The following is a 288358-nucleotide window of genomic DNA, read 5'->3' as shown; positions in this document are numbered from 1 at the left end:
AACCCACACCACACTGAACCCTATAATGAACCCTTCACTGAATGGGAATTATTGCAGGCTCTTGTCCCTTCACGTAATGTGACCCCAGATCGGGATCCCATCCATGACCAGATGGTCCAGCACCTGGATATTACCCAGGGGTAGCATCTACTCAGGGTCTTCAACCACATTTGACTCATGGGTGCCTTCGTGTCACAATGGCGAGACAGTATAGTTATCGCCATCCTTAAGCCTGGGAAGAACCCAATGTCCCTTGACAGCTACTGCCCAATTAGCCTGACGAATGTACTTTGTAAAATGCAAAGAGGATGTTTAGCTCTCAATTATGTTGGGTATTCGAATCTTGGGGGCTTGTGTCCCCATATCAGTGTAGCTTCTGGGAAGGACAATCTCCAACCTACCATTTACTCAGATTGGAAACATCAATCCAATAGGCTTTCACTAACTGCCGGCACTTTTTTGCGGTCTCCTTTCGCCTACATAAGGCATACAACATGGCTTAGTGCCTCCACATTTTAGTTACCCTCCATGACTGGGGCTTTTGCTGCTCCCTTCCAACTTTTATCCATGAGTTTTTATCCCACTGTCTCTTCCGGGTTCGAGTTGGCATTTCACTCAGCACTCCTCCGATTCAGGAGAATGGTATGCCACAGAGTTCTGTGTTAAGTATCACCCTCTTCCTCATGTAGCCATCAATGAACCTGTAATCTCTGTTGGGCCTGTGGTTACTCCAGCATTGTATGTTGACGATTTTTGCATCTGATGCAGCTCCTGTTCAGTAGCATCTGCTGATTGTCAGCTCCAAGGCCTCTCTGTGGACTGTCTCCCATGGCTTCCTATTTTCTCCCTCCAAAACGCAGGTTATGCATTTTTGTTGTCGCAGATGCTAGAGAGGGAGTGCTTTCCCAAATGGCTCACACTAAAAACAGAAAATTTTGACATGGAGGTCAAACCTCAAGTGGGGACATAAATTACAAAAAGGATGAAAGAGATCAGATAGGAGGAACAAAATTGCACACTGTACAGGGAACCAGGTTGATAGCCAGGTCAACATAAATCAGAACACTGAGAGAGGGGAAGGAGGGGACAGTGGTGAAGGAGTGAGGATAGGGAGGGGGGCAATGGTCAAGGAATGACAGCCAGGGAAGGAAGAATGGGCTGCAATAGCTGGTGGCCCCATGTGCACCACACACAAACTGATGAAAGAACCATGAGCCCCTGGGGGACTACATACTCTGCAATTCCCCTGTATCCCAACTAACATATGTTCATTGTAGTGCTGTTTATCTAGGAATGACGAGTACTAAACTGGCTGAGTGTGTGAGAACTATCTTCCCACCCAGTACTAATTACCCTGAACTTCAGAGATTGGAACTTTCTATCCAGTATATCCTTACATCCTGCTACCCTTTCATCCTTAAGTTTCTTTTAATTTGCGTAAGGGCACTGTTGAGCATCAAACACTACATCTACTACTACTACTATTCCTACTCGACCTTAACCTCATTAATGTATATTGTTGGCCATCTTTTTTTAAATATATTTCTTTATTTGTTTACTCAATACTTTACTCTGTTACTTTTTACTAATCTTGAGGTTTTCGGGTACCTCTCCCACTCTCTCTTTTTAATTTTATCCTGTCTGCATTTTAACTATAATTTTAGTTCTTTATTGCACTATTAATGTCACTTTTTGTTTCTTAACCTCTTATTCCATCTACCCTATCACTCTGACCTTCTATCAGCTCTGGACTGAAGCTGGCACAGTGCTTACCACTGTACAATCTTTAGCTGCCTCCTTTCTCTGTCATCCGCTCCTTCATCCTTGTCTGCCATCGTCCTTGCAACAGGAGATATCCTCTCAACCTGGAATCTGACCGACTGGTCCCAATTGTATCTCTCTGTCCTCCTGAGAGAAGTACTGACAATTTCAAAATCTACAATCAGTTCCACAAGAAAGTGTACGCCATAATTTTAATTTTAACATCTGCAGCGACATCTCTGGTTATGGTCTTGAATCTGTAATCAATGTGCTTTTGCACAGTATATAGATAAACAGTGAGAGAGTTGAATGTTTAGTTTCATTGGATCCAGTTTAAAATAAGCACAAAATATCTGAAGCATCACTTACTTATGTATTTATCAAAAATGCCTTCTGAGGTCCCTTAAGAAGCTATTTGGTTTGAACGAGGCAAACTGGGTGCTTCAAGAGAATACTAATCTGAAATGTTGCCACAGCATCTGTAAAATATGGAAACAAGACTATGGGGTGTAGGGGAGAGTGGGGCTAATGTGGACATGGGATAAGAGTGGACACAGAATTATTTCAGTGAAATAATCTTTGTATGTTCATGTTGGTAGTTCTGTAGGATGTAGTGAACAATCAAACAAAGTCTGGTGCCAGTATGGTTATTCTTGCAAGCAAGAGAAGTGAAAATTCGATTTCTGTCCTTTCCATTCGATTTTTGTCATAAACCAGTTTCAAGATTACTCCAAAGGGTTAGTATTGAACATATTATCAGTTGTGGTTTATAAATTTATAAAGATTTCCCTAACTTTTACTTGTGTAATGTTTCATCTAAATACAACACATTTGCTAAAATTTGATTTCATATCCAGAATGGCCTCCAGGACCAAGTGTGGACATTTTAAGAGGAGCAAGTGTGGACAGTGTCCACTGTTACCCCTGTCCTGATTTAGAACAGTTTCATAATTTTACATTTATGAATGATTTTAGTAAATTATCTTCATTGTAGATGGTGAGGACACATATCCGAAAAGCTGACAGGGCTAATATTGATGAAGAAAGAGTTCAGAAAGTGGTAAAAGTTTTATTCAGAAAGGGGAGTATTGAACGAACTGCAGAGAAATTTGGTTAAAGAAGTTGATGCTACAGAAATGCGTCACCACAGCTAAGAAATATGCTGCTGAAAGCATTCAGATCCATCCAGATGAGTTTCTAAACTATGCCACCATATGATAATTCTATCATTATTTGTAAACCAACTGTCTTAGATAAATAACAGATACAGATGTGTAGTTCCAAAAATCCTCTTCTATTCCATACCTTGTGGCTGACTACATTATATACTTTTTTCAGATCCATGTGATGGAACTGATTCTGGAAATTCAATGAAGAAATCCAAACACTTAATACGACTGAGTCCAAATCCAAAGTTCACAAGGTTTTTACAGATCCTCAAAAGAAATTACTTCATGAAGGCATCGAATTTACATTATGGACTGACATACAACCAAGCACGTGAACTGCCGCTTATGTGTGCTAAAAAACTGCAGAAAAGAAATTACCCTAGGAGCTGGGATGTAAGGCATACGGCAGGAAGGGGCTGGTTGTACAGATTTTTACATAGGCAACAGAACCTATCTGTTCCGTAACCTGAAAATACAAGCTTCGGAAGGGATGCAGCATTTAACTAAGTAAATGTTAATCTTTTCTTTGACAATTTTTTGAGTGTGTTGGAAAATTTTAAGTTCACTCCAGACAGGATGATGAACTTGGATGAGTGTGGCATTCTTACCATAATGTAGCCTCCTAAAGTTATTGCAGAATGTGGTAAGAAGCAAGTGGGAATGGTAGCATCACAAGAGAGAGGCGAAAATGTCAATATGTGTGCTCATTAACGGCCATACCGCCAGTGTTCATTTTTCCATGAGTCCATATGAAAGACAAATTTATGGATGGTGTGCCAAATGGCAGTATTGGCTTCACCAACAAATCTGGATACACGGCAACCGAATTGTCCCTCGAAGTTTTGAAGCATGTAGCTAAGCAGATGAGCTGTTCAGAAGACAATCACCTACTCATACTTTTGGACAATCATGCAAGTCACATCAGCATTTATGTTGTCAATAAGGCCAGAGATGCTGAAATCACTCTGCTGACATTCCCACCACATTGTTCCCACAGGATGCAACCACTAAATATCACTGTGTTTAGGCCTTGTAAGTGATATCTAAGAATAGCAATGGCTGACTGGATGAGAATGCATCCTGATCATCCAGTCACTATTTCAGAAATCACTATGTTTTGTGGGACAGCATTTCCACTTTCATTTACCCAAAAAATATCGCATCTCGCTTCAAAGTGCGTGGATTGTGGCCACTTATTAGGTTGGCATTTACTGAAGATGATTTTAGGCTTTCGGAAGTAACCAAACAGACAGCAGCCTCTACGTCAAGTTGTCACACACCTTCTCCTGTGGATCCTGCAAGTTTGTGTGATGCTTCACCTTCCACTTCAGGTGCAGTCCTAACTGAAATTCCAACTCCTGAAGACTGTTGAACTTTCCCAAAAGCCGCAAGGTGAGGAGGAAAATCGAGGCAAAAGAAATCCATAGTTTACACTAGTACTCAAATAAAAGATAAATTGGAAGCCACAGTGGTGGGTAAAATGAGATCAGCTTTAAAGAAGACTTTGTTCCAGAGCAAGGAAGCAAGAAGGACCTGAAGATCTCTGAGGGGAAAAAAAAAATCAGTGATTATTACAGACAGTGGATTGGACACCTTTTCATCAATATGCTGGAATCTGAAGATGAGGGATGTTGTGAAAGAGATGACGAGGAAGCCCAAACTGTGCAAATGTTGATAGATGATGAAGTGAGGTCTGGTGATATTGTTTTTGTTCGTATTGCCACCAAGGAGACTTTTAAATATTATGTTGGGCAAGTTGCGAATACTGTTGAGTAAGAGAAAGTGTATGTTTCCTATCTGCAGAAAAAAGGATCTGGATTTGTATTCCCTTTTGTCCCAGATGAGTCAATAGTGGAGAGGTCTGATGTAACTTGTCTCCTGTCTTCTGCAAAAACAACCGGGACACAAAGGCACGGGAGGATGCTGCAGTTTAATATTGATTTTGAAAAGTACAGCAGAGTGTGCGCTGATATGAAACTTCCTGGCAGATGAAAACTGTGTGCCAGACCGAGATACGAACTCGGGACCTTTTCCTTTCGTGGGCAAGTGCGTTCTTGCAGGAGTGCAAGGTTCGCAGAAGTGCTTCTGTGAAGTTTGGAAGTAGGGGACAAAGTACTATCAGAATTAAAGCTGTGAGGATGGGTTGTGAGTTGTGTTTGGGTAGCTCAGTTGGCAGAACACTTGCCTGTGAAAAGCATAGGTCCTGAGTTCGAATCTCGGTCTGGCACACAGTTTCAATCTGCCAGGAAGCTTAAAAAAAATTCTTGAGGTCCATATTCATGTTTCACATTTATCAAGGAAAAAATAAAACTTTTTTATACTGTCCATTTCTTTTACCCCATGCAATTTCATTTTTTTTTTTTTTTTTAATTTGGCGGTCAAAATGTTGAAGATTGGCCTGTAATGTCTCCGGATGCAGATCCGATTGATAATGTTTGGTTGTATATTAAGATGAAGTTTAAACAAAATCAAGTATGTAGGGTACTTTGAAGCAGCTGTCATATCAAATGAGGATGATATGGTAATTGGTACCGAGGGAATAAGCAAAAAATCATGTGAAAAGCATGCCATAAAGGTGTCGAGCTATAATCAGTAATGGCAATGATTGAATTTACTACTAGGTAATTGTGCAGTTAGTAATAACATATATTCTCATGTAAACATATATAAACATATATTTATAATAGTGTCCTTTGTTTCATACAGATAATGGCATACACTATCTTGTGAAACTGACTCTAGAACAGTTGTTTGTACTTTTATATTTGTCTCTATATATTTATGTGTGGCTTTTCTATGTATGCAGAAGGAAGGAAATGCAGACAGTTTGCAGCTGAAAATTCCAGCTCCATTCTTTCTTTTTTTCTTTTCATCATCATCTTCTTCTTCTTCTTCTTCTTCTTCTTCTTCTCTCTCTCTCTCTCTCTCTCTCTCTCTCTCTCTTTTGCCAACTTTTAATTCAGTAAGTAGAGACCAGGAAATGTAGTGACCATTTTTGGCAAAATTCACACCTATTTTTTGCAGAATTCATGTCTACTTTTGTCAAAATTTGCATCTATTGTTTGTAAATGAGTAAACACAAATTTAAGAGGGGGTCACACTGTGTGAGTGAAGACAAACAAGGCCTTTGCTCTTTGAAACTGACTGTTAAAGAATTGCCAACTGGGAACTTTGTGACTGGAATATTTACTTTTGCAAAGCTTCAACAACTTTTTCTTCCGAAAGGGGCTTTGTGTTCTTTGTTTGGTTGTATAGAGGTTTTCCCGCCGGTGAACAGACTACGTAAAGTGTTTCTGGGTATTATTTGTGTTTTCCTGCCAAATTTCATGTTTACAAAATCTGCAGACAATTAATTTTTACCTTTTGTGTCTATTCATAACTCTGCAACACATGCCTGGCAGCACTACAGATAGAACTGACAAGGCAGTTGGCATAGTAGTAGTGTTAGGGCAAGAATTTCGGTGGAGTCAGAAAACGTTAAGATTTTGCTTCACAATTGCTGTAGCGCAGAATGCGGGCACTATAGGTTTTAGTAGCAGATGGCCGCAAGCATAAGCAAACTAGAATTTTAAATACCAGAGGGGCAAGGAGCGGTGCAGAGAAAAATGGGCACCGCCTCCCTTCTGCAGGGCAGGAACCTCTAGCAGAACTGGCTCAGAAGTACAGCGATCGAAGATCTTAACAGAGCATGAATGATGTAGTTCAGGCCTGACCTCTAGCGGCATTCAGTGCAACCACAGTTCAAAACTTCCCCCACCTATTTCTCCCTGTTAAAAGCGCCTGTATTGTACCAACTTTTGAGCTCTAGCTAATGAAGATACATATGTGTTCCTTGTTTATAAAATGCTAGATCCCATGTCTAAGTACTACACTGCATTACTGGCATATATCTTAAATAGACCTTTCAGCTGCTCCCAGTTATCATGGCACCAGATCATTGAGCACACTGATAAGACGTTGAGTCCGTACACTTTTCATTTTGCATACAGATTCTTACGTACATTATCTTTCCAAATTGGGGTTCGCAATACCAGTAACTGAAAATTGGTTACAGTTTTGATATTTATGTGCAGAAAATAAAGCTATTTCAAATTATCTCTGATAAAATAGTTCATCTGGATACAGTTCACTACGAAACAGCGCCTGTTATGTAATTTCAAGTTTTCTCATTTTGACACAGAATTTGCATCTATTTTGCATTTATCGCAAAATGTGAATTTTTCTGGACCCTATTAATAAGTGATACCAATTTTATTTGTTCATAGGAATGACCTTTGAAAACTAATTGTGTCCAGAATGGTTGGCAATGACAAATGTTGGACAAGCAGCTGAACTTGGCAACACTCGTCCAGAAGCTCTACTCATCAAGCCTTGAAGGAAATATGATTTTGTTAAAGTTATGACCCCTGTTTGCTTGGTTCTGTGTAGAACTTGAAGTGCTTTTTACTACCAATGCGTCTCATTTAGATGGAATCTTTACAGCATGATCATTTTGTACATGAATTACATAGTTTTACGTTATGTCTAGTTGTTTGTGGTACAGAAAGGTGGTGATAGATGTGTAAAAGTTGGTTTGTGTGAAAAGTCGTATTTAACTTTTTATTTATTTAACTTTTTGATTCATTTCAGCATCATCTGTTCATACTTTGATTTTTTGCACACACAGGATAATCATCCTGTATGTCATGAAGATGTAGCTGGAAGGCCTGACTTCTGCAAGAGGTACCATCCAGAAGACAAGATGAACAGAACGTACTATTCTCACTGTTTGCATTTGTGCCGTCATTACTTTCTTACTACCAAATGATTTATCATACAAAAGTATGCCATAATACAACAATGAGTGACAATGTGGAAAAATGTTAAGATTTTCAGTTCTATATTTTTGAAACTTGTAATCATGTGAAAGTCATCAGGAAGTCAAGCAATATATCTATGCTGATGACACGTTGGTGGGAGCACAGATACTCATTCAAAGAGGTGAAAGGCAGATTAGTTAGATCACTGGAAGAGCTCTATAAGTTTGACCATCTGATACCAAACCCCATAAAAATCAACATATGTGTTTTTCTCCTAAGAAACAAACAAACCACAAATAAAATGGAGAGAACAAGATCTTGGTCAATGCTAAGTACCAAAGCATCTTGGCATAAAACTAGATACAGAACTTAATCTTTTAAACAACACTACATGAAAATTAACTCCATCTGCTGAATGACCATCAGATGTCAGCATCTAGACTTAGATCAAGAAGAGCTTCTTGAGAAAAAGTTAGCCACCTACTTAATGGTAATGCAGAAACAAAATGGAACTTTGGTGCGATCAAGTAGCAGCTCCCTCTCGTGGGTTCACCTTCCATATCTCACTTGGAGTTCTCTTACCCATAATTGGCTGAGGAGAGGCGTTTCAAGAAACCAATCTAGTTAAATGGGGGTACCATACCTGAATGGAATGAAAAATGGGACTGCAGACTATCACAGACTGAAGGACATATTCCATTCTGCCAAAATCTGAACACAACTTGTACCAATCAGGATCTTATAATACGTAGTGACAAATTTATCTTTGTAGCTACATCCTGGCAAATTGAACATTAAATGTGTGTTTATTATTATCAACACATTATTACAATTACTATTGGTATGTCATTATAATAATTTATATCTAGAGGTATCATCTTTGACATAGAAAGTAAATAAATAAAGAACATGAAAAGTTAAAGTTGTGAAATTTAGCTGATTGAGAAGCTCAATAACATGTTTCCTACAGTTCAAATTTTCATCATTGTTTGTTCCCAAAAAATTGTTCCATTCTATCCTATTCAGTGATTCATTTCAACTGCTACATTTGTCAATGGGATTTTTTAAAAGTTTTTTTTTTTTACAGAACGGAACATTCAGCATTTTTCCAGAATTCAGGCATTGTCCATTTGTGGAAAATTATGTAATAGTTCATTGAATAACATTACTGATGACTTCTCTTGCTTACATTCTAATACTGTTGCCACTTCATAAAGAACTAATGCTACTTGAAGTACGTTATTAAGTAAATGGTCATTCACATACATACATCTACAGTTATTCTTCAAAAACCACTTCATGGTGATTCACGAAGGGTACTTCATGTATCACTGTTACTTCACCCATTTCCTTTTCTAGTCATGAATTGTGCACAGTATGAGCTATTGATATGTCTACCATAAGAGCTTGAATCTCTTTAATTTTATCTTCTTGGTCCTTTTGTGTGATGTACAAAGGAGAATGCAATTTGTTGGTTGCCGCTTCTACACGTATAAACTCTCACTCTTTTAATGGTAAACCAGACTGTCATACACAGTGTCTCTCTCACAGCATCTGCTAATGAAATTACTAAATGAACCCTTGACAAAATGCACTCCTTTTCTTTGACTGTTCTCCTTTCCCTCTATCAGTTGCATCTGGTAAGGGTACAAAGCTGAGGAGAAATACTCAAATTTTAGTTAGGAAACGGTTTTGCATGCTACCTTCTCTGTGAGTGTAGCTCACTTCCTATGAATTCTTCAAAGAAATCTCAGTCTGGCATTCATTTCTCTTGTTATTAGCTTCATATGGCATATGGTTGTTCCTCTTTAAATCACTCTCTAGGCACACTCACAGAATGTTTAATGGTTATGGCTGTTTACAGTGAAAGATCAGCATTGAAGTGATAATGTAGTAATGAGGCTTTTTGCCAAATTATGTGCAATATGTTACATTTGTTTGTATTGAGGCTCAACTGTCAAATATTGCACAAAATTTCTGTCCTTCACAGATCTTCCTGCATATCACTACAGTTTTCCATTGTTTTGATGTCTCTACATATAATAGTACAGTTGACAAACATCATGACTGTTCTGGCATAACCAAAAGCGCCAAAATGAAGAGGAAGAATGCAAGACCAGAGAAGGTGGTGAGGAGACATCAGCCAACAGTGTGCTGATTAGGACTGCGCCACCACAGGAGTGACACCTGCAAGATGTGAATTTAAGTGCCTTTCTTGCCAGCCTCAGCCGGACATTAGTGGATAGTATAGGCACAGTTGGAGACCGGTACTTGCAGATCAGTTATTAGTTACGTGTGTCAAACTTACAGGAACTCTGCATACAGCAAAGGACTCTGAATTATGTTGCATGTTGCTCATCGCTTGCAACACCTTTGCACACTAAAGTTAAGTATTGTCAATCTGCTTTACAGAAATAAAACTACCAATGTTATTTGCTTGAATTGTTGTATAGCATTCCAAGAATGCAGAATTCCTTAGGCACACTATACAAGACGTGTGGGCAGGACCAACAATCGTGGAGCTTTTGATATTATCCACTAGGTCACTGATAGTTATGGTGAACAATAATGGTCGTATAAGATCTCCTTGTGGTATGCTCAAAGTTACTGTAACAGTAACATTTGAAGATTTCTTTCCATTGAGAATGGCAAGCCATGTTCTATTTGCTACAAACTCTTCAGTACAGTTACAAAGGTGGTCAGATATTGTATACCCTTGTATTTTGCTTATTGGCAAGCAGTGTGGAACTGAATTGGATACTTTCCAAAAATCAAGGTACGTGGAATCAAACTGGGCATCAATGTAAACTGCAGACGAAGATAGCAAGTTGGGTTTCACAAAATGAAGTGTTTGTAGAATCCACATTGATTTGTACAGAGAATTTTGGACTCCAGAAAGTACATGAGCATGAATGTGTTCCAGTGCTCTACCAGCGGTATACACCTACAGCTATGTGCATCCTTTCAATGACCTTTCCTGAAAACGGTAATAACCTGCAAATTTTTTCCAGTCACTTAGAAGACTTCACTTCTCTTGTGATGATGAACAGACTACTGCTAGAAAAGATGTAAGTTCTTTCTGATACTCTGTGTAGAATCGAATAGATTGCATTGAGTCCAGTTGCCTTTCGTCTGTTGAGTGAGTTTCTTTGTTTTCCTACCCCAAGAATACTTACCTTTATATTTGTCCTTTTGAAATTGTGTGATGCATGAAAGGAGAAACTGAAGTACAATCTTTTTTCGTGAAACAATTTGCAAAAATGAAATTTAGTATCTTGGCATCCTTTGCATCATCCTTCATTTCAGTGTCTGAATGGACACTGTGTGACTGGATAGATGGCTTTGATCTGTTAACTTGCTTAACATAAGACCAAATATTCTTATGATTTTATTGAGATTGATCAATAGAAATTTACTTTTGAAATACTCAACACTTCATGCATTGCTCTTCTTCTGTGTTTTTGGCTTTGTTCCATTTTCGTTTGTTGACAAGACTTTGGTTGCATTTAAATCTGTGGTGAAATTCCCTCTGATTTTGGAGCAACTTTATTTATTTAGTCCAAGAATCATTTTTAGTACACTGTTTGTAACATGATATAGGACAATGGTAAACGTAATTGATTTACGATACAGTAGTCAGTGTGACTACATGGTCAGTACAATCAAAGTGCATAATAATATAAACTGACATACTACATTGCTTCTACATTTGATAGCACAAGTTAGTAAGTGGAAGTATGTGATAAACACAGAAAGTAAATTATAGTGTGACATGACACAAGGCACATTTAATAGTTTTTGGGTAAGTGAAGTTTACTTATTATAATGTTTCAGAAATTCAGAGACAGAGTAGAAGGTGTGGTCAAGCCTGATGTTGGCAGGCATTTTAAGTAAGAAGGCATATGATTATATAACATATCCCCAGTTTGATACACATCTCTTTTGTATAAGTTTGTGCTTACTGCATTTATGCGTGGCTTTGGCTTCTGCCTAGTTTGATTTGCATGTATGTTAAGACAAGGGCAGTATTTTTAAACTTTTCAAATAAAGGTCTTTGAGAGTCCCTTTATTTAGCCTTCATTATCATCCTGATTATCTTTTTTTGTTATTTAATTTTTTCTTTTTTTAAATCATGGAATTCTCTAAAAAAAATCATTCTATACGTCATAAGTGACTGTATACTATGATGGTAAATTGTCACCACTGATGAACAGCTTGTATTTTGAATGAGAACACTTACAGCATACATTAGTGTAATCAGTTTTTTATTTAAATCAAACAATGGAAGCTCCAAATAGGAATATCAACAATGTAGGAAAAGACAGATTGCTACTTACTGTAAAGAAGACATGTCAAGTTGCAGACAGGCACAATTAAAAGACACTTAAATAAAGCTTTTGGCCCCATCCTTCATCAGCAAAATAGACCCACACACCATCCACACACACAAGCAAGCATATGTCATGCACACATGATCACCAACTCCAACATCTCAGGCCAGAGTTTTATGCCAAAGATGACCCTTTGTGGGTAGGGTTATTCTCTGAAATTAATGTTGCATATGCTGTCTTTTAGTCCCTGCTGGTGCAGCCCCATCTACCAAAGGTTTAAATTGCCATATACAGTGACATATTGATTCATTGTACCTTGAAAATGGTGGGTCATTGACGTGTCAAAATATTGGCTGTTGAGGATGTTACATGGCTGTATTCATGTAAGTTATGGGAACTTTAAGTACATTAGGAAAAGCTAAAGTTTCACAGGGTCTTACAATTCTATAGCCAATAGTAGTCAAGAGATCTGCATCCAATATCATCACAGAATCATTTAAGCCTCCAGTTGGGTCCAAACCAGAGGACCACAATCTGTTCTGGGAATGCTCCTGCAGGATCACATTCTGCTCTATGTGTCAGGCTAATTCCCTGCACCATTTCAATCAGCAACCTGTAGAAATTGAGGATAGCCTGTGAACTCAGACAGTAGCTTCCATTTGTGCTGACATAATCCACAATTTGCTCTTAGCAATAGCAGCATGCTATGTCCTCTGAATTATTTCATCAGTATGTGCTATTTCATGTATCAGATCAGTGTATTTCCTTCTAGTATCAGCTATGGCATAATTTTTTGGAAAATGAATAAGGAAAATATTCAAGCTTTATTCAGACTTCAAAAATGAACAATAAATATAATGACCATGAGTGGAAATATGGCTCAGTGCCTCAAACTTTTTAAAATACTGGGAATATTAACTGTACCTTGTGAACATATTTTTTAGAGTGTTATATATGTTAAAAATACATTGATCACTATGTTAAAAACTGCTTAGTACATTATTGTGAGACCAGAAATTACTACAATTTGCATCTGGACAAAAAAAGGAAGAAGTCTGTTGTACAATGCAATCATATTATATAACAAATTACCACAGTGCAGGAAATACATAGATTCTATCTACCCTTTCAAAATGAAACTGAAATTAACACTATAATGGAGTACGGTATATGAATAAATACATTTTTACCTATTATAAGAAGTACTGTTTATAATGTGTATATAGGAATAATAATTAGCTAAGGCCATAAAAATGTTATTGGACTGAAAAAAATTCATTGCCGATAACTGCACAAGAAATTAATTTAAAGCCATAAAAATTTCAATCTTTTACATGACGAAATCCATACAATTTAAATTGTTTCACTGATTAATCAAGCAATCAATAGCCACCAACAGATTCTCCTCCACATCCCTGATGATAGTAGTAGTAGTAGAAGCTTTACTCATCTGTAGATCTCTTTTTACAAGGATGTAGGACATATCAAAGTATTTACAATTTTAGATCAATTTAAAATAAGCTAATTCATATACACATATATTTACAGACTTCTAGTTAGAGACAATCATTAGATTTACTCCTGGTACATCTTTTTTTTTTTTTAAATAATGTAATGCCACACTGTTCACTCATATCTCACTATCAGTCACTGCACACACTATTCACACATTGTTTCATAACACTTCACTCACTACACACACACACTGGTGATCTCTAGGCCATTTTCTGTACCGCAACTTCCCATTTGCTACCCTGAAAAATTGAGTCAGCATCCCTCCATAATGAGTGAGATGTTGAACTCAGAAAGAGAAAGAGGAAGAGGTGTTAGTATTGTGTTATGCATAGCTTGGGGGTAAGTATTTCTGGAAAGGAGAAAAAGAAAGAAAAAAAACGTAAAGTGAAGGTGTTATGTGGAACGTTGTATGTTCTATAACCATTATTATTATTATTAATTTGTATAACTTTTTTTATCAAATCCCTACCCTGTTTTATCTAAGTATTCCTTCAATGTATAAAATGTATTGTACAACAGGTACTTTTTAGCAGCCTTTTTAAATAAGTGTATTTTTTCAGTTTCTTTAATCTCTTTTGATAATTTATTGTACAGTTTTATTCCTTGGTAGAAAATGCTGTTTTGAGTTTTATGTTTATTTTTTCTTGGTAAATGTAAGTTGAGTCTCTCTCTTGTTGCATGGTCATGGACAGAGCTGTTTGTGCAGTAATTACCAATGTTATTTTTGATGTGTACAACTGACTGGTAAATGTATTCACATGGAGCACTTAAAATCCCGAGTGTTTTGAACAGATCTTTACAATGAGCTCTGTTAGTATTTTTGGTTATTATTATTATGGCTCTTTTCTGGAGTTTGAAAATTGTATTCATATTTTGTGTATTTGTTCCCCAAAAAAGAATTTCATAGCTAAGAATTGAGTGTACATTTGAACAATATGTAACTAAAAGACACTGCATGTTACACACTGATGATAGGATTCTAAGGGCATAACATGCTGATGACATTCTGTATGCAAGTACCTTTGTGTGTTCACACCACTTCAACTGAGAATCAATATTCATTCCTAGAAATTTTGCATTTGTTACACAGTCTATAGAGGTGCCATCTACATTTAATTTAACATTTTCATTTTTCCTCTTCTAACTGAAATTCACGGCATCAGTTTTCTTTATGTTCAATGTCACTTTATTGCTTATTGACCAATCATAACTTCCTTGACAGTTATATTTGCTTTCTCGGCAAGGAGTTCTCTTGTTTTCTCAGTGACTATAATATTGCTGTCATCAGCGAAGAGAATTTTTTCACCATGAGAAACACTACTCGGAAAGTCGTTGATATATATCAGGAACAGTATTGGTCCTAATATGCTACCTTGTGGAACCCCTATATTAATGTATTTTGATTCTGATAAATGTTTAACTAAAAGTTTAGATCTATTTGAATTATGTGTTATCTCTCCTCTTTGTACCCTATCTGCTAGGTATGATTGAAACTAGTCATTAGCTACCCCTCTTATTCATAATGCTTCTAATTTATTTAATAGAATCCTTTGGTCAACTGTATCAGACGCCTTAGAAAAATCCAAAAGTATGCCTGTGGCACACTCATCTTCATCAAGAGCATCAAGTACAACTTTTGTGAATTCTACTATGGTTGACTCCGTATTTTGTCCACTTCGAAAACCAAACTTGATTTGCTTAAAAGGTTGTCTTTATTCAGGTAATGCATTAATCTGTCTTTCATAATTGCTTCTATTATTTTTGAGAATGCTGACAGCAGGGAAATGGGCCGGTAATTCTTCTGCATTATCTTTCTTAAGCAAAAGTACAACTCTTGCCTGTTTTAACTGATGTGAAGGATTCATTTATTATATTTGTCAAGGGGCCTTGTATAGTCCCTATGCATTGTTTCAGTACACACATTGGTACTTCATCTAAGCCTACTGACTTTTTATTTTTTTTAGTTTTTTAACAGTTTTATTGACTTCATTCTCTCTGGTTGAAAGAAACATCATTGTATTTAGTGCAACATTATTTACAGGTGTTATATTTGTTTTGGGGAATTTTTGATGTAACTTCTTTGCTATACTTGAAAAATGCTTGTTTACATAGTTTTCTAAGTGTTGTGGTTCATTTATTACCTTATCCCCCTCCCTTAGCAGTATGTTATTCTGCGTTTGTTTGCTTCTCCCTGTTTCCTTTTTTATAACATCCCACACTGCTTTGCTTTTATTCTCTGCATTATATATTATTTTGTCATTAAATGACTTTCTTGCAGCAGTCAGCACCTTCCTATAGATCTTTTTGTATCTATGATAGAAATTTAAGAATTCTGGATCATTGTGAATCTTTTTCATGGAACTGAGGTGTTTAAGTGTTTGGGAGGACTTCTTAATACCTGCTGTTATCCATCTGTTTTTGTGAGATCTTGATACAGACATGCATACTTTTGGAAATGCCTTTTCAAAGTTCAATTTAAACAATGTGGAGAATTTAGAGAATTTCATATTCACATTCACATTCGTTTCCTTATACAATTCATCCCAGCTTTGTTTTTCTAGTTCTTTTGAAAAATCTTTTATTTTTGTTTCTGATAGATGTTGTTTGTAGGCTTGTAGTTTAGGGAATGATTCAATGCCTGATTTTACTGTTGTTATTTGACAGAGATGGTCTGATAGTCCGAGGTCTTTTACAGCTACATCACATTTTTCCCTGTCCATATTTGTGGCCACATGGTCAATTACCAATAGGGACATGCCAAAACTTTGAAGGATGCTTATGAAGGTGCTGCTGGATTCATTTATGATATTAATGTTGACGTTAATGTCCCCACACAGAATTATGTTGACCTTTGTACCTGAGAATTTATCTAGAACTTCTGTTAATTTATTGAAAAAAGTGTCCACACTACCACTGGGAGATATATACGCACACAAAATGATTAATTTCTTGGTGATATCAAGCCCTGTTAATTCAATAACTGATATTTCAAAGTGTTTATCTTCACTTACTGTACTGAGGACATGTCTTGATTTGAACTGTGATCCTTTTCTGATATAAATGCATGATCCTCCACCCCTTGAAGTAGATCTGCAGTAAGAGTTTGCCTTTTCATACAATGATAATACTACATGTTGGATTTCTGTGTCTCTATACCAGTGCTTAGTAATACAAACTACTGTGCAGTTCAAAGATTGGAGCTCAACTTCTAATAGTTGTATTTTATTTTTTATTGATTGCATGTTTTGATGGAGGATTGTTAAGTCTGTGAAATGCCCCATGTTGCTCTTTCCAATGGTTTGTTTTTCTTTGTGACATCTGGTATATGTGATATTTGAAGTGTTAAAATCTGTTTTGTGAGTGATTGTTTCAGTATTTTTTAAACTGCTGGAGATATTCTTTAGTCAGGGGAACCTGTTGTCTGGATTTATCCTAAAAAAAACCTACTTTTCCTACCTATAACAACAGGTATTTGACCATGTGTGGCCCAAGATCCACCTCCTATACTTTCATGAATGAGCTGTACCAATCTTCCCTTCCCAGTTCTGTTTAGGTGTAGGCCATGCCTAGTGAAACCCCATCTGTTGATAGTTCGACGGGTGTCCAGAGAAACATGAGCAAAGTTGGTGTCCTCGGAGCCATCCCTAACCCCACATTGATTCACCTCACAGCTCCATCAAGGTGTGGTCGATCATGACGCCAGAACAGCTCAACAAAGTGTACATTGATGCCATGAGTCAGGGAAGCTATCTTGTCCAGGTCACCACCTATGTCATAAGCCCCATCCCTGTCCAAACTGTTTCCCGCCCCACCCACTATCACTACAGGAGAAGAATGAATTTATAATTACTTTGCTTTTAGAGAATTTATGTTATCAGGCATGTTTGGTCAGGTTTTTAAAACGTTTACAACTCGGAAAATTTAAGCCTAGATCATGTCTATCTAACTAGTAAACAATACGAAATGTGTTAGTTAAATACGATTTAGAAACATTTAATTACACTTTTATTGTGACAGTAGACACTGATGAAACTAGTAGCTGTCTTTTTTAAACGAATTTTGCACTATCAAGAAAACTTGAATAGAATTTTTTGTGTTACTCCCTTGTGATACTCCCTTGCAACATATTGAGTGTACACTTGTCTTCCTTTCTAGTTGTCTGCTTGTTCCATGAGGAGCTTGATCACACATCTAACACAGGAGCTCACAATGACTGTAAACTTGCCCTTTGTGCTTGTTCAGACCATACAGGCAGATTGGTCACTGTTCCAATAGATGAGATGTCTCATCTTGGCTCAAACGTACTTTCAGCATTGGGCAATGTCTCATACCTGTTCTTGAGGCACAAGGGAGCAGACATCTGGCCAGTATCTGCTTTCACCTTTCACCCAGAGATCTGTGACCCCACCACTGTTTGCCATTCACTCTTGGTGAGCGTGAACAAGTCAGGTAAGATATATTGGAAGTTCCTTTGACTTCAGAAATACCAGGCAATGCTAGAGGCACTTGATGTGTCAATGTTACTGAAAGCTAGGGCAACAGCCTGAGTCTGCCAATCATGGCCAGCTGTTTCTGGACATTGGCTAATTCTCCACTCATCTGTACAAAACATCTTTACGTGCATTCAGTGATACAACGAGAAAAATTGTATTAACCCAAGCAGTTACAGTTGCTAGATACAATGTAAATGTTACTGGTATGCTGCTCTTCGCTAGAGTACACACAGCAAAGCCTGGAGATTTAATGACTATTTGCAAATTCAGATTGAATCAGATGACTGTGATGCTTTGACAGACTGAAACTTCATTACAAAGTGAAATAACACTACCCTAACATTCATAAAATATGAAAATAATTAGAGAAATTAAATGGGCTATTTAACACATAAAATAAATAAGTAAGTAAATAAATAAATGGCTTCGTGTCACATCCAAGAAGAATTGCGTAATGTGACATCTAAACTAAGTGCTCTGCATGAACTAAGTACTCCTGTTGCTGCTAGCTGCTAATCGCACCAAGGGTTGGTGCTCTGCTACATAAGGTTTATATAAAAAAAGAGACAAGGCTACTCATAGATCTAAAGAACTATTTGTCATCATGTATTAATGTGTCATCATTTTTCAGCCTAGAAATGTGTTATGCTGTGACAAATTTAATCAAAATCATTCAACTCATTGATAGTGGCTGTGCATTTTACTACAGATATGTTCTTGTGCTCTGCTAGAGAACAAAAGCAGCTCCTTCATACCTTTTTGAAAAATGCCAAATGGACGCGTAGGTATGTGTGGACTCAAAAGAGTTCTAATTTAAGATGACCACATTAACTGAATGTATTTTGTGAGTTCACATATTTGTATCATCAGTCTCATTACTGTTGTAATTGTACTTATACACAATATTTTCTTCCAGAGTAAACTGCTTTGTTACTGAATTGATTGATTATTATGAACTTTGTCACATCATAAAGACAGTTCATGATAAAATAATGTCATGCACTAGTCTGTCATAACAAATAGTTCTATAGTATTGTGGACAATGCTACAGCTTCACTGCATCTATGAAATGGCAACATTTTCACCAAAGAGTTTATAAGGGATATGAAGTCCAATTGATGGCATGTTTAGTTTCAGCGTAAAAGTTATTTCAACATTTTAATGTGTCATGATCTAGTTTCTCAAGAAGAGGAATTTGTTAACATCAAGTGTAGATTTAAGTGTCAGGAAGTTGTTTCTGAAAGTATTTGTATGGAGTGTAGCCATGTATGGAAGTGAAACATGGACGATAACTAGTTTGGACAAGAAGAGAATAGAAGCTTTCGAAATGTGGTGCTACAGAAGAATGCTGAAGATAAGGTGGGTAGATCACGTAACTAATGAGGAGGTATTGAATAGGATTGGGGAGAAGAGAAGTTTGTAGCACAACTTGACTAGAAGAAGGGATCGGTTGGTAGGACATGTTTTGAGGCATCAAGGGATCACAAATTTAGCATTGGAGGGCAGTGTGGAGGGTAAAAATCGTAGAGGGAGACCAAGAGATGAATACACTAAGCAGATTCAGAAGGATGTAGGTTGCAGTAGATACTGGGAGATGAAGAAGCTTGCACAGGATAGAGTAGCATGGAGAGCTGCATCAAACCAGTCTCAGGACTGAAGACCACAACAACAACGATCTAGAGTCATACAACATTATACTACAATATTCAAAGCTATCATAGTTCATGGATACTATCATTCAGCCATTCACTGCTTTCTGTCAATTCCATCATAAATTAGAAATTCTGGGAATTGGAATGAATCATGGAAAACACTGAAGAGAGAAATAAATATAAGAAATTACTCTGTCTTCTTCAGTAGTGACTGTTGCTCATACAGTGATTGGTTCTCACTCCAAAGTAAGTAATTTCTGTCATGTCTAAAGTCAATGAAACAATTAAGTAACAAAAGAACTGAAGGAGTGAACTTATAAAATATGTTAAGTGGTCCAGTGGTGTATGAGGACTTTTGTGTGGGGTTGGGTCATGGCAGTGTGTATGGCGAGGTCATGGGAGCAGTTCTTTGGTAGCATAGAAAAAATATCATAAAAGGGAAATACACTGTATTAGAACTCATTTGACAACACTGGTAGCATCTCAGTGAAGGGGGCAGCTATGCTCCCTCGCAGCTACCATGCTGTGAGCTTAGCACCCAGCATTACTGATTCCAGTAGCATGTGCAGCAGCATGTACCCATTAGATGGAGGTGGCCACTTGTGAATGGAGCCAGCAGCTCTGGAGACAGCTGAATTACTTGCAGGGCATGACAGCCTCTGGTGGTGGAATTTGCCCCAGCAGGTGATGGCATGTGGGGTCTAGGTGCCTGCAACAGCACAGAAGTGTGGGTGGCTGTACAACCCAGGCCTCATTCCACCGCCCTTCAGGGCAGAAGTCTGGTAGCTGCTTGATTGGGCCAGGATGCAGCCCACCAGTGTAGAAGTACCAAATCCAAGGACTAGAAGGTGTGGCAGTGAATGCCCAAATTGGTAATGGCTGTGTGCTGTCCCATATCACTCAGTTGTCTGGTGTGACCCTCCTGTCTCCATAGGTGCTGCTGAAGTGCTGATCCTGTGCTCAAATGAATGATTACTTATGCCCATGCATGGCCCACTTCTTGCACCCATATGCTGTTCACACCTGGGCTCAGTACAACGAATCCATGGCCTGGGAGTGTGGTAACAGCGTGCTTTACCCTGCAAGAGCTCCATTTCCTGCTGCAGTTGCTGTATTGTAGTGATCTGCCTGATCTACCTTGTACTGCACAACCAGAGGTGATGTAGCAATCAGTGTATTTGCACGTGGGCACCCATCAGCTGTCTTTCATTGTTGTGGCCAACTGCTGTTTTCTGAGGTAACAAAAATAGTTGTGGCATTATATTACATCACCTGTTTGGAAGATCCAGCCCCTGGATCTATACCTTAGGCCAGTCTGCAATGGAACTCAATGTACATGGACACAATGTACAGTGTTTTACAAGTTTTCTCTTAAATACTAGATGGCTTGAATCTTGAGGTTCAGAAATTGTGAATTTACGTTACTGGTTTAGCTCATCAGCTCCATATTCATATGTATGCCACAATCATATCAAGTCTTCCTTCTATCATGTCAAGTCTTCCTTCACACATGACCTTTAGCAGTACATAATCTGGCTCCATTAATCTCTTACGTCGGCATCTGTTTGTCCACCCAGTGGTTTTGACCATAGACTAACCGTCTCTCTAAATGCTTGGGTTTCTGGTACCCTTGCTCACTAAAAGCTACTTCCCGGTTTCTAGTGGCACTATTAAATATGAATTAAAGCTTTGCAGTTTAATTGATTTGCCCCTTAAGGTGGACAAACCTCGCGACAGCATGCAACTTGCAACATTTTCCCCTGGCTGGAATTTTATCCCTCTGAGTTTCACCATATGTGACCAAAGGTTAATTTTGGCATGCTGTTTGAACAGAAAATTTACTCTCATATCTACCTCATACTTCTCACCTAATTTAAACTCATTGCACAATCAGACTGTGGCTGCATTGTGATCAGCTTGCTCACATCAGCAGCTTCCTCTGCAAGGCTGGGACCTAGAACTCATGCTACTCTGCAGCCTTGATGGACTCTAAAATCATTATCCCCCCATGGAGTAGAAACTATGGTACCTAAATGAGCCATGTTGCTATTCAAACACTTATTCACTGTGGTACAACCCACACTCACTTTGTTTGGCACTGTAACTACTTCAGTCTGTACAATTCCACACAATATCAGAGCTGATACTTCTACATTACACCCCTTAATTTCAACAATGTTAGTACTTTGCACACTGAATCAACTCTGCACTATATCATTTCCCTCTTCATTAATTACCTTAATTTACACATTCTTAAGCTCATCCAACCAGGCATCAGATTCTCAGTTAATCCTCACAGTATTGATGGTTTAACTACATTAGTGACAGTTGGATGTACTGTGGGAGCTAGTAAACTAGACAAAGGTCTGTCTCATTCTGCATCTTTTAACACCATCTCAGTTTTGTCCTTCTCTGTCAACTATCTTTCCCTTCTTTTCATCCTCTCCAAAATCTTCCTGTTCCTCCAAGGCCCACTTTCAATTTACCATTCATCATCAGGGTGTATATGCGGACAAGGAAAAAAATTCCCGGATTTCTCCTGGATGTCCCAGTTAAAAATACACTTTCTCCCTGGTGGAAACATAGTTTTTCCCTGTTAACTCACAGTGTATTTTCTCTCGGAACTGTATAACTTATCAATCCTTTGAATGGTTATGGTTTTATACATGGGCATGGAATTTCCCAGCGGTTTAGAAAACAAAACACAGGGGAAAGAAACGCCTTTTGGAAAGATGTTTGATGTGCAGCAACATGTACACTGCATATTTTCGTATTACGAAAGTATAAATTCGAATTCCACCAAACACCGCATGTTACTTTCCGAAGCATTGAAATCAAGATTGTGATGCATATTTGTAAGCCAGTCATAGCTCATGTTACGTGATCTTGCCAGCCAATGATAGCGGATATTCAGAGCTTCAGACATGTGGTGTAGTCAGCCAATAGCAGCATCACTGTTAAGTAGCATGAATACACGAACAGGAAAAGTTAATAGTTTAAATTAATATATATAATGTTGCTACAAGAAAAGCAAAGCTTTCACATATAATATTGGTCTCTAAGGCCAATACGCTGCAAGAGAAGCTAAGCTTTCACATATAATGTTGGTCTTTTATGCGCGTATTACATTTTAAGATACATCACACAAATGTGCCAGTAAATTTTTTAATAACGACGTAAATGTTGGATCTTTTGGGCTCTAAATTCTTCTAAATGGCCCGTCATCAAAGAGCTGATTTTTAAATGAGTCCCAGATTCCCATTGAAGTAGGCCTCGACCTGATAGTAAGCTTTTCAATGTGGTTTTCGGGATGTAAATTTCCTTGAGTACCAGTACTTTGTTATCTCATGTTTGGTTCTTCATTATGGCATAATGCCAAACGTGCTAGGAGATTAAAATGTACACTTGAAATGTACCGAACAGTTGAAACTAGCCAATAGTTTGGAATTAAACACTTTGTTTCAAATATATTGACTGCCTCAAAGGAAAAGATTAATAAAAGAAAATTTCTTCAGCATACCGATAAAAATAACTTCATTGTTATGCATGGCAATTAATTCTTGACTGTCAGAAAGGTGGAAATAAAATCAAATCTTAAACTAGTAACATATTTTAGCCTTCCGTATTTATGTGAATGTATTTTAATTCACATGATAGCTCCCGGCCACAGAAATCAATTTTGTTTTCATTTGACATGAGTGCACTAGACAAAGAGGAAACAGCATAATCACTAAATATAAACACGGGTCGCATGGAGACTACCCGCTTCCCTATTATAACTCAGACTGTTCTGCACATCAGCCCCGTATCTATGATATTTCCGAACTGGGGCAATAGTAGATAGTGGTGTCCCTCAAGCGTTTGAGATAGGACATCAAAAATTTAAAAAAATCGAATTTTCAAAAATATGTTCATTTTGCAGCACACATCTTTCTGAAGAGTCTGATACATGAAACATATGTGTCTGAGGAATTGTAAGACATGTTATTTGATCTTAAGTGTGCCAAAGTGCAGTGCCATACCTCTTCACACAGCATTCTTCTATCGCACGTCGCTGTATTTCAGTCTGTGGAATTGAAACGTGTATAGTTTGTAATGGATGCCATCAAACTATATTCAAGACAGTGGAAGTTAAAATGTCGTATAGTGCCTCTCCTGCTTCCAGTTGGCTGGTTTGACATTTTGCCCCCCCCCCCCTCCCCCCTTTTTTTAACTCTTCAGAAAATTTGCACTCTTTATTCCCTATTAGCTAACAACTTGCTGCTTTATGTGACATAAAATTAAGTGTAGGATACATAAAACCAGTAAAGACAAGAGACAAGCAAGACAGTACACATTTCTTCAATCCTTAGCTTCTAGAATTTTTTTCTCTATAATCTTGCTACAGCTTTACATGGAGTGCTTTCCTTTCTGTGAAAGAATCTGTTACCTCGTCAAAGTTCGTCAAACATTTTGCCACATGAAAAATCAAAATGTCATTGTCTAATACTGAAAATGCTGTTAATATAAATAGGACCCAAGACTGGTGTGGTTTCTCAACCTGATTACATGTATTTTGTCACTGTCTGCTAGATGAAACAAAATAGGCCTTTCTAATACTGCAGCAATTGTAACACACGCCAAATAAATGAGACTGTTTTGGCACAAATGGTCATTTTTATAACGTGGCAGAATATAATTCACAAAGTACCAATATCAAATGCCTATTAGGCATTAGGCAGTTTCTCAAGCATGAGATCAAAAAGTAGTAGTGTGAAATTTTTATATAAATTTGGAATCGTAATATTCTTCCATAATTCAAGTGATGTCCCCATTTCCCAAAAATTTTCTGTCATAATTTCGTTTTCTTGGATACACTGAGAAGATAATATGTAATCTTTTTTACCAGTTATTCCTGTTAGTCGTTTATCCACACTCTGGTAGTCTGAATCCATGGATTTTGCTGGTAATCATAACAATGCCCATCATTCAAACCCAATCAACCACATAATCAGACAGTGGTTGGCTTTCTTTCATTCGGCTATACTCTGCTCAGCTCGTATAGCCCTTTTTGTCTGCAGGAAAGTTTATCTCTAGATGTATGAGGATTCCACTGACAGAGACATCATGTGCGCTATGCACGAATTCACAAATCAACTTATGATTCATTCAGAAATCAACTTAGAATGTGTTCAACAATGTTCAAAAACCAACAGAGACACATTTCAAAGTCATACAAATAATCGATAGACCAACGTATGCTGGATGCTAGGCGCCTTGTGAAACAAGGTTTTTTCCTCAATAATATGAATTTGCCCCTCCACACCCCTCCCCCCTACTCCTAGATCCAGGATTGTTGTGCATGTATGAATCTGGCAGCTTGGGCGCGCCAGTAAAATTTTTCCCGGTAGTGCCTAGCTGCTTTTTTTCATTCCATAGTCTTCCTAAAGCCTTTGACACATTTTGCTGTTGGCAGACACTTGTATGAGCACTGTGTTTTGTTGTTGTATATGGCACATTTCCTTTACAATTTAAGTTTTGTTTTCATTTTTCTCTCATTCATATGTAATTGCTGCAGTATTATTCTGCAGTAGCAGGATAGAGTAATATCATTTTTTAGAGTATGGTTCTTACCAGTCAAAATTACAAAAATTTAACTAAGAACAAAAACAATGAAAAATTCCTGGAATTAAAAAAAAATTCCCAGGCTTTCCCAGTTTTCTCCCGGATGAAAAAATTCCCAGTTTTTCCCAGATCTCCCGATTGTCCTGGGTCGTAGACACCCTGATTATATTCTCTCTGCCTCCCCTCTGGAATAACTCTATTGCAAAAATCTCCACTCTGCTCCTCCTCCTCCATCTGTTTTGCTCATAATCTCTTAGACACTTTTACATCGGCTCCTTGTAGCTTGTCTACTTTTCCTTTTACAGTTTCCTATAACTCCTCTATGGTACTACCTGCAGTACTAAAAATTCCACACCTGGTGGAACTGTCCACATGATTACACTCTATCAAATACATAAACACAAATGACAGAGGTACAAAAATGTACTGCTATTGAACAATCTACACTACATTGCAAGCCTACATCCTGAGCCATGTTCCTTACTCTTCACCATTGCCCATTCCAAAGGGCACAAACGAACACGCATTTCCTATGACCCTCAGCTTCTGGTATCATGACAACTCTCTTCAATAACTACACAAAAAAATCAAAACAAAATCAAGGACATTGACGGTGACAGTATCATAAAAGTTCTTATTGTGATTTAACTAGTCTATGTGAGTGGCTTCTCATAATTATTACTTTATACACTGAAAACAATGGATAATCCTTAACAGCACTCAGCTTCACCTTCTGAATCGCTACACGGTTAACATCTTATATACTCCTAGACAATGAGCCACACACCTTGCATGTGATAACACATAATGCAAAACTTAACATTCTTATTGCCATACCCACAGAACATTGTCTGCAACTACCTGCCATGTACTGAATTTAATAATATAATTACAAATTTGGCAAACAACCTATTGCCCCTCCAAGGTACTTGCATTTAAAACAATAAATTCTAAACTCGACTAACTTCCCATCAAATGTTGACAAAAATACAATCCTGCAGTAATAAAGTCATCTTCTGCATCCATGGTTGTAGGCATTTTTGATCCTATTGCTGATACGAGATGAAGTAGTCCAAGGATTAAGGATCACTTCTGTGCAGGGCCAGGTATGTTGCGGTGTGGTGAGTTCCTGGGATCAGGCCATTGGTAGCTTAGTCAAATATCATCAAAAAGCAAAACATTTTATTAGCACTCATTCCACTACACTGGTAAAGTTTCACTGAAGGTAGTGGCCTGCCCCCTCACAGCATGTGACGAGGGCTGTATGTGGCAGCAGCGAGCTTATGGCTACTGCAATGTGACATTAGTGCTCATTGTTGCTGACTCCAGTGTGTGTACATTTTGAAGCATGCAGTTGCAGCTGTAGCAGGTATAAAGCCAAGTACTGACACAGTTATTTGTGCCCTGTTATACAGTTATTAAATTTAATAGTTTTCAGTGGTGTTTTGTGCTGCTTGTGGCAAAATAACAATTTAATAAACTTTTGGAAACATTCACTTGCTGTTGTTTTTAGAGTTTTCTGTGTGTTGAAGTCATTTAGTAAATTTCATGCTTTAGTTTTCAGCAGATGTTTCTTATTGTTTCTAGTTAAGTATTTCAGTAATATTTTCATTCAGTGTTTTAAATTTGTTGACTGTTCCAGTGGCCGCTTGAATTTTTGGTTTTAGCTAATAATTTTGTGAAGTTTTGTTGGTATTGGTATTAGCTGTGGTGTAGTAGTATTAATACAAGTAGTTGCTTTCTTAGTAGACAGAGAATTTCGAGACTGCTATTGTTAGTTCTATAATTAGTTGTACTTGTACTGGTGTAACTGAACTTACGTAACATAGACATATAGTTTTTTTTAGTAACTGTAAAATTTTACTATTAGTGAGAAGTGTGGACCCTTGTCATAGGTTTGTGAGTAGTGGATTATAGTGTGGGATTTGTTCAAAGTATTTTCATTGGGGGGGGGGGGGGGCAGTGGGGAAGCCAGTGGGCATTCTAGCGAGGTCCTCTCCTGAGAATGCAGAATTTGTAGTAGAAATAAGTTGATAGAGGAGCAGGAGCATAAGATCTGTGCCTTCCAGGTGCAGTTACAAAGTGCAAAGGAGGAATTAGATAGGTTGCAGAGGATGAAGGGTGGTTGGGAAGTCAAACTGGCAGTTGGCAAAAAGGCAGCTAGGAGGAGGAGGTATTCAGGTAGTTATACTTTGTGAATATGCAATAGATCTGACCAACTGTCAGAGTTGAGTGGAGAGGAGCCTCTTGTAGCTGTAGATGTAAGGAACATGCAGCAGTCCACAGCAGTTAGGAGGCCAAGGTTCGTTGCAAAGTCAAACACAAAGAAGAAGGTTCTGTTGCTAGGTAGTTTGCATGGTAGAGGTGTGGGCCAGCAGTTGCAGAAAGTGTTGCGGAGTGAGTACCAGGTGACCAGCATTGTGAAGCCTGGTGCAGGGTTGGCTCAGGTGACTGACAACAAAGGGGAGTTATGGAGGAATTTTACAAAGGAGGATCAGGTTGCGATAGTGGGTGGAGCAGGGAACAATCTTGTTAGGGACGGGAAATATGATGTAGGTGGTGACCTGGTAAAGGTAGTTACTCAAACTTGTGGCACTAATGTGCATTTTGTGCAACTGTTTCAGCGTCATGATTGACCTCATCTTAATGCAGCTGGTAGGCGCTTTAACATGGGGCTGGGGAGGGCACTGATGGCAGAGGGCATGGGTCACATTTCATTGGTGCCAGTTGGTTCTATCAGTAGATCAGGTTTCACTAGGCATGGGCTGCACCTCAATAGGTATGGGAAGGGGAGGCTGGCAAAGATTATAGGTGACAGAGTATTGAGTGGTGGTGGGATCACTCATGGAAAAATTCCTGTAGTAGTTGGTGTTAGAGCTGTACCTTTCTTAGACTGAAGTCAGCTGATAGGTATACCTGCTTAAAGGAAGTCCCTCTAACTAAGGAATTACCTTCAGAGGGCATCATGTTTCAAAGTACAGAAGGAATTAACACATTTCATTAAAATATAAGAGGTGTTAAAGATAAAGTTAGTGAACTGCTTATAGATGTTGACTCTGAAAGTATTGGTATACTGGAGTACACTTAAATAATTTGACAATTCAGAGACTTCCTTTACTAGGATTCAGATTAGCTGGCTGTTTTTCAAGGAGTTCCTTGCAGAGTGGGGGAGTGGCCAAGTACGTAAAACATGAGTCCATAGGCATATCACGGCACTGCACTGAACAGATATTTGAATGTTGTGCAAGGGCAGATGAGTTTAATGAAACTAAACTTCTAATAGTTGTTGTTTGTAGGTGCCCTAACTCTGACTTCAGAGCATTTCTGCTCATGCTAGAGAGGGCTCTTGACTGACTTTGTAGGAAGTACCAGAAATTAGTTAAATGTGGTGATGTCAATATAAATTTTGTTTATGATGGTGCAAGAAAAAGGATGTTGGAAGGTCTCCTAAATTCATATGATCTGATGCAGACTGTGTTTTTTCCAACTGGGATGCAGGGGAACAGTAGCACAGCCATTGACAATATTTTTATTCATTCTTCATTACTAGATGGGTATTTTGTTAGTAAAAGGGTGAATGGCCTTTCAGACCATGATGCACAAATTTTAAGACTAAAAGGCTTTTGTACTCAAACAAATGTCACATGTAATTAAAAACTATGTAGGAAACTTAATCCAACAGCAATAGAGAGTTTTTTAAACCTTGTCAAGGAACAAGAGTGGCAGGATGTGCCAATAACATAGATGATAAGTATAATGCTTTACTTAACACATTTCTCACACTCTTTGAGAGTTGTTTTCCATTAGAACATTCTGAAGGTGGTACTAGCAGTAATAGACAGCCTGGGTGGCTTACTAGTGGGATAAGGATATAATGTAGAACAAACTGCCAATTATATCAAAATTTTAGAAGTAGTCACAATCAAGCTGCAGTAGCCCATTACGAACAGTATTGTAAAGTTCTTAAAAACGTTATTAGGAATGCAAAGAGTATGTGGTATGCAAATAGAATAGCTAATTCACAGGATAAAATTACCACCATATGGTCAGTTGTGAAGGAAGTGTCTGGTTAGCAGCACAAGGTTGGCAACATAAAGTCAGTTCATAGTAAAAATTTTTCTGTTACTGATAAATCAGATATATGTACAGTATTTAACAGTAATTTTTTGAGCTTTGCTGGTTAATTAAATTAAAATTTAATTTCTACCAGGAGTCATATAACTTTCTTGGCGAAAGCCTTTCTGAGACTGATGTCTGAAATACTCCTCTTTGATAGAGACAAGGGGGAGATTGAGTCAATAATTAAATCACTGAAGACTAAGTACTCTCATGGTTATGATGGAGCACCTAGCAGAATATTAAAGTACTGTGCTGCACATGCTAGCCCTGTATTTAGCTATATTTCTAATTTTTTCCTTTAGGAATGGTCAGTTTCCTGAAAGATTAAAGTACTCAGTAGTAAAGCCACTTTGTAAACAAGGGAGAAAGGGATAATGTAGACAGTTTTAGACCTATTTCTATGCCATCTGTGTTTGCTAAAGTTATTGAAAAGGCTATGTAAGTAAGGATAATTGATCATTTTATATCACACAATTTAGTAAGAATAACTGATCATTTTATATCACACAATTTGCTATCAAATGTACAGATTGGCTTTAGAAGTCACTTAACAACTGAAAATGCTATATTATCTTTTCTTTGTCAGGTACTGAATGGGTTAAACAAAAGGTTTCAAATGCTAGGCATTTTTTTTTATTTAACTAAGGTGTTTGATTGTGTTGATCACAAAATATTGCTCCAGAAGTTGGACCATTACGGAATATGAGGAGTAGCTCACAATTGGGTCACCTCTATCACAACAGACAGCAAAAGGTCATTGATCACAATGTTGAGAATGGCTGTGATGTGGGGCCTGAGGGGGGTTACGGTCGAGTGGGGAGTGCCCCAGGGATCAGTGTTGGGGCGACTCCTGTTCCTTATTTATATAAATGATATTACGGGTAACTCTAAAATATTCCTGTCTGCTGATGACACTAGCTTGGTAGTAAAAGATGTTGTGTGCAACATTGGCTTGGTTTCAAATAGTGCAGTTCATGACCTAAGTTCATGGCTTGTAGAAAATAAACTAATGCTAAATCACAGTAAGACTCAGTTTTTACAGTTTCTAACACACAATTCAACAAAACCTGACTTTTTAATTTCACAGAATGGGCATATGAATAGTGAAACTGAACAGTTCATATTTCGAGGTGTTCAGATAGTTAGTAAACAATTGTGGAAAGCCCATGTTCAGGATCTTGTTCAGAGACTTAATGCTGTCAATTTTACTATTTGAATGGTATCTGAAGTGAGTGATAGTTCAACATAAAAATTTGTCTACTTTGCTTATTTTCATTTGCTTATGTCATATGGTATTACATTCTGGGGTAGCTCTTCTCATTCTAAAAGGATATTTTTGATTCAGAAATGGGTATTTCGGGCAATAAATGGTGTAAGTTCATGAACCTCTTGTCAACCCCTGTTCATGAGACTGGGTATTTTGACATTGGCCTCTCCATATATATATTCCTTACTGTCATTTCTTGTTAACAATATTAGCTTATTCCCAAACATAAGCAGCTTTCACTCAGTTAATACTTGGCATAAATCAAACCTGCATTTGGGTCAGACTTCCTTAACTCTTGTGCAGAAAGGTGTGCAGCATGCTGCTGCATCCATTTTCAATGAGCTACCACTCGAATTCAAAAATCTTAACAGTAATCCATGCACTTTCAAAGCAAAACTGAAGAGTTTCTCCTTCTATTCTGTTGAGGAGTTCCTTGAAAAAGTAAGCTGATTCTTGTTCTATTGTTGATTGCATTTACTTAAACTTATGGACTGACTTATTTTGGGTTCATAAACATTTTATTTTTGTCTGTTATTACTTTTATGTTGTAATTTCATGTACTGACACAGTCCATGACCTTGGAGATTTGCTCATCAATTTGGTCCTAAGGAACTTGACGTGTAAATAAAATAAAATAAAATCATGCAGCTATATGTGGCCCCATTAGTGGGACACAGCCACTCATGGACAGTGCTGAAGACTGTGAAGTTATTTGTAGGGGCTGTCAGCCTCTGGTGACGGAACTTATGCCAGCAAGTGATGGTGTGCAGTGCCTATGTGCCCACACCTGGACAGTTTGGTGGCTGTATCACCTGGGCCTCATTCCACAGCCATCCAGAGCAGAAGCCTTGGAGCTACTGGAGTGGGCCATGAGACAGCTCACTGATGAGAGAGTACCAAGTACAAGGAGAACAAGAACATGGTGCTACTAGAAGTTGTGGCACTGGATCCTCAAATTTATAGAGAGTGCGTGCAGTCCCTTTTGTCTGGCCAGTCTGGCTGTCCAGTTTCCATAGGTACTGCTGATCCTGTGTTCAAATTAATGATTATTTACACCCATTCATGGCCTACGTGTGCCAATGATTGAACCCAGCTGGACTCAGTATAACAAATATGTGGCCTGAGAGTGTGGCAACAGTTTGCATTACCCTGCAAGACTTTTATTTTCTTACTTTGGTTTCAGTAGTGTGATGCTTCACATCATCTGTCTTATGCTGTATGCATAGTTCCAATGTAGCAATCTGCACACTTGTACATTAGTACCCCTCAATTGCTTTTCATTGCTGTGGCCAAAATGCTAGTTTCTGAGGTAAATCCCAAAAAATTATGGTTACATTATACCTTTCAGCACACAATAAGCTCAGCCCACATGGTGACATAGTGGTTAGTGTCACAGCCTCTCACTTTTGCATCCTGTGTTAAAAACCCAATTATAAGTTTTAATTATTTCATTTTGTTTTATTTTTCATTTATTTCATTTTGTTTTATTTCTCTCATTTATGTACTCATTTCTGTAGAATGTTACTACATGAATGTTCCTTATCAAGCTGTGGGATACAAAGTTGTTATATTAACTGTAAAATTACAACTTGGTTTCACAAGAAGTATCATACATTTATTATTACATAATGTATGTGTGGTTGGCATTTTAAGGAGTTACAGTCTTTTTAAATTCTCACACACTTATATTTCACTCTTATATTAATTTAGAATACTTATATTTTACTCTAGTGTTTATTCTTCAGGAAGATTTGATGCATTCCCTTGGATGATACTGGTCATAGAAACATTCAAAACATAGAAATCCTTAACATCACAGCATCACACAAAGGCAGGTTTTCCACAGTGATATTTCTTCATTTGAATCTCACCTAGTGAAGAGACATCATTAACATTGCTGAAGATTTCGCACTTTGGCAATAATTTCATGAAAAACCATGCAAAATGGATCACTTTACCAAAAACTGGTACTTGCAATTGATTATGAATCAAGATGCACTACAGGAACCAAAAACAATTTCAAATCATTGTTTCATTCATTTATTGCCATTTTCTTTTTAATTCATTCCCCAGGCATACAATTAGCAGACAAATAAGGACAATGTTATTTCAATATACATTGGAAAACATTCGGGCAGTAGTCTTCTACGGATGTGGTTACATAAGTGACAAACAAAAATTAAAATAATAATTGGGTTTTGAACACAGGGCTTAAAAGTGTGAGGCTGCAGTGCTAACTACTGTGCCATTACAGCCTAATCAAATGGTCTTAGAAACATGAAATTTGTAGAAACCATTCCTTACATAATGTAAACACTCATCAAGACAGGAGTTTTCAAAATTCAACCCCTGAGGACTAGCAATGTGTCCTGTAATTATGTTTGGCACATTGATGTGGAGTTTTGTGTGTCCAAATAAAGTCTTGAACTGTGAATGTATCACACAACCAGCATTGTTGTTACAAGGACATTAGCAACCAGGACCGTTTAGATTGGTGTTTTCCCCTTCTAAAAGTAATGCATGGCAACTGAAATTGAAATCATAGACCTTAATGGAAAGTGGCTTGATAAATCCTTATGCTCATTACTGGGGATTGAGCTGGCTTGTTACCATCCTTATCCCCATTCAATAAATGTCCTGTACTGTGGCCAGTTTCATTTGTAGGATTAAGAATGGCAGATGGTATCAATTATCATACTGCTTACAAATTTTTAGCACTAATTTTTGTAATCACTGTAATCAGACTGTCACTAGTCATAATTGGTTGTTCATATACCTTATAGAATTAGCCTGTGGTGAGTGGCTGCTTTGGGTTGTTAATGTATACCTTGATTTTTTCTAAACCCCTGAAGGCACTCCATCACAATGGGATTTAAGAAATATGACATGTGAATGAACAAATAAAGATGGTCAGTAATGACATACAGTACTCTAGAAGGCTTTGCTTCATCATTTATTATGCAAGAGCCTTCTCCAGTTATATTAGTGTCTCATCATGTAACAGAGTCATTAAGTCTGTGCAGTAAATTCAGAGAATCTATCAGAAGACTTTAAATATCAGATCTAGAGATACATAGGTACCACAATGAAGAGTATGTAACAGATGAGTTGTTTAATAAAAACCATTTTTAAATTGAGGCAGCAGTCTCAGCTTCTGGTGAGCATGCAGTAAAAAGAATATAGCTTGACGCAAATATGTATGCCACAAGATTTAGAAGACAGAAAATACATGAGGGATACTAATTACAGTGTGTGAATGTGAGAGAGATCGATGAGTTACAGTAGAGACTCCGTGATAGATTAGCAAAGCTACAATAAAATAATCACAGATGGGGAGGCAAATCAAGGACTAACTTTCTTCTTAGATACTTCAGGTGGGTCTGGTGAAACCTTCATCATCAATTTTATCTTGACAAAAGTAAGTGATGTTGTTGTTGTGGTCTTCAGTCCTGAGGCTGGTTTGACGCAGCTCTCCATGCTACTCTATCCTGTACAAGCTCCTTCATCTCCCAGTACTTACTGCATCCTTCTGAATCTGCTTAGTGTACTAATCTCTTGGTCTCCTTCTACGATTTTTACCCTCGATGCTGCCCTCCAATGCTAAATTTGTGATCCCTTGATGCCTCAGAACATGTCCTACCAACCGGTCCCTTCTTCTTGTCAAGTTGTGCCACAAACTCCTCTTCTCCCCAATTCTATTCAATACCTCCTCATTAGTTATGTGATCTAGCCATCTAATCTTCAGCATTCTTCTGTAGCACCACATTTCGAAAGCTTCTATTCCCTTCTTGTCCAAACTATTTATTGTCCATGTTTCACTTCCATACATGCTACACTCCATACAAATACTTTCAGAAACGACTTCCTGACACTTAAATCTATACTCGATGTTAACAAATTTGTCTTTTTCAGAAACGCTTTCCTTGCCATTGCCAGTGTACATTTTATATCCCCTCTACTTCGATCATCATCAGTTATTTTGCTCCCCAAATAGCAAAACTCCTTTACTACTTTAAGTGTCTCATTTCCTAATCTAATTCCCTCAGCATCACCCAACTTAAATCGACTACATGCCATTATCCTCATTTTACTTTTGTCGATGTTCATCTTATATCCTCCTTTCAAGACACTGTCCATTCCATTCAACTGCTCTTCCAAGTCCTTTGCTGTCCCTGATAGAATTACAATGTCATCGGCGAACCTCAAAGTTTTTATTTCTTCTCCATGGATTTTAATACCTACTCCAAATTTTTCTTTTGTTTCCTTTACTGCTTGCTCAATATACAGATTGAATAACATCGGGGAGAGGCTACAACCCTGTCTTACTCCCTTCCCAACCACTGCTTCCCTTTCATGTCCTTCGACTCTTATAACTGCCATCTGGTTTCTGTACAAATTGTAAATAGCCTTTCGCTCCCTGTATTTTACCCCTGCCACCTTTAGAATTTGAAAGAGAGTATTCCAGTCAACATTGACAAAAGTTCTCTCTAAGTCTACAAATGCTAGAAATGTAGGTTTGCCTTTCCTTAATCTTTCTTCTAAGATAAGCCGTAAGGTCAGTATTGCCTCACGTGTTTCAATATTTCTACGGAATCCAAACTGATCTTCTCCGAGGTCAGCTTCTACCAGTTTTTCCATTCGTCTGTGAAGAATTCGTGTTATTATTTTGCAGCTGTGACTTATTAAACTGATCGTTCGGTAATTTTCACATCTGTCAACACCTGCTTTCTTTGGGATTGGAATTATTATATTCTTCTTGAAGTCTGAGGGTATTTCGCCTGTTTCATACATCTTGCTCACCAGATGGTAGAGTTTTGTCAGGACTGGCTCTCCCAAGGCTGTCAGTAGTTCCAATGGAATGTTGTCTACTCTGGGGGCCTTGTTTCGACTCAGGTCTTTCAGTGCTCTGTCAAACTCTTCATGCAGTATCGTAACTTCCATTTCATCTTCATCTACATCCTCTTCCATTTCCATAATATTGTCCTCAAGTACATTACCCTAGTATAGACCCTCTATATAATCCTTCCACCTTTCTGCTTTCCCTTCTTTGCTTAGAACTGGGTTTCCATCAAAGCTCTTGATATTCATGCAAGTGGTTCTCCTTTCTCCAAAGGTCTCTTTAATCTTCCTGTAGGCAGTATCTATCTTACCCCTTGTGAGATAAGCCTCTACATCCTTACATCTGTCCTCTAGCCATCCCTGCTTAGCCATTTTGCACTTCCTGCCAATCTCATTTTTGAGACGTTTGTATTCCTTTTTGCCTGCTTCACTTACTGCATTTTTGTATTTTCTCCTTTCATCAATTAAATTCAGTATCTCTTCTGTTACCCAAGGATTTCTACTAGCCTTCATCTTTTTACCTACTTGATCCTCTGCTGCCTTCACTATTTCATTCCTCAAAGCTACCCATTCTTCTTCTACTGTATTTCTTCCCCCATTCCTGTCAATTGTTCCCTTATGCTCTCCATGAAACTCTGTACAACCTCTGGTTTAGTCAGTTTATCCAGGTCCCATCTCCTTAAATTCCCACCTTTTTGCAGTTTCTTCAGTTTTAATCTACAGTTCATAACCAATAGATTGTGGTCAGAGTCCACATCTGCCCCTGGAAATGTCTTACAATTTAAAACCTGGTTCCTAAATCTCTGTCTTACCATTATATAATCTATCTGATACCTTATAGTACCTCCAGGATTCTTCCATGTATACAACCTTCTTTTATGATTCTTGAACCAAGTGTTAGCTATGATTAAGTTGTGCTCTGTGCAAAATTCTACCAGATGGCTTCCTCTTTCATTTCTTAGCCTCAATCCATATTCACCTACTACGTTTCCTTCTCTGCCTTTTCCTACTCTCGAATTCCAGTCACCCATGACTATTAAATTTTCTTCTCCCTTCACTACTTTAATACTTTCTTTTATCTCATCATACATTTCATCAATTTCTTCATCATCTGCAGAGCTAGTTGGCATATAAACTTGTACTACTGTAGTAAACAGTGGCTTTGTGTCTATCTTGGCCACAATAATGCGTTCACTATGCTGTTTGTAGTAGCTTACCTAAGTGATAGTTGTGATATTAACTTAGATGTGTTTTCTGGGATTTCCACAAAGCTACTTTGAAGAAGTCAGACAGCCTATAAGTTGCTGCTTTTCCTGAAGTATATAGAAGTACCCGTAAGCAATGTTTTGTGACAGATCTTTTACTTTTAAGCTCTGAGATATGCTGAAGTCATAATCTGAAATGAAACTACTTTAGTGCAGTAGTCAGACATTGAAGCTTTGAAAGGGAATATGCAGGGCATTAGAAGTAAGTTTAACGTAAAGGCTCATATCACAATGTTGTGATCATGATGTTGTCATTACGACTATGGTTACGAAAGTTAAAAAGTCGGTCAAGAAGTCTAGGAGAGTATTCTTACTAGAAAGCATCCCACTTAGTAAATGAATCGACTTCATTTACTTCTGGTATGATGGACGTGGAAGAATTACGGGCAAATTTTAAACACATTGTAAATCATGCATTGGAGAAGTATGTGCCGAAATAGTGGGTTACGGATGGAAAAGACCCACTGTGGTTTAACAGTGCAATTCGGAGAATGCTCAGGAAGCAAAGACAGGTGCACTCACGGTACAAGAAAGACTGGGAGAATGAGGACAGGCAAAAGTTAGTAGAGATTTGTGCTGCTGTAAAAAGAGTGATGCACAAAGCATACAACCACTACCACCGTCATGCCTTAGCAAAAGATCTTGCTGAAAACCCAAGGAAATTCTGGTCTTATGTAAAATCAGTAGGCAGGTTGAAGGATTCCATCCAGCCACTCACTGATCAGTCTGGCCTGGAAACGGAAGACAGCAAAACAAAAGCTGAAATTTTAAATTTAGCATTTGAGAAATCTTTCACGTAGGAGGATCGTACAAACATACCGCCGTTTGAGTCTCGTACAGATTCCCGTATGGAGGACATAGTGACAGACATCCCTGGGGTTGTGAATCAGCTGAATGGGTTGAAAATAAATAAATTGCCAGGTCCTGATGGAAGTCCAATTCGGTTTTACAGAGAGTACTCTACTGCATTGGCTCCTTACTTAGCTTGCATTTATCGTGAATCTCTTGCCCAATGTAATTTCCCGAGCGACTGGAAAAAAGTGCAGGTGACGCCTGTATATAAGAAGGGTAGGAGGACGGATCCTCAAAATTACAGACCAATATCCTTAACATCGGTTTGTTGGAGGATTCTGGAACATACTCTCAGTTTGAATATAATGAATTTCCTTGAGAATGAATAATGAATAATGAATTTCCTGTCCATGCATCAGCACGGCTTTAGAAAGCATCACTCCTGCAAAACACAACTCTCCCTTTTCTTCACATGATATCTTGCAAACCATGGATGAAGGGTATCAGATGGATGCCATATTCCTTGACTTCCGGAAAGTGTTTGTCCCACTGCAGACTCCTAACTAAGGTACGAGCATATGGGATTAGTTCCCAAATATGTGAGTGGCTCAAAGACTTCTTAAGTAATAGAACCCAGTACGTTTTCCTCGATGGTGAGTGTTCATCGGAGGTGAGGGTATCATCTGGAGTGCCCCAGGGAAGTGTGGTAGGTCTGCTGTTGTTTTCTATCTACATAAATGATCTTTTGGATAGGATGGATAGCAGTGTGCGGCTGTTTGCTGATGATGCTGTGGTGTACGGGAATGTGTCATTGTTTAGTGACTGTAGGAGGATACAAAATGACTTGGACAGGATTTGTGATTGGTGTAAAGAATGACAGCTAACTCTAAATATAGATAAATGAATTAATGCAGATGAATAGGAAAAAGAATCCCGTAATGTTTGAATACTCCTCTAGTAGTGTAGCACTTGACACAGTCACGTTGATTAAATATTTGGGCATAACATTGCAGAGCGATCTGAAGTGGGACAAGCATGTAATGGCAGTTGTGGGGAAGGCAGATAGTCATCTGCAGTTCATTGGTAGAATTTTGGGAAGATGTGGTTCATCTGTAAAGGAGACTGCTTATAAAACACTAATATGACGTATTTTTGAGTACTGCTTGAGCGTTTTGGATCCCTATCAGGTCGGATTGAGGGAGGACATAGAAGGAATACAGAGGCGAGCTGCTAGATTTGTTACTGGTACATTTGATCATCATGCGAGTGTTATGGAAATGCTTCAGGAACTCGGGTGTGAGTCTCTGGAGGAAAGGAGGCGTTCTTTTCATGAATCGCTACTGAAGAAATTTAGAGAACCAGCATTTGAGGCTGACTGCAGTACAATTTTACTGCCACCAACTTATATTTCACAGAAAGACCACAAAGATAAGATAAGAGAGATTAGGGCTCATACAGAGGCATATAGGCAGTCATTTTTTCCTTGTTCTGTTTGGGAGTGGAACAGGGAGAGAAGATGCTAGTTGTGGTATGAAGTACCCTCTGCCACACACCGTGTGGTGGATTGCGGAGTATGTATGTAGATGTAGATGTAGAGAGGGTAGGGCGGCTAGGTGCAGTTGGGAGGTTAGACAGAGGGTGGGGTAGAGAGAGGTAGGGGGGAGGGGGTAGCAGAAAAGGACAGAAGTAAAAAGACTGTGTGTGTTGTTGGAAAAGAGGGCTGTGTAGTGCTGGAATGGGAACAGGGAAGGGGCTAGATGGGTGATTACAATGACTAACAAAGGTTGAAGCCAGGAGGGTTACCAGAACATAGGATATATTGTAGGAAGAGTTCCCATCCGCACAATTCAAAAAGCTGATGTTGGTGGGAAGGATCCATATGGCACAGGCAATGAAACAGTCATTGAAATGAAGAATATTGTGTTGGGTGGCATGCTCAGCAGTGGAGTGGTCCAGTTGTTTCTGGGCCACAGTTTGTCAGTGGCCATTCATGCAGACAGACAGCTTCATGGTTTCATGCCCATGTAGAATGCAGCATGTTGGTTACAGCTTAGCTTGCAGATCACATGGCTAGTTTCACAGGTAGCTCTGCCTTTGATAGGGTGAGTTATGTTTGTGACCAGACTGGAGTAGATGTTAGTGGAAGGATGTTTGGGACAGATCTTGCATCTAGGTCCATGAATAGGTTGGCATAAGCTAGTGCCATGTGTATAGGTATATGAGCCATGTGTATAGGTATATGAGCCATGAGGTAAGGGGTTGGGAGCAGGGGTTATGTAAGGGTGGATGAGTATATTGTGTAGGTTTGGTGGATGGCACCACTGTGGGAGGGATGGGAAGGATAGTGGGCAGGACATTTCTTATTTCAAGGCATAATGAGAGTTAGTTGAAACCCTGATGGAGAATGATTCAGATGCTCCAGTCCTGGATAGTACTGAGTCATAAAGAGAATGCTCCTCTGTGGCCAGACAGTGAGATGCTGGGAGGTGGTGAGTGACTGGAAGATAAGGCATGGGAGATTTGTGCACTGGAGATTTGTTTTTGTACAATGTTGGGAGGACAGTTATGGTCTGTGAAGGCCTCAGTGAGGCCATCAGAATATTTCGAGAGGGACTGTTCATCACTTCAGATGTGATGCCCATGGATGGCTAGGCAGCATGGAAGAGACTTCTTGGTATGAACGGATGGCAGCTGTTAAAGTGGAGGTATTGCTGGTGGTTAGTAGATTTTATATGGGCAGAGAAACTGATGTAGCCATCTTTGAGGGGGGAGGTTAACATCTAAGAAGGTGGCTGGTTGGGTTGAGTAGGACCAGGTGGAGCAAGTGGAGGACAAGCTTTTGAGGTTCTGTAGGAATGGAGATAGGTTGTTCTCACCCTCAATCCAGATTGAAAAGATGTCATCATTGAATCTGAACTATGTGAGGGGTATAGAATTCTAGGTGTTTAGGAAGAATTCCTCTAGCTGGTCCATGGATAGGTTGGCATAAGATAGTGCCATGTGAGTGCCCACAGCCGTACCCAAGATTTGTTTGTAGTTCATGCTCTCAAAGGAGAAGTAACTGTCGGTATGGACATTTTTGGTGATGGTGACTAGGAAGGAGGTTGTTGGTTTGGGATCCCTGGGCACTGTGAAACGCAGTGTTTAATAGTGATAAGGCCATGGGTATTAGGGATGTTAGTGTAAAGGGAGGTGGCATCAATAATGACAAGCAGTGCACTATGTCATGAGGGAATAGGAACTGTGAGAGCCAGTGGAGGAAATGGTTGGTGTCTTTTATATTCCTGGCAATAGGCTGAAGATGTTGGTCTACAAGAAAGAGTCTCTCAATGAGGGCACAGTAACTGGCCACAATGAAGCATCCTGGGTGGCTGGTTTTATGGACTTTAGGAAGCATGTAGAAGGCAGGAGTGTGGGGAGTGGTAGGGGTGAGGAGAGAGATGGATTCCAGGGAAGGGTACTGGTGTGGGCCTAAGGATTTGAGGAGAAACTGGAGATCCTGTTGCATTTCTGGAATGGGGTCACTTTGGTGAGGGTTGTAGGTGGATGAGTCTGACAGCTGGTGGATTTGAGGGCAGTGAGGGTTGACTATGGTTGGATGAAGGAGTGAGCTAAGTGAGGCAGGGTTCAACATTGGCTTTGATTGAGTCTGATTGGTAAGGTTGGTGGTCAAAAAGTGTGTCTGCTGGAGGGACTAGGAGTAGGAGAGAAGGTCTTTTATAAGTCCTGCATGACTGAATGTGGGAGTAGGTCAAACGATGAGGCCTTTGAAAAGGACTGATATTTCTGCAGGGCTTTTGGAGGAAAGGTTCATGGCTGTGTTTCAGGTCTGAATCCTGTGTGGTGCCTCTCCCATCATACAATGCTGCTGCTCCTAGTCTGGCTTCAGCTGCCACTGTGGTGATGTGTGTGTGTGTGTGTGTGTGTGTGTGTGAGTGTGTGTGTTTGTTGTAGCTACGTGTGACTCTGCATCTCCGTTATATGATGAGTAGCACTACCCTTTTCAGAATATTGCTGCATTCCATCCTGCACTTTTCATTGTTAGATGTCAGGAAGGGAATTTTTGACATGCACTGGGAGACAACTAACAAATGGAAGCACTGTTGGTGGTTGGAGAGTTTAATGAGGACAAAAGTTTTTATGCAGCCACCAGATAGGTGGCCATCAAAATCCAGGAAGACAACTTGTTAAGTTGAGAAGGAACAGGCACAACATATTTTGACAACAGATTTTGATGTAATTGTTGAGGCTCTGGAGGAAAGAGGAGAGGCTGCATTTGGCAGATAATAAAGACATCATCAATTAATCTTCACTATATATGGATTTTAGTTTTGGGTCAAGAGCTTTGATCCCTGTAGGTGGCCCATAAATATAATGGCATAGAAAAATGTCTGTGGCAGTTTCAAAGATTTTTTTATATTTTATTTATATATTTATATTTGGTCTTCAAATGAAAGATAATGATAAGTTATTATGTGATCAAGCAAACTTAGAAGGAGGTGGTGGGTTGGGAGTTGGATTTGGACAACTCTGGAAGTGAGTAAAAGATAGGATTAGCATCCATGAGCATTGCATTTTTTGTTGTATTTTCTCTTTCTTGTAACAAAAATATTAGAGATAGTAATCTCATATTATTCCAATGTATTGGTCCATAAATGTCATCTGTAGGAAATGAGATTATCTTTGCAATAGCCACCAAACAGATTGCGGGAGGCGCACAATGGCACAGCGCGTCACGGACGGTAGTTGCCGCAAGTAGAGTCCAGTCCACCAGAGGGCACGCGAGAATTTGGACACGACCTCTGCCGGCTGAACAACAACAACAACAACAACAACTCGAGCAGCACGGGCCGGCCCCAGTGAGTGATCATCGGGCCTGCCCAGGATACAATCCCGATCCACAGAAAGTGCAGTGCGTGAACAGTGTTACTACACAATTGGCGACGAGTAAGGTCGTTCTTTCGCATGTTCGTCGTTGTTCCGGTTTCGCATCTTCTCCACGGCATGGAGGATTTGGTGCGAGTTTTGGTTGCGCAGCAGATGGAGCTCTTGGCCACCATGAAACAAGTGCTTCCGGCGTTGCTCTCCACGCCGTCTGCTCTGGCACAGTTCCCTCCTCCCTTTCCCCCGTATGACGAGACGGCGGAGGATTGGGACGTGTATGAACATCGCCTTCGGCAGCATTTCCAGGCGTTTCATGTTGCCGATGCCAAGGTATGTCGTGCTCTCTTCTTGTCTTGGATATCTCCCTCACTGTATCACGTTTTGCGCCAGCTCGCGCTGTTGCAGGAACCCTCGTCCTTGTCTTTTGACGCATTGTGTTCCTTGCTGTCTTCCTATTATCGCCGCCGCACGCATGTTGTGGCGGCTCGCGTCGAGTTCTATCAATGTAAGAAACAGCCCCATCAGTCTTACTGGGCGTGGGCTGCTACCCTGCACGGTCTTAGTCGCAAGTGTCACTTTGTCACGGAGCAGTTGCGAGAGTCGTATGCCCACGTTATAGTGCGCGACGCCATTGTTCGTTCGGCCCCTGATAGGGAGGTCCGGCAACGGGCCCTGCAGTTAGAAGACCATTCCCTCGAGGAAGTCCTGTGCATTGCTCAATCGTATGAAGTCTCTCACGCAGCGGGTCAACAGCTGGAAGCATGGTGCGACGTCGCGGAGGTTCAGGGCGGCGCGGCCGCGTCCACTGTGTCCGGGGTGGACGACGTGCGAGCGGTACAATCCGGCCATTACGGCCGATCCTGCATGGCGTGTAAACAGAACTCCGACCGCCGGCCCCTGTTGCCGTCCTGTGCGTCGTGCTATATACGTCATGACCGTTCGGAGTGCCCCCAGCGTTGGGCCGTTTGTCGCAAATGTAATAAGAAAGGTCACGTTGCTAAAGTTTGCCGCTCCGCCTCAACCGAATCGAAGGAAGCAGGCTCTGGGGACATGGACGTTGACATTCAGGAAGTTTCAATGGGCCAGGCTCCCGACGCATCAGCGCACAAACTCTTTATCGAGGTGTCGGTTCGGTCACGCCGATTACAACTGCAAGTCGATACGGGCGCGGCAGTTTCGTTGTTGAATGCCCAAACTTATTCCGACCTTGGATCGCCCCCATTGGCGCCGGTTTACCGGCGTCTCCGCTGTTATGGTAAACAGTTCATTCCCCTACTGGGTCAATTCACTACCGATGTGACTTACAAATCAGTCACTCGGCCTCTTACTTTTATTGTTGTCAGTGATGCGGGCTCCGCTAACCTTTTTGGCCTGGACGCCTTTCAAGCTTTCGGTTTTTCTATCACTGACACCATACAGTTGGTTTCCAAAGACGTCCCCTATCAATCATTGGAATCTTTGATCTCAGACTTTCCAGATATCTTTGAGGAGGGTCTGGGGCGTGTTTCCGATTTTGAAGCTCACTTAACGTTGAAGGCGTCGGCTCGCCCGCGTTTTCTACGCGCGAGGCAGATCCCCTTGGCTCTCCGCCCTCCGGTAAAGGAAGAGCTAGACCGGCTGACAGCCCTAGGGGTCGTTCTTCCAAGTTCTTCCAGTGAGTGGGCTTCGCCCCTCGTTATTGTCAGGAAGCCCTCGGGAAAATTACGTCTTTGTGGCGATTTCAAGGCCACCGTTAATTCCCAATTGATGGTGGACACCTATCCTTTGCCTCGGGCTGATGAATTGTTCTCCGCCGTGGCGGGAGCCCAATATTTTTCGAAAATCGATCTGTCGGAGGCTTATCATCAGATACCACTTGATGAGGACTCCAAAAGGCTGGTGGTCGTCAACACCCCTTTTGGCCTATACCAATACCAGCGGTTGGCTTTTGGAATATCCAGTGCCCCGGCGATATTCCAGCGTTATCTTGAGCATGTTACGTCAACGATCCCTCATTGTATTAATTACCTGGATGACATAATTGTCACAGGCCGCAGCACGAAGGAACACTTGCACAACCTTCGCACCCTCTTTCTCAAATTTAGGTCTGTGGGCCTGCGTTGCAACCTGCATAAGTCAACCTTCTTCCAACCATCCATTGAGTATGTGGGCTACACCATCTCTCGGCGTGGCATCCAGCCCCTAGGAAGTTTGGTCCAAGGTATCATCAACCTTCCTCGGCCCGCTTCGCTAGAAGAGTTACAAGCTTTTTTAGGCAAGATAGCCTATTACCACCGGTTCATTCCCAGGGCTTCCACTATCGCCCACCCCCTGCACTGCCTTCTGCACAAGGGTGTTCCTTTTGATTGGTCGCCTGCATGCGAGCAAGCGTTCACCTCGTTGAAGGGCCTCCTCACATCGGCCCCTTGTTTGGCTACTTTTGATCCCCATAAGCCGTTGGTCCTGGCTACCGATGCTTCGCAGTATGGGGTGGGGGCAGTCCTGGCCCATCGCAACGCAGATGGTTCCGAGCAACCACTGGCGTTTGCATCTAAAACATTCAGTCCCGCGCAGGCCCATTACTCCCAGGTGGAAAAAGAGGCTTTGGCCATTGTCTACGCTGTTACCAAGTTTCATCTTTTCTTGTATGGCACAAAGTTTCAGTTAATCACTGACCATAAGCCGTTAATATCGTTATTTGGCCCCGCCTCTCAGATTCCGGATAGGGCGGCCCACAGACTACAGCGCTGGGCCTTGTTCCTCTCTAAGTACCATTATGACATTCATTTTCGCCCTACGGGACAGCATGCCAACGCCGACGCTCTTTCCCGTCTTCCGGTGGGCCCGGATCCTACGTTCGATCGGGAGGAGGTTATGTGTTTTCAATTGGATGTGGCGTCCTGCCAAGTGGTTGATGGCTTTCCGATCACTGGTTCTCGAGTCGCCAAGGAAACGGCGGCGGACCCGGTTCTCCGGCAAATAGTGCGCCTCATTCAGCAGGGGTGGTCGTCCCGCCCTCCGGGCCGGGCCTCTGACCCTCTTCGTAATTATTTTCTTCTACGCGACCGCCTCTCCATCTTGGAAGGAGTTCTCCTTCTGGCTACTGATGATGCTGCACCTCACGTGGTTGTTCCTGCCAGTTTACGGAAGGAGGTCCTCACGTTATTACATGCGGGACACTGGGGTGTTTCCCGTACTAAAACCTTGGCTCGCAGACATGTGTACTGGCCCGGTATTGATAGAGAAATTGAGCACTTCGTGGCAGCCTGTTCCCAGTGTGCGAGCCAACAAGCCTCTCCCAGGGCAGCATTCTCTTCATGGCCGCCGGCAACCCAGGCATGGGAACGTGTTCACATCGATTTTGCGGGCCCGTTTCTCAATGGCTTTTGGCTCATTGTCATTGATGCTTATTCCCGATTCCCATATGTGGTTCGCTGCTCCTCAACCACTTCAGAAGTTGCAATCCAGGCACTCGCCAAAATCTTTTCTGTGAAGGGTCTGCCAATTACCCTGGTCTCGGACAATGGATCGCAGTTTATTTCGCAGACCTTCCAGGATTTTTGTAGGCGCTTCGGTATTCGGCACATTTGCTCTCCCCCCTTCCATCCACAATCGAATGGGGAAGCCGAGCGCATGGTGCACACATTTACTACGCAGATGAAAAAGTATGTGCACGAATTTCCTGCAGAGGAAGCATGGACGTTTTTCTTGACGGCCTACCGGACCACACCAATGGGAGAACGCAGCCCAGCGGAGCTCCTCCATGGGTGTCAACCTAGGACTCTGCTGCACCTCCTCCGGCCTGGTCCTCACCAGTCTTCACAAAACGGCGTCTCTGGTTTTCCACTGGGTATGTCGGTCTGGGCCCGTGGTTTTGGTCGCAATCCACGTTGGATACCGGCAGTGGTCCTGCGCCGAAATGGCCGCCGGCTCTATACCTTGCAGGCGGGGGACCGGGTGATATGTTGTCACCAAAATCAGCTCCGTCCACGTTCCGGCACCCACCCTCCGACCTCTCGGACACCGACTTCCCCATTGCCGGCACCTGTGTTGGATTCACGGGGGATGTTACCTCCTCTCCCCGCTGTGACTCTGCCACACTGCATTGGTTCTCCACCTTGGCGGCCTCCAGTGGCTCCAGTACCGGCATCGCCATCATTCGCGATGCCCCAGCGAGAGCCGGTCCCCCTAGCAGGCCCGGTTTCTCCGGAGGCTGGTTCCCCTGTGGTCGTCCCTTCCCCTTCGTCCCCGCCACTGGGTCTTGCCCCTTCAGAGGTGGAACAGGATCAGGATTTCGACGACCTGTCGCCTGTTCTGTCCCGGGCTCCGGTTGTGGGACGACGGGGGCCTCTTTGTGTGGGTCACTTCCAGCCGTATTCGAAGGTTCCAGCTCGAGGGTTGGCCGATCCCCTCGACTCCGGCCATCCAATGGATGTGGAGGTCATCGCTCCTGCCCGCCGCTCCACCTTCCGCCGCAGTGGCTCACAGTGGCGTCACCCCCCGAAGGAGGAGGAGTGCAGTAGCCACCAAACAGATTGCGGGAGGCGCACAATGGCACGGCGCATCACGGACGGTAGTTGCCGCAAGTAGAGTCCCGTCCACCAGAGGGCACGCGAGAATTCGGACACGACCTCTGACGGCTGAACAACAACAACAACAACAACAACAACTCGAGCAGCACGGGCCGGCCCCAGTGAGTGATCATCGGGCCTGCCCAGGATACAGTCCCGATCCACAGAAAGTGCAGTGCGTGAACAGTGCTACTACAATCTTTATGTAATATTTTTGCTTCATATAACTTTAGTTCCTTTAATGATTTACTTACTCATGAAATACATTTTATTTATTGTATATTTAGAATTAAAATTTGTCAGTGTAATAAATTATGTGTGTGTTTCTGTAAATGTGTGTGGGATCTTGACTTTAGGGATATCTTATCTTTGTTAGACAGTGAGCTGAACTGTTTTGTGAATGCAACAAAGAAGCTGAGCTTAGCAGTCAAACTAGCTTGTTACTGGTCTTATCTACAGAATGCAGATTCATATCCTATATGAACTAGTACAGATGACTGTGAAGAGACCAATCACAATGGACTGTCTCAGATGAAAAACACTCTTAGAACTATTTGTCAAGCCCTTCCTCCACTATCAGTTTTAATGAAGTATTAATATAAGTACATACCGGTATTTAATGTAATTATAATATGTATTAGATACATCACTATAAGTAAAACAGAGGCGGGGATTAGCAGTAGCAGGCAAGTATGAAAAACAGGCAGTAAACTGCTTATCTTGTGAAAAAATTACTTCAGTCGCTGTGGGTGCTTTTATTAGTACCGATATTTATTCATTTATCATATTTCATGATCCCATCATGAAGGAGAACCTTCGAGGATGTGGAATACCAGTTATACTTTAACAAAAGACATGTAACTGTGGAACTTTAAGCAGTACACCATATTAACAACAAAAATCATTGTATTGCTTCATACTATTTGTGCTTATGCTAGCAAAGTGTAACCTGAAGAATACAGGTAAGCCACTCCATTGGAAAAAGTTGCTGTTTCCTTTGTTATACTAAATAGCTGCTATTTATCTTTAATTGTGAGTTTAATACTTACTTAATTACATACCTTTTTAAAAAACTTTCTAAAATTATATTGTTACCAGGAAGAACTTTGTCTGAAAGTTATGTATCCAATATCTGCCTTTTTTATAGCTGTAATCTTCTTAGTACCTTCTCTATTTGATGAGAAGTATTTTATCCTCTTATACATATTTATTCTATCATGGATTGTTATCCTGATTATTTTATCATACACCACTCTCTATATCCTCATTAATTGATTACATCATTAAGCAACAAGTACAATATAATTTCATTATAAGCAATGAAAAGTAGACAGGACTAGTACATTAAAGTTCTTTATGAAAACTTTATATGCTGTGCTGTATAAAAGCAGTCTTTCGTTACCTAAGACACATTATTTATTCAGCTAAATTGCACTCCATTATTGAGCACAATCAATATTGCAAATCCTTGTTACTTATAATATTCCTCCTTTAAAAGTGTACGTTGTTTTCATCAATAAATACTGGTGCATGTGCTGCACATGCGAGATCTGATTGCACATTTTGAGTCTTATCTGCAATAACTAGTGTCGCATTCTGTAGTAATGATCTGATTGGGGTTGCGTGGAGGAGTGTTGTGATTCTGTGGTTATTTTTTATAGTAAATTCACTGCATTAATTTAAGCTGGATGCTTCAGGGACAGAGTACCAGATTACTTACTATATCATTAAGGCAGTACAATTCTGCTGAACCTCGTCTGTGCTAAGAGAGTTAGTTATCAGAATATTGAGCTAATAACCAAACTAAATATGATATAACTGTGCCATGTCAATGTCAAAATCTGACTGTTCAACATCAAATAACTCGACTCAATGAAATCTGTGTATTGAAACTATAGATTATTAAGTTTACTTCCATCTAATTTACTCTCTTAGTTTTTTAGCACACCAAAATAGAATTAATTAGCCACATGTATTTATATGAGTGGTTAATGTAGGCTAAACAACAAACAGATTGAATTACATAAAACTTACATACCTTTCATTTCGTGAACAAATCAAGATATCAAAAAGTTTTGCTGTACAATTAATTCCTTAACTGCTATATCGGTCAGGATGCAGATGCAATTTTTTGAAAGCTCTTCAAACCATGAGTACAGCGTTATAATGTTTGGTGATGTTGACACAAACTGCTTACAAAAATATCCAACAAATGTGCTAAAATTAAAAGGACAAGGCAGCAAAAATCAGTTATTGTGGTGTAAACTTTGCCAAATGAGTTTCTTGCACCATGCTATCCTTTTGATTCAACCCTTTTGCCTATTTCTTTGTTTCCACAAATGTTGTTCACTTAAATGCAAATCTGTACACACATTTGAAATAATTTTCATAGCCCCTTCTGATACATTAGAAGTTAGTATAATTTGCACTAATTGTAGCCAATACTGTATTTATGTCATATAAAATAGGGCCTAGAGGAAATATTTTTATCTTAGTAGAGCAGGCCTATCTTCTTGCTGCATATAACAACGGTGCCTGGTATGAGAGTACCACTTGGCAGAGTTTACAATGAAATAGCTGATTCTTGCCACTAGGCCTATGTCTCAGCTTAAGTACATGTCTCTGATTCTTTTTTTGAAAAGTATCAACACCAATGTTAATGAGCATTATGCCACTGTATTCATATTCCAAGAGCTTTTGAATGTCATTATGAAGTATATCATTCCATTTAAAAAGGATGTACTTGCTTCAATATCTTGGTAGATATGAGAGTTAAAGAGTATTAATCATTTGCTGAAAATCACATTTCAATGTGTGGAACTGTTCTAAAAATAAATGGGGTGCAAGTATTAAGTGATTTGCCCTGTATGCAAATAGTGGCCATTCTTGATAAAACTGTGTTTAGCAGCATACAGATGAACTCATGTAACAGACTGTAGTGGTTTATATTGCAATGAGAAACATGTGAAATTATGCCTTTTTTTATGCATCCAGCTGCTGAATATTCTCCATTCCACCACATGTACATGTATGCCCTGCCAGCCACTGTGAAGTGTGTGGTAAAAGATACTTTCCACTCTGCCAGTTATTAGGGCTTCTTCTCATTTCATTCATGTATAGTGTATGGGAAGAATGATTCCTTAAGCTCCTCTCTGCAGGCAATAAGTATTCTGTGTCTTTGCAATCCCTTTGAGAGTGATACTTCGGAGGATGTGGTATATTCCTTACTCCTCACTTAAAGCTGATTCTTGAAACTTTGTAAGTACCAGTAAGCTTTCAGGGGTAGTTTTTGTCTATGTGCAAGTGTGTCAGTTCATTTTTTCCAGTACCTCTGTGATGCTCTTCCATGGCTCAAATAAATCTGTGACAATTCATGCTGCCCTTCTCATTATAAATTCAGTATCCCAAGTGAATCCAAAATTGGTATGTGTCCCAAACATTCAAGCAATATTCTAGAATGGGATGTAAGTATTTTGTGGGCAATCTCCTTCGTAGATGAACCACATTCTCTTATGTCCTACCAATAAACCAAACTCTGCCACCTGCTTTTCCTGTGACAGAACCAATGTCGTTGTTCTGTTTCATTAATATTCAGCATAAGAACAAGAGCTACAACACACTTCACTTGGACATACAAAAGTTACATCTATATCTGTCTATGAATCTCCATCCAAGATAACATTGCTGTGTGTTCCTGATGAAGAAATATTTGCTCCAGTCACAAATTTCACTTGATACACCATATGATGATACTTTTGATAATAAGTGAAGATGTGGTACTAAGTGAAATGTTTATCAGACATCAATGAAAACTGCACGTATCAACTGCCTTGAAACATGGCTTTCAGGATGTGAGAGAAGCACAGGTTGGGTTTTGTATGACAGATATTTTCAGAATTCCTGCTGTGTGTTATGGAGAAGGTCATGTTCTTAAAGATATCCCATTATTTTTGAGTTCAGAATATGTTCTTAATCCCTACAACAGATGGATATGAGGATGTTGGTGGTAGTTTCATGCATCATATCACTAGCTTCTTGTAGACAAGTTTCAACCTTGCTTCCTTCCAGCTACTGGGCACAGTGTTTTTGTTTGAGGGATCTACAACATATTACAGTTAAAAAGTGTGGTTAAACCAGCTGCAGATCCTTTGTAGAATCTGAAATTGGGTTCCCCTAGGGTGTAGAGTTTCATTGAATTTCAGTTCCTTAATGCCACCAATCATAATTTGTTTCACTCATCTGTACAGTGGTGTGAAAATGAAAATGGAGCAATACTAATGGATTTTTTATTTTTGTGATGGAATATTTCAAAATGGAGTTCATTATATGTCCTTATTCTTTGCTATCCCCAGGTTCAGCCCCTTTATCCTTCATGAGAGTCTGGATACCCACTTTAATACCACTAACAGTCTTTATGTATGACCAGAATTTCTTCAGGATTTGAGAGAGATCTTTAAGTAATATTCTATTATGGTAGTTGCTGAAGGATTCCTGAGTTGTCCTCTTGACAGCCAAATACACCCAATGCACTATCTCTCTATGTATAGCCATATGCTTTGATATACACTTATTATGCAGTAGTCTCTTTATAGTGACTGTATATTATGGAGGGTTCTTCCAGTCATTACTGTTCTGTTTGTTACCTGTCCATCCAGTGTATGGTCAACTGTTTTTTTAACCTTGAACCACAGTTCTTCAACATGCTCCATTCTACTTAGACAACCAGTACTATTATGATTTTACTCAGTGCCAACTACTCTGATGGGAACTGTTCCTGTGTATCCCCTGCCGTCACAGTCTCCATGGGCTAAACCTTCATTAGGATTCATCCTCCTCCAACTGCCTCTCAGTTCCTGATCTACAGACTACAGTATCCAAATGAAACATTGAGTTTCACTTTATGCCTGCTGGTTCTAGAATATTAAACTTTTACATATGATAGTTTATGCTTTGGCATGAAAATTACATTCCCACTATCTTCCTAAGAATTCATAGTTAAATGACGTACAAGTAAAGTCTATTGTTCTATGGTAATGAATCTATATTTTGGGTATAGTGATACATCCATTAACCACTATATGAGGTGTGTTATTGGTCTAATCCCTTTAAAAATGCTCTTCAAATAAAAATCATTTCAAATATGATAAATGGTTTGGTAACTTTTCGAAGACATTGCACACTCATTTATTACTGGGCATGCATGGCTGACGAAACTATAAATGATTTTATATTCATACTGGCAAGTTACAATTGTAATGCAAGTACAATATTATTGCCCTGACATACAACAATTATGTTACATATTTACAACTATTCTTCTCATTGAATAACGTGCAACCAAATTATATGCAAACATTTCACAATCTGTGTGTAGAAATTAGCATTTCTATTTTTGATATATATGGTATCAAAGGGACTTAAAACATGGTAAGTCAGACATCCTTAAAATTAAAACATAACTATTTGCAAATTATGAAAAATTTTCTTCGTAGATCATTCACACATCATATGTTCCATGAAGGACACCTGATAACAGTTACACACAGGAAACAACCAGTCCATCTAACATCTGGCAAGAGGTGTACACTAGCTACAAGCATAATGCAGCACACTGAATTAAAAAATACTCTACAAATAGATGAAAATATACATAAATAAATTTGTACTTATTATTCAGAAAGTAGAGTCATAAATAAAATAGCTGATTCAGCAATAAAATACAGAGATTGCACACCACATTTGGTATAAAATTTCAGTTCAGGTCACATTTATATAAAATTGATGCTGCAATCTGCAATTTGACAGTTTATCATTATATCACTGTATTTGAGTCAGTAATCTTGCTCGTAACCAATAATAAAATTCATATTCAAGCTCCAGTTGTGAATGTAGCCACTTTCGAGTTTTGTGAGCAACCTCTGGTGGTTTCTTTCGATTCCTATTTTTGTGTGGTTCTGTAAAAAAAGTTGTATCATGAATTATAGAGCTACATAATGAGTTTTACATAATTTTTGATAGCAGAGATCCAGATGGTAAAAAAGCTAATACACAAAATACATACAATACTTTTTTTAATTATGGCGTGATTGTGAGATGATGAATCATTCTTTTTAGAGTTGAATGCAAAAAAATGTATAATTATTATGAAACATCTATAAATCTGTACATAATGGGTGATTTCCTGTGAACTGTGCCACCCCAAGAAACAATTAGGTAATATTTTTTTTATGTTTTAGATATTTTGTCTGTGGAAGATTAGAAGACATTAAAAATCTCTTGGCACACCCATGTGTCATGACATAGTGATTGAGAAACATTGGTGTACAAGGAACCTCTTGAATGTGAAGTCACAAGTTGGTCTTTAGTAAGGCTCATTTGAAAGTGTCATGTTAACAATTATGACTGGAAAAATATTAGCTGCTAATGACTCACCATATGCATCAGGAATGTGACAGAAAATGAGTGTGTGGGAGGTGCACAGACCAACCTACTACAGGGTGTATGTATTACATTTCATAAAATGGATGCATTGAGCTGGCCGGAGTGGTGGTAGTGTAGTACCAGGATAGGCTGTGGACGTTGATGCAAAGCGACCAGTACGTAGTGAACGTTGTATTTCAAGAACCGGAAAATGCAGAGTGAATCAAGGAAACGGAGAAGTGGAGATTTGCTATCTTTTAAAAAGGAATGGGAGGATCATTTTTTCTTTGTGCAAAAACGTGAAAATTTGAAATGTTTATTATGTGGCAGTATTCTCACAGGTCAGCGGAAGTTTAGTGTTGAACGCCATTTTAACAAATTTCACAAGGACGAGTACAATTTATTCTCAGATTCTGAGTGGATGGGGAAATTGACTGAGCTTAAGAAGAGTGATGTGACAATACTAGATGAATCTGACATAAGTTGTCACCAGAGATCTGTGACTTTCTTTTGTCATGTCTCTCATCTAACTGATTTAATATTTTATGGAGCACTGTTTTCAGTTTTACAGGACGACAGCAAGGATAGCCCAGCAGTACGTGCAAGTTATAAGTGTGTGCTTAATATAGCGATAGCTGGAAAACCATTTGCTGAAGGTGAGATTATAAAGGAGTTCATCAATGACACTGCTGATATACTTTGCTCACTGAATTCAAATCAGTTTTGAGCTATCACTCTTTCTTGGCGGACTGTAAGTTGTCAAATAAATGCCATGGCATGTGACCTTTGCCCTCAATTAAGGAGTGACGTGCAGGAGTTTATTGCATTTTCCATTGCACTTGATGAGTCCACAGATATTTCAAACACTGTGCAATTAGTGATTTATGTCCATGGCATGGACACTGCTCTGCACATAACAGAGAATTTTTTAGATATGATATCTTTAAAAAGCATGACCACTGCCGCGGACATCCTAAAAGTCATTGAAGAAGCTGTCGATTCAGCTGGCTTAAACTGAGAACGTTTGGCATCAGTGACAACAGATGGAGCACCTGCAATGAAAGGGGAACAAATGGGATTTGTTGGATTACTAAGAAAAAAGTTACAATGTACAGAAGAATCATTGCACAACATCACTGCATTTTGCACCAAGGAGTACTCTGTGCAAAAGCAGCAAAACTGGGGGATGTCACGCAAGTGGTTATTCTGGCAGTTAATTATTTGAGATCCCATGACTTACACATCATAGACAGTTTCACACATATTTAGCTGAAGTTGGGGAAGAGTACGGTGACATACCATACCACAGTTAAGGCCGCTGGCTTAGCTGTGGTAATGTACGTAAAAGATTTTTTTAGCTGAGAGTACCAATAAATCAGTTTTTAAAGGACAAAGGAAGGTATGATCCCAAGTTAGAAGATCCAGAGTGGGTTATCGACCTTGCATTTTTAGTGGACATTACCGGGCACATGACTGCATTGAACACAAGTTTGCAAGAAGAAAATCAGCTAATTTATGAAATGACTGAAAAGGTGCAAGCTTTCACTAGCAAGTTTGAGCTGTGGGAATGACATCTCTCATCAGGGAATGCAGTGCATTTCCCTACTCTGTCTACTGTGTGAGAACAGAATCGCAAAGAATATGTTTCCGTACTTGGTGCAATAAAAGAGGAATTTCTTAAGCGATCAGGGGATATATCATATTTATCCCAAGCTTCTGAATGGTTCTTGAGACCATTTGCTGTTTCTGTAGATGATATTCAGCCCAATTTGCAAATGGAATTAATAGATCTACAGTGTAATTCTAGTCTGAGAGACAAGTTCCTTTTGGCAAGAAGTGTAATATACTTTTATCACGACTTTCCACTGCAAGAGTTTCCTCATCTCCATCATGAAGCCGCAAAGATAATGTCAATGTTTGGCTCAACATACATTAGTGAGAGATTTTTTTCTGTTATGAAAATGAATAAGTCTTGGTTAAGAGCAAACATCAGTGATGAAAATTTATATAACTGTTTGCATTTGTCTGCATGTAGAAATTTTGTTCCAGACATTAAACGTATTGTAAACCCCCCTGTGATAATTAAATAAAACGTATCATAGGTAATAGGTACACTTTCAAACCATGTTTTCTTTCAAGCACTCCTACTAATCTTATTCCTTCATTCAATAAAGCAATTTAGGAAACAAAACACTTTACAGAGAAAGGAGCGGAGGGATGGTGTGGTGGGGAGGGGAGAGAAGTGGGTAGTCAGCTTGACTCTGTGTGCACGCAGAACACCTGTTAACTGCGCACGAGCAAGTGCACTGCACAGGTGCAGGATTCCTGCCCGCCCCTGCTTTAAGGCATAACAGCAGTAAGTGCAATAATGTTTTATAGAAATGGAACAAAGAAAGATCCACAGACTGAATTTGTCCATTGGTTCCAGGTGGTTGTTGTTGTTGTGGTCTTCAGTCCCAAGACTGGTTTGATGCAGCTCTCCATGCTACTCTATCCTGTGCATGCTTCTTCATCTCCCAGTACCTACTGCAACCTACATCCTTCTGAATATGCTTAGTGTATTCATCTCTTGGTCTCCCCCTATGATTTTTACCCTCCACGCTGCCCTCCAATACTAAATTGGTGATCCCTTGATGCCTCAGAACATGTCCTACCAACCGATCCCTTCTTCTGGTCAAGTTGTGCCACAAACTTCTCTTCTCCCCAATCCTATTCAATACTTCCTCATTAGTTGTGTGATCTACCCATCTAATCTTCAGCATTCTTCTGTAGCACCACATTTCGAAAGCTTCTATTCACTTCTTGTCCAAACTATTAACCGTCCATGTTTCACTTCCATACATGGCTACACTCCATACAAATACTTTCAGAAATGACTTCCTGACACTTAAATCTATACTCGATGTTAACAAATTTCTCTTCTTCAGAAATGCTTTCCTTGCCATTGCTAGTCTACATTTTATATCCTCTCTACTTCGACCATCATCAGTTATTTTGCTCCCCAAATAGCAAAACACCTTTACTACTTTAAGTGTCTCATTTCCTAATCTAATACCCTCAACATCACCCGATTTAATTCGACTACATTCCATTATCCTCATTTTGCTTTTGTTGATGTTCATCTTATATCCTCCCTTCAAGACATCATCCATTTGGTTCAACTGCTCTTCCAAGTCCTTTGCTGTCTCTGATAGAATTACAATGTCATCAGCAAACCTCAAAGTTTTTATTTCTTCTCCATGGATTTTAATACCTACTCTGAATTTTTCTTTTGTTTCCTTTACTGCTTGCTCAATATACAGATTGAATAACATCGGGGAGAGGCTACAACCCTGTCTTACTCCCTTCCCATGTCGCTCGACTCTTATAACTGCCATCTGGTTTCTGTACAAATTGTAAATAGCCTTTTTCTCCCTGTATTTTACCCCTGCCACCTTTAGAATTTGAAAGAGAGTATTCCAGTCAACATTGTCAAAAGCTTTCTCTAAGTCTACAAATGCTAGAAACGTAGGTTTGCCTTTCCTTAATCTTTCTTCTAAGATAAGTTGTAAGGTCAGTATTGCCTCACGTGTTCCAGTATTTCTACGGAATCCAAACTGATCTTCCCCGAGGTTGGCTTCTACTAGTTTTTCCATTCATCTGTAAAGAATTCATGTTAGTATTTTTCAGCTGTGGCTTATTAAACTGATTGTTCGGTAATTTTCACATCTGTCAACACCTGCTTTCTTTGGGATTGGAATTATTATATTCTTCTTGAAGTCTGAGGGTATTTCACCTGTTTCATACATCTTGCTCACCAGATGGTAGAGTTTTGTCAGGACTGGCTCTCCCAAGGCCGTCAGTAGTTCCAATGGAATGTTGTATACTCTGTGGGCCTTGTTTCGACTCAGGTTTTTTCAGTGCTCTGTCAAACTCTTCACGCAGTATCATATCTCCCATTTCATCTTCATCTACATCCTCTTCCATTTCCATAATATTGTCCTCAAGTACATCGCCCTTGTATAGAGCCTCTATATACTCCTTCCACCTTTCTGCTTTCCCTTCTTTGCTTAGAACTGGGTTTCCATCTGAGCTCTTGATGTTCACACAAGTGGTTCTCTTATCTCCAAAGGTCTCTTTAATTTTCCTGTAGGCAGTATCTATCTTACCCCTTGTGAGATAAGCCTCTACATCCTTACATCTGTCCTCTAGCCGTCCCTGCTTAGCCATTTTGCACTTTCTGTTGATCTCATTTTTGAGATGTTTGTATTCCTTTTTGCCTGCTTCATTTACTGCATTTTTATATTTCCTCCTTTCATCAATTAAATTCAATATTTCTTCTGTTACCCAAGGATTTCTACTAGCCCTTGTCTTTTTACCTACTTGATCCTCTGCTGCCTTCACTACTTCATCCCTCAAAGCTACCCATTCTTCTTCTACTGTATTTCTTTCCCCCATTTCTGTCAATTGTTCTCTCATGCTCTCCCTGAAACTCTGTACAACCTCTGGTTCTTTCAGTTTATCCAGGTCCCATCTCCTTAAATTCCCACCTTTTTGCAGTTTCTTCAGTTTTAATCTACCGGTTATAACCAATAGATTGTGGTCAGAGTCCACATCTGCCCCTGGAAATGTCTTACAGTTTAAAACCTGGTTCCTAAATCTCTGTCTTACTATTATATAATCTATCTGATACCTTCTAGTACCTCCAGGGTTCTTCCATGTATACAACCTTCTATCATGATTCTTAAACCAAGTGTTAGCTATGATTAAGTTGTGCTCTGTGCAAAATTCTACCAGGCGGCTTCCTCTTTCATTTCTTAGCCCCAATCCATATTCACCTACTATGTTTCCTTCTCTCCCTTTTCCTACACTCAAATTCCAGTCACCCATGACTATTAAATTTTCATCTCCCTTCACTATCTGAATAATTTCTTTTATTTCTTCATACATTTCTTCAGGTGGTATGAACTGCAATGTCATACATTTTCCAGGAGGGATAGTTTGCTCTAAAGGAGGATGGTTTTTATAAACAGACCATGAATCAGGCAAAAGCAAATTATTTTTACCAGCTACTGGCCAAAAGCAGTGCTCATACCATAGTTGTACTTCTGTTATGGCCATTTTCCCACTCTTGCTTGCTGTGACATAAATATTCCCTACTGCCCTTGCAATATCATGCATATGAGAAATACTTGTAGGCAGCACAGCACCTCCAACTTCTTGTGGCACATAACTAACTTTCCAGCCAATGTACCATCCAGAAATGACGGCATAAGTTAGTTTATCTTGTCTACAAATTTTCAGACCAATTCTGCAGTTTGCTGTGCATCATCAAGTTGATGTATTGTTTGAAATTTTGTTACCTTACATTTTCCAATTCTGTAGCACTGTTTGAAGTTTTGCAACCACCCTGTGCTTCCCTTGAGATCATTGCAATCTATGTCATGTGCAATTTGATGTGCATAACATAGTAGGTCACTATCATGCACATCTTGTAAATTTTATTGATCATACTTGAAGTGCGCAAACACCAGTTTCTGTAACAAGTGTGCCTTGTGCTCCCTTAAATATCTGTAATTTTTATATTTGCACTACAAGATCATATTGCTGTGGATTTATTCAAAACCTGTTCTTTTTTTTAACAATGCTGCAGATGGTCTTCCATGTACATAATGACGTTTAATACCCACTCCTTGGACCAAGATTGTCCTTTATTACAGTGATTTGTGGCTCCCTATGTGGCAAGGGTGATGAACTGTATGGATCAACATCTGTTTCAATATCAGTTTTATGTGTTAAGCATGGATCACAATCATTATACACCTCCTTGACCACAGTTTTGGTACATCTAAATATACCTTCATCAGAAGCAAAAATACACTAAAATCACATCCTGCAGTGGAGATGGATAAAACATGAATAAGAACAGACTGAATTAACATGGCGGCTCAGATGAGTGACCTGAGTCCCAAAGATTAATGTTGTCTATGGTCGATATGACCTATCGATGCCACAATATGATTATGAACTTTATTCATTTTGTTGTGTCTAAACAGTTTTTGCTGGTTTGTACCTGGTGTGATTTGCATTCATGGGTTGGTCCTCACATCGTAAGTCCAGGCCCTGATACAAGGGGTGAACTTTTAGTGAAGGCCCACCTACAAATTTAATGTTTGTTTCTGTGCTCAAACTGATGAGCTAAGGACATCAGCTGTGCAAATCATGCATCAAATAGGTGTATTGATCATTTTTTTATAATTTTTTAAAAATAATGTTTAGTAGTTTGCCTGATATAATAAACAGATTGTGTTACAAAAATTCATACCCAAAATTTTTCATTGCTTCACTGGAACATTCATACCGTATATTGCTTCCTACCTTCTGCTTTTATTTCCCTCGCTCTATAGCAGTGATGAGTGTTGTGCATGAAACACTTATGGTACTGCACTGTGTTTACACAGCTCCACAGAGCACGGTTTACTACTAGCCAAGTGCTACCATCGCTTCTGAAATATTTAGGTGGTGTGCCACCTACCAGCAGGGTTAGAAACTGCCAGGTTTGGCAGACAAAATATAAATGTGAAGATGCTTGTTTACAGCTTGTTCATCCTACTTTCCTTTGTGCTGAAAGGAATTTTATTTATTTACTTAATAATATATTTGGGATATATTATCTTTAGTTTGGTGGTTGTCTGTTGGAAATATGTGAGAGAATTGCACAGTGAAAGTAAAATCTGTAACTTGAACACATTTATGGTCCATGTTCCAGTGTGAACTATTGTTGTGTTCCATGTTATTGCCTGATGAGAAGTTTTCTCACCACATAATTAAAAGCATAAAAATGAATTAGAGCTACAACAGTATTTTTAAGATATCAAAGCAAAAGAGACTATCCTTCCGCAAGGCTGCAGTAGTCCACGGAACTGCACATTACAAATCTTAAAATGAAAGCTGTGGCACAACCTGGACAAAGCTGTGCATTTACTTTGCAAGAGGAGAAGTCATATATACAGCATGCTGTCAAAATGAGTGAGTTCAGATTCTTGATTTCCACCCTTGACCTTTGCTGCATTTTAAAATTGTATCTGGGTTCGTGTGGCCATGAAGAATTTAGATTCACCAACAAGTTTCCTGAAAAATGTTGGGCTGAGTCAATTGTTCAGCAACACCGTGACCAATAATCACAATGATTGTAAAATAATATTAAGAGGAATAGAGCTGCTGTGAACATAGACATCATAAATGTTTACTTTGAGAACATTGGGAAGCAACTGGAACTCATTGCTCCTGAAAATATTCATGGTGGCCATAAGACAAACCTGGTTAATGACCTGGGCAAGAAAAGGGTCTAAACTAAACAGGAATATAAAAATCACAATAAATTCCAGCAAAACTTTGGGCTTTTCCATGATGTGTGAATATGTGGCTGACATCTTACACCATGTATCAGTTATACATCAGAGAAAATGTGGGATACTTGGATGGAAGACAGCCCTCTATCAGCCAGGTATAGCCCATGAAAAGTGGTTGATTTGACTGAACCAGTTTTGAAGACTGGTTCATGGCTTTACTCTTACCTGAGCTGAAGCAGAAAGATGTAAGGTTATTACAGAGGACAATACAAGCAGTCATATTAGTCCAAGGATTATTAAGTTGGGTGAATCCAATGATATTTCATTCAATGCCTTACCTTCATATGCAACACACCTGACCCAACCTCCGCACCTGTCTTATTTTTATCCTATGAAATTCTGGTGGTATCTCAAAAGATTTATTCCATCACTGGTACGGAAGTTGGTGGACAGGTTGGCTGACAATGGACCTTCTAATTTAAAAGTTGGTTTCAGAAAATCAAGGCTCTACACTAAACAGAAATGAAATGATAAGCAGGTTACCAAATAATGAACTAGGTTCCTCACGCCATCAGAGAGTGCTTCCTTCATAGATAATCTCAAATCAATGAGGCACAAGAACTCTTACCAACTCTGGTAGTACTATCAGGAGGGGGAATAAGTCCATGTTGAGCCAGGGAACAGTGTACATGCCACAATATAGCTGATCACTCAATCAGCAGTCCAAGGAAGATGAACCTGGACCTTCAAGAACTTCAGGAAAGAAACAGAGATGTACAGTATTGTATATAATTGATTGATTGAATTGATTGAGAGGGGTTATGGGGCTTAATGGCAAGGTCATCAGCCCTGCAATTCCGAAATTAGTCACAGAAGAAAAAGGATCTGCTAAAAATGCATGGATCCAGTCAAGGGAGTCAAATTATAAAGTAATGAATATTAAACACACACAATAAATGCATAGAATGTGAGACCAAATCTAAAAACTGGAAGAACAAGGGGGGGGGGGGGGGGGGCAGTCATGGGGTCACATACCAAGAAGACTGTAAAAGAAGTCCCAACCATGACCAACCTGCCCCTGCTCCAAGACTAAAGAAGAACCTTATATCTGGAAATGAAAACCACTTTCATGGAAGAAACTGAGGACCAGTTCAACCATCTGTGGATCATTTGCTAACATTAAATTTAAGGAATCAGGAAGACTATACTTAACTCAAAGGGCTGTAATGGTCAGCCAGTTCATTCCCTGGGGTGCCCGCATGACTTGCTTGGGACCCAGAGGAAGATGACTGAACAGGTGGCTTATACAAGGGCAAAGAGAAGGTCATGGATAGCAGAGACCAAAGGGTGACAAGAGTAGCCTCAGTCGATAGCCTGCAGGCTGCTCATAGAGTCTGAACAAACTAAAGCACTGTGGAGGGAGGCCTTAGAAACAAAAAGGAGGACCCTGTGAATGGCTAGAAGCTCTGCTGTGACCACACTACATGATCCCAGCAATAAATGGTGTTTGAAGCCAGTAGAAGACGTGAAAGTATAACCCATCTAATCAGTTGTCTTAGAACCATCAGGATGAAAGATTGTGGCACAATGGAACTCTGCAGGGATGAAAAAACAAGATGCCGGAAAACCAAAGGATCAACAGAGACCTTAGGACCCTGGAACAGATTGGTCCTAATCTGTTGTCTAGGCACCATCCAAGGTGGGGTGGGGGGGGGGGGGGCATGGAGGAGGAAAGACAGGGGGTGCAGTCCAGTGAGTGAGTGAGTGAGTGCACGCCAACTGACAATCCCACTTGTGGACGGGTGCTACGAGGGGGAAGAGCACTGGGTTTACAAAACAGTCAGGATGGTGAATGGTGATTGCATTAGAAACAAGGAGTTGGCTCCATTGGAGGCATAGAGGGGAAATCCTCACTTCTGTGAGGAGACTATCAACAGGACTAGTGTGAAAGGCACCAATAGCCAGATGCACCCAACAATGATGGACAGGTCAAGGAGTTTCAAAGTGGGAGGAGCTGCTGAGCCATAAACCTGACTACCATAATCTAGTCTGGGCAAGACCAGAGCAGGTAAATATGGAGAAGAATAGAATAGTCTGCACCCCAAGACGTGTGGCCCACAAGACGGAGAGCATTACGCTTCCACATACATGTAGTCTTTAGGTGGTGAATGTGGGGCAGCCATTCAGCTTGTTATCAAACAGAAAGCCCAAGAAAGGGGACTGTGCTAAAACATTGAGAAGCTGATTGCCTAAATAAAGTTCTGGATCAGGGTGTACAGTGGGTTGATGACAAAAATGCATAACCCGCATTTTGGAGGGAGAAAACAGGAAGCCATGGGTGGTGGCACATGCAGAGGCCCATCGAATGGTGCCTTGAAACTGCTGCTCAGCAGATGCTACCGAGTGGGAGCTGCACCAGAAGCAAAAATCATCGACGTACTATGCTGGGGTAACCAGAGGCCCAACAGAGGTCACAAGCCTATTGATGGCAATGAGGATGAGTGTGACACTTAGCACAGAACTCTGTGGGATACCATTCTCCTGAATCTGAGGGGTGCTGAGTGAAATGCCAACTCGAAACCAGAAAAGCCAGTGAGACAAAAACTCGTGGATAGAAATTGGAATGGGACCATGGAAGTCCCAGTCATGGAGGGTAACTAAAATGTGATGGCGCCAAGCCACGTCATGTGCCTTATGTAAGTCAAAGAAGACCAAAACTAGGTGCCGGCAGTGAGTAAAAGCTTGTTGGATGGCTGATTCCAATTGGTGTAATTAGTCAGTGGGAGATCACCCTGCCTGGAAGCCACACTGGTATGGTACAAAAGGCCCAAAGATTCAAGTACCCAAAATAATCTGAAGCTGACCATCCTTTTGAACAGTTTACAAAGTACATTCATCAGGCTAATTGGGCAGTAGCTGTCTAGAGTAGTTGGATTTTTTCTGGGCTTAAGGATGGTGTAACTATACTGTCTCACCATTGTGACAGAAAAGCACCTGTGAGCCAAATGTGGTTGAAACCCAGAGGAGCTGTTGCCTCTGGGGAACATACAAGTGTTGGATCATCTGGTTGTGGATGGAATCTTGGCCTGAGGCAGTGTCTCATGAAGGCCTAAGAGTCTGCACTGATTCCCTTTCAGTGCATTATAGGGCTCAACGTGGTGTGGGATGAAACAGAGGGGGGGTCTGCTCAACTCTGCATTTCTGCTGGAGAAAGGTAGTAGGGTAGGAAGAGGATGATGATGCTGTTGCAAAGTTTGTTGCGAGGTGTTCTGCAAGGACCAATGGATCAGTATGCAGATCACCTTGGAGGTTCAGACCCTGGACAGTTGCCTGTCACTGGCAGCCCAGAAAGCTATGAAACTTGGACCAAACCTGTGATCAAGAGGCATATGTCCCCAGGGAGGAAACATAGTGCTCCCAGCATTCCTTTTTACTCCGCTTAATATGGTAATGAGCCTTAGCATGGAGATGCTTAAAAGTGAGGAGGTTGGTCTGTGAAGGGTGTCACTTAAATCACTGCAATGCCTGTTGGCGGTCCTGGACAGCGACTGTGATTTCCTTGGTCCACCACGGTACCAGTTGACTATGAGGGGGACCTGTGGATAGGGGGACAGCAGTACCTGCAGCATGGAGAAAGTGGCAGAGATGTCTTGCACAACTACATCAATGGGCATTGAGATGGAAGTGTCAAAGTCCACAGCAGACATAAAGGCCAATTGGCCCTGTGGAATGCACAGCTTGGGGGCCTGTCTGCCTGGCAGCAGCAGGGGAATGATAGAATCACCGGAAATGGTCACTTTCACAAAGATCATCATGGGGTGACCAGTGTAGGGAAGACACAAGGGCAGGGGAGGAGGTCATCAGATCGATAGCAGAGAAGGTGCCATGAGCAGCACTGAAGTTGGTAGGGGAGCCATCATTGAGGAGACACATATTGAGGTCCGTGGTAAGTTGGTCAGTTAGGATACCCATACCTATTGAAGTGACACTCCCCCACAGTGGATGGAGAGCATTGAAATCCCCCAGGAGGAGAAAAGGGGACGGGAGTTGTTGGATTAAGATAAACAGGGCAATGTAAGGAAGTTGCCTACCTGGAGGGACGTAGACATTGCAAATGGTGACTGCTGGAGTTGTGTGCACTCTAATTGCTATCACTTCCACGTTGGTATGTAGGGGGATCAAATCACTAATGACATCAGAGCAAACCGAAGTGCAGACCCCACCAGATGGTATCCTGGGGCCAGCAAAGCTCTGACAGAGCTCCTGATAACTGCAAAATTTAGGAGAGTGGTCATCATGGAAATGTGTTTCTTAAAGAACAAGACAGAATGCAGAATAGAAGGAGACAAGATGTTGCATTTCTGGTAGGTGACAATAGTATCCATTGCAAATCCACTGGATGAGTATGTGGTGAAAGTCCAAGATTAACATGAAGAAGCCGAGGAGGATGGGGTGACATCCATAAATAAGATGACACAGGTTGCAAGGAGGGAGATGGCACATCCGGGGGCACCGGGGATGTGTTATCTTGGGATTTATGTTTCTTCTTCTCTTTCTGAGGTAGAGGAGGGCAGGCCAGAGAGGGAGTACAGGCTTCTGCAAGATCTGGAACTGAAAGGAGAGCACGACCTTGGGGCGTACAGATGGTGTGCCTCATGGCCGAGTGGTGGTAAGAATCTTCTGTCCTGAGAGAGAAGTCCTGGGAGGGAGCCCGATCACTGGCAGATGCTGAAGAAAGGGGGCACTTCTTTGGCCAAGGAGGGGGAGTAGCCCCCTGATGGAAGGTCGTGGGAACTTCAGGGAGGGAGGGGTGTGGCTGGGTCAAGGACGAGGGGGGAGAAGGAGGAAATGAAGTAACAGAGGTGAAGGTTGAAGATAGTGTCACTGGATGGAATCTCTCATACTTTTGGTGAGTCTCAGCATAACACAGGCGATCTAAGGACTTGTATTCTTGGATCTTCTTTTCTCTCTTGTAAGCTGGGTAATCTGGCAAGCGAGGGGAGAGGCAGTCAGCACAATTGACACACACAGTTGGGCTTCCCTCATGGAGTGGTTGGCCACAGTCACCACACAAAGAGTCTGCTGGACAGTGGGAAGACATATGCCCAAAATGCAAGCATCGAAAGCACCACATAGGTGGAAGGATGTACAGGTTCACGTCATATTTGTAGCACATATTGATCTTCTGTGGCAGGGTATCCCCCTCAAAAGCCAGAATGAAGGTGCCAGTATTGGTGCAGTTGTCTTTGTGACTCATCTGCACACGTTGAACAAAATGAATGCCACACTGCGCCAGATTAACCTGGATTTCCTCATCAGTTTGCAGGATGAGGTCCCTATGAAAAATATCTCCTTGGACCATATTCAGAGACTGGTGAGGAGTTATGGACACTTGGACATTGCCATGACAATCACTGACATGAAGAGCTATGGATCAGCTTTGATCAACAGGGAGCCTAACCACATCTCACAAAGAGACTCCACTTCACCAAACTTGTCCTTGATATTTTCCATGAAAAACAATGGCTTTGTGGTGGTGAATGTGTTCCCATCCATCCTAGTAAAGATGAAGTAATGGGGAAAGTATTTCATCCCAAGACAGTGAGCCTGCCCCCCGCCCCCCCCCCTCCCGAATGGTGTAGCCACGGAAGAGGGACGGAAAGGTTGCCAGGTCATACGAAGCAGTATTCAATGATCCTTCACCATTTGAATAGACAGCCATTTGAGAACAGCCAGATTTTTGCAACTTGATATGCTTCATGTGCTAAGCATCTGCCCTGATATCACCCGCTCCAACCAGGGGCTCTCCCCATGGGTGCTACCCAGCCACAGAGCAAGGGATGACTGGCATGGTGGCTGTTGCTGGGAGTTCTGATGCTCCAAGAAGATAAACTACCACTCTTTGGCATACATGGGGAGGGAACAGCTCAGGTATCAGTAGTGTGAGTCCTGTGTTGTCAGGGGGATGAGCCATATGGGTGCATAACAGCTCCACCACACGGACTGACTACATATGCTGGTGACCTAGTAGGATGGAAGGGTGCTACAGTGGGGAAGGGAGAAGGAAAGGAAGAGGGGAAAGGAGTTCACACTGAAAATGCTAGGGAGGGAGTTCTTACCCATATGGCTCACACTAAAAACTAATGTTTTGATTGGATGCAGTACACAATTGATGATAAATGCCTGTTGCTGAGACATTTTGCACTGAAAGAAATCTTATTACTGCTAACACTTCATGAGATCTCTTATTACAGCACTCATATAATCCTGTTATAATAAATGAACCCACAAAAGAATGAGATTCATACTTTCACAGCCAGATGGTTACTGAATCAGAGAAAATGCAGATGTGACAGTGGCAGCACTCCACACACAAATACTAGCTCCATGCTAGAATGGTGGTTACTTTCTGTACCATCCTTGTACTAAAGAACTGATAAGTATGTCTAACTTCTCATGCTACAGCCCTTACTTTGCTTATAGCACACAGCTCACTACAGTTCAGTTACTAATATCAGTATCTTGCTATGTTTCTGGCACTGTATGACAACAATGTCTTGATACTAGTTGTCATTTACGTTGCCTTATCCTTTACATTTAATTCTCACTTCTTTCTCAAAATGAATTATTAATTCTATTATGATGTTATCTAATTTCACTCACATTGTGATACTACATAATGCAACATTCCTCAGTTAACAGTAATTAATGTTTAGTTGGCATTTTTGTTGACTTTTTTAATTTTCATACATCTGAAAAACTTATTTTACACTGAGGTTCAAATTTCTCTGTGATTTGTCATGTCATTGAATGAATAGAATTCCTGAGAACTTGATAAGTTTTAACTATATAAATGACACTTCCTTACTATAGAAATCAGCAGTACCTATATACTCTTCCACACTAATGAATGTAGTTATGTGAAACTGCAGATGCTCTCATATTACTTACGTAGCAATTCTTCAAAATACATTTTTTGAACACCCTTAAAGAAATATGGAAGATTGCTCTCCAAGGAAGCTAAAGTAGCATTCAGTTCTTCCAGGACACCAACAACAGGAAAGAAGTGTTCCACATTTTCTTTGGCTTTCTCTAGTGCCATTCGGTTGTTCAGCTGCCTGCAATAAATGATACATAAAAATGATTTACTATAGTGTTATCTTTCCCTAATTAATTTCACATAAATTGCAGTACAGATGTATGTGAAGAAGTCTCAGTCTGAATCTAATGATAAGATATGATACAGAGAAGTCCTGGGTGGAAAAAAACATAATAGAAAGATTACATAGTGCTAGATGAAGCATTGATCAGTTGGCAGGCATACAAAGAAAGATGTTGCCTGTCAGACAATTTTCTTCTTTCTAAAAGCAAGAAACACACACACACACACACACACACACACACACACACACACACACACACACACAGAGAGAGAGAGAGAGAGAGAGAGAGAGAGAGAGAGGGAGAGAGATTGTCTGAGATAACTACAGTATCCTGATGATGCAGGAGCAACTGTAACTAATTAGTTCACTCTGCAAAGATAAAATTGCACAATACCACTACCATATTTCTACAGCCAGCATTGTTGTTAATTTCGACATTCATGTTGCGAATAAGAAAGGTTCAAATTGCCTCCTACCTTCTGTCTCTCTTCTACCTTTCAGAATGTAAGCATCTCTTATGTTTGCTTGTAGTTTATTTGAAATAACAACTGGAAATTCTGATATAGTCTATGTGTGATTTACTGGAATGATGTGACTACCTTTCCTGTTGATTTGTGCATTGTCTGCACACTGTTATGTGCAGAATTGTTGATACAGATGTAGTGAAACTTTGCAGTCTAAATTTCATTAATGAAGTCTCTTTTATGTTTTATAGTGTGATGCAAATTATTTTGTTGCATTATATTTCACACAAACATGGTCCGCTATCACCAAACTCAGATGCTTGCCAGTGAAGATTCCGAGCTTTATGGTAATCAACACCGGTAACCATTAAATTAACTCAAGTTGCCCATCCACAGTAGAGGTTAATTCCACATTGATATTATTACTTTTAATTATGCTTGCGATATTATGTTCCTGCACTCGTCATTGTGACATGTCCAACTTTGGAACAATTAGACTTTGGAAGAATGCAATGTCAGCATTCTAGTGTGGGGGGGGGGGGGGGGGGGGGGAATGGGGAAAAAAAACAGCCCTTCCTACCTGCCAGCAGCGGTGGTCTCGCGGTTCTAGGCGCTCAGTCCGGAACCGCGCGACTGCTATGGTTGCAGGTTCGAATCCTGCCTCGGGCATGGATGTGTGTGATGTCCTTAGGTTAGTTAGGTTTAAGTAGTTCTAAGTTCTAGGGGACTGATGACCACAGATGTTAAGTCCCATAGTGCTCAGAGCCATTTGAGCCTTCCTATCTGATTGGGACACATTACACAACATAGCTTTGTGTGTAAGTCTGTTTGTGACAGCAGGTGATGTGGGGCAGGCTTGACCATTCTGTGTCTAGCCTGAGGCGAAAGGGTGCACTCAAAAAAAACCTGTACTGGTTTAAAAAAAGGAAAACCATTACTGTTTGTAAACTGGATATGTTGGTTTCTGTAACCTTCTCTAATATTGTTAATATCAGGAACTTGTTTGTTGGCTAAGGTTGAATGCCATGTTTGTGGCCTATAGGTGTCTAGCTGGAATTCTATAGCAATTGACAAGGTTTGTTTTGTCATGACTTGTGAATTGTTATTGGCTATTTTGAGAATCTCCTGATAAGTTCTAGTTAACAAGCTTCTATGGGCAACCAGTGTTGGTTAAGCTATCTTTGTTCAGGATTAACTTGTTTGTAACATCCTTTTATGATGACAGTTGTTCCCTTAAAATTCAGCCCAGTTCCAGATTTCATTGAAAGTTTTTTAAATTATTAAAATGAATGCCTTTATATATATTTTTCCTTAAAGTGATTTTTTTTAAATAATTCAAAGTGAATCTTTCTTAATTATTGGAGTGGCGAATGCTTTTAGAATGATTGAAGCTGTTGTAAAATTCTAGTAGAAATTAGATGCCTCTGTTTCTAGTGTGTAAGTACCAAGGAACAAAAAACACCTGTCATGAAGGGCTTTTGTAATAAATTTTACTTTTGAAAAAATTGATCCAGCACCTTTCCTCAATGTGACCATGTTTCCTGACATCTACAAACAGAGTAGCCATTTCAAGACTGTAATTTCAAGATCATAGGTTAATGTAAGTGAGATCTAAGCCATTGCAAATGTGAAATGCCTGTACATCAGTAACTGGTGTAACTGCCAAGATGTTGTATGCAAGCATGCATTGTGTTGTACAAGTGTTGGATGTTACTTTGTGGGATGGACTTACATGCCCCGTTGCACTTGGCTGGTTATTACAAGGACAGTTAATGCTGTTTATGGACAACATTGGATTTGTCTGATGATGTCTAATATGTGCTTGATTGGAGACAGATCAGGTGATCAAGTAGGCCAAGGCAACATTCAGCTCCCTGTAGAGCAAGTTGTGTTATAACAGCAGTATGTGGGCAATAGCTATCCTATTGGAAACCACACCCTGGAATACTGTTCATGAATGGCAGTACAACAGGTTGAATCACCAGATTGACATACAGATTTACAAGACCTCTTTCAAACTCAGTGAGGTGATGATAATGGCATCTTTGTTGTCTTAAAGGCATTCGTGATCACACCTAGTCTCACAACTGTCACAACACATATTTAAAGCAAACCTTATTTGCATCCTTATAGTGAGGCTGCTAGTGCCACTCTTATGTGACTGGTGTGAAATTTGAATAGACAACATTTTTCAGATGTAGAAACATGCCCACCAACTTTTATGTTTCATGACTCCGTTTTGGTGTTGCAATTCTTTTCCGCCAGTGTTTACTGAAGTACCATCTTAAAAAAGCTGCTTAAATAACCAGTCAGATTTCAAATTGATCCCAAGATTGGCAACTTGCTTTAAATGTACACAGGAACAGAAAGATGGCTAAAGCCAGAGATAAATTCTGCCAGAATTTTTACAGAGGCGCAAACTGTGTTCAGAAAGGATTGATTAAATAAAATAGGTGGTGGTGTGTTTGTGTCTATTGGTAGTAGTTTACCTTGTAGGGAAGTCGAAATAGATAGTTCCTGCAAATTACTATGGGTAGAGGTTATTCTCAACAGCCATACCAAAATAATAACTAGCTCCTTCTACCGAACCCCTGACTCAGATGATATAATAGCTGAACAGTTCAAAGAAAACTTGAATCTCATAACAAATAAGTACCCCACTCATACAGTTAAAATTGGTGGAGACTTCGATCTACCCTCAATTTGTTGGTGAAAATACGTGTTCAAAGTTGGTGGTAGACAGAAAACATCTTCTAGAATTGTACTAAATGCTTTCTCTGAGAATTACTTTGAACAATTAGTTCATGACCCCACATGAATTGTAAATGGTTGTGAAAACACACTTGACCTCTTAGTCACAAATAATCCTGATCTAATAGAGACCGTCATTATGGATACAGGGATTAGTGAACACAAGGTCATTGTAGCGAGTCTCAAAACAATATCAACCAAAACCACTAAAAATAAACGCAAAATATATCCATTTAAAACAGCACATAAAAATTCACTTGATTCCTTCCTAAGAGAAAGTCTCCATTCCTTCCAAGCTAATTATGTAAGTGTAGGCCAGATATCGCTCAAATGCAATGACACAGTATCGACAGCAATAGATAGACTCATATCGCATAAGTTAATAAGAGACGGGACTGATCCACCATGGTACACAAAACACATCAGAACACTATTGCAGAAGCATTGAAAAAAGCATGCTAAATTCAGAAGAACGCAAAATCCCCAAGACTGGCTAAGTTTTACGGAAGCTTGAAATTTAGTGCGGATGTCAATGCGAGATGCTTTTAATAGTTTCCACAATGAAACATTGTCTCAAAATATGGTAGAAAACCCAAAGAGATTCTGGTCATATGTAAAGTACACCAGTGGCAAAAAACAGTCAGTACTGTCACTGTGCGATAGCAATGGAAACACTACCGATGATGGTGCCACTAAAGCGGAGTTACTAAATACAGTTTTCCATAATTCCTTCACAAAAGAAGATGAAGTAAATATCCCAGAATTCGAAACCAGAACAGCTGTTAGCATGAGTGTCATAAAAGTAGATATCTTAGGTGTTGCGAAACAACTCATACCACTTAAGAAAGGCAAGTCTTCCAGTCCAGATGGTATACCAATCAGGTTACTTTCAGAGTATGCAGACACAATAGTGCCTTTCTTAGCAATCATATACAATCGCTCAGTTGACAAAAGGTGTGTTTATAAGGACTGGAAAGTAGCACAGGTCACGCCAATATTCAAGAAAGGAAATAGGAGTAACCCACTGAATTACAGATCCATATCACTGACCTCAATTTGCAATAGGGTTTTGGAGCATATACTGTACTCAAACATTATGAATCAACTTGAAGAAAATGACTTATTGATACATAACTAACACGGATTCAGAAAATATCCTTCTTGTGCAACACAGCTAGCTTTTTATTCCCATGAAGTAATGAGTGCTGTTGACAAGGGATCTCAGATTGATTCTATATTCCTAGCTTTCCAGAAGACTTTTGATACAATTCCTCACAAGCAACTATTAATCAAATTGCCTGCATATGGTGTATTGTCTCAGTTGTGTGACTGCATTCGTGATTTCCTCTCAAAGAGGTCACAGTTCGTAGTGATAGATGGTAAATCATAGAGTAGAACAGAAGTAATATCTGGCCTTCTACAAGGTAGTGTCATAGGACCTTTGCTGTTTCTGATTTACATAAATGATATAGGTGATAATCTGAGCAGCCCTCTTAGATTGTTTTCAGATAACGCTGTAATTTACTGCCTAGTAAAATCATCAGACAATCAATTCCAATTACAAAATGATCTAGAGAGAATTTCTGTATGGTGCAAAAAGTGGCAATTGACACTAAACAAAGAAAAAACATGAGGTCATACACATGGGTACTAAAAGAAATCCCATAAATTTTGGGTATACAATAAATCGCACAAATCTAAGGGCTGTCAATTTGACTGAATACCTAGGAATTACAATTATGAGCAACTTAAATTGGAAAGACCACATAGATAATATTGTGGGGAAGGTGAAACAAAGACTGCACTTTGCTGGAAGAACACTTAGAAGATGTGACAGACCCACTTGTCCGTCCTCTGCTGGAATATTGCTGTGCGGTGTGGGATCCTTAGCAGTTAGTATTGATGGAAGAGGACATTGAAAAAGTGCAAAGGGGTGAGAGTGTCACTGATATGATATGTGAGCTGGGGTGGCAGTCACTGAAATGAAGGCGGTTTTCTTTGTGGCGAGATCTATTTACGAAATTTCAATCACCAACTTTCTTTTCTGAATGCAAAAATATTTTGTTGACACCCATCTACATAGGGAGAAATGATAATCATAATAAAATAAGAGAAATCAGAGCTCGAACAGATAGATTTAGGTGTTCCTTTTTCCCACACACCATTCGAGAGTGGAATGATAGAGAAGTAGTATGAAAATGGTTTGATGAACCCTCTGCCAGGCACTTAAGTGTGAATTGCAGAGTAGCCCTGTACATATAGATGTAGATGTAAAATTATGCATCTCACAAAACACAGAAAAGCAGAATCCTTTGAATTCAGCATCAAAGATTCCCAAAATGAATCAACCAAATTCATACAAACACATGGGTGTAAAAATTTATGTGAATATGAAATGGAATTATCACATGGTTTCAGTGATAGATAAAGCAGCTGACAGACTTTTGCTCATGGGCAGGATACTGGGAAAATGCTGTCAGCCTACAAAGGAGGCTGTTTACAAAACACTTATATGTCCCCTCTTAAAATATTGCTCAAGTATGTGGGACTCATTACAAATAGGACAAACAAGAGCTGTTGAATGTATTTGAAGGACAGCATGAATGGTGACGTGTTTGTTTGAGTCTTGAATGAGAATCACAGAAATGCTGAAAAACTTGGGTGAACAAGACACTTGGAGATAGATGCAAATCATCCCACTGAAGTCTGCTAACAAAATTTGATGATCGAGCATTAAATGAAGAATCTAGAAATATACCTCAAGCCACTTATCACTCCTGTAGGAACTGTGAAGATAAGAGTAGACTGATTACAGGATGCACAGAGGCATTTAGATAGTCATTGTTTCCATGCTCCATACACAATTTGAACAGGAAGACACCCCAACATGTGGAACAATGACAAATACTCTTTACCACTTCACAGGGGTTTGTAGAGTCCGAATGTAGAGGTAGAAAGTGATATTACAAAGTGTGCTGCAACAAAATGGTCATTATGACATGTTGCTTTGATTGAGAAATAATCTTATTTATATAGTACTAAAGTAGTTATGTACAGTGGTGCAGAATTTCCAGTTTCGGTATGAGTATTTACTCTATTCTGTGTCAGAAAGTTTATAATCTGTATGGAGGGTTCATAAATTAATTCATTATCTATGTTTCATTCAGCATATGAAAGTAAATAAAAATTATCTATTTAAAATATTAAAGAGAACTGTGTAATGTGCATCCATAAGTGATGTCCTCTGAATATCGTGTGATATACGTGTGTGTGTGTGTGTGTGTGTTACAACATTTACCAAACAAATATTATTGTTTACATTCCTACTTAATGCAGGTGTATTACTAAAGGAAAACAAAATTATTACTGCTCTAAAATTAGCTATGTTTCATGAAATACTATTATATTGATAGTGAATTAGTAGCATTACAAGCATAACAAAGGTACGAACACTTACATACACCATTCCTCATGTCCACAGAAGTAAGGTATTGTTAGATCATATGGCTGCCCTGTTTCAAACGTACATTCAGGATCTTGAAGTGCAACACATTCATCAAAATTAGAGCTGATGAAATTCTTGTTGAGCCTTGGAGGAGCATAATGCAAATCAGGATTTCTTGGATCTGGTGTTACTCTAGCATAATAAAACCTGAAAATATATGTTAAACATTTGTAAAGACGCAATCTGAATAAAAGTAAACAAATTAGACTAAAATCAATTCATTGTGACTGATAATTCACACTCTCATACTTGACTATTTCCCATAATAATATGTACTACCAACAAATATGGTATAATTCATGAAATTATCCACATATACAGCAGCTGTTTCATATGATCAGATCTTTGTTTTTGGTGTTAAGAAAAGTAGTTATGTGTATGTGAGGGATGTTAAAAATTGATAATTCTTGAATTGCAAACTTAATACTAGTTCACTCATTGGTTGAGATGAGCTGTGACATTGGTGAAGGAGTAACAAGGGCGTTCCTCAGACTAAATCCAAAGAAACAATGGAAATCCTAAGTTGCAATTGTGTGCCTAAAAAACTGGTGTAGGCATGAGTATTCAAATACAGAAATATATAAACAGGCAGAATATGGCACTGCAGTCAGCAACACCTGTATAAGACAACAAGTGTCTGGCGCAGTTGTTATTTCAGTTACTGCTGCTACAATGGCAGGTTATCGAGGTTTAAGTGAGTGTGAACATTGTGTTATAGTTGGCGCATGAGTGATGCATCACAGTGTCACTAAGGTAGCGACAAAGTGTGGATTTTCCTGTATGATCATTTCATGAGCATAACTTGAATATCAGGAGTCCAGTAAAACATCAAATCCCTGACATCACTGTGGCCAGAGAAAGATCCTGCAAGAATGGGACCAACAATGACAGAAAAGAATAATTCAACATGACAGAAGTGCAACCTTTCTGCAAATTGCTGCAGATTTCAATGCTGGGCCATCAACTAGTGTCAGCATGTGAACCATTCAATGAAACATCATCAATATGGGCTTTCAGGGCCGAAGACCCACTCTTCTACCCTTGATGACTCCATGACAGAAAGCTTTATGCCTTGCCTGGGCCTGTCAACACAGGAATTGGACTGTTGATGACTGGAAACACGTTGTGTGGTCAGACAAGTCTGGTTTCAAATTGTATTGAGCAGATGTACATGTACAGATATGGAGACAGCCTCGTATACATGGACCCTGCATGTCAGCATGGGACTGTTCAAGCTTGTGGAGGCTCTGTAATGGTGTGGGGCACATGCAGTTGGAGTGATATGGGGTTCCTGATATGCCTAGAAAAGACTGACAGGTGACATGCATGAAATCATTCTGTCTGATCACCTGCATCCGTTCATGTACATGGTGCATTCTGATAGACTAGGGAAATTCCAGCAGGACAATGTGACACCCCACACATCCAGAATTGCTACAGAGTGGCTCCAGGAACACTCTTCTGAGCTTAAACACTTCTGTTTTCCACCAAACTTGCCAGACGTAAACATTATTTAGCATATATGTAATGCCTTGCAGTGTGCTGTTCAGAAGAGATCACCACCACCTTGTACTCTTAGAATTTATGGACAGCCCTGCAGGATTCATGGCATCAATTCCCTCCAGTACAACTTTAGACATTTGTCGAGTCCATGCCACGTCATATTGCAGCACTTCTGCATGCTTGTGTAGGCCCTACACAATGTTGCGAATGTGTACCAGTTTCTTTGGCTCTTCAGTGTATATTCATTCATTCACCATATCGTGTGGATTCTGTCATGAAGGATAAGCTTTGGAGATATGTAACAAGTCAATGTAAATATTAATAAAGTGGATCACCTGACAGACACTGTACTGACTATCACTGAACTGCTATAAATTATTTGTGCTTACTCAAACCAAATTTGGCATTGGAAAATTGATATGAAGGATACTATCTGCTGCTTCCTCAGTTCTATCTGCTTAGTGTGTATATGACTGCACTGATATTTGATTTTTTTTTTCATAGGTCCAGTTTTATCATACTGCACAAACTGTACAACTGATATTGGAGAGGTCAAACAAGAGTTGCAGTAATACGTAGTAAGCAAATTAAAATTAGGGACATATTCTTACAATTTCATTTTTAAATAAGTTTTTGTTACAGATTCAGAAATTTGTACAGAACAGAAACAATGCTTTATTAGAAATGGGTTTAGTTATTTGTAACACAATAGCAATTATCCATGTCCCATAATGAACATTGTTTATTGTCATTCCACTTACAGAAATCTTCAGTCCTGGACTCTACATAATTAGATGATTTGTGGAAGAAGTATAGCCAGTAATTTTTAAATGCTTTTCTGTATTTGTAGAGTTTATCAATTTCTTGCTTTATCAAATGGATGAAGATCTACACAATGGAGGAGAGAAACCCACTCTGAAAACTAGATATAGAGGGGAAATCTGCTTGGAAATTATAAATTGTGTTCCTGTCTGGTATTGTAGTTATTTAAATCCAACACACTTTGACTAAAGGTATCCATACACCTGTCAGTGGACATTAATATTGGGAGTGCCCGCCCTATCACTTTGTGATGGCTTGGACTCTGCTGGGGACTCTTTCAACGGGTTTCCTGAATGCCTGGAGGAATGGCAGGCCATTCTTCCTTAGGAGCTGAAACCAGACAAGGTGGTGATGTTGGACACTGGGATTTGGAGTGAAGTTGACTTTTTAAATCATCCCAAAGGTGTTCCACTGGATTGAGGTCTCAACTCTTGACCAGCCAGTCCATTTCAGGAATGTTACTGTTGACAAACAATTGCCTCACATATGCTGCTTTATGACAGGGTGCATTGTCATGGTGATACAAACAGTTATGGTTGCCAAACTGTTCCTCTCCTGCATGCACTGCACAGTGCTGTAAAATATTTTCATATCCTTCCAAATTTAGTGTTTTATTAAGCTAATAAGGGGACCACATCCTAACTAAGAAAAAAGAAAAAAAAAAAACCACACACACACACACACACACACACACACACACAACCTATACTGTAACATCACCTTCTTTGTACTTCACTGTTAGCAATACACATAATGGCAGTTAATGTTCTCTTGACAGTCACCAATAACCTCAAGTTTGTTTCATGTAGTGCCTCAGTCTGCAGTCCACCACCAGGAGCACCAGCATAGTGCACAGTTAAAATGGCTACTTCGACTGGTGCACAGTGGGCTTGCCATGTGTTTCGGATTCATGAAATGAACTCTGCAACAACTGTTTGGTGAAAATTTTGGACCAAATAAGGTAAAGGACTTCCAAGCAGGCCTACAATTTGCTCCTTGCACAAGAATTTTTTGAGACAGATTGTTCACTGTGACATGATAAATCACCAGGTTGCCCACATTTTGATGATTATGTCAAACAGGTTAGGAAGAGCTTTGCCTGCAGTACACAAAAACCAATGTGACATGCATCTCCCAAGACTGGCATTCCTCAATAGACTGTTTGGTGAGTACTGTGTAGACATTTACACTTGAAACGATAAAGATTCACAATGGCACAGCACATTAATGACACGGATAAGGTTGCTGGTTGAAGAATTCTGTGTGGAAATGTTGCATTAAGTACAGGATGATGAGACATCCCTAAACACAATAATCTTCAGCAGTGAGTCATCATTTCATATCAGTGGCATGGTGAACACCCACAAATGCAGAAAATGAGACAGCAAAAATCCACACACAGCCATGGAATGCATTCACGACTGCCCCAAAGTTGATATGTTGTGTACACTTAACAAACTGAAAATAGAAGGCCCTTTCTTCTGCATGGAGAAAATTCACTGGTATTTTGTATCTGGATATTCTTGAAAACTTTTTAACTCCTCAAATCAATGAAGATGACAGAGATGCAATAGTTTACTACCAGTAAGATTGTGCACCATCTATTTCCTCACAGAAGTTTGAGGTATGCTCAATAATTTCTTCCCATGTCAGTGGATTTGCCTTGAAGAGCCAATCACATGGCCAACTCAGTCCCTAGACTTGACACCACTGGATTTCTTTTTCTGGGATTTCATTAAAAACTGTGTGTAAGTTCCTCTCCCAGCAAACAATTTAACCAACCTGAAAAATCAAATCTACACTGCCATTTCACAATTTGCTGCATTGGGAGTGTGGGAAGAAACTTATTACTGATGGGATGTTTGCTGCATCACAAATGGTAGTCACATTAAATCAAAATGACACTTGACACTTCTATGTGAAACTTGAAGTTGTTTGTTACAAAATGGCACAGCTACATATTCTGTAAGTTATCCCAATAAATTTCTACATCACTCCAAACTTGTAAAGTCGTTTTTGACTCACCCTATATAATCATAGGAGCATCTACCATTCTTATGTACCAACTGAAATTCTGTGATTGCCCTCTATTGCTGGTGTAATTTCATGTCAGTTCATATATGACTGAGAAGACAAAATATATGAAAGAATTCTTCATACCTTGATGCTGCTTTGTCCACAGGATCTCTAACAAGGTTTATGTATGTTGGAGACTGCTTATCAAACAGTGTGAAATTTATAAAATACACATGACGATCGAAAGCAACTGGGACAGCTTCATCACGTATGGTCTTCATTATCGTTTCCACAAGACTTTCCTGCAAAGGAAATGATAATATAGAACAAATTCCTTGAAGTTGCTTTGTTGTTTTGACAACTTGTCTGTTTCAGAAGGGCATGACAAATACAGATTATAAAATATTCAGTTGTATCATGTCTGAAATCAGCAACTCTGATAATAAAATTAAAACAATTTGGAATATTATTAAAAGAGAAACAGGTCAACCAAGAGCAGAGGAAGACAGTATTACCATCAAATTGAATGAAAGCTTTACGAACAAAAAGTCAGAAGTTGAAAATATTTTTAATAATCATTTTCTAAATGTTGTGGATATAGTAGGATCCAGGTGTTCATTAGAAGATGCTAGGCTGTTAATGGAAGAGGCCATACCTATGCAATTTGATACAATTGAAATCTCACCCACTTCTCCCTCTGAAATTAAGAAAATAATAAACTTGCTTAAAAGCAAAAACTCACATGGAATTGATGGCATTTCCAGCAAAATACTAAAAGCTTGTTCTCAACAGATAAGTAAGATTCTCAGCCACCTGTGTAATAGCTCTCTGGAACAGGGCATTTTCCCTGATAGACTGAAATATGCTATTGTTATACCTTTGCATAAAAAGGGGGATAGATCTGATGTCAACAATTACCGTCCAATCTCCCTTCTAACAGCTTTATCCAAAATTTTTGAGAAAGTAATGTATTCAAGAGTAGCTTCACATATCTGTAAAAATGAAGTACTAACAAAATGTCAGTTTGGTTTCCAGAAAGGTTTTTCAACAGAAAATGCCATATATGCTTTCACCAGTCAAATTTTGAATGATCTGAATAACCGAAAACCACCCATTGGGATTTTTTGTGATCTCTCAAAGGCTTTTGATTGTGTAAATCATGAAATTCTGCTAGACAAGCTCAAGTATTGTGGCATGAGTGGGACAGTGCACAAATGGTTTAATTCGTACCTAACTGGAAGAGTGCAGAAAGTTGAAATAAGTAGTTCTCGTAACATGCAAAGATCAGCACATTCCTCAAACTGGGGAACTATCAAGAATGGGGTTCCACAAGGGTCAGTCTTGGGTCCTTTATTGTTCTTATTATATATTAATGACTTGCCATTCTATATTCATGAAGAGGCAAAGTTAGTTCTCTTTGCTGATGATACAAGTATAGTAATCACACCTGAGAAACAAGAATTATCTGATGAAATTGTCAATACTGTCTTTCAGAAAATTACTAAGTGGTTCCTTGTAAACGGACTCTCACTGAATTTTGATAAGACACAGTACATACAGTTCCGTACAGTGAATGGTATGACGCCATTAATAAATATAGACCTTAATCAGAAGCATATAGCTAAGGTAGAACATTCCAAATTTTTAGGTATGTCCATTGATGAGAGATTAAACTGGAAGAAACACATTGATGATCTGCTGAAACGTTTGAGTTCAGCTACTTATGCAATAAGGGTCATTGCAAATTTTGGTGATAAACATCTTAGTAAATTAGCTTACTACGCCTATTTTCACTCATTGCTTTCATATGGCATCATATTTTGGGGTAATTCATCACTGAGGAATAAAGTATTTATTGCACAAAAGCGTGTAATCAGAATAATAGCTGGAGTCCACCCAAGATCATCCTGCAGACATTTATTTAAGGATCTAGGGATATTCACAGTAGCTTCTCAGTATATATACTCTCTTATGAAATTTGTGATTAACAACCAAACCCAATTCAAAAGTAATAGCAGTGTGCATAACTACAATACTAGGAGAAAGGATGATCTTCACTATTCAAGATTAAATCTAACTTTGGCACAGAAAGGGGTGAATTATACTGGCACTAAAGTCTTCGGTCACTTACCAAATAGTATCAAAAGTCTGACAGGTAACCAACAAGTATTTAAGAAGAAATTAAAAGAATTTCTGAATGACAACTCCTTCTACTCCATAGAGGAATTTTTAGATATAAATTAAGAAAAAAAAATAAAAAAAAATAAAAATAAAAATAAAAAAAATAAAAATAAAAAATAAAGAAAAATAAAAAAACACACAAAAGAATAAAGTTGTTATATTAACTTAAGTATGTTGTTAAATTAACCTAATTATGTCATGTATTGGAAAACTCGACTCGTTCCACATCATTACGAAATATCGTATTCATGATCCATGGAACTAGGATTAATCTAATCTAATCTAATCTAATCTAATCTAGTTCCCTAGTATCAGCCATTGCATCAAAGTTTTATGTCAGTGAAAAGCATTACTTTAGGACAAACTTTTATTTGTAAAAGTTTTATGTATTTCTGGAACTAAACATTGCTTTAATTTGACCAGTTCTGAAAAGAATGATAAAATATGTTTTCCAATGTTGAAGAAGCTATACTTGATTTGGTACATCCCTGTTAAGAATTGCAGCAAATATTCATGAAAGTTTCTCACTTCATTGTAATCTATTTGTTAATAATTATTTTTAGGAAAAATCTACTGCTAAAAGAGTAAGATTTCTTGATCAGTAAGTCACCTGATGAGAATAACATTATTCTTATTTTTTAAACAACACAGAAAATTATTTAGTGGATGTGTCACCATGTGTATATAAGCTTATTGTTGAATACAGAATTGACTGATCATGCACAGCTCACATTAAATGCCATACAATTTACAACATTTGGAATCCTGTTTTGATTGCTTGTATTCTAATATATCACATAATTTTGAGCGGATTTAAAACTGAACATTGTAGATGAATCCTTTTACTGTTCAAAAGTTAATTTTATGTCATTTATGAGGCTCAGCTAAGTTTTTTTAAAAAGTTATCAATGGTATTGTTTACAGTTAATTATTATTCTTTAAGTTAGGATGAGCAACCTCACCAGGTTAGCTGAGGGCACTAATGCACTGCTTCCCGGACTCAGGTAGGAGCACCGGCCCCAGATTGAATCTGCCCAGTGGATTAATGATGAGGGTCAATGTGTCAGCCAGCCTTGATGTGGTTTTTAGGCGGTTTTCCACATCCCTCTAGGTGGATACTGGGCTGTTCCCCATATTCTGCATCAGTTACATGACTAGCAGACATTTGAAAAACGTTCGCACTATTTCATGGCTTACACTATGTGCAGACAGCTGGGGTACACTGATTTCATCCAAGGGGTACAGGGTAGTGGCAGGAAGGGCATCCGACCACCCTCTGCCACTAACATTGCCAAATCCGTAATAACAAGGCTGAACCTGCACTGCGGTGGGACAAAGGCCCAAAGGAAATGAGGATGAAGTTAGGAGGAGAAAATTCTCATTTTTGTAAAGAACAAAGCTGCCCCCCACCCCTTCCTCCAAAATGGTCTTCATGAACTCAACTTGTGACATGCCCTACAAGATAGAGTGTTAGTTCAGAGTTCGTTTGAATATAAGTGGAACATATAATAGATACCAAAGAAGTTGATTGTATTGTTGCAAAAGGTTATCCTAAAAGAACTGTTATACATGAATATGTTGACAAAAGAAACACAAACAAAATGTCTGAGAAAGTGACAAAAGATATGGTGGTGTAAATCTTCAATCATGACATTTCCACGGAAAATATGTCAGCGAGCTACAACAGTTAGACAGGGGAAGGTAAACTGATTCAAGGTAAGGACTTGAGACTCTGAGAACCTCCACTGACAGGTCACTTTACAGCAGCAATTGCACACATTAATTAGGACATGCTAGGCCTGACATGGGAGAACCTGGAATATCACTTAGCTGTACTGCAGGTGATAGATGGCACACAAAATGAACTCTGTTAAATGGGCACTAAATCTTTATGTGTGTGTAAACATTATGCCATAAACGTCACAATTCTACCTGTCCCAGTTTCTGAAATCTATGTGATTAAAATTTTAAAGATAGTTTTGGAACATAATGTATGTCTGTTAGATTTTGCAATTAACAATAACACCACGTCGCAGTTAATTCACTCTTGCCACATGAGAAGTATTCTACAGTAAAATAAAATGAAGACCCAACACATAAGAGTGACAGAATTTTTTATCACAAAGATCCATCTACTTTTTCTTCAGCATCTTAACAGAGTTCAGATTGTGTGCCATCTGTAGCCTGCAGTCCAGCTAACTGTGGCAAGATCTGCTAATAATGGGCTACCACCCTTCTAAAATTTGGAACCTTTTTTATTTTTGATTCTGTTGCTAGATATCATCTCCTTCACTGAAAAAATGTTACCATTATGAAGGAAAGTTGTACATACTCACTTTCTGTGATTTTTGTATCCCTTGTTCGTTCTGTACATTTTAGCTCTTTCTGTGTTGTCTTTCTGAGATGGTGATGGAGAGGAATCTTGAAACTGGTTGTATGAGTATGAGAAATTGGATAAAACTGATAGGCTACAATTACAAAAGACTGCTCATTGTTACTCTGAGCTGGCCACTGTCGCCGAGCGGTTCTAGGCGCTTCAGCCTTGAACCGCGCTGCAGCTACGGTCGCAGGTTCAAATCCTGCCTCGGGCAGGGATGTGTGTTAGGTTTAAGTAGTTCTAAGTATAGGGGAATGATGACTTCAGATGTTAAGTCCCATAGTGCTTAGAGCCATTTGAACCATTTATTACTCTGGCATGTGGAGCCAGTCTGTCTTCCTTTCTAAACACTTTATGAACATTTACATTTATTAAAAATAAGTTGAAACAGAAATTCTTAAGGCAATCAGTGATATGTCAGAACTGTACACACATTGCAAAATAGTACTTCAATAAAAAGAAAATGTTCAAAATCTGTATGAGGAGGATTAGAAACATTGCTGAACAGCGTTCTGAGTGTATCATCATGGTTCCACGTGTGATACACAGTGTAGCCAGCCAGGTATCTGAATCCTTCAGTGGAGCTGTCAGTGAAACAAACTTTCATCTAGTTTGAATGAGAGCAAAAATAATATGCTGAGTCAACATTCACTGAAATATATTTGCAATTCATTTTTGAATCATCTTACTCACTGACATGTTTGAGCCATTAAACAGTGTTGGCTGCTACCTAAAGTTGACACTGACTGGAAAGGAGTCAATACTGAGTGTCAAAATTCAGTCTCAGCCAATGCAGCTACTCCCATCAGTCACCTCACTGAGAGTCTTCTTAGAATACAAGTATGCTCTGGTTGTACTCAAATGACATAGTATGAAATGAAACAGAGCTTCTTTTGTTTCAACCCCACTTATGGACCTTCAAAACAGTTCAAGCTAGTTATGAACCTGGAGTTAGAGGGCACAGTGATACCTAACCCAGGGCCACACAATGCATAAAAAGGCAGTAGAGTATAGTTTTGAGAAAGCATAAAAATATCTAGAAAATTGGAATAAAAAATTTACAGCAAGTTTTAAGTGATGACTTCTTTCTGAAAATGTATGAAAATTAAAGTAATGTCACACATGCTATGGGCTATGACATAGATAAAAAAAAGTGTGTATTAATCTTTCAGAAAATACGTATTACTTTTCTGATGATTTTGCACAAAGGCCTTTTGATGACTGAAGCAAATGTACTTAATGTATAACAAGATGGCGTCTTTGGAGGCCAACCCAGTGATCTGTCACCTATAACTGAACAATCTGCATGTGCATTGTCTGTATCCAAGAACAATGGGTAAAGAGAATTGACAGAAAAATGAATGGAACCTCTGTTTCAGCAATGTTCTGCAACGGTTCGTATTGGCTTAAGAGAAGATCAGTGCAAAAATGTAGCTGTGTTCAAAGATACAACATAATTCCCCATGAACAGTGTTACAAACAAACAAATTTAAGCTATGTGGCTACCAAATCCATAGGACTTATCATTGTGATTGTTCACCTTATGCTAAAACTGCCTAATCCTGTGTTTTAATGGAATCAGACAATCATTTCTAGAAGAATATGAGAATTTTGCAATGAGTAAAATTCTGTACTTTGCATTGGATAAGAGAAGAGTGCTCCCTCCTTTGCAGATGACCATGATACATTTAGTAGTTACTACAATAAAATTCTGATATGTAATAAGTACACTTAAAATTAATAACATTATACAAGGTGCTTGCTTCTAAAGATTCCTATAAGATACAGGGGCTGAAAAAGATATGGAAATGCCAAAAACACAACACACTTCCATGCTTAATGCAGTATAGGAACCCCGTTGGCATTGAAAACAGCTTGTTTTGGAATGAACAAATATGAGTCCTGTGTGGTTTTCAAGGGAATCTTATACCATTATTCCTGCAAAATAGTGGCAAGTTCAATTATGATAATGGAGACAGGTAATGATCACACCATCCTTCTCTCTAAAGTAGATCACAAAGCCTCAGCTATACCAGCCACAACCACCTCCTTGTCATGGGATACAGACATCACTGCCCCAAAGCCAGGACCATAACTATGTCCATGTGGGGCACCTGGGCAAGTACACAAAGTGGGCTCCCTTTCCTCTCCTGCATGACTGCCCCCATGTCAGCCCAAAACTCTTCATCCACACATCATCTTTCATAGGCTCTTTCCTGTCCTCCCCTCCAACATGCGCATATGCACCCCCCCCCCCCTACACACACACACACACACACACACACACACACACACACACACACACACACACACACACACACACAGTGAATACTATGCACTAAGAAAGGTACATTTTTATAAAAAACAATGCAGCATTTCCTGGACAGTATTTGTGACCTCAGTGAAATTCGTTTTATCAACATTAGGCCACGGTCCAAGGCATGGTTTCGTGCCTAACAATTTGTTTCCTAATGCTGCAGGCATCATCAAAGGCTACAAAGACGCAGGTAGCAGTGAAAATGAAATGATGGCATTGATTGCTGGGGGCCCCCACCTGGTGATGGTCGGCCACTGGAGCTGCAAGCCTTCCAGTTGCTGCCACACTGGGCGCCCTGCATGTCAATGATGATAAAATGATGAGGACAACACAACACCCAGTCCCTGAGAGGATAAAATCCGCAACCTGGCTTGAAACTGACTCTTGGCAGCAGTTTCAACCTCAAACAAGCCCACCAGGCCAAACTGTTTATACATGGTTCAGTCACATTAATGTGACCACCGCCTATGTTGGACATCAACATGCATGAACCACTCACAGATGGCAAGTGGCAGCCCTAGCAGTGGAGGCTATATACAGAGAATTGAGGGGGATTTGAAAAACAGTGCGGTCGTTGTCATAATGTGGAAGCAGAGCAATTCATTTGACATCCAAAAGAGCATGATCATTGGCTTTCGGGCCAAGGGTGGAAGCATTTCTGAGATGGCTAAATATACAAACTGATCACATGCTGCCACGGTTAAATTATACTGTGCATGATAAAACGGTGCTATCCACACCCGGTGCCGAGGCAACTGTGGTGTACTGTGGGACACAGATGACAGGGGTGAATAATGGTTGTGGAGATATGTGCAGGTGAATAGACGTACAATTGTGGACCAATTGACTGCCCAGATGAACCAAGGAGCTATAGTAACAGTGTTTCCTCAATGACTGTTCAGCAACTGTTGGGCCTCTACATAATGTGCTTGGTTCATGCACTCTTGATGACTGCTACTCATAACCAACCGAGGAAGGGTGAAATTTGCACGCCAGTACAGTAACTGTACATCCACTGTGTGGCAACAGGTGACATCTTCAGATGAATCACTTTTTATGCTCCCTTGGACAGATGGCCATTGGCGTGTAGAGCGTGAAACATGTTAAAGCAAACAAGGACAGAACGTTATGGTCTGGGGAATATTTTCTTGGCATATTGCTTGACAGAGGGTACTTATTATTGAATCATACATTAAAATCTGTTCCCTGCTCCATTTTCGAATGGAACATGCGAAGAGGAGCTGCTGTATGAGCTGAATTTCATCCGCACGATCTCTACGGGCAATTATGTAGTGGACTGAAGAGTCGTAATATCTGCCCTGAAAAATGGATGTTGAAGTTTTTCAAGCAAGTTCTTGGAAGACATACATCGTGTTCGAGTCATGCTGTATAAAGCTTTTCGTCGTATGTGTTACACGGTCTCACCAGTCAAATGAACCTGTCACTGTTCATAGCACTGCCAAACCGGCTAACTCATAGAGTGTAAGCATTGTTAAAAATATTCTTAGCTTGGAAAAGGAGCATTCAGTTTTTTTCTGCTGAGTCTTGCACACCAATTTTGTAGATCTGTGATTTAATGAAGTTCTTACGTTCGCACTGTTCCCTGGCTTACACTAGGCGCAGTCAGCTGGGGTACACTCATTCCGTCCCGGGGGGTTCGGGGTGGCGGCAGGACGGGCATCCAGCCACTCTCTGCAACTAACACTGCCAAACCAATAGTAACATGGCCGACCCCACGTTGAAGGAGGACAAAGAAGAAAGAAAGAAAGAAAGAAAGAAAAGTTCTTATCAACATTAGTTGTGCTAGAAACAGAAGAGAAATGTCATGACGAAATATCAGTGAAAAACTTATGTGCTTCGTTTTGACGATCTTTGCCACAGGCAGTCCTTAAAACCAGATATTTGGTTGCGATTAATATTGCTGTGTATCAGATAACAGTTTTACTTCAAGTCTAGTTACAGGCTCCGTCAGCCTCTCGTCCTTGCAAAGCTTACTAATGTGCTGCTCTACATCTTTAATTCGCTTATTAGATATATTACGCTCAATGGCTAATCTTTCAGAGATGTTAAATGTTTCGTCAAGTAGTTGGTTGTATGATACTTCGATGCAAACTCTTTCTGATAGGAAACGAGCGACATGTCATGTCAGTAAGACACTGGACTTGCGTTCAGAACGACGGCAAGTCAGGTCCCTGTCCATCAATGCAAATTGAGGTTCTTCATGATTTCTGCCAAAATCGACCAAACTGGCGAGGAGGATGCAGCGAGAAAGGAGGCTGAGAGGGATATGATGGGGGACACAAGTGTGTGACATCTGAAGGCAGTGCAAACATGCGAACGTATGCTTAGTCAGCAAACTCTAAGATGAATCGATAATTTTTTAGGAGACATAACTGGAGGTGTCATCATCATTGTGTATGGGGGAATGTGCTAATTGTGTTCTTGGGGTTGTTATGGAGTAGCAACATGCAGCATGTCACATGCGTGGCGATATATGGCTCAGTTTTGTTATAATTTCATTAAAGTTAGTTCTTATAGGGTATCAACCTGCCCCATGTCATGTGTGTGGTACGTCCAGAGATTATGGTGCCACACCAAAGTCGGCAATGCCTATCGATACCACATACATTCATGATGTCTTGCTGCAATCTGCAACAACGAATGGGCGAGGCTGAGGAAGCACAGCAGTGCCCTGACACGGAGATCAATATAGAGCCAAGCATGGAAGCACTCAGCCCCAGTTCATGACCTCAGTTGAAGCAGTCATCATCACGTAAGACTAAAGAATTATTCAAGTGTCAGACAGAATACTTCAAGAGAAGAGTTTGTTAATAAGTGCATCAAGTGATGCTTTAACGGTCAATGACAGTTGTAAATTATCAAGTACTCCTGTGGCAAAGGGCCGGCCGTTATGACCGAGCGGTTCTAGGCCCTTCAGTCTGAAACCGCACTGCTGCTACGGTCGCAGGTTCGAATCCTGCCTCGGGCATGGATGTGTGTGGTGTCCTTAGGTTAGTTAGGTTTAAGTAGTTCTAAGTCTAGGGGACTGATGATCTCAGATGTTAAGTCCAATAGTGCTCAGAGCCATTTGAACCATTTTTTTTGGCCTAAGAGGAACTTAATTATTACTGCATTGACTGCTTAGGATGTTATTTTAGTTAGCATGTGCTTTGTACAGTAAAGAACAATAATACAAACAATTTATATGAGGAAATATCTAATTTTGGGCTTCATTGTGCCTTGCAATAAGTGTGGCACAAAAATCCAAGTTTGCCTATTGCCGAGTGCAGCTTAACCTATAAGTTAGGCCAGTAGTTTCATATATATTTGTATGAATAAGACAGACATTTTAGATGTAGAAATACTTTAAGTTACATCAGAATTGTTAGTACTGTTGTATATTTTTGGTAAATGATACGGATGTTTTAGATGTGGAAATAGCATTGTGGGACTTGACATCAACATCAAGGGAGTTTGTGTGTTGCATATGAGGCTTACATGTTTCTGATAAATAATTTTAGTTATTCAGACACGTTGAGCGTGATGCTAATTTACGCAACATTCACATCAATCTGATCTTGAGAGCCTAACCAAGATGGCGGCTCTGGGCTACATACTGATTGGCTGCTTCATTTACACAGCTCAGGTTGTTCAGTTATTTCTGAACTGGGCTGGTTTTGCTGTATTGAATCGTGACCTCAGAAGGGTTGCAAAACGTAACTGTGCTTGTTCCACCATCTTGTAATTCTCTAATTTCCTGCTAGTACAAATGTCTATTTCCGCCATCTTGGATTTTTTACATTACAGCCAATTTTTTCTTGTATTGTGACGCCATTACACTGCCATGTATGCAGGCAACTCGCGTGTATGATGTCATAACCAATGTAAGTGACGTAATAGCGTGAAATGAGAGGCCCACGAGAAAGACAGGCCGCGGCGCGTAGGTCACGAAGGTAGGTCAGAGCTCTCTCGCTCGCTTAACTCAGTGGACAAAATGCGTTTGTAGACCTGTTAACTGGCAGCCGGGCGTGTACGTACTAACGAGGATTGCATCTTCTACTGGAATCTGCTGGCCGGCCGTGGTGGACAAGCGGTTAAAGGCGCTACAGTCTGGAACCGCGCGGCCGCTACGGTCGCAGGTTCGAATCCTGCCTCGGGCATGGATGTGTGTGATGTCCTTAGGTTAGTTAGGTTTAAGTAGTTCTAAGTTCTAGGGGACTGATGACCACAGATGTTAAGTCCCATAGTGCTCAGAGCCATTTGAACCATTTGGAATCTGCTATTATGAAGTCTTACTAATTACTACTTGCACAACAAAATTTAAAATCAATTCTCGACATAAATGGTATAACGGCTTGTTTGTAGCATTTAGTCCCTTCTGCGTAACAGTCCTCGTATCATACAAGATGTGGTGCCTTATGCAGTTGATAAATATTTTGACATGATTTTAATTTTATTGTACAGGTGTACAGCCGTGACAAATCATTACTAAATGATAACTAATTGAAACCCTCAGCTGCCGACAGGTGTTGTTGATATACCTCGATGGGGACAGCTGAAAATGTGTGCCCCGACCGGGACTCGAACCCGAGGTCTCCTGCTTACATGGCAGACGCTCTATCCATCTTTTTTTTTTTAATCTCATTTTGTTCGTGATTGTTCGTTGCATTTGTTCGGGGTGGACGTCCCCTGACACCCGTAGCAGTTCATTGTTGATCCATTCACTCAGGTTTTTTTTATTACCGAGGGCAGCTAACCCTCTAACCGAACACGCTGAGCTATCGTGCCGGCTCCATCTGAGTCACCGAGGACACAGATGAATAGCGCGACTGCAGGGACTTGTACCTTTCCTGTAGGAGTTCGGGCAACGTGAGCGCATTCGCACGGACGAAGGTCAATGGTTGGGTAGCCATTTGTTCTAGAGAAGCTGCACTGTCACCATGGTTTCTATTATTTCGAGAACAGTTACTATCTTCATATATAAAATCACCACTAGGCCCATGCACTTTCTATCATTGTAGGACTAATAACAGTAAAATTCCATAATAGTGGATTCCAGTAGAAGATGCTATTCTCGTTTGTACTTACAAAACCAGTTACGAGTTAAAAGGTGTAGAAACGCAGTTTTTCTGCTGAGTTGAGCGAGCGAGCTCGGCCTACCATCGTGACGTACGCGCCGCGGCCTGGCTCCGCCGCGGCCTGGCTTTCTCGTGGGCCTCGGTCAAAAGCCCTGTAGCTATACTATTCGTATGGAATCTGAAATAGGTAAAACAATGTTTTTAAGACCTATAGCAGGGCGTAACAACTCGCAGATTTTGGACGTGATCACTCACGCCTGCTCACTCTCTTGCTCGCGTGGTGGGGCGCGAGGGAAATGCTCGCGCACCGTTTAGTGGCGACAATTCGAGTGAAGCGCATACTACCAAATAAGGGAGGGTCAGCTTTGACAGCGATGCCGTCTAATAGCATTAACGGCGAGACGGTCGATTTCCTCTTGACCACAAACAAGCTATTACAATAATGTCAATATTCAGTTACATGCACGTTCGTGAACAAAGTAATGAGACGTGCCTGAGGAACTGGCTGTTTGTTAGTAATAGCAAACTATACGCAGAGTGTACAATGCACAAGAACAATTACTCCGAAATAGAAGCAATTGTTAAGGAGGAAAAGAGAAAGAGAACCGAGTTTCCCACACTTTAATGACTTCATTTTTTGTATAACAGCTAGCAAAGTGAATTAAGAAAAATGTAATACTATACATTAACAACATTTGTGGTACGTGTACTGTTAGTTTATCTGTTCCATTTGTTCAAAATGGTTCAAATGGCTTTGAGCACTTATGGGACTTAACATCTGAGGTCATCCCCTAGAACTTAGAACTACTTAAACCTAACTAACCTAAGGACATCACCCACATCCATGCCCGAGGCAGGATTCGAACCTGCGACCGTAGAGGTCGCGCGGTTCCAGACTGAAGCGCGTAGAACCGCTCGGCCACACCGGCCGGCCCTGTTCCATTTGTAGCAGTAATGTTTCACATAGTGATTTTCATGCAGCTGGTCGCGGATTTAATTTATTGAGTGGTGAACACGAGAAGGTGACTGTTCCGTCCTCCACTCGACAGTCCATTCGATTCGCCTCTCTCCTCCTTGTGACGCTAGTGCTCGCCGTGCTCCGTGCCTGCTCACAACTTGCTGCGCGAGCACGTTTGTTGTGAAGCCCTGACCTACAGCTACACTTCATTCGTTACATTTTTTACTCTTACGAATAATGTTCCACAGGTACTTAAGAACGTCTTTAAATGTACAGATGGTTTCTTATCTGCCAGACCAGCGCCTTGGAACTGGTGTCTTTAGTGTTATCTTGAAACTACTGTAGTAGCGAATAATTAACTTTTCCAGCATAACATGATGTGACCAAAAATTTTGTAGCTGTTCTGACCTATTTCGATACGCAGGTCTGTTTCTTGATTCTCCACCAGTGTGCCTTTTAAGAACCGAATAAGGGTAGCGTCCGATTCCACCCGTCTGCTTTGACCCATGACGTCATTACTGTGGCAGTACTTCCAGCATATACAAAATGGCGACGATATGGTAATAAGAATGTCTCACTCCAACAATAAAATGGAACTAACAGGACGACTTACTATATAACGCAAGAATCACAAAACCAACAAGAATCGTGCACTACACTCGACCTTTCCAGCTCAAACTAAGCCCACGATATATATATAAAAAAAAAACCAACATCTGAAATTCCCAGAAGCGGAATCGGACATTTTCCTTGACGTGTACAACTCAAACGAAGACTTCGATAGCCGGCCGGCGTGGCCGAGCGGTTCTAGGCGCTACAGTCTGCAACCGCGCGCCCGTTACGGTCGCAGGTTCGAATCCTGCCTCGGGCATGGATGTGTGTGATGTCCTTAGGTTAGTTAGATTTAAGTAGTTCTAAGTTCTAGGGGAGTGATGACCTCAGAAGTTAAGTCCCATAGTGCTCAGAGCCATTTGAAGACTTCGATACCAAATAACCGACACTTACAACTCTGAAAAGTGGAATCGAACATTTCATCGGCAATCTACAAATAAAAACACCACAACCACAAACTTCACACATGTACATAACTCACAAGGCACCACCGAAACCAAGATCCTAACAACTCGAAAACTCAAAAAACCTCATATTCACTAGATCAATTAAAACACAACCGAAATACCATGGATATAAAACAGACAAACTATTAAAATTAATATAGAATAAATCCAAAACAAAATCACCTAAGTTGGCTGCCACACATACGCGTACATCATTTCCAAGTCCACGTTTCAGCATTGCCTATTTAGACTCAAAATATACCATGTTTCCACAGTGATAACCAAGACTCAAATGAACCCAATACCACACGTTAAACTCAACACGTCAACATCCACCACCAGATGATGTCATCAAATACAACACGACATCTACCAACACGAACCAATTGGAAAACACCGCGACGTAGTGATGTCCCACACCACAACACCATTACGTCACAGATCAAAGCAGATGGGTGGAATCAGATGTTTCCAATGATCCCTTAGAGCACACCAGTGTATATACCACTCTTGACAGATGCTGTATCATAGTCTACGCCAACACACTTTCTCCCATCTAGTCCCATTCGTTATTTACATTCAATTAACTGATATACGACCGAGCGAGGTGGCGCAGTGGTTAGACACTCGACTCGCATTTGGGAGTCAATCCCGCGTCCGGTCATCCTGATTTAGGTTTACAGTGATTTCCCTGAATCACTCCAGGCAAATGCCGGGATGGTTCCTCTGAAAGGGCACGGCCGACTTCCTTCCCTATCCTTCCTTAATCCGATAAGACCGATGACCTCGCTGTCTGGTCTCCTTCCCCAAAACAACCCCAACTGATATACGTGTTATAAAGCATACCGATCTTTGACCTTGCCAAATGAGGTATATAATTCGCTTATCTTTACACCAGAATGATTTCCAAAATAATCTTTCATTATTATAATAGAGCAAAATACACAAATCAAAAAAAGTTTTGCATCACCTCGGTTCCGAGACTTCCGGAACCTGTACCGTAATTGGAATAGAGATCAACATAAACATCATTTCCGCCATTTTTATTGCTCATGAAAACCACACATTGCATGTTGTACCACCATACAGCGAGACTTTCAGAGGTGGTGGTCCAGATTGCTGTACACACCAGCACCTATAATACCCAGTAGCACGTCCTCTTTCACTGATGCATTCATGTATTCGTCGTGGCATACTATCCACAAGTTCATCAAGGCAGTGTTGGTCCAGATTGTCCCACTCCTCAACGGCGATTCGGCGTAGATCTCTCAGAGTGGTTGGTGGGTCACGTTGTCCATAAACAGCCCTTTCCAATCTGTCCCAGGATTGTTCGATAGGGTTCATGTCCGGAGAACATGCTGGCCACTCTAGTCGGGCGATGTTGTTATCCTGAAGGAAGTCATTCACAAGATGTGCACGATCGGGACGCGAATTATCGTCCATCAAGACAAATGCCTCGCCAATATGCTGCCGATATGATTGCACTATCGGTCGGAATATGGCATTCACGTATCTTACAGCCATTGCGGCGCCTTCCATGACCACCCGCGGCGTACGTCGGCCCTCACACAATGCCATCCCAAAACAGCAGGGAATCTCCACCTGGCTGCACTCGCCGGACAGTGTGTCTAAGGAGTTCAGCCTGACAGGGTTGCCTCCAAACACGTCTGGTTGAAGGCATATGCGACACTCATCGGTGAAGAGAACGTGAAGCCAATCCTGAGCAGTCCATACGGCATGTTGTTGAGCCTATCTGTACTACGCTACATGGTGTCGTGGTTGCAAAGATGGGCCTCGCCATGGACGTCGGGAGTGAAGTTGCGCATCATGCAGAATATTGCGCACATTTTGAGTAGTGACACGACGACCTGTGGCTGCACGAAAAGCATTATTCAACATGGTGGCGTTGCTGTCAGGGTTCCTCCGAGCCATAATCCGTAGGTAGCGATCATCCACTGCAGTAATAGCCCTTGGTCGGCCTGAGCGAGGCATGTCATCGACAGTTTTTGTCTCTCTGTATCTCCTGCATGTCCGAACAACATCGCTTTGGTTCACTCCGAGACGCCTGGACACTTCCCTTGTTGAGAGCGATTCCTGGCACAAAGTAAACGCGATCAAACCATGGTATAAACCGTCTAGTCATGGTTGAACTACAGACAACACGAGCCTTGTACGTCCTTCCTGGTGGAATGACTGGAACTGATCGGCTTTCGGACCCCCTCCGTCTAAGAGGCGCTGCTCATGCATGGTTGTTTACATCTTTGGTCGGGTTTAACGACATCTCTGAACAGTCAAAGGGACTGTGTCTGTGATACAATATCCATAGTCAACGTCTATTTTCAGGAGTTCTGGGAACTGGGGTGACGCAAAACTTTTTTGATGTGTGTACTTCTCTTTACTGATAGATTTTGCTAATTTTTCCTCTTTTCCTTACAATTTCAATCTTCCCCCATTTTCCCCCGATTTTTTCTTCTTTCCAGCAGCACGATACTCGGAGGAACTGCCCCGGACGTCCCAGCGTAGTTTGCCGCTGCTATTATCGTTGGATGGTTTCCTTAACTGTGTAGTGATTATTTTCCACATATCCTCTTAGAGCAATCAACATAGGACGACGTGGTGCAGACCTCAACAATAGCGTAGGTAGTCGCTTAGCATTAGTTTGACATGATGATGTCCGTCTGCCGTCACCAAAATCTCAAGAAAAGCTTAAGCGATGCGCATGAAGAGCATGGACCAACGAGAGCAGTCAGAAGGTAAGCTTTCATCGAGCATATGAGCTCTACTAATCCTTGGAACCCAAAGCACAGGCATCAAATTGATTTCTCTTATTTACGATCGCAAAATAAACTCTCTCAGGAATGTATATTTAATGAATGTGAAGATTTTCGATACTGCACTTATATTCAGGGTAATTTGATTTTGCAGAGCAGTCGTTAAGACGGTTGATCAAGCTTTGTCTGAGGCAGATCGGTATGGAGAAGCGTGAATTTTACAAACATTGTAATTATAGGCAAATCGGAATATAACAAATTATAGATTTTCCTACGAAGTTTCCATGCCTAGTGATCTTTGTATTCACTCGCATAGACATTGTGCGATAATTCGAGCGTGACACTATGGTACCTTGAAACACACATTATCCATTCATACATCATAGGAAATAATACATATTTATAAGAATTTCTAACGGTTATAGACAGATTTCAAAATTAAACTGAATTTTTGTTGGAAAACTAATTTGCATTTTACACGAATCGCGGTTTGAAGCTATTGTTTCTGCTTACTTACAATTACATAATGTGAGTCAGTAAAAAATTCGGAGCTATTAGTGGGACAGCGTGGAACATTCCGGCTTCAGTCCATGAGAAGTTCCTCTGCAGAAAACAGCACTGTTTTAGGAAACAGCGGTCATGCGAGACACAGCTGGCCCTCTTTGTGCATGATATACAACAGGCTCTAGATACAGGATCCCAGGTTGATGCCATATTTTTCGACTTCCGAATGGCGTTCGACTCAGTTCCGCACTGTCGCTTGCTGCCTAAAGTGCGCGCTTACGGTCTATCCAATGACATACGCGGTTGAATAGAAAGTTTTCTAACAGACAGGGAGCAGTATGTCGTCCTGAACGGGGTAACTTCAAAGGAAACAAGAGTAACTTCAGGTGTGCCCCAGGGCAGCGCAATAGGTCCTCTGCTTTTTACGATTTACATAAACGATCTGGTTGGTGGTATTGACAGCGGCCGTAGACTGTTTGCCGGTGATGCTGTAGTCTATAGGAAAGTAGTATCACACGAAAGTTGTGAACAAATCAATGAGGATTTGCAGAAAATAAATGCATGGTGTAATGACTGACAGTTATCTCTCAATATTAGTAAGTGTAACCTATTGCGTATAACAAGGCGAAAATCCCCATTAATGTATGAGTGCAAAATAAATGATCAGTCTTTGGAAGCGGTAACATCCGTCAAGTATCTGGGTGTGACTATTCGAAATGATCTGCCCGCTGGGTGCCTCGCCGCCTAACAGAAGACCATTTACATCATCGAAGGACCATCGGTGTGGAATTGCTTATGCGTTGACAGGGTGACCGAAATTTTTGTCGAACATCGTCACAGGCGATAAAACATGGGTCATGACTTCGAACCGGAAACACAATGGCAATCCATGAAATGGCGCCACTCCACGTCTCCTCCCAAGAGAAAGTTCAGAGCTGCATCCTCAGCCTGTAATCATGGTGATGGTCTTCTGGGACTCTGAAGGGGTTATTCGCAGGAAACTGAAGAAAAGACTTCAGCGTGTCCGTCACCACAAAAATGCAAAGGAAGTTGTCCTTCCCCATGACAATACAAGGACTCACATAAGTATGCGCACCCGACAGGAGCTCACAAAAGTTCATTGGACTGTTCTTCCTCATCCCACAGAACCGGATCTCACACGTTCCGACTTTCGATGGATGCACTCCGCTGGAAGCAGTACGAGGATGATGGGGCGGTTATTGATGCAGCAAAACTTTGGCTACGACGTCGACCAGTAGAGTGGTATCTTGCTAGCATAGAAGCCTTCCCATTAAGCTGGCGCTTGGCTGTCGACTAAACAGAGATTATGTTGAAAAATAGGGTACTGTAGCCAGAAGACTAGGGAATAATATGGTGTATTGGAGCACTGAATAAAACCAGCCTGGTCTCAGGTAAGAAATGTTGCCTCACTTGCTGAACTCCCTACGTTTTTATATCCTACTGCATTGCCGCTTCTCCAGTCTCTATGTAATCGCTCAGTTTCTGTGTAATCAGCGACCACTTGTAACCATCGCTAACGACAACATTGTCGTCTTAACATAGGTCTGGCTGCGTGCAAATAGAACAGTTACTCATAACTTTACAAAGACAATTGTAATCTGATGTGAACTCTAATTTTGAAGTGACGAAATGGTAACTGTAGTGTCAGAGGCAGTACCAAACACGTCATCTGTGTGGACACTAGTTCAAAAAATGGTTCAAATGGCTCTGAGCACTATGGGACTTAATATCTGAGGTCATCAGTCCCCTACAACTTAGAGCTACTTAAACCTAACTAACCTAAGGACATCACACACGTCCATGCCCGGGACAGAATTCGAACCTTCGACCGTAGCGGTCGCGCGGTTCCAGACTGAAGCGCCTAGAAACACCCGGCCACACCGGCCGGCGTGGACACTAGTTGTTACCAAAGTTTTTACCACGTCCAAGTTTTAATAAATTACTAATAATTTGTGTGAGTGTTGTACACACATCAAAAAAGTTTTTCATCACCCCGGTTCCCATAACTCCTGAAGATAGACGCTGACTGTGGATATTACATCACGGACACAGTCCCTTTGACTGTTCAGAGATGTCAGTAAACCCGCCCAAAGATGCAAACAATCATGCATGAGCAGTGTCTGTTAGGCGGAGCGGGTCCGACAGCCGATTAGTTCCAGTCATTCCACCAGGAAGGAGGTACACGGCTCGTGTTGTCTGTAGTTCAACCTTGCCTAGACGGTCAATACCGCTGTTCGATCGCGTCCGCATTGTTACTTTGTGCCAGGAAGGGCTCTCAACAAGGGTAGTGTCCAGGCGTCTCAGAGTGAATCAAAGCGATGTTTTTGGCACATGGAGGAGATACAGAGAGACAGGACCTGTCGATTACATGCCTCACTCAGGCAGCTTGAGGGCTACTAGTGCAGCGGATGATCGCTACCTACGAATCATGGCTCGGAGGAACCGTGATAGCAACGCCAACATGTTGAATAACGCTTTTCGTGCAGCCACAGGACGTCGTGTTACGACTCAAACTGTGCGCAATAGGCTGCAACTTCACTCCCGACGTCCATGGAGAGGTCCATCTTTGCACCCACTACACCATGATGCACGCTATAGATGGGCCCAACAACATGCCGAATGGACCGCTCAGGATTGGCATCACGTCCTCTTCAAGGATGAGTGTCGCATATGCCTTCAAACAGACAATCGTCGGAGGCGTGTCTGGAGGTCTGAAGGCCTTAGACACACTGTAGAGCGAGTGCAGCAAGGTGGAGGTTCCCTGCTGTTTTGGTATGACATTACTGGGGTCGACGTTCGCCGCTGGTGGTCATGGAAGGCGCCGTAACGGCTGTACGACACGTGAATGCCATATTCCGACCGATAGTGCAACCATATGGGCAGCATACTGGCGAGGCAGTCGTCTTCATGGACGACAATTCGCGTCCCCATCGTGCACTTCTTGTAAATGACTTCCTTCAGGATAACGACATCGCTCGACTAGAGTGGCCAGCATGTTCTCCAGACATGAATCGTATCGAACTCGCCTGGGATAGATTGAAAAGGCGCTGTCCACAAATGCCGCTGAATATACCTAGAAATACGTCTATCATTATGCAATACATATTTTAGGAGATACGACATTATAAACATTACTCTGGAGGGAAATGAAGCTGCAGAGCGATATCCGGTAGAGATAGAAGTGAAATACCTATGTATGTACGAATACATATGACATAAGTTAGATATACGTGAAATACATTTTACATGTGCGCACGTGGGCAAAGCCATGGGTAAAATCTATAACTATGGAACGATGTCAGTCAAATATGGAACACATATGAATTATGATATGGAAAGAAATTCGGGGAGGGGCGGGGAGGGGAGGGGGGAGGGTGAAAACCACCAGTGTCCTGTTATGATGAACGTGATGAGGTGGAGAGAGAAGGGGCCATGAGAAGACAGACAGATAGTGAGGGGAAGGAGCAGATGTACACAGACAGGGGGGGGGGGGAGGAGGAGATGTAAGAGGTATATATTCCACTCTAAGAGAAGATTGGAATAAATATATACCTTAGCAATGCCGGGATCTCAATCGGTATATTATAAAGTCCTTCGTCGCGTGTTTCTGTCGGTAGGTGAAATCTTATCTCAAGAGCTAATGCATACATTTTGATGTGGTTTTCTCTAATTAGACTACTTCACGAGGAAGGTTTCTGTGTACCTAGCTTACTACTCCTACGGCAGGCAAATCGTCCAGCCGTTCAAATGGTTCAAATGGCTCTGAGCACTATGGGACTTAACATCTGAGGTCATCAGTCCCCTAGAACTTAGAACTACCTAAACCTAACTAACCTAAGGACATCACACACATCCATGCCCGAGGCAGGATTCGAACCTGCGACCGTAGCGGTCGCGCGGTTCCAGATTGTAGCACCTAGAACCGCTCGGCCACTCTGGCCGGCCCGTCCAGCTGTAATTAGGCTTACTTAGCGCTGCTCGTATGAATACAGGGTGGGTCTCTAGTCTCGTCCATTTTCTTCTTCGTCTTCTTTTATGTGAGAGAAATGCGTTCTGAAAGTTTAGCTGTGTATCCTTTTGCTCCGCACCGTGTGCAAGAAATGTAACAAGAGCTGAACACTTCTTAATGTAAATTTTTCCCATTTCCAAGAGAAGCCTATACGGAACAATGTAAGAGTTCTCGGTGGCAGCTGACCGGCCGCAGTTCATCTCGCCAGTGCACGCCAGATATACTGTATGAGATTCAGTTCCACATAGGTCCCTAACGAGTTTATGCGGTGGGTTTTTTCACCCATGAACAATTCATCCACCGGAGTAGCCCGATGCAGAGGGACGTTATTGCCATTTAAAAGAGAGTCTGGATCAGGTGCTCATTTGAAAAGTCACAGTTCAGAGCGGCGTCACACTGGCTCCAAATAATGCAGGTGGCGGCTTCAAGCCCAGTACAAATGTCTTGGAATGTAGGTTTAAAGATGCTGTACGATACCACTAATGGTTGGTTGTTAGCCAAAGAGCCAGTTAGGACATTGCAGCTTTTGTCGCTATTGATAGGTGTACAACAATTTGCTCTTTACCACTCGGACGTCAAAAATAGAAACAAAATTTTACCTTAAATGTCGGCAATTGCTATTGGTTGGTTGTTTGAATACTCACTGCTTTGTAATTCTTTATTTTTACTACTAGCAGATACTTTCCAAGTTGCGACTTGACTTTTCTAAAAGAAAACATTTTCTGATAAAACTTCTAGTTAACACAAACTAATATTCTATCCAGTAATTTCAACTGAGTTGCTTCTAGGGAAATTAATTTCTAGAATATGAGAACAAGAAACCAACTTCATATTATAACAACAACAAAGCTTTAAATAATCAGATCATAGATGCTACCTCACAAAGAGCGAAAGCCAAGCTGTATATTAGAGGGCTGCTCTGAATGAAACTACTAAAATTTACTTCCTATTGTTAACAAAAATAAAAAAAGCACAACCATGAAAAGACTGTAGTAACTGGTGCAGCGCCGTATGGCCAGCCTCGGTGCGTTTCAAAGTAGATTCAAAAGTTAAAGTAAAGTATTTGAACATACGGCTGCAGTACGGCATTTCTGTACTCTTTCAGTCACCAATGAAGATGTGACGCTCCACTCGGCTACCTTGATACCCCACACATATGAATCTTATAGCAACCACGTTGGTCTCTTTCCACGATGTTCCTGTGAATGTACCACTTACCGCTTTCCCCCCAAGACGAATGCCGACGAGAATAATTCTGCAAACTAAAGAGCAATTTATATGTGAAAAGTATTTTCTTCATTCATTCAAAGTCGAGCATCGTGGAAAATGGCGTATCCGGAATCCGAAAGTTCATGGAATCGAATGCCAGTCGAACCAGGCTGCCTTCACCTATCAGTGATATGAAGTTTCACCAGAAATGGAACATGACTCGGCTTCCACGTTAAGCTGTGGGTCCCCTTCACCCTGTAGAATTACCGGGGTAGATTAGAGACACGCAGATCACTTAAGTGGTGTCCTACTGAAAGATTTGTACCAGACTGTTGAGGCATACGGAATTACTATTATTATAATATTATTATTATTATTAGCGAATGTTCCCACTGGAGGACGATAAGCAGGTGGTTTTCAATATTTCTTAGGGTTCTTCTTATTTTCCCAAAATTTATTCATTTTCTCCTCGAAGGCCTTCTTTCTTTCTCGGGCCCACTTTGGTCGGTATGGTTTTGGTTCCGTTTCTGGAGTAAACTTACCAATTTTGCTTCTGGATGTATACCTGTCTGATACGTTTGTTACGTCATTTTTGCTTTTGTCAAATGCTTCTTAACTTCAGTTATCCAGAGTATTGATGCTTTAGTGATGTCACATAGTCTACGTCTACACCTACATCTACGTGGATACTCTGCAAATCACATTTAAGTGCCTGGAAGAGGGTTCATCGAACAATCTTCACAATAATTCTCTATTATACCTATCTCGTACAGCGCGGAAAAAGCGAACACCTATACCTTTCGGGGCGAGCTTTGATTTTCCTTAGTTTATTATGGTGATCGTTTCTCTCTGTGTGGGTCGCCGTCAAAAAAATATTTTCGCCTTCGGAGGAGAAAGTTGGTGATTAAAATTTCGTGAGAAGATTCCGCTGCAACGAAAAACGCCTTTGTTCTAATGATCTACATCAACATCTACATCATATTCCGCAAGCCACCTAATGGCGTGTGGCGGAGGGTACTTTCGGTACCACTATCTGATCCCTCCAACCCTGTTCCACTCGCGAATAGTGCGTGAGAAGAATGATGATCGGTAAGCCTCTGTATTGGCTCTTTTTTCTCGAATACATGAGATGTATATGGGGGGAAGTAACATATTGTCCGACTCCCCCTGAAAAGTGCTGTCCCCAAATTTCAATAGTAAATCTCTCCGTGATGCACAACGTCTCTCTTGTAACGTCTGTCAGTGGAGTTTGCTTAGCATCTCCGTAGCGCTCTCTCGCCAGCTAAACGATCCTGTGACGAAACGCGCCGCTCTTCGTTGGATCTTCTCTATCTCCTCTATCAGTCCTACTTGATAGGGTTCCCAGATAGATGAACAATACTCAAGAATCGGGCGAACAAGCGCCTTATAAGCCACTTCTTTCGTGGATGAGTTACATTTCCTTAAGATTTTTTCGTTGAATCTGAGTCTGACAACCGGCTTTCCCGCTATCTGTTTCATGTGGCCATTCCACTTAAGGTCGCTCTGGATAGTTACGCCTAGATATTTTACAGCAGACGCTGTCTCCAGCTGTTTGTCATCAATAGTGTAGCTGTACAGTAGTGGATTTCTTTTTCTATGTATGCGCAATATGTTACATTTATATACGTTCAGGGTCAACTGCCAGAGCCCGCACCATTCATCAGTTCTCTGCAACTCGTTCTGCAAATTCTTACTATCTTCTGGCGTTGCTACTTTGGTATAGACAACTGCATCATCTGCGAATAGCCTTAAAGGGCATCCGACGCTTTCTACTAGATCATTTATATACGGTCCTATTACACTTCCCTGTGGTACTCCGGATATTACCTTTACATATGTCGATTTAGATCAGTTAAGAGCGACGTGTTGAGTTCTATCTGCACGAAAGTCTTGAATACAGTCGCAAGTCTGCTCCGATACTCCGTAAGCTCGTACTTTTTTGATTAAACGGCAATGTGGAACGGTGTCAAATGTCTTACCGGAACGCGACATCAGTCTGAGCGCCGTTGTCCACTGCGCTGTGGATCTCAAAAAAATGGTTCAAATGGGTCTGAGCACTATGGGACTTAACTTCTGAGGTCATCAGTCCCCTAGAACTTAGAACTACTTCAGCCTAACTAAACTAAGGACATCACACACATCCATGCCCCAGGCAGGATTCGAACCTGCGACTGTAGCGGTCGCGCGTTTCCAGACTGTAGCGCCTAGAACCGCTTGGCCACCCCGACCGGCCTGTGGATCTCATGGAGGAACAGAGAGAACTGAGTTTCGCAAGATCTCTGTTTGCGGAATCCATGTTGGTTTTTATAGAGGATATGTTCATTTTCCAAAAATGTCATAATTCTTGAGCATAAAACATATTCCATAATCCTACAACAGATTGACGTCAACGATATAGCTCTATAATTGTGTGGATCTGTCTTAAGGCCTCTCTTAAAAAAGGGAATGACCTGTGTTTTTTTGCAGTGGTTAAGTACCTTTCATTGCTCAAGCGATCTACGTTAAATTACTGCTAGAAGGGAAGCAAGTTCTTACACATAATCTCTGTACGAGAATATTATATGTAGCTCATCTGGTCCTGACATCTTTCCACTACTAAGCGATTGCAACTGCTTTTAAATTCCGCGGTCGGTTATCTCAACAACTGCCATTTCGACGTTCGTACGACGATTGAAAGGAGGGACAGTATTAGGCTCTTCCACAGTGAAACAAATTCGCAATACCGAATTCAGTATTTCTGCCTTCGGTTATCTTCTGTTTCGGTGCCGGTGTGGTCACTGAGAGAATGAATAGGTGATTTTGACCCACTTATTGATCTTACATACGACCAAAATCTCTTATGGTTTTACTCATGTCGGTTGACAACGTCTTACTTTCAAAATGACTGAACGCTTCTCTCATTGCTCTCCTTACGCTCATTTTCGTTTCGTTCAGCTTTTTTTTGTCATCGAGGTTTTTTATTCTCTTGAATCTGAGACGAAGTACTCTTTGTATACGAAGCGCTTTTCTAACACGGCTATTAAACCATGGTGGATCTTTCCCACCCGTTCAAAACCTTACTCGGAACATACTTGCCTAGGGAAGATTAATTCACATTCGGAATGTCACTAGATTTTATCGATTTTTTTACTGCAATAAACACGCCGCCACCACTGGCGAATAACTTATCCTCATGATAAATATACCAATCTAAACTTGGGACTTCGTTGTCACTGACGTCTGGTTTCAACCAGCTTTCTGGTCCCAATACTATCTGTGCATAACAGCCTTCAGTAAGCGATACTAATTGGGGGACCTTTCCTTGGATGCTCCTGCAGTTTACTAAAATCGTATTAATCTTTTCTATCTCAGATCCGCGAGGACCAAGGTTCTCTGAGGCCACCCTGGGTGCTTTAACAGGCAAATCGTCTTTGAGGCCAAGGGAGGGGTTATCTAACCTAAAAAAGCCCCATGTGCGCGTCACACGTACTCCGCTGCCCTAGCAGCCACTTCCTGCGTGTAGTGCACGTGTGATCTATTAAGGGGAACCCTACAATTTTGCACTCGCAATCCTGTATCATTTCAGTGACACTCCCTCCTCTATTTCTCAATAATACAAAACGTGCTGCCCTTCTTTGAAATTTCTCGATGTACTCCGTCAATCCTATTTGGTAAGGATCCCACACTGCTCAGCAGTATTCTGAGAGAGGGCAGAGAAGGGTAGCGCACGCACTGCCTTTGGTAGATATGTCACATTTTCTAAGTGTTCTGCCAATAAAACGCAGTTTTTTGTTAGCCTTCCCCACAACATTTCCAAGGTATTCCTTCTAATTTAAGTTGTTCCTAATTGTAATTTCTAAGTATATAGTTGAAATTATTGCTCTTAGATTTGACTTGACTAATTAATCGTCTAAACGAAGTTAAATGGATGTCTTTCAGCTCTCACGTGGATGACGTCACAATTTTCGTTATTCATCTCAATTGCCAATTTTCGCACCATACATATATCTTTTCTAAATCGTTTTGCAATTCGTTTTGATCTTTTGATGAGTTTACTAGTCGATAAACGACAGCGTCATCTGCAAACAACCACTGATGGCTGCTCAGATCGTCTCCTTACTCGTTTATACAAATGAGGAATATCAAAGGGCCTATAACACTACCTTTGGGGAACGCCAGAAATCACTTCTGTTTTACTCGATGACTTGCCATCAGCTACTATTAACTGTGACCTCTATGACAGGAAATCACGAATCCAGTCACATAGCTCAGACGATATTCCATAAGCACGCAAATTCTCTACAGGCCGCTCTTGTGGTACAGTGTCGAAAGCCTTCCGGAAATCCAGAAATACGGAATCGATCTGATATCCCTTGTCAATAGCACTCAACAATTCGTGTGTGTAAAGAGCTAATTGTGTTTCACAAGAACGATGTTTTCTAAATCCGTGTTGACTGTGTGTCAATAGACCGTTTTCTTAGAGGTAATTCATAATGTTCGAACACAATGTATGTTCCAAAATCCTACTGCATATCGACGTTGACGATAGGGGCCTGTAATTAAGTCGATTACTCCTACTACCTTTCTTGAATATTGGTGTGACCTGTGCAACTTTCTAGGCTTTGGGTACGGATCTTTCGTCGAGTGAACGGTTGTATATAGTTGTCAAGTATGGAGCTAATGCATCATCATTCTCTGAAAGGAACCTAATTGACATACAGTCTGGACCAGAAGACTTGCTTTTATTAAGTGATTTAAGTTGCTTGACTACTCCGAGGATATTTACTTCTACGTTATTCATGTTGACAGCTGTTCTTGATTCGAATTCTGGAATATTTACTTCGTCTTCTTTTGTGAAGGCATTTTGGAAGGCTGCTTTGGCAGCAATGTCTTCGATAGTACCTCCATTGCTATCGGGCAGAGAAGTCATTGAGTGTTTCTTGCTGCTAACATACTTCACATACGACCAGAATCTCTTTGGATTTTCCGCCAGGTTTCGAGAGAAAGTTTCGTTATGGAAACCGTTATAAGCATCTCGTATTGAAGTCTGCCCTAAATTTTGAGCTTCTGTAAAATATCAGCAATCTTGGAGATATTGCTTCCGTTTGAATTTGGCGTGTTTTTTCGTTATTTCTGCAACAGTCTTCTGACTCGTTTTGCGTACCAAGGAGGATCAGCTCCGTTGTTTGTTAATTTATTTGATATAAATCTCTCAGGTGCTGCCGACAAACGTTTAGTTGTTAGTCTGTTTCCAGGTAATATGTCAAGGTGTCCATAGAACTTCATTCGTATCCTTCTGATGTCAATTTCAATATTTGATCCTTTTCCTATTGTCTCGATGGTTTGTAATACTTATCCATCTTGTATGTGTCGTTGTCCCAGAATTTTTCTAATAATCTTTCTCCCTACTTTCTTAATTTCTTGTAAATCTAGTTTTCGATTTGGTGAGAGTGTTTCACTTGGATATGTGACTGTCGGTTTGATTACTGTGTTGTAGTGTCTGATTTTAGTGCCTTTTGACAGGCATTTTTGTTACACAAATCTGAAACAAGTCCGGAATCTTTCCTGATTTTCTGCAATCTGCGTTTTTGTGCTATTTTTTCAAGTCCTTCTGGTTCAGTGATTTCACCGAGATACTTAAAGCGTTTGACTCGTTGATTTCACCATAGTTTGTTTTAGTTTCAGTATCTATCTTGGAACCGTGAAATCAGCCTTCTCGAAGGATATTTGTAGATCAACCTTCTCTGCACATTTTTGAGGGTTCCGATTTGTTTTATTGTTGTTTCTTCACAGTCGGTTATAATCGCTAAGTCATCTGAAAATGCTAAATTATTATTATTACACTTATTCATCTACATGGATACTCTGCAAATCACATTTAAGTACCAGGCAGAGGGTTCATCGAACCACCTTCACAATTCTCTATTATTCCAATCTCGTATAGCGCGAGGAAAGAACGAACACCTATATCTTTCCGTACGAGCTCTGATTTCCCTTATTTTATCGTGGTGATCGTTTCTCCCTATGTAGGTCGGTGTCAGAAAAATATTTTCGCATTCGGAGGAGAAAGTTGGTGAATCGAATTTCGTGATAAGATTCCGTCGCAACGAAAAACGCCTTTCTTTTAATGGTATCCAGCCCAAATCCTGTATCATTTCTGTGACGCTCTCTCCCATATTTGGCGATAGTACAAAACGTGCTGCTCTTCTTTGAACTTTTTCGACATACTCCGTCAGTCCTACTATCTCTTAAGGATCCCACACCGCGCAGCAGTGTTCTTAAAGAGGGCGGAAAAGCGTAGTGCAGGCAGTCTCCTTAGTAGATCTGTTACATTTTGCAAGTGTCCTGCCAATAAAACGCAGTCATTGGTTAGCCTTCCCCACAACATTTTCTGTGTGTTCCTTCCAATTTAAGTTGTTAGTAATTGTAATACCTAGCTATTTAGTTGAATTTACGGCTTTTAGATTAGACTGACTTATCGTGTACCCGAAGTTTAACTAATTCCTTTTAGCACTCATGTGGATGACCTCACACTTTTAGTTATTTAGGGTCAACTGCCAATTTTCACACCATTCAGATATCTTTTCCAAATCGTTTTGGAAATTGTTTTGACATTCTGATGATTTTATTAGTCTATAAACGACAGCGTCATCTGCAAACAACCTAAGACGGTTGCTCAGATTGTCTCCCAAATCGTTTATATAGATAAGGAACAGCAAAGGGCCTATAACACTTCCTTGACAATTGCTAAGCAATAACTGACACTTGCTACCGAACAAGTGCTAACTGTTGTGGAACAACCAACAACTACTGCGGAACGCGCGATCAGTGGTGGTAGAAGGAAATGTAGAGGGCGAGACGTGTTATCTGCAGTGAAGTCTTTGCACGTACACTCCGTATGCATTAGATAGTTCATGCAGTACGGTGTTTGACGAAGGTTGTGGAACCGATTAGTGCGACATTCCGTGACGTACGGCGAAATGACTGCAAGATATCGTTTCAGTGGTTACGATCGTGGACGAGCAGTTAGACGGCTTGAAGCTGGCCCAAGTGTCACGACTGTGGCCACAGTAGTGGGTCACAGTGTCATCTAGCTATTTAAATAAGCCCACTGGAGGTGGAAATGCTGTGCGAAAGTACACCGGTGGTCCTAGAGAAACCATCACACCGCAAGAGGATCGATTCGTAGCCCTAGTGGCGAAAAGGAACAGATATCTCCCTCGTAGGCGGATCGCTGTAGACCTTGCAACCGCTCTGCCAGAACCATTTCGCGATGATTAAACCAGGCTGGTTTATATGCTCGGAGGCCTGTTAAATCTATCACCCTTCAATCACGACATCTTCGAGAAAGTGTTCGTTGGTGTACGGCTCAAATGGCTCTGAGCACTATGGGACTTAACTTCTGAGGTCATCAGTCCATAGAACTTAGAACTATTTAAACCTACCTAACCTAAGGACATCACACACATCCATGCCCGAGGCAGGATTCGAACCTGCGGCCGTAGCGGTCGCGCGGTTGAAGACTGAAGCGCCTAGAACCACTCGTCCACTCCGGCCGGCTCGTTGGTGTAGATAGCATGGTGTTAGGACCAACGATGGTCCAGAGTGACGTTCTCCGACGAATTCCACTTGACTGTGGCAAGTGATTCTGATCACCATTTCGTGTGGAGAGAGAGAGGAGAACACGTTAAACATTATAGAATCTTCATCAACATCATCGGTATGGCCTGGCGTTGTAGTGAGGGTAGGCGTTATGTACAATGGCCGAATACCGCTGCATATCTTTGCGCGAGGTACCGGTACAGCACAGCAGTATTGCATGGAGAGTATTCTGGATGATATACGTTAAACTGTATCGTGTACATCTGTTAAGGGCTGCGGTAGGTTTAAATAGTTCTGTTTATGGACGACAGTGTCTGCCCTCATAAGACCGCTGAGGTATCGGACACATTAGGAGGTGAACATATTTAACGTATGGAATATCCTGTATACTCCCCAAAGCTAAACCCTATAGAGCGTGCATGGGATGCTCTTGGTAGACGTATTTCTCAACTAACACCTCCTTCTTGAACTCACCTTGAGGGAGCGGTGGGATATATCCATCAATGACTCTTCAACGAAAGTTATCGATGGTATTGAGCCACAGTCATGCAATATTTTTTGAAAGAATAAACCGCCATTTGACTGTGTGTTAGTGTATTTATCTTCTTTCCTACCTAGATTTCTGCTTTTATGCCATTATCGAGTACAGTGCCAAAATTTCTTGGACCATTAACAAGTCACACCTGTTAAGACAGTCCAAAGCAGGTAAACAAGACTAACATTTGCCTTTAAGATGTAACAATTTGAGAGCATGGATAAGAGGTGGAAAATGCGCATTAGTGCATTAGGAGGGAATATTCCTTACTGACAGTCCGATATCGACGTTTGTGCTGGGAGTCTGACCCGCGCCACTGGTCGAGATCTGGTCCGTTAAAGAGTCGCTGGGGGCCTTCCGGTTCTGGTATTAGCCTTACAACCTAGGGAAAGCTCCCACAAATATTGTTCGGAATCCCTGGATTAGAACCATATTAACTTATTTTTGGGACATCGTCCTTCGTTGAGGGCGTCGTGTCAATTATCCTGCTTTCTAATGAGGTGAAAACTGTAACGTATTTCGTTATAAATATACCACCGGCTACAGTTCATCAGCAAGGATTTGTAGTCGCTGGTTTCTGGCATCCTTGTTGCAATACCGCTTGTCAGAAATACCCCACAAACCTTTGAATTCCTTGCAGAGTTCTAAGAACTCCGTAACGACGTCTCGTTTAACAGCAACAGAGAACGTTATGGTGTACGTATGCAAGACCTCTCCGTGAAGACTAAAGTTCAACTGACGAGCGTTATGATACGGCAGTGCTACAGACGATCTTCCACAAACGCTGCGGCTTTTCCAAGTTTGTGGCTTCATCTGTTGCTTTATTGTCGATAACAATGCACGCTGCTCTGCTTACATGGTGTTTCTTTCCCATAATTCCTCCTGAATGAGCGCTGCACTGTTGTAACGATAAACATCTCGCATATTACAACCCACAAACTCTTTTCTTGCTTTGTCACAGTTTTCTCAAGGCGTTGCACTCGTAACACCAACTGGTGTGCGCAATGGAAACTCCGTGAATACGCCGTTTTATCCAGGCGTCAGTAACATATGTGCATGTAATACTTTGTAAAATATAAAACACTGAAAAAAAAGGATCATTTATATTAGCCCTGTATACTGAAACGAGTAAATACGTCGAGGTGAGGTTTCCGCTAAGTTAATAGGGTACTTTGTGACGAATTTTTATATGTACGCATATATACAATCAAGTCACATTAACGTGACGACCTGAGGATTTCCCACATCCGAATAGGTGATTATCGGGCTCGTACCCACGTGCCACACTAGTTACAAAATTCGCAGACATTTCGAATAGGTTCTAACACTTTCACATGGCTAACACTAGACGTAAATAGATGGCGTACACAGTTTCTGCCCGGGGGAAATGGGGTGGGGGTCCGGAAGCCATCCGGCCATTCTGTACCTCTGCCAAATCCAGATTAACTAGCTGACCCGTAACATACGAGACAAGGCCAGGAAAAGAAGAGTGTCAATTAAACTTTCGAGGATCTCGACACGAACATTTTTTAGTCTGCTAGACGAAGATGGCAAGGATCAGAAACAATCAGTACCCGTCAATGCCGGTGCGACTTCTTTAATCCTATAGCTCCAATCATACATCTCGCCAAAAGACATTTCGCATCATATGCCAAAGTTTCGAAGACTTTGCTAAGCAGTTCATTCGGTGGAATTTTTCATCTAGCCTATGGGTAATTCATTCGCTCCCTGTAAGGAATTAAAATCCATGGAGAAGAAATAAAAAGTTTGAGGTTTGCCGATGACACTGTAATTCTGTCAGAGACAGCAAAGGACCTGGAAGAGCCGTTGAACGGAATGGACAGTGTCTTGAAAGGTGGATATAAGATGAACATCAACAAAAGCAAAACGAGGATAATGGCATGTAATCGAATTAAATCAGGCGATGCTAAGGGAATTAGATTAGGAAATGAGACAATTAAAGTAGTAGATGAGTTCTGCTATTTGGGGAGCAAAATAACTGATGATTGTCGAAGTAGAGAGGATATAAAATGTAGACTGGCAATGGCAGGGAAAGCGTTTCTGAAGAAGAGAAATTTGTTAACATCGAGTATAGATTTAAGTGTCAGGAAGTCTTTTCTAAAAGTATTTGTATGGAGTGCAGTCACGTATGGATGTGAAACATGGACAATTAATAGTTTAGACAAGAAGAGAATAGAAGCTTTCGAAATGTGGTGCTACAGAAGAATGCTGAAGGTTAGATGGATAGATCACGTAACTAATGAGTAGGTACTGAATAGAATCGGGGAGAAGAGGAATTTGTGGCACAACTTGACTAGAAGAAGGAATCGAACAGTAGGACACGTTCTGCGGCATCAAGGCATCACCAATTTAGTGATGGAGGGAAGCATGGAGGGTAAAAATGGTAGATGGAGACCAAGAGACGAATAAACTAAACAGATTCAAAGGATGTAGGTTGCAGTAGTTACTCGGAGATGAAGAAGCTTGCACAGGATAGAGTAGCATGGAGAGCTGCATCAAACCAGTCTCTGGACTGAAGACCACAACAACAACAACAAATGATTCAAACGGCTTTGAGCACTATGGGACTTAACTTCTGAGGCCATCAGTCCCCTAGAACTTAGAACTACTTAAACCTACCTAACCTAAGGACATCACACACATCCATGCCCGAGGCAGGATTCGAACCTGCGACCGTAGCGGTCGCGCGGTTCCAAACTGTAGCGCCTAGAACCGCTCGGCTACTCCGGCCGGCACAACAGCAACAACAACCACCACCTCTAACCCGCAATAGAGTAGAGATCAGGTTTGTTATGTCAGCTGTACGTATTGTTATAGTACAAGTACTGCTGCCTTAAATTTCGAATATTACTTTGTTCTTTCTCTAATATTGTTATTACTATTCAGGAGAGACCGTAAGTAAGTAGATTTCGCTTCAACGGCGCAGTTGACAAGTTTGTTAAGTCAGCGACGACCTTATTTAATGCCATGGCCGCGATTTAGTGTCAAGGTGCCGGCTGAAACCCGTTTGGAGACGCAGGCGGCTACTAATGCACAGTGGTACGGCCGCAGGCTGAACTTTCACCAAATACCTTCCGGACGAAACCGCTACCACTTTCCTAATTACTTGATTTGATGGCTATCGCTGCACACACACACACACACACACACACACACACACACACACACACACAGTACAGTCGCAGTTTGTGACGAAAGTAGCACAAGACTATTACAAAATAGGCAACTTGAACCAGTCCAATTCTTAAAACAGGATTACATTTTGGAAAATATTTCACTTTCGTCAGTAAGCTATTCTTTTATTTCGAAATGAATACCTCATTTCATTACTATTAGCTGTTATCTAATTTCGGTCCCTCGAACATTATCACACTACATACCACCAAAAATGGCTGTGCTTCCAGCCGGGTTCGATTCCTGGTACTGCCAGGCATTTTTCCTTGGTGGGAGGCTTGGTACGGGATCCACTAAGACTTTTGAGGCCAACTGAGGAGCCACTTACTCGATTAGTAGTTGTTCCAAGGGCAAGAAACCAAACAAGGACTGGGAGAGCGGTACGCTGACCACATGCCTCTCCGTACCGCATCCAATGACGCCTTTGGCAGAGGATGACACGGCGGTCGGTCGGACCGATTGGTACTTCTAGGTCCAAAGGCAGAACTACAGGGTGAATTAGAAAGAACGCTTTTCAGATGGTCATCGTGACTGCGGGTGTGTGCAGAGGTAGTCGGTTACATGCTAGCAGCATTGCGAGGGAGTGGGAAGTTCAGTTGCGATGGCGAATTGGAATGCGCAAGGCCATGTCCAGCTGGTAGAGCTTCACACTGAAACGAAGTCAACAGTAACGACCCAACGAGTTTTCAGCAGATTAAACCAACGATGTCACCTCCCAGATGGCCATACCACACGGCTTTGGACAGCTCAGTGGCGGAGGTGTGGCTAAGTGCGTGATGTCAAATCTCTTGAACAATCGCGAAATGTGAGGACACGGGGAAAACATTGATCGTGTACGGGCATCAGTTCAGCAGGACCTCGACGATCGCTCCACCGCAGATCGCAGACACTAAACATGAGCTACGGTAGCGTACGGCGTACTATACACCTAGATTTGCATGCACGGCCCTACAAGACACAGGTAGTGCAAGGCTTAAGGCCCCTCGACAAGGTCACACATGTCCGGTTTTGTGATACGTTTCTGGAAATGTGAACTGTTAATGCAGGAATTGTTGACTACCTGACACTGTCTGACGAGGGACACTTCTTACTGTGAGGGCCAGTTAACAAGCAAAACTGGCGTTTTTGGGGTACTGTGAATCCACAGCAAGTCCATGAAGAGGCGCTACGCAGCCAGAGATTAACGGTTTGGTGTGGATTCACTACAGCTGGGATCGCCAGTCCATGTTTCTTTCGGGACAACAATGGTGCAACACGTACTGTGACTTCCGAGTCCGAGTGATACGTGTCCGTGATTCGAAATTTTGTTGTCCTTGCGCTACAACAGCAGCCCCGTCCAATCAGATGATATCAACAGGACGGTGCAACTGCGTACATCGCTCGTCTGTCAATGGACGGTTTCCTTGACGTCTCATCTCCCGATCTGGTGATGTGGCGTGGCCGGCAGGTTCACCCTATCTGACGGCTCCCAATTTCTTCTTTTGGGGGTATCTTCGGTCCTGAGAAAATCACCGTGCAGACCTCCAGGCGCTGGAAACCAACATCCGTAGAGAAGTAACCGGTATTCTTGTTGCTGTCCTGGAGAACGCTTTGGGTAGCAGCTTCATAGTTCGTCTACATGAGTGCTTCAGTAAAGGCAGAGCTCATCTTAGTGATGTGGTCTTTTAAGATGCGAGTGCAACACACTACATGAATTTAATAAAGTTTTTGTAAACAGTTGAAAAATGGCGTACCTTCTCAATCACCCTGTACTACTACTACTACTACTACTACTTAACAGTATGTTGCGATACATATAACAGCGTGAGGAAAATCAACGTATGATGGCGCTCCTAATGCGGGTTAAGTGCAACCGCAATGGGTACTGTCACAAGTATCACAATTTTGAAGGTACAACCGATATGCAGGTGTTCTCACCATACCAGTAAACGTGACATATTAAAATACGTAGGTATAACTACTGAATTGGAAATACATGGAGTGGTCAAATGGTTATATTGTAAAACGATATCGAAAGTTACATCAATATGAATCTAAAAAGATCCTACACCTTACTGTAGATGATTCCTGTATTAGGCCACTGTTAAAATCAACAATGCCTTTACGTGTTTATCGAATGAGTTAATCTTTCCGAGAATGATGTAATTCTTCACTGACCGTTCACGATAGAAGTATATGTTGGTCTTTGTAAAACGTAGCGCAGAAGCATATTTTTCATGAATATTTTATAATAGCCATCCCTTCCCCTCCCCCCCCCCCCCCCCCCCCAGATTCGCATGGGTGACACAAACTGGCTACGGCCGGAGGACTTGTTTATAATAGGTGGTAATATACATAAACCTTCCTCGAGAATCAGTCTCTTAGTGAAAACCGTATTATAATCCCTACAGTAGTTCCTGAGATTAGTCTTCGCGTAGAGACAGAGAAACGTGGTGGGTAACTTAAAAACGTATACATTAAAGATATGTACAGATGCACAGATTCTGATCAAGCTCCGCTGCGCTATGGCTTCTTACTGCTTTTCCTGCCAGGCCGCCTCCTCTGTACATGATCAGATCGTAGTTCCCATCATTTTCATGAGATCTCATTCAAAATTTCAATTACACCACTGTCCATTAAAATTGCTACACCAAGAAGAAATGCAGATGATAAACGGGTATTCATTGGATAAATATATTATACTAGAACTTCAGCAGTTTGGTCCCATAAAACTTACCACAAATTTCCAAATACGTAGACATCAGGAAGAGCTAAAACTTTAAAACAACTAGTGAAACCGTGTGACAATGACCCAAGGGTGGAGTTGCACTTGGCATTAACAAAGCGGTGTACGTGCTTGTTTAATAAACGAACATTATCCCCAACTTGAGTTCAGATTATCAGGTATATTTTGTACCCATTAAAACTTCTCATCTCATTCATTGGTAAATTTCTACCAAGTCCAATCACACCTCCTTTGTTCGATGTCAACGTGCAATAACCACTCACAGACGGCAGGTGGCAGCACTAGCAGTGGAGGGTAGATAAAGCGTGTCGGATGGAGACGCGGAAAACAGCGCAGTAGTTGTCGTAATGAGGAAATGGAACGATTCATATGACGTCAAAAAGGTCGCGATTATTGGCTTTCGTGCCAAGAGTGGAAGCATTTCCGAAACGGCTAAGATTGTAAACTGTTCGCGTGCCGCAGTGGTTGAAGTATACCGTGCAAGGCAGAAGGAAACGATCAAAAATCGGCGCCGAGGAAACTGTGGTGCACAACGGGCCATGGAGGACAGAGGACAGGGGTGCCGCGCGGGGTAGCCGCGCGCTCTAGGCGCCTTGTCACGGTCCGTACGGCTCCCCCCGTCGGAGGTTCGAGTCCTCCCTCTGGCATGGGTGTGTGTGTGTTGTCCTTAGCGTAAGTTAGTTTAAGTTAGATTAAGTAGTGAGTAAGCTTTGGGACCAGTGACCTCAGCAGTTTGGTCCCCTAAGACCTTACTACAAATTTCCAAAAGGACAGGCGTGAACGACGGTTGCGTAGATGTGTACAGCGAATAAGCATGCAATTGCTGACCAACTGACCACCCAGATGAACAAAGGGGATACCTACTGTGTCTCTCTCAACGACCGTTCACTGAACTTGCTGCGTATGTGCCTCTGCAGCAGGCGCCTGTTTCATGCACCCCAGCTCACTGCTGTTCATCGACGACGAAAGCTGACATTTGCACGCCAACATTACAACTGGACGTCCACTGAGAGAGTACAGGTGGCCTTTTCAGATGAGTCGCGTTTTATGCTCTTTCTGATAGATGGCCGTTGGCGTGTACGGCGTGGAACACCTGAAAGCAAAACCCTGTAACAGGCACCGGAAGGGTCCAGGCTGTGCCGGCCGGTGTGGCCGTGCGGTTCTAGGCGCTTCAGTCTGGAACCGCGTGACCGCTACGGTCGCAGGTTCGAATCCTGCCTCGGGCATGGATTTGTGTGATGTCCTTACGTTAGTAAGGTTTAAGTAGTTCTAAATTCTAGGGGACTGATGACCACAGATGTTAAGTCCCATAGTGCTCAGAGCCATTTGAACCATTTGAATTTTTGGTCCAGGCTGAAGGAGTGAGCGTGGTGGTTTGGGGAATGTTTTCGTGGCATTCCCTGGATGATCTCGTCATTATGGAAGCACAACGGATCAACGCAAGTATGCAACTTCCATGGGGGCCGTGTCAACCCCTACACGCAGCTTGTTTCTTCCTCGCGTTATAGCGTTTACCAGCAGGACAATGCAACGTGTCACACATCGCGCAGTGTACGTGCGTGGTTCGCAGAGTACCAGGATGAGTTCAGCGTGCTCCCATGGCCACCAAACTCCCCAGACTTAAACCTTATCGAGAGTCTGTGGGACCACTGTGATCGGGCTGTTCGCGCATGGCCGGCCGGTGTGGCAGAGCGGTTCTAGGCGCTTCAGTCTGAAACCGCGCGACCGCTACGGTCGCAGGTTCTAAACCTGCCTCGGGCATGGATGTGTGTGATGTCCTTAGGCTAGTTAGGTTTAAGCAGTTCTAAGTTCTAGGGGACTGATGACCTCAGAAGTTAAGTCGCATAGTGCTCAGAGCCATTTGAACCATTTTGTTCGCGCATGGATCCTCAACCGAGAAACCTGGCGCAGCTGGTCACGGTACTGAAGTCGAGTCAGCACCACTCCACATCTCTATCGGTACTTCCAGAACCCCACTGACTCCCTTCCTGCACGTCTTCCCGAATAACAATTTCAGCATATTCCAAGGAGTGCATAGATACAGAAAAAAGCATATTAATTAGGCTCCCACTTCCTACTCGCTTCTTCTTCTACACTAACGTTTAAGAAAATTGCTGCATTCGAAAGATTTTCTCTCTTAACTTTGGGCTTTTCAAGCGCATTTTCAACTTAACTTATTGCTGCTTGCCCCATAAATGAAGATTTAAAAACAATGACAATAAGCAAGTGCGTGAATCCGTGCCGGTTAGTAAATACGAACTGCTGTGGTTATGTCACAGAGCTACGCCCTACAGCGACCTCTCTTTTGGAACCTGGAAGGATAGTAAGCTAACTTCATTCAGAGAAGAGCGATCAAATGGTAGTACGCCTCATCTAAGAGCACATTATCGCCATGTGACTGAGTTCGAATGGGACAGAATATCATGACATCACGACGTAGGTCTGCGCGAATTTGATATGTCATAATCCGACATAAGAGAGAGACAGAGAGAGAGAGAGAGAGAGAGAGAGAGAGAGAGAGAGAGAGAGACTGAAATGAATGAGACTACAACGGTGACTAAACGTCATCGGATATGTAATGAATGATGAAAGAGTAGCAAAAATTAGTGTTTTTTTCTGTATTCGGACGACTCCTGCTTCAGCCGGTCCTACAGTGATGGCCTCGTACGTATCGAATGGTTCCAAGGGGACGACAAACCGGCAGCCAGCGTTGGTGAACAGCAAGGTAGACAAAGAAGACGTACGGCAGTTTGGCGTGCTGTTGGATGTAACTACAAAATTTAAAGCCAACTGGGACAGTAAATGAATTTTGGAATGCCAGTTACGCTATATTTCTGCAGAACAATGTTCAGCCACAACCGGTGAGGAATGTTTTCCTTCAAAGAATAATGTGTACCACTGCTTTTCCGTCCAGCATGTTTGGCGGAAATGTATAGGATATTATTTATATGCAATTTGTGTGTCATTGTCCTGTAGCACTCATTCTTAAGAATATAATCAGGTCCCTTTTTTCCGCTTTGTACTGTGCCTCTACACTACACATTAACCCTGTGAACAGAGTTGCGAAGCAAGTCTTACATAGACTACACGTGCTTTCCACCGCGAAATGTGTTGTGCGCTGCTGTTTTGCCGTGTGGCCTGTTTCGGTATTGTAAACGTCGTTACGTATTTCGTGAGGCAGTGAACCAGGAGAAGAGCATCCGACTCATCAAACTGTACAAATCCTGCACGTGTTTGCGAGATCCCAATGAGAAAGCACAGGAGGGAGGATGTCTGGAAGGAAATGAACGTAATCCTTCAGCAGCCAGTCTCAACTTTGAAATACAAAACGATCATTTTGTTGGGGCCATACAGAAGTGAAAGATGGAGAGACAACAAAAGCAGGCTCGCTAGATTGGTTAAGTAAATTTTGTTTATTTATGCACACTCATTATTTTATAATGCTCCATAGCATACTTTCATTACAAAACTGTTATAGTAAAAACACCTTGTTTATAGATAGTGAAAATGTATATCTTTGTGAGGATGAACGTAGATGCAGCAGCCGAGGGTACGACAGAGCATGCTTGTCCCAACCGACTCCCAACAATTTAGCATCCCTCTTTGTGGCAGGTGCGGGATCAGGGTGGACTTATGGGGAGGAATCACAGTTTCTTAGCCGGCCTGTGTGACCGTGCGGTACTAGGCGCTGCAGTCTGGAGCCGAGCGACCGCTACGGTCGCAGGTTCGAATCCTGCCTCGGGCATGGATGTGTGTGATGTCTTTAGGTTATTTAGGTTTAATTAGTTCTAAGTTCTAGGCGACTGATGACCTCAGAAGTTAAGTCGCATAGTGCTCAGAGCCAACCACAGTTTCGTATCTTCTTCCTTCCCCCGTCCTTCCCAACCAAATATGATTTGTTGTTATCTACACTTTTAATGTAGAACAAATTACTAGGATTTTAATAATAACGATAACATAAACAAAATGGTTGAATATAATGACAGACTCTTGAGCTAAAAAAACAACCAGAAAAAATAGGTCACAGAATCTCTGTCGAAAAGATCAAAAAATGATAAACATAAAATACCAAACGAAACATTTAAAAGTGGGAGAAAAAACATAAAAATCGCCAAAGAACTGAAATACGTTGGAGACTGTATCAGCTGGAATGTTCTCGAGAAAAAGGCAATGGAATCTATAAGAAAAAAAAGTTGAATTGGCCTTCCAATTCATCAAATACACATATAACAAAAATAACATGAAGTCCCTCTCATGAAATACAACAAAAGGACAATATGATATCGTAATCAAACCAGGAGCGCTATACACCAACCATGGCCCAATTTAAGGGTTGGAGACAAAGACAGAAAAATGCTAGACCCGAAATTCCATGACAACAAACGAACTCACATCAGAAATGTATCTTTACCAAATAAACGAAAACTCTCAGATACAATGATGAAAATAAAGAGTCGATTTTTATAGCACATCTTCACAGTGAATCTTAATGGACTAACAAAACAAACGCGGCTATGGGTACAACATAAAAATGAAACCTAATTGCTACTAGGAAACGCAGAAGGACTTTAAAAATCCAAATCACAGAACACATGCTCGCACCAAAACAGCAAAACAGTATCCAAAGACAAGAAAGAAAGGTTCCATGACAAAATCAAACCACACACGAAACGAAAGAAAAAGAATCATTTTTGTTATTTCTTTACGTAAATGCTATGTAAATCGCTTTAGCAAAAGTTGCAAAAAATGCAGATCAGAAAAATACATCAATTTAGAAGCATTCGTTCGAAAATTTGAGAAATATCATCCAAATAATTTCAGAACTAATAGCAACAGGCTCCCACTGCTTTAACAGCGCCAAAATTTACACAATATAAAACTGAACTGTGCACTCACCATTATTGGTGTTTCATTTAGCACTACGACTGTGAACAAAGATCTATGGACTATCTACTAAACCGCTAACCCGGAACCCATAGCCAGTTGCAGAACTTCCTATCTAACTGCACCCTGAGGTAACAAAAATTTGACTTTCAAATTTCGTGTAATGATCGACCTAATTTAAAAAATTTTAAATTGGTGTAGTGATCTACTCTTAAGGAGGTATAAAGTTATGTTAAAAGTTTAACGTAGTAAGATAAATATTACAGTTGGAAACAGCGATTTTGCTTTGAGGCGGCGTTAACTTACGGCGTGCAAACACTGAGACTTTTTTCATCCAGTATTTGGTAATGAGAGCACTTAGCGACTTCCAGAAACCTTTGAGCATAATTTCGAAGATTTCCTAAACTTTTTCTCGCTTACATCTTTTGCCAAATATTTAATACCTTAACTCCATTACAAAGTAATCGGGGTTTGTACAAGCGTGGATGAATGTGTATCAGCCAACGGTTTCGGCTTCCTTTCTAGAAAGTCACTCTTATTTTTTTTCTTAACGGCGGACCTCCCTCTTTCTGTGTTACTGCACTCAGCCTTCGTGCGGTTTATTAGATCTACCTGTGGGCTTGCTAGTTATTTTGGAAATTTTGGCAAGTACGTTCAACTCGTGAATGTGTCCCCTTTCCTGTCTGGAATGTTCTTTGCAGCCGGTCAGGGTGCAAGCGTGTCCACGTGGGCTACCCCCAGGCGATGAACTGAAAAGTAGGCCTATGTTGTGTTAAACATACGAGTAGTTCGTAATTTTCTAGAACTCCTCTCCAGTTTCGAGAGTTTTTATGCTACTTTATTTCCGAAATCCAGCGGAGAAACTTAAGAAACTGACATATAAAAAATACAAACATTTTTAGTTCTTCGAACGGTGTAGGTGACAGTCAGACTCCATGACCTCCTGCCCATTCTCCGCGCTACTGTTTTGAAGCAAGTCTCGCGTAATGTACATGAGGCGTTATGGACGCTCTGGGTATAGCATGTCAGTCTTTTATAGCAACAAAATTCTTTAAGCCAGAGACCGTACCTAGTTATGTAATCCTAATCAACTGGGTATTGTCACGTACTTAATGTGTAACGTAAAATTCACTTCAGACACATGTATCTTTGGTGTTGAAACTCCAAACAAACGTTAGTACAGTAATCATTGCAGCTAATGCGTAATTTATGATTCACGTTATCACTGCGCGTTTTTTAACGTTAACTCCGCGTAGTTGCTCTTTGGGACTCTGGTCGCTTATGTTGGAGTCAATAACGTTCGGTAAACACAGTTGGCAAATCTGGCACAAATGGGCGATAGTTAGGTAGCAGTTTTTGACTGTCGCGGCATTGTTGTTTACGATTCTGTAAACGAGCTTTGTTTTGTGTAAAGCAAATCAAAACAAGGAAGCCAAAATGTCCATATCGGCTATGTTGTCGCTGTGGTCTTCAGTCCAGAGACTGGTTTGATGCAGCCACTCCATGCTACTCTATCCTGTGCAAGCATCTTCTTCTCAGAGTAATTACTGCAACCTACATCCTTCTAAATCTACTTAGTGTATTCATCTCTCTCTATGATTTTTACCCTCCACGCTTCCCCCAGAACGAAACTGGTGATCCTTTGATGCATCAGAATGTGTCCTACCAACCGATCCCTTCCTCTAGTCAAGTTGTGCCACAAATACCTCTTCTCCCCAGTTCTATTCATAGTACCTCATTAGTTATGTGATCTACCTATCTAATCTTCAGCATTCTTCAGTAGCACCACATTTCGAAAGCTTCTACATTCTTCTTGTCTAAACGATTTATCGTCATCTTTCACTTCTATACATGGCTACACTCCATACAAATACTTTCAGAAAGGACTTCCTGACACTTAAATCTATACTCGATGCTAACAAATTTCTCTTCTTCAAAAACGCTTTGATTTCCCTAAATCGCTCCAGGGAAATGCCAGGATGGTTCCTTTGAAAGGGCACGGTCGACTTCCTTCCCCATCCTTCCCTAATCCGATAAAGACCGATGACCTCGCTGTCTGGTCTCCTTCCCCAAACAACCCAACCCCAACCCAAAAACGCTTTCCTTGCCACAGCCAATGTAAATTTTATATTCTCTCTACTTCGAGCATCATCAGCCATTTTGCTTCCAAAATAGCAAAACATCTACTACTTTAAGTGTCCCATTTCCTTCAGCCTCACCTGATTTAATTGGACTACATTCCATTACTCCTGTTTTGCTTTTGTTGATTTCCATCTTATATCCTCCGTTGAAGACACTGTCCATTCCGTTCAACAGCTCACCCAAGTCCTTTGCTGTCTTAGAGAGAAATACAGTGTCGTCGGAAAACCTGAGAGTTTTTATTTCTTCTCCATATACTTTAATTCATACTCAAATTTTTCTTTTGTTTCTTTTACTGTTTGCTCAATATACAGATTGAATAACATCGGGGATAGGCTACAACCCTGTCTCACTCCCTTCTGAATCACTGCTTCCCTTTCGTGCCCCTCGACTCATAACTGCCATCTGATTTCTGTAAAAATTGTAAACAGCCTTTCGCTCCCTGTATTTTACCCCTGCCACTTTCAGAATTTGAAAGAGAGTATTCCAGTCAACATTGTCAAAAGCTTTCTCTAAGTCTACAAATGCTAGAAACAGAGGTTTGCCTTTCCTTAACCTATCTTGTAAGATAAAGCCGTAGGGTCAGTATTGCCTCGCGTGTTCCATTTCTACGGAATCCAAACTGACCTTCCCTGAGGTCGGCTTCTACCAGTTTTTCATTCGTTTGTAACCATAGAGACTGTACGCAACTAAACTGCATCATCATCATCGCTGTTTATTACGATGTACACTGGTTATTCCTGCTGCTCTTGTTAAAAAGGATATTGCAGACTAGGTCCAAGAAGTCACACTTACTTCGCCAGCAAGACAAGAATCAAGTAACAGATCGCAGAATTTAAAATTCGAAAGAGTTGTCAGACGTAGAAAGTCTACTGCAAAATAAATTGTGACGCCAATTATTTTCAGTGTGAAAGGAAGAACTTCCTCTGTGACACAATTTTCGCGTTCAAGAACTTTATAAACCTAAGTTTTTCAGCACGAATAGCGTAGGGGCTGCGTAATGAAAGAAAATGTGTAATTCTAGTGCGAGCCACCTACAAAACCTTTTCGCACCGTGATTTACCCTGCGTGTCCTATTTCGACAGAGATGTTTTCATTCAGATACACGATTATCGATTAGGAATCCTGTTTGAAGCTAATATCTTTGCTGCAACATGCCATTCAACTGTTACGGAGTTGACGCAACAGCATCATTCACTCACTTTCTGTCTGGTCATAGCTACAGAAATAACGCGTCCAAAAAAAAAAAAAAAAAATGAAGGAGACATGTACGAAAGGAAGTACGAGGGCGAGCTTAAAAGTGGTGCTTCTGTTTTTTGATATGAAAACTCTTCAAGCATTCACTAATATTCTATATCGTTATTCTTCATGTCTATATGTTTATTTCTCAACATAGTCACACTCGCGACGAGCAAAACTTCCAACGAGAGACGAGTTTGTTGATAGCGTCACTGTAAAATGATTCAATTTCTTGAGGCAGCCACAACCTCGCCTTTGCTTGCTCTGTTGCATCGCTAATAAACTTAAGTCCTCTAGAGCGTTCTTTAAGTTTTGAAAACGTGTGACATTCGGATGGTGCCAAGTCGGGACTGTATCGAGGACGATCGGTAACAAAAGTCAAGGCGTCTGATTGTTGCAGATGTCGCACGACTCGTGCGTGATCTGTCACTCTAATGCAGAAGTAGTGGAGTTCATCAACCCGATTCCCTGAGTCTCGTCGGTTGCCTTACGCGGACGTCCACTCCGAGCTCTGCCACACATGTGAAGGTAAGCACCACCGTTTCCATCATTGTGAGCACGAACAACCCAACGCCGCGTATCATTCCTCTGTTGATTTCAATTGGAGACACGTTTTCTGCCGCTAGGAACACAATTAAAGCTAGGGGCGCCCTTAAGTTTTCGTGTCAGTAGCGGCAGAACATTTTATCCATACATGTGATTCAGAAATTTTGAGGACGTTGCTACTGCTCATCATTTTCTCCTACTAGTGTTACAAACACGAACGAGCTGACAATATAATTATAGCAAAACCTGTTTTGGTATTTAGAGATTTTACATTTTCACCATCATTTACGTTATTTTCCGTTGGGCCCGTCTGAAGCCGCGTATTCTCAATTAACTGTTTTCCTGCCATTAAAAATTTCGTATGAATAACATTTTCCACATTTTGCCTTTTTTAACGACAAACACAACTGCACCTGAAACAACCATTCGCAGTTACTGAACAACGTAGTAGTGCAATACATTTGTTAGATGCGTTCAACAACACTTTCACTCTAATTAAGGTAAATTTGACCAAGTTTACATATTTAAATGTATTGATATTTTTTCGGGTTATTAATTTTAATCCACTTGCGCGATATCGTAGTGAGCCGGGTGGGCCTACGCTGATTGCGTAATTATGGCTGCTTCAGACAAGATATAGAAGCTGCAAGTGCTGCATAACATAGCCTTGCAGCGAACATTACACGCTCCGTACTTCATTAGGGTTCCTAATTGCACCGATACCCACGTATTAGTTACGTCTCTCAGTCGATCGACGTCTTCATTCCATTTTATTGTAGCTTATAGGGAACGCCCGGAGACTGTTGACATTTAATCTCTCTTTACTTAGAGTTACACATTGTTCACAAGTATTGAAATCTCTAAGTGTCAATTTAATTCTGCAGTTTTGTAATGTAGGACAAGCTCATTTTTAAGGTTTTATTTAATTCCTTACTTATTTGTGTTTTATGTTCATTTGCGCCACAACAGTTCACTCTATCAATGTTGGTAAGAAAGAACTATGCATGTACCTGTAGAAAAAACGCAACGATGACGCTCAAGGATGCTGCAATAGCTCTAAGATCTTTATTCAGTAGTTTTAGTACATCTTAAAAGAACGAAATTTCTTAAAGAAAAATTTGCGGTTTTAAATTACCTACCATTTTTGTAAATTAAGTTCCAACCTCCTTTACAGTTTTTGCATTTACTATAGTTCATTTTATACCTCGCTTTACATATATGTAATAATATTTTGACGTCCCTTATCGATATTTTCAGATCATTTTAATATTATATTTCGAGTTATTTTAGGTCATAAAAATTTGGGCACTGCGGTTAAAGGTTTTTTCCATACTACTAAAATGAATTTTCACTAGGAGCAGCTGCCCCCACTGGGACCCCACTGGCAACCCCTGCGGCCGTCCCCATTACAGCATTCCGATTCTCGCGCGGCAACATAGTCACGTTACAAACTGCCTGTTAAAGTTACGATTCGGAGCTCTGTAGCGGCAGAGGGTTGCATCTTGCGTCACCAAAGCCGGTAAATCGACAGAGTAAGCCGAAATTGAGAATGGAATGAAAAATTCGGCGTTACTTTTTAGCACGCCCTTGTATTTCGCTGCACTACCCTGATAACAGAGCACTCTGTAGAACGACGGTGAAAATATGAGAAATAGAATGTTAAAACGTTAGAATTATGATATTTACGTTTCAAATGTCGTAAGAGGCAACTGTCAAAACTTTATCACTCAGTCAACTGAAATACACAATAAACATTACAACATATGACTAACACGTATTAAACTTTAGAGGATAATGTCACACAACGAATTATACACTTATGTGAAGCTGGTATCTGTACAGATATCATTGGTGATCTTGCAGCTCTCGAAGAATGAAATTATAATGAAATATAGACCTTTCGCTGCTTACAGGCATTGATAAATATCAACGGGGAGAGTTGAAAAATGCGCGCCCCGCCCGGGACTCGAACCCGAGACCTTCTAATTACGTTGCAGACGCTCTATCCGACTGAGCCACCAAGGCCACAGACGAAAGTACAAACTGATATACGCACTAATTCACAGTCGGATGCGTTACTGAATACAGAGGCGTACAGGAGTAGCTTCCGATTTTTTATCCTGCGTCGTTCTGTTTATCTCTTCACCTCAGCAGGACACGGATGGACTATTAACACTTTCTTCACTACTTACTCCTTACGGGACTGTGTCGTGAAACGGGCTGCCCACGTCCACACAAGTAATCATTTAGATAACAGAGGTATGCGATGTACCACCAGTGAAGCGTGGAATCAGGCGTTACTCGCGCTTTAATCATGAAGGCTACAAGAAGACGCACCAACAAAAATAAAATATCCATTACTTCCAGTGTTCGGATGCGGCAGCAATCCGACGCGGCATTTTCAGCGCTTTTCTATGAAGTGCGGTGTCGGAGTTGAAGACTGTTGCCTGCGCGTGCGCGTTTACGTTCCTCAAAGAACATTAAACCTCTCGCTGTATTTATTCTTTCTCCATCAGTCGTGAGCATCGCATGAAGTTGGCGAGTGTGCGCTTCGTCTAAATGTGGCAGATTTTTAAGTAATACCTTTTACTTGCACTTTAGCCATACCATTCGTGACGCTGCAGTCTGCTTTAATGTGCTCGGCGCAAAATCTCATCCTCACCAGCACTTATTGCATAATTCAGTTACGTCCTTCAATAAACATTAGAGTTTAGAACATCCAACTGATAAAGTCAAGTACTGGAGAGAAATACTAACTAACGTTGGAGGCATTTTTACAGCTTTCTTGCTTTAGTCGTTAACGATTGGTGGTACAAATGAACAAGACTTTATTCACACACCTTCCTAAGATAACAAGAGCTAACGCATTGCTTGTAGTTGTGTCACATTTACTGAGAGCCCCCGATAATGCCCACTCATTAACTGTCATGTTGTCGTAAGCCGTAGTCACATTCTTTTATAACGTATACATCGCCTTCGCTAGTACATTGCGGTGTTGTGAAGGAAGGGGGGGGGAGATTATATTTTATCGTTCCTTCTACGATGAGGTTATAAGAGATGCAGCATAAGCTCGAGACAGACAATAAACAAAGATATCCAGAAGCAACTAGGCCACCTAACGTAGCTCGTGCTCCGCCCCGTGCTTTCAGGGATACCGCGCCACAATGTGAACTATTTGGGGGGAAAGTTAACCATAAACAGTTTTGAACGAAATGATTGTTCAGTATTTTGAACGCACTGGAATAATATATCGTTGACATAAAATTGTGTGCATTTTTGAGTGCATAAATGATGATGATGGTTTAGTTGAGGGGGCACTCGAAATCGTGGTCATCAGCGCCCTGACGAAAAGTCAACATGAAATCTCATGGGTGGGGACGTAGTCTGTCCCCACATGCGGAACAGTTTATAACGTACTCAAGTCTGCCGCCCTTCCCTACCAGTTTAGGCATGAGGCCTGACAGTTCACAAAATTTCACCACGCTGTTAACACTAGTACTGGTATTTGCAAGGACGGTGGGCAGATCTCCAGCGAGGCAGAGGGCTGCCCTAATGCGTAAAAGATGCATTCTGCACAATAATACTGAGTGTGCAGGAAAAGTGTCGAGTACTTTGAGAGGTGAAAGTACTTATCGAAACACGAAAAACAAACCCAATAGTCATGGGTCTGGAAACGCATACATTCCGAGATAAACACATGTTTACAGAAAGGGCTGCGCGACGCTTGGTTGCGGATATTAGCACAATCGTTGCATTGACGCTCCTTCAAGTGTGTCGGCAGGGTATTATGATGTTTTACAGTACTCAATCTACGATTAGGTGGTCTGCAGTCAGTTTCGTGGTTCGAGTCGTGTCGTAGGCTACTTCATTTTTCGTCGTGTTTGTGAGCCTAATTGTTCAGTGCTGTCAACCATGGGTAAGCATCAGGGTGTTTTACCTTCTTCCAAACGCGGATTCACTAATGTGTTTATTGTTACTGCGCTGTCTGTACATATAAATGGTGTAGTACATTTACATTTTCTCTCTTCCACAACTTGTTAGCAATGGAAGCCTACTACACGGCAACTGAAATGGCAGATACGATATTCACTGTTTAGCAAATGAACGTAGCGTGCGAGCCCGTGCCCACTATGCTGAAAACTGTCCACAGCGCTGAGTGCCCTCTGATAAGCTGTACGGCAAACTTCTACAGCATCTGAGTGACACAGGTATCCTCGCACCGCGGAAGACCGACAGTGGAACTGGAAGGCCCCGTTCAGCCCGCACGCCTCACAAGCAGGACCGTGTTCTAAGTTCGGTGGAAGAAACCCTCGGTACCAGTGCGCCACGATTGGCAGAAGCAGAAGGCGTGTCTTACGCTGTTATCTGGAGAGTACTTCATGAACAACTGCTGTAGCCATATCATCTACAGCGCGTCCAGGCCCTAACGCCACAGGATCGTCACGGCAGACGGCGGTTCTGTCAGTGGCTGTTGCAGAAGTGTGCCGCAGATCCACTGTTCACATCCCAGATTTTATTTAGCTGTGAGGCAGGGTTCACAAGAGATGGTACTGTGAATTTACACAACCAGTATGTATGGGCAGATGTAGATCCCGAAGCAATTCAGGAATGACGGCATCAACACCGATTCTCAATCAACGAATGGGCAAGCACACTTGATGATAAATTAATAGGGCCATACACACTACCGCAAAGGTCAACTGGGGCACATTACGTGGACTTTTTCATTATTGCATTGCCTTCCTCGCTGGTGACTGTACCACTGCAGCAACAAATACAGATGTGGTTCATGCATGATGGCGAACCAGCACAGTTTCTTCACAATGTGCGCGAACATCTGACACAGACATTTCAAGAGTACTGGATTAGTCACGGCAGCCCATCACCTTGGCCTGGTCGTTTCGCAGAGCTAAATCCTTTAGACTTTTGGGCCGGCCCGTGTGGCCGAGCGGTTCTAGTCGCTTCAGTCTGGAACCGCGCGACCGCTACGGTCGCAGGTTCGAGTCCTGCCTCGGGCATGGATGTGTGTGATGTCCTTAGGTTAGTTAGGTTTAAGTAGTTCGAAGTTGGGGGACTGATGACCTCAGAAGTTAAGTCCCATAGTGCTCAGAGTCATTTCTACACTTTTGGTTATGAGGACACTTGAAGGAATTGGGCTACGCCATGCCAATCAACGTTGTGCGTACACTACAGGGTCGCGCCCTCAATGTATGCCAGAAGGTACAACAACAACAACAACAACCGCATGTACTTCGAAGGGTGCGTCTTTCCTTAAGCTAAAGGGCAGAGGGGTGCATTGTCATGAATGGACACCACGTTGACCACCACCTGTAAACACGTGTTTATCACAGAAAGTATGCATGTCTGGACCCCTGTTTATTGGACTTATTTTTCTTGTTTCTATGAGTACTACCACGCCGGCCGCTGTGGCCGAGCGGTTCTGGGCGCTTCAGTCTGGAACCGCACGACTGCTACGGTTGCAGGTTCGAATCCTGCCTCGGGCATGGATGTGTGTGATGTCCTTAGGTTAGTTTGGTTTAAGTAGTTCTAAGTCTAGGGGACTGATGACCTCATATGGTAAGTCCCATAGTGCTCAGAGCCATTTGAGCCATTTTTTGAAGTACTACCACCCCTCAAAGTATTCACACTTGTTTTGAACTCTCTGTATTTTATTAAAAAACGTTTTACGTGTTATCAATTGGTACAAGAGCTTTATTTATAAGTTCTGTTCGACTATGTTCTTTTATGTATTGCAGGCTGGTGTGGCCGAGCGGTTCTAGGCGCTATAATCTAGAACCGCGCGACTGCTACGGTCGCAGGTTCGAATCCTTCCTCGGGCATGAATGTGCGTGATGTCCTTAGGTTAGTTAGATTTAAGTAGATGTATGTTCTAGGGGGCTGATGACCTTAGAATTTAAGTCCCATAATGCTCAGAGCCAAATTTTTATGTATTATTGTGAACTTTCGCCACAGTATCTACGTAGATTATTTGCACTAGATTGTTAACAAAGATCGCTTATAAGTCGTTTGTTGAAATAGTCTTGCATTAAACGTCGTAGGTAAGCGAAATAAGACAGCTAAAATACTCGAAAATTCTAATCCATTTAAAGTCAAGTCATAATCTAGTTCCATTAGTGCTATTCTTGACATCTTGTTTTACGTTTCTTTCGCTGTATTTAAATTCTGCCATGCACTCGCAGTAATTGCTTTGTTGTGCCTTAAACTTGGCGCTTTGATTTTAGTGATAGCGCACAGCTTATGACGCTTATTCTGACATGGCTGTATTCATTATGGACATTAAGCAAACAAAGACGTATTATGTCAACAATCCACAGTGTTAGTGTTCCAACTGTATAATACAGGGTATTTAAAAAAGGATGACCCCATTTTTGACGGTAATAATTATGAAACATGGGGCGCGCTGGCAAGGAAATGTGTGTAGCTTGAATGGGCGTGGCCTACCGTTTCAGAAAATCGGTGATGGATGTCAGTCAGCGCTTCTTCTCAGTTTGCAGTCAGTCAGAAGTAAGATGACGTCTGCTCAAGAGAAGGCGTTTTGTGTGCTGCAGTTTGCAAACAGTGAGTAACTGTGCTGTATCTGCGATACCAGAGACAAACGCGAACTATATTTCTCTGTTTTTATTGGAAAAAACACATAAACAAGAACAATGCTGATGCCGACAATGTCGTCGAAACAAAACACAATCTAAGCAAGAAACTAAGTATGGCCCCCACTTAGGTTCTTATAACAGAAGAATAACAAAATAAAATGTTTTCTTCACAAGTCTCTCGCTCGATACAGTCCACAAAAGATAGTACGGAAACAAAACTACGAGAGAGCTCAAATGGCTCTAAGCACCATGGGACTTAACAACATCTGAAGTCATCAGTCCCCTAGACTTAGAACTACTTAAACCTAACTAACCTAAGGACATCACACACATCCATGCCCGAGGCAGGATTCGAACCTGCGACCGTAGCAGCCGCGCGGTTACGGACCGAAGCGCCTAGAATACGAGAGAGTAGTCAGTGCAGCATTACCACAAAACAGTCCAGGGAGTCCAGACAACTGTTACACGGCTCTCTGGAGACAGTCCGAAGCAAACACTCCCGACGATCCGGTACTAGCAGCAAACGACGTGCGTGGATGTTGCGTCCGGGTTGGCAGACCCCGCAATTCCGGGAGGCATGTCAAACTGCCTTTTGGCCGGCGGTGCGTGTGCTTATAAAGCTGGTTGGTGGATGGATCTTTCGGGACTATTTTGGATCACGTGAGTAGCGTACGAAAATAATGCGCTTGTTGATCGCGACGTCTGGCGCTGCTGTCTATCGGCGGTGCTCGGGTAGCGGGCTCTGGCGGTCTCTGGCTGATACACGGGGCTGTGTTTTCGTCTCAGGCAGCGGCCCCGTTCGTACCGTAAACATCTGCTTTGGTTTCATTCGCTGTGATGAAGTCATCCCGCATCTCTCTTCTGTCATGCAGGATGCCGATGTCACAGGCGGACGAAATGGACGCTGCAAATACAGAGGGGTCCAAGAAAATGTATCCTCTATTTAAAAGTCCATAACTGGCAAACTAATTGACGGAGTTTGGTAGTGTAATAGTTTGTAGTTCCGGCAATCGCCACGCAAGCGTTGTATTGCATTGTTTTGTTTTGTCAGATGACAGTCGCCAGACTGTCAGTGTTTTGTACTTAGTTTCACGTAGTTACTCGAGCAAACATGGCTGGCGCAAGGCTTACATTCGATGAAAGGAAGTCAGTTTTGAAGTGGTATTTTAAGTACGAAAACATTAATGAGGTTCAACGGCAATGGCGAAATGAGTATCAAACAGAGCCACCGACACGTTTAACGATTCGTCGCATTCGAGACAAATTTGAAGCCGAAGGCTGTGTTAAAGATGTACACAAACAACGATCTGGACGACCTGTAACAGTAACAAGTCCAGCTAACTCCCGTTGTGTTACAACAATTCGCTCGCTCACCACAGACGTCTGTGAGACAGTGTGCCCGTGAAACTGGAGTGAGTCGCTCAAGTGTTCGGCGAATTTCGAAGAGAGTTAAGTGGAAGTGCTACATCTCACGATTGCTACACGCAATGAACGGGGACGACCCAGATTGTAGAATGGAGTACTGCGAGTTGTTTACTAACATGGTGCGCAACCATGAAGAGTTTGCAGAGATGATTGTGTGGTCTGATGAGGCACAGTTCCAACTTAATGGTACAGTAAATCGCCACAGTTGCATCTACTGGGCCGCCGAAAATCCGAACGTCAGTAGTTCGTGCTGCAGTTCGGCGGCATCGTTTGTGTGTGGATGTTAATGGTGACCATTTCGAAAACCTACAGTGATATCTTTAAGCTGGACGTTAAGCTACACTTTCACCAAAAATGAGACAACTCCATCAATTAGTTTGCAAGCTATAGACTTTTAAACAGTGGATACATTTTTTGGACCCCTCTGTAGATTACAGTCCAGAGTGCTTTTCGTCAGGATTTCGATGTTGATCCACCTGCACGCAAAAACATTTGTCGTTGGTATAGCCAGTTTGAAGAGAGACGATGGTTGTGTGAAAGTAAAAGTCCAGATGGATCTCGCCCTTCTGATGAGGAATCTCCGTACGAACAGGCCTTGGAAGGCCCAAGGGTACCGACCGGCCGCCGTGTTGTCCTCAGTCCACAGGCATCACTGGATGCAGATATGGAGGGGCACTTGGTCAGCACACCGCCCGGCCGCATGTCAGTTTACGAGACCGGAGCCGCTGTTTCTCAATCAAGTAGCTCGTCAGTATGCCTCACAAGGATTGAGTGCACCTCGCTTGCCAACAGTGCTCGGCAGACTGGATGGTCACCCATCCAAGTGCTAGCCCAGTCCGACAGCGCTTTACTTCGGCGATCTTACGGGAACAGGTGTTACCACTGTGACAAGGCCGTTCGCTGATGAGGAAAACGCAGTGAGTGAAATGAGCTATTTTCAAATGCTGCAGAACTGGCTTTTTCCGCAACTTCAGGAGGACTCCTATGACTTCATTTTCCAACAGGATGGAGCCCCACCACACTGACACAACAATGTAAATTACTTTCTGAATGACACTCTGCCTCAGCGCTGTATAGGGCGTATGGGATCCGGAGACACTGCCCTACATTCTTGGCCTCCGAGATCGCCAGACATGCCCTGCGCGATTTTTTCTTGTGGAGGTTTGTGAAGGAAAGTGTGTTCACTACCCTTTACCTCATGACACAAAATAAGTGAAGAACAGAATAACAGCCACCATAACTACTGTAAAAGTAGATACACTGCGTAAAGCTTATGACGAATTTAGCTATCGTCTAGATCAGTAGCTCCCAACCTTTCTCAGACCAGTACCCCTGAGTGCAATCAGACATTAGCTGTATCCCCGTCCAGTAGAGGGGGGGGGGGGGGTGAACTGGGAAGGGATTCATGGCGAATCGCAAATGCTATCCACAACTTGTTCTCAGATAAGAAAGCTAACTATCCATAGTGATGGGTAGACATTTGCTACAAAACATGCTTCCTCTGCATTCTCCTCTTCATTACGACAATTACTTGGCCTGCACATTGCAACCCCATTTAAAATCAGACAAGTTAAGATGTGTGCACTATACTTACTTTTATGAATCACTTGATTACTGGACTCCTTACTCCTGAACTGGCACAAATTGGACAACTTCAGGCGGTTAATGCTTTGTGGCTAACGAGTTTAATAATAATAATGATAGTAATACGCGTACAGCCTTATGTAGCTACTGTTGTATCGTGCTGTCAATTAATTCATTTATCTGTTTCGAAGCGAGTAATGACGCAATTTCTGAACGACTGCAGGTACTACCTGCAACTTGGAGAAGACATTTTCTCGATATATTTAGCATTTTTTACGTGTATGTCTCACTTTTATTATCAGCAGAATACGGGACAAAGCACAACTTACATGTGTGTAGTGAGTGGACTATATAAGGAACCTGTAACAACCGGATTAATCCTACTAATTGAGAAAAAGTAATTATTGATAACTTACATAATCAGTATTAGGGACTCACAAAATTTTGATAGTAGTAACGATCTTCTGAAAATAATTTAGTTTCGTGACTGAAACATAATCGAATCGTTTAGTTTTTACCACTCAGAAAATTTAATTTTACCCCTTAGGGGTAATTATCTCCAGGTTGGGAACCATCGGTCTAGATGTTGTTCGTGCTGCTGCTGATGAACAGATAGAGCATTTGTAATAGCGTAGATAAAACTTTAAGATTTTGTGAGTATTTTGCAATTCGTCCCATGTTTGTAGTATGTTTTTGTCAATAAATATGGAGTTTTGAAATCAGGTCGTTATTTTTGAAACACCCTGTATTTTCAATGTGTGCCAGTGTCAACTGTCTAGGGACAGAACAGCTGGGGTTTCTGCTGTAGAGAGGGCAAATTCGTTTATCTTTGGGAACTAGTTCACTGCTGACTGGTACTTTTTGAGACCCAATCAAGTTTATTCGTTCACTGCACCTTTTTTATCTAATTATGTAATATTGCAGATCTTTGTCAAATACTCGTTTATGGCCAGTAATTAGAAATGAAAATACGTTCTTTTTATTGAAAATTGTAATTCAATATTTGTTAATTAACATTTCTATTTTTAATACATATGAAATTTAAATAAAAGTAAAAAGTAGTTCCTCCTAGTACGATTAGAAGGAGCGACTTTATGATTACAAAACTACTATGTTCGACGCATGGCTGCCAATAACTGCACTCCTAAACCTGAGTCGCTTTGTACTTAATAGAGCTCAGAAATATTCTAGTCTTCAAAGCCAATTTTATCGAGTTTTTTTGGGAACTGCGTAGTACTGCTTTACAAAGTGATATTTGGGCACTGATTTTCAAAACCTGAAGTATGAAGAAAATCGAAGAGGGCAGATCAGTCCGTTAGGGCCCTTTGTTTGGTAAGTATGTTATATACACCCAACTCTAGTTGGGCGCTAATGACCTCAGCAGTTGAGCGCCCTTAAACCCAACAAAAAAAAAAAAAAATACACCCAACTCTAGTTGGGCGCTAATGACCTCAGCAGTTGAGCGCCCTTAAACCCAACAAAAAAAAAAAAAAAAAAAAAAATACACCCAACTCTAGTGGGATCAGAAATTTTCGAAATTAGAACTAAAAAAGTTGATGAATTAAGAGAATGAAACAGATGAGAATGGGCTCCAGGTAGTCCGAATGCTCCTAAATTCCTTCAAAAGATAACCAGCTGTGCCTCAGACGTAAAGAAGTGAAGATGGTACATGATAAGTATTATTTGGTAAACCTAAGTTGGGATTATGGGCGTTATATTTTCAAAAACACGGACTAACACATCCAAAAGCTACTTCTAGTGGATGGAAATTTCGTATGTTGATTTTAACGTACATAAATTGTAAAGTTGTGAATTACCAGTCGTGTACGTTGAACGGTGCACGGAAAGAATTAGAAATCTAAATTTCGAGAACGGTTTGAATTTGGACAAGAACAAGCGAACGCAGTGGACGAAAAACACTGAAACTGAACGAAGAATTGTGGAGCTGGAGCGAGAAATGAACAATCATCCGAAAAACGACTACACCGACTAAACGAGACTGGGGTGAAAATGAGATCGACCTGAAGGGAACGCATAACGACCGTTCCTTAGAAATCGTTCTTTGGTCCTTTCATTCAGTTTAGTGAACTGTTCCTACAGACCCGTTCCTGCGAATGACCCACCTCTAGTCTCGTGTGAAACAGACGAAGAGAACATTCTGGTGACATTGCAAAGTATTCTCTGTCTCTTAGTGTGTCTGATATCGCACTCACCTTATAATGTGCGCACAACACTAGTCAAAGCAAAATTCTTGTCAACTACACACCATCATAGCTTTAAAGTCAACACCTGAACGAAATTTTAATTTTAGGTCCGAGACATTCTTGGGACAGAAATGTATTCTGATGTCTAGATTGTGCTATCGAGCTATTTGCGGCCACTCCAGGCCATATGTGAAACTAAAAATATTCTGTTCTATAGAAGAAAGGCTATCATTATATAGGGAGGAAGCATGCTCTTTTAGCATGAATTCACGCTCAAAAACGCCAGAGAATGCCAGGAAATAATCTGAGAGTCATGATACTGTTGCCATCGTTTTATGTTTCTACAGTAACAATTACAAAGTGTTTATCAATAAGAGAGGGCGTTTACCATCCGTCTGATTTGGGGTCAGCATGTTCCAGACCACTTTGTGCTATTGCGATAGATCGAAGTCTAGTTGCACACTAACTGATTTAGACAATATAATGTTTTATTGAAGCATGCTGCTTTCTTAACAGCCTGTTACTTTGGTCACTGATAGTGCTTGAGGCTCAGCAGTTTCTGTAGTTATTTACGATGGCGTCTCTGTAGTTTACTTACGACACAGTTTTACTGTAAGGGCAAGCAAATTGTTCACCATCTTTACCGTTTGAGAAATATTACTATCTATAATCCAAAAAACGATGTCATCTGTTTTTATAGCTCGGATGAAAGTCTTCTTAATTCATGATAGCAATGATGAAACTTCGTGCTGACCGCTAGCCTTGTATTTCTGTTTCACCAATGGACGTCATGCGACGAAGACCTGCGTCACAAAATACATGCTGTATACAAAACACGTAGGAGGTGTTCGTAACACCACTCACGGCCTGATAGCAGTAGTCAAATGTCACGGTATAAACTTGCGTTGTGGGTCCATGCTGACACAGGACCGCTCAACAAACGTCAGTCTCATGAGAGTCTTCGAAACTGTGTCCATGACGTGCATCTCTCCCACGAAGAGGTCCCAAATTTTCTCAAGAAATATGAGATTAGGTGACCTAATGAGCCACTCAAGCACTCACATGTACTTGGACCGATTCTTACATAGCTGTGACAGTTCTGGAGCGGAGGAGTGATGCACTCTTCTGCTGAAGTTAGACTGGAGCATAGGTCCCTGTATAAGTCACCAGTGATAGGCCCCATTTCGTCCCACGTAAACATTCGCTAAACTAGAATACTTCCACACCGAATCGTCTCCAGTGGTCCTTCTTTCGACAGCCCAAAATGATGGAGCTGTGCACCCCTGCTACTCTCTCTTAGGGATGGGCTGTACTGGAAAATCATAGATGCTGATTTGGATTTCATCATCGATGACTAAACATTGATGGCTGGTAATCGACCTCTGAACATAAAGGGTGGTAATCGACCTCTGAACATCGATGTTTTTAGCATTTACAACAGTAATCGGCTTTATATAACCCACAACCTTTTGTCTAAAAACCGTAAAAATAACATTTTTGAGAGCAGTTTTCCCTTCAGTCTATTTAGTTGTTGACAGAGTACCGATGAAGTGGTTCCGTACTTCTAAGGGATAAATTTGTTTTCTGGGTAGGTTCCGTCTTGAGCAGACAATATTTTCTTTTTTGACAAGACACGTTTTGCTGAAGAAACAGCATTATCGGTGTTTGATTTCCCCTTCCGTTCAATAACAGGACAAATGTTATTTACTTCCTACACATACAGAATTTCAGTTTTTAAGAAAAGTATTCACAGACATAAAAAATGTTTCACATGGCTCTGAGCACTATGGGACTTAACATCTATGGTCATCAGTCCCCTAGAACTTAGAACTACTTAAACCTAACTAACCTAAGGACATCACACAACACACAGACATAAAAGCAGATCCAATTTTTTATTTGTACATTGTTAACACATCTGTTGCTTTTGTGGCTTTTTGTGTTTGGCATTGCAGCATTCTGCCTTTCACAGTTTGCCATCAGCAACCATGGAGAGCTTAGCGGAGGAAATTATTTACTTTGGAAACTACGACTGGGAAAGTTTTCAGGTTTCCCCATTTTCTTCAGTGCGAAACTGCACTTATAAACATGCACTGTGTAAAATGTGGAAACCTGACAAACTTAGTAGAAACATATTGCGCGACGAACTCAGACACACACACACACACACACACACACACACACACAATTACAAATTCACGTACATTGAAATAATTTGAACCACAACGTTCCTTGTCGTAAATTCCTATCTGAATAACTTCCTAAATTAATCTATCTATAGTTACAGATGAAGAAAAACCACGGCATGTGTTAACAAGCTACACATATAAAAAAAATTGTGTTTCTTTCAAATGTGTTAGATTCTATATTAAAAAACTAGAAACCCGCCTCGATTGCGAAAAAAGCACCTAGTGTTAACCTAGGTTTCGGCGTACATAACTACACCATCTTCAGAACAATAGAACCCACAAGTGCCTAAGAAGACCTTTGTCAATGATTAAAAGAACACCAGAGCTATACATTTATAATCGAAGAAAAGGCAAACACAAACAGTACATGTATGAAGTCTAAACCGTTACTTAACTTAACGGTGTAACCTCCACCTCACACCGGCCTATGTTCGATGGGCCATGTAGCTGCAGTTTATGGCGGGTCATGGCCCATCGAACATAGACCGGTATGAGGTGGAGGTTACACCATTAAGTTAAGTAACGGTTTAGACTTCTTACACATGTACTGTTTGTGTTTTGATTTTTTTCGTTTATAAATGTATAGCTCTGGTGTTCTTTTAATCATTGACAAAGGTTTCTTAGGCACTTGTGGGTTTTATTGTTCTAAAGAAGGTGTAGTTATCTACGCCGAAACCTAGGTTAACACTAGGTGCTTTTTTCGCAGTCGAGGCGGGTTTCTAGTTTTTTAATATATTAGCCAACGATTGCTGACGTGCTGCGATGTTGAAGGTTCTTGTGTTAGATTCTCTTCTTAAACACTGAAATTCTATATCTACAGATAGAAAAGAGCAATTTTTCTTTTATTCAATAGAAAGAAAATAAAACCGCCCTGATGATGCTGTAACTTCAGAGAAAACGCATGGGTAAGAAAAAGAAGAAAATTGTGTTCGCTCAAGGCGGAATTTACCCAAAAATCCAAACATTTGTAGGCAAACTTCAAAATAAGTGAGAGCTTCACCCTGATGATACAGAAGGCGATCTCTCAAACTGAACGGAGATGGTAGGTCTGTGTCCGTTAGAGTTCGGAAAATATTCTTTTATTGTGTATTTTATGATGTTCACTCAATAAAAATATCACCATGTTACTCATCTTTAGTGACAGTTGTTTCAACAGCTGCTAGCAAATCTTCGTAAGTGTAATCTTGTAAGCGTATTTCATTGAATATAGAGCCGGTCAGGAGGCAAGGTATTGCGCTACCTCACTGATGGCAGTCGGCAGTCGGCTTCTACTGCTCAATCTTGCGAGACTTGGCGCGCGCTATGCTGCTGTCCACCAGCGCGGCCGTGAGGCTCTGGCCAGTGAGTCATTTGCGTTGCAGATGACTGAGCCAGCTACCGGATCCGACTGCGCGCGCTTCAAGGATGCGCGGCAGATTCTACACCTGGCTATCCTTCACATCGCTGCTCTTTACAAAGCTGTTCAGCTACGAATTTACACTTAACATTACCGCTTTTGTTAGAAAAAAATGGCTCTGAGCACTATGGGACTTAACGTCTGAGGCCATCAGTCCCCTAGAACTTAGGACTACTTAAACCTAACTAACCTAAGGACATCACACATATCCATGCCTCGAGCAAAACACTCCGAAAAGATTCCCGTCTACCACAAACATTTTGACCCAAGTATAATTTATTAACAAAAATGGTTCAAATGGCTCTGAGCACTATGGGACTTAATTTCTGAGGTCATCAGTCCCCTAGAACTTAGAACTAATTCAACCTAACTAACCTAAGGACATCACACATATCCATGCCCGAGGCAGGACTCGAACCTGCGAGCGTAGCGGTCGTGCGGTTCCAGACTGAAGCGCCTATAACCGCTCTGCCGGCCGGCATTCATTAACACTTCAGATAACTGTTTAGATGAAATATTCAGCAGTAGCAAGTGCTTTCGTTGCTCAGCGGAAAAAGAGGGAGCTTGATGAATATTCCTTGAATCCAAGATCATAGTTGTATTTTGTATCTTCCTATCATGATTCATAAGTGTAAGAGTGACCTCCCTTGTTGGAAGATTACGTGCAGTGAGAACATACAACCTCATTTTCGAAGGCAAACGTCTATCCACGAAAAGAATATGATTATCAGTCACATCTAAAATGGTTTGTAACAGCATGAAGTCTAGAAGTCTCGCTAAAACTGGCTTACCTTGCTGAAAATAAAAGCATGCAACGAATTCAAATTACTTCTGCATGGCAGTTCTTTTTTGACTAATAAGTCTACCGAAGGCAGAATATACGTAATGCCTTGTTCTCAGATCAAATACTGTCTCAAGTAAAAATATGAGGCCACTTCTAAACAGTTCAAAAATCGTACAAACTTGATACGAGACGAAAATAAATCGAAATTGCTTTAGAGAAATTCCTGTTTCGTGATAAGTAACTCAATAAGCAGTGGCAAATAATAAAATTACATTTGTCCTATGAGGTATAACGTGGTGCATAATTAACGATACATGAGAATCAAATCAAATGGAAACTCGATACCCTACAGAATACTCTGAAGAATTGTAGAATAGTGAGACGGTAACGATTGCTAATCTTACGGATAGACAACAAATACCGACAGTGTTACGCGAGCAGGAAATAAGACCTTCGTCTCTGAACAATGGAAGTAAAGTCTGAAGGTACACTATTTGAGAAAAAGTATCCGGACACCCCCAAAACATACGTTTTTCATTTTACGTGCATTGTGCTGCCACCTATTGCCAGGTACTCCATATCAGCGGCCTCGATAGTCATCAGATACGTGAGAGAGCAGAATGGGGCGCTATGGCCTCGATAGTCATCAGATACGTGAGAGAGCAGAATGGGGCGCTCCACGGAACTGACGGATTTCGAACGTGGTCAGGTGATTGGGTGTGACTTGTGTCATACGTCTGTACGCGAGATTTCCACACTCCTAAGCATCCCTAGGTCCATTGTTTCCGATGTGGTAGCGAAGTGGAAACGTGAAGGGACACATACAGCACAAAAGCGTCTCTTGACTGACAAGATACCGGCAACAGTGGAAGAGCGTCGTAATGTGTAATAGGCAGACATCTATCCCGACCATCACACAGGAATTCCAAAGTGCATCAAGATCCACTGCAAGTACGATTACTATGACAGTTAGACGGTAGGTGAGAAAATTGGATTTCATGGTCGAACGGCTGCTCATAATCTACACATCACGCCTGTAAATGCCAAACGACACCTTGCTTGGTGTAAGGAGCGTAAACATTGGACGATTGAACCTTGGAAAAACGTTGTGTAGAGTGACGAATCACGGTACAGAATGTGGCGATCTGATGGCCGGGTGCGGGTGTGGCGATTGCCCCGTGAACGTCGTCTGCCGGCGTGTGTAGAGCCAACAGTAAAATTCGAAGACGGCGGTGTTATGGTGTGGTTGTGCTTTTCATGGAGGGAGCTTACATCCCTTGATGTTTTGCGTGGCATTATCACAGCACAGTCCTACACTGATGTTTTTAGCAGCTTCTTGCTTCCCACTGTTGAAGAGCAATTCGGGATTTGCGATTGCATCTTTCAACACGATCGAGCACCTTTCATAATGCACAGAGTCCTAACCTGAATCCTACAGAACACCTTTGGGATGTTTTGGAACGCCGACTTCGTGCCAGGACTCACCAACCGACATCGATACCTCTTCTCAGTGCAGCATTCCGTGAAGAATTGGCTGCCATTCCGCAAGAAACCTCCCAGCAAGTGATTGAACGTATGCCTGCGAGAGTGGAAGCTGTCCTCAAGGCTAAGGTTGGAACAACACCATATTGAGTTCCAGAATTACCGATGGAGGTCTCCACGAAATTGTGTCATTTTGAGCCAGGTGACCTGATGCTTTTGATCACATAGTGTATATCTGTAACCCTGAAAGCGTTGGAAACAAAATATTAGGCCCCAGGTTTGCTAGCATAGCCACGACCGCACCGTAATTCTTGTAGTTTACAGCAACATGGCAACGGCCTTCCCGCAGTGGCTACACCGGTTCCCGTGAGATCACTGACGTTAAGCACTGTCGGGCGTGGGCGGCGCTTGGATGGGTGACCATCCAAGCACTCAGCCTCGTGATGCCAATTGAGGAGCTACTCGACCGAATAGTAGCGGCTCCGGTCACAGGAAACCATCATAACGACCGGGAGAGCGGTGTGCTGACCACACGCCCCTCCTATCCGCATCCTCAACTGAGGATGACACGGCGGTCGGATGGTCCCGGTGGGCCACTTGTGGCCTGAAGACGGAGTGCAGTGCACAGCAACTTGGGTATGGACGTCGGAACGTACCCTCAACTCAGTACACAGTGTCCACAAGCCAGTCCCGAAATGTGTAAAGATCCAGCACGACCGCCAACATGAAGTGGTTCTGCAGCAAACAGAACGCAGAAAGCAGAATACGTTTCTCTAGAGTCCAACGGAACACTCTTCGACAGAACTCTGCCGCATTGGCACCTGATTTGGCCAGCCAACTTTTTTTTATTCAAAGTGGACTAAACATATACTTTCACTTCGCCAGCCGAAGACTGTATTATGCTTAGGAGTCGAGAACTCTGGTACAGAAAGTTTATGTAATAGCTTAGCAATTCACAACTCACTTAGGAACGAATAACTAGAAAGGCGACTTTTTAACACGGCTTTGATGCTCCTACTTTGGAATGGGATACACTGTTAACGAAAACTGGTGATGCGTACAAGAATGTTAAATAAAAGTGAGGGAAAGTACACGAAGAAATATGCATTTAAGGGCAAAAGAGCAGACATATTAAAAGACTATAAGATGTGCAGCAGATGTTCGGCAATTTGTAGGGTGGTGAGAAGGAGTCCGAAAAGCTTGTAAGGGCGTTGTAGGGTAGACGGGGCTGAGAAATAATTGTTAGTGATACGTGGCGCTCTTTAAGATCTCTGCGATCGACACTGTATCGCGTCGCGTGACCGTGGTTTTCCTCTTTGGTCGCTTTTCGGCTGTTTAAGGGCACTGCGCTGTGGGGAGAGGGCTGGTTTTGGTCGGTGGGTTGGCGCTCCGGTGTGCAGTCTGATCGTCGGCGGTCTCTCTTTGCGCATGCTCTGCCCCTTTGTTACGTGGGCAGTAGGGCCGCGAACGGAGATGTGCGTGCGGTCGGGCATGTGTACTGCGTCTAGTGAGAGGGCGATGGTGTCGTCTGCGCTGCTAAACTATGTGAACAAGTGAAAAGTGGCTTTGTAATGTATCAGCCTGCAACCGGATACGCTACAGAGTCAAACTGTGGGAATTATTCAGTTTCTTAAAGTCCTGTTGTATATATGTATGCTGAATTTAGTGCTGTTTGCAGTTAACGCCTCTCCCAGTGCGTGGACGCCCATGTTATCTGTTTCGTGTTGATCACTGATGCACAACTTGTTGCACAGTAGTTACCTGTGTGAAAAAGGTTGCCTGTTTTGAACGTTCTTGAGGTACTGGCAAGGAGTGTATATCTAAGTGCGTGTCTGTGCACTCCGAAATCACCACAGGTTCGATTTTCTGGCACTTCTTTCTGCCTTTTGCTATTAAGTGTAATTTACCTATGGTGGCATTCTTTGGTAAAGTTAAGAGATTCATGACATGGCTTTTCTTCTTGTATGTAATTATTATTTAGGATTATAAAACAGAGTATGTGTTCTGGTTTCTACACATTCTGCAATGTTATCATGGTGAATTTTCATGTATCGTGGTTTCTGTGCATAGGGACTGTGAATTGTTGTTGTAGACAGTGATTGCAAGAGATTTAATTTGGCTGCAAAGAGTAATTATATTCCTGTTTTGAAATTCTTCTAATGTTTTAAGGATTGTGGTACTCTGGATACTGCCCAGTTGCTGTGTGGTTTTATGTTGTTGTTTCAGTGGTATAGTCAGCGGTGCGCGTCGTCCGTTGCGGCTGCTCATTTAACTGGGGGATGACGCCTTGGCGGTGGCCAGTTTGAATTGTAATCGATAGCGCGGTCGCTATGTTTATCGGTAGACTCCAGTTCTTCGGCGAATCTAAGTTGAATATTTTATTATTTGTTCCTGGTGACGCCGAGGCGTTCGTCTTTCCTTCTTCACCGCTCCTTTCATCTTTCGTTCAGGTTCCATCTGAGTTGTAGTTCCCGCGCACCTCTGATGTGCCATTACTTATGACTGAAATTTTGTAATACCTGAAAGATTCCTTTCATCGCACTGGGTTTTTAAAATCTTATTCAGAAAGAGAAATTGTGAGTTGCTTCTGCTGTCATATCTTAAAAGGTGTCCTGCTTCTGTGGGAGTTTTCACAGTAAAACATTTCTACATCTACATACATACTCCGCAATCCACCATACGGTGCGTGGCGGAGGGTACCTCGTACCACAACTAGTATCTTCTCTCCCTGTTCCACTTCCAAACAGAACGAGGGAAAAATGACTGCCAATAAGCCTCTGTACGAGCCCTAATCTCTCTTATCTTTGTGGTCTTTCCGCGAAATATAAGTTGGCGGCAGTAAAATTGTACTGCAGTCAGCCTCAAATGCTGGTTCTCTAAATTTTCTCAGTAGCGATTCACGAAGAGAACGCCTCCTTTCCTCCAGAGACTCCCACCCGAGTTCCTGAATCATTTCCGTAACACTCGCGTGACGATCAAACCTACCAGTAACAAATCTAGCAGCCCGCTTCTGAATTGCTTCTATGTCCTCCCTCAATCCGACCTGATAGGAATCCCAAACGCTCGAGCAGTACTCAAGTGTTTTGTAAGCGGTCTCCTTTACAGATGAACCACATCTTCCGAAAATTCTACCAATGAACCGAAGACGTCTATTCGCCTTCCCCACAACTGCCATTACGTGCTTGTCCCACTTCATATCGCTCTGCAATGTTACGACCAAATATTTAATCGACGTGACTGTGTCAAGCGGTACACTACTAATGGAGTATTAAAACATTACGGGATTCTTTTTCCTATTCATCTGCATTAATTTACATTTATCCATATTTAGAGTTAGCTGCCATTCTTTACACCAATCACAAATCCTGTCCAAGTCATCTAGTATCCTCCTACAGTCACTCAACGACGACACCTTCCCGTACACCACAGCACCATCAGCAAACAGCTGCACATTGCTATCCACCCTATCCAAAAGATCATTTATGTAGATATAAAACAGCGGACCTACCGCGCTTCCCTGGGGCACTCCAGATGATATCCTGACGTCCGATGAACACTCACCATCGAGGACAACGTACTGGGTTCTATTACTTAAGAAGTCTTCGAGCCACTCACATACTTGGGAACCAATCCCATATGCTCGTACCTTAGTTAGGAGTCTGCAGTGGGGTACCGAGTCAAACGCTTTCCGGAAGTCAAGTAATATGGCATCCGTCTGATACCCTTGATCCATTGTTCGCAAGATATCATGTGAAAAAAGGGCGAGTTGCGTTTCGCAGGAGCGATGCTTTCTAAAGCCATGCTGATGCATAGACAGCAACTTCTCTGTCTCAAGGAAATTCATTATATTCGAACTGAGAATATGTTCGAGAATCCTGCGACAAACCGATGTTAAGGATATTGGTCTGTATTGGTGTTGTATGGTTCTTAAAATTTATATAAAGAGGGTTTTAAAATTATTTATCGTTTGGGGTGGGCTTTAACGGCCATAAACATTTTGTCTGTTTAGTTATGTTTCAAATTCTAGGCAGTTATGTATATTGTTCTGGGATAACAGCAGCTTGCTGCTGTCATGAAATTGCTAAATTAAAATATGTTGGTCATTACATACCAGAGTTGCTGTTTGATTGGTAGTTATTGCCTTGACTGTATTGAGTTGAAGTATCCTTGAGCGTGTGTCCCACGTTATAGTTAGGGGAAAAATTTCGGCAAGTTGTGCCGTTTCCGAATTAATTAGAATTGAAGTTAGACTGTTTCTGACCAGTCTGTAAAAGTACGAACTACAGACAACGTCGTTCCCTGCAGGTCCACGTGTAGCTCTTCTTGCCGCGACTGCACCGTTGCGCAATTAGTGCAGAAGTTCAAAAATAACGTGCCGTAAGAGACTGTTATTCCGAGCTGGGATACCTCTGGCCCAATGCCAGCTATCGACTGGCGTGGCTTGAAAGAACTAGGTTCTACATTTTTAAGTAATAAAAGATGAGTAAGGAAGTTTACAATAACGGATAGCGAGGGGCACGCCGCCATCAGATGACTGACCGCATGCGGCCCGCGGGCCGCGGTTAGTGTCTCCCTGCTCTACAGTGATGATTGGTACATGAAATGAATCGAAAACGCAAATCGTCTGCATTTTCTCCATTAGGTGGTAGTAAATCTTTGGATGTGTCATACTGAGGATGAATTCGCAACAGAATCGCTCAGAAGTGGGAATAAATGTGTCTTAATAGATCGTAATTTCTTAACTCGGTGGATCAGTGGTAGCCGGCATGGCAGCTCAGCGTGTACGGTCAAAGGGTTAGCTGACCTCTGTAATAAAAACCAAAGTGAATGGATCAACGACGAACTTCAACGTGTGTCATGGGACTTTGATTCTTTCACTTCTGGAAAAGTTCATTGTTGTGAAAAATGGCGAGTTTTACCATACTTCGGAATCCACGTTAAATTGTTGTTCCATCTATAACTGACTGTGTACCTCAGTTCAAAGGTTGGTGGAAGGTAGCGGCATACCATCTCCAACAGGACTATGCCTAGTAAAGCACTTGGGCGTTCAGGAGCGATTCTAAAAGTCAGTCAAGGGGGGGGGGGGTATGTGGCAAGGAGGGGGGGAGTGCTAATGGGGGGGGGGGAATGGAATATCGCTTAACAAAACGAGAGGTGGGGTCCTCCACTGACAAATTGGTAAATTTGGTGTTTCTTAAAGTATATTTTGGTAGCTGTTTTGGCGTTCAGGGTAAAAAATGTGTATTATAAATAAGACGCCCATTTTAAGTTAAATGATATGTATTGGTTTAGATAGTAAGCTATTTGCCGCTCTTATTCTTTTGTTAAAATGTATTTGAAATACATTGTGACCTGTATTCCTACACAATTTTAAAAAAAATGACAATCTCTTGGAGTAACATAGTCTCTGGTTTCTGAAGTTATTTTATCCAGTGCGATATGATACTCCATCGGGAGGGGGGGGGGGGCTATAGCCTCCATAGCCCCCCCCCCCGCCCTTGCCTCCGTCCCTGGTGGCGTTCGAAACAATCTTCGGATTGATGAATGCATTACTTAATGTATTGAAATGTACAAAGTATCAGCTTGTTAGCGCGATGCAGCTTGCTTTCAGAACACTTTAAAAAGGGCGCGGTAAGCAGAGCACTGTACGACAATATCGTTGGTTCTGAGGAAACTCACTGTGTTAACGAAAAGCGCAGGGTGACCGACCTTGTCTGATAGAACGGTGAAGAGAGATTAGTCAATTCAGGCTCCCTTGTTACCTTTACTTTCTCCTCCTTTTGCTTCCTTGGGACCCTTCAGGATCACGTGTGGCTTGCTTTGTACGTCTTCTTTCTTCCCAATACCTCTTCATTCTCTCGCTTCTTCTGTTTCATTTTTCTTCTGTTAAGACAATCTTGATTTTGGTGTCCGGCCATCTGTGACCGTCCACCTACCCTTTATATTTCTCCCTGTCCTGTACCGCTAGCTGCCGATTCCTTTCTTTTATTCCTACAGCCTTCCAGTCATCTCTGACTTCCTTCACCCAGTTGTTTCACGTATGACATGCTACATTTCATATCTTCTTAGTCAAACTCTCCTCGTCCATCCTCATGATGTGCCCACCAAATCGTAACCTCCTCTTCCGTATCTCGCTCGATATAGGTTCAATATTTTCATACAGTTCATGTCGTGTTCTGTGTATCCAGATATCTCCATGTTTTTTGGTGCCCCATATGTCTCTCAAAATTTTCCGCTCCTCCTCCTCCAACTGTACACAAGCTCTCTTGCCGAGTGTGATCGTTTCTGATGCATACAGAGCAGCATTTCTTACAGTTGCTGTCTAGTATCGCAATTTGGCATTCCCTGACAGATTTTTCTTGCCATATGTTGTTTTCAATGCATACCAAAGCTTCTGCAAAAGCTGTGCCCTGTCTAATGCGTCACTGTTGTTCTGTATGCCACTGGTTATCTTTCTCCCCCAAATAACGAAAACTGTTGACTTTCTCAACTACTTGACCAGCTATCTTCCAGTCAGATTCAGTGTTCAGTGTCATGGTCTTCTTATATGCAATCTTCAGTCCGACGTTTTCTGCTGTTTCGGCTAGATTTTTTAGTGCTGTCTTTGCCTTTTCTTCTGTCTCATTTACGAGTGCCATGTCATCTTCGAGTGCCATGCAGTCCACTGTTGCATTGTGTTTGATCTTGTACCCTATGTGCACACCTTTGATCTTCATGTTACTATTTAGATGTCTCCACTGTCTCACTGGGGCAACGGCCTTGCCACAGTGGATACACCGGTTCCCGTAAGATCACCGAAGTTAAGCGCTGTCGGGCGTAGTCGGCACTTGGATGGGTGACCATCCAGGCCGCCATGCGCTGTTGCCATTTTTCGGGGTGCATTCAGCCTCGTGATGCCAATTGAGGAACTACTCGACCGATTAGTAGCGGCTTCGGTTAAAAATACCATCATAACGACCGGGAGAGCGGTGTGCTGACCCCACGCGCCTCCTATCCGCATCCTCCACTGAACATGACACGGCGGTCGGATGGTCACGGTTGGCCACTCGTGGCCTGAAGACGGAGAGAGTACTGTCTTACTAGTTCGTCTAAAACCAGGTTAAATAAAACTGATGACGGTCCATCCCCTTGCCAGACTCCTTTTTTTATTTGGAAGCTGCCTGACAGCGTACTGCAATGCCTGACCCTGGCAGTAGTGTCGCTTACGTTTCCACAAATGTCACTATTGTCTTTTTTCCTTTCCTGTGTCTGTGTTCTATTATCCTTTTTATTCCAAATATCTGTTCTGTACAGTTCCTCCCTTTTTTTTAAAGCCACACTGGTACTCTCCTGTTGTAGGCCCCAGTTCTTCAACTCTGTTCAGCAAGATTCTCGACAAAACCTTGTACGCTTTGTTTAAGAGAGATGTCCCTGTACTCATTCAGTACTTTCTTGTCCCCTTTCTTGTGTAGTGGTATTATAATAGCTTCTTTCCAGTCTATGGGTATTTTCTTATTTCTCCAGATATCCATTATTATATTGTACATACTTCTTGGTACTTCAGGCCCACCCCACTTGATCTCTTCAGCACAGATACCATCATTGCATGATGCGTTGTTGTTTTTGAGGTTTTTAGTTGCCTCTGTTACTCCTACATTGGTGGGTGCATTGTGTAGACTATCCTGATTTTCCACCCTATAGCGTAAGTGTGCCCACTTTACTGTCGGTACTTCTGCATTCAGCAAATCCCTAAAATACCTAGCCATTTCCTCGCACACTTCTTTTTCGCCAATTTTTATTGTGTCGCCTTGTTCTATGACGAAGGGTTCTTTTGCCTCGAAACCTTCAATTCTTCTCCTCATTTCTCTGAAAAAGACTCGTGATTTGTGTTTCTTGAAGGCTGTATTTCCTTCTTGAAGTTTCTCATTCCATCTACGTCTCTTATTATTTCTGATCGTTTTGCTAGCTTCACCTATCTACATATGTTTTCCCCCTTTGGAAGTTGACGTTAAAATCATTTTTGCTGACATCAACTACCACAGAAACCGGTGGAGTTTAGATCACAGATAGCTGCTACAGGATCACAAAATCACTAGGAAAAAGTAGGGACTGATCTCGACTTCATATCGGGCTACCGTTATCTGATTAATACCACACACGAAGAGCATTATTTCATCAAAGCGTGGTGAATTTTCACTTCTTTTCTTGCATTGCTCATCATTATATGTATTGTGGTTTAAAAAAACAGAAGGTTTTGACACTGACTGAATAAACTGTGTATTTTTAGTCATCAAGCAGCAGAATCGTTTGAAATTTATCCATCTTCTGTTTTTCGTACACTTTGCTATTAGTGTAGAATTTTATTTCTAGCAACACTGATTAAGAAAACAGTTGCATGGGGAAAGTCAGTGTCCACTCACTTTCGTTCTTCTTGAAGATTGCCTGAAAACCTGGCAAAAGAGTCACGGCCTTACGAAAGGAGGGCGCTTGGCACAGGAGCGTGCGGCAATTACAGGTGAGCATCGCCTGCCGTCAGACAACCAGACGGGCCGCATTCGCGACGCACCTTCACTTCCGCGCCGTTTGTTCGGTGCCTTCCTTTCGCTGGATGTCTGAAGACTGCGCAATCAGCGACACCTGACAGCCGTGTAATTGGCACGAAAAATACACAGCAGTCTCGTCTCCTCCTTACTCCCTTTCTCTGCAGTGAGCGCAACTTCGTCGTGACGAAATCAGTGGGATGAATCTCATAAGTCGTTAACGTACTTCACATCTAATAGTGTCATGGTGTTTCCAAACATCCCTCTGCTCTCAATTTCATAAAATTCCCTTACAGTGCTTTATAAATCCTTGTATTTTGTACATCTTAGCAGTTTTCTTTTATTATTTATTTTCGTCTGGAATGTAGATGGGACGCATTACTTCTTAGGAGTTGTAGCCATATTTTCTTTATGACTCAGTGACATTTTCGGCACTACACAATGGAGAGAAAGCATGAATATTTCTCAGAGAAACCATCTGCTCTTGAGTCTGCTGTCGCGGGAGTGTAGTACAGAAATATAACCTGTTCCCAGCATCCACATTCTAATAACATTCGTAATTACTTTTTTGCAATTTTCTCACGTTGGAAACAAAATCCGTACACCCACTGAGATGGCTCACAACTATTCTTAACACAACACTCAATAACCACACCTAAATGCACTAAAAACAATCAACTCTCGAAAATACTAACACAGAACATCAGTCATCAACACCGGGAAACACCCAACAATGCTCAGCATAAACACACAAAACTCACAAACAGCACTCAAAAATACTAAAAAAAACCACACAAAACATGGAACGAAAGAGCTTGCCAACAACAATCAACAAAAAAACTCGTCAACAACACGAAAAATATATAACAAATATTCAACAAAAACGCTCAAAAACACTCAACCACACCCAAAAAGAACTTTGAACAGTTTCACCCACACATAGTCAAACAAGCGCGCACGCTTTCGCGTGTTTGTGAAGAACTGCATATTATATCACCTAGTATATTTTTTTGTTGAAGGTTTATTCAATTTTCGTCTCTTACGATCTCGTCACCAACGGGATGTTAAACTATAAACTTTCTCGAAAATGCACAAAAAACTTGTAGTATCTCTGAGAAATTATCAGCTTTCACTGGTCTTGAAGTGTCATAACGAACCACATACATCAAAAAAAGTTTTGCATCACCTCGCTTCCGAGAGTTCCGGGACCTGTACAGAAAATTGGAATACCGATCAACATAGACATCACTTCCGCCCTTTTTATTGCTCATGAAAACCACACATTGCATGTTGAACCACCACACAGCGAGACCTTCAGAGGTGGTGGTCCAGATTGCTGTACACACCGGTACCTATAATACCCAGTAGCACGTCCTCTTGCACCGATGCATACCTGTATTCGTCGTCGCATACTATCGACAAGTTCATCACGGCATAGTTGTCCAGATTGTCCCACTCCTCAAAGGCGATTCGGTGTAGATCCCTCAGAGTGGTTGGTGGGTCACGTTGTCCATAAACAGCCCTTTCCAGTCTGTTCCAGGATTGTTCGACAGGGTTCATGTCTGGAGAACATGCTGGCCACTCTAGTCGGGCGATGTCGTTATCCCGAAGGAAGTCATTCATACGATGTACACGATGGGGGCGCGAATTTTCGTCCATGAAGACGGATTCCTCGCCAATATGCTGCCGATATGGTTGCACTGTCGATCGGAGGATGGCATTCAAGCATCGTACAGCCATTGCGGCGCCTTCCATGACCACCAGCGGCGCTCCCCCTGCGGGTTCGGGGGTTAGAATAGGCCCGCGGTATTCCTGCCTGTCGTACGAGGCGACTAAAAGGAGTCTCACATGATTCGGCCTTATGTGATGGTCCCCTCTCGGGTTTGACCTCCATCTTTCTAAATTATTCCGAAGAGCGAGCCAATTGGGGAAGGGCGCCTTACGTGGTGCACTGTATCCGTCGTGCATTGAGACCTTTAGCCGGCTTTTTCGTCGTTGCAATGGTGTTCCGCTCGTTTTCCATCTCTTGGGCGAGGATACGTCCCTGGATGCGATTCCCACGCTGCACTCTGCAGTGTTTTTTTTAACTGCGACGACGACCTTGGACAGTTTTGCACCTAAGATCCAGCACGGTAGCCAGTCCGTTGTGGTGGGGCCGCCATGTACCCTCTTGGTTGTAGCCCCCTGACAACACAGGGATCGCTCTACTGATGCCTGCGCCGTTCACTCCCCACGTATGCCAAGGAGTAGATGCCCGTCTCCCTGGGGCATCAGGACTCCCGGCAATGGACATCCTGCCAGGTGGCTATTGCTGCGGCTGGGTGGCGCCCGTGGGGAGGGCCCTTGGTCGGAGTAGGTGGCATCAGGGCGGATGACCCGCAATGAAGCGTGGTACATCATCTCTCGCTGGCGGCCAGCCGCCAGCAGTCTCTAAGCGTTCTCGGGCTCAATTTAATGCTGAAAAGTACAATCCGAAAACGTTCCCCTCTCTGGCCACGCCGTGGGAGGAGCGTAAGTCTCAGGATGGAGGTAATAGTTATTCGCCCCGATTCTTGGTTTGTACGAGAGCTGATGGGGAGTCTTTTCTCTCCACAAAGCCTCAGTTCTTCGTCGAGCATTTAGAGGACAAGTTTGGGGAGGTGGAGGGCTTGTCTAAAATGCGCTCTGGCTCAGTACTGATACAAACGGCATCCTCCGCCCAGTCACGCAGGTTACTTGCTTGTGACAAGTTGGGGGATGTTAACGTTACTATTACTCCACATAAGAGTTTAAATATGGTCCAGGGTGTTATTTTCCATAGGGACCTCCTTTTGCAGTCTGATGACGAGCTGCGCGCCAACTTAGAACGTAGAGGTGTTCATTTCGTCCGGCGCGTTCATCGGGGTCCGAGGGACAATCAGGTTGCTACCGGTGCCTTCATCTTGGCCTTCGAGGGTGATACGTTACCGGAAAAGGTCAAGGTGATGGTCTACCGATGTGACGTCAAGCCCTATATCCCTCCCCCGATGCGGTGCTTCAAGTGCTGGAAGTTCGGCCATATGTCTTCCCGCTGCACTTCCAGCCTCACATGTCGAGATTGCGGACGCCCATCTCATCCCGATACTCCATGTGCCCCGCCTCCCATCTGTGTCAACTGCGGGGAGCACCATTCACCTTGCTCGCCTGACTGCAAAGTCTTTCAGAAAGAGCGCAAAATTATGGAATATAAGACCCTGGACCGGCTGAGCTATACTGAGGCCAAAAGGAAATATGACAGACTCCATCCTGTGAGAATGACATCCTCTTATGCAGCTGCTACGACAACTGTGCTAGCCCCATCAGTTTCGAGACTTCCAGCCAGCTCGATAAGCAGTACGACTCCTCCTGCCCCCTTGCCTGTGGGGGGCTCTACCCAACCGGTTGCTCCTGCACCACCTACCTCAGGAGCAACCTCCTCCCACCCGTCGGGGACGTCCGTCCCCGCTTCTCAGCCGGAGAAGCGTCTAACTTCTTCGGCTACTCTCGCCCGTAAGAGTTCCCTTGGGACCCTCCCTTCCCAGGGTTCCACCAGCGGGAAGGATGACGGCCGCCAGTGGCATAAGTCCTCACCAGCGGCCGGGCGTAGGGCTTCACGATCCTCCTCTGTCCCGGAGACTGAATCGGTGAAGCCTTCCCAGCCGGTGCAACCCAAGGTTCAGCGAGAGAAGTCAAAGAGAAAGACCTCTAAGGCCAAAGAACTTGCGGTGGCGCCAACCCCACCGCACCTTTCGCGCTCTGCGTCTGAGGATGCAGTCGAGATTCTAGCGTCCGCTGAGGACCTTGATCTCGCTGGTCCCTCAGACGCCATGGATGCCTCTCGTACGGGTACTGAATCGGTGGCAGTGAGTGAACAAGCGGCGTAAATTGCCTTCCCAGTCCTTTCACGCCTTTCTCAGCCATGGACAATATCATCCTCCAGTGGAACTGCGGCGGTTTTTTCCACCATCTAGCTGAGCTCCAACAACTTATCAGCCGTCACCCTTTCTTCTGCATAGCTCTTCAGGAAACTTGGTTTCCAGCAATGCGAACCCCCGCCCTCCGTGGCTATCGGGGTTATTATAAGAACAGGGCAGCGTATGAAAGGGTGTCGGGTGGCGTCTGCCTCTATGTCCTTCACACTCTGCACAGCGAGTCTGTCCCTCTCCACACACCTTTAGAGGCTGTCGCTGTTCGGGTGTGGACGCCACAGGCTGTTACCGTCTGCAGTCTTTACCTTCCACCGGATGGTGATGTCTCGCAGCATGTCCTGGCTGCGCTGATAGCCCAATTGCCGCCACCTTTCTTGCTATTGGGCGACTTCAACGCCCATAACCCTCTGTGGGGTGGGTCAGTGGCAAAAGGTCGAGGCGCCATCGTTGAGCATTTATTGTCGCAGCTCGATCTCTCGATTTTAAATGATGGTGCCTTCACACACTTCAGTGTGGCGCATGGCACATACTCCGCCATTGACCTTTCAATATGTAGCCCTAGCCTCTTACCGTCTCTCCAATGGAGTGTGCATGACGACCTGTGTGGTAGTGACCACTTTCCGATCTTTCTGTCACTACCACAGCGTCACTCTTCTGGGCGCCCTAGCAGATGGGCTATGAATAAGGCTGACTGGGACTTGTTCTCCTCCACTGCCGCTATTGAGCCTCTCTCTAGTGATGACATTGATGCGGTGGTTCAATCGGTCACCACCGGCATCGTTACTGCCGCCGAATCTGCCATTCCCCGTTCTTCTGGGTCCCCTCGGCGGAAGGCTGTGCCTTGGTGGTCGCCTGAAATCGCTGAAGCGATTAAAGATCGCCGGCGGGCGCTCCAGCGTCACAAGCGACATCCCTCCTTAGACCACCTTATCGCCTTCAAACGGCTGCGTGCGCGGGCCCGCCTCCTTATCCGCCAAGGCAAGAAGGAGTGCTGGGAGCGGTATGTGTCCACCATTGGCCTCCATGTCACTCCTTCGCAGGTCTGGGCCAAGATTCGACGCGTCTACGGCTATCGGACCCCTGCCAGCGTCCCTGCGCTCTCACTGAATGGAGCAGTTTGTACTGACTCCGACGTCGTTGCAAACCGCTTAGCAGAGCATTTTGCTATGAGTTCCGCTTCTGCGAATTACCCCCAGGCCTTCCGCTCCATTAAAGAGCGGATGGAACGTCGGAGCCTTTCTTTTCGCACCGACGCTTCTGAACCCTACAACGCTCCATTCAGTGAGTGGGAATTTCAGAGTGCCCTTGCTGCTTGCCCTGATACCGCTCCCGGGCCAGATCGCATCCACTGTCAGATGCTGAAACACCTTTCAGTGGACTGCAAGCGACGCCTCCTCGACCTTTACAACCGTCTCTGGGTCGAGGGCGAGTTTCCGTCGCAATGGCGGGAAAGTATTGTCATCCCCATTTTGAAACCTGGAAAGAACCCTCTGGAGGTGGACAGCTACCGTCCCATTAGTCTCACCAACGTTCTTTGCAAGTTGCTTGAACGGATGGTGAGCCGGCGCTTAAATTGGGTACTGGAGTCTCGGGGCCTTCTGGCTCCGTCTCAGGGTGGGTTCCGGAAAGGCCGCTCCGCCGCCGACAATCTGGTGAGCCTGGAGTCGGCCATCCGTACTGCCTTTGCCCGCCGTCAGCACCTGGTCGCTGTCTTTTTCGACATGCGGAAGGCGTACGATACGACATGGCGTCATCACATCCTTTCTACGCTTCATGGATGGGGTCTTCGGGGCCCTCTGCCGATCTTTATCCGCAATTTCCTGTCGTATCGTACCTTCCGCGTGCAAGTCGCAGCCTCCTATAGTTCCACCCACGTCCAGGAGAACGGTGTGCCACAGGGTTCTGTTTTAAGTGTCTGCCTGTTTTTAATAGCCATTAACGGGCTCGCTGCGGCCGTGGGAAATTCTGTCTCTGCTTCCCTGTATGCTGACGACTTCTGCCTTTATTACAGCTCTACTGGCATTGCAGCTGTTGAACGTCGGCTACAGGGCGCTATCCGTAAGGCGCAGTCTTGGGCTGTAGAGCATGGGTTTCAGTTTTCGGCAGCCAAGACCCGCGTTATGCATTTCTGCCGGCGCCGAACAGTCCATCCTGGGCCGCGGCTTTATCTTGGCGACGAACTCCTTGCTGTGGTGGAAACCCACAGGTTTTTGGGGGTGGTTTTCGATGCCCGGTTGACTTGGCTGCCTCATATCCGGCAGCTTAAACAGACGTGTTGGCGGCATCTACACGCTCTGAGATGCTTGAGCCACACCCACTGGGGCGCCGACCGCTCTACCCTGTTGCGGCTCTACCAGGCGTTAATCCAGTCTCGCCTGGATTATGGGTGCCTAGCTTATGGCTCAGCATCTCCATCTGCGTTGCGGGTGCTGGACCCAATTCTCCACAGCGGGATACGCCTTGCCACTGGTGCTTTCCGCACCAGCCCTGTGGACAGTGTACTAGTGGAGGCAGGTGTACCTCCACTGCGGTTCCGGCGCCAACGTTTGCTGGCCGCTTATGCGGCCCATGTTCTAAGCTTGCCCGGGCATCCAAATTATCGTGTCCTGTTCCCGCAGTCAGTCGTCCATCTGCCAGACCGTCGGCCCCGGTCGGGTTGTCCGATCGCCGTACGCGTCAAGGAGCTTCTCTGTGGGCTTGGGTTTTTCCCTGTTCCACCTCCTTTCCGGGCGCCTCTGCGTACACCCCCGTGGTGTGTTCCTCGCCCTTGCCTTCGGCTCGACTTGACACAGGGCTCGAAGGACTCGGTCCCTCCAGAGGCCTTCCGCTGCCGCTTTTATTCCATCCTGGCCACGTATCAGGGCTCTGGAATTGTTTACACCGACGGTTCGATGGTTGCTGGTCGTGTCGGGTATGCGCTAACTCTAGGGGACCATTCCGAACAACGGTCCTTGGCGGCTGGCTGCAGCGTTTACACTGCTGAGCTAGTCGCCATCTTTAGAGCCCTAGAGTATATCCGCTCCTGCTCAGGTGAGTCCTTCGTTATCTGTAGCGATTCCCTGAGCGGTTTACGAGCTCTCGACCAGTGTTTTCCTCGTTCTCGTCTGGTGATGGCTATCCATGAGTCCCTGCATACTCTTGCGCGTTGCGGCCGCTCTGTGGTCTTTGTGTGGACCCCCGGTCATGTCGGTATCCCGGGCAATGAACTTGTTGACCGCCTGGCGAAAGAGGCCACGAGTAAACCATCTCTGGATGTTGGCCTCCCAGAGGCTGATTTGCGGGCGGTCCTCCGCCGAAAAGTTTTTGCGCTTTGGGACGCTGAATGGCGCGATCGGATTACACCCAATAAACTCCGTGCCATTAAGGAGACGACGACTGTGTGGCGGTCCTCCATGCGAGCCAACCGCAGGGACTCAGTCGTCCTTTGTCGGCTCCGCATTGGCCACTCCCGGCTAACACACAGTTATTTACTGCGCCGGGAGGACCCTCCTGTATGTCGCTGCGGGGCGGCTTTGACGGTGGCCCACATTCTGTTGGCCTGCCCCCTTTTAGCTGTGGTCAGGCAGACATTTGCGCTGCCTGATACGCTCCCTGCCGTTTTATCCGATGACCCTGTTATGGCTGCCTTAGTTTTACGTTTTATTAGGGCAGGGAGTTTTTATTCTTTCATCTGAGTGTTTATGTTTTATTTTTTGTTTTGATTCTGGCCTTTGGCCTATGATTTTAAACTGATCTTTTAATGTGTTTCTAAGTGGTTGGCTTTTCCTTTTTTATTTCTATGGTCGGCCAACCACTGTCACACTCTGTGTGGTTTTAGTTCGTTTTGTCTTGTCCTTGTCTCCGTTTCTCTTGTTCTGTATCGTCTGTGATCTATTCTGTTCCTCGTTTTTATTCTCTGTGGATGTTCTTTGTCTTTGGAAAAAGGGACCGATGACCGTAGCAGTCTGGTCCCTTTCATCCCCCAAACCAACCAACCAACCACCAGCGGCGCACGTCGGCCCCACATAATGCTACCCGAAAACAACAAGGAACCTCCACCTAGCTGCACTCTCTGGACAGTGTGTCTAGGGCGTTCAGCCTGACCGGGTTGCCTCCAAACACGTCTCTGACGATTGTCTGGTTGAATGCATATGCGACACTCATCGGTGAAGAGAACGTGATGCCAATCCTGAGCGATCCATTCGGCATGTTGTTTGGCCCATCTGCACCGCGCTGCATGGTGTCGTGGTTGCAAAGTTGGACCTCGCCATGGACGTCGGGAGTGAAGATGCGCATCATGGAGTCTACTGCGCACAGTTTGAGTCGTAACACGACGTCCTGTGACTGAACGAAAAGCATTATTCAAGATGTTATCGTTGCTGTCATGGTTACTCAGAGCCATCATCTGTAGCGGTCATCCACTGCAATAGTAGCCCTCGGGCGACCTAAGCGACGCATGTCATCAACAGTTCCTGTCTCTCTATATCTCCTCCATGTCCGAAAAACATCGGTTTGGTTCAGTCTGAGACGCCCTTGTTGAGAGCCCTTCCTAGCACAAAGTAACAATGCGGACGCGATCGAACCGCGGTAATGACCTTCTAGCCATGGTTGAACTGCAGACAACACGAGCCATGTACCTCCTTCCTGGTGGACTGACTGGAATTGATCGACTGTCGGACACCCTCCGTCTAATAGGCGCTGCTCATGCATGGTTGTTTACATCTGTGGTCCAGTTTAGTGACATCTCTGAACAGTCAAAGGGGCTGTCTGTGATACAGTATCCACAGTCAACGTCTATTTCCCGAGTTCTGGGAACCGGGGTGATGCAAAACTTTTTTTGATGTATATATTTGTGCAGAGACTAGCCGCAGAATCCGATAATGTACGTGGTGATTGTAAGATGATATTCAAACACTCAATAATTATAAAACATGTTATGAACAACACACAACGTGCAACTCCCTGCAACCAGAACGAACTTGCCATTTCCGCTGTCACAGTTCTTCAGTTTATGTCCGACTTTTGCACTAAAATCTCCCATGACGAAATTTTTACGAGATTTCTGCAGGCTATCCGTTTGAATTCTGAATCACAAGGCGTATCTTTATTTTTCACAGAAACAGGAGAGAAAAATTAGTTAGCTTTATTCAAAAGTCACAAATTGCTTAACTTTTTTCATTTTTTTTTTTTTTTTTTGTGAAGAGCCGAAAGCCCCTGGATGATGCTCTATTCTTGTGCATTTATTCCAGTCTGAACACTTGGTTCTTAAGTCACTAGCTCCTTTAATATTATATACCATTACCCAAAATATAGCGATCAACGGTACAGGAATGAGCTGTTGCACACATATACGAGCATAAACTTGTTCGTGGCTCTTAGTAATTTACCCAGTACCTTGCCCAGTGATCGCTTTCTTTCCAAAAGAACCATAGCGACATTAGTTTTTAGAGATTTAGGGAAACCGCCATAAACATGTCAGAATGGCGAGAAGGGGATTGAACTGACGTACAGGGCGGCGAAATCTGGTGCAGGCAACTTCTCTACTTCTTCCCAGAAGCACTAAAGGGGCCGACGATATCGTCATTCTCACCCCAGAATGTCCATGTATGCTCACGTTATGCAGGATGCGGCGAAATGCAAGGGGGCGATCAAAAAGTTTCCGCTTGAGAGCGCTGTTGCAGCGTATATGCAACATAGCGTGACTCCGATGCAGGACTATAAGAAATCTCATAAAAATATCCTCACGGGAAATTTTAGTGCAAAAGTGAGACATAAAATGAAGAACTGGGACAGCGGAAAAGGTACGTTCATACTGGTTGAAGGAAGTTGCCGAATATAGCACTATGTTTGTTCTTTATAAAATGTTCTATAATTATTGAGAGTTTGAATATTATCTTACAATGTATTGAAATGATGTGCAAGGTACCAGCTTGTTAGTGCAATGCATCTTGCTTTCAGTAGACTTTAATAAGAGATGTAGGCTTGGGATTAGTGTGGAATTTGTGTCTTTCCGACGTGGGTGCGGTAACTGCGAAAACTGAATTATGCGACGTTATTACCAAATGTGTCCAAACAGGCCCAACGTGCAGTTATTCTTTTTTTGGTTGCCGAAGAACATGCACCGATAGACATCCATGGGAGAATGAAGAATTTTGCGGGGCACCATGTCCGTCGAAAACCATCGTTGTGAAATGGTGCGAGAAGGAATGCTGCTGCTTCATGGTAACGCACGCCCCCAAATAGCAAAAGCCGTAACGCAGAAGATACGCCAACTTAAGTGGGAGACACTCGAGCATCCACTCCATAGTCCTGATCTCTCCTTATGCGATTCTCAATCCTTCGGTCCTTTAAAAAAGGACCTGAAGAGTCGACTTCTCCCGTCGGACGAAGATATGCAGCAGGCAGTTAGGAATTTTTTGGTTGCCAGAATGAGATTTTCACTCCGCAGCGGAGTGTGCCCTGATATGAAACTTTCTGGCAGATTAAAACTGTGTGCCGGACCGAGACTCTAACTCAAAACCTTTGCCTTTCACGGGAAAGTACTCTACCAACTGAGCTACCGAAGCACGACTCACGCCCCGTCCTCACAGCTTTACTTCTGCCAATACCTCGTCTCCTACCTTCCAAACGCAGGAGAGCTTCTGTAAAGTTTGGAAGGTAGGAGACGAGGTACTGGCAGACGTAAGGCTGTGAGGACGAGGCGTGAGTCGTGCTTGGGTAGCTCAGTTGGTAGAGCACTTGCCCGCGAAAAGCAAAGGTCCTGGGTTCGAGTCTCGGTCCGGTACAGAGTTTTAATCTAGCAGGAAGTTTCATTTCTTGGTTGGTTGGTTGATTTGGGACAGGAGACTAAACAGCGAGGTCATCGATTACATTGGATTTGTTAAGGGCGGGGGAGAAAGTCGGCCGTACCCCTTCAAAGGAACCAAGCGATTTAGGGAAATCACGGAAAATCTAAATCAGGATGGCCGGACGCGGGTTTGAACTGTCGTCCTCGAGGACACGAGTCTAGTGTGCTAACCACTGCGCCACCTCGCTCGGTCGGACTTCTTCATGCAGCAGGACACGGCGTTTTAGCAAACTGATATCTGCAACCTGGTTCGTTGGTGGTCTGGTTGCCTCAGTGCTCAAAGCGATTTTGCCTGTTTGGCATACCGATTCTGAACTGCACGCCCTTCGAACGAATACTTTTTGATAGCCACTTATCAGAAAAGATATGGGCAACTATTCAAAAGAAGGACGATGCTGAAACAGGGTTTTTGTCTTCCTTAAGAACTACGTTGCTAACGAGGCAATAAAAAAAAGAGAAATTATTTAGATACGGAGCGATCAGTGACTAACAAGTGTTAAGACTCGCTCCAGTTACTCGTTTGGCCACTGTCCGCTTGTCGATCGAGCTGCTGCCGTGCTCCGCGAGAAAGCGCCTCACCGTTTTAATTGGGTTTTCTCTTCACCGTCGGCCATCAGCTTTCGTATCCGGTCGACTGCAATCATTGGCACAGTGACCATGTCAGCACGCCGGCAAAAAACTAGTCGCTCCGAGCAGCAACCACGCTTTTACATTTAACACCGCCTCTGGCCTTGACAATGGCTTCACTTTGGCGAGCGTGTCTAGAACTTTCTTCAGCTACACTGTATCGAACTGAAACCACTCGTTGATTAATAATCAAAAAATGTTCAAATGTGTGTCGAATCTTATGGGACTTAACTGCTAAGGTCATCAGTCCCTAAGCTTACACACTACTTACCCTAAATTATCCTAAGGTCAAACACACACATCCATGCCCGATGGAGGACTCGAACCTCCGCCGGGACCAGCCTCACAGTCCATGACTGCAGCGCCTTAGACCGCTCGGCTAATCCCGGGCGGCGATTAATAATCCCGCAGAGTTACCGAACTGCAAGGATATACACTGCTATGCTTCGCCTGCTGCCCGAAATATACCAGACATCTCCTAAGAGATAAAGTTTTAATGATTTATGGAGTCGGGCGAGTCGAGGAGCAGTAGGGTGACTGACCGTTCCTCGAACCAGGAGCGTATGCATGCAGTCCTGCGAACGCAGTTGTTATCTTGCATGATGGGAGTATCCACAACATACACATTATGAAGATGTAGAAGAAAGAGCAATAGTTGGTCTCCGATAATGTTGAAACAAACATCCTGGTTCACGTACACGGTAACCTAAATGAGTGGGCCCAGTTCACGGCACGAAAAACACCCCCAAAAGATCATAGAGTCATCTCCCACCCTCTATACAATGAGTGTAACGCCTCATAGAGCCACCGGCGCACTCGGCACGTTGCATCATTTGAAAAGAGACAAAATCGCTACTGGCTGGACCACACTATTCGTGTCTTGTCAGCCAGCGTCCGGTTTATGTGTTTCGTCCATTGAAGATTACAGCTGTCTGAACCGCTGTGAATAACCACATTTTGTGAGATAGACGACTCCATTTATGCACTGCACGCACTTCGCTTAACAATGTTTGCTCGCAAACTTGTCGAGATGATCTGCCTTCACTGAGAGCAGTAATCCATGTAAGGTCGTGAAACCGAATGTCATTGATAAGTCACGACATTGGTCTTCTGTCCCTGATGGTTACGATCTTTCCGGCCGGTGTGGCCGTGCGGTTCTGTCCGCCACAGTCTGGAGCCGCGCGACCGCTACGGTCGCAGGTTCGAATCCTGCCTCGGGCATGGATGTGTGTGATGTCCTTAGGTTAGTTAGGTTTAAGTAGTTCTAAGTTCTAGGAGACTGATGACCTCAGCTGTTAAGTCCCATAGTGCTCAGAGCCATTTGAGCCATTTTGGTTACGATCTTCATATGGCCACTGATACGAAGCTGCGAGTGGTTCACCATTCCTTGTAGACATTTTGACAGTTCCCATTGACAAGTCAACGAATGGGCCAAGTTCATTCACTGTGTGTTCATGCGGACATGCATACACGACGGTTCCTTTCTGCCATTTAGTCAAGTCTTCACGTCGACCCATCTTAACTGCGCTGATTCCATACAACGGACTGCCACATTTACTCACTTCACTGCCACGACGCACGCTAGCGGTGGAAGATCACTTGAGTGCCTATAATATATTTCTCGCTCCAAAGCACACAGTGTGCCTTCTTAAGGATGTGCCATATTTCGTGCGGTGACTTTATCTGTGCGCGAACGTTACTGTGAGAAGCAATTTATGTTTGCTTCTTTACTGATCTTGACAAAGGATCTCTTTTAAATCTATCCAAGCATTCTTAATATTTCACAATGCATTCATTAAGACATCACGGTATGAGAGGCTTCACATCTAGTATGCAATGTAGCACCTGTTAGAAACAGTTACCAAAGCCATAATAAAAAACCATAATGCTACAGCATCAGCACCATAGTTTTTTCTTGTTTGAGAAGAATAGTGTAATGAAGGTAATTTACAGGCAAGTATATTCAGACTGTAAGCCGTGGGAGCAATGCACGTGTCAGTAGGGGCAAGATAGTAACGAAAAGAGGAACGTTGTAGATAGAAGTAATAAAGAGAGAAACAGAGAGGCAGCGCCGAGTGGCTGCGCGGTTAGAGGCACCATGTCACTGATTGCGCGGTCCCTCCCGCCGGAGATTCGAGTCCTCCCTCGGACATGGGTGTGTGTGTTGTTCTTAGTTCTAGTTTAAGTAATGTGTAAATCTAGCGACCGATGACCTCAGCAGTTTGGTCCCATAGGAATTCACACATATTTGGTACACATTTTTTGAAACAGAGAGAGAAAAAAGGTGACAAGCTGAGATATGAAAAGGGAGAGAAGCACCAGTAAGAGAAGAGAGAATTTGCTTCAGAGGGAATCGGCCATATACAGAGTGTTTCCATATAGCGTGAAATAATCTAATACGACATACAGAATACGCCACTGAACAATTTGAGGTAGGGAACCTGGGATTGGTTGATTTGGGGGTAGGGAATCAAAAGAGGTCATCAGTTCCATCGGATTAGGGAAGGATGGGGAAGGAAATCTGCCGTGTCCTTTCAAAGGAACCATCGCGGCATTTGCCTGAAGCGATTTAGGGAAATCAGGGAAAACCAAAATCAGGATGGTCGGACGCGATTTGAACCGTCGTCGCCGGCCAGGGTGACCGAGCGGTTCTAGGCGCTGCAGTCTGGAACCGCGCGACCGCTCCGGTCGCTGGTATGAATCCTGCCTCGGGCATGGATGTGTGTGATGTCCTTAGGTTAGTTTGGTTTAAGTAGTTCTAAGTTATGGGGGACTGATGACCTGAGAAGTTAAGTCCCATAGTGCTCAGAGCCATTTGAACCATTTTGAACCGTCGTCCTCCCGAATGCTAGTTCAGTGTGCTAACCACTGCACCACCTCGCTCGGTCGATAAACTTGAGAGTCGAAGAAGCCAGCTTAAGGGGGTATGGAAGTAAATTTGTCTGCCGCCTTGTCTAGCATTACTGTTTTCGAGCTTATTTACAACTAACACACGTACAAGTTTACACGAACTGTGCTGTTTATTTCCATGTACGTTCTTTATTGCCTGCAAGGAAACAAGGACGAGTCTTATTACTAGGAAGTCATGGCGCAGGTTTTGTTTCTTTACTTGTCCGTATGGTGGCTCTGTTGTATCGTATTTACTTTGTCCCATCACAGAACATGCTACGAACTAACGACAGAGCCATTCATTACTCAGTACTATTTAGAGACGTACAGTACAGTACGATGGAGCAGTACAGTTTCGCTGAAATCATGGACATGCATCTTGTGTATGGGGAAGTCCGTTGCAATGGCCTCGCTGCTGAACGGCTGTTCAGGGAACGATTGCCTAATAGGCATCATCCGATCGACGAATACGGGAGACGAGTTCATTGGCAAGAAGAAACGGCGCCCTCGCAAGATGAAGACCACTCGCACACCCTACTCTGAAGAGGGAGTGCTGGGACGTCTTGCAGCGGACCCCATTACGAGTACTCGTCGTATTGCACTGAAATGGGTGGTGGACGTACTAGCGTGCGGCGAGTACTCCACGAACAACAGTTACACCCATTTCACCCACAACGAGTCTATGCAGTGTTTGTGATTTACTTTGCACCAAGGATCACATTGTGTCAGTGGTTGCTCCAACAGTGGATTGATCCACCAGATATCGTCCAAATCGTGCTGTTTACTGTCGAGGCCTAATTTGATCGTGATGGTATTTCGAACAGCAGAAATAGCCATGTGTGGGACGAGGAAAACCCTCACGCTGTAGTAGAGTCACACCATCAAGTACGTTTTACTGTGAATATCTGGGCTGATATCGTTGTGCAATATTTCAGCAGGGCAATGCTCGTCCACATATGGCACGCGTCTCTACGAACAGTCTGCGTGCTGATGAGGTGCTCCCGTGTCCAGCAAGTTCCCTAGATCTGTACACCAATGAACATATGTGGAACCGTCTCGGACATCCACTCCATTCCAGCGCCATTATCCAGTTGCCAGCTTGCCTTAGGAGAGGATACAATGTCTTTATGACGCGCTTTCAACTGAATCAGTGCTTACGTTCAGGCCAGAGAGAGTGCAGTGTCATACTTGTAAGTGGGCTCATACTGCCAAAATCATTGTAAATATGAGTCGATTTTACACTCACTGAAATGACATTCATTTCATTTTGATCGCTCTTCCCTTTCCGGATGCTGCGCCTTTTTCTCAGGCAATGTATAGCAAACAAATAAAGTATGTAAAAGGTAAATGCGTGGAAGACGTAGATTTGTTGGAATGGTTCTGGAAAAGTGCATTGAATCTGCGTTTTGGAGTACTGGTCCAGCATTTGGACTCCTTATAAAATATTTTTTTATTCATTTTGGTTATAGCACACCACATCTGTTTCCGTAAATTTCACAGCTGGAAAAACTGCAACCAGCCATAAGTTTTTTGTAATTTTATTGTACCATTACTAGTTTTGGGCCTGAGCCCATCGTCACATGGTAGCGTTGACTTCTTTACAAGTTTTATATTTGTGTCTTCATGAAAAACGTGCCTGCAATCTTGCATGTAGTAAAGTTCATTGATCAACATGAATTGTAAAATAAAATCAAACCTTTGGCTTATAAAACATAAATGAGGACTTTTCATGAAGACTCAAATATAAAACTTGATAAGAAGTCAACGCTGTCAACGCTGTCAACTGACAGTGGGCTCAGGCCCGAAACTAGTAATGATACTATGAAATAATTAAAAAAAAGTTTGTGGCTGGTTGCAGTATTGCCTACAGTTTAATTTATCAAGTAGGTATGACAGCAGAGGTTGTACAAATTCGGAGACGCTGTACTATGATTGCAACAGATGATATAGCCCACACGGATGTGTGTGAGATGGACAGGGAACGTAAATAAGAATCTTTGGAAGAAAGGCATATTTCTCGCGAAATCTTATTTCGTAAATTTAGAGAACCGGTATTTGTGAATGAGTATGAGACAATTTTGCTGCCGCCATCTTAAATCTCGTGTAGAAATCATGGGAACAAGACAAGAAGCTGTAGGGCTCATACAGAGCAGAAGGGCGGTCATTCTTCATTCGTTAACACGAAGATGAGGCAGGATAGAAAACTGCCGATTTTGGTACGTAGTATCCTTCGACACACGCTCTATAGTTGCTCGTAGAGTATTCATGTAGATCTATGAAATTAGTAAATACAAATTTTGGTACCGAGTTTAGAGAAAGGGGGAAGGAGAGACAATAACGTAGTTGATGACTGTAAATAAAAATAATGTCGTAGCTGGGTGAAGTAATGAGCACAATAAAACTTTAAAGTGCAAAATGTCCATGTCCACCATTTATAATGCAAAGCCATCAACAGTGGCCTTTGCTAACATTGCATTACTTGCTGTATGTGCACCAAAGAAAAATACCTGGTTGGACACCAGTTGGAAGACGACGCCGCATAGTCTAAAGGCAAAGTGTTGACTTTCGAGCCGGCGTGCTGTGTCACAGACACTTGGTCGCGTTCGGCGACACGCTAAAAGGATGGCGTAACAACGCCAGGCTTGCGACAGGATGTGCAATGTTCGTCACTTCGCAACAGTGAGCGTCAGCTAGCTTTCAGATACATTCTGCTAATCATGTACTGGGTAAATTTCAACTCAGGTTTCACTGAAGTTATTCATATTAAATTACATGTTTAGGTGTCCATATTGTAGTTATTAAGCGAAATACGCATACGTCTGCCTTCCATAACTACCTAGATCAATAACTCCAATGGATATCCCGATTGTTAATTTAAGTTTTCAGTTTTTACTTCTTGAATTTCACAGCGCGCGGGAACCATTTACCACGTCTTTTCCACATAACTGATTGTGGTGCCATCGTTAAAGTGATATTTTACTGGTAGGAGAATAGGCAACTCGTGTACAACACTGTCTGTCCTACGCATTGGAGGGATTTTCCGCGGACCTTGTGCGAGTTTCCAGACTGCGTGTATGTTGTTGGACTTACTGAAAGAACTGCTAAAAATCATTGGGTCGGTAAGAAAAAATCCTCTTCGGTGCTTACAGTTTATTTTCTCCGGGTTGTGGCTATATCATGCAATTAAAGATCAAGGCATTCCAGAAGTCTGAGACATACATTTCTCACTGTCAGTGGTGGTCAAGATCAGACACAGTGCCATTACAGTGCACATCGCAAAGACCAGACGCATCAACGCTACATCATCTCACGTTATCTGGCCGCTTAACGGCAGTGCATGATGTGTGCAACCTGCTGTCTGCCCTAGGATGTGTCTTTGTGGCAGTGAGGCAGGATACTGGCTTGAGCGTGTTAGCTGCGTAGCATCCGTTGCCCGTGATTTCAGCTAATAGGTTGTCGTCCAACATCTATCTCACTTGGTATATTAAGACTAATCAGAATAGTAGAGGCAGTGAGGAATCAGCGTAACCTATTCTAACTAGGTGAGTGAGTTCATCATCAGAAATGGCAGTGATTCAATATTCACTCTTAGCTGTGCGGTTTGATTCGTGAACAGGACTTATCGCTTAAGTTTGCCAGTCTATATAAAAAAGTCACTTTTTTTTTCATTGCAAAATCTAATAGTTCAAAGCAATTACTGCAAAGTATAAGATCGCTCTCATTTGAAGACAATATGGGAAACTGGAGGGATAAATATATTTGAATATATTTTAAAGGTGGATGTAAGTTGGGTTGTCTATCTTAAGGCGCGTGAAAATTTTCCTGGTCAGGCTTATTTTGCCCATCCCGTATTTACCAGAAAAACGGCTGAATAATATCCAAAAGTAAATAAATTAAATCTTACCTAAACTTCCCTTTCTTTCGTCGTATAGCCATTCAAAAACAATATTTTAACCAGCCGTTTTGCCGATACTCTATTGCGTGACTTCAACAACTTACTGCCTGTCTTTGAAAATAAACACTCGGAGGGCACTGATTTCTCTAGAATTATCAGGTACCCGTTGGCTAGTTTACATAAATTGGGGAATGAAGCTTTAAAGTTTTCCCATTGTTATAAAGGTTTTGTCTACAGTGGTGACACAGCTGTTCCTAGGTAAAGGCTCTTTCCATCCTTTTGATCATTCGATACGACACCTATAAAGCAATGATAGAAGTAAAAATATAGACTGAAAAGTATGGCTGAACCAGCCATGAACACAATTCCAACCCCCGTAGTCTATTCCTTTCACTTGCACCAACATTGCTCGCGACCCTGTTGTCATTTTGCTCAGTTTGTAATGAAACTTCTGTTTCTGTTTATGCATTTACGTAAATTTTCCGCAAACCGCTGTACAGTGCATGGCTCAGGATGTATCGTGCCATTATTATTAACTTCCTTTCATATTCCATTCACCTACTGAACGATGGAAAAACGATCATCCGAATGCCCCTGAAGGCACCGTAATCTTTCATCTTTTTCCCATGACCCCTATGCATGATATGCATTGGTAGCAACCTACTGATCGCACAGTCATCTTTGAACACGTCACTAAATTTAACCAACAGCGTTTCGCGAGATTTTCGTCTTTTTTTCCCAAGGGATTCCCATTTACACTCAAAGACAAAAGAAGAACCACCACAAAGGAATTATCCGAATGGGACGGAAATCGGTAGGCTTAATGAACATGCATAGACAAGCAAACGATTACAATTTCAGAAAAATTTGATGATTCATTCAAGAGAAAGAGCTTCACAAACTCAGTAAGTCAGTATCACGTTGGTCCACCTCTGGTCCTTATGCAAACAGTTATTCGGCTGAGGACTGATTCATAGAGTTGTTGGATGTCCTTAAGAGGAATGCTGTATAAAGTTGTGTCCAATTGGCACTTTAGATCGGCAAAATTTCGAACCGGTTAGAGGGCCCTGCCCATAATGCTCCAAATGGCCGCGGTTAGGGAGAGATCCGGCTAAAGTGCAGGCCAAGATAGTGTTTGGCAAACATCAAGGCAAGTGGTGTAAACTTTCGCCGTGTGCGGGCGGGCATTATCTTGCTGAATAGTAAGCCAAGGATGCCTTTCCTCGAAGAGCAACAAAAGGGGGGTGTACAATAACGTCGACGTACCATTGTGCTGTAAGAGTGCCGCACATGGCAACCAAAGGGGTCCTGCTATGAAATAAAATGGCATCCGAGACTATCACTGATGGTTGTCTGCCGTAACGCGGGCGACGGTCAGGTTGGAATCCCACCGCTGTCTGGGGCGTCTTCGGAGAAGTCTTCGCAGGTCATCAGGGCTCATCACTGAAGACGGTTCTACTCCAGTCAATGAGATTCCAGGCCAAATGTACCCGACACCACTGCAAACGGCCTTGTTGGTGTACAGAGATCAATGGCATTCGGTGTAAGGAGCGCCATGACCTCAGTTCCCATTCTGTGAGCTGCCTTGTCGTCACTGAAGCACCAAATGCGCATCGGATCGATGATAGTGATGAATCCGTGGCTCTGAGGGCCTCTCTGACGATTGCTGGATCCTCACGTTTTGTCGTCATTCTATGTAGACCGCTTCTTTCGTGACGCTGTGTTCGGCCATTCTTCGCATATCCTACCAGCATCGTCGAATAGAGACACTGCTCCTATTCAAATGTCGAGCGATTCGCTAAGTACTGCAACCGGCTTCTTTGGGCCTAAGTACACGTCCTCTCTCAAATGCTGACATCTGCATGTATTGTTCAAGCTCCTGTCTGCGAGGCATAGTTACTATCCAGCTGAGTACACAAAATAAAATACGCAACGTCTTTTTGCCCTAATATCGACATCTCCCCCGTTTACAATCCTTGCCAGGTACGCGGTGAAAATGTTCTGCAGCGTCTCACATTCATCCATAGGCCGCCGAAGCTTACAGTTTTGTACGTTCCGTCGATAGCTATATGAATGATATTTTTTTCCTTGGAGTAAAAGATCTCCGAGCATTTCTGTTAACACTTTTGTATGAGATGTACCGACCTGTTAGAACAGTATGGTCTGTGCGTATGCCGCTACTCTTGATGATACTTCATGAGCGCACACACATTCTTAGTATGTGTTACATATGTGGACTGTGGTTACTCACGGAACACCTGAGACACACTTCTTACAAGGTCCGGAGAAGAAAAGATACTCGACTTCTGTATCTGTCCAAGGCCATAGATTTCTTCCAATTAGAAAAATGGCTCTAAGCACAATGGGACTTAACATCTGAAGTCATCAGTCCCCTAGACTTAAGACTACTGAAACCTAGCTAACCTAAGGACATCACACACATCCATGCCAGAGGCAGGATTCGAATCTGCGACCGTAGCAGCAGAGCGGTTCCGGACTGAAGCGCCTAGAACCGCTCGGCCACAGCGGCCGGCTCCAATTAGAATATTACTTGTGGCGAAACATTTCTCTATCATTCGTCCGACTTACGAGGCTCTTCATCCTGCTTCATCATAAATTAAATAATATTGTGGAGTGAAAATGTTAAAGTTTTAAGTGCCATTCTTTCACAAAACGCTTTTTTAGTCCTTTTGTGTTCTCAGTACTTTGTTGCATGTCATTAGACTTGTTCCAAGTGCCAATTCATGAAGAAAATGTTTCAGACATTCATTACTAGATGCCGCATGGACTTCGTGCCTAGCAGTGCTTCCCTCTGGAGTTCCAAGACCCATGCGTCTCCTTCGTTTACTTGATGCTCAGTTTGTGTGGTAAGCATAGTTCTTGTAAGTCTCTATATGTATCAATAAAACATCATTGTAAGGGAAGGAGATAATTGGGTTTCAAAAATAGTAAAACTGTTGTAGAAGTGCAGAGACAAAACATGTGTCTGACAAATGTTACGAAAATCCATTTCTTCCTCAACAGCACAATGAACTCTGCAGTAAACACAGCAACATCTGATCCCAAGAATGGATATGTGTAAGAAACAAGAGTCAATTCTGGAAGATTTTTTAAAAATTTAATTCTCTTATTTCTTGCCAAAAAAATTACAAGGTGTGAGAAATACTTTTTGTTGATTAGTGCTACTAGTTAAAACATTACTGGTGTATTCCTGTTCATGTATTATCACAAATAAAATCTAATGCCTCACTGTTAATGGTACTTAGCTCAAAAACTCTTTTTGTTGCCCTTCATGGAAAGCAATCTAGGCTTGTGTTTCAGCAAGGCAATACTCACTCGAACACGGCGAGAGCTTCTGCTGCTCGTCTTCGTGCGTCCTAAACCCTACCTTGGATAGCAAGGTCGCCGGATCTCTCCTCAATTGATGAAGTCTGGAGCGTTATGGAAGGGATCTCCAACCAGCTCGGCATTTTGTCGATCCTGCGCGCCTATTGGACAGAACTTGGTAAGACATTCCTGTGGAGGACCTCTAATAAATCTAATGTCAAGACGAATAACTATTTGTAATTGGGCCAAAGGTGGACCAACGTCTTATGGACTTGCTCAATCTGTGTAGCTCTTTCTCTTGAATAAATTGTCGAATTTCTCTGAAATTGTAATTGTTTGTTTGTTTGTCTGTACTTGTACATGACATCTACCGATTTGCATCCCCTTCGTACAAATCCTTCGTGGACGGTCATTTCTTCGTTACACTGTGTTATCGTCACATGTAGGTCTAAAATTAAATAGTGCTCTTTTTGGGAATATTTTACAACAGCAAGGGTATGGTCGTTCAGAAACAGTCGTTCCCTGATTTCATTTTATAATTGTGTGAGAAACAGGTTTATTTCGAGAATTTTCGGGCACTTACAAAAGTATTTCTTTTGAAGTCTCGTAAGTTACGAGTGTTGTGGATAAGTTACGTCGTTGTAAATTTTCGTCACATGGGGTCATGGCTCACGAACATAAATCTGGAGCTCACTGTAGTATTGTATTGGCCATAAATTCACGAAAGCGCAGAAAAATAACAGGTACATTGTCATTTGGCGAAAACATGAATTGCTTCGTCACAGATCAGAGAGTACTATTTTTTTTCGGACTACTTCATGCAAACGGCGTTTCATTTGTAAGAAGTGCTGCTTGGCCGTTCGAACTGGTGGGAACTCATGATGCACTGTGCCTTTAAAGTCGAACAGCACGGTGAGCGTAATCTTCACACCTGACAACAGTTGTCGATCTTTTTTCGGTATTGACGATTCAGAATGCTTCCATTGGCACGACTGAACCTTGGTTTCGACGTCATATCTATAAACCTGTTCTCATCGCATGTTGTGACACATCTCCATCGTTGCTGGCTTCATCTCACGATTCCTCAACAATTCGCATTCGTCGCTGTTTTTGTTTGAAATACAACAATTTTGGAACAGGTATTGCTGTCGCACGTTTCACAACCAAAGTATGCGAAAAAGAGTGCATCTCTACTCACTGCTTTTGTCGGTAAAGGGTTAAAAGTTAACAGAAGAGAATTTAGACACTGGTCTCGATAGTCCTTACCTTTGTCTCCCACAGCTAGAGATGGATGTTAGATAGAAAATTGTGCCCAAGAACAGTACCTAACCCGCCAAAATTGCAGGTCACCATGGATGAATCTTTGTTACCAGTGTGCCTCCGGCTGGATTTCATAAATACCATAAAGTGCGGCAATATTCTGTGCAAACTGCCCACGTCTTCCACTGCAAATTAACTTCGTGTCACATTCTAAATGACGGTAGCTTAACATAAATTCAACAGGCAGTTAGAAGTCAGGAACGATGTAAAAGTTTTTGACGAATTCCTAACTATATGATCTTGTCTAGATCAAATTACAATTTTGCCTTATTGTAGTGTAAAGCTTGGAGACAAGAATAGGGATGTAGGATTAAAATACGCCAAATTTGTTCTCCAATGCGAGTAACGCACATGAGGACGTAGCTTTCTATTTTCGACGCGCAACGCCAACAGTGGGACGCGCTTTGGTGGACCATTAACCTTCTCTGGAGAAACTTGACATCATTATGCTCATTTGCAAATATGCTGAGTCAATGTAGGAGAGGCCTTGTGTGAGCGAGTCCATTAGAACGCGCTGCCGAAGACGAAACTACCCTTTCGGATGTCACTCACTCAATACCACACGCCACACACATTATTTTTGAAAAATAGCAAGCATTACGAACTTCTGTCACTTCTAAAAATCATAAATTATTATTCAGGCGCACTTCTGTAATAAAATAAATTATTCATCTAGTTCTCTCAGTCCTCGTCGACAATGTGGCTCGTAGAAAACAGCTTGCTGAAAACAATTTTTTCTAGGCGATATGATCGGGTTCTTTTAAGTCTGACAATCTGGACGCTGCACGATTAAACTTCTACAATAGAACTTTCATTTTCTTCATCTCATATTTCAGTAAGATGTTACGAATCTGACGTCCATTCTGATACAATCAACTCATTTTAACAGATGAATTCGTAACAATTTCTCCATAACTGCTTCTCACGCCATCTCCGTAGCAACAAATCACGCCTGACTTCCTCCAACAACTACTTACACAGACCAACAAGAACAAAGATAGTGCGAAAAGTTGCAGTATATTGAGTTTACAACATTTAGATTTTACATACAATTTGTTAATACACAATTAGTTCTTTTACAGCTATTGTCAAATTTTTGCTCAGAATGAAGTACAGAATGACATTTATACACTACGTGATCAAAAATATTCGGACACCTCCAAAAACATACGTTTTTTTTATATTAGGTGCATTGCGCACCTACTGCCAGTTACTCGATCAGCGACCTCAGAAGTCATTCGACATTGTGAGAGAGCAGAATGGGGCTCTTCACGGAACTCACGGACTTCTAACGTGGTCATGTAATTGGGTGTCACTTGTGTCATACATCTGTAAGCGAGACTTCGACTCTCCTAAACATCCCTAGGTCCACTGTTTCCGATGTGATAGTGAAGTGCAAACGTGAAGGGACACGTACAGCACAAAAGCGTACAGGCCGACATCGTCTCTTGACTGACAGAGACCGCCGACAGTTGAAGAGGGTCGTAATGTGTAATAGGCAGACATCTATCCAGACCATCACACAGGAATTCCAAACTGCATCGGGATCCACTGCAAGTACTATGACAGTTAGGAAGGAGATGAGAAAACTTGGATTGCATGGTCGAGCGACTACTCATAAGCCACACATCACGCCGATAAATGACAAACGACGCCTCGCTTGGTGTAAAGTGCGTAAACATTGGAGGACTGAACAGTGGAAAAGCGCTGTGTGGAGTGGCGAATCAAGGTACACAGTGTGACGATCCGATTGCAGGGTGTTGGTATGGCGAATGCCCGGAGAACGTCGTCTGCCAGCGTGTGTAGTGCCAACAGTAAAATTCGGAGGCGGTGATATTAAGGTATGGTCGTATTTTTCATGGAGGGGGCTGGCATCCATTGTTGTTTTGCATGGCACTATCACAGCACACGCCTACATTGATATTTTAAGCACCTTCTTGCTTCCTACTGTTGAAGAGTAATTCGGGGATGGCGATTGCATCCTTCAACACGATCGACCACCTGTTCATAATGCACGACGTGTGGCGGAGTGGTTACACGACAAGAACATCCGCGTAATGGACTCGCCTGCACAGAGTCCTGACCTGAATCTTATAGCACACCTTTGGGATGTTCTGGAACGCCGACTTCGTGCCAGGCCCTACCGATCGACATCGATACCTCTCAGTGCAGCACTCCGTGAAGAATGGGCTGCCATTCCCCGAGAAACCTTTCAGCACGTGGTTGAACGTATGCCTGCGAGAGTGGAAGCAGTCATCAAAGCTGAGGGTGGGCCAACGCCGTTATGAATTCTGGCATTATCGATGGAGGGCGCCATGAACTTGTAAGTCATTTTCAGCCATGTGTCCGGATCACATGTAGTGATTACACTTCCGAATTAAATTCGAAATACAGTAATTGTTTCCTGAAAAATAATTCTTAAGTTAATTTCGTGAGTTATTTCTGTTTATAAAAGATATAAGAATAAGTTATCAGAATCACAACATTTACAGAGTTAAGATTTTGACTACGTTGGTTTGTGTTGTGCACTAATATGTATCAGATTCTTCCATATTCGACGAAAAAGAGGTGGGCTGACCAGTTTCATTCCACTAGGGAATTACAACAAAAAATGTGAGTGTTCTAATAACCATTATAACCTTTGAGGGGCTTGTACGTATAATTTTGAACAGTGACAGTGTCTAAGGCTGAGCGAAGAAGAAATGTACGCCGTACTCGCATCATATTGTACAGCTAATACCTTTTCTCCCATCATATCGTATGGTTAATATCTTTTCTCCCATTGACCGACCACGTATTGCTGTATTATTACAGCAGTTATAAGTACTGGAGTATGTATTTGGATCCACATTTCGTTTACAGTCACGTAACGGTGTCTGAAATAGCTAGAATCATCATTCAGCTTTTCCAGAATGATTTTGTGAACCTTCTTAAACGATTACATCTGCTTACCACATCGGAACCCAAACGCGAGAACATGGCTTCCGCGGCAACTCTGTTACTAATATAGTCCGAGCCACGACGCATGGAAGTCGAAAACGGACGGAAACGGACGCCTGATATAATCGTGTGTCCTGCAAATTATGTCTCTCACTTGCTTGTGTAGAATTTTTCGCTTACCACCATCTTTACCCATGACAACTCGCAGCAAATGGAATAAAAGTTCACTGAATAACTCGCTACCATCTCGTTTAATGCTCACACTGGGTGCAACATTGACAACAGAGCACTCAGAACAGTACTGAACACTCATTGGCTGTCGAAGAATGAGTGACGTGGGCTCGCAGAACGAGCCTAAAGTCGACCACCATCGCTTGTGATCCCAGCTATAGCCAAAGAGAACTCACTGCCAATTTCACAGCTGCCATCTGCTGGTAAGTCTCTTTTACCTTCTGGACAAGAGGAGAGCTTGTGGGAATCTGAAAGATAGGAGAGCTACCAGCTGATGGAACCAGACTTAGAGGTTGTGAGTCCTATCTGACTAGTCCAGTCAATAAGAGCGTTGTAGCGAATGCAACAGCGCGAAATCAAGGAAGATTAGGGTTTAGCGTAGCATTGATAACGATCTCATGGGAGTACAGTATCGAATGACACAAAGATGCTGAGGGAAATTGCGCACGTCCTTTCGAAAAGTATCATCCTTACTTTGCCTCACTTGATTTAGGGAAACCACCGTATTCTAATCAGGAAGGCCAGGCGGGATTTTCTACCTCGCTCGGTGCAAGTGCTCATGTCCTCTTGCGGTACACTGTTTGGTTTTGGTAGTATTATGTACCCATTTGCACTGTTTGACGGAAAAGTGAAGCTCCCATGACGGAGAAAGGCAACAAAATGAAACGTCATGGTTTGAAAGAGTAAGTGATGTTATTTCATTGATTGAAATACTGAGGCAAATTTACAAAATTTGGTGACATGAATACACTTACCAGCAAGAAGTCGCACCCCCCCCCCCCCCCCCCCATAACCTTCGTATCCTCTCCTCTCCTTGATAATCTGGACGGAGTTGCAGTCCACATAATTTCTACTGGGGACGGACTGGGGGATCTTGCAGGCTATAAGACTACCTAATTATCACGCGAACAGTTACGTAGACAGTTGCATTGTGTGGACGGGCACTGCGCTGTAGAAAATGGCACCACGGTACCGTCGCATGAGAGGTACCACATGAGCACGCAGCATGTCAGTGACGCACCGTTGCACTGTCAGTCGGTCAATCACTACCAGCCACGTCCTTAAGGCACATCACGAAGCCAGGAGCAAACCACTGTGCCTCTCAAACATTCGAAGAATGAGACTTCTCGTCATACTCGACGAAGATGGTTATCAGGGATAGTGCAAAACCGCGATTCATCGCCGTGTACCATGCGACACTAGCGGTCCACGCTCCCCGTTGCGGCACCGCTCCAAATGCATCCCACTTAGCAAATGAATCGACTTCATTTACTTCCGGTACGATGGACGTTGAAGAATTATGGGCAAATTTTAAACGTATTGTAAATGACACATTGGAGAAATGTGTGCCGAAAAGGTGGGTTACGGACGGAAAAGACCCACCGTGGTTTAACAGCGCAATTCGGAGAATGCTCAGGAAGCAAAGACAGGTGCACTCGCGGTACAAGAAAGATCGGGAGAATGAGAACAGGCAAAAGTTAGTAGAGATTCGTGCTGCTGTAAAAAGAGTGATGCGCGAATCATTCAACCACTACCACCGTCATACCTTAGCAAAAGATCGTGCTGAAAACTCAAGGAAATTCTGGTCTTACGTAAAATCGGTAAGCGGGTCGAAGGCTTCCATCCAGTCACTCACTGATCAGTCTGGTCTGGCAACGGAAGACAGCAAAACGAAGGCTGAAATTTTAAATTTAGCATTTGAGAAATCTTTCACGCAGGAGGATCGTACAAACATACCACCGTTTGAGTCTCGTACAGATTCCCGTATGGAGAACAGTGATAGACATCCCTGGGGTTGTGAATTAGCTGAATGGGTTGAAAATAAATAAATAGCCAGGTCCTGATGGGATTCCAATTCGGTTTTACAGAGAGTACTCTACTGCATTGGCTCCTTACTTAGCTTGCATTTATCGGGAATCTCTTGCCCAACGTAAAGTCCCGAGCGACTGGAAAAAAGCGCAGGTGACGCCTGTATATAAGAAGGGTAGAAGGACGGATCCTCAAAATTACAGACCAATATCCTTAACATCGGTTTGTCGCAGGATTCTCGAACATATTCTCAGTTCGAATATAATGAATTTCCTTGAGACAGAGAAGTTGCTGTCCATGCATCAGCACGGCTTTAGAAAACATCGCCCCTGCGAAACGCAACTCGTCCTTTTTTCACATGATATCTTGCGAACCATGGATGAAGGGTATCAGATAGATGCCATATTCCTTGACTTCCGGAAAGCGTTTGACTCGGTACCCCACTGCAGACTCCTAACTAAGGTACGAGCATATGGGATTGGTTCCCAAGTATGTGAGTGGCTCGAAGACTTCTTAAGTAATAGAACCCAGTACGTTGTTCTCGATGGTGAGTGTTCATCGGAGGTGAGGGTATCATCTGGAGTCCCCAGGGAAGTGTGGTAGGTTCGCTGTTGTTTTCTATCTACATAAATGATCTTTTGGATAGGGTGGATAGAAATGTGCGGCTGTTTGCTGATGATGCTGTGGTGTACGGGAAGGTGTCGTCGTTTAGTGACTGTAGGAAGATAAAAGATGACTTGGACAGGATATGCGATTGCTGTAAAGAATGGCAGCTAACTCTAAATATAGATAAATGTAAATTAATGCAGATGAATAGGAAAAAGAATCCCGTAATGTCTGAATATTCCATTAGTAGTGTAGCGCTTGACACAGTCATGTCGATTAAATATTTGGGCGTAACATTGCAGAGCGATATGAAGTGGGACAAGCATGTAATGGCAGTTGTTGGGAAGGCGAATAGTCGTCTTCGGTTCGTTGGTAGAATTTTGGGAAGATGTGTTTCATCTGCAAAGGAGACCGCTTATAAAACACTAATACGACCTATTCTTGAGTACTGCTCGAGCGTTTGGGATCCCTATCAGGTCAGATTGAGGGACGTCATAGAAGCAATTCAGAGGCGGGCTGCTATATTTGTTACTGGTAGGTTTGATCATCACGCGAGTGTTGCGGAAATGGTTCAGGAACTCGGTTGGGAGAGTCTGGGGGAAAGGAGGCGTTCTTTTCGTGAACCGCTACTGAGGAAATTTAGAGAACCAGCATTTGAGGCTGACTGTAGTACAATTTTACTGCCGCCAACTTATATTTCGCGGAAAGACCACAAAGATAGGAGAGATGAGGACTCGTACAGAGGCATATAGGCAGTCATTTTTCCCTCGTTCTGTTTGGGAGTGGAACAGGGAGAGAAATGCTAGTTGTGGTATGAGGTACCTTCCGCCACGCACCGTATGGTGGATTGCGGAGTATGTATGTAGATGTAGATGTAGATGTAGAATGCAGCCGTTTGCGTCGTGATGTTAACGGCAGCCTAGGCGTGGTACGGTAATTCCCTAGTTCGGTTGACACAGAGTGTTGCAGGGAGTCCATTACTTGTTCTCGGATGGCACGTGCAGACGCGAAGGGGCGACGACGTGCTTGGTGCACAATACGGCGATCCTCTGTTGTGGTGGTCGGCCGTGATTGATCAAAACATTGACTGTGTACATTACTTGTCTTACCTATTTCAACTCTGTATACCGATTACTGCAGATGACTCCCAACAAACGCTTCTCCATCTGCTTGAATGTTTAAAACAAAATAGTTACAAGAACCAAGGTTATCAACTGCCGGGCCGCATAATAATTGTTTTGGTATTTCGTATAAATTTAGCAGACTTATCAGTACTCTCTCTGTGCTCTGAAGCATAGTCAATTTTTTCTTGTTTTCTTCTGAAGGATTCTCTCCGTTGTCTGATGACATCTCTCGAAGAACCTTTGAAGAGGATGGGTGATAACCTATCCCTTAGCTTATTAATCTACAGTTCACACAAAGGTTTGATTCAGAAAGCAGCGTACCTGGAGTAAGGCAGCTGGGGCGCATGCCTTGGAGTGTTTTCGTGAAGTTGTAGCACTGCGACAGACGAAAAAAAGCAAGTACAAAACAATAAGGGCTAGGGGGAGGGGGGGGGGGGCGAAGTTGGAGGCGTGAAAAGATGATGTGGGGAAAAGTTTAGAGAGGGAATGGGGGTGGAGATGTATAAAATAAAACCTCCTAAACAGCCGGAAATCGAACCCGGGCCCTCAGGATTGACATTCTGTCGCGCTGACCACTTTTCTTTTTCCCTTTGTTCTTTTCTCCATTTTGTTCGTTGTTGATCGTTGTATTTCATCGTTGCGGACGTCGCATGGCATCTGGTCAAGTTCGTTTGTTGTTCATTCCACTCAGCTTTTTATTGCAGAGGCCAACTAGCTCTCTGACCAAACACGGTGAGCTACCGTGCCGGCACCACTCAGCTACCGGGGGCGGACGGTGGATATGATGTACATGTACAAACATACAAATGATTAAAATTTCAGAAAAATTGGCGCATTTTTTAAGAGAAAATGCTTTATGAGTTGAACCACTTAGTAACGCGTTGTTCCACCTCTGGTCCTTATGCAAGGAACTATTCGGCTTGACACTGATTGTCAGTAGTTTTTAGATGTCCTCCTGAGGGATATAGTGCCAGATTCTGTCCAATTGCAGAGTTAGATCGTAAAAATCACGGGCTGGTTGGAGGACCCTACTCATAATGCTCCAAACGTTTTCAATTGGATAGAGATCCGGCGACCTTGCAGATACATACAGTGAAGCACGAAGAAGAGCAACAGAAATTTTCACCGTGTGTGGACGAGCATTATCTTGTTGAAATGTGAGCCGAGAACTGGAGTATTGTCGGTAGGCCCCTCAAATCAGCTAGCGATTTTGACGATCTAACGCGCCAATTGGAGAGAATTTGACACGACATCCCTCAGCAGGACATCTAACAACCCTGTAAATCAATGCGAAGCCGAGTAATTGCTTGCATAAGCACCAGAGGTGGCTCCGAGCATTATGGTGGGACTTAACATCTGCGGTCATCAGTCCCCTATAACTTAGAAGTACTTAAACGTAACTAACCTAAGGACTTCACACACACATCCATGCCCGAGGCAGGAGTCAAACCTGCGCCGTAGCGGTCGCGCGGTTCCAGACCGAAGCGCATACAACCGCTCGGCCACAGCGGCCGGCGCACCAGAGGTGCACCAACGCATTATTGACTTGATCGGTTTATGAAGCTCTTTGTCTTGAATAAATCATCCAATTTTTGTGAAACAGTGATCATTTGTTTGCCTGTGCATCTACATCATATCCACCGATTGCGCCCCGTTGGGATGATTGTTTCGTGGTGCGTCTTTTTTGTGTCAGAATAACATTTTATATATTTTATTGTTATTATTATGATGATCTTATTCATTGGTGGCCCGTTCAAAATGAGGGGAATGGCACATAAGCGTGGGAAGCTGAAGACAGATTTGTTTTTCAAAGTATGAGCCACCTTTCCTCCCCCGACCCCTCCCCTCTTTCCACGCCACCCCTTCCAAATCTGATTTTCACCAAACAGCCCCTGGCTGAGGACAAGCCCTCCGCGTGTTCTTGTGAAACCATGGAAGTAGAATAAGGGGAGATGGCGCTACAGACTTACGCTGTACGTTGTTTTGAAGCCAGTGGGCGGGGCCTACCGCCATCTTGGATCCCCCAAAACATTAACAGACGAGTGTTTACAATTGCTTCTTGTTCGTTATTTCTGTCTTGTGTACGCGATATTTATTTTATATAGTAAACGTTACACTGTTTTAGTGAACAACACAGCGTAAGGAACGCAACTTCAAACGTTTTTCTGGTCTTAAATGCGTATTTGATACAGTAATACGACACGAAAATACGACGCTTCTGGCCTCAGTACTGTAATTCCTTTTTGTTTATACACTTCGAATAACCGAGAAGTATGTGCTATGAACAGCGTGCTTTCGTAATCCATTTCTATTCACTTTCATTATGTTTGGGTCGATAATTGATAAAGCCAGAGCTCCAAAAGCAATGACTGATAGTTTAGAGGCACCGATTTGTATTCGTTGCATTTTCAAGTCAAATGCAAATTTTAAATGCAAGAAACTTACCTTATTTCCTATGGTGTCCCGCAGATGTATGCAGGGATGATATAAACAAGCCAGCTGTCATGTCAACAAAGTGAAAGATTAGTTAAATTACGAAGGAAAAGAACGGAATTTAAGATTGTCAGGCCCATCGTAGTTTACACGTGTGCTTTGTTCTTATTTGTACCTACCAAGTGACATCCAGTGTGGCAAATAACAGCAAGTTACAGGGTAACACGACAACACAGTGATTAATGTAATGATCTAAATAGCCTGGACTTAGATGGGGAACTTTGCTTAAACAAATATGTAACGCTTTAAGTACTTATAATTTAACCACTGTAACAGGTGTTCCACACATTTTACTGAAGATTTAATTAACTACATGTAGTTACATTACTTTTATATTAAACTATCGCATTTTAAAACATTAGTCTCCATTTCCAGGATATTTCTTGCCAGGACTTTTCAGTTATTGGGAATAACCAAACTCTGAAAACTAAGTGTATTGCTCACCTCCAGAGAGCTCTTCGCGTTGGACTGGTAGGAAATCTAAAGTCAAATCACAGAAATAAAATCTTACCGTAAGACTTTACAGTGCATCAGAATTTCAAGAATATATAAGAAAATAGCTTTTAAATAAGTCCACTTACGAATGAAATGTGATTTGTTTAAACTTTAGACTACAATCAGAACGATTAGTACATCCGTAAGCGACTCAAGCCAGCCTTTTTTATCAAAACACTTCACGACTACACGGAATCAGACCACCAGTAGCAAAAGTTTTGCGCTAGCTAACATGGCGGATCTTGACTTGGGTCGGCGTCAAGTTTGTGACGTCAGGACTACTCCTGTTATTTTTACCTCCATGTGTGAAACGCTGTGGCTGAAGTGACATTTATTTGGCGGCAGTTGGGCCCAGGTGTGCCGGCCGGCGAGCCAGCCGGCCAGGACGGAGAGTGGCCAATAGGTCAGGTTCCCAGCCGGGCCGCGCCCGCTTCCCACGCCCTGCGCCCCCCGCGGCCTTCCGGCGGGCTGTTCCTTCCTGCCAGCCTCCCCTCCACCTCGCTCTTGCCTCGTGGCCCGCTGACACCGAGTCTTCCTCTGGTGTCGCGGCCTTAACCCCCAGCACGCCGCGTGCTGGGTGCCGCCTTCGTGCCTTTTACGCGTCTGACCGCACTTCCGCGCCGACTTCTTCCGCGACTCAACTCTTCAGTCAGCATGCATCAATTGCCATCTAGTTTTTTTCAGTGCTCAGCCAGCAGAATAGTTTGCAGTAACCATTGTCCAGAGTGTTCTGTCGTCAGCTTGCCGCTTCAGCTCTGTCTCTCTCTTCCTCGCTGCAACGTTTGCGCTTTGTGGTGCCAGAAACCACTCCAGAGGACTGATCCTTTTCGGCCGGCCAGAGTGGCCGAGCGGTTCTAGGCGCTACAGTCTGGAGCCGCGCGACCGCTCAGGTCGCAGGTTCGAATCCTGCCTCGGGCATTGATGTGTGTCCTGTCCTTAGGTTAGTTAGGTTTAAGTAGTTCTAAGTTCAAGGGGACTGATGGCCACAGTAGTTACGTCCCATAGTGCTCAGAGCCATTTGAACAATTTTTTTAATGTGTTTTCCTAAGTATTCTCATCGACGGATGGTATTGCGACTGAGGCCAAAAAACAAGTTATCGTAGAGTACAGCAAAAACATTTAATTGGGTGTAGAGAATCAAGCCGAGGGACGTCGTATGTCTTCAGGGAGGGCCGATGATCGCATGTGCTTTGCGAGAGGCAGAACGTATGCGGAAGCGAAAATAAAAGCTCTTAGCATCGCCGGCCTACTTTGGAGAACAGCCCAGATCTGGGGGAATATACAGGGTGGTCCATTGATCGTGACCGGGCCAAATATCTCACGAGATAAGCGTCAAACGAAAAAACTACAAAGAACGAAATTCGTCTAGCTTGAAAGAGGAAACTAGATGGCGCTGCCATAAGTCAAATGGATATCAACTGCGTTTTTTAAAACAGGAACCCCCATTTTTATTACATATTCGTGTAGTACGTAAGGAAATATGTATGTTTTAGTTGGACCACTTTTTCGCTTTGTGACAGATGGCGCTGTAATAGCCACAAACTTACAAGTACGTGGTATCACATAACATTCCGCCAGTGCGGACGGTATTTGCTTCGTGATACATTACCCGTGTTAAAATGGACCGTTTACCAATTGCGGAAAAGGTCGATATCGTGTTGATCTATGGCTATTGTGATAAAAATGCCCAACGGGCGTGTGCTATGTATGCTGATCGATATCCTGGACGACATCATCCAAGTGTCCGGACCGTTCGCCGGATAGTTAAGTTATTTAAGGAAACAGGAAGTGTTCAGCCCCATGTGAAACGGCAACCACGACCTGCAACAAATGATGATGCACAAGAAGGTGTTTTAGCTGCTGTCGCGGCTAATCCACACATCAGTAGGAGACAAACTGCGCGAGAATCGGGAATCTCAAAAACGTCAGTGTTGAGAATGCTACATCAACATCGATTGCACCCGTATCATATTTCTATGCACCAGGATTTGCATGGCGACGACGTTGAACGTCGTGTACAGTTCTGCCACTGGGCACAAGAGAAATTAGGGGACGATGGCAGATTTTTTGCACACGTTCTATTTAGCGACGAAACGTCATTCACAAACAGCGGTAACGTAAACCGGCATAATATGTACTATTGGGCAACGGAAAATCCACAATGGGTGCGACAAGTGGAACATTAGCGACCTTGGCGGGTTAATGTATGGTGCAGCATTATGGGAGGAAGGATAACTGGCCCCCATTTTATCGATGGCAATCTGAATGGTGCAATGTATGCCGATTTCCTACGTAATGTTCTACCGATGTTACTACAAGATGTTTCACTGTATGACAGATTGGCGATGTACTTTCAACATGATGGATGTCCGGCACATAGCTCGTGTGCGGTGGAAGCGGTATTGAATAGCATATTTCATGACAGGTGGATTGGTCGTCAGCCGTGCGGGTTTAGCCGAGCGGTCAAGGGCGCTACAGTCATGGACTGTGCGGCTTGTCCCGGCGGAGGTTCGAGTCCTCCCTCGGGCATGGGTGTGTGTTTGTCCTTAGGATAATTTAGGTTAAGTAGTGTGCAAGCTTAGGGACTTATGACCTTAGCAGTTACGTCCCATAAGATTTCACACACATTTGAACATTTTTTTGATTGGTTGTCGAAGCACCATACTATGGCCCGCACGTTCACCGGATCTGACGTCCCCGTATTTCTTTCTGTGGGGAAAGTTGAAGGATATTTGCTATCGTGATCCACCGACAACGCCTGACAACATGCGTCAGCGCATTGTCAATGCATGTGCGAACATTACGGAAGGCGAACTACTCACTGTTGAGAGGAATGTCGTTACACGTATTGCCAAATGCGTTGAGGCTGACGGACATCATTTTGAGCATTTATTGCATTAATGTGGTATTTACAGGTAATTACGCTGTAACAGCATGTGTTCTCAGAAATGATAAGTTCACAAAGGTACATGTATGACATTGGAACAACCGAAATAAAATGTTCAAACGTACCTACGATCTGTATTTTAATTTAAAAAACCTACCTGTTATCAACTGTTCGTCTAAAATTGTGAGCCATATGTTTGTGACTATTACAGGGCCATCTATCACAAAGCGAAAAAAATGGTCCAGCTAAAACATTCATATTTCTTTACGTACTACACGAATATGTAATAAAAAATGGGGGTTCCTATTTTAAAAAATATAGCTGATATCCGTTTGACCTATGGCAGCACCATCTAGTGGGCCAACCATAGCGCCATCTGGTATCCCCCTTCAAGCTAGAAAAGTTTCGTTCTTTGTAGTTTTCTCGTTTGACGCTTATTTCGTGAGATATTTGGTCCGGTCACGATCAATGGACCATCCTGTGTACAAGTTTCTCCAGGAGAAATGGTCAATATTCAGAGAATATGACACGAAAGATCATTCGAGGCAAAATAGTGTAGTCAACATGAGCTCTAAAATGAATACCTTAAGAGCTATGAGCATTTGTTCAATAGGGGAGATGTGCTTGACATTAGCGACGATGAACTAGTGGTCAAAGCTCTTCAGATATGCACTTTAGAGTCCATACTTTCTGGACTTTTTTTCCTGTTTTAGTCCGTACTACCATCTCTCAAAGTATGGAAAGCAAAGGCCTTGCAGTACAAGAGATTTGTTTCACAGTATCGAAGATGAAGTGCTCATAGCTCTTAAGGTATGCGTTTTAGAGCCCATATTTACCAGAATTGTTTGCTTTGAATGCCATATCATGTTGTCCATTCCTGCCGCCAAACCCTCTATAACTTTGACATTAGTCCCTGTCACACTCCGCTGACGTATGCCGAAAACTACCTTTGCTTCTAATGATACCTCCCCATTAAGAAACCCATGGTAAGTTCAGCCTGCTAAGAAGTCTTCAGTCAAATTCCATTTGAATTACAGTATTCGGTACGGCAGTACTTTGCTTACTAGACAAGGGCGTGCACCTGCAGCAGAGACATTTTGGAAGTAGAGAAAGTAATGAACCCCTATTTGAGGATCTGAGTAAACAAGACAACGGAAGACAGCGACAGGAGGAAAAAGCGATGTCAGATCTGACATTTATTTATTGGGCTCGATAAATTTACTCAACAAAATCCAGTGAAAGTGCTAAATCACAATTCTTTAATAATTATATAAAGTGAAAACCTCAACATTGTCATTCCAAGAGGAACTGGGGAACTATATATCAAATGTGACTACGAAGTCCTCTGCGACAGAATTCTTGGATAAAACGTTTTCGGCGACTTGCTACGTCTAATTCGAATAAATTACATAGCTTTCGATGGTTGCTCTCATCACCATTAGCTTAGGATTTAATCGAATATAGCGCGGGAAGTTAACCGAGAAATTTTTGTCCTGTAGCTCAAGTAAAATTAGAAGATATAAGCCATATGTGGAACCATAGAAGGAGTCGCTTTTTCAGCGCACCAGTCTTCTAATGTAAAGTCATGGAGGAGTTATGATACAAATAAAATATCCGGACGCTCCCTTAACGACATAGATTGTAGCCTGTGAAGTATAAATTAAGGATTAGCAGATTCATTGCGACGAATTTATTAATTGTGAACACAAAAGACAAAGGAAAATCTTAAGTTTCTACTGAACAATCAATGTAGAAGAAGGGAATAGTACAAACCAATTTGACACAGAAGATGTATTCTTCACAAGCATCTTCTAACTAAACGGCGTGCGTGTGGAATATCGCCTCAGTTTTGCGACTGGATTCGTGATTTCCTGTCAGGAAGGTCACAGTTCGTAGTAACAGACGAAAAGTCATCAAGTAAAACAAAAGTAATATCCGGCATTCCGCAAGGAAGTGTTATAAACCCTCTATTGTTCCTGAACTATATTAATGACATAGGATACAATCTGAGTAGCCCTATTACATTGTTTGCAGATGATGCTGTCATTTACCGTCTTGTAAAGTCAGCAGGTGACCAAAACGAATTGCCGAATGATTCAAATACGATATCTGTATGGTGCGAAAAGTGGCAATTGACCCAGAATAAAGAGAAGTGTGAAGTTATTCACATGAGTACTAAAAGAAATCCGCTAAATTTCGATTACGCGATAAGTCACAAAAACCTGAAGGCTGTAAATTGAACTAAATACTTAGGGATTACAATTACAAATAATCCAAATTGGAACGATCACATAGATCGTAGTGGGTAGTGCAAACCAAAGACTGCGATTCATTGGCAGAACACTTAGAAAGTGCAACAGGTCTACTAAAGAGACTGCTTATATCACGCTTTTCCTCCCTATTCCGGAGTATTTCTGTGCGGTGTGGGATCCGTATCAAGTAGGACTGACGATTGACATCGAAATGTTCAAAGAAGGGCAGCTTGTTTTGTATTATCGCGAAATAAGGGAGATAATGCCACAGATATGATACGTGAATTGGAGTGGCAATCATTAAAACAAAGGAGTTTTTCGTTGCAACGGGATCTTCTCATGAAATTTCAATCTCCACTTTTCTTCTACGATTGCGAAAACATACTGTTGGCACTCACCTACATAGCGAAAAATGATCGTCACGATAAAATAAGAGAAATCAGTACTCGCACAGAAAAATTTAAGTGCTCGCTATTCCCGCGTGCCGTTGGAGAGTGGAACGACAGAGAGACAGCTTGAAGGTTGTTCATTGAACCCTCTGCCAGGCACTTTATGGCGAATAGCAGAGTAATCACGTAGATGTAGACGTAGAGACGTAGATGTAGGTGTAGATGTAGGTATCTGTTCAACAAGTTTCATGACATTGTTATTGGTAAATCTTTGTTATAGCTACTGTACGATCTGTGAGCGTGTTTTTTCAGTTGTCTATATGTATCAGCAAACTGAGAGTATGAACGGTTCAGTCTGCCTACATATGACAGCTGAGGCCTGTCTGGGTCGGAAGCTTAATTGGCATCAGAACCGGTAACGCACATAGAGGCAGAGCAGTGTCGTCACGGTGGGCACTGCGCGGAATGGGAACGGTGTGGTCTAGCCTTGAACCTCTGGAGGAGAAACTCTCCTTCTGGTTTTCCTCTGCGCAACAAACTGCGTCAGTCTGAGATTTTCCCAGAGCCAGTTACAACGGGGATATGAGTCGCGACCTCTGTATCAGGGGTCGCTGATCTCACCAGCTGTGTCGCTCTCTCCTGTATGCAGTTGTGTAAGTAGTCAGCATAGCGGGAAAGAAGAAAAAAGAGCAATATTTTAGTTTCGCTTCTAAGCTGGTGTAATTTATCACTTGATATCCGATAATTTTTCAGTGCGGCCTGTCCCCCTTTCAGCGCATCGATGTCATTAGCCTAATAACTGGCCACTTTCAGATGCATTTTCCATGAAAACTAGGCACATTATTGACGTTCCGGACACATACAGGCCTAATCATGTGTGAAACCAGTGGCTTGCTTTACAGTAGCATATAGTCAACAACCACAACGGATTTTATGCAAATACAGTGTCTGACGAAAATCGAACTACCCAGAAAGTGAGCAGGAAACAGAATAAAAATTCATCGTGTTCAGAGGGTATTTGCAGTGATTACAATATAGGGTCAAATCTAGAAAGGACGTAACAATATGAGCCCACTTATCAGTGTGACGCTGAATCGGCTCTGATCTAGATGAATGCACCGATTCGACTGGGAAGGATATCTCAAAGTCGTTGCATATTCTCCTGAGGCAAGCTGGCCCACAACTGCTGTAACTGGTCTTTGATACTCTGGATACTGACACTGGGACTCAGTTGACGTCCAAGCTGGTCTCTCACATGTTCTGTCGGGAAAAGATTTGCGAGTCTATCTGGCCAGGGGAGTACCTCATCTTCAGGCAGCTCGTAGGGACAGGTGCCGTGTGTGGACGGGTATTACCCTTTAAAAATGGCACCACGATACTGTCGCATGAGAGGTAAAACATTAGGGCGCAGGATGTCCGTGATGTACCGTTGTGCTAGCAGACTTCCGTCAATCACTACTTCCGTTAGTCACCTTAAGTCACACGAGATGGCTCCCCACACCACCTTCATAACATTGGAAGAGTGAAGCCTCGTCCTTCTCTCCGACGTTGGTCATCTGGTGTAGTGCGGAGCCACAGTTTATCTCTGATTCATCAACAGTCCATGCTTCCTGATCATGAAATCACTCCACATGCAGCCGAATGTGTTGTTTTAGCAACGGCAGCCTACATATGGGACGGTAATTTCTTAGTCCGGATGCTGCTAGTCTCCGATTAATGGTGTCGGATGGAAGAGAATGTTGCAGGAGTCCATTACTTGTTTTCGAATGGCAGGTGCTGATGTGAAGGGGATACGATATGCTTGGTGCACAATTCGCCTATCCTCTAATGTGGTGGTCTGACACCGCCGACCGTAACTTTGGCGACGAGTGTGCTTGGCCTCACGTTGCCACGCAGGCAACATCGTACCACTGTCACATCCGAATGCTCGTCACATCTGGATACTGCCTGATTCTATCAGGCTGCCATAAGGAGACCCACAATGTGGCCCCTTTCAAACTCTGTCAGATGCTGATAACGCTTCTCACAGGAGTGTGCGGCATCTCCAATCCCTCATGGTGATGCTAAATGGTTCAAATGGCTCTGAGCACTATGGGACTCAACTGCTGTGGTCATAAGTCCCCTAGAACTTAGAACTACTTAAACCTAACTAACTAAAGGACAGCAAACACATCCATGCCCGAGGCAGGATTCGAACCTGCGACCGTAGCGGTCGTGCGGTTCCAGATTGTAGCGCCTTTAACCGCTCGGCCACTCCGGCCGGCTGGTGATGCTAAACATCTGACGCTGTTCACTCCCATTATACCCCGTATCAAGCCTGGGAGCAGAACTAAAGTCCTCTGGTGGCTGTGCTATGTACCTGCCGATGTATGTGTCTGTACGAAGTCACATTAACATCAGACCACGTGCACTTTTTTGTCCGACAGTGCAGAAGAGCCTTAAAGACAGCTGTCGAGTACTAGAAAATCAAAAACAACTCTGATCTTCCGATATTCTCGTATACCAGGATCTCGTACGTATTAACCACCCCAACTCAGGCTCCCACAATGGCAGACATACAGAACACTAAACTTAGATGCAAAGGAGTTTTGGAAGGAGATTTGGGACATAAACAAACCTCGAAACCATGACCTTGTGAGTGACCCTCACTTGAAAACTATGGATGGCGTTGAATCTTGCGAGAACGGTAATGGACAGATGGAGGAAGATGATGGGAGCATGAGGTCTACTAGAAGATACCAGTGTGATTGTGGATAGATGCAATCAGTGGAATACTTATTGAAATGTGACATTCAGGGGGTGGGGTGGGGGTGTGGGGGGGAGGGATGGCAAAATTTTAGAAACACCAAAAAACACAACACATTACCACGAATGATATGTTAGGGAACCCTTGGCGGCCGGCCGCAATGGCCGAGCGGTTCTAGGCACTTCAGTCTGGAACCGCGCGACCGCGACGGTCGCACCACGTTCGAATCCTGCCTCGGGCATGGATGTGTGTGATGTCGTTAGGTTAGTTAGGTTTAAGCAGTTCTAAGTTCTAGGGGACTGATGACCATAGCTGTTAAGTCCCATAGTGCTCAGAGCCATTTTTTGAATAACAAAGGCTATTGATACTGAGAGCTATAGACTATGCTGATCAGGGGAGATGCGACAATTCCTCCTGGTTGATGCGTGCTGTGTCAGCGGGGCCCCATCGTCTTGGAACACAGCATCAACGTAAGGAAACAAACACTTGACTATGGGATGAACCCTATCAGCCAAAATAGTCACACAGTCCTTGGAAGTAAGGCGACCTTGCAGAGTAACCACAGCGCCCACGCAATACCGCGATATGGATGCTCCCGGCGTGTTTCACTCTTGCGACGTAAACTTGAGCGGAAGTTAGAAATAGTGTGGTACAAGACTCGTCCGACCAAATCACTTTCTTCCATAGCTCCACAGTCGAGTTTTTATGGCTTTGGCGCAATGTTTCCTCTTACCAGCACATGCATCAGCTATAAGTCATTTTGCAATTCCAAATCGCCCCTCATTTCTCTGTTTATGAAGCTCGCTTCGTGTTGTTTTCATGCTGACAGGGTTCTTGAGTGCGACATTAAATTCTGCGGTGACTTTTGCAGGTGTCGAGCTCTTATTTTTTGTAATTGGAAATTTGTGGTAAGGACTATGTGACCAAATTGCTGAGGTCGTCGTTTCCTAGGCTTACGCACTACTTAATATAACTTAAACTAACTTACGCTAAGGACAGCACACATACACACATCCGTGCCCGAGGGAGGACTCGAACCTCCGACGGCGGGAGCCGTGCGAACAGAGACAAGACGCCTCAGACCGCACGGATACTTATTTTTCGTCATAATTCTCTTCAATCACCATCCGTCACAACCATTAAACACCCATTTTTGTCCCCGTTTTGACATAGCAGATGATGTTTCTCCACTTTCCCTCTATGCGGCATAAATCTTCGATACGATGCCAATTCGACGTACAAAGTGGTGAAATACTTGGTCTCCTGTATTATCCACCGTCTCGTCCATAAAGGACTGGAGATATTTCCTCGGGGAGCTGCAGAAATAGTAATTTGAACTAAACGAGATCATGACCAGCTTTGATGTTGTCTCTTCGTTTGCCCAAGTCCCACTTTAAAACTCTCTGGGACACACTGTCTCCGTTTTCTCCCAGGTCATCACCAAGCTCTTTCGCGCATGCCTTTTCACGAACTACTTCATGCGGAACGGGTCGCCATGGGTAGGCTATTTAGTCTGGTGGATGCCAAATTCTTCTAGGAGCATTTCGGAAGACAGGAACTGGATTTGGCAAAGGTACTTCGGAAACACCTTCGTTGTGTGGATCCCTTGTGAGGAACGACGCGGTGACTTCCTAAGACGTCTGAAAGGTCTCCTTACCAGCATTAAATTTACTACGGAGCTATGAACGGATCAACAGTTACCCTTTCTGGACGTGCTGGTTTCGAGGAATGGTGGGAACCTGAGCTGCAGTGTGTATCACTAACCGACAAACACAAACACACTCACACACACTAACACACACACACACACACACACACACACACACACACACACACACACACACCGATGAATCCACATAGCCGACCCAGAAAAGACGCAGCACCTCGGAAGCTAGATGGAATGCGTTCTGAGGGACAGTGGGTACTTCACCACAGGCGTTACAAGTGTCGCGAAACCTAAGACACTGTGAAGTGAGACAAACCAAAAAGATATATTTTATGTATATAGACTGAAGCGGCGAGTGTAAATTTGTACCAAGTCAGGGAATCGAACCCGGGTCTCCATCTTACTAGGCAGGTGCGATAGCCACTAAGCCCCCTTGGCACAGCGGTTCACAGAACTGCACGGATTACAAATTTTCAGTCTCCACTTCGCTCCATATACATAAAATCATATCTGAATGAGACCAGTAAAGTCCCTCAAATTTTGTCGTTTCATTTCTATAAATACCTGCACCTGGGTTTCAGGCTGGATCCCGCATTCACATTCGATGCAGAGGTGCTATTCGACGACATGGAGAGCCTTGGCGATTCGTGTGCAAGTGGGAATTTAAAGTAGATTGGAGTGACGGAGAATTTGGATTGAAAAGGAAGGTGTGCTAGATAATATGTCCAGTTGTGCGAACCACTGTGCCACTTAGTAGCTAGCGCACCTACCTAGCAAGCAAGAGACCCGATTTCGATTCCCGGTGTTGGTACAATTTTCACTCTTCACTTCAGTCTGTACACATAAAATTATATCTGTATGAGACCAGTAACGTATTTGAAACTGTGTCATTTCATTTGTAGAAAGATATACGTTGAACGCGGGCTTTCTGCCGTACATCCCCAGAGTGACAGAGTGGCCGTATATTGCGCTGACACGGCTGGCTTAAAGGCTCTGTGCAAACCGACTGAGAACATTACAGAGTTTCTCAGATCGGCAAAGGAGAGTTGGGACTCAATCGCAGTGTCGTAACTATGTGGCATACCTTGTACTTGTGGAAAAATCAATGATGTAAATACTGGACAACCCATCAGTAACATGATTAGCAAACGTAAACGGCTTTGCAGGATGGGACAGATGGAGGAATTGGCAGGCCACACATTGTTTGAGACGGATTATGTAATAAAATTAGGCTACACGCAGGTTCTCGCAGGATGGAAGAGCTACCGCACCTCTTTACTCATAAAAGCCATCGAAAATCTCAAGTAGGACACCAGTTGCATAAGAAACTGTTGTCCTACATGAGATTTTCAATGGCTTTTATGAGTAAAGAGGTGCGGTAGAAAATCTTAAACAGACTCAGGATTCCGTCGATATAGTGAACAACTGTTGGTGGTAACACAGGGATAACCACAGCGCTAAGGACCAGGTTGGTTGGTTGGTTGATTTGGGGGAGGAGGACCAGACAGCGAGGTCACCGGTCCCATCGGATTAGGGAAGGTTGGGAAAGGAAGTAGGCCATGCCCCTTCAGAGGAACCATCCCGGCATTTACCTGAAAAGATTCAGGGAAATCACCGAAAACCCAAATGTGGATGGCCGGGCGCGGGTTTGAGCCGTGATCCTCCCGAAGGAGAGTCCAATGTGCTAACCACTGCGCCACCTCGATCGGTAAATGACAAGGTAGAGGCTCCAGACGGCTGAACGTCAAATACATATAACCTTCGACCATGTCGTCGACTCCAGTCTGCAGCACTCAATGGACGGTGAAATTTTTTTTGACAATGTTAGCTACTCGAGCTGGAGAAGGATCAGAAATAAACGACCGTCAGCCGAAGATCCCCAGATGAGCACTAATTGGCAACAAGGCGCATGGAAGATTCTGTCATTGATATGGAAAGAGCTAAATGGTTTTTCATAGATCGTTATTTAACAGGTGTGTAGCTTATCTCTGACGTTTCTTCTGGAGCTGCGCGGGACGTCTTCCCAAACCTAACACTCCTCCGAGAAACGTCGCAAATACAGCACTGCTAAGTGTGTTTAACAATCCTTTTGTATTCCACTCACGATCACAACTTATTCACTGTTGTTAACAGCTCCCATCAGATCCCCTGACAGTGCCTCAATTTTTTAAAAATTTATTTAATGCTGGACATCAGCTTTGTCGTGGTGCTAATCAAACAGGTTTCTTTGAATCGTGTGTGGTTTCGACAGCGTGCTCTGCTCTGACAGATTCAGTCAACTGTCATTTCTGCCGTCACTTAACTATGTGTCGATCCTTTTCTTAGTAGTTTCATTACGCATCTGAGCACATTTGCACGGAATTTTGTTAGTCGGATTTGGAAGCTAATGTAGGCTGGTGTCAGCAAAAAGTCTACAATAGCCGACCAGGCTCTCTGTAAGAACCACGGTGTTTTACTCGAAGAAACGTCTGTGGTCAGCACCAGGAGAGGGATTACCCGTAGTACTCGCGAAGCAATTAAGTTTTATAAACGCAAATATAATTTCAGTTATAAAGAAAAGTTGCGAAAAATACTTAACTGGATTGCAGATACACATTTATTGTAGGCAGCGACGCGATAGCGAAACTTATTTACTCACTCCCTCAAACGACGGGGTCAATACGCGCGGCAGGTGGTGAGCATACTGCAAGGGACCGAAGCGACGCCCTCCCCCGCCACGTCACGTCTCGTCACGTGATGTGATCTCGTGGTCTCTGCAGCGGGATAAAGCTGTCTGCACACATTCCACAAGCCAATGTCGCATTTAATCCAAACGCTTACAACATACGCGCCAGCTGCCCTCTCAGGGCCATTACAATTTCAACTCACTTTCACGGAAGAATGGGCAGCAACGAACCACATTAGACTCAACGTGAAAAAACCAGAGCAATCATGTTCACTCGCCGACGTCCCGACCTGCCTGACAGACGTGTTTTCCGCAACCGAGAAGTCGCTTGGACCAATGAAGTTAAGTATCTGGGGGTGTCATTGGACGGCAAATAACTTTTCAGACTTCACATCCAATCTAAAACGATGCAATTATTACATTTCCTGCACCAGTTACGTCCCACTACTGGCTAGAATACAAAGGAACATAAAGACAAAGAAAAGATTAGATTATATAAGGTAATGGTTCTACCCACATTATTCAAGGTCGTGGATGACTAGCACCACGAATCTGAAGCCACAACATGTGAACCAGAACAGGTGTTAAAGACTCGCCCTTGGCGCGCTGGGATGAGCCCGAGTCAGCGACTTACACAACAACTCCACTTCCCACCGATCTGCGACCAATTCAGAACTAAAACCCAAACCCTACTGGAAAAAATCGACACATTTCGCCCCACGAGCAGATGTCTGGACTACACAGGCTCAGTCGCCCCAGAACAATGGCACCGTGTAAAAGTGCCTCGCACATTTGTGAAGGTGCCCTAATGAAACTACAAACTAACTGCAGAAACCGCCAGTACACAAGGGCTTCCGAGCCACGAGCCTAGCCCCTGCTCACGCCTAAATGAAGTCAAAATTGAATCACTAACTTCCCTCAGCGCAGAAGTCCAACGTCAATCTCAATGAAAAGAAGCACTTTGGATCCACACACAAACACAAAAAGAGGCTGCCTTCTTGTTAACAAGGTATGCTGCACGCTTGGACTTTTCATAGCAGTATGACAGACTTGGGCCTTTTTCACGGACTTGCAAGTGTCTCGCATTGTCCATTCTTTCCGTAGCTGCAGCCAGCCATAAGATTGTATTGTACACAGAGCTGTCACCTGCACCGAACTTGTAACTGATGTTTTGCGTTCAAATAAAGGGAAAGGAAGCGGTGTTCCAGTAACTCTGATTAATAAAGAAACGATACAACTCCAGGAATCGAAAGGGGAGCTCTTACAAGCTGTGAATATTCTGGGATTATAAGAGCTTTATGGGAGAAAGGTTGAACACATTCAGCGGTCCCATATAATGACCGAGCGTGGGGGAACACTAGGACTGTTAATATACCCGGTGCAGCTCCGGGCGTAAGGTAACCATTGATGAGATGCAGTCCCGTGTGACCACAGTCCATCAGCCATGTAAGCCTCACCACATAATACTGCCGCGTTGCTTCGAAACATTGGCCACATCAATAACGGGAGCAAATAGGCAGAAGCGGGCCAAGACCTGAGGACATCTACAATAAGGTAATATTCAGCGATTGATTTACGACAACCGATCGTTTTATAATGAGACAATAAATCATGATAATGTCTGAAGCCTAGAAAAGAACCACATTTTTATGAAACAGAAGTTTATGCTTTCATTTTTAAATGATGTGCTCTGTAAGCCTAGTTAACTTTCTGGGAGCAGTTAAGATCAGGAGTGCTGCCATTTCCCAACGTCGGCTTCAGGGAAGCTAATTAGTGCTTGCCAAATACAGACAACATCTCTGGCGGCAGATGACACACTTAGCTAGAGTCATTTTTCTACTCGCCTTGGCAATACAGAACCGCGAGCAACCGCAAACGCCAACCTCTCCTGGTGAAAAGCGTCTTGCATAGGAGTCGCTTTGCTGTTGCTGATGGCATTGACACCTTTATTCAACGCTATACTTCCCTTAACACTCCTTGCAGGTACTCTTCAGAGAGCTCACTTTCTAGGGATTAAAGTGCTTCAGTGAACGCTTTTAGTCGGGCGATGTGGCCTGTGTTACTAATCGTCACGTTACTGCGTCGTGTTATGAATACTTATAATTTGGTTTTAAAATGTTCCACACATAGAAACAACTATTATTTATACGAATCGTACTTAATCTTCTTAATCATTTTCATCACGTAGCGCTGAACCGCTAGATAGAACACATCAAATATAGAAAATATTAGTTCACGGAAGTCAACAAAATAAAGTAAATTATGTTACTGCACAAGAAATCAACAAACGTATACCTTATTGAAGAGCAACGTTTTGTTCCGCCTTTGATGATTTGCTATTTTACTCAGTATTTTACGATTGCTTTACAAATGAGTTAATGTGCTAAGCATGTAAGAGAGAAAATAAATTTAAAAAAGATCTGAAATTATGCCTGAAGTTAGATGGAAGATACTAAGTACTTTCATTATGAAACATTAGATACAGATTATCTGGGTAATTTGCGCTCAATTTTAAGCGAGAGTGAGTTTTTCACGCATCTAAATGTTTATAGTGTCATATCTCCAGAATATAATTCTAGGTACATTCAGTGAAATATATGTAGATATTGTCCGCAAAGTGTGTTGTGAATCGAGTTAATAGTAAAGGAGTAACAAATTAAAATGTCATACCTGATGTGGGAATTACACTGCTCGTTATTTTGAGCAAAAGCTGGCTTTTCACGCATCTAAATGTCTATGTGGTTATACACACATCAAAAAAAGTTTTGCGTCACCTCGGTTCATCAAGGCACTGATGGTCCAGATTGTCCCACTCCTCAACGGCGATTCGGCATTGATCCCTCAGAGTGGTTGGTGGGTCACTTCGTCCATAAACAGCCCTTTTCAATCTGTCCCACGCATGTTCTATAGGGTTCATGTCTGGAGAACATGCTGGCAATTCTAGTCGAGCGACGTCGTTATCCCGAAGGAAGTCATTCACAAGATGTGCACCATGGGAGCCGGAATTGTCGTTCATGAGGATAAATGCCTCGTCAATATGCTGCCGATATGGTTGCACTATTGGTCGGAGGATAGCATTCACGTATCGTGCAGCCGTTACGGCGCCTTCCATGATCACCAGCGGCGTACGTATGCCCCACATAATGCCACCCCAAAACAGCAGAGAACCTCCACTTTGCTGCACTCGTTGGACAGTGTGTCTAAGACGTTTAGTCTGACCGTGTTGCCTCGAAACACGTCTCCGACGATTGTCTGGTTGAAGGCATATGCGACACTCATCGGTGAAGAGAACGTGATGGCAATCCTGAGCGGTCCATTCGGCATGTTGTTTGGCCCATTTGTACCGCGCCGCATGGTGTCGTGGTTGCAAAGATGGACCTCGGCATGGACGTGGTGAGTGAAGTTGCGAATCATGCAGCCTATTGCGCACAGTTTGAGTCGTAACACGACATCCTGTGGCTGCACGAAACGCATTATTCAAGATGGTGTCGTTGCTGTTAGGGTTCCTCCGTGCCATAATCCGCAGGTAGCTATCATCAACTGCAGTAGTAGCCCTTGGGCGGCCTGAGCGAGGCATGTCATCGGCAGTTCCTGTCTCTCTCTATCTCCTACATTATTGCGTGTATTTTCTGAACTATGTGTCGTACAATTATGTAATTTTGCAGGTACAGTCAGTGGTATATGTGGATATTTTACGCAAACTGCGTTGCGAATAGAGTCCGCACTAAAGAAGTAATTGAGTGAAACGTCATGTTTGATACTGAAGTCCTACGCGAGATCTTGAAAATAAAACTTTCGTTCTCCGGGAAGCAGTCAGATAGGCAGTTCGCAAGAAGCACTGGGTTCCGGTTAGCCGCTTAGTGATATAAACAGGTAAAGGAGGCAGTAAGAACTGAATTGCCAAAATTACAGTTTTTTAATAGGAACAGTTGTGAAACATTGATTTCATTTTCGAAGCGGCGTTCGCCTGGAATGTTTTGTAGTGGATACGTATAGAAATCAGCGAGAAAACCAGAGGTGTCCAGCTTTATGACTCAGTGACGACTTCCAGCAGGACCTACAAGGTGGGTGGGCCCAGGGTTCATTCCTCCGATCTGTGAGTCACGCTCACGTGAGGCAACCTGTCGCATTAGCATGTCTCGCCTCGTTGCCAGACAAGCGCGTCGCGGCTTAAGCTGTCAGCTGTTCTTTCCCGCAAATGCAGTCTCGCCACAGAAAGAGCATGGTGAGCTACAGATAAGTTCAAATGAGAAGAAGCTCGAGTACTTAAAACAACTTTGTTAAGCGGTTAGAGTTGAGAGATAACTTTGTGTCTCAATGCAGAAATAATTTTGGCTATAAACATGGTAATGTCTTGCAGCACTATTACTAAACGTTTTTTTGACACCACTAAATTTCTAGAGTGTTGTTTTCTTTCTCAGTTGTTCAACATTGAGATATGTTTTCGTTGTCGCTCTTTCACGGCGTCATCAGTCAAGGTGTATAAAAGACGGGACCTGGTCTGCAAAACTACGAAACGAGGGGTCGCGTCGTTTGCAGCAGAAATGTATTACATTACTCGCCGTGGAATGATGGCCAAGTTTGTCGAATGTAGCTGACTTGGAAGCTTAGATAAAATTTAACTTTCGGAATTGTACAACTAAAAGTATTATAAAACGCTGCATTCTATAAATCATGTAATAAAAAAAATAGCGGTAACTCCTAAAATTATATGTCAAATTTAATGAAATGTAGCGAAAGCCCATAACATAAAAAGCAAAATTAATATACACACATCAAAAAACAGAAAACTGAAATAGAGATCAACATAAACATCATTTCCGCTCTTTTTATTGCTCATGAAAACCACACACTGCATGTTGTGCCACCACACGGAGAGACCTTCAGAGGTGGTGGTTGAGACTGCTGTACACACGGGTACCTCCAATACCCAATAGCACGTCCTCTTGCAGTGATGCATGCCTGTATTCGTCGTGGCGTACTATCCACAAGTTCATCGAGGCACTGTTGGTCCAGATTATCCCACTCCTCAACGGCGAATCGGCGTAGATCCCTCAGAGTGGTTGTTAGGTCACGTCGTCCGTAAACAGCCCTTTTCAATCTATCCTAGGCATGTCCGATAGGGTTCATGTCTGGAGAACAAGCTGGCCGCTCTAGGCGAGCAATGTTGTTATCCTGAAGGAAGTCATTCAGAAGATGTGCACGATGAGGGCGCGAATTGTCGTCCATGAAGACGAAAGCCTCGCCAATATGCTGCAGATATGGTTGCACTATCGGTCGGAGGATGCCATTCATGTATCGTACAGCTGTTACGGCACCTTCCATGACCACCAGCGGCGTACTTTGGCCCCACGTAATGCCACCCCAAAACAGCAGGGAACCTCCACCTTGCTACACTCGCTGAACAGTGTGCGTTCAGCCTGATCGGGTTGCCTCCCAACACGTCTCCGACGATTGTCTGGTTGAAGGCATATGCGACACTCATCGGTGAAGAGAACGTGATGCCAATCCTGAGCGGTCCATTCGGCATGTTTTTGGGCCCATCTCTACCGCTCTGTATGTTCTCGTGGTTGCAAAGATGGACCTCGCCATGGACGTCGGGAGTGAATTTGCGCATCATGGAGCCTACTGCGCACAGTTTGAGTAGTAACTCGACGTCCTGTGGCTGCACGAAAAGCGTTATTCAAGTGGTGGCGTTGCTGTCAGGTTTCCTCCGAGCCATAATCCATAGGTAGCGGTCATCCACTGCAGTAATAGCCATTGGGCGGCCTGAGCGAGGCATGTCTTCGACAGTTCCTTTCTCCCTGTATCTCCGCCATGTATGAACAACATGGTTCACTTCGAGACGCCTTGACACTTCCCTTATTGAGAGCCCTTCCTGGCCCAAAGTAACAATGCGGATACGATCGAACCGCGGTATTGACCTTCTAGGAATGGTTGAACTACAGACATCACGAGCTGTGTTCCTCCTTCCTGGTGGGATGACTGGAAGTGATGGGCTGTCGGACCCCCTCCGTCTAATAGGCGCTGCTCATGCATGGACGTTTACATCTTTGGGCGTGTTTAGTGACACCTCTGAACAGTCAAAGGGACTGTATCTGTGATAGTATATTCACATTCAACATCTGTCTTCAGGAGTTCTGCGACCGGAGTGATGCAATTTTTTTTTTATGTGTGTATGAAAACCTAGCTCCAAGTGCGTATGTACGTAGTAATCTGATGTACAAGTGAGAGCTACAGCATTTACTACGATGTGTCATGCTTTTAATTGCTTTGTTTGCGAGCTCTTCTTGAATACTTGTTCTTGTCACAGTAATGGCCGGGTCAAGAGAACCAACAACAGTAGCAAAATGTCTTCCAATAGCATCTCAGACCGTGTTCCTGAATGGCCACTCCGTTCTCTTAACTGTTTCTTGGTCACGGTATTTGCGCACCAGAACATTCCTTTGTTGTCTAATGAAATCGCTTTGTAGAAGTAAATCATCTCTTTCCATCTGAGAAGATAAGGACGTCTGCGCTGCCTGATACAGTTTCCAGCGCACAAATTAGCACTGGCCTGTGTCTGTATAAATTTGTTCTCTCTTTGTGAACTGCACCGTTGTTTACATATGAAGAAACGGTCCGTTCTGACCTGCTTTCCAGTTTACGTGTTCATTCGCGCACTAAGACGCTTCCTCATGTGACGAGTTGTATGCTCCACGTAGCTTGTCGCCTCGAGTTCATTATGGCCTTCATGAAGCCTTCTGCACGTTTACACGATGATATCACTCTTTCGGCAGCTGCAGCAAGGACGGGCCGCGGTAGTGATCGGACCTATTCCTTCGAGTGCATAACAACCGACATCAGTCATCAGCATGCGTCATGGCTCTTGTACTAATTTCCAAATAGCAAACCGGAGGAACGAGATTGCTACAACAGGTGAGTCAGTATTCAGATGTCCGGCTACCTGCGAGTTTCACGTGCCTACAATCTGCCACTGGCCCTGCAATGTAGTTTGTTCAGTTTACGGGTCTCTCAAGGTCACTCAAACAGATGGTTTTCTCTCCTATCTTTTTTCACTCTGAAGTCACAAGCTGTGCGGTTCTAGGCGCTCCAGTCCGGAGCCGCGCTGCTGCTACGGTCGCAGGTTCGAATCCTGCTTCGGGCATGGGTGTGTGTGGTGTCCTTAGGTTAGTTAGGTTTAAGTAGTTCTAAGTTCTAGGGGACTGATGACCACAGCCGTTGAGTCCCATAGTGCTCAGAGCCATTTGAACCATTTTTTTGAAGTCACAAATGCATTTTCCTGTCGATGATACAATCTTCACTATATTCTTCCCGAGAGAACCAGCAATATGCTCATATATTGTTCAGTCTCAGTTGTATACTTTTTGTGCAAAAGAAAAGTGCAACTGAGACTGAGGAATAGAAGTCGACTGCTGTGTTCTGATGACACAAGGGAATGTCAGCGCCACTGATTTATCTGGTAGTTTTATATTTTTCCCGTGATATTGGTGACGTTATAATTTTTACTACTATAACTGCAAACCAATTCGTAGCTGTTACACATACGCATCCACGAGTGCACAAGTATATAACTTACACGAGAATAATTATAAAATACAGGCTTTCCCGGCTGATATTTAATTTCTTGGAGATTTTTATTGTGGGTGATTACGCCAAAATCAAATTTGTTTTTCTGTACCTTCCTCTCTTAATGCTGAAGGCATCCTCAGAGAAAGAGGGAGTGATTCAATTTTAAAACTTGAGAAAGCTCAGCAAGCCTTGATAATGTTCATCATATCTGGTAAGTCACCTGAGAATAGGTCCTACAGCATTATAATTTGTTTATGAAGCTGTACATGAAAATATTCGTCTTGGAACTGACGTACACCTCTTTGTTGCCATTATATACATTGCGCAATTAATTACAAATCTATCGCACATCATTAGGTAAACGATTATGAAATTAAACGTTTGGTCATTCTCCATGGTGAACCGTAAATGAGTAGCGTCATTATGTAATTTTAAAATTAAGTCTGACTGATGCAAAGGCTTAAAAATAATGTGCATAATATGTAGACAAAATAAAGTTAGAGTACTTTGTGCTAAACTCTAGCACCAGCAACAGATTTTTTATTTTATCTCGGGACATTTTGTTGTCTGTCGAGCTGTTTTCTTTTCCACAAGATCCTGGGAACCTGGCAGTAAGTCAATGGAGGATGGCAGTACTGAGTAAGGTCCCAAGACGCAAAGGGAACGATAGCAGGAAGGGATGTTGCACACCCTGTCGGTGGTGACGGACCGCTGGATGTGACGAGGAATCTGACATATATGCTTGTTGTAAGAATCAATACGGATTGGTAAAGGAGTGGTTGAGGGGTTGATCAAGAATCGGAGATACCTTTTTTGTAGCAATCAACCCGGAATCACCTGCACTAATTTAGGGAAATCACCGAAATCCAAAATCAGAACAACAGGGCGGGGAGTTGAAACCCCCCCCCCCCCCTCTCCCGAAAGCGAGTCCCTCAGGGTCATAACGACTGCGCACAGATACAGTAAATACGGAATCGGCCTTAAGTCTTGATCCGAATGAGAGTATTTAGGCTTGCTGAGCTAAAATTGCGTCGAGCATGTATAAGATACGATCAAAAATTTTCTGTTTTCTGATGTTGCTGCAACATACATGCAACTCTGCGCGTCTCCGATGCTAGGTACAGGTATATAACCACCAACATATAGGCAAGGAATTGGTGTGGCCTTCGAACGGAAACTTCTTGACCTCCGCTTATGAAAGCAGCTGTTAGTGTCTGAGAGTGTTACTTCCCACAAAGATGCAAAATTGCCGCTAATATTAATGGATCGTGAGCTTACGAACTGACCGTTTATTATTGCGTATCGTTACTACAAACACCTACGTTTTGGCTTTACATTCCGCGATTTACGTAAGTATAATTTCGGATCACTCGGAAGGCTATCACCACCAACATAAACTAGTCCAATAACCAAGGACCGCACAACAATCAGCATGTTTAAAAAATATATTCAGTGAAGTTATTACTTAATAATAAAGACCAGTTTAATTTCAGAAATTGTAGTACTCGTAAGGACAATTTCCGTCCTTGCGTTTAATGATAGAAAGATGAATACATAAAGGCAATGACAAACCGATAGCGTTTTTGTACCTAGATTTAAGCCTCTGACTATTTATAGTAGTATAAAAAATCAGGAGATGAGCAGGGGTGAACAAAAGAGACCTCTTTTTATAATAGGAATAAAAAAGTGAGAGGAATTTTTAGCAGCAATGTTCTGCAACTTTTACGTGAAATAAGCAACGAACGAAGTGTAAGGATATTGCAAGTGGCATTAAAGGTTTGTGATGAATGCGTACTATTGCTAAGTTCGCAGGCAGCACAGCTCATCTGGCCAAAAGCAAGGGAAGTTGAAATTGTTAAAGGGAATGGTTCAAATGGCTCTGAGCACTATGGGACTTAACTTCTGTGGTCATCAGTCCCCTAGAACTTAGAACTACTTAAACCTAACTAACCTAAGGACATCACACAAATCCATGCCCGAGGCAGGATTCGAACCTGCGACCGTAGCGTTCGCGCGGTTCCAGACTGTAGCGCCTAGAACCGCTCGGCCACTCCGGCCGGCTAAAGGGAATGCGTTAGATACCTAACATAAGATTTTTACAGGCTTAGTTGACGAGGAATAGTAAGAATTAGAATAACGACTTGCTTAACATCAAAATTTGGAAAAAACTACAAAAGAAGCAGAATATTTTCGCTATAAAGGTAGTTAAAAAAAAAATTCCATGTTCTTGCAGGAGACAGAACTGGTCAAAATTAGGAAAGATGTACAAACATACGCCAAGAAACAAATATTTTTTGAGTTTTAGGCCATTTTGACCCATGCCAGTCATCTGTCTGTTGACAGTGTAGAAGTTGGTCAGTGAGTTCTTACGTATCCTTCAGCCTTCATTAACACAGAATTACGAACTCGTGTGAACACACCTGGTTGCCTTAGGGTTTGATTACATGCATGGGACATACTCCTGTGACGAAGATACGTTGTCAATGAGTCGGGAATACTTACAATACCTTTAAATGTGTTCATAGCCAGATACCTAAGGGATGAAGGTCAGGCTAACAAGGGGGCCATGCTGCTGTAGAACTGACCATGCAACAGCGTGTTTTACGTCTTCTGCAGCTTCAAGACTTCGCGCACTTGTCTGAGAACGCCTTCTAACCGTCGCAGCACTCGCTCCTCCCTCCTACATGTACCGGCATGAGAACTGTGCGAGGTCCAACGGGATCCTTTGTTCCTGTTGCGAAAGATCCCGTGTCTGGAAGTAGCTAGAACAACCTGTTAACGCCAGTATTTTACTGGTAGAATGCTGCATCAAGGATGTAATTAGGAATAGAAGGTACTGCTGTACCGTGAGAATTACCTAAAAACACATGGTATTTTCTGGTCTGTGTTTCAAACTAGTGATTGATTTTGGAATCACACGAAGGAATGCGCACTAGGCACCGCAAGATGCAATTTCTGGCATTTTTTGTTTTTGTAGTTGTTATGATACCTGAGGTAATGCATTTTGCAGTGCTTGTAAATATTACGAATTCTATATATGGAAGTCCTGTATAATATAGGGCTACTATAAATGATTCATTCGTTTTCCAAGCCCTACATTTTTCGTAGTATTACATGTACAAATACATTGATTTTTTAAACAGAGCCAGAAAATCGCCAAGTTTGTGTTTTGTACTCTACAGATGTTCTATGAGTTCTCCTCTGGTTACGCGACACACGTCCGAACAGTAGTCAAGTTCGTTCCGCTCCTTATGTGGCAATGTCATCGCAGCAGCATTGATGCATTCTCTGAGCTGTTTCGGTGTTCTTGGCAGGTGGGGTACGTACACATGATCCTTAATGTACGCGAGAAGGAAAAACTCACAGGGTGTTAAGTTGGGCGACCTGAGGCGCCAAGGGGTAAAACCATATTCTCACCACTTCGCCCAATGCTGCGATGCGGAAGTTCGTCTTTTGGGTAGCGACGATTATGGGTGCTCCAATGAGGGGGTGCTCCATCTTGAAATTCTGGGAATCCGCAGTCACTTAGGGAAACAACCATAACTCCAGCATATCAAGGTAAGGAGTAATCGTCACAGTGTTCTCGCAGAAGATAAATAGTCAATACAGCTTAGACGCTTAGACTGCGACACTGCACAGAAAACATTAATCTTCGTAGAATCTCGTTCATGCGCCACAATTTCATGAGAATTTTCAAAGACCTACACTCTCACATTGTGGCGATTAGCCTTTCCAGATAAATGAAACGTTGTTTCGTCGCTGAACATCAGCCTGGAGGAGAAATGTTCATCTTCAAATGCTTCCTGCATTGGGATGCTAAATCGAAGGCATAACGCCTACTTGCGGGCAAAATGCAAACTTGGTGATTATTTGACCCTATTCATGCATCAGTCATATTTGTACACGTAATACTTCCTAAAAAATAGAATTCTGAAAACGACGAAGGTGAGGCATACTTCGTCGGTCTTACATCATCTTGTACATTGGAACGTAAGATCCAGTACCATAGAACATGCAACATTTGCGTATGAATTGAGTTTCTTTACAGTCTTTCCAAGTTTACCTACAATGAAAATGGAAATTTGTGTTATTCTCCAATAGCTTCTATTTCATGACACATTCTGCAAATTATTGATAATACTTCCACTTAATTTAATCTCACATACTGATTAATGATATGTAAGAGAGTAATAATGCAACAGCTAGGCTATTAAATATAGTATTGACAGAATTTTCATGACTGTAACATTTTATTCACAGCCACATGACCATGTTATACCCTGGAACATTTTTTTCGCATTTGGAAAAATCTTTCTTTTCTGGAATAAATTTTGTTATTTCGTAATAAACACAGTAGCGCACAAAAAGTCAATGCTTTTATTCAAAAGTGCAGTAAGAAAACGTATTACACTTCTGTTGTATTATAGGGCTGGCTAGAGGCGAAATTCTGAGAAGTGTTCTAAGCTACAACACTTGCCCCTAAATGACACGCGCCTCTCCGTTAGGTCTGGTAACTAAACCTTAGCAAAATATCATACCTGCCATTTCCCCCGTTTAATATTTGGATTTAATTTCATGATTTACAATGTTCACGCTCCTCGGGATCAGTAGCTTGGCCAGATCCCGTCGCAACATCAGAATCGGTCGTACGAAGTGACTGATGTAGGAGACAGTTTTAAATCCTATATCTGATAACAGTTTGACAGTAATACACAGAGACAAACACAACGAATAAGAAACGAGCAATGAATGTCAACAACATGTCTTTCCGGACTTATATTGTATTACTAATTTTGATCAGCGCAGACTAAGAATGCTCTCTGCAACAGCGTAGTGACGTCCCTAATGGAGGTGGCTTACTATTGTCTTCTTTCTATGTTGTTTCTAATAGGAGAAGACTTCAAAATGTATGACAAACATTATTCAAAGTGACTCAGATACATGACACCATATTTCAACATAACTTACTAAGTCTCAGCAAACAACGGCCAGACCGTTCTACCAATCTCTCAGTTCACTGTCGACAGAAATCCGCTCCTCAGTCATAGTGCCATTCGAACGGCTGTGTGAACATACCTCTCGTTGGAAAATCTCTTTCCCTCCAGAGGTACTTTCAACTTGCGGAAAAGACAGAAAGTATGTGATGCAAGATCTGGACTTCTCGATCAGTATCACCTACGTCTGTGCGGCCTTGGTCAAATTTCTTGGCACCATTATACTAAGTCTCTGTGTGCAGTTTAGATGCGCCTTGCCCACAGGCATCATCCCACGTACTTCAACTACGGAGTACGTTGGAGTTGCCGCTGTTATACAGTCGCACACCGCGTTTGCCCAATCGTCTTAGAGTGAAATGACACTTGTGGCTTACTTTCTGAAGTTCCTACGTATCTATCCATTCACTGTGTGTGTGTGTGTGTGTATGTATGACTGACTGCAGTGATTGCCTGACATGTGTACTGCTATATTTGTCTAGTTTATTCTTTATAACTGCCGGCCGCGGTGGTCTAGCGGTTCTGGCGCTGCAGTCCGGAACCGCGGGGCTGCTACGGTCGCAGGTTCGAATCCTGCCTCGGGCATGGGTGTGTGTGATGTCCTTAGGTTAGTTAGGTTTAAGTAGTTCTAAGTTCTAGGGGACTTATGACCTAAGATGTTGAGTCCCATAGTGCTCAGAGCCATTTGAACCATTCTTTATAACTATTTGTATTTTGGATGAAAATGTACTGAAAATAAGGGAAAGTTTGGAACATGCAGGTGGTCTAGTAACTTACCAATTAGATAGTTTGAGGTTATCCTCCGTGTATAGCAAACGAATCACTATTGCTTATTTTATATCACTGCTGCGCGACACACGCCTAGAAGTTCAGAATGTGACCCCTGACACTGATGAACATACTTTCGTTCTGCGACAAACCCCGACGAAGAAAATATCTTCGACCGCAAAGACTGGATGGTTTAAATGGTTCAAATGGCTCTGAGCACTGTGGGACTTAACATCTGAGGTCATCAGTCCCCTAGAACTTAGAACTACTTAAACCTAACTAACCTAAGGACATCACACACATCCAAGCCCAAGGCAGGATTCGAACCCGCGACCGTACCGGTCCCGCGGTTCTAGACTGAAGCGCCTAGAACCGCTCGGCCACAACGGCCGGCGCAAAGAATGGAACCGGCTACATCTGGAAGCTCAAGCGCTTTATCGGCTTCGATCAGAGACAGCAATAATGAACGCTGTCCACATAGAGGTCAGGTATTATACAGGGTGTCTCAAACCTTTTGCGTCAAACGGAAACAGATGTTAGTGGGTCCACAACCAATTGTATGCAGATAGGGAACCAGTGGTCTGAAATGCATGTCTATTGTGTTATGGACATACACAGCGTACACCCCTTAGCAACGATATTGCTCATATAATTGTTCAAAATGAGAACCGCCAGTCTCAACACATCATGGTAACGGTTCATGAAGTTCTGCTGTACTCTCTGAATGCTCCGTGGTGTCTGCTATACCAGGAGATAGGCAGCTTGGACCCTAGCATGCAGGTCTCCATCCATTTCTACAGGGGTGTCATGCACCAACGCCTTGACGTAATCCTAGAGGGAAAAGTCCAGAGGCGTGATATCAGACAATCACGCTGGCAATGGGACAGGACCTCCCCTCCAAATCCAGTGATGGGGTTAAGTGTTCTTTAGGTGCACGCGAGCACTAACACCGAAGTGCGCTGGTGCACCGTCACGATGAAACCACATCCTTTCGTGGGCAACAATGGGCACAGTCTCCAAGAACTGTGATAGCATATCTCGCAGGAACACCAGTTAACACGGATGAGTCAAACAAGGCAGTATGCCGTTCGATGCATGCGTTCGTCATATGACGCGCATGATATGAGTTCAGCCGTATACAGTGTGTCTGGTGGCAGTCAGAGGTGTACGCTGTTTATCAGCCGCTGCCTGCTGCAGTGCACAACGAACACTGGGATCTTGGCAACAACGTGGCAGAACGGCATGCACCGCTGTAGGTTGTGTGTGTCCATATGACAACGAATGTTCGTTTCTGACCATTGGTTCCCCATCCGAATATAATCAGTTGTCGACGCACTATCACCTGTTTCAATTTGATCCAAAAGGTTTCAGACATCCTGTGAATGAGCGCTGTATATATTAACCTGTTCCCAGTGGGCAAATTTCCATTCCGTGCTTCTCCATGTACGGCTGCTTTCCTGAATACCTCTCTGTTCTGAAACGAAAGTTCCTACACAGTCAGGTACACTAGGAAACAGCAAGTCACTCTCTCCAGAAATAGCTCCGCAGCTGCTCAGACGTTTAGCAGCAAAGAAAAAGAGAACAAAGTAGCCGTGTCTCAGCGTGCTGCGATTGTTGATGCGTCCGTTACGTCACCACCCTGGCCTTCAGAGTACGCCAAGGTCAGGCATTCACAGCCAAGAAGTGTCCAGCTCTCGGGCGGAAAGAGTACCTTTCGCAAGCTTTATCTATAAATTGCTTATTTAAGGTTTAGTAGTCAAGAAATGTCATAAACTCCAAGCAAAACTAAGATAACTTTCGTAACCAGCAAGTGAGTCTCTTACACGTTCTACGTTGTTTATCCAACTGGTGTTTTAATCTACTTACCCATCATATAGCTACCGGCTTCCGTAACTGAAGTCATTGCTGAACGTTAGTGTGGTGACGCCGATTTGTACGTACAAAGTCAAATATCCTAAAGATATCTTCAGCGTCCATGTTTTGTCAGTAAAGGGTGGAATACTCCTGATCGACTGACTGCTATAATGATGCTGGTGAAATCCCAAATATAATCGAATTGCCCTATAAAGCTAATTTCAGTCAATGCTCACAAAACTGTTTGACTGAAATATATCTATATACAGAGGAATAATGTGCTCACTGATTTAGCCAGTAACATTGCAAATATGAACGTGGCTCTGAGCACTATGCGACTTAACTTCTGAGGTCATCAGTCGCCTAGTACTTAGAATTAATTAAACCTAACTAACCTAAGGACATCACACACATCCATGCTCGAGGCAGGATTCGAACCTGCGACCGTAGCGGTCGCTCGGTTCCAGACTGTAGCGCCTAGAACCGCACGGCCACTCCGGCCGGCTAATATGAACGTCTTCGAATTGCCTCACAGAGTACGATAACGTCACGCTATTGTTGGTAATCTGTCCGCTGAATGGGGCTTTAGCTCACTTGTTATTTGAGAACAGTAAGTTACGTGATGTCATCGGATTTCACCTCCTCCTTCCTTTCTTTTGTATATCCAGGTACGTACTTTTGAGCTCTCTGCGCCTATTGCAGATGACGCGGTTGTGTACAGAGAGATCATATCTTTCGAAATTTATTATGAAATCCAGGAAGACATGATCAACGCTTTATGGAAAGACTGGTTACTGATCCACACCATAAATAACTGCGCGTGGCGAAAAGGCGCAGTACATTATGTTATTCGATCGACAACCGATCAGTGAAGTCTGCCCCAATCATGGAGCATAAAGGAACACCTGTTCACAGCGACTGAAAGTGAAACGAGATAACTTTAGCCACTGGGAAAGAAAATGCCAGACTAAAATTTGACGGAATAATCCTAACGGTGACGTGCCGCTCTACGAGTTTTGTTGACGTCACTTCATGCTGTTTCATGTTGAGGAGCAATTTTATCAAGTGAAACACAAAATAGGTTTTGCGATATTTCGGCAATGTGCCACTAAAAGTAGAACCGGTAAGAAGCAAGAACGCTCACTACGTCACAAGCAGAGACGCCGTAGTGAAATTGTCGTATACAGCTGAATACCATCTTTGGTGGTTTTTATGTTATGACTTATACCTTATGAATAAATGCTGTTTACAAGCACCAGCACGTTGAATTCCTGGAGAACGCGTCGTTATTGGTAAGATTTGTTGTAACGAAATGATAGGGAACGTCTATTTGGTGGTTAAAAATACGCCGTTTTAAAGCAAAACAGGGTCACACCCGGTGGGAAGAAGACGCTGCAACTCCCTCACCAAGCTCTCAAGGAAAAGAAAACGTGTAGTGTAATCAGATGTTTTTCTTTCAAGAAAATGATTTAAAAGTCAGCACGACGTGGCTTTTGAAAGGGGCCGACGTAGAACTTTTAATGCATACTTAAAGCCGCAATTCAACTTCCAAAATATTAAAAATACTCATTACCCTGAAGTATTGCCCGCTTCCCCGCTTATAAACTATCGTATATGTGATCTTGAGGCAAAGGCACATTAAAGATTCATTAAAAACGAATATTTGGTTTTTGTTGTTAGGATTTGTAATTATTAAAAATCAATAAATGATATATCGGCGATTAGAGGCTTCAGAAAACCGTAACGTCTGTTGGAGAATCACTAGAGTAGTGATTCTCCAACAGAAAGAGGCTCCTACTCAATGGTCTGAAGATGACCACAGTAGTGGTCGAAACCGGTCACCTTGATAAATAAATCGTGATCAAGACTGTTTGTAATAGTAAATATTTATAAGGCATTGATCACTGCCTTTCCCGTAATGTATTCAAAAGTAATAGAAATAACCTCTACAACGTTTGATGTTATGTAAGTGCACTCTCTACCAGGCGTGAATTTGTTCGATTTTGTGGACTTTTATAAGCTAATGTTCTTACTGACTGACATGTAACTTTTCCTTTTATCTTGTTACATTTTCGTGGGCATTGAAATTTTTATTTATGTTGACAAAAGAGAGAACAACATGACTAGCATATAAGGGAGAAAACGTGCGTTTTAATTTAAAGTAGAAATTTTAATCGCGTCCGTTTTCGTAAACAAACTTTTTGGTTTGGGAGCCAGATGCAACTGGCATTTGACACTGGAGAGTTCCGAGAGAGTCTCGTGTGCGAACAGCGCGGTGTCTTGTGACGATGGATTTCCTGTCCACGTCCGCAGTTTAAGACTGTGTAATACATCCGCGAAAGGACTCGCTTATAAAACCCTCGCTAGTCTAATATTCTTGAGTATTGTGCATCAGTCTGGGAAGGAAGGAAAATTAACATTCAACATCCCGTCGACAACGATGCCATTAGAGGCGTGTTAGTGAAGGATGGGAAAAGGAAATCGGTCGTGCGCTGCCTTTAACGATTTGGGGAAATCACGGGTAACCTAAATCTGGATGACTGGATGCAACCTGGACCGTCGTCTTTTTAAATATGGGTCCAGTATGACATCCACTGCACCTCCGCAACTGTGCGATTCATCACTGGACTGTTTGGGTAGCTAGAGAGTGTCATAAAAATGCTCAAGACATTACACTGGGAGACGTTACAAAAAATACTACTTCCTCCGTCTCGCGTGAATGTCTCAAGAGTAGAAATTCGGGAGTGAAGAGATGGACACTTACAATCTGATCAAAGGTATCCGGACACCTATTAGTGGATGTTGTTATGGGGTGAGACCACCCTTCGCCTTTATGACCTTGGTAGCCGTCTTTATGACCTTGGTAGCCGTCTTCCGCAAGAGCCGAAGCCAGAGAAGACAGTGATACTGACGCTGGGATCTGGAGCGAAGTCGCTGTTGTTACTCATCCGAAAGGTATTCCATTGGGTTCAGTTTGGACTCTGGGTAGGCAGACCGTTTCAGGAATGTTACTGGTTCCAAAGCATTACCTGACAGATGGTGCCTTACGACAGAGTGCATTGTCAAGCTGATATAGTCATCGTCTCCAGACGCTAGTGTACGCAGTAGACAATGCTGTAAACTGTGATCATATCCTTTAGCACTTGACATTTTCTTTAGTGCAATAATGGGAACAGCAGAGAACCGCCAAACCGCAACACCACCTCGTCCGTACTTCACTGCTGGGACTACACATGATGGCAGGTAAAGCTGTCCTCACCTAATTCTTCAACCTGATTGCCGCAGGTTATAGCGTGATTCATCACTCCAAATTACTGCTTTCAGGTCCACCATTATCCAGTGGCGTCTACATCTACATCTACGTGATTACTCTGCTATTCACAATAAAGTGCCTGGTAGAGGGTTCAATGAACCACCTCTGTCTCTCTGCCGTTCCACTCTCGAAAGGCACGTGGCAAAAACGAGCACTTAAATTTTCCTGTGCGAGCCCCGATTTCTCTTATTTTATCGTAATGATCATTTCTCCCTATGTAGGTGGGTGCTAACAGAATGTTTTCTCAATCGGAGGAGAAAACTGGTGATTGAAATTTCATGAGAAGATCCCGTCGCAACGAAAAACGCCTTTGTTTTAATGATTGCCACTTCAATTCACGTATCATGTCTGTGACACTATCTCCCCTATTTCGCGATAATACAAAACGAGCTGCCCTTCTTTTTACTTTTTCGATGTTATCCGTCATCCCACTTGATGCGGATCCCACACCGCACAGCAACACTACAGAATAGGGAGGACAAGCGTGGTGTAGGCACTCTCTTTAGTAGACCTGTTGCACCTTCTAAGTGTTCTGCCAATGAATCGCAGTCTTTGGTTTGCTCTACCCATAATATTATCTATGTGATCGCTCCAATTTAGGTTATTTGTAATTGTAATCCCTAAGTATTTAGTTGAATCTACAGCTTTCAGATTTGTGTGACTTATCGTGTAATCGAAATTTAGCTGATTTATTTTAGTACTCATGTGAATAACATCACACTTTTCTTTATTCTGTGTAAATTGCCACTTTTCGTACCATACAGATATCTTATCTAAATAATTTTGCAAGTCGTTTTGATCATCTGATGACCTGACAAGACGGTAAATGTCAGCATCATCTGCAAACAATCTAAGACGGCTACTCAGATTGTCTCCTATGTCGTTAATATACATCAGGGACAATAGAGGGCCTATAACACTTCCTTGGGGAACGCCGGATCTTACTTCTGTTTTACTCGATGACTTTCCGTCTATTACTACGAACTGTGATATTTCTGACAAGAAATCACGAATCCAGTCGCACAACTGAGGCGATACTCCATAGGCACGCAGTTTGGTTAGAAGACGCTTGTGAGGAACGGTGTCGAAAACCTTCTGGAAATCTAAAAATATGGAATCAATTTGACATCCCCTGTCGACAACACTTATTACTTCATGAGTATAAAGAGCTCGTTGTGTATCACAAGAACGATATTTTCTGAAACCGTGCTGACTATGTGTCAATAAATCGTTTTCTTCGAGGTACTTCATAATGTTCGAATACAGTATATGTTCGAAAACCCTACTGCAAATCGATATAGGCCTGTAATTCAGCGGATGACTCCTACTTCCCTTTTTGGGTTTTGGTGTGACTTGAGCAATTTTCCTGTCTTTAGGTACGGATCTTTCTGTGAGCGAGTGGTTGTATATAACTGCTAAATATGTAGCTATTTTATCAGCATACTCTGAGAGGAACCTGACTAGTATACAATCTGGACCGGAGGCCTTGCCCTTATTAAGTGATTTAAGCTGCTTCGTTACTCCGAGGATATCTACTTCTGTTTCTTATCTTGTCAGTTGTGCTTGATTGGAATTCAGGAATATTTACTTCGTCTTGTTTGGTGAAGGAGTTTCGGAAAACCGTGTTTAATGACTCTGCTTTAGTGACACTGTCATCAGTGACTTCACCGTTGTTATCCCGCCGTGAAGGTATTGATCGCGTCTTGCCACTGGTGTGCTTTTTGTATGTCCAGAATCTCTTTGGGTTTTCTGCCAGATTTCGAGAGATAACTTCGTCGTGGAAATTATTAAAAGCATCTCGCATTGAAGTACGCGCCATATTTCGAACTTCTGTAAAACAGAACTTCTGTAACAGAACTTCTGTAAAACAGAAACACTCTTTGCACCATCTCAACCGCCGCGCAGCACTGACTACTTTAATCTGCGAGTTATGAGGAGCTGTTCGACCATGGTATCCAATTTTTTCTAACTCCCTACGCACAGTCATTGTGCTAGCTGGACTACTGGTAGCTTTTGGAACTAATTAATAATTACTTCAGGAGATTTCACGCGATTTTTACAACAACCTTCTACAATGCTCGATGGTCCCTGCCCGTCAGTGCATGAGGCCTGCCTGGGCATGTTTTAGTTGTGCTTGTTCCTTCGCGTTTCTGCTTTACAAATCACATCAGCAATACTTGACTCGAGCAGCATTGGAGGGGCTGAAATGTTCGTGAAGGATTTGTTGGCAGTTTTAGAGGGGTTGAGATGTTCCCGAAGGATATGTTACTTGGGTGACATCCAGCGACTGGTCCACGTTCGAAGTAACTGAGTTCTCCTGACCGATCTATTCTGCTATTATTACTTTCCGTCTCTTTCTATACTTATGGGTTCACCTCTCATGACATCTAGTGGTCCTTCCGGGTTAGATAGGCGTGTCTGGTTACTTTTATCAGGTAGTGTATACTACTGCGTATTGTCCGCATATTTAACAAAGAAGGAAAATAAATTTGCAAGCGATGTATCCCATACTGTATACAGCGCGTTGATTTGCCGAGTACATTTCTAGACATAGTATCGAAAAACTGTACACTACACTTTAAAAATATATATCGCAGCCATCCTTCCGTTAATAAAACATGCTTCACATAGTACTACGGGAAAGGAAAGAATTTCTTCTTCAGTATTTCAGCATTTCCTACCCGTGCCTCCGAATCATGGATCATTATGTTAATGCTTTATGGAAATATGTGGTAAGTTCCTATGGGACCAAACTACTGAGGTCATCGGTCCCTAGGCTTACACAATACTTAATCTAACTTAAACTAACTTACGCTAAGGACAACACACACTCACACGTGCCCGAGGTGGGACTTGAACCTCCGACAGGGGGAGCAACGCGAACCGTGGCAAGGCTCCTGAGACCACGCGGCTATGTTAGTGCTAGCATGACACGCTAAATGAGTGCAATTTTGTTACTATAATTCATGCGATGTAGACTACCTTGTCACAACGGAGCATCCACGCCGACACCAGACTAAGCATAAATTTCAGACACTGTTGAAACAATGATAAATAGATAGTACTATTATTGCGTTGGTGGATGTACTGGTTCACAGATCATCATCGATTGTGATAAAAGAATGATGCACCATACTTCTAATATGTGACTTTAGGTGGAACGATTCGTTCGACATAACCAGCTGAAGAAAAAAACTGTACTGTATATCCAGCTGGTGGTTGTTTGAGACAGACGCCTACCTCAGTGGGTAAAGAAGAGGCGACGAATAGTCAACTAAATTGTCCAATGAACCATGTTCTTACTCGCAGTCAGTCACGGATGGAAACTAGTGAAGACCACGTCGGGCAGTATTTGAATCACAATGCTACCACACAGAAGTCACAAGTATGCAGCAATGTTCGGCTTCTTTCGTTACATCGACAACTGCTTCTGTGTTCTACAAGCCACATGTAGGTGTGTGGGCGTGAGTATCCGATTTCCTGACTCATTCTCGAAAAGGGCGCTGGAAGAATGTATGCTGGTTAGTCTCAGTTTGGACTCGAGGATTTCTCTAACTTTCCACTGATGATCATTTCACGAATTACATGTGTGAGGAAGTAGTATATTGTTAGACTCTTCTTAGAATAAAAAACAGCAAATATGTTCGTGGTGAACATCGCTTCTTCGTAGCCTCTGCCGTTGATGTTTGATGTGTATCTCCTTGAGGTTCTCACGGGCCCATCTGTACCGCGTTGAATGGTATCGTGGTTGCAAAGATGGACTTCGCCATGGACATCGGGACAGAAGTTGCGCATCATGCAGCCTATTGCGCTCAGTTTGAGTCGTAACACGACTTTCTGTGGTTGCGCGAAAAGCATTACTCAACATAATGGCGTTGCTGTCAGTGTTCCTCCGAGCCATAATCCGTTGGTAGAGGTCATACACTGCAGTAGTAGCCCTTGGGCGCCCTGAGCGAGGCATATCATCGACAGTTCCTGTCTCTCTATATCTCCTCAACGTCCGAACAACATCGCTTTGGTTGAATAATGCTTTTCGCGCAGCCGCAGGACGTCGTGTTACGACTCAAACTATGCTCAACAGGCTGCATGGCTCTGAGCACTATGCGACTTCTGAGGTCATCAGTCGCCTAGTACTTAGAACTAATTAAACCTAACTAACCTAAGGACAGCACACACATCCATGGCCGAGGCAGGATTCGAACCTGCGATCGTGGGGTCGCTCGGTTCCAAACTGTAGCGCCTAGAACCGCACGAGCACTCCGGCCGGCATAGGCTGCATGATGCGCAACTTCTCTCCCGACGTCCATGGCGAAGTCCATCTTTGCAACCACGACACCATGCAACGCGGTACAGATGGGCCCAACAATATGCTGAATGGACCGCTCGGGATTGGCATCACGTTCTCTTCACCGATGAGTGTCGCATATGCCTTCAACCGGACAATTGTCGGAGACGTGTTTTGAGGCCACCCGGTCAGGCTGAACGCCTTAGACACACGGTCCACCGAGTGCAGCAAGGTGGAGGTTCCCTGCTGTTTTTTGTGGCGTTTGTGGGGCCGACGAACGCCGCTGGTGGTCATGGAAGGCGCCGTAACTGCTGTACGACACGTGAATGCCATCTTCTTACCGATAGTGCAACCAATCGGCAGCATATTGGCTGGCATGCGTCTTCATGGACGACAATTCACGCCCCCATCGTGCACATCTTGTGAATGACTTCCTTCAGGATAACGAGATCGCTCGACTAGAGTGGCCAGCATGTTCTCCAGACATGAACCCCATCGAACATGCGTGGTATAGATGAAAAGGGCTGTTTATGGACGACGTGACCCACCAACCACTCTGAGGGATCTACACCGAATCGCCGTTGAGGAGTGGGACATTCTGGACCAACAGTGCCTTGGTGAACTTGTGGATAGTATGCGACGACGAATACAGGCAAGCATCAATGCAAGAGGACGAAGTACTTGGTTTGGAGGTACCGGTGTGTACAGCAATCTGGACCACCACATCTGAGGGTCTCGCTGTATGGTGGTACAACATGCAATGTGTGGTTTTCATGACCAATAAGAAGGGCGGAAATGATGTTTATGTTGATCTCTATTCCAATGTTCTGTACAGGTTCCGGAACTCTCGAACCGAGGTGATGCTAAACTTTTTTTTATGTGTGTAAATTCTTGGTGGTGGTAATGATAATAGTTTTGTGGTATCGTTCAAAGATAGCGGTGCCACACCAAAGTCAGCAACGCGAATCTAAACCAGAGACGTTAGCGAGATCTCACTGCATTCCGCAATAACCAATGTTAGACACTCCAGAAGACACATCCTCCCGCTCCTTGTAGCAGCGCCCTCGTGCTGAGGTCAATATAGTGTCGAGCGTGCAAGGGCTCAGCTCAGTTTGTGACCCTAAGGTCAGCAGGGCCTACGAGCTGTCGAAGTTTCATATGAACTTGTACAGGTGTAGATGTCGAATATTGTACTTCAAGACAATAGTTTGTCACTTAGTGCATCCAGTGATGCTTTCATAGTCAATGGCAGTTGCTGATTATCCAGTGCTCGTGTGACAAAGAAGTGTGTCAAAGGTAAGTAAATCTTTTATTTATTTATGTAATAAAGTGAACTAATATTTCACCTACTCTAGTTTGATGCGCCTTCTCCCAGAGCAATCAAAGAACTTACAGTTCTGGCCGGACGAAAGTAGTTTTGTCTGGTCACAACAGTTTTTGCTGTACGAAATTCCGTGGTCATCAGTCCTACAGGCAATTCATTAGTGACACGTTTCCGAAATATGTTCTGAGAAATGTTGGGTGCTGCAAGGATATCTTTCGAAACGTCCTAATAGAGTTTTCTTTCTTTCGAAGTACCAATGACTTTAATTAAGAGAGAAACAATGATTCGCAGGCGCTTAGTGTGACCAATTCTACTCTGCAGCGTAGTGTGACTGGGTGATTACAGCTTGATGACTTAACAAGCTCCTATCCACGAGACGTCCTCGGGCACTCGTTAAAATTGCGACAATCGCCAGCATTTGAAGGGAAAATGTCAGTTTTTTAATGGATGCTTCAGCGAACGAACAGTCAGTCGTTTTTCGGAAGGAAGAAAAATACATGTGCGTCGTATAAGAAAAAACAGCGCGTGAAAAATGTTTCTGCGATGCTTGAGAGGCAGAAGGAAAGGAAACGGAACGAGTAATTATTAGCATTGCGGTTAATGTCAACTGCACAGTCTTGTGGTGCTTAGATATGCGGGTTATTTACCTAGTTCTATTCTGAAAGTTCAAGGAATGGTGTCAACGTCTCTCAGTTGTTCTAGTTGAACGAGCTCTTGAGATACTGGTTTCGAACGTCTGTGATGAGCTGTGGCAACACAAATATTGCATTAAGCTCTTCTCTGCAAATCTACTGCACGCGAGGTACCTTAAGCTGCAGTGCATATTTTAATCTTTTGTCTGTTTCTACATTTCTTCCCCTCTAATGCTTCTTTTAATGCCAAGTTAATACTATCTCTATGCCTTACCGGATATACCACTAATTTCATCCTTCTCTTGCTTAGCATTGTTGATAGACTTCTGTAATCTCTCGTTCTTAATTCTTAATGCAGCACTACATATTACATTTTGCCAGTTTTCGTGCAATAAACATACAATTTTCATGCGTATTACACACTAGCGGAAATTTAAAGGTAAGCACCTTGAATAAGAGTCCAGTTTTAACGAGTTTTTCACTTATTAGAAACGCAGTTAACTGTATGTAACCATAATGAGAGGCTCATACTCCTACCTACAGATTTAAGTAATATAAGAATGGAACGCCACATTCGTATTTTCAGAGTATTTATTATTCAGACGACTAGTTTCAACGCAATAGTTGCGTCATCTTCAGTTCCTACCGTTAACCAAATGTGTACTTCGAGCAATTGTCCCTTGTATCATAGGATCCATGCATAACTGGGTGCTGTAGACTGCTATTCACCAGCAGTGTATATTCTGAAGGTGCAGTCACAACGGTCACTGAGTTGACTGAAGCTGAAATTTCTGTACCAGCCTAGAGAGGCAATTTAGCTGTGACATCACTAGAAGTACCCACGGAGGATTTGTAGCAAATATAGAGGCAGGGGCTCTCACAACAGTCCTCTCATGTAATTCAGATGGAAATAGCTTGGATTCTGCATATATATATAACCCACCTGAGAGGTGGCATGAGCCTCCTCTCATATTTCTATCTTACTCTGAGTAATTCGATTTTCCTCTCTAATTGCATGCAGTGAAAAGTTGCTAGTCTTTCATATGCGGACTTCCCACGCAGCGTCTCTCGTCACCCGGGTGGTCCGGTGACAGGCGGGTTCTGCTGATCTTGAAAGTATTAAGCTGACAGGTGTGAGGGAGTCGAGTGGATGCTTTCCAGACACCGACATTGTCATAAGAGTGGGGGCGACACGCCCACAGGGGCCTGATGGAGCGGCTGGGCTAGAGATTCCGTTACTTCGCAGAAACTTTGTGAAAATACTTTCTGGCGGGCTATGAGCGAGGCGTGGGAATGACTTGTTTTCCCAGGCAGTCTTGGCGGGCAAATTCGCGCGTTTTCTGCAAAATCATAACTGTGATTGGCTTGCTCAGGGGATAGCTCCGTGATGTAGCAAAATCGGCACAGAAATTGGCGCCAAGTATCTCCATTGGTGAAATAGTAGTGCGTCGGCAATAGAGTGGAATTTTCCGCCGGTTTTCGAGTTGCTGATTGGAACGTTTAACCACGGCCACTGTCGTGGGGGCGGGAATGTTCTGTGTTTGGCTTGTACGGGTGCTCTTGAGAGTCGGCTCTCGCCTTTCAGTCGGGGTAGGTCACAAGACTGAGCTCTTGCTGCTCTGGACAGCCTGCCTTCCGTTGGCTGTCTAATATACTTTCATTTAATTGTAACTGTTTGACGAAGTTGCTGAAGTTTCGACTTCAACGTAACTTTCTGAGTACGGTTGGCAATTGAGCGTTCTGCATACAAGAGGCCTATGTTGTCCGTCTTGAGCAGTTTTGGCTAAAGTTGACTGTATCGGAGTTACTGTGAGTTCGCTTGTTAAAATCAATTACTGTACCATCAGTAATCGTGTGGCGTGCCTTCTTCGTCTCCCCCAGAGGCGCATTTGTATTGATAGGAAGTCTTTAGTCTGGAACATCCAGACCAGGATAATTTGTTTCGGACTATACTCACGACATTATCATCACCACGATGGGACGTCGAAGCAACCAGCCATCGCCTCTGGTACGCCAGCTCGTGTCCTTGCACTTAAGAAGACAACTTGGTAATGTATGTCCGCAGCACCGGCAGATTAGGGAATTTTGCTCTGTGATGATCAGAGCTCAGCAGAGCGCGTCTGTTCCCGTCTTTTCTTACGTGGCTCTGTCTTGGATGTTCATTGTCTGAGTTCTCACTACTGTAGCAGCAATTAATGTTGGGTTGGCTGGGTGTTTCTCTTAAGATTTGAGTTGCAAGGAATTGGCTCCACATACCACTTGGTCGTAAATGACACAATCTAGTTTATGGGCAACCTCACCTTCACAGTATTTATTTGAGTATTCAATTTGATGTACTGTAAATGTTTCATGTGTTTTGTTTATTTTTTGAGTTTAGTTATAATAAATCAAATTGTTATTTTGGACAGAACTTTCATTCTGTTAATCGGTAGAGCAACCCTTTCATTTCTCAATGAAACTTTCCTTTATCTAATTAATTTCTATCAAATTAAATTATTGCAGGTGCCAAACTCTTTTCTACTCCACTTGCAGGGTCGATTACAGTCAGTTCGCGTTTCTTCTTAATCCATGTGCAACAGCAAAAGTCGGAGTTAAAAAAAGGGGGGGGGGGCTTAGAGCATCATTTCCATATGAAGATTCTAGAAGAATTTAGTGTTAAATACACTGCTAGCCCCAGAACCTCGCACACCTAATAGTAAGTTGTCTCAGGCACAAAGGAAGGAGCTGCAGGATATCAACGGAGATAAAAACATTATTGTTCTTACGGCAAACAACGGTGATATCACTATCTTGAAAGGAAGTGAGGATAATCATGAAAAGATGAACAATATTTTTGATCACACCTATTATATATATATATAAAAAAAACTTCAGGAGGATCTGACTATGAAGATCTATGGATTACCGGAGGTGCACAAATCACAGGTTTCTTTGAGGCCTATTGTGAGTGCTATAAGGTCTCCCAGCCACGAGTTAGCTAGACACCTTGCCTCATTGCTGCAACCTTATATTGGTGGGACTGACCATCGTATTAAAAATTCGTATAATTCGCTGACAAATTAAAAGAACTGTACGTGGGCCCAGATGATAACCTTGTTAGTTTTGATGTTTGTAGTCATTTACCATGATTCCGGTGAACAAAGCTATCTCATGCATAGCTGATATTTTTCCTGTAGATGTAGTGGAGTTATTCAGACACTGCCTCACCACAACCTATTTTCAATACACTAATAATTTTTATGTAGAAAAGCCAAGTACACTCATCGTTACCTTCATAGAGATTCTAACCACCACCTCAGACAAAAAAGAGATGTGATTAAAATCTTGATAGACAGGACGTACAAAATTTGTGAACCGACTGCCGGCCGCGGTGGCCGAGCAGTTCGAGGCGCTTCTAGGGGACTGATGACCTCAGATGTAAAGTCCCATAGTATTCAGATCCATTTGAACCATTTGTGAACCGACTTATTTAAAAGATGAGGTTGAACACCTACTGACGACATTCAAGAAGAATTGTTATTCTAAGAAGGAGGCAGGTCGAGCACTTCGCCCTAGGGAGAGAATTAGGATCAACGAAGAACAACGGTCACCAAGGGGAAAGGTTTCTTTCTGTTCTTAAGATTACAGATCGTATTGGGAAATGTTGAGCAAGTATGGTGCTGAAACGATCTTCACACCCACTAGCAACGTTAAAGAATATTTAACCTTTAACTGCTGACGTGTGGTTTGTGAGTCCACGCGCGTTTTCCATCACGTGATTTAAATACTTTCCCGCGCTCACTATCGCGCCACCGTTTCAGTAGCTTTTGAGAAGGGCAAGACGACTCACGTAACTGCGAGTGAAACAGCTTTTCCGCTGGACAGGTGAGTTAGAACTAATTGAATGTTAGTGTAATTATTTACAACGAAGGGGTTACTTTGTCATTCTTCTTTATAGGTATTGTACACATAAATAAATGGAAGTAGCCGGTCCGTCTGGCAGTAAAAGGTCGAAAAAGAACCAACAGCAAAACATATGTGTTACTAATGAACATTTTGAAACAACTGTGCAACGTTGGTTAGAGGAAACCGAAGATTCGGACTTCAGTGTTGTGGGACAGACCCCAGACAACTCTGAGAATGAAGAAATAGTCTCTGACGATGATACAGAAATGGATGTTTCAGGAAAGGAAGACGAAGACCTAGATCCTGTACAAGGAATTTCAAATAGTTTTTATGCAAGAACCGGTACAAGTGGTCGAAAAAGCCACCGAACAGAGCGATTAGAGCTCCTGCGCATAATATTATTGTAAAATTACCCTCTTCCAAGTTGCCTAAAAATGAAAAGAATGATCCTCTTTCCATTTGGTGCAAGTTGATAGATACTGAAATGATGAATGAAATTTTGAAATGGACGAATGAAAAACTAGCTGCTTATAAAAATAAATTCTTACACGAAAATCGGCCTGAACTCGCTGAATTAGACTCTATAGAACTGGGAGCGTTTTTTGGTATATTTTTCTATTCGTCAGTTTTCAAATCAAATCATGAAAATGCTGACTACATTTTCGCATCTGATGGTTCTGGCCGAGAAATTTTCAGGTGTATTATGAGCAAAAATAGATTTCTTGTAATACTGCACTGTTTACGTTCGACGATGCAACATACAGGAGTGAAAGATTGTTGAGTGATAAGCTTGCAGCTGTATCGTTCATATTTGAAAAATTTGTGTCCAATTCCCAAAGCTTGTACAATTCAGGAGAAAGTGTCACTGTGGATGAAATGTTGGTGCCTTTCCGAGGCCGTTCTTATTTTGTTCAGTACATGCCACAAAAACCTGCCAAATACGGCATCAAAATTATGAGTATGTGCGACAACAAAACCAGCTACTTCTACAATGGATACGTCTATTGTGGAAAAGGTTCCGATGGTCAAAATTTATCTTCTGAAGATGAAAAATTTTTGGTACCAACTCAATCTGTTATCCGCTTATGTAAACCAATTTGTGGCTCACATCACAATGTTACTGCTGACAATTGGTTTTCATCTATTGAGTTGGTCGATTATTTGATAAATAAGGACCTTACGTATGTTGGAACAATGAAAAAAATCAAAAAAGAAGTAGCTAATGAATTTCTTCCAAACAAAAACCGTGAAGAAGAGTCTGCGTTATTTGGTTTCACGGGTACAAAAACGTTATGTTCATATGTGCATAAAAAAAAATCTGTGGTGTTAGTTTCATCAATGCACCATTCTAATGAAATATTTAGGCATACAAACAAACCTGAAATTATTGCCTATTACAATTCCACGAAGGGAGGTGTGGATGCCGGCCGCGGTGGTCTCGCGGTTCTAGGCGCTCAGTCCGGAACCGCGCGACTGCTGCGGTTGCAGGTTCGAATCCTACCTCGGGCATGGATGTGTGTGATGTCCTTAGGTTAGTTAGGTTTAAGTAGTTCTAAGTTCTCGTGGACTGATGACCACAGATGTTGAGTCCCATAGTGCTCAGAGCCATTTGAACCATGTTTTTGAGGTGTGGATGAGGAAGAAATGCGCAATTTATTCGACGAGCCGAAGGACAAGACGATGGCCGATGGCAATTTTTTATAGAATTTTCGATCTGAGTGGGGTAAATGCGTATGTGATCTACAACACACAATTTACCAAGCCAATAAAAAGATGAGTTTTTCTGAAAATGTTAGTACGAGCTTTAGCGTTGCCTGATATGAAACGACGTGCTGTGAACAAGTTGCCACGGGAATTAAGAGCGACCATCATCAGAGTTCTTGGACCGGAAGAACAAGCACCAGACCCTGAAGAAGGAGGTAAAAATAGGCAAACCTGCTACACCTGCCCTTCAAAACTAAAGAGAAAAACGGGTTATTCGTGTAACACGTGAAAAAAGGCTATTTCTCTACAATGTGCAACATTTGCATGTAAAAATTGCAGGTAATGTTGTGCTATTGCAATTTTTTTATTATAAGACTGAAATACGTCATTAGCATGTTAAGTTACTCAGAGTGCCTTATAATTTGTTTTAAACAGTGTTTGCTAAAAAAATTGTAGTTTTTTCATTCTTATTTCGTTGTTTCCTCTCCGCTCATGTTTGTAACAGACAATCATGGAATATGTCAAAAAACTTTTATAAACAGTACGTTTCTTAAGAAAATTTACATGCCTTTCAATTGTTATACATGTATTTGAAGTATTTATATATACAAAAATAAAAAAAACATCGAATTGTTGCCTGTACGACATCAACAATACAGCGGTCTGAAAGACCGCACGTCAGCGGTAGTGTGACAAGATCGGCACGTCGTCAGATAAAGGTTAAGATCAGCAAAAGATAAGCAACATTCTTTGGCTACACCGTGTGTACACTAATCAGCCAGAACATCATGACCACCTACCTAGTAGCCGGTGTGTCCACATTTGGCACAGATAACAGCAGCGACGCGTTGTGGCCTGGAAGCAATGAGGCCTTGGTAGCTCGTTGGAGGGAGTTGGCACCGCATCTTTACTCACAGGTCAACTAATTCCGGTAAATTCCGGGGAGGATGGCGATGAGCGCTGACGCCACGTTCAATCACGTCCCAGTTATGATCGATCGGGTTCATATCGACCGAGTTGGGGAGCGAGCACATAAACTGGAACTCGCCACTGTGTTCCTCGAACCACTCAATAACACTCCTGGCCTTGTGACATAGCGCATTCACTTGTTGAAAAATGCCACTGCCATCGGGTAGAACGATGGTCATGAAGGGGTGTACGTTGTCTGTGCATAACACTCCTTGACCGTCACGGTGACTTGCATGAGCTCCACTGAACCATTGTATGCCCACATGAATGTTCCCCAGACCATAATGGAGCTGCCAACAGCTTGTCTCCGTCCCGCAGTACAAGTGTTAAGGAGCTGTGTCATTGGAAGACGACGGATTCGCGCCCTCCCATCGGCATGATGAGGATTCATCAGACCATGCGACGCTCTGCCACTGCGCAAACGTCCAGTGCCGACGTTCGCGTGCCTACTTCAGTTGTAGTTGCCGACGTCGTGGTGTCAACATTGGCACATGCGTGGGTCGTCGGCTGCGGAGACCCATCGTTAGGTGTTTTCGGTGCTCTGTGTGTTCAGACACACTTGTACTCTGTCCAGCATTGAAGTCTGATGTCAGTTCCGCCTGCCCCCCCCCCCCCCCCTTACTCCTCGGCTCCCCGACGTTTGGACGTGATTTCACCTTGGTTTCGCAATGTGTTGAAGACACTCACCACACCACTCCTCGAACACTAGACACGTCACGCAGTTTCCGAAATGATCGTGCCGAGCCTCCGGGCCATCACTGTCAGCCCTCGGTCAAACTCAGGTAGATGGCGCGCCTTCCCCATTCTACACATGGGCAGCACACTCACTGATACTGCGTGCACCGTGCGTGTGTCTGACTAGAAGGCATTCCTCGCCGGATGACGCTGCTATCGCCTGGAGCGATCTGTATCGATAGTAGGTCGGTGGTCATAATGTTCTGGCTGATCAATGTGCATAAAATATCTTGTGGCTGTGGACTGCTTTACATTGGTACCACGAAAAGAAGAGTACTGATAAATCGGTGGTAGCGGAACATGTGTACGAAGAGGGTGATTATGGAATGAAGTTAAGGGAGAGGAGGGTTATATCGGAAACATCGCATTATCATGCGTGCATGTGTAGGGGACTATTGAGAATTATAAACACCGTAATGATTTTAACAGGAAAGGAGAAGGTGTTAAAATAGATAAAATAAGGATGACAACGTTGCAACGTAAGAATAACGATCGATTACTTTCAATCGAGAATGTTGGCATTACGAGAGATAATCTCGTAGCCGACGTCATGTGATAGACTGTGGTGTCCTCAACACTGCCTATATATACACTCCTGGAAATTGAAATAAGAACACCGTGAATTCATTGTCCCAGGAAGGGGAAACTTTATTGACACATTCCTGGGGTCAGATACATCACATGATCACACTGACAGAACCACAGGCACATAGACACAGGCTACAGAGCATGCACAATGTCGGCACTAGTACAGTGTATATCCACCTTTCGCAGCAATGCAGGCTGCTATTCTCCCATGGAGACGATCGTAGAGATTCTGGATGTAGTCCTGTGGAATGGCTTGCCATGCCATTTCCACCTGGCGCCTCAGTTGGACCAGCGTTCGTGCTGGACGTGCAGACCGCGTGAGACGACGCTTCATCCAGTCCCAAACATGCTCAATGGGGGACAGATCCGGAGATCTTGCTGGCCAGGGTAGTTGACTTACACCTTCTAGAGCACGTTGGGTGGCACGGGATACATGCGGACGTGCATTGTCCTGTTGGAACAGCAAGTTCCCTTGTCGGTCTAGGAATGGTAGAACGATGGGTTCGATGACGGTTTGGATGTACCGTGCACTATTCAGTGTCCCCTCGACGATCACCAGTGGTGTACGGCCAGTGTAGGAGATCGCTCCCCACACCATGATGCCGGGTGTTGGCCCTGTGTGCCTCGGTCGTATGCAGTCCTGATTGTGGCGCTCACCTGCACGGCGCCAAACACGCATACGACCATCATTGGCACCAAGGCAGAAGCGACTCTCATCGCTGAAGACGACACGTCTCCATTCGTCCCTCCATTCACGCCTGTCGCGACACCACTGGAGGCGGGCTGCACGATGTTGGGGCGTGAGCGGAAGACGGCCTAACGGTGTGCGGGACCGTAGCCCAGCTTCATGGAGACGGTTGCGAATGGTCCTCGCCGATACCCCAGGAGCAACAGTGTCCCTAATTTGCTGGGAAGTGGCGATGCGGTCCCCTACGGCACTGCGTAGGATCCTACGGTCTTGGCGTGCATCCGTGCGTCGCTGCGGTCCGGTCCCAGGTCGACGGGCACGTGCACCTTCCGCCGACCACTGGCGACAACATCGATGTACTGTGGAGACCTCACGCCCCACGTGTTGAGCAATTCTGCGGTACGTCCACCCGGCCTCCCGCATGCCCACTATACGCCCTCGCTCAAAGTCTGTCAACTGCACATACGGTTCACGTCCACGCTGTCGCGGCATGCTACCAATGTTAAAGACTGCGATGGAGCTCCGTATGCCACGGCAAACTGGCTGACACTGACGGCGGCGGTGCACAAATGCTGCGCAGCTAGCGCCATTCGACGGCCAACACCGCGGTTCCTGGTGTGTCCGCTGTGCCGTGCGTGTGATCATTGCTTGTACAGCCCTCTCGCAGTGTCCGGAGCAAGTATGGTGGGTCTGACACACCGGTGTCAATGTGTTCTTTTTTCCATTTCCAGGAGTGTATATTCGGCGCTCCCTCGAGTTCTCGTTGCAGCTAGCCACTATACCTCTGCAGGTGTTTCCCGCAGTCGGAGATGCAACGTAGAACCCATAAGGGGAGCCGAGAGCGCTAACGCGCTGCTTCCTGGAGTCGGGTAGGCGCGCCGGCACCGGATCGGATTAACAACATAGGGCCGGTTGCCGGCCAGCGTGGATGTGGCCTTCAGGCGGCTTTCCACATCCCCCTGGGTGAATACCGGGCTGGTCCCCACGTCCCGCCTCAGTTACCCGACTCGCAGAAATTTGCAACACATTCGCACTCTTCCATGGCTTACATTAGACACAGACAGCTGGGATACACTAATGCCTTCCCAGGGGTATGGGGTGGCGACAGCAAGGGCATCCGGCCACCCCTTACACTTAACATGTTACATCTGATTGACCATGGCCGAGCCTGCGTAACTGCGGGACAAGGCTCAGAAAAAGAAAGAAAGAAAGAAAAAAGGAGATGAAATGTTAGAGGAAAGTGTTATGCATCGAGAACGGCCTATCACACCGGAAGTTTTAAGTGAAGTAGTGGCGGTCGAATTACGGCGAAGCAGTTTATCTTGATTCGTGTGTCGGAAGGGGACTACTTTTGAGCAGCTCTTTGGTGCTAATTGTGAGGAATGGAAATTTGTGTTTGCCAGCCCTGTGTTTCACTCATTGCTATCCTTTCACTCGCTAGTCCTTCTTAACAGCCCAACAGTACAATGAGGGATTATTCATCGCAGTCGTCCACTCGATACACATACCTACTTGATACATCATAGTTAGCAAAGAACAGAAGATGAAGCTTGCGTTAGTATTTCAGCAAGTCTCCTAGAAAACTTATGAGGTTCAGATGGTTCAAATTCCTGTCTGACCAAACTAACTTAGATTTTCCGTGAGTTCCCTAAATAATTTGAAGGCAGACCTTAACCTTGCTTACTAAACTAGACCACTACGAACTGATTTGCAAGGTGTTGTATTTGCATACACATTGAACACCATTCTGATTGTTACTTGTGTACGTATCGTATTCCCTCAGAATTATTAAGCTCTTTGTTAGGACCAACCAAGACCCTGTGAAAAATGGTAAGTGTGTTAAATTCTATTTTGCTGCTGTAAAAGCACATCTCCTTGGCCTTGTGGGAACTGGAACATAATAGGCTTGATGAAGTGTCAATTTCCACTGAGAGGCGAAACTTGAGAAAAGAACTCCCTTGGTAGCAGCTCATCTGTTAGCAGAAGGTTAATGATGGTTCCAGCTGACAGTGGGTGCAATATTGCTCCGAATCTGTGTTGCCGACGCCGTACTTTCAGGAATAGGTGTTCATCGTAAGCGGTGGTCTAGGTGTGAATCTTTACGCCACTGCTGCCTGAGAGTAGAGTGAAGAGACTGTACATTTACTGTAGACCTACGATACACGGCTGAGGAATAAATCCAAAACGTTGAGCAGTTCTTCGGGAGAACCATACAGTCTTCAACAGAACAACAGTAACCTTACTGAATTGTACTTAATTGCACGAACTGAGAGATGACGTCGTTCTGGCTCACGTACAATGTTCCTAACCGTATATGACGTCCACAACAGACCACCATTTTGGGAAGTCAGATACATTTGTGGCAACAACGGATTAATATACGCAATGTCATCGACACTGTTCCCCGCGCCATTAGGCTAATAGCGATATCTGTTTTCCCCAAATTCACGTTCTCGTGGTACGCCCTAACAGGGTATTACGTGGTAAACTCGATCCACGCTCGACGCTGAAAATGGAGTGTTCGATATATCTGGAGCCTAGGTTTTGGCTGCGACCACATGCTCTGGAAGTCCTGCACTGAGTTAGCATGTGATGACATCCCGATGGCGTGACACTTCTCACGTCGGACTATTCCAATAGCCGTGGCGTCTCTAACGCAACAGCTGTCTCTACTTCAGTTGTTTGTCGATGTATTTTGATAAAGAATAACCGACCTCGGTGGCCAACCTCTGTCGGTTTACAATCAAACCTCCGCCGTCATATCAAAAACGACTTAATTGGTATTGTGGCGAAAGCTGCTATTAAAGTATTCATTCAAATTTTTAAATCACCCGAATATATATTGAAAGTATAGTGAAGACACAGTGGACTGATGTATTTCGCTTATCTTGTTGCTTCAGTCGTTTATCCGTATCTATGGAAACAGTGATATATTGCTATCATCTTCCCGTCATCCTCTCTGTCTTACAGTGTCATATCAATTAGTCAAGCTTACCTAGAGCAGAACTCTAGTCTGGCCGTAAAATTTGCTTTGGAAATCAACAGGGTACTTGTTAATGAACTGAATTCTTATCTCGCTAATAATAAAAACACGTCGTCATTTTCGTTTCTTCTGGAAATGGAGTCTAAACCCCGAACGCATCTCTGTCTAGAATCGAGTGGTTTATTATTCTCATCTCTTTAAGATCATTTCTGGTTTCTTGCAGCATTTTATACAACAACGATATTATTATTATCATTACTGTGGGTTCAATGGCTGTAGGTAATTAGTATAGGTTTAAAGAATAATAGCAAAATTACAATCAGTTGATATAATTAAAAAAACTGTTCAGAAGTTAGTAACAAACGGATTTTAGAAACTGTGTACAGTGTACCTAAAATGACAGACAAAGGCTGCCTTTGGCACTATTTGATTGAAACGATATGACTTCCTAAAAGTCAACACGGTACAGACACTTCATGAGAATCTTCAGTCATCCACTATGGAAACAATCAGAAAAGGATGTAGACGCAGTAAATTCAGTGGGCGTCCAGTGAAAAAATCGTAGCTTTGAGGGCAGAAAAGAAGGGGTCCAGTCGTGTTCAAACATACAAATGTCGCTAGTGTGGCCACAAGGTGGCAACACGAATAAAATTGAATATTTTTAATATCGCACGGGTCGCACTTTTTGTATGCCATGGATATGTCTTGTTAGGATATTTATGTCCATGCATGCTGAGAATAGTATTATAATATAGAGAGTCTCAATTGCTGAAGAGGGTACATTTTTAATTTATAACCACTTGCTATTGCTTTGTCCCACCGTGACAAATGCTAACACTCCTGAGAATGTCCTTGTAAATATTTCCAGCTTTAAAAGAAAATGCGGTATCAAATTAGTGCGACCTTCTGTGTCTTCTACATAGTCACTCCGAAACGAGAGAATATTCTGTACATAAAGATAAGAAATCATTTCGTCAGTGATAGATGAATCACACGTCACTTCTTACAAATCTTTACACCTGAACCTGCTGAAATGTTATAGCCTTTCCGTTTTAAGAAAATAACAAGTACAGAACTGTTGCTATACCAAAGACTCTGCACATAACAACATATCTTCCCCACACCTAAGAAAATCTTTTTGTGAACAGCCTTAGGCTTTATTTCTTGCTAGAAGACTGTAGCACAGAGCGTGGTGAGAATGTGCAAATACGCGATTCCAGTTTTAAGCTAGATATCAGAACGATTTTGCACAGGCGTTTCGCACCAGCTGGTGATCATCGTGTCGCTTTTCAAATACTGACAAGTTCAAGTTTGTGCCGCACACTGCTTTGTTAACAAATGGATAAACGGAATAACTAAACCGTAGTTCTGCCATTTGGCTCTCACAGCACTGGCGCGCCCAGCACACACCTACCGGCTGAAGGCGGCGTCTCGCAGCTGATACCGAGCGAGGTGGCGCAGTGGTTAGCACACTGGACTCGCATTCGGGAGGACGACGGTTGAATCCCGTCTCCGGCCATCCTGATTTAGGTTTTCCGTGATTTCCCTAAATCGCTTCAGGCAAATGCCGGGATGGTTCCTTTGAAAGGGCACGGCCGATTTCCTTCCCCATCCTTCCCCCACCCGAGCTTGCGCTCCGTCTCTAATGACCTCGTTGTCGACGGGACGTTAAACACTAATCTCCTCCTCCTCCTCCTCGCAGCTGACACACCCAGTGATTACTTACAACATTAGCGCCGAGTGTGACACGCTAAAAACGCTATTTCCAATATTAAGCGTCATCTACACGTGCTATTTCAAACACAAATTAGTAATATAGGTTTCAGTCACCTACGTTACACGCTGGAATACTGTAGAAATAGGACAGTGTTGAGCACGCATGCGTGAACAATTGTGCCGTGTTGTAAGATGTTGATAAGTTCCCCCACAATTATATGCAACCTTCATTAGTGTGAAGATGCAACTGAGCAAGCTGAGCAAGGAGGAAATTGTCGGCGTAGCAGTGAAATACATTTTTTAATTTTTTTCCTGAGGTCAAGAAACCGTGTTTTCGATGTAGCCTCCTTTTGCATCAAAGCAATTTGTCGAAAGTTTTCCATCGTTCATGAGTAATTCAAGAAGGTCATCGGAATACTAATCAGTGGCTGGCACAACTACTTCACTGGACTCAAAAAGACACGCAGTCGCAAGTTGTTTTTGATGTTTCAAAAATTGACGTAATTCCCCTGGAGAAAATCTGCCGTCATTCTTTTTAATTTAAAAAAATTGTGATATTTTGGTTATGTCGTTTCACCTTATAGACCTTCACCTACTTTGGACGAATTTCGCCTGAGGATGAACCAACCACCACAAGAACTTTAGAAGGGCAAGTTGTTTCATTTCGTCCATTTGAAAGATACATATATAACACGACTTCTTCCAAAGCCCCTATGAACAAATACGAGTATATTGTGTTATGTTACAAACTGGGTATTCTGAGGACGAAGATACGGAGCACAAACAGATAAAATTCAAAAGCATTGTACAATATGCCTTCGCCAAACTGTGCCGAGGAAGGCTGAACGCCCCCCCCCCCCCCACTCACCCCTTTCTTCAGTAGCCGCGAAAGCAGAATTTCGTCTCGGATTTAAGCGAAGTGAAAGCTTAGTTGACAAACAGAAGCTGAGTGCAGCCAAAATGACAGGAGAGCGACAGAGAAGCGTTCAAAGAATTTCAAAGCAGATTTTTGCCAAACGATAGGACTAAAAATCATAAGAAATTTAGATCTTACGTAAAGTCATTATGTGGATTGAATACACCTACTCAACAAAAGATGATAGAGAGATGGGCGAAAAACTGAATTCGATCTGCCGAAATTGTTTCTTTGCGGAAGACCATATACGATTCCTCCACTCAATCACAGCACGAATGCCGAAGTGGCAAATATTGAGATAAGCGATCGGGGAATAGAAAATCAGCTAAAGCTCCTCAACAGTGGAAAGGCAAGTAGAGTGGATGAGATACCTGGTTTTTTGTACAGAAATTATGCGAATGAACTTGTTTCCTTCCAGTAGTAGTTTATTTTAGGACATTGGAGCAACGAAGGCTAAGTAGCGATTTATAAAAAGCGCATGACATTCCCGTTTTCAAGAAAGGCTGTCGGACATATGCAAGTAATAATCGTTAATAATCGTCATGTATAACTGAACTCAATGTGCTGTAAAATTTTGAAGCCTGTTTTAGGCACACGCATTATTACGTTCTTGTAGACGTTCCTGTATAAAAATCAACACGAATTCCGGAAATAGAAATCTTGCGAAATCCTCCTCACTCTAATCGAGGATGAGATCCAGAGCGCCGTTATTGTCGTGTTCCCTGATTTTTGTAAGGCGCTCCATACAATTCCACACTGTCGTTTAGAGAATGAAATATGTACTCGCCGAGTATTGGATCGGGTTTTTGAATGGATACACGACCTTCTTGCAGATAGAACTCAACATGTTGCTCGATACGGAGTAAAATCGACTAATGTAAAGATAATTTCGGGAACACCTCACAGGAATGTTACGAAACCGCAACTGTTTAAATTTGTTAATGGACTAGTGGATAGCGTTGGAGGCTCTGTGGGGCTACTCGCGGAGGATTGCTGTTGTCTTTAGGAAGGTTGTGACACCCGAAGGCTGTAGTGAAATGCAGGAAGACCTGCTCGGGATCGAAGATTAGTGCAGGAAATGGCAGTTGGCATTGGACGTAAATAAATTTAACATATTGGTCGTAACTAGGCGAAGAGACCCACCACTATTCTATTACACTAAAGCCCACAAGTCAGTGGTAACAGTAAATACTGTAAAACGCGGAGGAATAACCATCCGCAGCTATCTGAAATTGATCGACCACATAAAACAAACACTAGGAAAATTATATACTAGACTGAGATTTATTGGGAGAATGTGGAGGAAATGTAATTCATCCACGAAAGAAGTTGTTCAGAAAACTGTTTTTCGACCGATTCTTGAGTATTTGTCATCAATCCGTGTCCTTATCAAGCAGGATTAATAGAAGAAATACAAAAGGCCGAACGAACAGCGGCGCATTTCGTCACAGTGTGGATCACTCAGAGCGAGAGGCTCAGCAAACTCCAGTGACAGACGTTGCAAGAGTAGAGTCGTGCATCACGGACAGGCTTACTGCTGAAATTTCGAGAGATGACGTTCAAAGAACGGTCGGGCAACGCATTGCTTCCTCCCACACAGGTGTCGTGAAACGATCAGAACGAGAAAGTTGGAGAAATTAGATGTTATACAGAGCTAGTGGTAGCAGAAGTTTGGTTTTTATATAGCTGTTGTAAGGTTATGTTGTATAAATTAATATATTTATTACTGCAGTGATAGAGTACAGAATTTAAAAAAATACCATTATACAGAGAATTATCAATGTTGCGAATGTATTGTACGAGCTGCGTTGGACACACAAGAGAGCACGTTTCCATATTGCAATAAATAAATAAAGTAAAGAAATGTCCAATGCTGTAACTATCTATTTCATTACGAAATAAATCTCGGGTAAACAGCCTGGTATGAGTGTGCATAGGACACAATATTTCGGCAATCGACCACGTTGCCATCATCAGGTGCATCAACGCACCTGATGATGGCAACGTCGTCGATTGCCGAAATATTGTGTCCTATGCACACTCATACGAGGCTGTTCACCCGAGATTTATTTCGTCATAAAATACGCCTGGAAAAATTGAAGAATCACATCCATTTAATTGCCAGGAATCCTTAAGACTCATTGCGATGGACGGGAAATCATTTATAAGTTACAATGAGCGTTTTACTGAACTCAAGAAGGACAATATTGATAGAAGTGGAGGAGGCTGTGGGAAAGAGAGTGTACAGGAGAAGAGCACAGGGGTCTGCAAGTGGAAGTAGAGGTGGCACTTGTTGCCCTCTCCCTCTCCATCGTGTGGAATGTAGAGTACAGGGCTTTTATTCATCACAGAATTATGACATATCATCCGGACATGGCACATATTTTGCGTCACATATAAAATGGTTTTCTTGTGGCATGGCTTGTCTGCAAACTGCCCAACTCATTTATTTTTAAACCTATTTGGTAAGGCTTTACCATAACGTGATTTTTGCTACTTATCCAATGAAAGAAGAAGTTTAATGCCACCAATCACTGTTTGTTTTTTTCCACAACGGGGTTCGTTCAGGTGGATTAGGTGGTTTGATACGGTATCTAAAGTATGTGTTGTATTACAACCTTGGTTGTCACAAAGTGTGACGGTGTATGTGATGTATCTTGACAGAGTAACAAGCCTGTCAGCACTGGATGCATTGTCACAGGTTACTCCAATGTCGTAACAGAACATATACATGCCACGTTAATGCACACAAATCTTCCTAGTGATGGAGATTTAAAGCTTCGACACGCACTGTGGAAACAGATAAACAGTGACTGATAACAGAACACTTTTTGTTTCATTGGCCAACTCATTTACTCTAGTTGTCCTCGGTTAAATGTTCAGTATTCAGGAATATGACAGGGACGATCATGGGAAGCAAAAAAGTGTAGCAAACATGGGCTCTAAACGGCACACCTTGAGAGCCGTGTGCATTTGTTCATCTTCGCTAGGGTGGAACACATCTCTGTTACAGCACAAGTGCTAGTAGTTCTTAAGGCACCCATTTTAGGGCTCATGTTTGCTTGATATTTATTCTTGTTTTGGTCCGTACTACCTCCTCCAGAATATGGAAAGCAAAGAGCTTGCAGTGGAAGGAATTTGTTTTACAATATTAGGATGATGATGGTGGTGGATGTTTGTGGGGCGCTCACCATTGTGGTCATCAAAACCCGTAAAAGTTTCCAATCTTTCCATTTCCAGTCTTCGTCATTTCCGAAATAATGATGAAATGATGAGGACAACATAAACACCCAGTCCCCGAGTGGAGAAAAACCGTGACCCACTGTATTAGGATGAAGTGCTCACATCTCTTAAGATATGCATTTTACAGCCCATGTTTACTGCAAGTTTTTGCTTCAGATGGTTCAAATGTCTCTGAGCACTATGGGACTTAACAGCTGAGGTCATCAGTCCCATAGAACTTAAAACTACTGGAGCCTAGCTAACCTAAGGACATCACACACATCCATGCCCGAGGCAGTATTCGAACTTGCGACCGTAGCGGTAGCGCGGTTCCAGACTGAGGCGCGTAGAACAGCTCGGCCACTCCGCCGGCAGTTTTTGCTTCGAATGATCGTTCCGTCATATCTACGTTCCTCCTAGGACACGATGCATTAACGAGTTGTTCAATGAAACTGTGGTGTCACCGCCAGACACCACACTTGCTAGGTGGTAGCCTTTAAATCGGCCGCGGTCCGTTAGTATACGTCGGACCCGCGTGTCGCCATTATCAGTGATTGCAGACCGAGCGCCGCCACACGGCAGGTCTAGTCCAGAGAGACTCCCTAGCACTCGCCCCAGTTGTACAGCCGTTCTCATTTGCAGAGACGACAGTTTAGCATTGCCTTCAGCTACGTCATTTGCTACGACCTAGCAAGGCGCCATACTCATCTTCAAGAATGTATTCTGAATAGATAATATTGTGAATCATGTACCGTCAAGTGCGACGTTCATCATTAATGGATTATAGTTAAGTATCAAACTAATTACGTCCGCTTTTTGAATTCTCATTCCTTGTCATGTTCCAGACCTCACGTCAGTATAGTTCTTGCCTCGTCACGCCAGCCTGCGTGAGCTAAAACGCGTGCATTTCGGCCTCCATTCGTAACACGGTGTTGGCTCTTCTGCTAACACTAAGTGTACTGTTACGTCACTGTTTATGTTTTTCCAAGATGCGTTTCGAAGCTTTAATCTCCATCGTCAGGTGGGTGTACGGGCATAACAGTAGCACATCCCTGATTTCTGGCCGTTGCAGCTGGGACAACTTGTATTATAGTCTTGCCTCCCCTGTCTCCGCTTACCTGCTGTGAGCGGGTCATCCTGCGCGGGCCCGGGCCGAGGCGCACGTGTCGGAAGCCGTTGCGGCCCTGCAGCCACTGCAGCAGCAGCACCAGCATCTCGCCGCCGGCCTTGGGCACGCGGTTGAAGAGCAGCACGTGCGCGGAGGGCGGCATGGCCGCCACCTCCGCCAGCGACTTGGTGGCCGAGCGCGCCGCGGGGCTGGACGCCAGGACCCGCGGGTCTGCGGCTGGCGCCAGCGGGGAGGTGCTGCCGGCTGCCGGCTCGGCGTCCGCAGGCTGCTGCGGCTGGCGGGGGGCGCGCGCGTCCGGCCCGGCGGGCAGCAGCGCGAGCAGCGCCAGCGACAGCCAGCCGGCGCAGCCCAGCGCGGCGCACAGCTGCCAGCGCCGCGGCCGCATCGCTCACACTGGCGTCGGGGCCCCGGCTCTCTCCGCGCGCCGCGGCAGCTTCACTTTCACGCCGCCGCCACTCTCACTCCGGCACGCCACGCGACTGCGGCCACACGACACGGCCTCCCGCCCCGCCCCGCCCCCTGCCGCCAGTAGCAGGAAGTCGCTACGCGCTTCTCCGCGCTATCGGCTGGCTGCGCAGGCGCTTAATCGGACGCAACCGGAGATAATCATCTGTTACGAGCCATTTAGCTACGCTTGACGCGAAGCCGCTACCGGCGATTGCACTCGGCTGCCAGCTTCCGTAAAGGCGCGTATTCACGAGGCCACTGATCGTCAAACTGCGGCACGTCTTTTTCAGCCGTATTTTGTAATAATATACAGGGTGTTACAAAAAGGTACGGCCAAACTTTCAGGAAGCATTCCTCACACACAAATAAAGAAAAGCGTTTCCGGACATGTGTCCGGAAACGCTTAATTTCCATGTTAGAGCTCATTTTAGTTTCGTCAGTATGTACTGTACTTCTTCGATTCACCGGCAGTTGGCCCAATTGAAGGAAGGTAATGTTGACTTCGGTGCTTGTGTTGACATGCGACTAATTGCTGTACAGTACTAGCATCAATCACATCAGTACGTAGCATCAACAGGTTATTGTTCATCACGAACGTGTTTTGCAGTCAAATGCGGAGTTGGCAGATGCCCATTTCATGTATGGATTAGCACGGGGCAATAGCCGTGGCGCGGTACGTTTGTATCGAGACAGATTTGCAGAACGAAGGTGTCCCGACAGGAAGACGTTCGAGGCAATTGATCGGCGTCTTAGGGAGCACGGAACATTCCAGCCTATGACCCGCGACTGGGGAAGACCTAGAACGACGAGGACACCTGCAATGGACGAGGCAATTCTTCGTGCAGTTGACGATAACCCTAATGTCAGCGTAAGAGAAGTTGTTGCTGTACAAGGTAACGTTGACCACGTCACTGTATAGAGAGTGCTACGGGAGAACCAGTTGTTTCCGTACCATGTACAGCGTGAGCAGGCACTATCAGCAGCTGATTGGCCTCCACGGGTACACTTCTGCGAATGGTTCATCCGACAATGTGTCAATCCTCATTTCAGTGCAAATGTTCTCTTTACGCATGACGCTTCATTCCAACGTGATCAAATTGTAAATTTTCACAATCAACATGTGTGGGCTGACGAGTATCCGCACGCAATTGTGCAATTACGTCATCAACGCAGATTTTCTGTGAACGTTTGGGCAGGCATTGTTGGTGATGTCTTGATTGGGCCCTATGTTCTTCCACCTACGCTCAATGGAGCACGTTATCATGATTTCATACGGGATACTCTACCTGTGCTCCTAGAACATGTGCCTTTACAAGTACGACACAACACGTGGTTCATGCACGATGGAGCTCCTGCACTTCAGTCGAAGTGTTCGTACGCTTCTCAACAACAGATTCGGTGACCGATGGATTGATAGAGGCGGACCAATTCCATGGCCTCCACGCTCTCCTGACCTCAACCCTCTTGACTTTCATTTATGCGGGCATTTAAAAGCTCTTTTCTACGCAACCCCAGTACCAAATGTAGAGACTCTTCGTGCTCGTATTGTGGACGGCTTTGATACAATACGCCATTCTCCAGGGCTGCATCAGCGCATCAGGGATTCAATGTGACGGAGGGTGGATGCATGTATCCTCGCTAACGGAGGACATTTTGAACATTTCCTGTAACAAAGTGTTTGAAGTCACGCTGGTACATTCTGTTGCTGTGTGTTTCCATTCCATGATTAATGTGATTTGAAGAGAAGTAATAAAATGAGCTCTAACATGGAAAGTAAGCGTTTCCGGACACATGTTCACATAACATATTTTCTTAGTTTGTGTGTGAGGAATGTTTCCTGAAAGTTTGGCCGTACCTTTTTGTAACACCCTGTACACTTAGCAAGTAACAGCTGAATCCAAAAACGTCAGCCAACGGTGAGAGCTTCTTAAGAGTATAATTTTCCTGCTCAGTAAAAAAAAAGCACTCCGTCGTCAGGCCACGAGTGGCCTACTGGGACCATCTGACCGCCGTGTCATCCGCAGTGGAGGATGCGGATAGGAGGGGTGTGGGGTCAGCACACCGCTCTCCCGGTCGTTATGATGGTGTTCTTGACCGAAGCCGCTACTATTCGGTCGAGTAGCTCCTCAACGGGAATAACGAGGCTGAGTGCACCCCGAAAAATGGCAACAGCGCATGGCGGCCTGGTTGGTCACCTATCCAACTGCCGACCAAGCCCGACAGTGCTTAACAGCGGTGATCTCACGGGAACCGGTGTATCCGCTGCGGCAAGGCCTTTGCCTCCGCTCAGTAAAAAGAGAAAGAAGAAAGATTGTTGGTCGCCTACCTCAGGGGCATAGGGGTAAGTCACGCGCCCGTTCGGGGGTTAGAGGATGTGAGAGGGAGGGGCGGGGGAGGGCTTTTATTGTCTGTCCACCAATACTGACACTCAGGGCGTGTGCGACTCGTACCGATCAGCTGCTGTGGTACAAATGTCAAACGAAAGTAACGTGGACACGTAAATACGCGTTTTAGAAATGGCAATCTTAATATGCAATACAACACTTGTAGAAAGTGTAAGTAGGCTGTTTAGATTTTTATGTTGGTAACGCCACGTAGAGCTCTGTAGGAAAATCACTGACTGTGCTGTGTGCAGTATGTGGCTGGTTGGACTCATTGTTGGAATATTCGCATGTGTAGTGTTGGGCAGTTGGATGTGAACAGCATGTAACGTTGGCCAGTTGGAGGTGAGCCGCCAGCAGTGGTGGATATGGAGAGAGAGATGCCACAGTTTTGAGAGGTTACTATAAGCGGACGATCTGGACGTGTGTCCGCCAGAAAAAGGAAATTTGTAACGATGGTTGTCATTAACTGATAGATATATATGATGACTTTTGAACATTATTAAGGTAAATAAATTGTTTGTTCTCTATCAAAATCTTTCATTTGCTAACAAAACGCTGCTCTTCAATAAGATATACATTTGTTGATTTCTTGTGCAGTAACATAACATATTTTATTTTGTTGACTTCCGTGAACTCATATTTTCAATATATGATATGTTCTATCTAGCGGTTTAATGCTACGTGATGAAAATGATGAAGATTAAGTATGAGTCGTATAAATAATAGTTGTTTTTATGTGTGGAATATTTTAAAACCAAATTATAAGTATTCGTAACACGACGCAGTAACATGACGGTTAGGAACACAGGCCAGCCGGCCGAAGTGGCCGAGAGGTTCTAGGCGCTACACTCTGGAACCGCGCGACCGCTACGGTCGAAGGTTCGAATCCTGCCTCGGGCATGGATGTGTGTGATGTCCTTAGGTTAGGTAGGTTTAATTAGTTCTAAGTTCTAGGGGACTGAAGACCTGAGCTGTTAAGTCCCATAGTGCTCAGAGCCATTTGAACCATTTTTGCTAACTATGCCTATCGGTAGTTAGTGCCTTCAATAGTTTGAATCTTTTATTTAGCTGGCAGTATTGGCTCTCGCTGTATTGCAGTAGTTCGAGTAACGAAGATTTTTGTGAGGTAAGTGATTCATGAAAGGTATAGGTTATTGTTAGTCAGGGCCATTCTTTTGCAGTGATTATTGAAAGTCAGACTGCGTTGCGCTAAAAATATTGTGTGTCAGTTTAGTGATGATCAGAATAAGTAAAGAGAAAACTGTTTGAGTACGTTGAGTTTTGCTAAGCTGTTTGAAAATCAAATAACGTAGAAGTTTACCAACACAGTAAGTGATTTTCAGACAGAGCGCTACGTCGCGTTACCAACATAAAAACCTAAACAGCCTACTTACAAAAGGAATAAGAAAATAAGGCTATTGTGACACAACGCAATAAGTATAAGAAAAATAACATTCAAAACATTTAGTAAACATCGTCTTTAATATTTAACAATGCATTTAAATACAAGCAAAATTGCTGTTTTTTACATTTCATCCACTGACAAAGGCAACACGACAGCACTTCGTCAGGCAACTACAGTGTCACAGTTCTGACGTCGCTGAGAGAGGCAGCAGTTTGAGACAGACTGTCTCGAGCGATGCCGACTATTATCGATCAGTACTTTGGAGCCAACAGCCAACATACCGAGCCCACATTGTAAGTAGTGTATTGGGGGCCCATAACGTAGTAATTTATGTAGGTTACCAATCAATGAGATGATCGGGGCATATGCGATCCCAGGTGCCGCCCACAATGTCAGTATTGGCTGTTGGGCAAAAAGGTGTGACGACTACTGCACTGAGCCAACGAAGGCCAATGAATGACAGAGATCTGTTCCGGTCGATCGTTGGTCGCTAGTGAATCCAAGTTCGGTTTCTCATCCATACCAAACGAAGGGCTTGGGACCAAGGGCTTCGCCCATATGCAATCTACATCTACATCTACATCCATACTCCGGAGGGTACCTTGAGTACCTCTATCGGTTCTCCCTTCTCAATCCCAGTTGCCTCTGATAATTCGCGGGACGTTGCTCCCGCTCTATTACAGTTATGAAGTAATGTTTTAATTACCATTTAAATCGGCCGCTATTACGAGGGAAGAAGAGGATTTAGCAGTCGTCGCACGTGCAGCATTTATTTTACTGCAAGAAACTGATCATCAGAAAAAGATGCAACTACATTTTTCCTGGAGACGTATGAGTCTCAACCTTATCTCCGATAAGAATGAAAGATGAAGCAATGAATTAAAAGTGGTACAAAAATTAATTCATTGCTTCAGCTTCTATCTTTACCGAAGATGAGGTTCATACATCTCCAGGAAAATATAATTCCATCAGATCAATAGACCACCTACGCTAGGGATGGGCAAGTTTTTAAAAATGTCGATATATATTGTATCGATATTTATAGAAGGCATCGACATAGTCGAGACAAAAGTATCAACATTTTCAAATACCGGTATGTTTGGCACATACCTACTCGCGAAAAGTCTCTGGAGTCAATCACTTCTGATATGTGTTCTGCCCATGAAATATTGTATTTACCATAAACATTTCAGACAACAAGAGTCCGTTTTCCATTAAATACCAATACAGTCATGTGTGTGACTTTTGTGCCGAATCTACGTTACTTTCATAGTGCATCTATCTTTTCTTGATCTAGGCACTCAAAGAGTAAGGAAGGCAGTTAATGCCATAAATTATCTGGGAGTACGCATTAGGAGTGATTTAAAATGGAATGATCATATAATGTTGATCGTCGGTAAAGCAGATGCCAGACTGAGATTCATTGGAAGAATCCTAAGGAAATGCAATCCGAAAACAAAGGAAGTAGGTTACAGTACGCTTGTTCGCCCACTGCTTGAATACTGCTCAGCAGTTTGGGATCCGTACCAGATAGGGTTGATAGAAGATATAGAGAAGATCCAACGGAGAGCAGCGCGCTTCGTTACAGGATCATTTAGTAATCGCGAAAGCGTTACGGAGATGATAGATAAACTCCAATGGAAGACTCTACAGGAGAGACGCTCAGTAGCTCGGTACGGGCTTTTGTCAAAGTTTCGAGAACATACCTTCACCGAAGAGTCAAGCAGTATATTGCTCCCTCCTACGTATATCTCGCGAAGAGTCCATGAGGATAAAATCAGAGATTAGAGCCCACACAGAGGCATACCGACAATCCTTCTTTCCACGAACAATACGAGACTGGAATAGAAGGGAGAACCGATAGAGGTACTGAAGGTACCCTCTGCCACACACCGTCAGGTGGCTTGCGGAGTATGGATGTAGATGTAGATGTAGTTGGGAGCAGGGAGTGGTAATTTCCATCATTCTCATACACTGCTGTCACCAAACGTATTCCTTTTGCACTTTGTATCTATCATTTACAATGGTAGAAATGACACTCGGAATAACAAACTTGCATGAATATGCAGCACAGATACATTCATGTGCAATTCTTGTGCTCACTTGTAGCACTGAATGAAATTAGATTAAGTCTGTTGTAAGACCTTAACTGTTAGACTGCAAACATTGGTAATAGCTGGAATGGGCAAGAAAACTGCCAATGGCAACTATAGTGCCTATGAGTCAAGATAGACAGACATTAAAAAGTATAACTTTCAAAACTCGTATTTTAATATCGATTAATCGATATATCGACGACTTAGAAGACCCCGACAATTACAGCCTTTTTCTTGAAAAGATACCGACATTTTGAAATATCGATGTATTTTGCCCATCCCTAACATACATCTGGGATTCAGGCAGGATTTTCCCGTTGCGTACAAAGCTGCGGTGATGTTCCAATGGTGGAGAGCCTCGGCAATACTGACGATTTAAAGTGGGGAAAATGGATTGGAGGTGTGAACTGAAATTTGTGCTAGGAAGGGCATTAGAGTGGGGTGCTCTTGTAACTACACTGATGTGGTGGTGCTCTGGTTGGCGCATCTGTATACTTAGAAGCAGACGGATAGTGTTCGTGATGACACTGCTGGCAATGTCGGTGAAAACAACCTGAAAACATCGAAAAGACACGCGTTGTGGTTCAAACCAACCCTAGGAAATTGATCAGACGAGTTGTACAACAGGTGGTTCAAAATGGCTCTAAGCGCTATGGGACTTAACATCTCAGGTCATCAGTCCCCTAGAACTTAGAACTACTTAAACCTAACTAACCTAAGGACATCACACACATCCACGCCCGAGGCAGGATTCGAACCTGCGATCGTAGCGGTCGCGCGGTTCCAGACGGAATCGCCTAGAACCTCTCGGCCACACCGGCCGGCTACAACAGGTAGGAGTCAACTAGAAGACACTGTGACAAGTTGTTGTTGAAGACCTGCATCTCTTCCCGCACGAGAGTCAAACCCATCAGCCATTAAGCCCCAAAGCCATGAACAGCGGTTGTGCGTCGCCAACGCCATTGTCCACAGAGTGACAAACAGTTCTTTGATGTAACTATGGTTTAGTTTAGCGATGAATCCGACATTAATTTGGATGGGTTCGTCAATAAGCAAAAGTGGCGCATTTGGCGCAATGAGAATCCTTATGTCTAGATCGAGAAGTCTCTTCACCCTCAACGGGTGACTGTGTGGTGTGCAACGTTCAGTCATGGAATAAGCGGTGCGATATCCCTTGATGGCACGTTGATTTACCTGACGGTACGTGAAGGTTTTGGAAGATGATTTCATCCCCATTATTTAAAGCGACCATGATTTCGACAAGATGTGGTTCGTGCAAGACCGAGCCAGACAGTGAGTTATGTCTTGGAGGAGCAGTTTGGGGACCGCAGTCTGGCTCTGGGGTACCAGAGGCCAGTGGCATGGGCCTCGATTCGCCGCCATATTCTCTGGAACTAAACGCATGCGACTCCTTTTTGTTGGACTATATTAAAGACAAGGTGTACATCAAGAACCCCACAACCATTGTTGAGCTGAAAACAGCCCCTGTACACACCTTTAGCGATTGCAGGCATCACCTTCAGGGAAAACAGAAACTGCTGAAATTAAATTTTTCACTTCAACCATAAGTCGCAATCGGCACGTTTTATTGACTGGTTTTGCTCTTTCATTTAATAGCCAACTACTGTATTTTAAGATGTAAATTCCAGTTTTCTGACGATGCTCTTGTTAACCTAAAGAGCGAAACGGGTCAGTAAAACATACTAAGTGGAACTTGTGGCTGTCCTGAAAACTTAAATACACGTTCTGGAGATACAACAAATCGCTACTGAATCAATGACTATTCGACCATGGCATCCACGCTGGGAGAGCGGACCCGACGCCATGCACCCACCAACTTTGATGTAGCCGCCAACAGACCGAAATGTAACAAAGGCCAACCGCTTCGTTGGCTCTGATTTGCCGCCCGTACGCACTAAGCAAATCTCGGCCAAAGAAGCGGGGGTGGGGTAACGTGTACGCCCCGTAATGCGGTGTTAACATTACGATCTTTCACAGCTTTAGACGCATTGTCCTGATCATTTACATCTGCTCCACAATTTACCGTACAGTGTTCTGCCAATAAACCGAAGTCGAGCATTTACCTTCCCTACCATATTTTTGACATACTCGCTCCATATCATATCGCTTTGCAACGGCACGTCCAGATATTTAAACGACTTGACTGTGTCAATCAGGATACTGGTAATACTGTATCCGAACATTGCAGGTTTGTTCTTCCTACTCATCCACATTAACTTACATTTTTCTAAATTTAGAACTAGCTGTCATTCGTCACACCAACTGAAAATTTTTGCTAAGTGGTCTTGTATCTTTCTACAGTCACTAAAGTTCGATAGCTTACCGTCCACCACGGCTTCATCAGCAAACAACCGCAGATTGCTGTCCACCCTGGCCGCCAAATCATTTATGTATATAGAGAACAACGGTGGTCCTACCACAGTTGGCTGGGGCACTCCTGATAACATTATTGTCTCCGATGAACACTCGCCACATAACTGTAGTATTACGTGAAACGCATCCATGGCATTTTTCATGGCACCAAAAAATGCACAGTATGCGTTGAATTCATGTTTGTCCGTTGTTATCCTGCGAACATAGCTCATTCCGCAGTGGGCATGCTGCGTCTTCACCACCATCACTTTCATCACCAGCATGTATTATGGGGGACATAGTAGGAGAACGGGCAGCACTGCAGATGGGATTTAGGTGCCAAAGGTACAAAAAATGGTTCAAATGGTTCCAGACTGAAGCGCCTAGAACCGCTCGGCCACAGTGGCCGGCTGCCGCAGGTACAGCTGATGTAAAATATATTCATCAGATCCTAGATAAAGCAAAGAACGCTGACTTATCCGATTAAAAAACTTGTTTCCTGGTATTTACATTTTACAGTGAGACACATTATGTAACTAAAACTTACCTAAAACTCCCTTTGCTTCGAAAACAAAAGATGCAGGAGAGTTGCAAAGAAAGTTTCATGTTTCACGCACTCTGTCTTATCAGCGCCTTCTGAAGTGGTTCATGCCAGTACTGCATGAATGTGCCACTTGCTGGAGAGTTTACAGAAGTTGGCCATATTTGGATAAGGGGCCATATTTGGCTCCTTTATCTTATTGGTGTTTCACGGTCAGGTCTGGGGCGAAGTCGAGATTCGAACTCGTTCCAAAAGGTGTTCAACTGAGTTCACGTTGCGATTCTCGGCGGGTCAGTCCATTTCACGAATGTTATTGTCCTCAAACAATTGCCTCACACATGCTGCTGTGCGAAACGGAGCACTGGCGCGCTCATGCAAGCAGTGATCATCTCTGACCTGATCTCTTCTGTTACGCACTACACAATGCTGTAAACACTGTTCTTATGCTTCGGCATTTAGCGTATTCCGAAGGGCAATAAGGAGACCACACCCTATCTACCAAAACACCTCCACACCGTAACACCACCTACTCAGTACTTCACTGCTAGCAATACGCATGGTGGCAGCTGCCGTTCTCCAGACATCCCCCAAACCCAAACCCTTCCGTCGGATTCCCACACGGTATACTGTGATTCATCACTCCAAATCACTTGTTTAGAGTCATCCACTGTCCAGAGGCGTCGCTCTAGAGACTACTTCAAGCGCTATTTTTATTACTTACGCACATTCACTGTGGTCGCTGAGTTGTTGGTAGCACATTGGAGCTCACGACTGCCTTCCGCTGATTTAATTCCATTTTTATAACCAGTCTTCGCAATTGTCGACGATCTCTGTCCGTCGGTACCTGAGCTCTGCTTGATCTCGCTTGAACTGTGGTCGTTCCTTCGCGTTTCCACTCCACAATATCAGGGTTGAAATGTTCCTGCTCACTTTCTTACTCAGATGACATCCAATGAGTAGCCCGTGTTTGAAGTCACAGAGCTTTCCTGCTCGGTCCATTCTGCTGTTACTGCTCCTCTTCTGGCTACTCGGCAGTCCGCGCTTCCTTTTGTAGTGGCGGGTTCGCCTCTCGTGACATCTAGTGGTCAATTCTGCATTAAAAAGGGGTTTCCGTACACGTTTGGTCAGATAGTTATTCCAGTCTCTGTCTTTCCTTATAATTTGTGCCCTGCATGGCTCCCTGTGGAACCGGAGAAGTTATTCCCTCATGTCTGAACATACAGCGTGAGCCACTAACTGTTGCCATCAAGAATAACTCCGAAAGTATGATAGGAGCTGAAAAGTTTGTGGAACAAATGTTGCCTGGGAAAAAGGGGGCCATAATATGACGTTGCTTTTTTGTTGCTAGGTGCGGTCGCGTCAGAGATATGAAGATCAATTTTGTTTTTTTAAATGGGATGCTATAGTTTGGTACTTATTTTCTGACAGCGGCCATTGAGACGAATCCAATGATGTGTAACAGTAAGGACTCTGAAGGTCAGCGAAGGTCAAATAGGTGGCATGAATGTCCATTTACAGAAGGTGTTCGAAGAGATGACCATAGGTATCACTGCAGTGCTTCAATCTTCTTATCATGGATTGAGTGGTATTTCTTATCACTTTGGCACTTATCGAAGCACATGCTCTGACAATCCTCTCTCGCATTTCTTCAGGTGTAGTTGGAACGTCTTTATAAACAATATCTTTTACGAATCCCCACAAGAAAAAATCCAGAGGCATCAAGTCTGGCGATCGAGCAGGCCACGACACATCTCCTCCGCGTCCGATCCAGCATTTGGGAATTGTCTCTGCAGCTCATTTCTAGCCATCAGCCACAGGGGGCCAAACCGCACAATAACCCTGGGTTCGGTGTGGGGCGGCGGTGGGGTGGGTGGACTGCGGTAGCCTGTTTTGAGGTTGTGAACCACGAAGGGCTACGGCGGGGACGAAGCTTCTCCTTCATTTCTAGGTCCCCAGTTCCATACACATACAGATACAACTGTATCATCTGAACTGGGAAGTCTGGTAAAAGGATCCAATTTTTATTTTATTCTGGTTGACAACAATAACCTCTGCCCATACTATCTCTCACGAACTATCTACTTCAATTTCGGGAAAAGATAAACTACTTCTAACAGTAGCAAACACGCCACCACCAACCGTTTTTAGCCTATCCTTTCGGAACGCTGTTAGCTTCTTCGCAAAAATTTCGGCTGAGTTTATCTCCGGCTTTAGCCAGCTTTCAGTGCCTATAATGATTTGAGCATCAGTGCTTTCTATTAGGGGCCCCATAACGCACCTAGCGTTGCAGCTCCCAACTATCAATAATCCCACCCTCTGTGATTTCCGGATCTTGCAGGCTGAGAGGTTTCCTCTGAAACAGAATAGGCGGTGGCATCTGGCTCAGTGACAGTGTCAGCCACAGACAGCACCTGGAACCTGTTTGTCAGACAAACTGGGGAGGCCTTACGTGCGGCCGCCTGAGAAGTCTTTCGCCGCCTGCTACGCCCTGGCGCGACCTCCTACTCGACCACAGCTGAGGTGTCAACCTCAGTGCGAGCAGTATCTGGGCTGGCCACTGGTGAGGACCGATCGGAGGACTCGGACGTGCTGGACGTCCTTTGGATTCCTACGGCCAGCACACAACAGTGGTGCCGATCCACTGCAGCTTCAAGCTGTGTAACCAAAGCCATTGAAGCCTGGAGCTGAGAGCCAAGTGTCACCAACTCGGCCCGCATCCACAAACAACAATCGTAGTCCGTGTCCATACTAAAGACTGTGGAAAATTAAACTATGTAGGTAAACAGACTATCGGCACATTCTGCGGTACTCTACTGTAGACACTGACGAAATTTCAGGAGCCGTGTCTAATAGATTTGATTAATACACAGAGATTCAAAAACCTAACTACTGGAGCACTCAGGTGAAACTAAATAATTGGCCCCTGATTAGAAACTTGTAATATGTCACAAAATCGGATTCCTTTCCAAAGCAAACGAAAATTCGGGATCTGTGGCTATTAGATATTAAAAAACACACAGAATCACAAGAAAATAAACTATTAAAGCACACAGAAGATATTATAAATTTCGCTCCTGGGTAGGAACTCGTAAAAGTCACAAAATCGGTTACTTCCTTGGTGCTGCGTATGTCTCGGCCGGCTGCTGCTGCCTGACTGGCTGGCTGACTAACGCAAAGTAGTCCACTACTTTACACGAAGCTTCAATCAAATACGTAAGAGCACCAAACCGAACAATATTGTGGATTGGTTAGAAAACCAAGCGGAACAGGAATTATGAAAACGAGTCTAACACTCACACACTCACTTATACGACAACACACCAACACACTGAAATAAGCATCGCTTTAGTACTACCAAAACTATCACAAAATACAATGACTACTCAGCAGAGAGTACCTCGCCTAAATACGTTAGATAGAACGTAGGCTGCTCAACACGTGGTCGCAAATGATACAGTACATACAAAGAAAAGCCCCAGTTATAACTTCAACAAAATTTACAGAAATATATCAAAGCATACAAACGATTTACGCATGCTCAAGGAGTGAGCAGTTGGTGTAAAAGTAATAAAATGTGATCAAGTCCCACGAGCAGCGAAAGTACTGTGAAGTGCTCAATTCTTGAATCGCAAAATAACTTGACTAAGCAAATACATATTTCATACTACAGACTGAAATCAATCTACTGATTGTAAAGATGCAATACGCATTACTCTGCTCACACTTGGTTGATAAACTCAAATTTCCATAGTGAAAATCTTTGATTTACAAAAGAAAAATTCAGTAGAAATCGGAATGCATTTCAGGCAATACTCATGCACTGAAAGCGCACACATTTACTGTACGTTAACAAAGAATGGACTTAGACTCTGTCATCGACCACATGGCAGTGTGGCTGCACAAGGCAACTGACTTTGAAGTTTCAAAAACCTCATGAACAATGTAAAATTCAATCTCGTGTCTCTCGTATACACTGAGAATTAATCCGCTGCACTACCGGTATGGCAAAACAAAGTATTTTTGTTGTGCCCTACCCATCGAGCGTATCTCACTTACACACAAAGCGTTCTTAATTAAAAACTCAACAATGATATTAAACCTTCACATGATAGTATTCCCACGATAACTAGCACGATTACTCCTGACTACCAATGTAACTGAAAGAAATATGATTGAAGTTCACACGCTAAGAATTGAAATACCTCTGTCCTTGGGCTGCTCACATATCAGTAAGTACTCACCAGGTTCCAGCAGAATAGTAACACTTTCAGTCCCCCACTCTGCCGCTTCCGCTACCACTGTGGTGGTGGGAGGGACCAAACACGCAGACGTCTTAGACGTCTTACCTGCCAACCTAACTCTTTTGTGTGATACTGTACCAACTCTGATGATCAAGCTAGACATCTCAGCCTTTCTTCTTCTCCTAAAGCTGTTGCCAAAACTAGAGGAGCAGACGAAACTACATTAGGAGATAGCCACTGGATACTCTCACGGAAACTCACACCACTCGTTTCAGTCACTGTTGGAGCCTCGGCATCAGATGGGTTTCCCCGTCGTCGTAATTCTTTCAGCATCCTCTTCGTTAGATTTGGCAATGGTGAACTCTCTCATATTCGCATATATTGCCATAACATTGACAACAGCAGAGTATCAGGATTACTGTTTTCCGTTTTACATCCTGCAGTGACGTATCCTACATGCTTTCGTGCATTCGCGAGAAATTTAAAGTAAGTAGTCTGGAGATGTGTTTTTCTCTGTTGTTTTACGAATTAGTCCTCTTTTTGATAGCGTCCAACCCCAAACGGATGGAATCATTTCGCTACCCAACCAAGCCAGTAGGTAGGCGATATCGTATCGTGTATCTCTGTTCATGTCTCCACCGTACAGTTTCACAACTAACTTTTCCCCTGATTCAGAAATTTAGCATGCAGTTGCCTCTGTCTGTTTGAAATACCAAGCGCTCTTCTCGTAAATGGTGCTGTATTTTTTCTTCCATTGTCCAGAGGGGATTGAAGTCACACCTGCTGGTTGCATGAAGGGAAAGCATATCCTGCGTACTGAATTTGTATGATGTTGGCGATTATAGAGTGGCGGAGGAATTATCCCTCCCTCTCTTGTTAGTATGATAAAAAAATCAGCAGTTGGCTGTAAAATGAAAGCCACCTAAGGGGTCGTAATGCCACTGGCTATGGAAAAGGGCGTGTTTCTTACAAGAGCACTGAGGCCCCAGATTCTTCGCTGGAGGGACAGGATGCACAATGACGTGACAACAGAGCGGGAACGTACACACTTCGGGCGTCCACTGCACTCAATGGTGCTGGAAACGGAGAAGTAGATGCTTCAGTAGAAGACCAAAGAGGAGTGCGGAACGGAAATTCATCGAAGAATAGCCCAAGTGTACGGAAAGCACTGAATGTTCTTCGCAAATCCGACACTCAATCCAACCTCTGCGGCGATGACTGCCACCGTATCTGTCTTCACTAATGAGGGCAGGCACCTACCGGTCAACGGTACCGGTTATACGGTGTCGCATTCCAGATCGCGAGTCACCGGCGAAGGACGTCCGCTCTTCCTTGAAGCGCCTGTATCGCTCCTTGTTGTCAGGAACACACAGTGCTCTACATACACTTCTGCCATTGTCCGATAAATTTCTGGCCCCCACGCTGCTTTCACTGTCAGGGAATAGACTACGCCCTTTGCTCTTCATTTGAAACCTCCATTTCTCTGTTTTCAGCTTTACTTACGAAGAAAACTTCCCAAGTGTCCGTAGGAGTCCTTGATGAACTTGGCAATACGTGTCTTGTTGCTTGCACCCAATTTCCCTTTTACGGGGTACAACACACTCCGAAATGTAATTTGAACATTCGCTAATATTCTAATTATATATTTTTCTTATAATTGTTTTATGTTTAAAATTGTTATTCACGTTTTATATTCATGTATTCTTTGTTTTCTAGATTATCTTTTTACTTAGTGTATTTTGTTAATTGAAAATAATAAGCAACTCGTTACTACAATAGAAAATAATCACAATAATGTTAATCTGTAAAGAAATGCTTAAAACATAACGTTTTTTCACACCATGCACATGAAATGAACGAAATTTCTTCGCGTAATATATACGATGGAGAATACATAATAAAACAAAATACAGCAGGAGTACAATCTGCCACGGGTGATCCTCGAAATATGCTGTTGTGTATTTGACATATTTCAGTACATTGGTAAGTCTTGGAGAAGAAAATTAATTATGTACTAGTGATTGCAGCTTGACTGTTTTGTTTTAAAATGGAGATTCACGTCATAAGCATTCAACAGAATTAGATCTGAAAATCTTCTCACAAAGTTCTTCCAGAGTCGAAAGCCGTATACATTCCACGGCTGTACCTGTGCCATCGAGCCCTTTGAGATCACCAGACGTTTCTTGTACGCTGGTACGACGCTCAAAACTTTGTTTTTCCACATTGACCATCCCACTTTTCGTAGTCTTAAAGGGAACCATGGTGAGTTTGGACCGAGAATTTGAGACTGTTTTTTGAAGCCCCAAATGTCCCTATGACAGCATCTACATCTGGTCAAAAGATATTTGAAAGATGTTTCCCTTCCAAGCGAGGGAAAAATATCTGTATGACTGTTAAACTATTACGGTGATCAGGAAATCGTTCATTGATCGCAAAGGGTGGTGTTCCCAAAGGGCTCGAAGACGCGTAAGATTCTGGGACGTATACGATGACGTGACAAATGTCGTGGTACACCTCCTAATATCGAGTCGTACCTCCTTTTGTAGCTCCTTTTGGCCGGCGTAGTACGGCAGCTCGAAGTGGTATGGACTCCAGAAGTTGCTGTGGAAGTCCCCTGGAGGAAAACTGAACCATGTTTACACGACAGCCGTCCTCATTTGCGAAAGTGTTGCATGTGCAGGATTTTGTGCATTAACTGATTTCTGGATTATGTCCCATCATGTTCGATGGGATTTATGTCTTGCGCTTGGGTGGCCAAATCATTCGCTCGAATTGCCCAGCATGTTCTTCAAATTAACCGTGAACATTTGTGGCCCGGTGACATGCTGCACTGTCATCCATAAAAAATTCCATCGTTGTTTGGGAACGTGAAGTCCATGAATGACTGCAAACGGTCTCCAAGTAGCTGAACATGATCATTTCCTGTAAATAGTCGGTTCACTTGGACCAGACGACCCACTTCATTCCTTATACACACGGCTCACACTATCATGGAGCCACATCAGCTTGCATAGTGACTTGTTGACAACTTGGGTTCATGGCTTCGTGGGGTCTGCACCACACTCGAGCTCTACTGTCAGTTCTCTCTCTCTTCCTTTTTTTTTTTTTTTTTTTTTTGTCATAAGTCTTCTGATTGGTTTGATGCAGCCCGCCACGAATTCCTGTCCTGTGCCAACCTGCCGGCTGGGGTGGCCGTGCGGTTCTAGGCGCTACAGTCTGTCAAAAAATGGTTCAAATGGCTTTGAGCACTATGGGACTTAACTTCTGAGGTCATCAGTCCCCTAGAACTTAGAACTACGTAAAACTAACTAACCTAAGCACATCACACACATCCATGCCAGAGGCAGGATTCGAACCTGCGACCGTAGCGGTCGCGCAGTTCCAGACTGTAGCGCCTAGAACCGCTCGTCCACACCGGCCGGCACCGCGCAATCGCTACGATCGCAGGTTCGAATCCTGCCTCGGGCATGGATGTGTGTGATGTGCTTAGGTTAGTTAGGTTTACGTAGTTATAAGTTCTAGGGGACTGATGACCTCAGAAGTTAAGTCCCACAGTGCTCAGAGCCATTTTTGTGCCAACCTCTTCATCTTAGAGTAGCACTTGCAACCTACGTCCTCAGTTATTTGCTGGGTGTATTCCAATCTCTGTCTTCCTCTACAGTTCTTGCCCTCTACAGCTCCATCTAACACCGTGGAAATCATTCCCTGATGTCTTAATAGATGTCCTATCATCCTGTCCGTTCTCCTTGTCAGTGTTTGCCGCTTATTCCTTTCCTCTCACATTCTGGGCAGAACCTCCTCATTCCACATTTTATCAGTCCACCTAATTTTCAACATTCGTCTATAGCACCACATCTCGAATGCCTCGATTTTCTTCTGTTTCAGTTTTCCCATAGTCCATGCACAATGGTGTGCCCCAAACGTACATTCTCAGTAATTTACTCCTCAAATTAAGGTCTGTTTTTGATACTAGAAGACTTCTCTTGGACAGGCATGCTCTTTTTGCCAGTGCTTGTCCAGTTTTGATGTCTTCCTTGCTCCGTCCGTCATTGATTATTTTGCTACCTAGGTAGTAGAATTCCTTAACTTCATCTGCTTCGTGACCATAAATCCTTATGATAAGTTTCCCACTATTCTCATTTCTGCTACTTCTCATGGCTTTCGTCTTTCTTCGATTTACTCTCAGTCCATATTCTGTATTCATTAGACTGTTCATTCCTTTCAACAGATCACATTCTTCTTCACTTTCACTCAGAACAGCTATTTCATGAGCGAATCGTATCATTGATATCCTTTCACCTTGAATTTTAATTCCACTTCTGAACCTTTCTTTTATTTCCCTCACTGGTTCTTAGATGTACAGATTGAACAGTAGTGGCGAAAGACTATATCCCTGTCTTACAGAGTTTTTAATCTGAGCACTTCGTTCTTCGCCGTCCAGTCTGTTGTACATATTGTATATTACCCATCTCTTCCTATAGCTTACTCCTATTTTTCTCTGCTTTCCGAGCATGTTGCACCATTTTCCATTGTCGAGCGCTTTTTCCATTTCGACAAATCCTGTGAACGTGTCTTGAATTTCCTTTTGTCTTGCGTCCATTATCAATCGCAACGTCAGAATTGCCTCTCTGGTGCCTTTCCCTTTTCTAAAGCCAAATTAATCGTTGTCTAATACATCCTCAATTTTCTTCTCCATTCTTATGTATATTATCTTTGTCAGCAACTTGGATGCATGAACTGTTAAGCTGATTGTGCGATAATTCTCGCACTTGTCAGCTCTTGCAGACTTCGGAATTGTACGGATGATATTTTTCCAAAGTCATATGGTATGCCACCAGACTCACACATTCTACACACCAACGTGAACAGCCGTGTTGTTGCCACTCTTTCCAATGATTACAGAAATTCTGTTCGAATCTTATTTATCCCTTCTGCCCTGTTTGATCTTAAATCCTCCAAAGCTCTCTTAAATTCGGACTCTAATATTGGACCTCAGTCTCTCCTAAATCGACTTCTGTTTCTTCTTCTATAACATCAGACAAATATTCACCCACATAGAGGCCTTCAATGAATTCTTTCCACCTACCCACTCTCTCCTCTGCATTTAATAGTGGAATTCCCATTGTACATTTAATGTTGTCACCCTTGCTTTTAATTTCACCGAAAGCAGTTTTGACTTTCCTATAAGCTTAGCCACGGCTTCCGACAACCATTTCTTTTTCGATTTCTTCACATTTTTCATGGAGCCATTTCGTCTGCACTTCCTATTTGTTTCTGACCGACGTGTATTTCTGTATTCCTTAATTTCCCTGAATATTTTTGTACTTCCCTCTTTCACCGATCAACTGAAGTATTTCTTCTGTTACCCATGGTGTCTTCGCATGTACCTTCTTTGTATCCATGATTTTTGTTCCATCTTCTGTGATTGCTCTTTTTAGAGCGCATCTCGTCATTCCTTAGTACTTTCGTATCCCACTTCTTTGCGTATTGATTCTTCCTGACTAATCTCTTAAACTTCAGACTACTCTTCATCACTACTATATTGTGATCTGAGTCTATATCTGCTCCTGGGTACGCCTTACAATCCAGTATATGACTTCGGAATTTCTGCCTGACCATGATATAATCAAATTAAAATCTTCCCGTATTACCTGGCCTTTTCCAGGTATACCTCCTCCTCGTGTGATTCTTGAACAGAGTATTCGCTATTACTAACTGAAATTTATTACAGAACTCAATTATCCTTTCTCCTCTCTCTTTCCTTGTCCCAAGATCGCATTCTCCTGCAATCTTTTCTTCTACTCCTTCCCCTCCAGCTGCTTTCCAGTCTCCCATGAATATTAGATTTTCGTCTCCCTTTACGTACTGTATTACCCTTTCAATATCCACATATAATTTTTCTATCTCTTGATCGTGTACTTGTAACATTGGCGCGTGTACCTGAACTATAGTTGTCGCTGTTGGTTTGATATCGATTCTGATAAGAAGAACCCGATCACTGAACTATTCACAGTAAAACACTCTGTGCCCTATCTTCTACTTCATAACGAATCCTACTCCCTTATACCATTTTCTGCTGCTGGTGACATTACTCTGTACTCATCTGACCAGAAATTCTTGTTTTCTTTCTATTTCAGGTCATTGACCGCTACTGTATCTAGATTGAGCATTTGCATTCCCCTTTTCAGATTTACTAACTTCCCTACAGTGGTCACGCTTCTAACATTCCACGCCCCGCCTCATAGAACGTTATCCTTTCGTTGGCTATGCAATATTTTCCTCATAGTTCCCTGCCCCTTGGCATCCTCTCTCGGAGATCCGAATGGCGGACTACTCCGGAATATTTTGCCAATAGAGAGATCATCATTACACTTTTTCAGTTACAGGGCACATGTCCTGTGTATACACGTTATGTGTCTTAAGCAGTGGTTTCCATTGCCTTCTGCGTCCTCATGCCGCTGATCATTGCTGTTTCTTCTGCCTTTCGGGGCAGTTTCCCGCCATGTGGGCAAGGAGTGCCCTGGACCTCTGTCCGCTCCTCGGCCCTCTTTGACAAGGCCGTTGGCGGAATGAGGGTGACTTCTTACGCCGGAAATTTCCTCCACCAGTTCCGATTATTGACCAAAATTTAAGCGGTGGTGGATTTCGAGCTAATCAAAGACGCTACCCCAAGACCACGGGTGCAGTTCTTACCAACTCATCTGACCGGGCCACGGTTTTCCAGCCATCTAGAGTCCAACCGATATGGTCACGAGTCCAGGAGAGGTACTGCAGGCGATGTCGTGCTTTAGCAAAGGCACTCTCGTCGTTCGTCTGCTGCCATAGACCATTAACGCCAAATTTCGCCGCACTTTCCAAACGGATACATTCGCCGTTTGTCCCATATTGGTTCTGCCTTTATTTCACGCAGTGTTGCTTGTCTGGGAGCACTGATGACTGTATGCAAACGCAGCTGCTCTCGGTGAAAGCTGTTGGCCACTGCGTTGTCCGTGGTGAGTGGTAATGCCCGAAATATGATATTCTCTGCATACTCTTGGCACTGTGGACTTCGCGATATTGAATTCCCTACCTATTTCCGGAATGGAATGTCCTAAGCTTCTAGCTCCAACTACCATTCCACGTTAAAAGTCTGCTAATTCCCGTCGCGTGGTCATAATGACATCGGAAACCTTTTCACATGAATCACCTGGTTATAAATGACAGCTCCTCCAAACCACCGCCCTTTTATAACTCGTGCACGCGATACTATCGCCACCTGTTTATGTGCATATCGGTCTCGCGTCACTTTTCCTCAGTGTATTGCTATTTCCTTTACTTGAACCACCGATATGACGTTTCTCACAGACCTAATCTCCAGACTTATGGCGAGCTGGTGCATGCCTGCAAAAAGAATGGCACTTACAGACAGCCCCATTAACAAAAGGGAGGAAAATTGGGCTTTAACGTCCCGTGGACATCGATATCTTTAGAGACGGAGCACAGACTCAAAATTTTTTAAGGGTGAGAAAGCTTTTCGCCCGTACCGTTTCGAAGGAACCATCCGGCTATTTATCTGAAGTGATTTAAGGAAATCACGAAAGCCTAAGTCTGAAAGCCTGTTTGCGGATGTGAACCTTCGTCCTTCCGAATGCGAGTGTGCTAATTACTGTGCTACCTCTCTCTGTGCTGACCATTAAGATGTATGTGCAAGAGGCGCGTTGTACCTCGGGCAACCCACACTCGGTACTGACGTTACGTGTTCTAATCGAAACTGGCACATCTGCTGCTGACGAACATACATTTCTGCAGTTTTTTCATATCTTATTTGTGCTGTGTTTCATGTTCTACACTCTGGATGTAATTCTTCTATTTGACATATGAATGTTTTATGTAGTTTCCCTTTGTTTTATAAAAAACGATGTAGATTCTCCAGAGAAATTATATTTGTGACAGCATTTTTAAAGTTCCAAGGACGTCAATGCGCTACTTCGTTAGCAGCGCAATCACCAGCTACGGTGTAAAGGGAACTTTCGCATTTGCATTCGTAATAGTTATGGTAATTTTCGGACTCAGTAGTCGTTTATATATTAAAGTTAAGTTCTGAACGGAAGCGTTGCGCAGTAGTGGCGCTGCAAAATTCGTGAATAATTACGAAAAGGTCTGTTATGACTTGACATTCTGCTATGATCAACGACTACAGAGTGCCTTTGTCCTGGAATGTGTGCCTGCTAGCCTCGCAAAAGCCACCCATACAGGTTCCGAGCACACATGAGGATGTGGGTGCCCCGCAGTTGTACAGTGAACCATGTTGCTGACATATTAAATTGGCAAATAAACACATACCTACCACGTTCTCTAGCGACAAACGTATTTTATGAAACTGTTTACACGTTTTATATCACATACGCGTTCATTACGCTATACTGGAAAATAAAAGGTGAAATTGAATACATTTAAAACAAATTACTCATAAGACTGATGGTGCAGGGATTCGTAATATTACCGTGATGCAGGCGACATGTAGCAATGAACTAAACAATGGATGGAGTAGCGATAGAAAATTTTATTTCTAAATACAGCTACCGTGAAATAGATGAGACACTGAAACGTCCCCTTAGCACAATTATACATGACTGTGCTTAAAATGACACACAATATTTTTAACGCAACGCAATCTGACTTTCAAAAATCCCTACAAAAGAATGGCCCTGACTAACATTAACCTATACGTTTCACAAATCACTTACCTCACAAAAATCTTCGTTACTCGAACTACTGCAATACAGCGATCGCCACTGCTGCCAGCTAAATAACAGATTCAAACTACTGAAGGCACTAACTACTAATAGGCATAGTTAGCAAATGAAAGATTTTGATAGAGAACAAACAATGTATTTACCTCAATGGTGTTCAAAAGTCATAATGTATATAGCAGTTCATGACATCCAGTCTTACAAATTTCAAAACTCCGCCATCTCTCTCCCTGCATCCACCACTGCTGGCGGCTCACCTCCAGCTGCGCAACGCTACGCGCTGTTAACAGCCAACTGCCCAACACTACAATGGCAGACAACAATGCAAACTAGCCACAGACTGCACACAGCACAGCCAGTGATTTTTCAGACAGAGCGCTACGTGGCGTTACCAATAAGAAAACCTAAACAGCCTACTTACAACACCATAATAAATAATCTTCCAATCGTGGTCAAATGTTAGCATTAAAGCATCTCTGTCAATCAAGTTTAGCTAAAATGGGAAAAGGACGGCTTCATAGAATCATCAACTCTGACTTTAGTGCATCATTCAGAAAGAATTTACAGGATGAACGCGGGGAATAAGTTTCCCAAGAGCACGCAGTAGACGAGAAATTAATCCCTTCCTAAAATTATCCTCGCAGCACGTGGAAACTACTGTAGTTCTCCTTTGCAACAGGTCAGGGACAATTACAGTGGACTCTGGTAATACATCGAGCACAGTAGGACAGCACTCGGACATGAAGTTCTTGATTAATGATAATTAAATCCGACAACTGTATGTAACCCACGTCGTTTATTCAAAACATGCTACCAGTTCCGACGCCAAAACGTGTCATCTTCAGACCCCAGCCGTGCGGTCTGAGGCGCCTGTTCACCGTCCGCGCGGGTCCCTCCGTCGGAGGTTCGAGTCCTCCCTCGGGCATGGGTGTGTGTACTGTCCTTAGCGTAAGTCAGTTTAAGTTAGACTAAATAGTGTGCTGGATAGCTCCACTTACTCACCTATTCAATGAATACCTCAGGTAGGAAAGATTCACGAAAATCTAGAAAGTCGCTAATGTGGTAATTATTAAGAAAGGCCCTGATAAAGACCCAGCTGAAGCTAAGTCCTATAGACCCATTTGCTTATTAGACGTGTTTGGAAAACTCCTAGAGAAATTGCTAGCTGACAGACTGACTGCACACCGAGTGCTGTGCGGGATGAGCAGCAGGCAATTCGGCTTCAGGTCTGGGCGATCGGCAACTGACGGTATCGCCCTGGCTGCTGAGCTGTGCGGCTCAGCCCCGTACAAGTACGTTGTTGGCATCATGGTCGACATCATTGGTGTCTTTGACAACCTGTGGTGGCCTTCGCTCTCTCCTGCTTGCGGCAGAAAGAGTGTCCAGGGCCGCTGTATGGTTGCCTGAGCCGGCCGGGGTGGCCAAGTGGTTATAGGCGCTACAGTCTGGAACCGCGCGACAGCTACGGTCGCAGGTTCGAATCCTGCCTCGGGCATGGGTGTGTGTGATGTCCTTAGGTTAGTTAGGTTTAATTAGTTCTAAGTTCTAGGCGACTGATGACCTCAGAAGTTAAGTCGCATAGTGCTCAGAGCCATCTGAACAATTTTATTTTGGTTGCCTGAGGAGCTATTGTGAGGATCGGGAGGTCTGGCTATCATACCCTGGCGGTAAAGTTGGAAAAACATTAACGAAGGGATGTCCCTAGGGTTTCGTATTAGGTCCCCTATTCTGGTATATTCACATGGAGCCACTTCTGGACAACCTGCAACAGAGTGAAGAGGTGCTAGAGGTGATAGCCTACGCTGATGACCTCCTCCTGTTGGTTGGCGGCCGGAGCCGCGAAGACATTGAGCCGAAAACAGAGAGGGCCATGAAAAATTGCAGCTGTGGTGCCGAAATACCAAGATGTCAATTTCACCAACAAAATCAACTTATCTTCTGCTAAAAGGACAGCTAGTGAGAAATCCTACTGTGAGAACTGAGGGCTCACCAGTCCTTAGGCGACATGAGACACCCTACTTGGGAATTATCATTGATGAAAGGTGGAACTTCGGAAGGCACATTGAATCCGTGACCCAAAGAGCATCCCAAGTACTTAATAACCTCATCTCTATAGGTCATAAAAGATTTCACCTTCCCCCTCACCTGATAAAATTCTACCACAATAGCATACTAACGTCAATAGTGGGTTACGGCTCGGGAGTCTGGGCACACAGGCTCACGAGGGTGGTGCCCGCCATGACAGTGAGAAGAGTACTGAGAAACATGTTGTTTAGGTCTGTGGGGGTGGGGGCTTACAGGACATCTCCAGAGGGAGGGGGGGGGGCTATTAGTGATAATGGGGTTCTGTCCTCTGGACATCAAAATCAGGGAACAAGCCGCGTGGTATTGGGCTAAGAAAGGTGATGATATGAAAATAGAAAACATTTTGGGAGTTCGGGTTAGGGACAAGGGTGAGATAAGGTTCAAAATGGTTCAAATGGCTCCGAGCACTATGGGACTTAACATCTGCGGTCATCAGTCCCCTATAACTTAGAACTACTTAAAAATCTAACTAGCCTAAGGACATCACACACATCCATGCCCGAGGCAGGATTCGAACCTGCGACCATAGCGGTCACGCGGTTCCAGATTGAAGCGCCTAGAACCGCACGGCCACACCGGCCGGCGGTGAGATAAGGAAAAGAGGAGAAGAACTATGGCAGGAATCATGGAAAACGGACGAATCTGGCAGAAGAACTTTCCAACTCTTACCAAATGTAAAGGAAAGGCTACGTATGGGGTATTTTGAACCAACACGGGGTTTGATCCATTTTTTCACTGGTCATGGGACCTATCCGACATATTTATGCCTGTTTGGGAAGAGGGTTACGCCCGCGTGTGACTGTGGCGCATCGGAGGGTACTCCCGACAATGTGGTTTACGAGTGCACCCTTTTCGATGATGTAGCAACTATAGTACGACAGCAACTACCAAACAATGACACATAAGACTTGCTGAGACACGAGAAGACATTACAAACCTTGAATTATATGGTTAACGAGGTATCACGAAACGTTCTGACAGCATACTTGAGGGACACTCGTGATCAATAGCAAACTACCGAACGTGTCCCAGTGCCATAATCCTGTACCGCCTGTGCGTGTACAGGTCGACTTGTAAGTTGGAATCCGTCACGTGCAGGGCTAAAGGGAGTGGGGTACATTAACTTCACAACAGCGACATGCACCAGACTTGACGTAAGCTAATTAGTAGTTAGTAGGATTTAGAAATAGAAACCGGAATAGGAACCTGCAGTGATTAGTAATTTTGGTCTGCCTAGTGTCATGGGCACGCTCATCGGGATTAGCTCGATGAGCAAGGCATTGCAGTAGGTTTATATCCACAGTGACACATCTGTGACGCTGCAGGCAGTTGAGAATAGCTATAAGTTGGCATTAGTGTGTATAGCTTAGCACAGAACTTAAGTTTGCTCGTTAACCTGTACTATATGTAGTTCACTGTAAAAATGTAATTAGATGCAAATAACAACATTGTAACACTTAGGACCCACTAATCATTAAGGTGATGGGTTCCAATTGTATAATTATAATGTATTGTGAATAAAGAATTAAAAAAAAATAGTGTGTAAGATCTTACCACAAATTTCCAAAAATTTATCAGTCCCCAAGCGAAATCTGCCATCAGTATACGAAACGCAATGGGAGAGACCGACGGAATCTTCAAATGGAAACAATATAACTTGTTAAGCATGTACGCCAGCATGTGTAACCAACGAAGTTGAGTGCAGCGGGGCCAAGATGAACTGGATTCCATATCTTCGCAGCAGTAATAAGCCCACCAATGGACAGTCGTCTGACCACTGGTGGATTTGTTACTGTTACGAATATACGGAATCCAGTTGATTTTTGCTTCGCTGCACTCGACTTTGTTGGTTGCGCATCCTGGCGTACATGCTTAATAAGTTGTACTGTTTCCAATAAGCCCAACAACGATCAGTCGTCTGACTACGGATGCGTTTATTACTGCGAGGAAGATACTGAATCCAGTTGATTTTGGCCCAGCTCAACTTGACTTTGTTGGTTGCATATGATCGCCTACATCCTTAATAAGTTATACTGTTTCCATTTGAAGACTTAGATGGTCTTTGTCATTGCGGTTCGTACGTTGATGGCATATTACACTTGCGGCTTCAAGATGACGCTTTTTGGCGTCGAAACTGGTAGCATTTTTTGAGTAAACAACGTTGGATTACAACACAGCTGTTGGTTTTAATTATCGTTATTCAGGTAATTACATTGGAGGCTAACATCTTTAAGCAAGTTAAGGAATTCTACTGTCTTGAAGACAAATAATCCATGACGGACGAAGCGATTACGAAATAAAAAGTAGAGTAGTACAGGCAAAGATGGCATTCCTGGCCAAAAGAAGACTACTTCTATCAAACATCGGCTTGATTTGAGGAATAAATTTCTGAGAATGTACGTTTGGAACACAGCATTATATGGCAGCGAATCACGGACAGTGGGACAAGTGGAACAGAAGACAAACGATGTGTCTCAGATGTGGTGTTACTAGAGAATGTTGAAAATTAGGTGGACTGATAACATAACTAAAGTGGAGGTTCTCCCCGCAGAATCAGCGAAGAGAGGAACATGTCGGAAACAGTGACAAGAAGAAGAGGCAGGATGATTGGACATATGTTAAGACATCAGAGAATAATTTCCCTGATACTAGAGGGAGGTGTAGAGGGTAAAAACTATAGAGGAAACAGAGCAAACGTTAAAACGCTACTCTGAGATGAAGAGGTTGGCATCAAACCAATCAGAGGAATAACGACTCAAAAAAAAAATCATCTTCAATGAAAATATCTTGTGCCGTGCCGGACAACAGAGCTTAGTTTTAATGCAGAGAAATAGCGCTGATCAAGACTTGAAAGTGCACTCAATCTGTCATTAAGGAAGCAATTACCATGCGCTTGAAATACATAATTACAAGAACAAAGCAACCCCGATTTAGCCAAGAAACGAATAACGAAAAGGATATGAAAGTCATTGTTGTCAGTATCTGTGAGACATTTCAAGCACTGACAACTAAAGTCTGATTAACAGCAGAAAACACAGTACAACAAATGGAGCATCAAAAGCAGATTCATTATGTTGGCTTGGACAGGAGTTCCATACTGCACTAACAGACATAAATTTTGGTGAATCATCTGCTAAAGAGATGGCAAATGTATCACTGAAAAGCAGTGGCTTGGTTTAATTGTGTTTCAGCAGAAGTACTGAGTAATTATATCGATGTGATAAACGCCCCCCTTGAATTACCTCTATTTCGCAGTTAGTGAGCGAAGATGTATTTTCTCAAAGACTAAATTATTTAGTTGGAATATTCGTTTACAAAAATGGAAGCCAGCAAGTGACGTCTGGTAATGGTCCAACCTCTGCAGCCAGGAGGGCGCGCGTAACCTCAGAAGCAACCGTGGAGAAGAGTGGGAAAGGGAGGGGGGGGGGGGCGATTGGGTGGGACAGGGCTCAAGGAACAGTTCCGCAGGAAAATGGTGCAAGATTATAGATGTTCGTAGAGAAATTGGTATCAACTGTAAGGAAAGACTGGTAATGTAATATAACGAGGCAAAATACACTCATGATCAGAAAGAAACAGACCACCTTGAACGACTAGAGATAGGACGTTCATATTTACAGGACATGTACACTATTATGTCGTATAGATATGATTAGCATTGCCATCGTGTGGGCCCACGGGTTCACGGTCAACACCGATATCGCGGCGCAGCACCACCTGCTGGTCAAATGTACTTGACGCTCTCGTTGTCGCTATGAACCGAAGGTAACGGATCAGTGTGACCTGAGCAGACGTGCAGGATGCCTCGCAGACGTATGCGCGAACCATACCGTCTAATCAGCGAGTTTGAAAAAGGGCGCATTATTGGCATGAGAGAATGTGATGCATCCATACGGGAAATAGCTGCTCGTGTGGGGCGAAGTGTTTCGGGAGTGCAACAAGTGTGTGCGGAATGGTTCACGGAAGGCTGTAGGAAACGAAGAGATGGGTCACGCGGCACCTCGCAGACCACACGCCTCCCCCTCCCCTCCTCCGAGAAGATCGACACCCAATGACATTGCAGGACAGACACGCGTCATCCTCGGCTGTGGCGCAACAGTGGAACAGTAAATACTTCGTACACAATCAGGGGTTTATACGGAATGGGTTACGTGAGCGTCGTTCCACTTCGCCTACCTTTGACGCCTGTGTAGAAACGTGCTAGACGACGATGGTGAATGGAACGACGCCACTGGCCATAGGAATGGCATCAGATAGCGTTTTCGGACGAATCCAGATTCTGTTTGTTTGAAAATGGTCGCCACATTTTGGTTCGTCGCAGACAGAGGGAGTGGGGTCACAGTGACTGCATTCTCACAAGACATACAGCGCCAATTCAAGGCCTTATGGCGTGGTGTGCTATTGGGCATAACCACAAATGAAAGTTGGTGCGTACCCAGGCCACTGTGACCAGTGTGACCTACGTGAATGACATTCTGTTGACCGTAGCCATACTCTTTATGCACAACACTCCAGACGCCGTTTGCCAGCAAGACAGTGCACGACCACATGTTGCACGAACACGTGCCTTCTTGGTGTCAGAGAATATCAATCTTTTGCCCTGGCTCGCCAGTTCATCGGACATGTCGCTAATCGAAAATGTGTCGGATATGGTGAAACGAAGGGTACTGCGCTGTGGCCCAATGGTAACCACCACAGATGAACTTAGGAACCAGGTGAATGCAGCATGGATGGCTCTACCACAGGACGCCATTCGCGTCTTTTATGCGTCGATGCCATCACTCATGGAACAAATTATCAGGGCCTGTGGTAGACCCTGTGCCTACTAGGCAACAGGGCACATGCTGAAACAACGTGACTGAAATGCTCATAATTTCTGCAGAACATACTGATGGATATGTCCTGTGAATATGAACGTGCTCTCTATAGTCGTTCAAGGTGTTCTGTCTTTTTTTTAACATGAGTATGTTAGTTATTGTCATAAAAGATCAAGCTGGTGGCTGTAGGACGGCTATCAGCCGGTTCCACTGATGTGAGTCATTCAGTGAAGCGATGTGTATGTGCCAGTCGCTTCTGTGGATTCAGCTCAGTGTGATGGTTCGACGCGAAGATCTGACACAATAGCAGATTGGGTCTATAATGTTTGTATGTGACCATGAGCACATCGCGACTGAAGATAACCGATTTGTTTTGTATTAAAACGGACTGTGAAACATGCCTACAAGAAATGATGTACCACTCACATCCATTTGACACGGAAGTGGTCATAAAATGATCCTAAGCGGCAGAAGCCGGAGATGACTGTCGCGCTTTGTCAGTGACCGTCGATTTCAAATTCGACATAAACTGCTGTGGTCAGTGAGTAGAGGTCCACCTCAACCAGTTTCCGAGCTAACATTGCAAAGGCAGTTATATGCAGTGGACATTTAGTGTTTGGTACATCGTAATAGGCCATTGTTCACAAACACATGAAGCAGCATGTCTTCTTCAATGGACCAAACAACGCAGAAACTGGACGCAGTTGACAAACTTACTGAACTTCCGTTGTTTTTGTAGTTGTTCTTATCGTCTTCAGTCCGATGACTTGTTTGATGCGACTCTCCAAGCTAATTGTATTGAAGTCTCCTCATGTTTGCGTAACTACTGTAACCTATATCCATTTCAGGGTACTTGTTATAGTCAAGCTTAGGATTTTCCTACAATTTTTAGACCTACCCCCCTCTGTTTTTCTTTATTGTCATTTTGAAACCTCAAACAAGGTAGACCGGCAGCGGCAAAACTACGCCGCTCTTCGGCCACAGACAATACATCTCATACAAGTGGAGACATCGAAAAACGAAACTACACGGTGGATAGACAACAGTAGACACACAAATTTAAAATACATGAAGTCGTTCACAGCTGCAGCGTCCAAATAAAAACGTTCAGCCATCGGACACTAACAGAGACGATAGAAATGGCGCACGTGAACGAAGGAGCACAAATGACGAAACACTGAATCACTAACACGATGGCACACACAAAACACTGGCGACAATCTCCGGCACGCGACTGATCACTTTACGTGTTCGAGTCCGGGGACCTGCCAAAAAGGGGAAAAGGTGGGGAGGAGGGAGAGGGGAGGGTGCAGGTGCCATTGGAAGAGGCGATGGGAGGGGGAGGAAAGAAGGTAGAGGGGGTAGGGGAAGCCCAGGGGGAGGAGGGAGGGAGGAAGGGAGGAGGGACAGAAGGGAGAGAGGGTGCCCTTGGGAACAAAACACAGGGTGTGGTAGAGGAGGATCAAAGTTGGTAGGAGGGGTAGATGGAGGGGATGAGGGCATCATCAGGGAGGGGGAGTTGGTGGAAGCCACCTTGGGCGACAGTATGGAGAGTGGAGAGATGGAGAGCAGGCGCGGCAGCGGACGGGGGTGGGAGAGGATGGGAGAGACAAGCGGGTGAGGGGGATCATGTTTACGGGAGGTGTAGAGAATCCGTATCCGTTCGAGGAAAAGGAGGAAGCGCGGGAACGGAATATGGTCATACAGGATCCGCGTGGGGGAGTGGAGACGAATGCTATAGGCGAGGCGGAGCGCACGACGTTCTAGGATTTGAAGGAATTGCACCCTCTTGCGATTGCCAAACTATTTATAGATGCTGAGCTGTGACTTCCTGCGATGCTCTTGGCAGGATAGTTTTTCTGTCGAAGTTAGGCGCTTTGTGGCATCCTGGTTGGCTGGCGCCCTCTACTTAGGACGACCGCGGCTGGCGAGATGAGACTCGGTTCGGGGTAGTGACGGAAGACAGCGCGCGGAGCATCGCGAGTAGTCAGACGGCGCTTGGCGTACTGCGAGGGCGCACGGTGGTGACATTCGGGCGCCTGGGTCTGGTGGCGAGCGCAACTGGAGTGCGGAACCAGTCACCGGTCAACATGGGCTCTGTTCAAGAGCCGTGTCTATCTCGAATCCTGAGGAGAGCGCGGGAGTTTACCCTGTCGTGCATTTTAACAGCGAGCTCCTGGATTAATTTTAAATGGTGAGCCGTTTTGTGGTGGCACTTTTGTATGTGACTGCTCCGTGTAGCCACTTTTATTTTCGCTAGTCATTCAAAAAATGGTTCAAATGGCTCTGAGCACTATGGGACTTAACTTCTGAGGTCATCAGTCCCCTAGAACTTAGAACTACTTAAACCTAACTAACCTAAGGACATCACACACATCCATGCCCGAGGCAGGATTCGAACCTGCGACCGTAGCGGTCACGCGGTTCCAGACTGTAGCGCCTAGAACCGATCGGCCACCTCGGCCGGCGCTAGTCATTCCTTACATCACTTGGACGTGGGTCCGGGATACTTGGTACTGCAAGTCCATGTAATTGCGCTGTGCTCTGGTTCCGTTGCATTTGTCTTGAATTACAAGTGTGGCCGATATTCCGCGATCACTTTTTTATTGTTATTGTTAATATATTAAGTGGTCAGTTTTATGAATCAAAGTTTATTCTCTCTATAAAACTTCAGCCGCTAATTTTAAAAAAATGGTTCAAATGGCTCTGAGCACTATGGGACTTAACTGCTGTGGTCATTAGTCCCCTAGAACTTAGAACTACTTAAACCTAACTAACCTAAGGACATCACACACATCCATGCCCGAGGCAGGATTCGAACCTGCGACCGTAGCGGTCACGCGGTTCCAGACTGTAGCGCCTAGAAACGCACGGCCACTCCGGCCGGCCGCTAATTTAAATTGAAATTGTAAACTTCTTCGTTGTTGGCAACTATATTAGTAACAATTTTGCGCCGTCAAACGGTGCTTTGGCATTTAAGGTAGTGTCCGGATTGTCTGATGATTATCACCTTGAGCTAGTTGTGGTTTATAAATTTATCAAGTGAAATGTCACGTTCTTGGAGATTGTTTAATGGACATTAATAGTAACTGCGGTTGTCACATTATAACGTCTAACATCTCTTCCTGAATTTGTCGCTACCCAGAGCTTGGCTGTTGGTTTCAGTATTTCAGTGAACTGTGTATTAATAGTGGGTTTGTGTGTTCTAGAAGCCATTATTGGTGTACGTAAGCCCTCCTGCCTGTTGTTGTCGCTTGAGCTCTCGAGCACGGAATTCAGACGCGCGCCCGATGTGAACGCCAGACGTCGAGATTGTGCTGATTGCTGTGTAGAACTTTCAGGCTATCAAAACATATTGCCGAATGTTTCCCGTAATAGTTAATTCACGTCTTTGAGATATTATTTGAGTATTTTTGAAACCTGATAGCTTTTACAAACTGTTACTTTTCATATTCACAAGGCCTCGTAATTGACTTAATGTCACAACTAGTGAGCTCATATTTGCAGTTTTGTTAAAGTTATATTTGCGTAAAGTAACTTTTTATTAATTTAAAGTTGGAGCCATAAGGCTGTTTTTTTTTTAAGTATTCTCATTGCTTTTCTGCAGTTGAATAATCGGTGTAGATCACAGCAATTTGCAAATGCTAATGAATAATTGTGATGTAATGTTTGGCTCATCAGTGTATAAAACAGTAGACGCAGTACACTGAAGTAAAATGATCACGTCATAACAGTGTTTGTTGCGAAGAAGAATGTTTCTATACGGCGTCCGAAAGTCATCATACACTTTCCAAGAGACTACTCTGATGAATTTGTTTCAGGCACCGGACAACTTGCTGTAACACATTCAGAACTGTTTACAACGTTCTCAGCAATCGTTACGTCTACGTCTACATCTACATGGATAATCTATAAATCACATTTGTCTGGTAGAGGGTTCATCGAACCACCTTCACAGTTCTCTATTATTCCAATCTCATATAGCGTGCGGAAAGAACGAACACCTATATCTTTCCGTATGACCTCTGATATCACTTATTTTATCATAGTGATTGTTTCTCCCTATATAGGTCGGTGTCAACAAAATATTTTCGCATTCGGTGATTGGAATTTCGTGAGAATAGTGCTCCGCAACGAAAAAGATTTGACTGATTTATCATATAATCGAAGTTTAACGGATTAATTTTAGCACTCATGTCTCACACAGAAGGAAAATTGTCTTTGCGCTGTAATTTACAGCAGTTTATTTTCTGTCAGATGAGTTGTGTTACAAGGCGCCTTCAATAAGTAATCCAACACTTTTTTCTGAAAGCAGGTTAGTTTTATTCAGGATTACAATACCGCTCTTTATTCGCTACTATCTTGGCTAAAAATCCTGATTTTTTAAAATAATCTCCATTCAATATGTCGGCCATACGCCACATTACTATGGGGGCCTGTATGAGAGTATGGTACCACTCTACTGGTCGACGTCGGAGCCAATGTTTTGCTGCATCAATAACCTCCCCATCATCCACGTACTACGTCCTGCGGAGCACACCCTCCATTGGGCCACCCAGATGGACTTCAGAAGGTGCGATGTCTGGGCTGTAAGGTGGATGAGGAGGAGCAGCCCGATGAAGTTTCGTGAGCTCCTCTCGGGTTCGCAGGCCTGTGTGAGGCCTTAAGTTATCGAGGAGAATGAGAGTTCATTCACATTTTCGAGGCGAGGAACACGCTGAAGCAGTTTCTTCAATTTCCTGAGAGTAGCACAATACGCTTCAGGTTGGATCGTTGCCCCATAAGGGAGGACATCAAACAGAATAACCACTTCAGAGTCCTAGAAGACCGTCGAAATGACTTTACTGGCTAAGGGTGCGGCTTTGAACTTTTTCTTCGTAGGAGAGGTTGTGTGGCGCCACTCGATGGACTGCGGTTTTGTTTCCGGTTCGAACTGATGGACATGATTTGGAGCGCTGAACCTATTGGAACTTCATGAAACTATAGGGGCTAAATCGGGAATATTCCACGATGTCCCAAAACAAATTCCGCGTTTTTTCAGCTGAAATTGGCCGAAAAAAGAATGCGTTACATTACTTCCGAACGCCTCCAGCAATAGCTGCACGCCTATTCAGGGCCTTGTCGGAGAATCTGACTATGGGGAAATCGTGTTTCAACAGCAGGCCACAATGTAGAAAAGTGTGTCAAATTAGCGTTTATATAATTATTAATTGCCGAAGAAAAGTTATTTTTAAGTCGGTCTTTTAATATCTTTAATACACGTGTAATTTAATTCAAATATGAAGCCAATTTGTAATATTGTCATTCTCGTGGCAAAAAACTATTATAGTGGACGAAGTGTTGAGCTCCAGTCATTTATTTAATGACCAGTTTAAATGATCCTAGAGGGCAGGTTAGTCCGAGGCAAGGAAACGAAGGACCAACGTAACGAACATAGCGTTCTGCAGCTTTCTTCTGAAGCATCCAAGAGTAGCGATACAACTGGAAAGGAAGGCACTGCGAAATTTACATGATAAAATAACCGTTGGTAAGGTGAGCTGTCCTATGTTTCGAAAGAATGCTATCTGTTTCTCCTAATTACAGTAAGCTCGTGATGGAGAGCGACATATTTCTTGGGCCGCCAAAGGCTGCTCCCTCCAGAGGTCTCACGGTCCTCTCGTGAGGACGTGCGTGGCGAGCACGGGGCCCCGAGCTATCGCAGCCTTCTTTCTCTCCCAAGCTACATTTCCTTCCTCTTCCCCTCATTTCCTGTCCTTGCTCCTTCCTCTCCACCCTCTCCTCACCCTCTCTTGGTATCCTTGTTTATTTTGGTCCCGCTATCCTTCTGGTTACGTTGGCTTTGCAATTTGGTTTTGTTGAGTAATTACATCATCCTTTTGGCATTCTCCGGTCCTCCTCAGGGGTTTGACCTCCATTACTAAATTTCTATTCTGTAGTGTTACCCATCTGGGGAAGGGTACCTTACCTAGTGTCTCTGGCGCGTATCCTCCTAGTTCCTTCCATCTTTTCCTTCACGACGTTGTCTGATGCTAGAGTACATAGCCAGCACGGTAGCCAGTCCGTGTGGTGGGGTTGCTACGAACCATTTTGGTTGAGCCCCCTGAAAACGCAGGGATCACACTTCTGATACCTGAGCTGTGACCTCCTCATGTAAGCATTGGAGTGGTTGCTTGTTATCCTGGACCATCGGAACTCCCGGCAATGGCCACCCTGCCAGACGGCCCTTGCTGTGGCTGGATGGCGCCTGTGGGGAGAGCCCCTGATCGGAGTGGGTGGTATCAGGGCAGACGCTATGCAAATGAAATGCATATGGGTCCAGCACTCTGACAGTTCTACAGCCAACTCTTTGAATGGAAATGATTCCTTTAGTGCTGCTTCTTCTGCCCCTTTGGCCTTCCCTTTCTATGGCTGCCCCCTTGGAGGAGGGTCAGGCTTGTTGGCTAGGGGAGAAACCTTTCCCCCGCTATCTGGTTTGCACCAGGACTGATGGGGATACTTTCACCACTACCACACCTTTATTTTTTGTGGAACACACTGAAGACAAACTTGGCAAAGTGGACTCACTGAGCAAGATGCAGTCGGGTTCGTTATTAATCAAAACTGCTTCAGCTGCCCAGTCAGTGGCCCTTCGTGCCTGTGACCATCTTGGCACAATTCCTGTGTCCATTACCCTTTGCATATGGTTTAAGGTGTAATTTTTCACAGGGACCTCATCCTTCAAACTGATGAGGAACTTCGGGACAATCTATGACGGTGGGGTGTTCACTTTGTTCAGCATGTTCACAAGGGCACGAATGACAATTGCATTGATACTGGTGCCTTTATCCTGGCCTTTGATGGGGATACCCTCGCTGAGAAGGTCAAGATTATGGTTTATCGATGTGACGTGAAGCCGTACATCCCACCACCTATGAGATGTTTTAAGTACTTGCGTTTTGGATACATGTCTTCCCACTGTTCACAGACTCCTCTCTGTGGTGATTGTGGACGTCCACTTCATGAGGGGAGTTCCTGGCTTCTCCCTCCTGTGTGTGTTAATTGTCATGGCAATCATTCTCCATGTTCACCAGATTGCCCCACTTACAAGAATGAAAAGAAGATACAGAAGTATAAGTCTCTTGATTGTCAAACCTACACTGAGGCTCGTAAGAAGTATGTACGTCTTCATCCTGTGTCAATGACTTCTAGCTATGGTTTAGTTACATCTTCACTCCTTCCTCTCCCTTCCTTACTACAGTCCTGAATCCCTCTTTCCCCCTCCCTCCCCTGCAGTTACCACACCATCCCCTCTGGGCGCCACTCCTCACGGAGAAGTGTCCCACTTCTTTGGCGTCTGCTCATCAAGGGTGCCCTCCCAAGACCCCCCTTCCCGGTACCTTCCAAGACAAAGGTCTACTGTCGCATGACGACCGTGAGAACCACAGTCTGTGGGCCTCCAGGTCACCCGCTCTCTTTCTGATCCAGATCTTGCTGCAGCTGTCTCCCCTTTGCAGTGCAGCCCTCCTTGATCTCAAACAGAAAAGAAGAAGAAACACAAATCTCGGGACAAGGAGGCTCTGGTGTCGCCAGAGGTCCCGTCCCCACCTTTGCAACCTGACTCTGACCTGCTGTTCATGGATGTCGCCCCCTCCTTGTCGGTTACGGATGGTGACCCGGCGGTATGACTGGCTTTAGCCTATTCACTCCCTATTTGAATCATCGTTCTGTGGCTATCCAATGGAATTGTAATGGATATTGCAGTCACCTTCCCGAGTTGAAATCCCTTATTTCGTTTTACTCTGCAGCTTGTGTGGTTCTATAGGAATCTCATTTTACTGATGATCACTCACCGACCCTCTGTGGGTTCCGTGCTTTCTGCCAAAATCGGGTTGGTCCCCTGTGGCCTCTGCTGGCGTTTGTACATTGGTCCATATGGATGTTGCTAGCATGTGGATTCCTCTTCAAACTACATTGGAAGCAGCTGCTGTTATGGTCCACCTGGACTCTGGGTTCACAGTTTGCAATCTTTATCTCCCTCCTGACAGGACTCTTACACCTTCTGCCTTAACTGCTCTTCTTCAGCAACTTCCTCCTCCCTTCCTCCTTCTTGTGGATTTTAATGCACATCATCCCTTGTGGGGCAGCGCATTTCCATCTAGTCGGGGTCTTCTCTTAGATCAGTTTCTTTCAGACCACAACTTGTGCCTTCTTAATGATGGCTCCCCTACACATTTCAGTGCCGGTCATGGTACCTTTTCTGCCATTGATCTTTCTCTTTCTTCTCCCTCCCTCATCCCTTCATTACACTGGTCGCCACATGACGACCTTTGCGATAGTGACCATTTCCTCTTGATTCTCTCGCTACCTTCCGACTCCCCGATCGACAGATTATCTCGATGGTCTTTCCAACGCGCCGATTGACCTCTGTATACCACACAGATCGTTTTTTCTCCCTCTTTGTTGGGTTGTATTGATGACGTTCTACGTGACGTGTCACATGCGATTGTTCACACTGCTAGCCTTGCTATCCCACGCTTATCTGGACCATTTCGCTGACGGCTATCCGTGATCGCCGTCGAGCTTTGCAACACCTTAAGAGCACCCATCCGCTGCCAATCTTATTACCTTTAAATTCCTTCGCGCCAAAGCCCCTTTGCTTACTCAAACGGAACAAATGGGTGTGTTGACAATGCTTTGTTTCTTCCCTCGGTTCTACTGTCCCTCTGTCACGGGTATGGGCTACACTTTGCTCTCTCCAAGGTTGCCATTGGCAGTCTACCCTCCTGGGCCTTGCCCTCCTGGATGGCCTTTGCACGGACCCATTGATTCTCGCGGAACATCTTGCTACCCATTTTGCAACAGCATCAGCATCAAACTCCTATCCAGCTGGTTTCCTTCACCAGAAACAGCAAGCTGAAGCTTCCACCTTATGTTTTGCCCCTTGTCAGTCAGAATCTTACACCAAACCTTTTACTTCTTTCTGCATTTTCTTCTCATGATATGGACCCTGGCTCAGACTCCATTCATAACCAATTGCTTCAACATCTCAGGGATCCACAATGACAGCATCTTTTCTGGGTGTTTAACCTATTTGGCTCCAGGGTGACTTCCCTTCTAAGGTTCCTGTCCTTAAGCCTGGTAAGAAACCCCTGTTCGTCGAAATCTATTGGCCAATTAGTCTGACAAACATTGTTTGCAAGTTACTTGAATGGATGGTAGCCCATCGACTCAATTGTGTCCTCGGATCTCGGGATCTGTTGTCCCCTTACCAGTGTGGCTTCCGAGAGGGATGGTCTCCGATCGATTATTTACTTCGCTTAGAATCTGCAGTTCAGCAGGCTTTTTCCAAGGGCCACCATTTATTTGCAGTATTTTTCGACCTGCGCAAGGCGTATGACACAGCTTGGCGCCATAATATCTTTCTTGCACTTCATGAGTGAGGTCTTCGGGGCCCATTCTCGATTTTTATCCGCCAGTTCCTGTTCCATCGGTCGTTCAGGGTTCAGGTTGGTACTGTTTTTAGTTCACCACAGACCTAGGAGAATGGCATCCGCCAGGGTTCCGTATTGAGTGTACTTCTTTTCCTCATTGCTATAGATGGACTTGTGGCCTCCATTGGTCCTTCGGTCACCCCAGGTCTGTATGTGGATTATTTATGCATTTGGGTTAGTTCCTCTTCGATGGACTCTGCAGAGCGGCAGCTCCAGGGTGCTATACGGCGTGCCTCTGCTTGGACCTTCTCACACAGGTTTCAGTTCTCTCCTTTAAAATCGTGGGTGGTCCACTTCTGTCGCCGTACTACGGTCCACCCCGATCCAGAGCTCTACCTCGATGCACAACGATTACCTGTGGTCCCACAGTTTCGTTTCCTGGGTCTTCTTTTCGACAACAAGCTCACTTGGCTGCCTCATATCAGACTTCTCAAGATAGGATGTTTCCATAAACTCGATGTCCTTCGCTTCCTTGCCCACACATCATGGCGTGCGGGTCGTTGTTCCACTCTTCTCCACCTTTATCAGGCTTTAGTGCTCTCTCTTGGACTATGATTTTTCAAGTTTATGGTTTGGCTGCTTCTTCCACACTACGCCCCCTGGATCTGGTCCACCATCATGGTATCCGTTCGGCCAATGGTGCCTTCCCTACTAACCCTGTTCATAGTCTCCTCTCTTGGTTGAAGCTGGGATCCCCGCCCCCTTTCTGTTCGGCGGTCCCAGCTTCTGGTTTCTTATGCAATCGCTGTCCGTTCCTCTCCTACTCATCCTTCCTATTCCATCCTGTTCCCAGACCAAGGACGTCGCCCACCTGATTCCCGCCCTCGGGCGGGTTTTGCCTGTTGGTCCCCGCCTTGCGTTTCTTCGCGGTGATTTTCAGCTTCCTTCTTTGCCCTGTCTCCCACGTTCCCTCCCCAACACCCACACTTGGTTAGTACCTCGGCCCCAGATTCGGATGAATCTCTGCCGGGGTCGGAAAGATTCCATTCCCCCACTGGTGTTCCGTTGTTGTTTTCCACCGAATTTTATGGGAGATTCTGGATGCTGTTGTTTTTTACACCGATGGCCCTCAATCTGCTGATCGTGTGGGATATGCCTTCACGTCCTGTGTTTTGCATGGAAAATCATCTCCTGCCAACTGCATGTGGGGTGTTTACTACGGAATTGATGGCAATTTCCCGGCCCCTTACCTTTATTAAACAGTCCCAACTCAACCGCGTTTTGTTGTGTACAGAGTCAATGAGTGGCTTTCAGGCTAGTGACCGGTGTTTTTCCCGCCATCCCTTGGTCTCGGCCATTCATATCCGTCTCCCTGATCTTCACCATGCTGCTTGTTCTGTTGGCTTCCTTTGGGTCCCTGGCCATGTGGGTATCCCAGGTAATGAGCTTGCTGATCGTTTGGCTGGGGGAGCAGTCATTTACCCCTCCATTCCCTGTAACCCCTCCTGCGGCGGATTAAGGCTTCATATCAAATCCCACTTCGCACAATCATGGGCCAACTTTTGGGAGGCTATCTCCCTGTCTAATAAGCCTCGTGCGCTTAAGGTGACGCCTGTCCTATGGCGTTCTTCCTTTCGCCTCTCCCGAAAGAACTCGACCACCCTGTGTCGTCTCCACATCGCCCATACCCGGCTGACCCATGGTTTTCTTTTGCGTAATGAGCCACCCCCACTTTGTGGTTGTGGGACCTTCCAGTCAGTAGCCCACATTTTGGTGGAATGCCCCCTTCTTTTGGTTCTGCATAATAGGTACAGACTTCCCCTGACTTTACCTTTAATTTTGGCAGACAATTCCCGGATGGTGGAACTGGTTCTCCGTGAAAGTGGTTTTTATGTTCAGTTCTAAGGTTTTTAAATTTCCTCTGGAGTAGGGGCAGGGCGGTGACGGTTGGGGTGCCTCCCACTGTAAGCTGTGTTTGGAGATTCCTGACTCCCCTCCCTGGCCAAGATCCTCTTTTCTCTCCCTTTTACTCTGTTTTTAACGCTTTTTAGATTTGGTTAGTCTCCTTTTACAATACACACTTTCACATTCTAGCGGTTGAATGCCTTTAAATAGCAGGTGGTCTTGCCTGTACCGCCTCAGGGGTGGGATATTTCCTGCCTCTGGCATAGCCTTGAGTTTGCCCACTTGCTGAATTCTCTCCTTTTGTTTTCACCATTGACAACACGACTGCACTTTTACGTTTTTTAGCCTTTTACCTTTTATCGTTATGACTCTTGTGAGATGTAAATCCGTCCGATGTCCCACCTTTAAAACAAGGGACTGATGACCTTGCACTTTGATCCCTTCAACCCCAGTCAGTCAACCAACCAAAGGCTGCTCCTACTAGAAGAAAACTTTGGAAATACAAAAAAATGTTCAAAATGAACGTGAGATAGGACCAAGGAGGCTTTGTGAGCTCCGACCTGGACAGAACGAGGGAGAACGAACGTTTGGTTCGCTGCGCCACATCTCCGCTACCTGCCATCTCAGGTCTTCCGCAGTGATAAAAAGCAGCCAGTCAGTACTAAAGGATGAGAAACTGCTTTTGCGCTCTTTTCCGTAACGATAATGCTTGCCGTAATATTGTCAAGAAATTAACAATGTCGGCGTGGCAGGAACTCACTATAATGAATTCTTTATTTTCTAACCAATGCGGTGTGAGCTCCAGTTTGGTAACCTTTGTAGCACTACCTGGCAGTGCTCAGTTCTCCGTGATGGTCTCTGACAGGGTACCATACTTAAAGAACCAAACGCTGATGCTTGGCTGTCCGAAGACTAAGCTGAGATAAACGGTACAGTTAACATCGCATTTCTTCCTGCTGGATGCAGCACCGGTCATACAGGTACTCAATGATAACCAGAGTTCGGTAAACGAGCGAGTACATCAGAAAACGGTTAGAGAGAGAGAGAGAGAGAGAGAAAGAGAGAGAGAGAGAGAGAGAGACATGGAATAACAGTGCAGTATTTACTAGTGACGATAGATGTATCTGTGTAACTTACTCTTTAAAATGGAAGTAGCATAGCAAGTAATATTATACTTTTAACACAGATGGGTATCGTTGAAGAACTGAATGACGTCAAATTGTTAAAAATAAATAAACAGAACTTGCTACAATCTAAACTAATATCTGGGTATGATAAAATAAAACCAGCCAGCTGCTCAGTGAAGAGAATGAGCTTTTTTTTAAACTTTTGCAGATGCTTCGTAATTATACATCTCTATGTAAATCATGTTATCAGATTTGATCTTCATAGCTGCTTTGTTTTAGCCGCCATGACCTCCTCATTTGATGTATCGCACATGCAGGACTAACCCCTAAATTTCTTTATAATGTATATCTCTCCATTCCATATAAATACTGTCAATTTAATCAGTGACTCATGTACGCTATCACAGCCCATACAGGCCATCAGTTGCTCTGCAGCGGCTATGATGTAAATAATTTTTATCGTGTGGTATAAAATAATTACACGTAATTTAACATAAAAAAGAGTAATTAAATATATTCGTATTAAAACAGACGATGCCGAGGAATTAGATTATGAAATTAGACACTAAATGGAGTAGGCAAGAGCCATTATTTGGGGAGTAAAATATGTGACGATGGCCGCAGTAGAGAGAATACAAAATGGACACGGGCAATAGGAAGAAAAGCTTTCCTGAAAAAGAGAACAAGAACATGAAACATTAATTTAAGTATTAGGAAGATTTTTTCTGAAAAGGAAACAAGAGAAAAGAAGTTTTTGAACTGTAGTGCTACAGAAGAATGTTGAAGATCACACGGGTACATAGGATCACTAATGAAAGTGTACCGGTTCTTAAAAGAAACTGGTCGTCAGTTGAAAAAGTGTTGCTTCGAACTGCACAAATCAAATTCCAACAATTCAGCTGTGGTGATTCTTCTAATTGACAGTTTGTCAAGTGTCTATAAATAATTAAGTAGAAGGGGAATCCGATAAGAAACAAGAAACTGAGAAACAAGCCAGGTTCATCAAAAAAGAACTGTAGAAATACCTTTGCATATCCTGTAACCACTTCTGTAGAATGTTCAGCCTCCTTGCAAATGAGCTCCTCTCACGTTTCGCGTACAGGGAGAGCATGAGTGGTGTGTATGCAGCTCGAGAGCTGAGCGATGGCTGTCGGGGAGCCTCGCTGGCATGACGGACACGCCGCTAGAAAGCGTTATCTGGCGGCACCTGAGCGTAATCGCAAATCACGGCAGGCAGCGCTCACTTTCCGCTTCTGGGTATTGCGCAGACGTTGGTGTTTCCGGAAGAAAATTCTTCATCCAAGAAACCCTACACAGAATCTTACTGTTTCTGCACGCTTATGTCCCACAGCTATAATTAAAGAAAAGACATTAAAATTTACCACGTTACAGTGTCGTTAATTGACGCCCGTAATTGCTTGACGAAACCAATGTTTTCCCCGATACGGCGTATGTTCAAGTGCATACTTGCCAACGTTAAAACACTGTTAATGTCTAAGGCTAAGTTTATATCGAAACACAGGAAGTGAGGCGTAAATTACAATGTGATAAACTGCCCTGTTTCCTTTTATCATCAATCGGCATTCCTAAGTACTGCTAAACAGCGTTTCGTCAACAAGTGTACCAATCGTATATCGTAAATATTATAACTATCATGTCCTCCAACTTGAACTCGTTGGATTCATTCTTTTTTTTTTTTGTATGGGTGTATTCAAAAGTTTTGGTGTAGTTTAGTCCTGTAGGTAGAGTCAATGAATTCTGGGAACACATTATGGGTGGTTTTTAATGCAATCAGAACACGTCTGGGATTTTGGAACGTGTACGGGCATCAATGAAGTGACGGGTTGAAGCTTGTTTTCACAGTAACGGTGGTCTTGTGGAACATTGTGGTAATGTGATTATGAGCGATTTAGAGCCTTGTGTACTTTGTTTAAAGGCGTTAACGTACGTAAAGTCGCAATACGTCGTACCGGGAAACATAGATATAGGTTGAGTGTTAGTAAAATCGACTAACTGCAGGAACGGATTCCTCACTGAAAATGGAGGAAAAAAGGCCTTGTGAACACGTGTTCTGAAATGGAAGGTGCACGTGCAACACAACAAATCGTGCCGGAACACAGTACAAAGCAGCAACGCATCCACATCACAACATACGTTCAAGTTGGGCCTGCACGGGATGTAATGCACGTGTTCACACGTCGCATTATGAATTTCCGCAGTTCCGGCCTCCTTCCTATAGTCGTCGTGTCCGCAGCTCGTGGTCTTGCGGTAGCGTTCGCGCTTCCCGTGCACGGGGTCCCGGGTTCGATTCCCGGCGGGGTCAGGGATTTTCTCTGCCTCGTGATGACTGGGTGTTGCGTGTCTTTCATCATCATTGACTCGCTAGTCGCCGAAGTGGCGTCAGCTAAAAAGGACTTTGAATTTCGGCGGCCGAACACCCCGCATGGGGTCTCCCGGCCAATAATGCCGTACGATCATTTCATTTCATTTCACTGGCGTCGTGAACGCGCCGTTAAAGAGTCTGCACAACAGCAACTGGTCCAGCATACACAACGCTTTTCAGGTGCTTCCAGAGATAAAATAAGTCCGGTGATCCAGTAGTAGCAGACCAAGCTAGAGGGCCCCCGCGTCCTGTCTAACGTCCGGAGAAGATGGTGTTGAGATGTAGGCAAACTGTAATGCGGAAGATGGTTGGTACCCTTTTATGAAGAAGCCACATAACTTATCGTATTGCCAAAGGCATATTCTCAGGCAGCCCAGAAAGAGTATTTCGCAGGTGTCCAGATACGTTCCTCTGTCGCGGCGTTGTGGAGTGATAACCTGTCTTAGTACATGTTCGCCAAGAATTTCTGCCCACATATTGAGGCTGAACCGATGCTGATGAGACGCCTCAAACACTTCCCGATGATTGTCTGTAGTCCACAAATGAGAATCATGCAAATTGATGACGCCAGTTCTGGTAAAGTTTGCTTCGTCGGTGAAGTGGACTGATGGCAGGAATCCCATAACAGTGATGATCTGGTGCAAAAACTGTCGACAAAATCCTTCCCGTAGCGGGAATTCCACTGCCGATAATCCATGCACTCGTTGCAGGTGATAGGAATAGTAACGGTTGTCATGCAGGATAGTCATAATCATACTTTGGCTTACACCCTATTGGCGAGTCACTTACGTGGAGCCTTACTAGGGTTCGCCTCAATATCCTGTAGAACCCGGCCCTCCAAAACTGATGTACGCACAATCCGCCGCCTCCCTGCACGTTCGTCTGAAAGATGAAAGGACCCATAGTCACATAAACGCCCAAAAAGGGCTTGAAGCGTTGTGTGGTGGGGCTGGTGTCTGTTAGAGTATCGTCGTGCTACCTCTCGACCGCTTCCATCTGCTTGGCCACGCACAAACATCACCTCGGCTTGACACCAAGACCGGACCATTCTGTTGCTTACAGTAAGTTGCATCAATCATACAGCTTGCAACGCACAAGGAAGACACGACGCGCAGTCAGAGGAACTTTCACTTGTCAGCGCCATCTACCGTGGGAAGATGCATTTGCGGACACATGGTCATCGGATCTTTTTTACCCCATTTCCAGGCAGTAATATGTCCTGCTCAATAACAAACAAAATAACTTATACAGACAGTTATATTTTATGATGTGTTTAACTTTTGTTGTCGGCGGTGAATTCGCCTGACACTGACTGCACCTAACATCAAATCCCAACCACAAAAATCGTTAACGTTAGAGGCGTGCCTAGGAAGAAGCGCAGGAGGGAAATCCCAAGAATTGGGGCGCACCGCCCCTGAGGTCGCCACGCCGTCCTCCCTAATTTGCCCTCTCCTCGGCTTTGTCATATTACTAAGTATCACGCAGTGCTCCTGAGAAATTGTTATATTCTAAGTGTATTTGAACTCATTAACGCTTTCAGACTTGACGTCCAATATATTGGACACCGACTTTTACACATTTTGTAGCAGAAAATGATATCTTTCATGTTTGAGATCTAGAGGCCCATTTGCTGTACATCTGTCTCTTATAGTTTCATGATTGTTGTTGACCTCTGTCACTGGAATGTCGTTTTACATCGGAAAACAGTGAAGAAGGCGGATCCATTGCGAAGTGCTCCAGAGGAGTCATATTTACATATTAACTACTGCAATATGCAAATTTTCTGGTGCTCAATATATGTTGAGAAAGAGTATCTGTAAAGACTGAGCTTACGACATCTTATTTCGCATCCTCAACTACCATCCAGACACACTGTCCAATTTACTTGGATTTTCCTCAAATATGCAATAAATAGGTGCATATGTACATGAAGAAATACAAGGATATTTTTTCTCTATTTCTAAAATAATTGAGGACAGAAGGGGTTAATGTTGTGATTATCTTTATTGGAATTTATAATGTCTACTGTACGATCAAAAATAGTTACTACACGGAAGATTCGTGAACAAAATAGAATTTTCCAAGAAAAAATTGGAAGAAAGAATTTGATTTTACAAGTGAACCCAGAAATGTTGCTGTTATTTGCTTAACATGCTGGGAAACGTCTGTGGGAATGAATAAGTTTATTTCGCCACTACATGTGTGAACATAGTTAAGTTATAATGACTGTAAGGTGGTCACGTCATTTTTGATTTTTGAATTATCATCGATCTGCACATCAGAGAGAGAGTAACTACGTTACTGTTAAACAGCCTTTGGTCTTGTCGTGGCACAGTCTTTGCCTCTGCGCAGTCACATATACTTGTGGTTGAAGTGTGGTAGGTGAGAGACGTATTCAGTAGTGTTGTGTAGACTTGTAATTGTATCTGTTGAAACGTCCCCTTAGAAAAATTATACATGACTGTGCTTAAACTGAAAATGACACACAATATTTTTAGCGCAACGCAATCTGACTTTCAAAAACCCCTACAAACAATGGCCCTGACTAACATTAACCTATACGTTTCACAAATCGCTTACCTCACAAAAATCTTGGTTACTCGAACTATTGCAATACAACGAGCGCCACTACTGCCAGATAAATAAAAGATTCTAACTACGGAAGGCACTAACTACTAATAGGGATAGTTAGCAAATTAAAGATTTTAATAGAGAACAAACAATGTATTTACCTTAATAGTGTTGAAAAACCATAATATACATGTTCATGACATCCAGTCTTACAAATTTCCAAACTCCGCCATCTCTCTCCCCACATCCACCACTGCTGGCGGCTCACCTCCAACTGCGCAACGCTACGCGCTGTTCACGTCCAGCTGCCCAACACTACAATGGCAGACAACAATGCAAACTAGCCACAGACTGCACACAGCACAGCCAGTGATTTTCCTACCGAGCGCTACGTAACGTTGCCGATAAGAAAACATAAACAGCCTACTTACACTGTTAGATGTGGAAAGGACAGCAAGGATGAATATGATGTAGACTTGTAGACAATGAACGATGGAAGGAATATAAATTTGAATAATGTGATTATTTTTGAAGAGATGAAGTTTGTGGTAAGACTGCAGCACTGGGCAGCAAGAAATCATTGCTGTCAGCTAGTTAAATTACTCAGAGCTGAAAGAAAGTCCACCCCAATTCCCAGAGTCATGGATTAACATATTGATTAAACTGTTTCATTTTTATAGAAATTCTGTTAACTTTGTACCCTTTTTGAATCATTGTTAACGTCGATAAGCATAGTATTCCTGAGACCAAAGATCACGCCAAGTTTTATTCTGTCTTTTGAATATATACTTCATTCTAAAACTATTGTCTTGGAATATCATTTCATAGAAATAGTTACTCTCCCCACCCCACTGTTTGTCATTACGATTTAACACATGCAACAGTTTCAATACGTTTTTAGAAACAGAAATTGAGCTTACCCGCTGCCTGCTTGCTTTTTACTGTTGTGCTTACAAGAAATCTACAACAATGTTGTCAAGACACGAGGTTACTTCAGTTTCGCATTTAATACAAAGACAAGTTGCATTCAGATCAGTTGGTTGGTTGTTTTGGGGAAGGAGGCCAGACAGCGTGGTCATCGGTCTCATCGAATTAGGGAAGGATGGGGAAGGAAGTCGGCCGTGCCCTTTCAGAGGAACCATCCCGGCATTTGCCTGGAGTGATTTAGGGAAATCACGGAAAACCTAAATCAGGATGGCCGGACGCGGGATCATTCAGATCAGTTACAGTTCACTTAAAATTAGGTTCTGTTTAGTCAAAGGTTATCATCCGAGTGTAAGTTCGATAACAGTTTGTGTATACATGGTTTTTGGTAATACGTGGGTTTTATGGAATGGGAGGTAAAGTTGGGCTAAATTTCATATTGAAACAAAAATATAATCGTGGGGTTCCATACGTCGACCTTCGTTAGTGCTTTTGGTAATACGTAATCAGATAGTGTTGGACTTCTCGAAAGCAAAAATACCGCAGCACTAATTTTACTAATGTTGTACTTCTTTTTCAGGCAATTCATTCAAAATTCTGTGTCCAATTTGAGAAAACTTTGTGCCGTGTGACGCCTATAGATTACTTTGGTACGTAAACAGTTAGCATAATAGTACAGGTTCTGTGAGGATTTCTTTCATTATTTGCGTTCACGATAGTTCAGTTTTGTTTGTTTGGGCGTTGTAACAGTTTTGTTTTTCCAAGAAATAGTGTGTCCACGTGGTTGGCGCACCAAAAAACCGCAAGTTCGTCGCAGCACAATATAACAGTGTGTTATATGATATTGCAGGAGATTGCGCAGATCCACAATTATTATCCAGTTTAGCTAACAATAATGAAAGAGAATAAACGATGTATAATGAACACGTAAATTCTGAAGTTGAGTCGATCGGCGATAAGTCGCCACAGTCTTGCGAAAGCTTACAAGTCACCACTGTCGTGCAGCTGGTAACAGACGGAACAGAGACAGATTTTGTGTCAGTGTCTTTTGAACGAACACGACACACATCACCTTTAGTGAACAGTTGTATAAATGCACACTGCGCTAATACAACAAACTTTCTCGAATAAATTCGTCAGATGCTTAAGGAAACACAAGACGAGAATAGAAAATCACACGAAGAATATAGTAAATCATTTAGGGAAAAAATTAAAAAAAACATAGAAAGAGGACATAAAATCACGGGAAGAAACGAAATTGAAAATAAAAAATTTATCAGTTGAGATTAGGGAAGAAGTTAGAAATGACTTTCAATCAACAATTGACATTTTCCAACTACAATACGTGACCGTGAGCACGAAAACTTGAAGACAAGTCAGTTTAATGATAAGGAAAAATTGTTAGCTAAAATCAGCACTGTAGTCCCGAGTGCGAGAGTTACACAGATAAAAGAACAGAATGAACATCTTAACACAACGATAAAAGGAATTAGCAAACAAGTGGAAATTTTGAGACTAAATTCTGAAGAACAAATAGAACAATTGAACACAATTAAAGAAAAAGTTGATGACCTGACAATGCAAATGAAAAATTTGGCAACAAATGCAGACAGAGATTCAAATGACACAGTGCCAGTACAATCTTCACTCTCAGCACAATATGAATTATCAATAAATTTTAAAGAAAACAAAGAGAAAATTCATTGAGAAAAAGTGAATGAAATGATCGTATAGCATTGTTGGCCGGGAGGCCCCATTCGGGTTGGGTCTCCAACTAAGTCTTATTTCAGTCGATGCCACATTAGGCGACTTGCGTGCCTATGATGAGGATGAAATGATGAGGACAACACAAGACCCAGTCCACGAGCGGAGAAAATCTCCAACCCGGCCGGGAATCGAACCCGGGGCCCCCTGCATGGGAGGCCTCAGCTAAGCAGGTGGACATTAATCGAGAAAATAAGCGTTATAGAAAC

General features: G+C 43.0%; 1 protein-coding gene and 1 pseudogene across 1 annotated transcript; one reads left to right on the top strand and one right to left on the bottom strand.

The window, feature by feature from the left end:
- Positions 1-52245: 52245 nt before the first annotated feature.
- Positions 52246-239329, bottom strand: LOC126185988 (uronyl 2-sulfotransferase-like). The gene is made up of 6 exons (XM_049928177.1): positions 239244-239329; positions 238934-239180; positions 79160-79317; positions 74627-74821; positions 67743-67909; positions 52246-52994 (listed from the first exon to the last, which is right to left on the bottom strand). Exons 1-6 carry the CDS (start codon positions 239327-239329, stop codon positions 52858-52860), a joined length of 990 nt encoding a protein of 329 aa, XP_049784134.1. The 3' UTR covers positions 52246-52857.
- On the top strand, positions 148788-148905 carry LOC126105674 (5S ribosomal RNA; annotated as a pseudogene).
- Positions 239330-288358: the final 49029 nt, after the last annotated feature.

This window comes from Schistocerca cancellata, chromosome 1 (assembly GCF_023864275.1).
Source record: "Schistocerca cancellata isolate TAMUIC-IGC-003103 chromosome 1, iqSchCanc2.1, whole genome shotgun sequence".
NCBI classification, from domain to species: domain Eukaryota; kingdom Metazoa; phylum Arthropoda; class Insecta; order Orthoptera; family Acrididae; genus Schistocerca; species Schistocerca cancellata.
Note: the sequence above shows the minus strand (reverse complement) of the source record. Positions and strands in the feature narration are given on the sequence as shown.

Excerpts from the sequence above, each read along its gene's own strand:
- LOC126185988 (XM_049928177.1), bottom strand. The coding sequence starts at position 239,329 with ATGCGGCCGCGGCGCTGGCAGCTGTGCGCCGCGCTGGGCTGCGCCGGC. Across the intron at positions 239,181-239,243 it reads CTCGCGCTGCTGCCCGCCGG|CACCTCCCCGCTGGCGCCAG; the intron begins GCCGGACGCGCG and ends GGCAGCCGGCAG. Across the intron at positions 52,995-67,742 it reads GTATTTTGAAGAATTGCTAC|AACCACACAAAAATAGGAAT; the intron begins GTAAGTAATATG and ends CTTTTTTTACAG.